Source organism: Podarcis raffonei, chromosome 3 (genome assembly GCF_027172205.1).
Source record: "Podarcis raffonei isolate rPodRaf1 chromosome 3, rPodRaf1.pri, whole genome shotgun sequence".
NCBI classification, from domain to species: Eukaryota; Metazoa; Chordata; class Lepidosauria; order Squamata; family Lacertidae; genus Podarcis; species Podarcis raffonei.
In genome coordinates, this window is record NC_070604.1 from 87,317,788 (window position 1) to 87,561,580 (window position 243,793).

The 243,793-nt window shown below is 41.2% G+C and overlaps 1 protein-coding gene across 1 annotated transcript; it reads left to right on the plus strand.

Moving 5' to 3' along the window:
- The first annotated feature begins 100,905 nt into the window (after positions 1 to 100,905).
- Positions 100,906 to 236,389, plus strand: ZFAND3 (zinc finger AN1-type containing 3). Its single transcript, XM_053382922.1, has 7 exons — positions 100,906 to 101,255; positions 143,132 to 143,172; positions 145,599 to 145,625; positions 185,809 to 185,988; positions 198,780 to 198,845; positions 210,440 to 210,610; positions 233,817 to 236,389. Exons 1-7 carry the CDS (start codon positions 101,185 to 101,187, stop codon positions 233,969 to 233,971), a joined length of 711 nt encoding a protein of 236 aa, XP_053238897.1. The 5' UTR covers positions 100,906 to 101,184; the 3' UTR covers positions 233,972 to 236,389.
- The last annotated feature ends 7,404 nt before the right edge of the window (positions 236,390 to 243,793 follow it).

Consider the following 243,793-nt stretch of genomic DNA (forward strand, 5'->3'; position numbering starts at 1 on the left):
GTTAATATGATAAATATATTTTTTTAATTACATGCTGTTTTAAGAGAAAAGGGAAAGATGTATAATTATTTAGCTCATTAATTAAACAAGCTTTCCCTGCAATGAAACTTAACAGTAGTCTATACAATGCACAATAACTTGAAATATACCATTAGACAATATCCTCCCTTTTTGTATACTTGTTAGCAAACTTTCAAAACCAGTTATTGACCAGGTTTTCTTAATTCAATGAAGGTAAGTTTTTAGAGCTGCAATTTTTGCACAATTGATTTCTTCTTCCTGGAGGGGATTAGATCTAGTGAAAGCTTCCACGTGGAGGGCAGAGATAGGGAACATTTGGCCCTCCATATGTTGTTGAATCACAACTCCAATCAGTCACATCTAGCATGGTCAATAGGCAGGGCTGATGGGTCTTGTAGTCCAACAATATCTGAAGAACTAAAGGTTCCCCAGTCCTGGTGTAGGGAGACAATTTTCACCAATTCCTCCTGTGTTACTGCCTATGTTGTCCTGGAGGGTCTCCGAATTCAGAGCAGATATCTGGGGAAGCAGAGGGCTTCAGGGGGATTGGTGGGGGAGAGGGAGGCACCCATTCCATGAACAGAATTCCATGCCCCATGGGGCAAGTTAAATTTGGACTTTTCATGCTACCATATTTGGCATATGTGCCCCTAACGCTATGTAACAGTAAAGGATTCTTGTGTTGGCATCCAAGGACTAGAAGTGGATAAACACCAAGTGATAAATGGGACTCTAAAGGTGTCTGGGTTTTTCCCCCTACAGTTTCCCCATTGACTTAAGTGGAGCAATTCAACATTGTCAAAGGGCATACTGCAAGGGGAGGCTTTCACATTGCATGAAGTTAATACAAAGCCTGGTTTGAGATTCCACATCCAAAAGCTAGATAGTTTCACTGAAATTCTTTGGTCCAGAAATAGGACAGAGAATCTCATGAGGGCAGCTTCACTCATGAAATATTCACAACCTTCTTGTTTCTGATGCAAGCGCTGCCTACTAATGGAGCAGCATCCTCAGGGTCTGTACCCCCAATGTGCACACAGGAGACCTATTGCAGAGAAGCTGGAGCTAGCAGTGGGACAGGGAAGGCAGCAGCATCCTTCAGAGCTTCTTGCCGCAGCTTGCCAACTTAACAAACTTTAAGTGTCTCAGTGAATGCCCCAGTACCTATAACTCAGCTACCTTTACACCAGACAAGGAAGTCAGTGGTGGGAATGGCAGCTGTCCCAATGAGCTCACACCTAACCAGCGGAGCAAACAGCTTCAATCTTCCTAAAGAGATCCTCACTTGACACAGCTTACGGCAGCCACAGTCACCATCACCAGCATTGGTGACGCGGGTGGCGCTGTGGTCTAAACCACTGAGCCTAGGGCTTGCTGATCAGAAGGTCGGCGGTTCAAATCCCCACGACAGGGTGAGCTCCCGTTGCTCGGTCCCTGCTCCTGCCAACCTAGCAGTTTGAAAGCATGTCAAAGTGCAAGTAGATAAATAGGTACCACTCTGTCGGGAAGGTAAACAGCGTTTCCGTGCGCTGCTCTGGTTCGCCAGAAGCGGCTTAGTCATGCTGGCCACATGACCCAGAAGCTGTACGCTAGCTCCCTCGGCCAATAAAGCGAGATGAACACCGCAACCCCAGAGTCGGTCACGACTGGACCTAATGGTCAGGGGTCCCCTTACCTTTACCTTTATGCAATCACAACCGCTGAAACTATTTCCGTGCCACACATGCATTGCGTGGTGTCTCCCAAGGCTCTGTGGACACTGTAGTTTTGGGAAGGTGCTAAAAACTCCCTGCTCGAGAGCGCTCCGTGCAGGGCAAACCATGGTTCCACTGCTTTAACTTTGCAAAGCGCTCGTGCCCTTTAAAAGACCTATGTGGCAGGCTATTCATTCTCTAGACAGTCACATAGATTACAAGGGGATAAAAGCTGCCATCTGCTTTCTGGTTGCTGAAGAAGAGCCAAGGGGGAGCCACAAATGGGAATACAGTGCAAACATTTTTGAGTGCCCTGCCAAGCAGAGGTCATGGCTGGCAGGCAACCCTAATTTGAACTCAAAGCAGCAGCACTGAGCTGGAAAGCTGCCAGCTGCTACCACAAGGAGCCAAATACAAAGCAAATACACATTGCCCTGGAGCAATGGGGAAATCTCGCAGTTTGATGTCATATATAGGCCAGCTTTTAGGCATGGGGCTGTGTTGATTGTAGAGGGGTTGCAGCAATATGTTAGTAGGAGATAATCAAGGAATGGTATCAAGGATAGGAATGGATGAAACATCAATGTGGATGAGGTGAGGTGAGATGGTTCAAAAAAAGAAACAAAGCAAGAGAGAACAAGAAAGAGTCTCCCAGCATCTTAAAGCACCTACCTCCAAGTGTTTTGGACTACAACTCCCATCAGCCCCAGCAAGCATTGCCAATGGTCAAGGATGATGGGATTTGTAGTCCAACAACATCAGGAGGGCACTGTGCTGTCTACCTTTGCCTTAAAGACTAACAACCTTATAATTGTATAAGCTTTCATGGACTACAATCTACTTCATCAGATGAAGTGTTTTTCTGAGTCATCAATACATATATACTTGGTTGTATAGATGAAGGTGAGAAAAAAGTATGGATAGGGGCAAGCATTTGAAAATGAGGAGGGGGAAATGCTTTAAATATCAAGTGAGACCCATTTCATGTCGGTCCAGATTCAAGACAGCCTGGACCAATCTCTCTCTCTCCCCGCCCCATCCTTACTGAGTTAGTTAGCACCCCTAAAGGTCTGCTCCTTGACAGTTCATCAGCTGACTCCTATCATGAAAAACCTGAGCCACTTCCACAAGGTAGAGACTTTCATACATAATAAACAGGAAGCAGGCTGCCAATGGAATCCCAAGAGACAGATACAATATTTATTTATTACATTTCTAAACTGCCTTTGCTTCAAGAAGCTCACAGCAATCCTGTAAGGGTAGGTTAGGCTAAGACTAGAGTTGGAGTCCAGCAACATCTGGAGGGCCACCAGTTCCCCATTCCTGCTCTAGCCCTGCAACCCAGCACAGAAGAGGTAGAGGTGGAAAGACAGGGCAGAGACTGATAATATATATTCTCTCTCGGTGGGAGAATGCTCCAGATTCAGACACAAATGAGCAAAAGGGGAGATGAGCAGCATCTTCCAAGCCCTCTGAAATATCTGGTGTGGCAGCAGAAGAACAGCTGGAGAAACCAAGGAACTGGGGAGGGCTGTGAAAGACATTAACATGCTATATAGGTCTGCCCCCTGGCCTCTCTGGGACTAGATCCAGATCTGTCAGACTCTCAAGCTTCAAGCAAGACAGATAGCCAATCTCTTATGCCCTGACTCCCTCCCTCCCTATCCCCCGCTCTCCATTTTTGATTCATTAGTGAAAGCAAGGTGTCTGTATTGCCCAGTGTGGGATCACACATACCACCCAAATGCCAGAGTAAAAGTTCTTACAGAACTGCTGTTCCTGAAACGATCTGGGTTAACTCCCTGTTTCTGTTCTATTGCCCAGGGGCCTGATGTCCAAACCACTGTATCTCATTATAATCACAGGATAGGCTAGCTCAGGGATAAGGAACTTTTGTCCCTCCAGATGTTGCTGAACAATAACTCTCATCATTCCTGACCATTGGCTGGCAGGGGCTGATGGGAGTTGGAATCCAACAACATTGGGAGGTTGGGGTAACTGGTTCACAATCTATGGGCTATATAAAATGAAATAAGCGCATTAGAAGCATCTTGGAATTAGTGGGATACAAATGTGCCAAATCAAGAAAATGAAATCAAGGAAAGGAAAGGTAAGCAGGATGAAAATGATATCTTTTTTTAAATCCATGTAGGGTCTGAGAAGAGAGCACTGGATACCACGGGAAATTAACTCTACGGCTTTAAAGGAAAGACGCCTTTAAAATCTCATTAGATGTTTTGTTTAAGGTCTAACCCATTTAGGAATGGTAAAACCTAACCATAATATCGTGTTGCCTGTCCACCAAATCATATTAGACTGCAGCAGTGGGATCTACAGTCTACTTTTCCCTTGCTGTTCCTGCTTCTTAGGAGTTGGCTTTTTTCCCTCTCTCTTTTAAGCACACTTTGTCAGGGGCTATTGTTCGTTCTAATTTTAGACTCTTCATTTGTCTTGGAATGGTCAAGAGATTTCTTTGAAGGGATGACAAGGAGCAAAAAGGTCAAAGTTGTTTTTTTTTTTACTGAGGCTCATTGTGGACAGTGAACTGGCCAAAATTAAAGAAACAGACTCCTAATGTATAAGAAGAATAAAATCTGAAGACTTTCTTTCTGTCAAACACCTGCTAATTTATCTTATTGCGGTGGCACCTAGAGACTTCGAATGTAATACAGAAACAAAATTTGCAAGCTTGCTGTGATGGGATGGTGAGCTGCTTGTGCGTAAAATCCTAGTCCCTCAGAGTTTGGCTAAGTCCACAAACCTCTGTCTGTGACGGAGCTCCTTAAGCATGGCTCCATCAGTCGCTCGTTGAATCGGACAGTGGGCGTTTACGGAACTTCTTCCAGCATAAAAGCTCCTTAACGGAAACGCGTCTTCTGGACTCTCGGCGTGACAGTTTCCGGCGGGGAGTGGGTGTCCCTATAGGAGGTCCTGAAACCTCCCCACTGTTCTCGCTTGAAGTGTCTCTGAGCCCTCCCTCCGACTCACTTTCCCTTGGAACTCCACTTCTCCCCCTGCTGGTTCCCTCCTCAGCTGAATGGTCTCTCTCACCCTCCGTGAGCCCTTTCACCTCCTGCGCCTCAGATGGCAGTTCCCTGACACTTGCACTATGAAGGCATTTTATGTAAAAGTTTATTTTTTTTAAAAGATATTTATTAAAGTTTTCAAATTTAAAAAAGCAAAAAAAGCAAAAAAATTAAAAAACACATAAAGTTTACAATACCCATTTTTCAATAACATATTTCACTGACTTCCTCATACCTCCCCTTCTTGTATTCCAATTCAAATTGTTAATTCAGCAAATCCTTAAATTTAACCTGTTTCCATACCCTATTTTTTCCCCCTTGTCACATTACAGCTATGAACCCCTTAATTTCTATCCAACATCATTCAACACTCATTAATTTTGCAATATTTCCGTAAATAGTCCTTAAATTTCTTCCAATCTTCTTCCGCCGACTCTTCTCCCTGGTCTCGGATCCTGCCAGTCATTTCTGCTAATCCCATACAGTCGATCATCTTCATCTGCCATTCTTCCAGAGTGGGTAAATCTTGTGTCTTCCAATACTTTGCGATAAGTATTCTTGCAGCTGTTGTAGCATACATAAAGAAAGTTCTATCCTTCTTTAACACCAATTGGCCAACCATGCCTAAGAGAAAGGCCTCTGGTTTCTTCAGGAAGGTATATTTAAATACCTTTTTCAGTTCATTATAGATCATCTCCCAGAAAGCCTTAATCTTTGGGCACGTCCACCAAAGGTGAAAGAATGTACCTTCATTTTCTTTACATTTCCAACATTTATTATCGGGCAAATGGTAAATTTTTGCAAGCTTGACTGGAGTCATGTACCACCTATAAATCATTTTCATAATATTTTCTCTTAAGGCATTACATGCCGTAAATTTCATACCGGTGGACCACAACTGTTCCCAGTCAGCAAACATAATGTTATGTCCCACATCTTGTGCCCATTTAATCATAGCAGATTTAACCGTCTCGTCCTGAGTATTCCATTTCAGCAGCAAGTTATACATCTTTGACAAAATCTTAGTTTTGGATTCTAACAGTTCTGTTTCCTATTTTCATTTTTCCACCTGGAAACCGACTTTCTTATCTATATTGTAAGCCTCCATTATCTGATAGTAATGAAGCCAATCTCGCACTTTGTCTTTTAGTTTCTCAAAACTCTGCAGTTTCAATCTGTCTCCTTCCTGTTCCAAAATTTCCCAATATTTCGGCCATTTGGCCTCCATATTGAGCTTTTTCTGGGCTTTTGCTTCCATTGGTGACAACCACCTTGGGGTTTTGTTCTCCAATAAATCCTTATATCTAATCCAAACATTAAACAATGCTTTCCTAACAATATGATTTTTAAATGTTTTATGTACTTTAACCTTGTCATACCATAAATATGCATGCCACCCAAAGACATTGTTGAAACCTTCTAAATCCAAAATGTCTGTGTTCTCAAGAAGCAGCCAGTCTTTCAGCCAGCAAAAAGCTGCTGATTCATAATAAAGTTTAAAGTCTGGCAGGGCAAATCCGCCCCTTTCCTTTGCATCAGTTAATATCTTAAATTTTATTCTAGGCTTCTTGCCCTGCCAGACAAATCTAGAAATATCTTTCTGCCACTTCTTGAAACAGTCCATTTTGTCCACAATTTGCAATGTTTGAAACGAAAACAACATTCTAGGCAATACATTCATTTTTATAACTGCAATTCGACCCAACAAGGAAAGCTTCAAATTTGACCAAATTTCTAAATCTTTTTTCACTTCCGTCCAGCATTTTTCATAGTTATCTTTCAACAAATTCCCATTTTTAGCTGTCATGTTAATCCCCAGGTATTTCACTTTCTTGACCACAGTCAAACCTGTTTCATTCTGAAACTTCTCTCTTTCCGTCAATGTTAAGTTTTTCTCTAAAACCTGACCAAACTCTTGAATTAATTCTAATACTCTTTTAGTACTAGATTCTGGCTCCTGTAACGTCAAAACTAAGTCATCTGCAAATGCTCTCAGTTTATACTGTTTGGCTCCGACCTGTATACCTTTAACCAACCGGTCCCTTCTAATCATATTCAGCAGAACCTCCAGGACCAATATGAAAAGCAATGGGGAAATTGGGCACCCCTGTCGTGTCCCTTTTTCTATCTTAAATTGTTCCGTAACCACATTATTTACAATTAATTTAGCCTTTTGTTCAGAATATATTGCACCTATACCATTTTCAAAACCTTGGCCTACCCCCATACCCTGTAAGTTCTTTTTCATAAAACTCCAAGAAATATTGTCAAAGGCTTTCTCCGCATCCACAAATATCAGAACTGCTTTAGTGTTTATATTCACTTCTAACTTTTCCAAAATGTCAATTACATTCCTCAGATTATCAGATAGATGTCTTCCCGGTAGAAAGCCCGTTTGGTCCTTATGAATCTCTTCAATCAGTACTTTTTTCAGTCTCTTAGCCAAAATATCAGCAAAAATTTTGTAATCCACATTTAATAAGGATATGGGACGGTAGTTCTTAAGTTGAGTCTTTTCAGTCTCTGTTTTCGGTATAAGTATAATATAGGCCTCTTTCCACGTTTCTGGTGCCCTTTTCCCTTCCAAAATTTCATTGCAGACTTCCTTCAAAGGTTGTATTAACCAGTCCTTCAAAGATCTGTAATATCTGGAAGTCAGCCCATCCGGTCCTGGAGATTTGCCCAATTGCATGTTTTGAATGGCCCCTTCTATCTCCTGGTCAGATGTTTTACAATTCAACATTAGCTTACTTTCTTGTGAGATTTTTTGTAATCCATTTGTTTTCAGGAAACGGTCAATGTCCATTTCATTCTGTGGCCCTTGTGCATACAATTGTTTAAAGTACTTCTGGAAGCAATTTCTAATTTCAATTGGATTGTGTACCTCTTTTCCATCTACATCCAAATTTGTGATGGTATTTAGTTTTTGTCTTTTTTTCAATTGCCAAGCCAATAGTTTCCCACATTTATTCGCTGATTCGAATGTCTTCTGTCTCATTTGTTTAATTTTCCATTCTATTTCCTGATTCATCAGTTCCATATACTGTACTTGGTAGAGTTTTATTTCTCTCAAAATCTCCTGTGACTTTGGCTTTACTCTCAATTTTTTCTCCCCTTCTTTTATTTTCTCCAAAATTTTATCTTTTTTCTCGTTTCGACTTCTCTTCTTTAGTGCGTTCTGTTGTATCAAGAACCCTCTCATCACGGCTTTACTTGCATCCCAGATTACTCTTTTTTCAACATTGGTAGCCATATTTATTTCAAAATAATCTTTCAAGGTTTTTTGGGCCTTTTTGTAAACTTCTTCATCTCTAAAAAGGGTGTCATTCATCCTCCATCTAAAGGAGCCGGTTGTTATCTGGTTCATCTCCATCTTTACAGCATTATGGTCTGAGCAAGTTTTAGGGCAGATTTCCACTTTCTTTATCTTTGGTGCCATTCCTCTAGTAATCCTAATTTGGTCAATTCTAGTCCATGTCATATTGGCTTCAGAGAAAAAAGTTCCCTCTCTCCCCAGAGGGTTCTTGGTTCTCCAGATGTCAATCAAGTCCTTATTGTCAGTTAGTTCAAAGAAAGTTTTTGGTAGTCTACCATCTTTGGTGACTACCTGTTTTTGTGCCTTATCCATATTTGTAAATACTACTCCATTCATGTCTCCCATCAGAATAATATTATAGTCCATATAGTCCAGCAAAATCTCATGCAACTTCTTAAAGAATTCAGATTTCCCCTCGTTCGGTGCATACACCCCTACAATCAAAAATTTCTCTCCTTGCAGTTGAATTTCAATTGCCAAATATCTTCCTTGTTCATCTTTAAAAATAAATTTCGGTAGCAATTTTTCCTTTGCATATATCACCATTTTATGTAAAAGTTTATATCACTCTTGTAGTGTTTAGCAAATGCACACAGAGTAAAGGAAAGCATTTCTAGTCTTTTGAAGAACAAAAACGGTCACGCTAAGTTACAGATAGGTAGCTGTGTTGGTCTGCCATAGTCAAAACAAAAATTTTTTTTCCTTCCAGTAGCACCTTAAAGACCAACTAAGTTAGTTCTTGGTATGAGCTTTCGTGTGCACGCACACTTCTTCAGATACTGAAGATACTGTATCTGAAGAAGTGTGCATGCACACGAAAGCTCATACCAAGAACTAACTTAGTTGGTCTTTAAGGTGCTACTGGAAGGAAAAAATTTTTTTGTTTTGGTCACGCTAAAGAACAGCTGACCTTATTAGTATTTAGATTTGAAGCTGATCCTATCACCAAAGGCACAGGGAGGGGAACACATGCTAAACAGGCAGAACAATAATCAAGTGGCCTGCCAAGATGTTCAGCCTTTTTCAAATGGTCTGAGGTGGGGTGGGGACAGTTGGGGAACCACTGCTGTATAGCGCTTCCAAATTCCCCATGAATTTCACCTGGCGTCCATAACAAATGAAAACCTTACAAGGAAGTCCCACAAAATAGTCTTTAAAATGTCCCACTAAGAATTATTGAATTATCTAATAGCCAGAACTGGGAAGTGGGTCCTTAGCCAGGAAAAAAGATGCTTCCTAGATACTTTTGTGGGGAGGGGAGAGGATGGCATTGAGAATCTTGCTTGCCAGCTGTTAATGGATGGGATTGAATTACACTATGCATGCTAATGAGCCTATTATGAAGCACACTTCATCATGTGACAGAGGTGTATTTAATGGTGTTGAAAGGTTTCCAGAGTAGATTTTAAAAGACCCTAATAGTGCAATGAAGACTCCATTACCGTATTTATTAATTGCAATGTATCTAAGTCTTACCCTTGCAGATTTAGGAATGAGTTATCCAGAGCTCCCAATGAAAGGATGTAGCAATTATGTATTACCGGTAGGTGTTTATCTCTCACACACACACACCTCACAGTCAGTGATGTAGTAAAATTTTGAGGTGCAGAAGGTCATTGTGATAGCACCCATAGTCGTGCCCTCAAGGGAAGCCCAAAAGGCAGGGAGGTACAGTGCGTACAGACATGCAATCACATGTACACACACACACACACACACACACACACACAGTACAATACAATACAATACAGTACAGTACAGTACAGTACAATGGGACCTTGGTTGTCAAACACCTTAGTTGACGAACAAATTGGTTTCTGAATGCCGAAAACCCGGAAGTAAGTGTTCCGGTTTTCTAATGTTTTTCAGAAGCCGAATATCCAATGCAGCTGTCAGCTAGTGTTTCCGGGGCGCCTGCACCAATCGGAAGTCGTGCCTTGGTTTTCAAATGTTTCAGAAGTCAAACGGACTTCTGGAACGGATTACATTCGAGAACCAAGGTACCACTGTAGTGGTTTGTGAGGAGGGACAGCAGTGCATACCTGATTCATACACCCCACTCACTGGTGTCACTGTAGCTTACAGGGAGGGCTAAGTGTCAGCAGGGTCAGTGTGGTGCAAACGCACTGCTGGAGCCAATTTGACTCCCACACTGTTTCGTTTGCACCATGCTGACCTTACTGCTACCTCGTCTCTCTCCCCCTCTTCCTCCTTGTGAGCTGCAGTGGTGCCCAAGGCAGGAGGCCAGGCAAGCACCACTTCACTGCACCACCAACCACAGAGAGCAGAGCAGCAATACATAGCATATTATTCAATTTATTAAGATCAGCCGACAGTAATAGAATATGACTTCCCCCATGCTAATCCGTCACAAGCAATAATAAATCTTACTTTAAGACAAATCTTATATTAAAGGCCACATACTGTGAGACAGAAAGATGCTCACGAGCAAGCCACAGAGAATAAAAATATCAAAGTTTGTGTCCAAACAGTCGAAGTGCCTTATGTTCTGTTAGGAGCAGGGGGAGAACATGGCTATCCCGGGTCTGCAACCACTGCTGGAAGGCCAGACAGCTGCAGATGCACCTGTGCTTTTATGTACCTTTCCTGGTGTAACTCATGGAAATTCTGACTTGTTTCATGGGGAGAAATGATAAGCTTCTTGTTGTTTGTCAGGTGTGACCGGAGAAGCACATAAACCCACAAATAAAGCCATTTGTACTGCTAAATGAGTCTTGAGCATCGTGGGTTTTCAACAAAATATAAATAATAGAAATTAATTTGTCAGCCTGGGTTTGGGACTCAGCCTGCTCTGTGCCGGACTGCTGAGGGAAGCTGGTTGAAATAATTATTCTAGACTTAAGCAATCATTCTTTTTATTTCTGAAGGCTAATGGAGTGAAAACACAGCTTTCCATACCTTTGGTAATGACAGAGTTAGAAATAATGATTGGGGACCCTTATGTTCCTCTCATAATGAGGAAAGCAACATGAAATGATAGGGATTTTGAGCCCTGAACAACTGCTTGCTCTTTATTTCAAAGACAAATGGAGCATTCAGACCAGTTCTTTAGGTTAATGGAGCTACAAATAGGGTTTGGAGGCATGGATTTTTCATAGATAATGCGGCGAGGGGCAGATATCCTCTCAGGTTCGGGACAGAACTATTTACAGATGCTGAGGCTTCTGTGGACCAGAGAGCTCCAGGTAATACAACTTGAGGAAATGGGGAAAAACCATAACATATCGCTCACTTCCTTTGCATGTATACTACCACCATAATATTGTGCAATTTTGTGTTAAGCAGAACAAATGATACCAATTACTACTAATTACGCAAAATCTATTAGATTAATTTGATCAAATAAATCTATCAGAAATGATTTATTACAAACTTTCTTTGGTATCTTCAGAAGTGGTGCATATGCAGTGTTGCGCACATTTGTTTAAAGTATTTTTTTTAAAAATGTGCCCAACTTTTAAACTGAGAGATCCAAAACAGTTTTCAAAGCAACAATTTTTTTAAATAAGTATCCATAGGAATACAAAAGGATCAATAAAGAGCAGACACCAAAATACTATGAGGTGGCAACACTTAAAACTCAGTCGGTAGAGCATGAGGCTCTTAATGTGCGGGTCGTGGGTTCTAGCCCACATTGGGCAAAAGATTCCTGCATTTCAGGGGGTTGGACTCTGTGATTCTACTAGACTGGAAGTCTGGAAGTCTTAGCCTGACATCTACACTTAAGCCAGCTTTCCCCATGATGCTGCCCTCCAGGTGTTTGGAACTACAACTCCCATCCATTGTGCTAGCTGGGGCTGATGGGAGCTGTACTCTAAAACCTCTGCATGACCACCAGCTTAGCAAAAGCTGATCTAAGCAGACTACTTGTTAGGAAGGCAGCCCTGGGGAGAGTATTGCCGTTACCAGAGTGCCACCACTGAAGAGGCCCTGTCCCAGTCCCACTTCATCTCTTCATAATAAATGGCCAGGTCCATGTAGGAGGAGCCAGCCCTTCAAGTTGTCACAGCCCATTTATTTGCATACTGCAGTTTGCACAGATTCATTTATGCTCAAAGCAGTTCACAGAAACTAAGCATAGAATAATAGAATCGTGGAGTGGGAAGGGATCCCGGGGGTCATCTAGTCCTACCCCCTGCAATGCATGAATCACAACATAGAATTATAGAATCATAGTCTCCTACTGTATATTTTGGATTGTTTGCATCCTTCTCTGTGCATTTTGTCACCATGTTACAAGCTGTATGAGACACTATCTCTTAAAGCCAGCACTTTGAAGGTGCCCAGAAACTGATCAAGTAAGATTGACTGGTTCTGCACTCTGCACCAATTATAGGTTCCGAGGCTGCCCCACATAGAAACGATTGCAATAGCCTAAATTGGATATTGCTAAGGAAGGGATAACAGCATTCAAACTAACTAGCCCAAAGGGGACACAGCTGCTGGTGCAGCAGACTTAACTGATGAAAGTTGCATCACGCCACAGCTGTTCCTTGGTCATCTGAATTAATGAGCAGATCGAACAACACTTCCAGGATGCAAACTAGATCCTTTAGGACCGGCATGGGGAAGTTGTGGGGTCCTCCATATACTGTTAATCCAGTTTCCATGCTGGCTGATGGGTGCTGGAGTCCAGCAACATCTTGAGGGCCATCCTTGCTTTAGGAGGAGTACAATTCTGCATCTAGAACAGATTGAAAATTACCTCCATATTGTTAGGTTCTCTAACTTCTTATTATGAAGCAATTGACCAGAACGAAATCCATGGGGTGCATGCATGAGAGACAATAATTAGAAAGGAGATAGGGTCTTGACACCCTAAAGTGCACACTCAACTTGAAAAGGTTTCTCCCATTAGTCTCTTTGACCAAGCCTCTTCTCATCTCAGAAATGTCAGGTGATTCTGATCCCAAGTGCTTTCTCTTGTGCACCCTTAGAGATGTTGCCTCAAGTTATTTTAATCTACACAGCTCCTTGCGAAGATGTGCAACCTTATGCAACTCCTTATGGGAGTCCAGTGTACATGAAAAACAAGTCCCTGCTCTGCTTTCTTACTCTACATGGGTATTACAGGGATGTCAACATGATGAAAATGCACTACAGATTTCAATCTGTTCTCCCAGCTTCAGTACGTCAAGGCTAAAAGACATCTGTGTCAATATACCATGTGTGGAATTAGTAGAAATCTGTGCTTTTTATATGTGGTCCTCTCTGGACTAAGCCACTTGCATTGACTTTATCTTGCACGATAAAAACCAGAAACTTTTTTTAAAAAAACAACCCTGGATGTAAGGATTCTCAGACAGCTAATAGATGCAACACATACAGCTACTTAAGCCAGATTCTGCTGTTTTCAGTGTGGACATAGTACAGGGGCCAGGAATGTATCCATAAAATCTCTGTGGCTTTACTCCAAGAATTCTCATGAGAAACAGTTGTAAAACAAGCAACAATGGGGGTCTCATATAATGAGCAGCTTTCCACAACACTGTTTATTTAACTTATACTGTAAATCATTCCTTTGAACAAACAATAGGTTTGGGGCAAATAGCATCTCTCGAGTTTTGTTCCCATATATCTTACTGCCTTCAAGGAAAAGCTGGATACTGGCTTGGCAATAAAGCCAAGACACAGCTGCTAATCTCTTTTATTGATACATGACTTAGTAAAAGAGGTTCATATTTCATGCATGATTCTTTTTGCTATCAGCAGTCAAATATCATGTAACAAATATATTTAGGTTCCATCTGAGCGCCTATCCTGGCGTTCTTGCTCTTACATTAGTCATCAGGGGAGCAGGATGCACACAATGGCCCCGTCCTCTAGCCTTTGCATGAAAAGCGTGACTGTAGTGATAGAGCTGTCATTCATGCACCTGTATGCGCAAAGCCTTCCACATAACCTGGAATCCTGCATGAACAGGGTTCCAGGTCATGAGAAGCCTTTGCACATTTAAGTTTATGCATGAAGGCTCCATTACTATCAACAGTTCCATTTTTCATGTGAAGGCTGGGGGCAGGACTACTCCCAAGCTGACCAACAAGGGAGCGAGAATGCCCATATAAGGCTATCTGTGCAATTTCACAGGGCACCTTTTTTGGAGACCAGATAATACTCACAGAAGGCTCTGAAGCCTCACATGCCCAACAATCATATAATTGTATATATGTACTTCTCTGGAAACAGTCTTCCACAAATTAAAACAGCAACATCACTGAAGCAATTTTCATATTCATAATAATGAAAAGGGAAATGTTCTTTTTGGAACTATTCTACCTTTAAAAATGTGTGTGTGTGTGTGTGTGTGTGTGTGTGTGTGTGTGTGTGTTGCTTGTTTGTACAACAAACTTCATTGTAAGCTTGTATCTGACACTTTTTCTCAGGCATGGCTGCTTTTTTGTATAAAGAGGGTTTTTTTCTAGGCTGATTCTGGAACATGAATATTGTAGCTTATGAAGTCCTATGAAGTCACACTGATTAAAAATGGGAGAAAATGATATAAATGGTGGCGATTATTTTGGATTCATTTCTTTGTCTTCTTGGTGTTACTTTCTTGGTGTTTTTACTTAGACCATTTGCCTTTTAACGGCTGTCTTGCAGTTGTTCTTGTGTTTTGGTTTACTTGTAAGCCTCTTTGTGGAAGAGAAAAGGGGGTTGAATTTAATTATTTATCATGGTGGTGGTGATTTCATGTACTATCTTCACTTTCTAAAACTTCATTATTTTATAAATCAGCTTCTTCAGGTTATGCCTCCTGCTTCTCAGCTTTTGTCAATATTGCTTGCTTTTGTCCTTGATAACGTTGATATTTGTTGTTCTGGAATCTTGGGGTGTTTTATTTTTCCCTTTTCCTTTGCACTGCTCTTTTCATCAGCTCATTTTGTCTTCACTTTCTTCACATACTTCCTTTTAGACCTTGTTCCTCTCTAAATGTCTCTCCTTTCATAGGAAAGTTAGTGAGTTAGAATGTCAGATTTGGGAGGACCTGAAATCTTACAGGGCGGTTGTGAAGATAATGGGGAAAGGGAGGGAAAATCCCACCCAGTGTCCTGAGATCCTTGGAGGAGGAGAACAATATAAATGTAATCTACCATTTAGACATCTTTAAAGACAGCATAACTAAATTTTGTATGCTGGTTCCTGAGATCAGGGAGCACATTTTTGTCTACGTTTGGACACAATTGGATGCCATTTTGAATCAAGATGGAGGACTGAGCCTTTCAAAGCAGCACTAATTTTAACTACAGTGGTACCTCAGGTTAAGTAATTAATTTGTTCCGGAGGTCCGTTCTTAACTTGAAACTGTTCTTAACCTGAAGCACCACTTTAGCTAATGGGGCCTCCTGCTGCCGCCACACCACCGGCACACAATTTCTGTTCGCATCCTGAACCAAAGTTCTTAGCCTGAGGTAATATTTCTGGAATAGCAGAGTCTGTAACCTGAAGCGTATGTAACCTGAAGTGTATGTAACTTGAGGTACCACTGTACTAATTTGAAAACTGCACTGATTTTAACTACTGATTTCAAAGCTGCACTTATTCTTTTTGGTTTCTTCATATTCCCAAGCAAAACTGGGTACAAGTCTTCAAGTAACTTCCTTCAAACTTTCACCTTACAGATATCACTGTTCTAGTTATCTTTAAGTTTACCCTATCTTTTCCTCATCTATATCCCACCTACCCCTTAGCAGAATGCTGTTTCACCCTTCACACCCAACTCTCTTCCTGTGTTACTATATTTAAATACCCCATTAAGACATATTTGTTCATCCTGGCTTTTAACAATTGCCCTCCTTCTCATTTACTTTACTTTCCTCCCTAGTGTGCCTCCTATTTAATTTTAGACGGGTTCTTTATTTATTTATTTATTTTACAGACTTTAGAAATAAATACATAACATCAAAGCACATCCAAAACTGCACAATGGCAGTTTTAAGTGTACTTGTAAATTGATTAACGTGTGCTTCATTACTTCTGCACTGACAGAGCTGTTGACTAGAGATTTTTCCATGATAGTGATATGCAACAATTTCCTACATTGTATTCAAGATGTTTTATATTTTAAAGGGCATTTTAAACAGTTGGCTATGCTTTTGAATAAAGCTACTTAGTATAATTTTCTGCTTCAGCTCCAGAATATAATGTAATGTGCACCATCAACCCAGGACAATTACAGAGGCCTTAGAAGTTGTGTAGGCTGCATAGCCCATTTTGCACCTTCAAAGGAATGCCCTAGCAGAAAAAGTTTCACATGTTCTAAGGCTCTCCTCCACTTCCAGCTGTAGGCTTCCCCCATGTTCAAGAGTGCAGACAGATGTCCTGCTGAAGCACCTTATTTATTGTAGGCATTGACATGCCAAATCGAATTCCTCTGTTTATTTCAATATAAGGAGCAGATGCATATAAGCAACATTTCCCTTGGAAATGAATGGGACAATAACATGCACATGCAAAGGTCATATCCACTGCAGAGAGCACACAGGGCTCTGGACTGAGACTGCATAGCTCAGAGAACATATAGGGCTCTGACTAGAGTTTCAATTCAATTTCTTCAGCTCAGGTGCTATCCCATTCTGAAAGTGTCACTAAAGTGTTTTTCGATGATGATTTTATTTTTAATCCAAATCATAGCCATGTGCAGTGCAATGCAAACAAGTCTACTCAGAAGTAAATCCCTCTGCGTTCAATAGGGCTTGCTCCCTGACATGGAAAAGCATGAATAGGACTCTAGCCCTATTGATTATTCTGAAGCATAAGACAGTAAATAATCCATTTAGCAAATTCTGAAAGATACATAGTTAACACAATTAACAATGGCAGGTAATACATTACCCCATTCAATACTAGACTACGGCAGAAAGTAGAGAAGGAAAAATGAATCTTTAAGCAATCAGTGGGACATTTACAACTCATTATGGGACATGATTTAGTCTCCTGGAGTGAATCTCTTGTTCACTTGATTTGGATCTTGAAGTTCAATTCCAACACAGCCATGTCCAATCCATGCAATTTGGTTTTGCAGCAATGTGGAAAGTTACATCTGCAGACCTGGGTGGAGAAACAGTACAGCAGGTGTCTTTTGGCAAGAGAAGCACTCCTTCTCCATCATGCTGAGAACCAGCGCTATTTTTCTAGAAAAAGAGGTCCCAGAACTCAACACGAACACCTCCTTCATTCTCTTAGAATGGCAATGGCACCCATCTGAGAGGTGGCGGAACTGAATTCCAGTGAGTTCCAGCAGAAAAATAGCCCTGTTGAGAACACAGATTTTCAGCAACTGTTTGCTGTGCTGACCCACTCCACCCGCTTTCAGAGGACTTCTGCCTCTCTTGTGCAAAGGCTGGGTCATATGTGTGTGTGTGCAGGGGGAATTAAGATTCTTCACATTTTAATTATTTTCTTCCTTTAATTTCGAAACGGTAATCCCTTGAAACAGAAAAGTGGGTGAAAATGATACATTGAGTCAGGGTTTCCCAAACTTGGGGCTTCAGCTGTTTTTGGACTACAACTCCCATCATGCCCAGCTAGCAGGACTAGTGGTCAGGGATGATGGGAACAGTAGTCGAAAAGCAGCTGGAGACCCACGTATGGGGAACCCTGATCTAGTCTAATAACTTTTCAGTGAGCAAAACTGGTGTGTTGGTGGCATTCGTTGTACATTGAGTCCCTCCAAGTTCCAGAAGGATATAATGTCATACCAGCTATAACAGTTAAACCATGGTGTGGTTGGTAAGTGGATGGAACATGATCATTTGGATGCAGTTTTCAAAATATGGTCTCAGGTGGAACTTCTCTTGCTTCATTGAAGGGCCATTGTTAGTGGGCGGGCCAGTGGCCCCAAGCACAGAGACATTTGCAATAGGCTTCAGAGCTCCTGAATGACCCCCTTAAAAATCAGTATATATGTTTCTTTTCTCATGGGCTGGTTAGATGCCCTGCAAAGAACCATGCTGATGAGACCCAGTCACCCACCATCTTAATTTCCCAGAGGAATCTATACATACAGTATAAATCAGCATTTGCAATTTTTATGTGAATTTGTATGAAGCATCTGTGCCCTGAATCCTTTAAATGCCTAGTAAAGCCCCTATTTCACTCAAAACAACTGGAAACTATTCAAGTCCAGCTTCTCAACAACAGATAAAGTAATCTATCTGTGGTGCTGATGGTTGTCTGATAATATAGGAAAGATTCTTAACACTGCAGTCATTTATCGGGAAGCATTCCTATTGAATACAGTGGTACCTCGGGTTAAGAACTTATTTTGTTCTGGAGGTCCGTTCTTAACCTGAAACTGTTCTTAACCTGAGGTACCACTTTAGCTAATGGGGCCTACCACTGCTGCCACGCTGCTGCCACACGATTTCTTTTCTCATCCTGAAGCAAAGTTCTTAACCCAAGGTACTATTTCTGGGTTAGCGGAGTCTGTAACCTGAAGCGTCTGTAACCTGAAGCATCTGTAACCCAAGGTACAATGGAATTTCTTGGATACTTGTTTAGAAATAAGTCCCACTATATTCAGTGGTATCTACTCTCAGTTAAGTGTGTGCAGGATCGAAACCTTAGTTTAATAGAATGTGTAAGGTTTTTCTCACTTCCTCCCATTATGTTAAAAAGCAACCTTATTATTTCAGGTTTCAAGGGAGAAAACATGAATTAACATGAGCAACAATAAAATAGCTAGCTTTCTCCTTTTTTTCAAATTAAGTGTAAAACCAAGGCACTGGTAACTTCTGTACATAATTTATTTATAATGACTCTAACTCTGACAGATGTTTAAGTTAATGAGATAGTGTCAACTTGAAATTGCGAAATGTATTTACTTAGTATATTATTACATGTCACACCCACACAATTAATCTCAGAAGATTTCAGAAGGAAAAATAAATATCCTACTTTTAACCCAATAGCTTCAATTTTATCTATTTCGCATAACACTGGTTTTCCTTGAATAGTCTTTTTTCTGTTGCACCCTTTCTGTTTTTTTTAAAATAATATTTATTAAAGTTTCAAAGAAGTTACAAAAATGAAAAGAAGAAGAAAAAAACAAAAAATACAAAATACAGAAAAATAAAAACAATTAAAAAACAAATCAGTCTTTCCATGTCTTATCTTTCATTTGCTTATTTCCCTGACCCCCTCACACCTCCCTTTTTTGTATTCTAGTTCAATAGTTGTTTCAGCAAGTCCTTACCATTTTTACTTTTATCTTGATATTTTATCTTGATATATTGTAACTTTACATTTTTACCTGTTAACAATCCATTTTTACATACCACTTTATAACATTATTGCTAAAACCACATAACTTCATTCCAGCATCCTTCTAACATTCCTTAATTTTACAGTGTTTCTGTATATAATCTTTAAATTTCTTCCAATCTTCTTCTACCGACTCTTCTCCCTGGTCTCGGATTCTGCCAGTCATTTCCGCCAGTTCCATATAGTCCATCAACTTCATCTGCCATTCTTCCCGGGTGGGTAAATCTTGTGTCTTCCAATACTTTGCGATGAGTATTCTTGCTGCTGTTGTTGCATACATAAAGAAAGTTCTATCCTTCTTTGGCACCAATTGGCCGACCATGCCCAGGAGAAAGGCCTCTGGTTTCTTCAGGAAGGTATATTTAAATACCTTTTTCATTTCATTATAGATCATCTCCCAGAAAGCCTTAATCCTTGGGCACGTCCACCAAAGGTGAAAGAATGTGCTTTCATTTTCTTTACATTTCCAACATTTATTATCGGGCAAATGATAGATTTTTGCAAGCTTGACTGGTATCATGTACCACCTGTATATCATTTTCATAATATTCTCTCTTAAGGCATTACATGCTGTAAATTTCATACCTGTGGTCCATAACTGTTCCCAGTCAGCCAACATAATGTTATGTCCGACATCTTGTGCCCATTTTATCATAGCAGAGTTCACCGTTTCATCCTGAGTATTCCATTTCAACAGCAAGTTATACATTCTTGACAAGTTCTTAATTTTAGGATCTAGCAGTTCTGTTTCCAATTTTGATTTTTCCACCTGGAAGCCCTGATCTAGACAGGATCAGCTGGATCAAGTTCTGCAGGTGCAAAATGGTAGGCAGATAGAGATCTTCTTGCCCAGTGCTTTATTTTCAGGGGGTAGTCAAGAAAACACAGTAACGACACCTCTTTTTTTGTGTTAAAAAGTGTGGCACTTACTGTAACAACTTCGTGGTGTGTACTGACACCTCTTTTCTAGAAAGAAAAAACCACTGCTCTTGCAAGATCCCCGCTTCCTGTGGTGGGGGCTGCGCTTGCCTTTTCATTTGCTAGTTATGGGGCCACTCACTAAGCACTCAGCAGATGGTTCTCTGGGCTCCCTTTGGCCCTAGACACTGTTTGGGAATGTGATGGTGGTGGGACTGGGGATATGGGTGGCACTGTGGTCTAAACAACTGAACCTCTTGGGTTTGCCAGTCAGAAGATCAGCAGTTCAAATCTGCCGATGGGGTGAGTTCCCGTTGCTCGGTCCCTGCTCCTGCTCCTAGCAGTTTGAAAGCACACCAGTCCAAGTAGATAAATAGACACCGCTGTGGCAGGAAGGTAAACGGCGTTACCATGCACTCTGGTTTCCATCATGGCATTCCGTTGCACCAGAAGTGGTTTAGTCATGCTGGCCACATGACCCAGAATGCTGCCTGTGGACAAATGCCTGCTCCCTCGGCCTGAAAGCAAGATGAGCCCGTATCCCATAGTTGCCTTTGACTGGACTTAACCATCCAGCGTGATGGAACTGAATCTAAGCCCCCTCTCCCTCTGTCCTGCAAGGTATCAACACTGGCAAAGCCGACAGCAACACAAGAGGATCTTTGGATCAGGGCCTGCCAGCATCTTCCAAATGGCTAACCTTTAAGCAAAAAACCCCCACACATCTGTAATTTTAAAGACTGGCAAAGGGACTCAGGGGCTGACAAATCAACCGAACGACTTAACTTTCTTTTTGAAACTGCCTGAATTGTAAATTAGCTTGGTCCAGATTTAGAGGGACATTTTATTCCCAGTTGGTTTAATTATGGGACAGTGACAGCTGAAGGAAAAAGCAAGGACAAGCTCATGTTCACTTTAGAACTGAGCATGAACATGTTTCCAGAGGCAGAATGCCATTCTTCCTTTGTGCTGCCCACAGACCTGCCCGTCTCCTTCAAGAAGCCCTCGCTCTGTCCATGAAGCTTGTTCTGTCGCCAGTGGGATACATGTCATTGGCGCCATGCAACCGTGCGCGGTTTTCAGTGTCCCGCTCTTCTGCGTCTCTGCAGTCACTTCTGCCTGCCTTAATCAATCTCCTTCCAACTATGCTGGGTACTGCATTTTAGTAATAGTATCCCAATGCTGCAATCTGTCTTAACATTTTGACTGGTTGCTGATGTGTTAAATTGCTTTGTGCCGTTTATAATTTTTGGTTTAAATATATTGTTGCTGATTTATATTTTCTTTGCCACCTTGAGTATTTCTCTGAAATAGAAAAGTAGGGCAAAAAAAAAAGAGAAAAGTCTTTTGAAATGAAGGAATATGCCACTTTGCTCATTTTCTTATTGTGCCCTAAAAAACACACATTTTGAGCAGTAGCACACAAACACTCATTATTTCATATCCGAACTTGCTACGCAGTTAATGAGCTTTTATTGTCAGCCAGTTACTGAAAGCCTCTATGCACATGCAGACAAACCAAAATGGGAATCTTCAAAAAGCATAAGCCACATGTCATTAGTAATAGCAGCAGTAGTAGTAATTTTTTTTTCCAGTCAGAGCACGCTGGAGTGCAGTTCTAGCACCTCTCAGGTGGACGCCATTGCGGGCCAGCGCCCCTCCCCACCCCACCCCCAGTGCTTCTTGCCTTTATGTACTTCTGAAAAGCCCCAAAGGAACATTTCAAGTCAAAAAAGAAGCTGGGCAGCCTGTGCAAGTCTATTTTTTTAATTTTATCTATAACTCCACCTAGCTCCTGGGTGGACTGGGACCAACTACAGGGTGGGACCAATTCATATTTCCTTTTCTTCCACCCGTCTCCCATGTAGCAGCTGTGGGCTTTAAGCTTTCCAGACAGGCCTCTATCGTTGTGTAAGGGCCATTCTGAGCTGCCCTAGCCATCTTCCTGAATCTAAAAGAATGAGGGTTGCGAGGCACACGTATTTGACTTGCACCAGAACTAGGGGCAACCCCCAAACCAGCTAGGGAGACAGATTGCAGTCGTTTTAGCACCTCTGCGTGTGGTGAACGTGGCTTTTGTCAAACAGGCATCTGTTCAGGGCTGCCTCGAGTCGCCCACTGACATACTGTAACAACTCCATGGTGAGTTCCGGCACCTATTTCTCTTGTGGAAAAAGCACTGGTAGTAGTAGTAAATTTATTTTCTGCCCTCCCTCCAAAGAGGAGCCCAGGGTGGCAAATGATATATGATAAAACTAAACGAATTTAAAACATCCCTAAGTATCTAGATCAACCTGGTGCCCTCCAGATGTCTGGGAAAGAAGACTTGGCACAAACAGTTCCATTTTTTGTTTTCCTGATAAACCTATTGAGGTTCTAGCACATACAGCCTGTGCAAGTCTGAATGTGTCTATTCAGAAGTGAGCCCCATTGAGTTGTATGGACCTTACTGCAGGCAATGACTACAGCCTTGAAACATGAACCTGATGTATAAAAAAATAAAAACTGTAAGTTTATTTGCCCCATCAGTCTGAGGGGCAGTCTTAAAAAGGTAAAGGGACCCCTGACCATTAGGTCCAGTCGTGACCGACTCTGGGGTTGCAGTGCTCATCTCGCTTTATTAGCTGAGGGAGCCGATGTACAGCTTCTGGGTCATGTGGCCAGCATGACTAAGCCACTTCTGGCGAACCAGAGCAGCGCACAGAAATGCCATTTACCTTCCCGCTGAGGTGGTACCTATATATCTACTTGCACTTTGACGTGCCTTCCAACTGCTAGGTTGGCAGGAGCAGGGACCGAGCAATGGGAGCTCAGCCCGTTGCGGGGATTTGAACCCCCGACCTTCTAATCGGCAAGTCCTAGGCTCTGTGGTTTAACCCACAGTGCCACCCACGTTAGGTGCAACTTAAAAGCTGTACCAAGCCCAGCCCCATTTGTCTCCTACCTCCTTTTCCATTCTGTCTTAAGACTAAATGCAGATCCCACCAGCCAGCTTCCACACCCCACCTCCTACCTCTCAAAATAGGTCCCTGTTTTGCAACTTTAGGTTGTTCCTAATAATGGCATTGCCTCAGTGTGGGTTTTGGCTGCCCCCCACCTGCCCCCAGACCAACATGCCTTCCTTTGCTTTTTAAGAAACAGAAAGTTAGGGAAGGACAGCAATAATAAAGTCTCTCCCAGAAAGAGGATGTCAAAATGGGAGAGGGAAAGGTAATGCCATGCACTTGGATTTGCAGTGTTCTGGAGAGGTAGGCGGCTCTCATTCAGAAGGCACTAGGCATTGCTAGGCAGCCATCAGGTCTGCAGCTTCTGATCATTATTATCCTGTATATGAGAGCCTGAAGCTCCCTTTTAGCAAGGGGAAATTAATTTCAGCACTGGCTCTCCAGTCCTGACGCCTTCCTCTTATTTGGCACTTGATTTGATTATATTTTTATCTAAGGGGCACACACCTGAGCTATTTTACTTGGTTCATTCATCTGCCCATCACTCACCATTGCATCTCCAGCAAATGCCCCAAGAGGTCTCAGAAAGCAACAGAGCCCTATTTGGGCTGGGAACCTTTTGAATTACTCATCAGCACTTTCTCATCCATCCAAGCTCTTCAAAACCCCAAGGATTTTCAAATGACAGCAGTATTGACAGTAGATTGCATAGACTTGAGAAATAAATTGATTTACATGAGTGGGCTTTGGCTTTCTCTCCCACCCACCCACCAGCACTGTGAGTTGTTTTGTCAATCAATACTTATCGGACATAGACATGTTACCCAGTCCTGCGTATGGTTCTCAAAAGCTCTGAGTTTCTGGTTGTCGACAAACGTAGCATGTGCCACAGTGCCTACAGCGGGTTTTGTGTGCCATCAAGGTTTGTCACCATTCATACTGGCACTCTCCCATCAAGAATAATGGTGATGGGTTCATTATTAACTAACGTTTAGAAATGCGTGGAATGAGTGGTGTTCATTTACTGTGATCCTGTTTTGTCATGTATTTACATCCCAACATCTCTTATAACATTCATTTTCCCCTTAAAATAAAAAACCCTAATGCAGATATAAAATTATGCATAAAAATCAGACAGCCCTGAAGGCCTGATTAAAGTGTATTAAAATCATCCCTGGGAAATCTCCTATTCAGTTTCTTAAAGTCTGGATGAGGCTCTGATATGTAAAGTGGCACATTCAACTCCCTTTATTCATCCTGAGCTGTATAGAGTTAGGCAAAGAATCAATCCCTCATTGCACATCTTTTTAGTTTCACTTTTTTACTTAAAATATTTATATACTACCTTTTCAGTACAGAGCACTAAAGGCAGCTAATGAAGATGTTTTATATTTGCAACATAAATTTCAATAAAATAATAAAAGCAGTAAAACAGCAGTGGCAAAAATTTTAATTTATTGTCCATTCAATACTGAGCAGAGGGGGGAAATGACCTTCAGTGGGCACTTAAAAGATAGCAAAGCTCCAATTGCCCTTGCCAGGCTGCTTTAGCCCCAGCAGCTGCCCAAATATCCTAAATGTTGGTGCCAGGCCTGCCCTCCTCCCTGCATTCATTTGTACACAGATGAATGGATAAACACCCCAAAGTTAACGCAGAAATGGAAGATTAATTCAGAGAAGAGAAAGGATTGTTATCATCCCTTCTTAAAGCAGGGGTGTGGATTTCCTTTTTTAAAATAATATTTTATATTAATTTTAACATATAAATTATAAAATGTACCACAAAACATATCACTTATACAATCCTTTTAGACTTCCATCAGCACCTCTGATGATCCACCGTTTTAACCACTTCTTATGCATTTCTTAACTTTATATTGCCTTTACATCTCTTAACAAATCATCCTCCCCCTTGTCCATTTTTACAATACTTCTAATAATACTCCTCACAAAACTTCTTGCAACCCTACAAACGTCGTCTGTTCTTCACAATTACTTTTCAAATAGTCCGTAAATTTACTCCAGATTTACTCTTCCGTGAATTTCTGACCTTGCCAGTTTCGAATCCTTCCTGTTAGTTTATCTAATTCTGCATAATCCGTTAACTTCATCCTCCATTCTTCAATCATCAGTAACTCTTCTTGCTTCCATTTTTGGGCTAATAATATTCTTGCTGCTGTTATTGCATATAAAAAGAGCTTACATTCCTTTCTATTTATATCACTCCCCACAATGCCCAATAAAAATGCTTCTGGTTTCTTTATAAATGTATATTTATAAATGTACATTTTTTTCAACTCATTATATATCATCTCCCAGAAGCATTTCACCTTTTTACATTCTCATCACATGTGATAAAATGTTCCCTCTTTTTCTTTACATTTCCAACATTTATTACTGACTTTATACGTTTTCGCTAACTTGACAGGTATGTGGATTTCCAGATGATGCTGGACAACAACTTCCATCATCCCTGACCACTGGCCACGCTGAGAGGAGCTGATGGATCCAAAAGCATCCCCAAGCCTATCTAATGAGAAACCAGAGATATGTGTGATGCCAGTGTAAGGAGAGATGTTTTGCAGAGACCCTTTCCCAGCAAACAGCCAGGGAAAATATGCAGTTTTTGTACTGCCCAGTATTATGGCCACAGAATGTACATAGAAAGTAGGCTCAAGAAAACCACTGTATAAGCTTTGCACAAAGAAAACAGGATAATTGCTCAATAGACAGGTGGTCTGGAGGAGCTTGGAAGAAAAATAGTGGAAGAATCATAGGGGAAATACAAGAGGACAATGAGTGAATGGTGGTGTCATGTGAATGTTCGGCGGGGGGAATAAGTGAATGATGGCAATTCCACAGTAAACACAAAAAGCTGAAAGCATCCCAAGTAATACCAACCACACTTAAGCACAAGGAAATTTGTATGTCAACGTAGGAAGTCCCATAAAGGTAAAGGGACCCCTGACCATTAGGTCCAGTCGTGGCCAACTCTGGGGTTGTGGCGCTCATCTCGCTTTATTGGCCGAGGGAGCCGGCGTACAGCTTCCGGGTCATGTGGCCAGCATGACTAAGCCGCTTCTGGCGAACCAGAGCAGCGCACGGAAACGCCATTTACCTTCCCGCCAGAGCGGTACCTATTTATCTACTTGCACTTTGATGTGCTTTCGAACTGCTAGGTTGGCAGAAGCAGGGACTGAGCAACGGGAGCTCACCCCGTCACGGGGATTCGAACCGCTGACCTTCTGATCGGCAAGTCCTAGGCTCTGTAGTTTAACCCACAGCGCCACCCGTGTCCCTAGGAAGTGCCATAGAGGACATCTAATGCAAGGGATCAGGAACACTTCTTCATCCCTACAAACTAAGGAGACCTGTCTGAACCTATTCTGATCCCCAGTCCATCTACATGAGAAAGGGGGGGGGGTAGCAGGACCAGAGCAGGATGTGACATACAACAACAACAACTATTTATTATTTATTATTTATACCCCGCCCATCTGGCTGGGTTTCCCCAGCCACTCTGGGTGGCTTCCAACAAAAGATTAAAAATACATTAAAACATCACTCATTAAAAACTTCTCTAAACAGGGCTGCCTTCAGGTGTCTTCTAAATGTCAGGTAGTTGTTTATTTCCTTGACATCTGATGATGGGAGGGCATTCTACAGGGAGGGCGCCACCACCAATAAGGCCCTCTGGTTCCCTGTAACTTTGCTTTTCGCAGTGAGGGGACCACCAGAAGGCCCTCGGTGCTGGACCGAACTTAGATCTGACTGTGTGCTTTACCACATTAAAGGTAAAGGTAAAGGTACCCCTGCCCGTACGGGCCAGTCATGTCCGACTCTGGGGTTGCGCGCCCATCTCGCTTAAGAGGCCGGGGGCCAGCGCTGTCCGAAGACACTTCCGGGTCACGTGGCCAGTGTGACAAGCTGCATTTGGCGAGCCAGCGCAGCACACGGAAACGCCGTTTACCTTCCCGCTAGTAAGCGGTCCCTATTTATCTACTTGCACCCGGGGGTGCTTTCGAACTGCTAGGTTGGCAGGCGCTGGGACCGAGCAACGGGAGCCCCGCCGCGGGGATTCGAACCGCCGACCTGACGATTGGCAAGCCCTAGGCGCTGAGGTTTTACCCACAGCGCCACCCGCGTCCCATTACTTCATACTTATTTATACAGGAGGAACTTCCCCCAAATCTGGTTGGCGCTAAAGCTCTGAACCAAGAGGCATATCTGTGGTGTAGACATATCCACATCAGCACCTAAGTTGTATTTGCTTAAGAAAAGCAAAATACATTTTCCAATTCCTTCTACTCTGTTTTCTCCTTTTCATTCCAAACTTAGTCCTAACAGTTCGCTAAGCATTTGCAGTGACAAATGTGGTCACTGATTGCATTTTTTTGTTTTATTTTTCTATTTGAACTGTTTTGCAAAAGAGCCAGATTTCATTTGCCTTAAAGATGCAACTCTGTGCAGCACAGCAAGCAATGCATCTGTGGTGTATCCTTGCAACATGCAAAGTTGATTCGTTGTCAGTGATTCATACTTTCCATTATCAGCAGGTGCGCAGAGACATCAATGATTCTCCCATCAGAGTACATCTGCCGTTTGTACTCAAAATGCAGTGTAAGAATCGACACCCAGGAAGCCCTTTCTATCCTTCAATCTTTATTCCAGACTGCCTGCCCTCTCTAATCTTCCCTTCCACACTCCCATTCAAATGAAAAGCTTTCCAGTACTGAGGATAAATATCTGCTATGTGGAAAAGCTTGTTACAGTAATAACACATTCACTGCACACTTGCTACATCCTAATAACTAGAGACATACAGAGAAATCCTCTTAAACCAAAAAAGAGGGACGCGTGGAAATATCACAAGGAATAATGAAAATGTTCAACAAAACCATCTGAAGCAAACAGGGAAATGGAAAAGATTACTTGACCTTTAAATACTGTAAATATATCCACAAAGCCCAAAGAACCGTTGTATCTCAGAGCTTCCTGAACAAATACATGAATCCCACAACCACCACTAATATAGATTTCTCTCTCTGTGCCTCTAAACTGTTCCTATTCACTTCCTAGCTGGTGGCTATGGTACTATACACAGACTAAGCCCCATTGAACTCAATGGGGCTTACTTCCAAGTAGACATGCATAGAATTGCACTGTAAGACACACACTCCAAAAGAAGAAGAAGAAAGAAACAATGTGCTTTGCTGCATTTGCTTTACCTGATAACACAGAGTATTGGGGGTTTCTTTAGCGTGTGGTTCTGGTGCATCTTTTTCTGTTTTATAAATGTTGTTAGCTGATTTGAGGCCTCTAATCAAAAAGCAGGATATAAATCTAGTAAATAAATTATAAGTAGTTCAGGGTAATAATCCCTATACTTTTATTGCAGATGAGGCGTGCAGTGGCGAAACCACACACACACACACACACACACACACACGGGCTGTTATTTAGAAACTGGGAAGGAGGACTGGAGAGCAAATCAGTAATGAAGGACAAAGGAGGAGTCAGGACGAAGACCAACCAAAGGATTCAGGAATGCCTCAAAACCTAGGAAGACAGTGTTGTTCAGGCAAGCTTAACTGCCTGATCATAAATTTGTGAGTGTCACTAAATGAGACCTCCAGACCCCAAAATATCCTGTGCGTGTTTACCAATAAAATACTCTCTTAGGAAATAGCTGTGGACTGGAGTAATACATTAACGCCCAAGAAACTAGATGCTTGTGCAATGTTACTGATCTGAATGGGAAAGGAAGAAGAAGAAGAGTTTGGATTTGATATCCCGTTTTATCACTACCCGAAGGAGTCTCAAAGTGGCTAACATACTCCTTTCCCTTTCTCCCCAACAAACACTCTGTGAGGTGAGTGGGGCTGAGAGACTTCAGAGAAGTGTGACTAGCCCAGCAGTTGCATGTGGAGGAGAGGAGACGTGAACCCGGTTCCCCAGATTGTGAGTCTACCACTCTTAACCACTACACCACACTGGCTCTCAGGATACCAGATGCAGCAACAGCTCTGTTCTGGCAGTGGGAGTTACCTAGGCTGTTCGCTTATTATCCCTCCACATCTGTACTGTATGCACAGAGGCAAGCGTGTAACCCTACTCTCATCTCCAACAATGACATGCCCTACTTAATCACTTCACACAACAATCCTAGCCTAGGGCCTGGGAGGAGCAGAATGATGGATCTACCACCTCATGTGCTAGCCAAGACTGAAGATAGGAGGCAGGAGTTTCCCCCATTAATCCAGCTACAGGTTGGTGCAGCTAAGGGGGCCCTAGCAGGACCCGGGGGTTTCAGATACAGCACCAGGGCCAAAAGCAACAGCTTACAGCCTGCCCGGGTGTGGCTTGATGCCCCTGCAATAGCAGAGCCCCCACCATCAGCAGAAAGAAGACTACATGCCGTCCTACACAGTCCACCATGAAAATAACATGGGTAAACATCTCTTCTAAGTGTGTGAGCAGATACAAAAGCAAGGGAAAGCAGCAGCAGTCTCTGCTGCACTGCTTCTTCTGGAGAATGATGGGGGGAAAGTCATGGAAGAGGAGAAGTGCAGCAAAATGGTTTCAGGGAGCATGATTCAGCCACCTTAGCTAAGCAGGTTTGGTCTAGTCAGTGCCTGCATGGGAGACACCTGAGTTCCATCATGGAAGAAAAGGAGAATAAATGTAAACATTTGAGGAGGTCCACGTAGGGCATCTGAAGGCCCAGACCCCTCCCAATGGACTTACGGCTGTTCCCTACCATTGATATGCTACATTTTTTATAACGCAACTACATGGATCTTTGGTGATCCAGCAAGGTTCTTCTTATGTTGGTTCACAGTTGTTAGGCTCTCTGGAGAGTAATGACTGCATCCTTTGGACTGACAGAAGATGCTGAGTGGGACTGACTTTAGGCTTGTCCTGCAATTGTAACCGATGTCCTTGCAGGACAAATTGCTTCAAATCATTTTGATCCAGCTGCCTTTGCAAATTTTGCAACAGCAATGTAGAGAACTAGGGCTATGCTTGTGTGACTGTGTTCTCGGATCTCATCAAAAGATTAAAAAGCCCCTCCCCTCCCAAAAATAAAATAAACAGTCTAGAGAAAGCAGCTTACCTGAAGGTATGAGTGTAAACCCAACTGCCAAATGTCTGGTAGAGATTTAACTGCTTCCTGTTGCAAACAATCCAAGGTTCTTTTTGGGTGTCTTTCTTTCCAGTCCTGTATCTGAAAGATAAAGGAATTAACAAACGGTGCTAAGCTTTGTGTTCACCCAGATAAGTATGTTGCAGGAGTTTTATGGGCTATGGAAATATTTACTTTGTGTTAAAATTAAAGCCACATCATGTTGTGCATTACTGTATCACAACCACAGTCCTTACTTCATCAGTCACCTCTAATTGAGGGATGGGGAAAAGTAGGAGGGGTATCATTCCCCTCTAAAAAGTTAAACAAAGATTTAAACAATGGTGAAGGAATAGGCCATTTACTTCAGATGGAATTTACTTCAGCAGCAGAATGAAATATATGTGGCTGAGAATCCCTTGATTTCCTTTTCCTTTTAATTGTTCTAGAGACCTTGGGCCAGTCACTGTCTCTCAGCACAGCCTACCACACAGGGAAGTTGTGAAGGTGAAATGTAGGTGGTGAGAGTGTGCACATCATCTTGGAGGAAATGTGGGATATAATAAATAATAATAATAATAATAAGGCAGGAAATATGAGAATTCATGTCCAGTTAGTGAAGAAGCTGAAGGAACAATGTCCAGACTGGGGATCCAGATAGGAAGAAGAACAGAGAGCAGAATTACCTATGACATATAGGTCTTTGATTCTTCTCACAGACTTTGGTTTTCGTTTTATAAAAGTTTATTTCCATATTAATTAATTCCATTCATAAACCACCCCTCATCCCAGGCAGTAAACATACATAATAAAACCATAACATTAATTTGAACATCATTAAAATCACATTAGCCCCAAAAAAATTTTAAAGGAAAAAATTCAGCAGCATCAGCATCTAAAGGAGCCACAATCAATCACAAGCCTCCCCCCAATGCTTGAGTGTAGAGGTGTGTTTAGAGTTATCATCTAAAAACTATCCAGTAAACAGAGAGAGGTGCTTCTTCACCTTGGGCCATTTCTCCACCAGAGATTGCTCCCTCAAAGCTGCTTTTGCCCTTGCAAGGTAAAATGTGTGAGTACACAAGCAGAAACGTAGGACATGATTTTCACGGCTCAACAGCTTCAATAAAAATGCAGAAAGCAAAACCAACCCCTGTATATGGTGTTTATTGACCTGACTAAGGCCTTCGACACTGTAAATTGTAATGCCCTGTAGACTATCCTTCTGAAAATTGGCTCCCCAATTTTGTGAACATCCTTCAGCTCCTCCATGATAATATGACAGCAACAATTGCAGATAACAATGGCTCTCAAAGTGCACCATTCACAGTGGGATCAGGTATTAAACAGGGTTGTGTTATTACCCCAAGTTTATTATTTTCATTGCCATGATCCTATACTTTGTCAAAGGGAAACAGATGGAAAGCTCTTTAATATGAGTAGGCTGAAAGCAAAGAATAAAGTTACCATAACTTCTGTCATAGAGCTTCAGAATGCTGATGACAATGTAGTGTATGCACACTCAGAGGATGACCTACAAACCTTCCTAAATATCTTCGCAGAAGCTTACGAAAAGCTTGGCCTGTCACTCAACATCCAAAAAACCAAAGTGCTGCACCAACATGCACAAAACAACCCCTCTGCAGCACCACAAATCCAACTGGTGTGACATTCTAAAGTGTCTTTCACTTCTCCTACCTGGGCCGACACTGATGCCAAAATCCAGCATCGCCTGAGCTCTGTGAGTGCAGCTTTCTCCCAATTGAATTGCAGAGTGTTTGAAGACCGGTACATTCACAGGGAAACCAAAATGCTTGTTTACAAAGCTATTGTAGCACCAACCATACTGTATGCTTGTGAAACATGGACCACTTATAAATGCCATCTCCAACTCCTTGACAGATTCCATCAATTGTGTCTCCGAAAAATTTTACACATCATTTGGGAAGACAGGCGAACTAATGCAAAGATCACCAGTGTCAAAGCACTGGTCATATTGTGTGGATGCCTGATTACAGTGGTACCTCGGGTTACAGACGCTTCAGGTTACAGATGCTTCAGGATACAGACTCCACTAACCCAGAAATAGTACTTTGGGTTAAGAACTTTACTTCAGGATGAGAACAGAAATTGTGTGCCGGCGGCGTGGCGGCAGCAGGAGGCCCCATTAGCTAAAGTGGTACCTCAGGTTAAGAACAGTTTCAGGTTAAGAACGGACCTCCAGAACGAATTAAGTTCTTAAGCTAAGGTACCACTGTATTGTCTTCCAAAGCAGCTACTCTATTCCGAACTTAAAAATGGAAAGCATAATGCTGGTGGTCATCAATAGAGGTTTAAATACTGTCTCAAGGCAAATCTTTAAAAAAATGTTATATAAACATCAATAATTGGGAAACACTGGCCTGCGAGCGCTCCAATTGGAGAACAACCTTTACCAAAGGTAAAGATGCTTTAAAGATGCTCAAACTCAGGATGAAAGGGAGAAACATACTAAGAGGAAGGCATGACCTTCGAACTGCCAACCTTCTGATCGGCAAGCCCAACAAGCTCAGTGGTTTAGACCACAGCGCCACCCACGTCCCACTTCAGCCCTAGCAACCTAGCCCAGTAGCCACTGTCTTCAAACCAAACCAAATGAACAGACAGATTTGTTTGACCTCCATCCTTTGTACATTTGAGGCTTGACTCATCCCTTTACAATCCATTGCAGCTTTGTGGAATCTGCTGGGTTGGATTTCCCTTTACACACACCCCTTGCTCACTCATTCCAGAAATTGATTGGCAATGCTTTTACGTGTTCCTTTTGCATGCATTAATTTTGTCCAGATTGGATTTGTTTTGATGAAGGTGGACACCTGAAAGTGCTGCTGGCATGTCTGGGGTACTTTTAGAGTAACTGTTTTAATGCCTCTGAAGTAATACACTGCTGTGACTCTGGTAACTGACATGGCTGGATGGGAGAGCAGGCAGAGAAGATGTAATGGAGGAGGCAGAGGATTGATAATCACCTATCCATTTTCAAAAAGGCATTAGCAAGTGATTGCCTTCATCATCTTTTCTGGTGTGCATTTCCCGCCTGCCCCCTCTGCTTTTTCTCCCTGTCTCCCAGTAAAACAGGCATTTTGATCAGGCCAGACTGCTAGCAGATAATAAAAACACTCTGGGAAAATATGATCAAATGTTTGAAATGCCAATGCAGTTAGCTGCCCTCCCAAGTAGGCTTGGTGGAAGCTATAATATTATGGGCTATGTTGTATGGGCCATTTTGAAGGGCAGTCAGATACAGATTGTTTTTTTGAATTCCTCTCTCTGCTTAAGCTTTCCTATTTCAAATATTGTTGCACGCCACCCCCATCTCCAAGTGGTGAGAGGTTCCAGGGGTTCCAGGCACTTACCATGTGGAATCTTTAAAGACCGTGGTGTCTTTATGATATATGCTTTATTGACACCTATATACAACCTGAGCCAATGCTGGAAGGGTTCACAACATTTACACCCCAAGAAGGTCTTGCTTCTCCCATAGCCACAGCCTTGGATCCCAGCAGAAACCAGGCATGGTTCTGTCTCTCAGCTGCCCAGCCTGCTTCCTGCTTTAAAGTTCACACACCTCAACTTGGGCCTTTGTCTTTCTAACTAATAGACAGAGGACCATTTGTCCTCTGGCACAGAGCAGCTTCCTTTGTTACCGTAACAACCCATTCTTAACCAGGCATTACCAAGAAACCTGTCTGGCTATTCCAGCAATTGAATCCTTGTTGGAGCTAGGAATTAGAAGGGACTCAGGCACATTGCCTAACCCCCAAACTCACACTATTAAAACCTCTTGCCTCATTCCAACAGAAAATAGTTGGAAGTGCCATTCACTGTGTTCCATTACTGGGCCAGACCAAAGATTTTTGCTTCTCACTTACTTAGAGCATAAATTTGTGACTGAGTGACTTAGTGACAGTGGCAGCACCAGAAAAGGGGGTGGGGACACGCACAGACAAGGTGTTAGGAGTGTCCTACTCTTGTGTAGGACCCTGGTAGAGACACATGCCCGACTGGCATGTTCTCTCCCTGCTGGTCAATCGTTCGGGAGCTTCAAAAGCTTTCTCCAACCCGAACATCACAGCGACTAATGCCAAAAGGCATTATCACACTTAGGGATCCGCAGAGTATTCACAGTTTGTGTAACAGACCTCAGTAGCTCAGCATTTTGGCTAATCTACATTTATTTACATACAATACACTCGGAGCATCCTGACTTAGCTCCTGCCTCTTTCTCGTCAGACAGCAAAGAGAGAAAGAACAAAGGACAATACCAATGAGATGGAAACATGGAAGGTGCCTAAAGAAGCCAGGGTGGCTATCTAAAGAACTTTTAACTGAGTTAAGATTAAAAAAGGATGTGTACAAAAAATGGAAAAGGGGGGAAACCACCAAAGAGGAATTCAAACAAATAGCCAGCACGTGTAGACACAAAGTCAGAAAAGCTAAAGCACAGAATGAACTCAGGCTTGCTAGAGAGGTTAAAAGCAACAAAAAAGGCTTTTATGGGTATGTTCGTAGCAAAAGGAAGAACAAAGAAACAATGGGGTCACTCAGAGGAGAAGATGGTGAAATGCAAACAGGGGACACAGAAAGGGCTGAACTCTTCAATGCCTTCTTTGCCTCAGTCTTCTCCGATAAAGAAAACAATGCCCGACCTGAAGAATTTGGAGCAAATGATTCAGCAGAGGAAACACAGCCCAGAATAACTAAGGAGATGGTACAAGAATACTTGGCTAGTTTAGATGTATTCAAGTCTCCAGGGCCAGATGAACTGCATCCAAGAGTATTAAAAGAACTGGCAGATGTGATCTCAGAACCACTGGCAGTCATCTTTAAGAATTCCTGGAGAACAGGCGAAGTCCCGGCAGACTGGAGAAGGGCAAATGTTGTCCCTATTTTCAAAAAGGGGAAAAGAGAGGACCCAAATAATTACCGCCCAGTCAGTCTGACATCAATACCAGGGAAGATTCTGGAGCAGATCATTAAACAAACAGTCTGTGAGCACCTAGAAAGGAATGCTGTGATCACCAATAGTCAGCATGGATTTCTGAAAAATAAGTCATGTCAGACTAACCTGATCTCGTTTTTTGACAGAATTACAAGCCTGGTAGATGAAGGGAACTCAGTGGATGTAGCCTACCTTGATTTCAGCAAGGCATTTGACAAGGTGCCCCATGATATTCTTGTAAAGAAGCTGGTAAAATGCGGTCTTGACTATGCTACCACTCAGTGGATTTGTAACTGGCTGACTGACCGAACCCAAAGGGTGCTCATCAATGGTTCCTCTTCATCCTGGAGAAGAGTGACTAGTGGGGTGCCACAGGGTTCTGTCTTGGGCCCGGTCTTATTCAACATCTTTATCAATGACTTGGATGATGGACTCAAGGGCATCCTGATCAAATTTGCAGATGACACCAAACTGGGAGGGGTGGCTAACACCCCAGAGGACAGGATCACACTTTAAAACGACCTTGACAGATTAGAGAACTGGGCCAAAACAAACAAGATGAATTTTAACAGGGAGAAATGTAAAGTATTGCACTTGGGCAAAAAGAATGAGAGGCACAAATACAAGATGGGTGACACCTGGCTTGAGAGCAGTACATGTGAAAAGGATCTAGGAGTCTTGGTTGACCACAAACTTGACATGAGCCAACAGTGTGACGCGGCAGCTAAAAAAGCCAATACAATTGTGGGCTGCATCAATAGGAGTATAGCATCTAGATCAAGGGAAGTAATAGTGCCACTGTATTCTGCTCTGGTCAAACCTCACCTGGAGTACTGTGTCCAGTTCTGGGCACCACAGTTCAAGAAGGACACTGACAAACTGGAACGTGTCCAGAGGAGGGCAACCAAAATGGTCAAAGGCCTGGAAACGATGCCTTATGAGGAACGGCTAAGGGAGCTGGGCATGTTTAGCCTGGAGAAGAGGAGGTTAAGGGGTGATATGATAGCCATGTTCAAATATATAAAAGGATGTCACATAGAGGAGGGAGAAAGGTTGTTTTCTGCTGCTCCAGAGAAGCGGACACGGAGCAATGGATCCAAACTACAAGAAAGAAGATTCCACCTAAACATTAGGAAGAACTTCCTGACAGTAAGAGCTGTTCAACAGTGGAATTTGCTGCCAAGGAGTGTGGTGGAGTCTCCTTCTTTGGAGGTCTTTAAGCAGAGGCTTGACAACCATATGTCAGGAGTGCTCTGATGGTGTTTCCTGCTTGGCAGGGGGTTGGACTCGATGGCCCTTGTGGTCTCTTCCAACTCTATGATTCTATGACAATAATCCCACTTCACGGAACACAGTAATACCAAAACATCCTGTCTCCGTCACTTCCCACACTGTGGAATGAAAACATACACCATCATGTGATAAACAACAATCCCATGACTGCAGACACGGGGAATGAATCTCCAACACAAGGCAGTGTGTGTGTGTGTGTGTGTGTGTGTGTAGAAAAATAGCAGTATATGTTAATGAAAAGTCCAGTAATGGGAGGGCAAGCTCCTTGTTTGGGGAAATGCTTCACCTACCCACAACCCACCTCTGATGCCACCCATGCTAGATGCCATCGGCACAGTACTTTGTGGAGGAAGCCCAGATCTCTACTCAGCAGAATGAGCAGAAGGGCCCCCAAATGACAGGCGTCAGCTTGCCACCTGCTGAAGTAAGTCAAGTCATGCATGTCCAGAGTCTAAAACTACCTAATTGCACCATATTTCTTGCACTCTTGGGGGAGACGGTCATTGATGCCCTTTCACATCTGACAATGGGCCGATGTCACCCATCATTTATTTAGCTTGCTAAATTACATTTATTCTTGATTCAAGGGGAATTAAAATACAAAACAGGTGATCTGCACAACGTGCATTGGGTGGACTGGATTATTACTCAATTCCTAAATTATAGTTCCATCCATGTAGACCTACTCCCGGGAAAAATAACATGTGTAGCTTGTAGTGAAGGAAAAGCCATTCCAGTGTACTTTTCATTCCAATCCATGCATTAGAAAGCTGACCTGCATCTACTTCCTAATGTGTACAAATGGTATGTACAGCTACTGGTGCAATTATTCCCATGTTGCAAAATAAATGTGGCCTTGTACTTAAACTTGCATGCACACACTCTCTCTCACACACATGGTAATATAAAACTAATGATGAAATCTAGATGAAAAATATATAAAAGGCAGAAAGAGATTATATGCCTTTCGAAGCTAAATATTATGTGTATTTCTTTTCTATTTTATGACGGGTGGTAGTAAATACCCAGGTCCAGTCGAGGTTTGCTAGCACAAACAGGCCGTAATGTGCAGCCCTAGTTGCAGTCGTCGTCCTGACCATTCTCATTGACAGGGCAAATCTGGAGGGAAATGGACTGTGGCTGGCAGCCAAGGAAAGCCATTGCGAGGCTCTTGGAGAGATTGCACTTGGCACAGTAATATTGGCCTAAGAAAACCATTCACATCTTTTTGAAAAGCGACCCCCTCAGCTCCCTCAGAGCTATTTCACCAAGTCATAAAATACAAATCAACCATATGTATAAAGGTCAGCTTTAAGTGGGGGAAATTTTCAAATCTTTCTGGATGAGGACATTTGTTGTTTACAGAAAAGGTAGCTTTTATGAATAGCAGCCTGCATTTCAAAATTAGTTTTCATCTGGAAAGGTGCTTCATACATTTTTATAAACTATTCAACATACAAGAATCAGTTCTCTTTGCCTTGAAGCACAGACTCCTTGGGGATGGCTAGTACTAGCTGCAAAACCATTTAGAGCAAGAATTTGGTCAGCGGTGTAATGAGCCAAAACTTCAAGCAAACACATGAAGACGAACAATTATATGTAATTGTTGGCCCTAATGCTTTCCATTAGGGCCCAAATATAGCTAAGTGTCTCAATGCATTTAACACATACATGGAATCATAGAATCACAGAATTGTAGAGTCGGAAGGGCCATTTAAAACACATGCAACTAGCAATCCCTGGTGGGGTTAAAAATGAGCAGGATCGCACCAGGTGGAGAATGAACCCCTTCCACACCTGCTGCAGTCTGAATAAGATAAGGAACCCACTGTATAAAAACATACACAAACAGAAAAACCAGGGGTTCAGGCCAGCATAAAAAGACACAATATATGGCAAGCAAAGTTACAACCACAAAAAGCGGGGGGGGGGGGTGTTTCGGGTCTGATATGTATTTATATTGGAAGTATGTGACTGTAAGATGTGTCTTTGTAAATTCTTGAAAACTGAAAATAAAATTCATAAAAAAAACAGAATAAGGCAGCTGCCCATGCTTGTAGAATGAACCACACAAAATTTGCACATGCAATAGATAAAACACATCCCTGAATAGCTACTAATGCTGGTTATGTAAATACTGTCTGGAAGAGATGAGTTTCCACACCTACCTATAGAGTTTGCCAACTTTTCAGCCAGCTTCTGTACCTGTGTCATTAAGAAGAGTTTAGAATTTGCCTAGCAAGTTGCTGTTAAACCAGGCTGGTTTGTTATTTTTTTTTCTGGCCATTGACAGCTGGCAACCCAAATACCATGGAAATGTGTGAAGTGGGGTCAGTCAGTCCAGAGGGGGAGCTTAGGGACATCTAGTGAGGGGTAGCTGAGTCAGGCTGTCAGCACGATGAGGCCACTACAGAGTGAGCCTGAGCGTTATTAAAAAGCGGAATGGCAACTCGCATGCATATTGTTGGGTGTTTGGAGGAGCATGTGAAGCAGGGAACTGATAGAAGGGAGGGGATGCTCAAGCCTTTCCATACCCCTTCCCATCTCCACCCTCCATCCAGCTGCTTCGCCCCCATGCGGAGTCCCAAGCTCATAGCCAATGTTACTTTGGAACCCAGCAGAGAGGGGAGGGGAAGCAGCTTTTCTCAACTCCAAATCCCCCATACTAATTATCTACTCCAAATCCAGCTGTCAGGTTATTGTTGCATGTGTTTGCATGTAATTGTGGTTCAGCTCAGAGAGGAAGAAAGGATGGCAAAGTGTCATGTCCTGTCATGAAATCTGAGAGGGAGCCAAAGGCCTGGGGAGCACTGCAGAGATGCAGAGTGGAGTCAAATCTATGCATTTTTTAAAATACGTGGCATAGTGGTCAGAGTGTTGGGCTGAGACCTGGGAGGCTAGTGTTCAAATCACCACTGGGTGACCTTGGGCCAGTCATGGTCTTTTACCCCACACAGCTGTTGTGAGATTAAAATGGGAAGCAGGAGAACTATGGATGCCACCTTGCATTCCTTGGAGGATAGGTGGAATATAAATGTATAAACAAACAAACAAACAAGGGAGGCAAGTATCTCTCAAGTGATCATTACTTGACAGCATTACTTGATACTCTTGTATCAACATATACAGTGGTACCTCAGTTTACGAACTTCATCTTTTCAGAAAGTCCGTTCTTAAACTGAAACCGTTCTTAAACCCAGGCACGCTTTCCCTAATGAGGCCTCCTGCCGCCGGTGGCCTTCCACCGCTCTGATTCTGTTCTTAGACTGAGGTAAAGTTCTCAAACTGGGACACTATTTCCGGTTTTGCAGAGTTTGTAAACCGAATTGTTCTTAAACTGGACTGTTCTTTAACCGAGGTACTCTGACAAGAAGCAAAGGGAGATTTAGGGCAGAGTGACTGGTTCCGCCATACTGGTCGCAGAGCCTAGGGGGCGCCGCAGGGCATCATGACTATGATCTAGTGAATTGAGCAGAACAGAAGACGAGAGGAGGGGGGCGCCGCCAAATTTGGGCCTCGTACACTGAAATTTCAAAGACCGAAGTCTGCCCCTGCATGAAGCTTGATGGGTGGAATTCAATGTCACACTCTTCAGGAAGTAAAAGTAAAATGATAAAATCAGGATTCAATTAAAAACCCTGCTGGAAGAAAAGGTCTTTAGTACTACAAATGTTAGAAGTTCAGCCTTCATCATATATTAGCAATGATTTGCTAAGTCCAAAACTAAGTAGAAAAATTATATTCTGCTAGCTAAATGGGCACATTTTGTAGGATTTCTTTATTCTTATATTCATCACTGCTGATGAAAGCTGTGGCTCATTGTAGCCATTATCTCATTGCAACCAGCTTGGATTCAAACTTAAGTAATGTTATAAAAGTCAATGGAACTAACAGTAAATTCCTTCAATACATATTGAAGAAATTTTGGAAGGAAGCCTCCTTGACCTCAGTGGGACTTACCTCTAAGTAAATATGCATAGGATTGCAGGGTAAATCAACTTAACCCCAACACTCCAATTTAACTGGGGTAAACATTACAAAAAACCAAATGCACCAGGATCTTTCCTGTACACACATGAACTCCATTCCAGCCAAGTGCCTAGTTTTTGTGAAACAGGTGACAGCCCAGGTTGCTCATGAGGTTATCCAAATGTGTTTCTAATCACTTTCCTCAGCAACTGAATCCAGATCAGACCTTGCAGAAACCTAACTGATTGATGTCATTGGACATTCAATCTGATTGTGGTAAGTAAAAAAATTTAATACTCCAGACAATATAAAACATATAAAGCAAGAATAAATTATATTTACACCAAAGTTCAGTCTTCTGCACTGGTTGAGTAATGTAAAGTGTTTATGAAGTGAATGGTAACTGAGTCCAAAAAAAGGAAGAATTCACCAGAGAGCTGGTAAACAGAAAAAACAAGCTGAAGCAAGAGAAAAACCACTGTGAGGGAAAAAATGGAGATAGATGTCACTTTTCCCCAGGAAACTGGAAGCAAAGAGAGTTCATGGCCTTTGGTGTCTATGCTCACCCTGTTTTTGCCTCTGACAGACAAGCTTTCTATTTGTTTCAAAAACCTGCAAAGCCTCTTTGACCTGGAGCAGCAGTAAGGCTAACGAAATATACATGTACAGTATACACCATAGAAAGCAATAGCTCTGGCACACCACTCGCACTGTTGAGCACCACAGACAGTTTCCTCTATAAAAAACAGGGGTCTGGTTTCCCCCCTCTTCCACAGAGCCACTGTTTCCTTCCCCCTTTTCTCCAATGGAAATGGGAGTTTCTCTCAAGCTCTTCCTTCCCCTTATGTCACTAGTCTTTTTTCTCTTTTTTTCTCCCCAAGAGTCACAAGCGACAAATGGGAGGCTAGGTTGGCCCCCATCGGCTTTCCTTTTCTTGTTAAGCACATACTGTTTTGTTTAGAGACAGGCCTTTGGCCACTAACTGGCTGTTGCAGCAGGGCCTTATAATGATGAAACTTCAGTTGGTCCAGAATGTGGTGACCAGATTACTAGCTGCGGTTCCATTTAAAACAGCTGCACTGGTTGCCAGTTTATTTTCGGCTCCAATTCAAGCCCTAAATGACACAGGCCCCAAATAGCTGAAAGACTCCCTCCTTCCCTACAGACCCTCCCAGGTGCCAAAACATTGGCAGAGGGGGCCTTCTTGGTTTTTCAGCTAACTGCGAAGGCTTGGGCAGGTGTGGCCCAGGAAAAAGCATTATCTGTGGCCACCCCTAAAGTTGTGGAATTCAGTCAGCAAATAGCAGGACAGCAGGGAAAGCCTTGTTGAGATTTCCATTCCACCTTAAGGAGCAGACGTGTGGAACTTTTACGTATCACGTGTCTGTTTACATTCCAGCACAGCTTGCTGGGAACTTCTGTTGTGTGTATAGCTTTTGTTTTTTCCCTGTCTCTCTGAGAAGACGGAGAGAGAGAGACAACATGTTTCTTTGTCCTGATTTATGATTAATAAATCTATAGTTGTAGTATGCTTTCACAAGCCTTACACCTATTCTGTGTGCACAGTTCAATCTGCTCATGGCTTTGAAGCCCGGCTCGCTGATTTACGTCAGAGCAGAGGCCGATGGGTCTATGCAGCGGACGGCTGGAAGGAGACGGCTCAGCTGGGGCTGGCCTTACGGCCCTCTACATGTTGACAACCCTTCCATGGCTTTCAACTAGTGGGACTAGCTAGTTTAATCCCACCTCATATTATTTTGATTAATGGGTTGTTTTATTGACAGCTATGTAAATCATATTGTGCCCATCTTTGGTGAAAAGCAGTGTATAAATATTGGAAATAATTTTAATAGTACCCCTAATAGTCACATTAATTTTTGCATACTGTGTGCTAGAAACTAAAAGTGTGTGTGTGTGTGTGTGTGTGTGTGTGTGTGTGTGTGTAGAGAAAATATTAACTATAGTTTATTGAGATAAGCCTCCTTTATAAACCAAGGTTTGAAGTTGGCTTGACCACAGTCAATGCTAATCACAGTTTGCCCTGATTCAGATATAATGCTAAACTGTAGTTAGTTAAAAATGGAAGTGAGAGGTTTTCATATCAGCCATCACCAAAGAAGGAGAATGGAAAAGGGGAACTGTGAGCATAAGGATCTCCTAATTTTTTTCACAAAATAATAAACCATAGTTTGTCATTATGTCTGAATATGTTGAACAGCAGCTGAGCAAGGGGATTAGATGACAGCACTAGGGAGGGAATGTGCTGGAACAGCCTTGGAAGACTAGCCATAGTTGCCTTTTCTCCTTCTTCAATGGGATATTTAATAAAGTTCATGTCCAAGATTAAAAGTGGCAATTCTAAATTGTGACATTTCTTGTGACCTTGGGAAATCTGGAGAAACGGTGCAATATAACATTTTTGGAGTCGTAAAAGGCTTCAGGGCAGAACACCAAAGCCGCAACTGCTTCAGGAAAAACTGAGCAAAGAAAACAATGATTCAAGGTGAATGTGCAGCACCATAGCCACCAATACACTCATTGCCTGCCTGCAATTCAAAGACACACAGTGTCCTGTTGCTCTGCTGATGCCAGAAAATGAGAGTGACAATAGGTAAGGGTAACTTACCAGGGGACCCATTTCAGAGTAGAGAAAATCTCCGGGTTTTCAGATTCCCCACTGCTTTTCCTGATCTCCAAATGTCTCCAATTCTCCCAGAACAAGAGCCCTTAGAAGCTCAAGAGCTTCAATATTTATCATCACTGACATTGATTTAATAAAAAGTTGCCGGCTTTATCTGTCCCCTGCAGCACAAAATAGCTTCAGGTACTGGTGGCTCTATAAAACAAAGCAATACAAGGATTTCTACCTGGATGGTTGTCAGCCAGGCTAACTGGTTTTGTTTTGTCATCTGGTTCTTTGTTCATTTTTAGCTCAGGACTGCCTCAGTGTGAATCAATTTCAAATTTGCATTATTACCATTACTAAAAGCCTGCAGTCAAAGAACTGGCAAGTTGGTTCAAATCAATATATGGAATTCAACTACCTCCCCTGCATTGTTTCTTGACGGTTGTTGCCCCTTTAGGGTTGTCAGTCACAATGATTAAGTAACAATAGATGCCATAGCGGTCATAAAACCCCTTCTGTGCAATTCAGACCACTTTCTCTTCCACCTTCTTTCCCTCAGGTTCCTGTTTTTCAGCCCATTACCTACTTTGTGCTATTCTTTCTGCCTTGCCATTTAGTTTCCCTGTTTCGGGGGGGGGGCCTCTTCTGAGTCCTCAGCTAGCCACATAAACGTACCATTTCCACCAAGAATCTGTGAGAGATTTCAGTCCAAGCCAAACTAACAACATCCCCTTCTCTTACATGTTGGACTGCAAACGTTCGGGTGGCTCTGTGCCCTGAGCAGGTGGGATATTTGTGAACCATTCTGCGCCTTCACATCAGCACAGCCGGTTGTTGCCAGAGGCATAATACAGTGGTATCTCAGGTTACAGACGCTTCAGGTTACAGACTCCGCTAACCCAGAAATAGTACCTCAGGTTAAGAACCTTGCTTCAGGATGAGAACAGAAATCGGGCGGCGGTGGCGCAGCAGCAGCGGGAGGCCCCATTAGCTAAAGTGGTACCTCAGGTTAAGAACAGACCTCCAGAACGAATTAAGTTCTTAACCCAAGGTACCACTGTAAAATTATTTACACTGCAACTGCAAGTGTGCTGGGAAGCGGCACAATTTAAAATGGGTCTGTGGATGAACAATAGGAGTTTTCTCTCCCCCTGGAAGCAGCAGCAGTTCTAGGTGACAGGGTAAAAGCAATCCGCTTCCTCAATTGATGTCTTTTCAGTCTTTCGTTCCAATTATATACACATTAGGAGTCCCAAAAGGGAGGGTGGGAAACTGGATCATAGAGGCCTCCTTACCACCTTAGCCTCTGCTTTACATGATTAGATATTACAGCGGCAGTAGATTCTGAATGAGATCTGCTGTCCTGTGCTACACTGAATGGCAAGTGGCTCTCTAGGGTTTTAGGCAAGAGTGCCCCCCCACCACATGACGATGCCAGGGATTGAACCTGCATGCAAAACAGGCACTGTATTACTGAACTATAGCCCTTCTCCTTACTTTGACTTTTTAGTTTAGCTTAAACTAGCTAAGACTAAGTTTAAGGAAATGAAAATGGTTGAGCATGAACTAAAGCAGATGTTTATGGGAAGTAAACAACATCATGTTAAATATCAATTATAACAACTCACCTCGTCCACACTTTTCTTCCCAAGTCTATATAAAGATTCTAGCTTCCCTCAAGCCTCTATTAAGTTGTCGATGATATGAAAAAGTCTGGGAGATAGTGCACCCAGGATAGAGCCTTTTCTGTAGTGGCACCCCACTGAGGAATGCCCTACCCTTGCAGGCATGTCAGGTGCCAATACTGTTGTCATTGCAGCACCAAAGGAAAAGGTACTCATTTCTTAGGCTTTTAAGATTTTTGATGAACAGTTTTTTAAATCTTCTGCTCTGTGTTTAGCTGATTTTAGCTGTCTCTGTTTGTGTTGCTTATGGGAATTATCTGCATGTTTTATTGATTTGGTTATAATGTATTTCATGTTGCACCCTGCCCTTGTATCAGTTGAATGCTGCTCTATTTTTATTAGATATCTTTGCTTGATTTTGTGCTCTAATGTTGTCTTTTGATATCTAAGCATGGCGTGTTTCTATATTGTGCCTGCTCCATTTTTGACAACTGGAAAATATTTTGTTTCTTTGGTGCTCCTTTCTTGTTTTGATGAGCTTTGGCCTTTATCTGCTGGACTGCCCAAGAAATCAGAAGCACAAGGTCTGCCTGGGGACATCTGCAAGGTTAAAGAAGACACTTTCCATTTTAATGAATAAATGGCCTCTTGTCTGCTTAGCATCACTCTCATGTGTCTGTAACAAATACAGGCAGAATCAATTTTCTTCCCTTCTGAGCTGCTAATTAAAGGCCTTTTGTGATGTGACGTTACCAATGAAATGGCTGCTTGGATCATTTCTGCTTTCCTATAGTGCTGTGCAGGTCCCTCTTTTTTCATGACAGAGAACTTAAACAGAGCAATTTCTGAGAGAACCGAGAAGTGACACAAAATCGGGGCAAATGGCTAATGAGTCTAAATAAAAACTGTCTTGAGAGCTTGCATACACAAACTGTGAGTGATAAGATAGTCAATACAATTCCACAGTTTGTTGCCAAGTGTATGCTCACATGCCTAGTGAGTGGGAGCATGCTTGTCCTAGTTATTTATTGCTTGAAGCATCTATAATTTCATCTAGCCTGTGTCATTGTTTTTGTCGGCAGCATCATAATCAGTGCCTTGTACTGCCTGCCCTGACAACATGTGTACCAAAGTACAAAAATGCTGAAAATTTTACTGTGATCATAGAATCATAGAGTTGGAAGGGACCCAAGGATGAAGGACACATTTCTGTAAAAAAGGATGAATCTTCAGAACTGACTGCCAAGGATGTCTTTCTCACCATTTTGCATGAGTGAAATGCGGCCTTCTATTCCATCCCTTTCCCTTCTATTTTCCTTTTTAATAACATTTCTGGGCATTATTATTTTGGGAGCTTACATTTGGATCATGAGAATAGTGTTGTACAAGGTCCTGAGTAACCAAAGGGGAGATAATAGTGAGAGACCTACCTTCCTATTGCATTTGACGGCTAAATGTCATCTGCTCCAAAGCCATTCAACGCAATTTTGCACATTTAGTTTATTGGTAACTCCAGTTGCTGGAAGGTGCGATTATCAAGATGTATCTTTTCTGCTACGTTTATGACAGTTATAGAGATTGTCTTTTTATAAAGACCAACTACAGCCTTCCAGCTCATTATGTTTCTAGTGAGAGGCCACCGGTGGTCAACAGTTTCCGTATATATAGGACCTGAAATATTATATAGAAAGAACCAATATCATAAGGGGTGAACCAGGAGAGGGGAGGCATACTTCTGAGGTACTGGGAGCATGCTTTGTATGTATAATGCCCTACAATGATTTTGGGTGCCTCTGGTTAAATATAGTCCCGGCCCTACCATTAGGCAGAGTTGGGTGAATGTTGCTGGGGGGTGGGCAGGGAGTGGAGAAAAGTGTTTGAGAGCAGTACTTGACGTGTGTGTGCCACACAGTTTGCAGGGTACCAACACAGCTAGCTGATCTCATGGGAAGTGGGAGGTGCTATCCCCTTGCCAGTGCTGAAATACGTAATGTTTAACCAGCAGTGCAGGTAGCATCTGTACAGGAAATAAGAGTCGTGTCATCTTCTCCTTTCTCTCCAGTAGCTGAACATCTTGGGCCAGCCCTGGTTATAAAAATATTAACTTGTATGTCTAAGGATGGACTTCTGCTTGAAATTCTTGAAAGTCATTGCCTGACAGAGTGGACAGTACTGAGCCGTTCATTAGATCTGTCATATGGCCAATCTTTTATCTTTATACAAATTGTGGCAAAGTTGCAGGTGCAGCAGTCCTCAAGGTCAGCCCCAGTGGTGTGTGCTTAAAAACAACAACAACAATGAACACTAGCTTTTAAAGAATATAAAATATGTAAAGTAATATCATACTCTAGTATAAGGTATCCACTTACCTATTCTGCAATTTTAAATGACCAGAAACCATTTTGATGTCTCTGTTGCTCTAAATGATACCTTCAGCTGCGCTCATATTTCCTAAGCGAGGACTCAGTTTAAACAATGAGAAATCAGAGCTATCAAAAGCATAACCTCTCTGAATTTGACTTCTCTCTGTCCACCCTGCTGTGTAATAAATAAATAAATAAATGAATCCTGAGCCATCTTGATCTGGCCACTGTCAGAGACAGTGGGACTAAATAATTCCCTTTTTTGCCCCAGTAGAGATCTCCCTGTTATTATGGAGAAAACTGTTTTTAAAACAGCCACTGCAATATAAACATTGTTGTTTAAATTTATTAGTCTCTTGCTACCTAAAAGGTATCCAAATAACTTACATTTAAAAACATATACATAAATACATGGTGCCTATACAAGAGGCAAATCATATAAAACAGTAACATTTCATGCAACATGTAAAAACGAAAACATCACGTGCTCCCCAATAGTGATAAGAAGCTTTGGCAGCATGCTGGCAATACAGGAGAAAGTGTGGTTAGAGTGTTGGATAGCAGAGTTCAAATCCCCCACTTAGCCATAAAGCTCACAGGGGAACCTTAAGCCAGTCACTGCCTCTCAGTGACAAGGTTGTTGTGAGGAAAAGGAGCACCAGGTACCTCGAGCTCCTTAGACAAGAAGGTGAGGCACAGATGCAATAAAAATAAATACACACAACAAACATGCTATTATTTTACAGTGCTCCTTTATATCATTGTAACGAGCCACCTTACTAAGGTTTAGAAATCAGAAAGGAACAAGATTAACCTTTGATTGATGCCTTAAAAACCCCATGAAGTGTTCAGATTAAGACTGTAATCCCAACCATGTCTACTCAGAAATGAGTCCCATTGAATTCAGTGGGGTGTACTTCCAGGTGAATAGTGTTAGGAATGCAGCCTGAAATCAGGTCTATGTATGCAGCAAAATAAGGCAGCAGAATCCTGGAGTGATAAGAGTTCAGAATTCAAACCGGGGGTGCCAATTTTTAACACTACACCATGTATCAAAAAATAAATTTAAAATCCTTACAAGTAAATAGGAAAGAAAATCCTATCAGGCAGATATTTGTGGGCGAGCCTGCTTCCTGCTGTGCTGGTTTTGCAATTGAAGTTAGTTTTTCATGAGGTGAGAGAACATTAAAACCGTGTCCCAACATTTGTGGTCTGAAGTGTCAAGTTGAGTCCATTTTACCGTCTCTAACACTTCCTTCCCACCTCAATCCACACATGCATAGACTCTGGCTGTGCATGAATTAGTGGCTTAAAACTGCAAGGTAATCCCAATCCCACTGCTGAATTTCAAGTTGCATTTCCATGTTACACATAAGAAAGGGGGTGGAGATGTCTTCACCTGATGCACATTACCTGTTTGGTTTCTTTGCACCTGCAACCCCTATTCATGAAGTCGTTGTCTGTGCACATGTAACGACTGTCTCAAATGTACACACCTCTGCTTAACTCTGAGGTGAACGTGGCTTGCCTTTTCAAACTGGATGGAAACTAGTTTGAGGGGAAACACATCAAGCAGTATTTCTCAATAAACTAGAGAATAGGTATGAATTGTGGCTAGCATCATGTGTACACAGCTTCAAACAGCAGCGGTGGGAGCGCACTGGAGCCAGAGTAAACGGTAATGTGTACACAGTCTCCGTTTTCTATCAATTTCCTCTTGCTCTGCGTTCAAAGATAGGGGAAAGACATCAGAGCAGGGCCTTGTGGTCAGCCACATCACATACTAAGGTTTCCAAAAAAAGAGGGAAACAAACGGCACACAATCTCATAGACGTCTACTCAGAAGGAAGCCCAGCTAAATGCACACAGGATTGCAGCTTAAAATCCTACAAACCTTTGGATAAAATGTCAGTTGTATCTGTTGGAAACAGTATCATTGGCCCTCATTGTTGACCAACATATGAAGTAGAGAACCCACAACCCACACATTGTATAGTTTGAAGGTCTGGGGCAAGGGTGGAGTCAGCAATCTGTAGGCTTCCTCAAGGAAGACACACTGGATCTCTATTAAGGGGAGGGTCTTTGTGCCCCCACTGTCAGTTGTCTGTACCTCCTCACATTGGCTCCTGCTCTGAGGATACAGTTCCAGCATAGGAGTAAAGGACTGAAAATGATTGAGAAATAACAAAACCTGCCTGCTCATCAGTATGCCTTTACATGAGAGCTGACATTTCATCCTCTACTATGCCAGCTTGTTAAGGCTGTTAATTATTGTTAATTATTGTTTTAAATATGTTGGTGGCATTTTGAACAGTATTATGATTCACTCTTTGTACCTAGCTGGAAAAGTTATTGTGCAAAGCAACCCCATTGATTGAGCAAGCATTGGTGTCTTGCCTCCTTCTCCCTGCTTTCTGCCATACCATTCTTCGTAGACCCAAGCAGTCTCCCCCATGCCTGCCTATTAAGCCTAATTCTTCCTCAATATCCAGCCAATTTGCACATCAAGTTAGGAAACTTCTTCCTACAAGGTCGGCTCTCATTTAACCCATTTGTCCGATGAAGGACAGGCAAAAGCATGTATGCAGGTACAGCAACACATTGTTAGCTTTGCTGCCAGCCACCAGAAGTGGCATCATGATGGCTGGGGGTCAGACAAGAGGAGATCCCTAGCAACTCACATAAATGGCTTTTTAAAACAAAATAACCAGGGGTGGGAGGAGGACACCCAAATCAGACTGGGACCCTGACATGGGCTGGGGTGGGTTTTGTTTATTTTTACCCTTTGTCTCCTGTCACAATCTCAATCCAGATCAGAGGTCCTGTGCCTGCCCTTTGCTCTTGAAGAAGAACTTTCACTGGTGCAGATTTAGATTGAGACCACAATGGGGGTAAGCTGGCCTACCCCAACACTGGGGTCCTGATCTGAATCCCCCCCCATGCCTGATATATTTTTTTTCAAGTGTTTTGCATACTTGTTAACTGTCTTGTCTTGTTGGGGCCTGAAAGGAGCTTCAACAAATACATGGAGGTGAGGGGTACCATAGTTGTGATAGCTATAGAGAACCTTGATGTTGCGTTGTTGTTTATTTTGCTTAGGAATTGCTTCCTATAAAGCATCCTGAAGCAGTTTAACAATAAAGGATCAACAATGAATAAATGCATGTATAAATACAATTTCCACTCTGATATAGATGGAAGATGAGATAAAAAGAAATCGTCCCTTTAAAATAAAACTTGTTTGAAAAGGGATATCTTCAACAGATGCCAAAAAGATGATAGAGACAGTGCCTGTCTGATATGTCATGGGAAGGAAATCCAAAGGGTAGGTGCTACCACACTAAAGGCCCAATTCCTACTTAAAAATAAATAAAAATAAATCATTATTCTGCTTTCCCCTATGTAAGGGGGGGGGCTATGTAAGGCTCAAAGCAATTTACAACAATTAAATGCACAACATACAAAATGTAAAGCTTAAATTAAACCTCCAAAATTTTAAATTCCAGAATTCAAAAACTAAAAAGAAACAAAGAATAAAAATAGCAAGGAATGGACCTCCTGATAAGACGGTATCTCCAGGAAGAATCTGTATAGGACTGTGTACCTTGATGAAGAGCAGTATGTTTTAGCAAATGACAGTTCATGAGGAGCCATAGATAGAGTAAACTGTTTGCCTTTGTGCTCTGCTTGTGAGCTTCATGGGGTTATTTGGTTTGCCACTGGGGGAAGTAAGAAGCTGAGGTACTTTTAGCCTAATCCAGCAGGGCTCTTGACATGCTTTTATGTCATTCCCTTATACAGTGGTATCTCGGGTTAAGAACTTAATTTGTTCCAGAGGTCCGTTCTTAACCTGAAACTGTTCTTAACCTGAAGCACCACTTTAGCTAATGGGGCCTCCCGCTGCCGCCATGCTGCTGCCACACAATTTCTGTTCTCATCCTGAAGCGAAATTCTTAACCTGAGGTACTATTTCTGGGTTAGCGGAGTCTGTAACCTGAAGCGTCTGTAACCCGAGGTACTACTGTACTGAATGCCTTATAATTAAAAATTCTGCATGAAAAGCCACAATGACTTAGCACTATCCATTCCTAAATTCCAGCTTTCTGTCACTCCCCTCCCGTGGCTGTCCTGCCAGTGACCTCTTTTGGGTACCAACGAGGCCACTCTGTGTAGGCAGCTGAAATGGCAATTCAGTTTTCGCCCTGTTTCTTCAGTGGCAAGGATCTTTCCCACACAGGCCCTGCAAAAGGGCTGCTATTGTGCAAGGTCAGGGAAAGGTGGATGTGATTTGCTGAGTTCACACATAATCTCATTTTCCGGAGCACAATTTCTGTTCTCATCCTGAAGCAAAGTTCTTAACCCGAGGTACTATTTCTGGGTTAGCGAAGTCTGTAATCTGAAGCATCTGTAACCTGAAGCATCTGTAACCCGAGGTACCACTGTACCAGGGATGGGGAACCTGTAGCCCTTTCATGACACCCAAAATCAGCTGTCTGAGGGAACTGCCAAACCCTGCTTAACAGTAGGGCAACCCTCCTCTGACCCTCCTCTCCTTTCACCTTCTTTCTTTGCTCTTCCTCTGAATTGCGGGAATTCCTGGCAGTTCTAAGAAAATGTGATGGGGTACAGGGCAAAACGAAGGCAGCAATTATATGCCTGATACATGCCTGGGTGAAGCAGGCCTAAGTGACTCCCTCCTCCATCATTTCTGATTCTCCCTGCTCACCGCTCCAATCCATAGACTACAGCATTTCTGATTTCAGCATGTTCCGTCCCCAGAACTCTAAGACTGGCGAATCCTTTACCGCTTCAGATATTAGGCGATCAGGGCCGCTGTGCTTCTTGTTGATTAGCAACAAAGCATTGCAGTGGCCGAAGATGCAATATAAATAAAAAAAGGTAATGGAGGTCATTTAACTCCAGTTTAAGAAAAATGAAGCTGTAAGAGGTGAGTGGCTCCCCCACCTCTCCCTGCCACAAACATTGCCCTTCAGTGTCTTAATATTGCTTTAATAGCAGCTGCCTTATGGGAACATCTGGCTTACTGGTAAACACCCGAACTCATCAAAGGTGAGCAGTTATGGGGATTGCTCATTGCAGCCCTGCCAGGTCAATCACCAGGGAGCACAGCAATGAAACAATTTAAGGCCTGCCCTCCCCACCACCACCGCTGCCACCCCTGTCCTAGTTACTGGAAAAAGCAATGAAGGTTGCCAGCAAATTAATCTTGCTGCAAGCCTGTTTAAAGGGCTTGGATGCAAGCGAGGCTGCTGATGCCATTTTCTGTACATCCCTGGCCATTAAGTGTCAGTGCTATTGACTCAGGGGAACACTTAATGCGCCCATTTATTTTAATTTCATATCACTTTGCGCCGGTTCTTTAGAAACACAATTGTAGGCTTTGCTTTATGTTGAGTCAATAGCAACCAGACAGCCTGCAGTCAGCAGTGACTTCTTAAAGTCATTGTGTCATTGGCTACAAGCAGCGACAGGAATTCTACTAAGCAGGCGCAGGGCAGGGTTCTTGGCAAAAGGGATCCAAATGGAAGCACTGTGTGTGTGTGTGTGTGTGTGTGTGTGTGTGTGTACACATACACACAAAAAGTTTACACTTGTTGCATATACAGGAAACCCCCCATTTATGTGGGACTTATGTTCCAAGGCAGTGTACAAATCAGTGAAATTGTGTATATATGAAACACCATTGAAAAGCCTGCACACACCCCGTTCCAACCCATTCTGCCCCTTTTTTGTGACATTTTTGGGTCATTTCCAGGTTCAGCACAGTGTGTGTATGCATGGTCCTGCATATATTGACCATGCTAAAAAAATGGGGCTGGGGGGAAGGTTGCCTGTATGTACAGAATGATAGCTGTAATCTTATACAGAGTTTTAAGTCCCACTGACCTTAATGGGACCTTTAAGCAGACATGAATAAGATTGCGCTAGTTCTGCTAGTCCTACTCAGAGAAGCCCCACTGAAATTAATGAACCTAAGTTAGCTGTGTTTGTTCATTTCAATGGGTTTAGCTTGGGTAGCATTGAATACTGCCCTCAGGGTATGAAGGATGTGTACATGCAGACATATGTGTTTTGGGCACTGGGTTTCCCCAGCAGTAGCAAACAGCTGCTGCTGTGCTTGGAAAATGCCTTTTAAAAATAGTAGAAGTAGCAACAGCCCAGTAAATGACAGAATCACAGAACTGTAAAGTTGGATGAAAAGTTGGTACTCTAGCCCAACCCCCTGAAATGCAGGGATCACAGCTAAAGAATCCTGAAGAGATGGTCATCCAACCTCTGCTTAAAAACCTCCAGTGATGGGAATGTCCACTACCTTTTGAGGTAGTCTGTTTCACTGTCAAACGGCTTTTACCATAAGAGAGTTATTCCTATGGTTTAGGAAGAGAGCTTCCTTAGAAATGCACACCTTTCAGACCACCACTGGCAACTGGCATAGAAAAGACCACACCATCGCTGTTCCTGTTGCTTTGGAAGTCTCAGAACAGAATCAAAGAGAAACTTCATTCACAAAACATTAAAAATGTAAAATGAATGGAGCTCTTCCTTGGCTGAGATCAACTCGGGGGAAACATAAAGCTTGTCATTTCTGAAGTGCAGCTTACTATACACTTAAACAGGTGACAAATCAATCTAAATCCCACCCAGTGAAACTTGACTAGCTCCAACTAATACTGTATTATTATGTCTGACAGGCTCCCTTGCAACAAATCCCTTTTTGGAGCCCTGCATAAAAGACATTTATGTAGCAAAGCAAAACGCATTTGAAGAGACCTTTTCCCATTTCAATAAGGTTTCCCACACATCGCCTATTAAGTCAGTTGCTGCTACAAACACAAACTCCCTGTTCTGCACAGATCAAAATCAAACAGAAGCTCATCTTAAGGGGCCGCCCCAGGCTCAGTCAAACACAACAGCTTCCCATGGAGGATGCCAGAGTTCCCTACTAATCGCCACTGCTGCCGTAACAGTGTGCTTTGTTCTAATTTGACACCGTCTCATTATTATGCATATCACAGGATCTCTGGAAGGAGCTATCGCTGCTAGGTGTGTTTATTTTGCAAGTGAGCAATTCTCAGGCTCAGCTCAGGAGGAAAATTCCCCACCCTGCAAAGAGAACAGATGGACAGTTTCCATATTTACCATATTTTCTTTAGCTCCACCTTGACTCCTGCCGTGGAACAATACTCACTGATAATTATTTTCATCTACTTAGAACCAGCAAGAGAATTTGGCTACAGAAGAAGAGCTAGGAGTAGGTGGCTAGCCACCAAGGACAAAACTTGTCCCCCCTCCTGATCAGGCATCAAAACTATGCTGGGAGGAAAGGGGGGATCTTTTCTTGTTGTACATGCTTCCTCCTGATCAAGAACAACAGGCATTAAAAGAAAGATTGATGCTGTTGGCAAGCAAAAAAAGGGGGTGAGGGCAGTTAGCAGCAAGTGAAAATGGCAATTGAAGTCCTCCATTGGATGTTGGACAGGTGTTGTGAGTGGATGAGCTGCAAAAATAAATGTCTAAGACACAGGGAACAAAACTTGCTGAGATCTTCATTTGGATTGGAAAGGCGCTATTCAATGCTCTAGGGCACTGAAACATGGTAAAAAAAATAGACCAATACAAAAGCTATGCATTATTTGGAAATATCAGTCCTGTAGACATGTCCTTGGGAGGGAGAGTGAGGAACAGACTTAACTGCCCCTTACAGAAGGTGATATATCCTGTATTTCTGCTTCTCTGGTTTCCATATTGCTTCCACATGCATTGGACACCTTTGGACAGGTAGTTGGTTAACACATCAAAGAAATGGCGTTCCAAAGATTTCATTCTTCATCTCATTGGATTGCAGAGAACATAGCCTATTCTCATGAACCTCCTAGCACATGGGAGCAATTGACATGCCCATATTATAAACATCCTATTTGCCTTTATTATAACATCATATTTGCCCTTATTATGAAATAAGAAAGTTTTTGCTGAGTAAAGAAGAGACCATGCTTTAGTTCATGACACATGCCCTGTTTAGGCATTATAATCTCTTTTGCTAGCTGCATCATGTGGGAGACAATGGGGAGGGTGGAAGTAAACTCCACATCCCATTGTTCTACACAACTTGGAGAGTATCATGAGTCCTGAGGTGTTACTGGCGCAGGCTTGAAGTGGTAGACTGAAACGGATGGAGAACAGGTGACACTTAGGGGTGGGTACTGAGACAGGGGAACAGAGGCTGGAGGAGGCAGGTATTTCCCACCCCTGGGATACTGCTGCTCTGGATGGGAAAGCAGGACCCCAAAGGGAACAGAATCCAGGGAGGGTGTCAACCAACCACTAAAGGTGGAGGAACCAGAGTCAGAAAGGGAAGGAACAACCTGGTGGCACAGCCTGATTGCCCAGGATCAAGTGGTGCTCCCGTCACTGGAAACAAACCCATCCCTCCAACACAGTGAGCATCTGCATGCTTGACATTTGCATAAGGCACAAGAGTTTCATGAGCTCACTTCGCCCTGTCTTTAAAAGCTTGGTGGGTGGGTGTGCCAGCCCACTGGGCAACTCTATTGCTTCTGCACAGTTCTGAACTATATGTCCCTATCTTAGACTCTGTAAGCCTCAGTTAACATCTCTTCCTCACTCTTAAGAAAGAGCCTCTGTCATCATGGTCTGAGCAGGAGTCAGGATGGTGGGGAAACATCTGAAGCAGGGTGTCCTCTGTGCTTACAGAGGCTCCCCATGTGACTTAGAATTTTGATCTTCCAGAGTTCTAAATTATGCAGGGAACCTCCATGGGAAGGGGAGTCTTACCCACTTCAGAAATACCCTGTGAACCTCCTGCGCCCTGCCATTTGGTATGTATGTATTTTTGAGATTGGGGAGAGTGTTCCTGTGCTTAATATCTGTATGGTGCTTGTATACTGCAGACCCTCTATTCACCACACTCACTAGTTGTATGGATCTGTGCAGACCCCAGTCATCTGCTCCTGTGTGAGTAGGTACAAAAGCTTGTTTTTCTCCTCTCCTCTATTCTACTCTCCCCTCACTCTTTTGGATCATTGAGATTTACTCTGTTAAAATTTATTAACAGGGACTTTTATTCATAAATTGTTCAGCCTATATTCAGTCTTGCAGGACATGTTTTATTAGGGAGTTACTCAGTCTTGTATCTTGTAATTTCTTCTTATTCACTTGCTGCCTGTGTCATTGTGTTTATCTTTATTCAGTTTTATTCAGTAAAGGTTTGCAAGCTTTCATTCTTCTTATTATTAAGCAGTATAAGTTCTTGAGCTTTTGTTCCTGTCTGTGTCTTTCATTGGGTATAGCACAATGTCTCTCAAGCGGGGAGACTGGTAATAATAGTAAAACCAGCTGTTGACAGCAGCCTGACCTCATGAGCTATTACTATTATTTAGGTGGCTATCCTTAATTTCTTGACCTCTGCTAACAATAGCCCTGTAAGAGCCTATAGCAGTACAGTGGTACCTCGGGTTACATACGCTTCAGGTTGCAGGCACTTCAGGTTACAGACTCCGCTAACCCAGAAATAGTACCTCAAGTTAAGAACTTTGCTTCAGGATGAGAACAGAAATCGTGCTCCAGCGGCGCGGCAGCAGCAAGAGGCCCCATTAGCTAAAGGGGTGCTTCAGGTTAAGAACAGTTTCAGGTTACGAATGGACCTGCGGAACAAATTAAGTACTTAACCCGAGGTACCACTGTACTACAAAATGCCACATCTCTGCCCCAGACCTTCCTCACCCAGAATCCCCTAAAGAGCCAATACTAAGTCACTGAGTTATTTTGGTTTTGCCCCAATATACAAGGAAGCATCTGGAAAGATGCTTCACCACATACACTTTTCAAAGTCACTTCCAGGCAATAAACTATGTGCTAAGTACCACAATGAGTAGGTACAGGCAAACCCATAGACAGTCAGAATCCCATCGATGTGGATATTTATTCCAGCCTCTCCCTCTCTGAGAGTCACCCCATAAAAATAGCACATTTTTGGAGAGCGTGTGGTTCCTTCTTCACTGAACTGAGGGAACCCCACTTTGCTTCAGCGACTAGCCCAATGCTGGCAGCATGGTAAGCTAAAGATACTTCTGAACTCCTAAGTGTAAAAATAACTTTGAAAATTACACCAGTCTGGTTTTAGTTAGCAAATGCTATTATCCTTGTTTTCCATGCAACCTATCACTTCTCTGTCTATCTTTGTATTGGTTTCTTAATTTGGTTACTGCACTTAAGAACATAAGATGAGACTGCTGGATCAGGACAATGGCCCATCTAGTCCAGCATCTTGTTCTCACCATGGCCAACCAGATGCCTGTTGCAAGCTTACCTGGGCACAACAGCCTTCTCCCCTCCTGTGGTTTCCAGCACCTGGTACCCAGAACCATATTGCCTCTTACTGTAGAGGCAGAACATAGCCATCAGGAGTGGTAGCCACTGGAAATGGACCTCTTGAATGCTGTGCATATATAGGTCAGGAGCTAACCAGCAGACTTGGAAGGTATTATCTCCTTAATCTCTGGAATCCCCATAGCACTGCAATGGTCCTGCTCAGAGATAGGAAATAATCAGGTCTGGTGGCAGCTACTCCTGTATCACTAAATGCTCTGTCAGTTGTTGCAACAAATCCATTTTTAATGGACTTCTTGTGGTTAGGAAAATGACGTGGAAACACATTAAAAAGTGTAGAATAGCAATTGATCAACAGGAAGACGTAGAACTTCTGTGCAATGAAGTCAAAAGGAATGCTGATTGTCACATAATTTCCTCACAAACAAATCAGAACAAATGCTCAATAAAGAGGAGACATTGTATGACTCCATCTCAAACATTGTGCAAGCAAATAAGTGAAAATGCTCCGTCAATGGGTTGTCTGAAGGGGGCCTGGGAGTGGAACTGCATGCTGCACATCACAAAATACTGCTGATATATACATACTTTTCCACACATATAATCAGCATTCATATTACCATCGTAAGGCAAGTTACTCAGAACGGTTGGATCAAAACCATGGCTGTTAAGCCCAGATAGGTTCTTGCAGATAGGGAGAGAACTATTATGTCATTTACATGGATACAGACTAGCATAAAAACAAACGTTCATTTAATAGGATTGCATTCATACTGTACATATTCTTCCTGTCTGCCCAGTGAAAACACAATAGTAAATAGCTAGTTCTGGCCTTGATTCAAAAGCCTTTTAATTGTGGGTATGCATAAAAATTGCTTTCTTTAAGAACTGCATAATGCAATGGCTGATTTAAGGCATACTATTCAATTTCTAAATAAACAGTTGTGCAAGGTTATAATCCCTTTATGGGATGAGGTTTTTGAAATCTTTGTTATCATTTGTATGTTTTGAAATTGAGCAAATCCTCAACAGATTATGTTTTGCATTTAGGAGATTTGTGACTTTATGCTAGTTTGGTAGGAGGGCGTTTTTTATTTTGTTTTTTAGTGACAGGCAGCTGGCAAAAAAATAATAATAATTGAGTTCAAGAGCAAATACCGCCTTGCATTTGCTATGTTAATAACTCCTACATCAATGTTTCCTTTTGCACTCCCATAATGATAATTCAGCCCTGAGGGCAGATAACCTTTAACTATGCCTCCCTTCTTACACTCTGTTCTACCACTCACTGTTTCATTCCCTTCCTTGGCCACCATGAGCAGGCCTGGTTTAAACAAATACATTTAATCTTGTGATTTATCTACTCTTGATTACTGGTCTCTGGATGACTGGTAGCTGAATGTCTGAACTGACATCACTGCAAGCACTGCCAGATGAGATGACACTTTTGGGTCTGTATGGTCCATCTTTGTCAGCACATCCGGACATGCAAGTCACCACCAGTTGCTGCAGTCGTTAGGTGATGAATAGACATGTGTAAACCTGCCCTAGACAAGTGGCAGCTGACTCTGTGAACTGCCTTGACTGAAAAGATCTTGTGATTTGAGATGCCATAGCTAATCTGCCTATGGTACAGTCATACCTTGGGTTGAAGTAGCTTCGGGATGAGTATTTTCGGGTTGCACTCCGCAGCGACCCGGAAGTAACGGAGCATGTTACTTCCGGGTTTCGCCGCTCGCGCATGCGCAGACACTCAAAATGGCGTCATGTGCATGTGCGGAAGCGGCGAATCATGACCCGCGCAAGCACAGATGCGTGGACATGGGTTGCGTTCGCTTCAGGGTGTGAACGGGGCTCCGAAACGGATCCCGTTCACATCCAGAGGTACCACTGTATTAGATATATGATGACCCACCTGTAAAAAAAGTCATCAAGTGATGTAGATGCATGTTAGCCAGCTTCCTTAGCCTAAGGCCCTCATTTCTTTCACCCAAGTGGTTTTCCTAATACTCCACCCTCTGTTCTGCATTGGGAAAGGATGCATGTGGCGATCACACAGAGTCCCCGGACGTTTGACAGTCTATTGATCCCTGTGCCACCACTGTGCTCGCTTCCCCGCTGCCACCAACTCATTACTCTCGGGTACACACTGAGTCCAGACAGTTATTAAAATTAAACCAAATACAGTGGTGCCTTGCAAGACGAAATTAATTCATTCCGCGAATTTTTTCGTCTAGCGAATTTTTCGTCTTGCGAAGCACGAAATCCCATAGGAATGCATTGAAAATCAATTAATGCGTTCCTATGGTCAAAAAAAGTCCAAACAAAGCCAAATTTGGTACAACAAGAGTTTATTAAGTGCTCTTTAAAGTCACACATACTGTAAAGAGCATTTCAAAATTCAAACCCAGAATTTTTTTTAAAAAACAGCAGAGTGGCCCAATGGTCACAGAAAATCATAAAAATTCAGGGGGAAAAAACAAGCTTCCAGATTCTTGCAAACCCCTCCCCAACTGTTCCCCCAGCCACCCAGCACACAGAAATTCAAATCCAGAAATTTTTTAAAAAATAGCAGAGTGGCCCAATGGTCACAGAAAATCATAAAAATGCAGGGGGAAAAAACAAGCTTCCAGATTCTTGCAAACCCCTCCCCAACTGTTCCCCCAGCCACCCAGCACACAGAAATTCAAATCCAGATTTTTTTAAAAAAACAGCAGAGTGGCCCAATGGTCACAGAAAATCATAAAAATGCAGGGGGAAAAACACAAGCTTCCAGATTCTTGCAAACCCCTCCCCAACACCAAGTCCTTGAATTCCAAACACCCCAACCCAAAATCCAAAACCCCCCAAAAAAGGTTTAAAAGCTTAACTTACCAAATGGCTGCAAAAGAAGTTTTGGAAAAGCTTCAAAAATCACCAAAGTCTTTTAAAATCTCAAAAAAGGCTACTATGTACGCTGCGTTCTATGAGTTGCTCCTCGAAGTCAAGTCGCAACTGTATTAACGGTGTTAAGAAAAAGGAAACAAACTTGCAAGACGTTTTCGTCTTGCGAAGCAAGCCCATAGGGAAATTCGTCTTGCGAAGCAGCTCAAAAAATGCAAAACCCTTTCGTCTAGCGAGTTTTCCGTCTTGCGAGGCATTCGTCTTGCGGGGCACCACTGTAAACAAGTTTATTTTATAAGCATCAACAAGTTTATGGTTTCTCAGATAATTTTCTTGTCAGTTTCTTAACCTTAGTTTCTTTACCGGCCTATACCTTCCTAATACCTTCTGACTGATTATCTCAACTGTTTGACTGACTCCTCTTAACAGATTCTCTCACTCTCTCACATCAGACTAGCCCAACCCACAGACTCATCCTCCCTCTCTCTTCTCTAACTCCAGACTGACTTCTTAACAACTCTAATTCTAACTCTAACTCCTCCCCTTGGGTTCCTATAGGTTAGTCATTTTACAATTAGTTAACCCTTTCCTTATGAACCCAGTATGATGTCACACACCTAGGAGGGCAAACGCCACAATGCGTACAATGAGTTTCTCAGTTTTCACGTTGAGTCCCTTTTGAGCTCTAGCATTCAGTCCCCTGGACCAATGTTGCTTTATCCTGCAATAGGTTTAAGCCTGGCTTTTGGAGAAGTGGCTGAAGAGACTGTTTGTGACCCCATGCATAGCCTTGATCCTTCATTGTTATGTTAAACGTTGCAACTATTCTGCATCAGTTACATTGGCTGCCTGTTCATTTCCAGGCACATTTCAAGGTGCTGGTTTTGCCCTTTAATGTTCTGAATGGCTATCTGTAGGACTGCTGCACCGATATGCCTGAGCATTGGATCAGCATCTAACACCCTCCTCTCTGGTCCACCAGGGAGAGACATTAGGCTGGCAGGTACTGAGGACAGGGCCTTCTCAGTGGTGGCTTCCTGGTTTTAGGACTCTCTTCCCATAGAGTTAGGTGACCTCTCCATTTCTATTAAAAAACACTCTGAAGACACATTTCAGTCTGGGTTTGGCTGCTGGGCTAGTGCTCATGTGCTGTAATTTAGAGTCTTAGTGAAAATTGGCAGGATTATTGTAACAACCTGCAGTTTAATGAGAGTATATATTTAATGCAGATGAATAAATGAGCAAATTAAGTTAATTTGGATATGCAGAAAATATTAAAAATAAATTTAAGGAACCACAGAAAGAGGGAGAAGGAAGTCAAGTTTTGAAATGTTAAAATGATTATTAAATTATTGAAATGCACAAAATCATAAAGAAGAGTCTTAGTGGTTAGGGAGTTGGACTAGGACCTGGGAGACCAGGGTTCATATCCTCACTCAGCCATGAAGCTCACTGGAGGACCTTGAACCAGTCACTGTCTCTTAGCCTAAGCTACCTCACAGGGTTGTTGTGAGAGAAAAAAGAGGGGGGAACCATGAAGCCACCTTAGGCTCTATGGAGGACAGGTGGAATCCAAATGTAATAAATGAGCAAGCAAGCAAGCAAGTAAGCAGCCTTGTAAGAGCAGCGTGCCCTGAAAGGCAGGTTAAAAGCAAATAACTAAGCACTATTTATCAAGATCCACTTTGTGGAAACTGCTTCAAGTGTAATACCAATGGGAGCATGGAGGGTTTCATCCAGCAGGCAATCCTTCCTTTCGGATTTGAGCTCTTAGGATTCAGCAAAAAGGTGCACCCCTTGCTTTTGAGTACCTTGCGTTGTCCCATACCCATTTGGTTTTTTAAAAACACACGCACCCCATTCACATTTTGTGAGCGTATTGAAACTAAGGCACAAAAGGTAAAATAAGAATTGCAACCCCCACAAAAAAAAAAGTCTGTTAATTCTCTCGGACTAACATATAATGAGAATTCCATGTTTACTTTTGGAGTAAAACACACACAGCTCAGCTGTGGTTATTTTTAAATCCTTAATTGTCTGGCAATGAATTTTAGCAGCTGTAGGAGAAAGTGTGAGTTCACTGGCGAAATTAAATTACCCTGGGGGCAGTTGGCTGGGATGCAACAAAGGCAGCACGGCTAGGCTTTTAGAGAGTGAAATATAACAGAATTGATGGCTGTGAGAAGTTCATCCAGCTCTGCCAAGGCTTCTTTTTCAGCAGCCAGAGACCTCCTGCTATTCGATTCCTGGGTGCTTCACACAGCTCTGCCGCCACACTCAGATCCAGCACTACCTTGCAGCCTGAAGTACTCGCCTCTAATCTCTGCACAACCAGCTTTGTGATCTGCAACCAGTCTTGCCCACGTCTCATCACACACGCACACACACCCCTAAGCAATCACAGCTATCATTCTGTATAGCCACGACAGTATACATCCCCTTAAAACCCCGCTACTAGCAACAGGATCGCCAAGCATAGAGTCCTTTCATAGATCAGCTAGTGCCAGGTAGCAGAAACTTATGCATCTTTTTACACAGAAGTAAATCTCACTGTGCTTAATGGGAAGTAATCCAAGTAAGCCATCCTCCAGCGACTGCCCTGTGGGAAGGACCACCCGATATGCATGTGGCTTCTGTGGGGCTGCTTGTTTTGCTTTGTTTTGTAATAATAATAATAATAATTTATTATTTATACCCCGCCCATCCGGCTGGGTTTCCCCAGCCACTCTGGGCGGCTTTCAACAGAATATTAAAATACAATAGTCTATTAAACATTAAAAGCTTCCCTAAGCATGTGGTTCTTTCTTGCTCTGCCTGCTGTGTTTTATAAACGTTGTTACCTGCTTTGAGGACTGTAGTTGAAAAGCAGGGAACAAAATTACTAAATAAATACAAACGTGTGCATCAGACTGCAGGCTGGTTCAAGATGGCATAACTCCTCCATGGGGAAAGGCTGCAGCATTTGGGACCTTTTCGTTGAGAGAAAAGGCAAGTAAGAGTTCATAAAAAGTTCATGAAATTATACATGGCATGTAAAGAGTGGATAATGCTAGAAATTGTAGGCATTCAATGAAGCTGAATATTGAAAGATTCAGGACAGAATGTCCGCTGCCTGAACCCTGAAGAGCGGCTGCCAGTTAGTGCTGACAATACTTAGCTAGTAGACCAGTGATCTCATTCCGTTTAAGGCTGCTTCCTATGTTCCTGTGTCCCACAACAGCACCAGGCAGGGACCCACAATGCAAACCATTTCGCAGGCAGTGCTGGTCTGCGACTGAAGGGGAGCCCTCATGTTAGCCTTGTCTGGGACAAACACTTAAATATATATACAGTGGACGCTCGGGTTGCAAACACGATCCGTGCAGGGCACACGTTCGCAACCCGCAGCTGCACGTCTGCACACGCGCAGGTTGCGATTTAGTGCTTCTGCGCACGCGCGACCACCGAAACCCGGAAGTAACCCATTTTGGTACTTCTGGGTTTTGGCGGCCCATAACCCAAAAAAAACGCAACCTGAAGCATCTGTAACCTAAGGTATGACTGTATATCTTGCTCCACCATTCTAACACCGACTCCTGCCTTCATCTAGCCCCCTGCCTTCATGTTGCCATCTCAAGCAGGTGTCTTGCACCTGCTGTGTGGCAGGAGCAGCCTTGTTTTCCAGCTCTGGCCTTAAGGTCCTAGCATGCTGTCAGTACTAGAGAGGGGAGGGTCTTGTTGTTCTTTATCAGTGATGTCACGAGCATGATGTTGCACAATTATCTTCCAGGCAGCACTCCAAATGGCAGCAGGTCTTCCACCTGCAGAAATAACAGTCAAAAGACAGAAATGCTCCCTTTATGGGTGAGCCCTGGATCTCAAACACCAAACTCATGTAACAAAGCTGAACATTCATTGCACAATAACCTGATTGTTTTGAAGGGACCTTTGCAATCCTGGCAAAGCTATTTCCCCTCTAGGTGTCTCCATCTCCCTATACTTAATATGGGGGGCACATATACAGAGTAGTCTCTAGCTCCTAGTTTTGTGAGGCTGAAATTCATTAATGTAAGAGAGGGTTTTAATCAGGATGTGAATAGAAGGTGCCAGAGGATTGCAAAGTGTTGTTAAATATCATTGGCCCGGTGTGACTTTAAGTGCCGTTCTCCTGTTCCAGCAGACAAACAGATGTTGCTTCCTCATATTGACCACCCTCGAGAATGCTGTGCAGGCACTTTAGAACAATATGCTTTTGAAAGTGTTGACAGCCTGCATCTCAAGAACACTGGCTATGCATACACACCTCCCTGATTCTCCACATGGTCTATATTGCTCTAGTGCCATTGCTGTTCATTCTGCTGCACCAGATGAGCAATAAGTTAAAACAGAGGCTAGGAGAGGACTCAACGAATGCTTTTCCTTTGAAGGACACATACCTGCCGCCGACCACACAATTGCATTGAAAGGAAAAGCTGCAGGCAGTCAACTGTTACTTTAGAAATCCTAGCTTGGCTTCACTGTTGCATTCACTCAGGGGTAGAGGAGACTGTGTCACAGGGTCCCAAGGGCAGACCCACCCTTTATTATGTCATCAGACGCTCTGACATCACTTCATCGCCTTGCCCACTTAAGAGGCATCATAATCTGTGCCCCTGTTCGATTTCTCTGTTTAGTCAACATACAAGTTGCAGGAGAGGGGGCGGGGCTAAATGAGCAGTGCTAGCTCCACCCCTTTTTCTCATCCTCCTCCACACATTGGAAGGATAACTTATGCAGTGGGGAACATTTTCTACTTCTGTAGAACCTTGGTTTCCTAGGATTCTAAAATGGTGGTGATGGGTTCACAGGAAATTTATTTACTTGCCGTATTTTTCGCTCCATAAGACGCACCTGACCATAAGACACACCTAGTTTTTAGAGAAGGAAAACAAGAAAAAAAAAATATTCTGAACGAAATAGTGGATGTATTATTTTTGTGGTTCATGCTGAGGCCACAGACATGATATGTGATTTGACGGTGAGTTTGAGGTTGCCCAATGCAAAAATCCTGAGGATCCATGTGGATCCGTGCTTTGTAACCACATTTCTGTGCCACTGCGGCCCCACGAAACAGTGCATGTGTGTGTTTTTTGGTGCAGGCTGTAACCATGGATATGCTATGTGATCTGATGGTGAATTTGGGGTGGCCCAATGCAAAAATCCTGAGGATCCGTGTATTTTTACCTCCCCCCTCCCAGGCAGCCTCCTTTATCGCTAGCGTCCCTTATCTCCCTCCCGATCGCTTGCCAATCAGCTGTTCAGTGGCTTCGTTTCAACACCCCCTTCCCTCTTGTTTGCCTTAGAGTCTTTTCCTTAGCTGGAGCAGTTTTTTGCTCCTCCTTTTCTTCTAATTTCTCTCCTCATTGCTTGTTTTAGTATTCCTGTCTCCTGTCCTTGCATTTGCTGTCTTTACCTCCCCCCTCCCAGGCAGCCTCCTTTATTGCTAGCATTCCTTATCTCCCTCCCAATTGCTTGCCGATCAGCTGCTCAGCGACTTTGTTTCAAAACCCCCTTCCCTCTTTCTAAAAAAAAAAAAAAAGCATGATCTGCTTTTTGCCCCTGGGCAATTTGGCTCCAGGGACCACGCATTCACTCCATAAGACGCACAGACATTTTCGCTTTTTAGGAGAAAAAAGTGTGTCTTATGGAGCGAAAAATACGGCACTTACTGAATTTAAGACTATATAACGTCTTGGATGTAGCTCCATGGAAAAAGTCCGTTTTGCATGCAAAAGTTCCAAGATTCAATCCTTGCTGTCTCTAGGTAGGACTGAAAGAGACTACTCCTGAAACAATACAGTGAGAAGAGCCGGTGGTTTGACTCCTTATAAGGAAGCTTCTCGTGTTCCTTTATTCTTGACACAGGTTCTCTGAAAATAGAGGTTACATAGTCTCCTGAAGTTCTTCCTCTTCACGCCAAGACGTGTTGCTTTCATGGCTGTCTCTTGAGAGGGTTCTCCCCCATTTTCAGGGCCCTTGATGTCTCAAGACTCCTTTTATGAAGCAGGAGTTTTGCCCGAGGTTAACAGCACAAACTTTTGCTGTTAAAAATACAGGTACAGAGTGAGCAAAGAGGTGGCTTTTACAACTCCTACCTCCCAGCCCTGCTACAGAAAATGCCTGCCATCTCTCTCCATTGCTTCTAATCTCAAAGAATCTCTTGCTCAGCAGGCACTAAGCACTGATCAGGGCCATCCTGCTCCTGAATAAAAGAGCATTTATTTTTGCGAGGCCTTAGCTGCCTCTCAGTTCATAGCCCATGGCCTGTTATTCACAGTGTTCTTTACACTAAAAGGTCCTTATATGCCTTATTTCAGCAGCCAGGCAGCAGCAACCTGCATTTAGGCACCTTGGAGTCTGTTAATCTGCAGTGGTCATAAGGCTACTTATCTCCTGCTCTTTTCAAATAGCTCAGCAGTGGATACAAAAGGGAAATGGCAGGCGCTATTCATCTCTGGAACTGGAGGGCTTTTTTCTGCTGCACCGTTGCTACATTACCAAATGTCACATGTAAAAATAATGGCAGCGTTTGCAAGCAAGATAAGAAATTCATATCTCCTGGGTTACTGGGAGTGCAAAATATTCAAGTCTAAGAGGCCAGACACTTACAATGTGGCTACATTCTGCCAGGCCAAGAGCCCGGTTGTCTGTTTGCTGGTTGATGGAGCGTTAACACGAAAATCTCCAGTTGTCCCTTAGACAGGAGTAGCCCACCCACAAGCCTGTTGAAAGGATCCTGAAATGTTTGTTATAAGTTGGTATTGTTTGTTGTGCTTTTAAAATACGTAATTGAATGTTGCTTGTTAGGCACTTTGAGTCACCCCCAGACAGCATTTTGCAAAAGGGATTTAAGCACATACCCCAAAACTTAGATTTGTACAATTAAAGTGGATTGAAGCTTCGGCATAGCAGATCCACTTTTTTTAATTTAAAAAAATGGACATTTTGCAATTGGAAAAGTGAGGAGAAAATGCACTGCAATGTGTGGGATGGATGAATGGGAAATGGGGAGATATGTAAACACATCACAAGCAAATCAGAACTAATGCTCAATAAAGACCAGACACAGTCTAACCTCCACATAAGGTTTGTGCTTAGGTTGTCTAGAGGAGAGTCTAGTAACATTTATATCTAAGTGCTTTTAAATTTATTGCTCCCCACCAGTTCTTTTCTGTTGGACATAGCACCTCTGTATAACCCAGAAAAAATAATCTACAATTTACTTCCTGGGCTGCATTTCCAAACCAAGGCGTAGGAATTGGATAGGGACATAAATAGTTGTAACAAATAGTTGTAACAATATGGAGGAACGGGTCATCTGTCCATGGTAATGGGTTGGCTTCAGGTACTATGCATCCAATTCCTGAATAATGCTGCTGTCATCCTGTCATCAATACTGTCATAATGCTACCTGCAGCCTGAGGTACCACTTTAGCTAGTGAGCCCTCCTGCTGCCGCCATGCAATTTCTGTTCTTATCCTGAAGTAAAGTTCTTAACCCGAGGTACTACTTCCAGGTTAGCAGAGTCTGTAACCTGAAGCGTTTGTAACCCAAAATGTTTGTAACCCGAGGTACCACTGTATAAAGTGTTGGTATACTAATGAACATGGGAGCGGGGTTCTAAGTGAAGATAATAATTTATGTTTAAATTTAAATTTAGATCAACCAGATTGAGCCAAATGCTGATGGGGGAGATTGTTCATTTTCTGGAATACAGGCATATGTTATGAAATTAACCATCTTTCTTGATCTGTCCATGTGTCAACCATAGTTTATTTATCAATCTCTCAAGGAGGGCTGTTTCCCAAACTGTTTTTTACCAATTGCCTACCGTTGTGCCAGAACGGTCTTTCCAGTGTCTGGTTATGTTGCATCTCGCCACTTGCAGTAAATGGCTTATTAATTCTTTATTGTGTAATTCCAAATCGTCTTGAAATATATTGAATAAAGCTAATTCTGTTTTGACTTCCCATCGTTGCTTTCTTAGTTTATTAATCTCTTGGAATACTGAATTTCTGAAAGGCTGGTTTTCTGTACATTCCCATCACATGTGGAGGTATGCACTGGATGTTAGGCAGCCCTCCAGCAACATGGTGAGGCACCAAGGTGGGTCATTGCCAGCTTCCCAGAGGTTAGGTGCTGTTGCTTGCCAAGATACACTTAAAGGGATTTTTTGTCCAAAGTATATTCCATGGATCTGAGTCAAGTTCATAGCTAAAATCACATTCCCATTGCTGTTTAATAGGATCAAGTGAACCCGCTGATGCGCTGAGTAGAATTTTATAGGAATTAGTTCTTTTAAGGTATTGCATCCGTTTCAAACCAGGCTCCTCAGCCTATTCCAGCTGTAATAGAATCTGATGTGTTAACAGGGATGCTGGACTAGGTGGGCCATTGGCCTGATCCACTTATGTTTGGAGTTGTGTTTTTCCTTTTAAATAAATGACACCTAGGGTGAGATGGAGACGTGGCCTGCACCTTTACTTGGCCTGGTAAGTTAAGCCACTGCTTTAAAGTTCTTTTTTTTTTAAGCATTTAAAAGAAATGTAGAAAATGACGGAGCAGTTCACTGTCTGTTTGTTTGTTTGTGTGCAGTAAATTGGTCGGAGGGAAATACCTAATAGCTGGAACATCATGACAAAAATCTGTATAAATCCTGATTTCACAGACCACAGAGTCATGTTGTATTTGAAAACAGATTTGCCAGGTGGAAACATGGAGGAGGCTGCACCTGCGCCTCAGGAAGCACTTGGAGACTGCAGTCAAAAGCCAGGGGCTGAGTTGCCACAGCTATCACCTGAGTTACTTTGCAGGAATAAAAGCATCAGATGTCTGAGCCCTCTGGAGTGTGCCCTGTTTCTGCCGTCCAGCTTCAGCTAGTAGAAAAGGGGTAAGGGTTACTTCAAATTACGACAAAATCTCCACATGGAAAACACTTCTGTGTAGCCGTTAGCAATGTGAGCCCAACATAGATGCTCCTGGTTTTGCCACAAGCATGTCTCCCATGGTGTGTTTGTGCACTGGGAATCCATGATCAGCTGTGACTTCTGGTGCCAGCACAGGGAAGCTACCTGTACATCTGTGTGCACATGTGACATTTTGCACATGGCTTGTGTACTCAGCAGAGGCACTTTCCCCCTTGCACTGTATGACTCCTTCTGAATGTGAGAAAAGGGTTATTGTATCCAGTGGTCAGGGTCAATCAGAGAGCTCTTTTTGATGCTAAATTGATCATTTTGGTGAAATCCTATGGCTGAAGCTCTCCGATCTATTTGAGTTTGACCAACCAAAGAATGCACAACTGTGCCATGGAGTGAACTGCTGGAAGGCCTGTTCAACATCCCTTGTGTCTTCAGAGCTTTCATCTGGCAGTGATGGAAATAAACTTTTCTCGTGCCCAAACTTTCCTGTGAAATCACAGAATTGTAGAGCTGGAAGGGACCACAAGGGTCATCTAGCTCAACCTCCTGCAATGTAAGAATCTTTTGCCTAACATGGGGCTCGAACACATGACCCTGAAATCATGAGAGCCTGGTTCTTGACCAGGACATGGGACAGAGGCTGTGCTTTATTACCATAATGATGTATGTACAATATGTACACATTTGGTTCAGGGCAACTTGGCATTTCTCATGCAGCTCAATAGATGGATGCCGACAAAAACCAACAGCAACCAAAGGTTCTGGGCTAATTTCACTGTTCCTTTGCAGGGTGGAGCATTTAAACTGAAAACTTGGATGTCTGGGGTGGTTTTACCCCCAGGGGACAGCACAGAATGCCTTGAATGTGGTATTTGTGAGAAGACCGAAATCAGCGTACATTAGTGGCCACCAAAACAATTTGCTGCATCCTGTAATTGGTGGCTTTCTAGGTACATTTTTTTAAAAATATTTTTATAAGCAAGGGGCACTAGATCAATATGAAGAAGGTCAGAGCTTCAATACAAAGTGTTTATTGAACAGCACAAAGCCCCTCTCCCTGCCCTATTGGCTCATTTGTCATATTGTTTTAATGAAACAATGCGGGTTCACAAAAGCACAATAGAAAATGGGTCTGGGGCCTGTGCCAAAAGCTCCAGTATAAAGAGAGGAGCTTTGCAGCCTCTAGTGTAGGACTGCTGGGATACGGCAACAATGAGAATTGGTTTCAGCTCTCATACTTTGAAAGGTAACTTTCACTGTGTCTCATGGACACCTGCTGCTCCCATGAGACATCGAAGTATATTCATAATCAGCTCTGGGCATCAGAGCCCCTTCCTTCTTTTGAAATGTAGAATTGGGGCCGGCCCTACCATTAGGCAGAGTGATTTGGATGATGGAACAGGAGACGTGTAGTAGTAGCAAGGTGTTGGAGGCCAGAACTGTGCATGGTCTACTCCATGTCTCCTCACCCTGTGCTATATATCCTGTTGCCCTGAGATGTACTGAAGGATGCTGTTCCATCACCAATCTTGAAGTAAGATTCAATGGCTAGTACATCCCGCTCGTGCATATGGAAAGGGGTGTGGGTGTGGGTGTGGGTAAAATCTAGTCTTTTGCTTCAAGCAGCAAAATGTCTTGGGCTGGTCCTGTGTATAATCTGAAAGGGTAAAATCTGGTTGACTAGAAGGGGCAAAATGTTGCTGAAATTGTAGCACGTGGAAGAAAGGAGAACAGAATAGCAAACCTAAATCTCAAAAGATTGAAAGCAGAAGCAGAACTTTATGGAGGCTTGAAACATCCTTGATCTGGATATTGCAGTTGCTAGTTTCCTTTTTCATGAGTGCTGTTTGTAACCTCAGGTTACAGACGCTTCAGGTTACAGACGCTTCAGGTTACAGACTCCGCTAACCCAGAAATAGTACCTCGGGTTAAGAACTTTGCTTCAGGATGAGAACAGAAATCGTGCTCTGGCGGCACGGCAGCAGCTAGAGGCCCCATTAGCTAAAGTGGTGCTTCAGGTTAAGAACAGTTTCAAGTTAAGAACAGACCTCCAGAACGAATTAAGTTCTTATCCCAAGGTACCACTGTAATCAAAATGAGACAAGGTTTCTTTTTTAAAAAAAAAAAAGAATAAAGGCAGAGAGCTTTTGAAAGGGGTTCAGCAACCTTAAGTAAATATGTGCTTTTCTTACTATTGATCACCGTGCCTGTCACAGTGCTTTCATTCACAGACCAATTTGATTGAAGAAATGAATATAGCTATGCTTTGAAGGTATCTGGGGAAAATAAGTTCAGTCTGGAGAAAGCATGTACCTGAAAAGCAACAAACAGAAGCAGAACTGGAAGAGGTTGCTTGTGGTCGTGGTGGTGCTTATAACCATTTGTTTTGTTTCCTTAAAATAACTTTAAACTTTATTCTGCTCACAGAATGTCTCTGGGGATTGTCCTTGATTATGTTAGGATAGGACTTCTGAGTCACATAAGCAGCAGCTGTATAGGGGAGTCAGACCCTGGGCTCCTTTAGCCCAGTATTGTCTGCAGTGACTGCGCATAGCTATGCATAACTATGCAGCACATAGTTCAGCTACAGAAGATGTTCCCTCAGAAGACAACAGTGGTCACCAATTTAGAGGGAGGAGAAGGCTATCAATCATTATCAGCCACTGTGAGATCAGGACGATGGACTAGGGCATGGGCCTAATCTAGGAGACCTTTCTCATATTCTTGTGACTGGCTGCAGCACTCCATGATTTCACGCCGGGATCTCTCCCAAACCCACCTGGAGATGCTGGGGATCTAGATCAAACAATTCTATGCAGAATTTAATTTCCAATATGATGTGCAGAGGCCCAAGCACATATGGAGAAATGCATAGTCATTGAGCCCCGGGAGACCTTCACCCTTAACCTAGAACCAAAGCAAGAACAGGATCATGACCTTCCTGACCCATAAGATTAGACCCCATTATTGCTGTTTGTTTCTTAAATGCTGTTTTTAAATATTGATTTATGTTCATATCTTTGTTTTCATGCTTCTGGTTGTTGCTTTTCATGTCACATTTCTGTATACCACTTAGAGATTTTAGAATATTAAGCCATTTGGAAATGCTTATGTATCATATATCATATAGTATCGTGTTGTATCGTATTATACACCCACCCCACACACCTTTGAAGAACAAGTGCTTTGCCACGGCTGCTGTTGCTGCCACTTTCTTATAGGGCAGATGTCAAAAATGTCATCCTTTGTGAAAGCCAGGAGGAATAGACAGTTTCAGAGAAAGATGTGCAAGGATAGGAAGGAGAGCTGTCGATAAAGGCCCCATGTTGCTTACAATACATGAAACAGCATAACATTGGGGAGGCAGATCTTTGAGGATATGGGAGTGGTGGGATTCACTATTCCCTTAGGCACTTATTAGGCTGATGTTACGCCAGCCTTACTATTTTCTATCCTTCCAGGCATTTAACACTGGGAGGAGAATGCTTCTGTACTTCATCTGCACAGTGGTCTGCCCCATCCTAAATACCTGATGCTCTAGAGCAATCAAGATGGGAGTCTAACAACCTTATCGGTACATGCGTGGTTGGGCTGAGTTCAGGGTCACTGTGAACATTTATTTAGAAGGAAATCTCATTGCGTTCAATGGGCCTTGAGTGGCTTTAAAAAACGATTAGAGAAATCAAAGGAGGAAAAGGCTATCAATGGCTACTAGCCATGATGGCTGTGCTCTGCCTTAACAGCTGGAGTCAGTTGCTGGGAACAGCAGGAAGGGATGCTTGGGTTCTGCTTGCGAGTTTCCCCCAGGCATCTAGTTGGCCACTGTGAGAATAGAATGCTGGATCGTGTGAGCCATTGGACTGATCCAACAGGCCCTTTTTATATTCTTATGCTCCCAGCTAAGCATAGGAGCCAACTTCTAGGGGCTGAGGTCCCTTTGCCTACCCCTCAATAAAATAATTGGGGCTGTCCCCTTCCCCAAGTTGATGGGCATTGCCATTCAAATGATGTGTGTGTGCCACATCTTGTGATCGATTCTGCAGGGTGAGTCTTACCTGGGCCCCCTCAATATTTTATTCAGGTTGGCACCTCCCCCTGCAGCTAAACATATGAGGGATTGCACTTTTACTTCTCAAGTACATGTGCTGCACTAGGCTGCAATCCTTAATCAAGAAGTGTGTCCTGTGGAACTCAGTGAACTTACTTCTGAATGAATATGTTTATAATTCATTACATGCCCCTGCCAGCTAAGGTACCTTTCATTTTCATAGGATAGTTTGACATCATTGGTTATATTTAGGCACACCATCTCCTTCTGCTCCATATAAGAAGCCAAGAAGTGCAAAGGATAAGCAAGCAAGTAGTAGTCTCCAAGCACTTCGTCTACATCCTCAGGCTGAAAATAATTGAAATGTATCCAAGAAAATTAGACTAAAGAATCTTTCCCCAACCTCGTGCCCCCGTCAGCACAGTCTCCCCAATACTACAAAAAGAATCCTTTAGTGACACCTCTTGGATTTTTGTTGCCCCTCTTCAAGCAAAGCGTTGTGGAAACACGAGAGAGAGAATAACATCCAAAATAAGTTTAGATATGGAACTCCTATTGAGAATAATAGAATAGAAACCATAAATCTCTGCCAGCCAGTGTGAAGGGACATAAAACTAAAATTAAAAAGCCAAATTCATCCTGGTGTAATTCCACACATTTCTAAAGATTTGCAGCCCGAGGTGGATTTGGCCATTATGCGCCTATTATAGCTGCATGATTCTGGAAGAAATGACATTAACAACCTGCTCCAATCGTGCATGGAAGGGCAGGCTGGATTTGCTGGGCGCATCTTGTTTCATTTGGGATTCACGTGCAACAGGGAGCAATTCATTGGATGCATTTTGTAGAATTAAGGGGAGCAAGAGGAAGGACTCGAAGGGTCTCATCAGATTCATGGGACAGAAACCTACTTAATTATTTCCCAGAGTGTTTTATTTTCTATTTGCATGCCATCTCTCTCATTTAGGCTCTGCTCCTAGCAGCCCACATGGAGCCTGGTGGAAGATGTATGTCATTTTCAAGAGGATCCTGCTAGATGCCACCAGCCGAGAGACATTTCACACTCAGCAGTTTCACATTTCAGAGCAGCAAAACAATTTAAAATAATTTCTGTGACCATTCAGTTAGAATCAATAGAAATAACCAGATTTTCAGAGTCAGAAAGGATGGGGAATTATAAAGACATAGCGAGCCACAGCGGGATGTTAGGAGACTAATAGCAACCTTATCCCGGACTTGCTGTCGTGATCTGGTTTGAGTTGATGGTCAAGTAGCCCAAACAACACCCCAGCCAGCCAGGGCAGTGCGGTTTTGAATGCATCCAGCCTTCTGACAAGATGTGCTGCTAGCAATTTGGAGAGAAGATGCTATGAGAATGTATGGCATTTGGTTTTTGTATGCAGCTCTTCCTGCCATTATGTGTATCTTGTCCTTTGCTATGGGTGGTCCACCCAAGAACTCCCATACTGTGGGCAATTGCTCCTTGCCTGATACTGTCAACCAGTGATATCTATTGCATGTCACAATATTGTAACATTTTACTGGCTGCTGTGTGTCAGATGCTGTCAACTGTTAATTGCTACTGAAGCATTTTTGGATGTAAAGCCATCATGTAGATGATCAATGATTCACTGAACATTCCAAGAAAACTCACTCCATGTTTGGAGAATATTAGAATTTTTGGAGGAGAATCTGGAGGTGGGTTGTAAAGGTCAAATCACTTCAGCTCTCAAAATTATAGAACTTTCATCTGCATTGTTTAATATTTTGTGGCAGTGTGACAAGAGGCCAGTGCCTCTTTCTAGATGCAATGCAATATTTACCACCAGGGAACACATCCAGGATATTATTATTCATCTATTTGGAAAGGTTGTTTGCTGGTGTATTGTTGTCAGGAACCAGATTCAGATACAGGTCAGCAAGAAATAAAAAACAACACTGGTGTAAACTTCACTGTCCTAAATCTCTTTGTTCAGAGAAACCAAAACGGTACAGGCCTAATCATCCCAGCAACTCTTCCCAGTAGGTTTTGCCCCAATGTGGCAGTTGCAAGGACTGAAGGTTTTTGCCTCCTCACAGCTGCCTAAATCCCTTCCTCTCCAGGCTCTCCCAACCCCCATGCATCAGCATGCAACCAATCTCTCCTCTTTTCATTTCTCTCTGCGTTCTGGGAGACCGGGGGACGAGAGGGGAGCTGGTCGCGGCAGGAGAGGATGACATTTTTCAGCAGCCTGTGCCATCCCTGTCTCCTGGGGCCCCCCTCATGTCCAGCATCTGAATCAGGACTGCTCTCTGTCCCAGCTTCTTCCTGCTCACTAAACCCTGTTGCCTCTTCAGCATCCACCTCCTCCTACTCCCAGCCTGCCCCCTCTTCTCCCTCTGACCATTCATCATCATCCCACCACCAAGTCCCTGGCTCTGAGCCTTCTTCCCCTGGGGGTTCCCTTGAGGGTTCCCCAGCTGAATGGGCTGTTGGTCTGATCCAGCAGGGCGCATTGTATATTCTGATCCCCTTCCTCTTACCTGCCTAACAGACAACAGTGCTATCAGCCTAGATAGCAGCAATTGCATCTTAGGAGGCCAGGCTCCATCTGGGAGGCTTCTGCTAAGCTCTTGTTTTCCCTGGATCCGGGCCAGAATGCCCCAAGAGACAAAGTTTAGATAATGAGGATTTCTATAATGCTAATCTTTGTCAGGTCCAATTGGTTAGTGAGAGGTAATGCTCAGTCTGAAAGAATACAAAGCACATCTGGTTTTGGAGCTCAACTTGCCCATTAGAGAAGCAGCAGCAACCGAAAAGGAGACTAGGGTATTGTTAATTCTGTCTATAACTAAGCAAGCAGGTGGGTTTTTCCCCTAATTAAATTATATGAAATGCTGCCTCTGTGGCTCTTTCAGGGCAAATACCAGACTCAGAGCAGCTTCCTTAATGCCCTCTTCCTGTTGCATAGCTTTTTGTCTCATTTAGCAGTCAGTATCACTTCAAACCTCCTGCATTCGTAACAGGAGACAAATACAGTAGCATTAATTTAATTTTATTTACACTTCAGAGTCATTTAGACGGAATAAATTGAACCAAAGTTGATTGAAACCGTCCTGCAGGACTGACTTTAAGCACATTCAGATGCAGAGTCCTTTATAAATAATGGCAGCATTTTTAGTACACAAAAGGCACCCACTTGGAAGGAAGGAAGGATTTGCCGGAGTTATTAACCGATGAGAGAAAATAAGCAGTGCCAGGAATAGAGCTATACTAAGCTCTTCTGTTATTATGAAAAGCACTTTTATGGATAGAGTATGTGCCCACTCGTAACATGCATATAGATGTTCTATATATCTGGGTGAATACACACATGCACGCCATAAATTGAATGAAAAATAAAACGCAGTTGCTAGATGAGTTGGTTGTTGGCATAAAGACAATTAAGTCAGATATTAATATGATGTTACATTGGCAAAGATGAAGAAAAGCTGGGCTGGTTTATCATCTATCTTCAGGGTAGCAGAAAACTAGTTTGGATACAATGGAAAGGCTGAGCCTATGAACAAAGCTCAAATGTAATTAATCTTGGTAAATATTTTTCCAGGAATGGAATACCATTTTCACTTCAGCCGCTCATTCAGAACAATCACACAACACACACAGCTGGAGTTCTGCCTGCTGTGAGGCCAAGCAGACTTCAACATCTACATCAAGGGGTGGGGATGTTTGAAGGTACCATGTGCAATGAGACTGGGCAGGATATTGCATTTCCTGTATTCCCACTAACTGGACCATGCAGAAAACCTGCCTTCTGTATATGAAACTATTTACGATAGAGCTCTCCCCAGAAAAGTTACTTTTGTGAAAGTGACCTTCGCCCAAGTTTGTCCATCTCCCATTAGAGGGAGGAAATAGAAGCATTCACCCATGCCCGCACTTACGGTATATTAAAAATACGTTTATTGACTACTGAAGGCCATGTAAAAAAAACAAATAACCAGCACACCTCAACTCATTTTCCACCCAACTTTAAGCACAATTTCTAAGCTTTGTTGATTACAGTTAAAGAATTAAGTGCACATTTAACTCTGTCCAATCAAAATAGGTGGCATTTAAAAGTACTGTACAGTGGTACCTTCGTTTGCATACATCTTGGTTTGCATACGTTCTGGGTTACAAACACGTCAAGCCCGGAAGTGCATGTCCCAGTTTGCAACCTTTTTTTTGGATTACAACCCTCTTTTTTTTGAATTACGAACAATTTTTTTTTGAGGCCCCATTGGCAAAAGCATGCCTTGGGTTACAACCTGTTTTGGTTTACAAACGGAACAGATTATGGTTGTAAACCAAGGTACCACTGCACTTAAAAATTATCTGGAATGTGCCCATTCTTTGTTATGCTTCCTTCTGGGAGTGGAGGTGGGGAGATCTCTTGGCTGAAACACCAAAATTAAAGGCACATTTCAGAAGAGGCTTCCAATGGACTACTCTCTGCTTTCCTGTTCTGGGATCATAGAGATGTTGTATACCATATTCCTGCCTACAGAAGAGGTCACATCATGAAACTTGCCACAATTCCAGTGGTTGGGGATCTACTGAAAAAAGATTAAAAAAATAAAAAGCAAGCCTTTCCCCAAAATAACACTTATCATTACACTTTTCAATCTGAAAAGTGTTTTTTAATTCCAGTTTGTAGTTAATGCTTTTCTGTAGCTATTTAAAAAAATCTTGTCAAATTATATAATTGCATATTGTCTAATTTTTTCAGAGCTTCAATTTTTTATTTTCAAAATGCTCAGTTTGAAGATATTGATAAAATAATGGTTTCTAGTCCTGCATTCTTTCTGTGCCACTTTAAATGAAATTATTATATTTGCTAAAATTACATCTTTGAATTACAGAAACCCTGTGACTCCAGTAATACAGTTTCCTACAGATTTCCACCCCCACTGAAGGATTTGTTGAATATTAGAGAGGCAATAGGGGAGATGTTAGAGTCAAGTTTCAACATTTATCACAATGTATGAGAATTAGATACTGCTGTGCGTTTTTAATTAGTCTTTTCCAATTACTCTTATTCATCCAAGAAAATGCACAATGTGGCATAGATATTAAAAAATGTTCTCGTACCATGAAGTTGTCAAATCAAACAAAAGCCATTGTACTAACTATACTAACTGTGTCATGCCAATAATAATGACATGAATCAAGTTCCTAGCATGACAGGTTGGAGACTTTAACCCTTTACCACCTGCTTTGGGCCAGATTGGGTCCTCTTAAATGGCAGTTTACATGGGGTGGCGTCTTGCACAGGGTGCCACTGAAATTTGAAAGACCATAGTCTGCCCTTGAACTACATCTCAAACTTTAGATATTTTCAAACAAGTGGGGAGGAGGAAAATTTAAGACTGGATTGCATTGCAATTGTGGCAGTAAAGTCTTGCAATTTACAGCACATATTTTGGAGAAGGGGGAGAGGAGAGAAAAGGAGGGTAGTTAAAGACAGAGTCAGGAAAGAGGAAGTAAGTAGACAGGAAAGGCTATTATGGGATGGGGATTTGAGAAGAATCCGGAAAGAGAGGGGATGGGTGTTAGATTCACATGGGAGAAAGAAGAAGCTGGGCAAGAAAGAGGATATCATTTACCAGCCCCAACCCTGACTAGTGGTGTATTTTAACATGATACCTACACCAAAGGTTGAGATATTCCAGCAGACACAATTCTGTATTTCACATTGATACCAAACTGAACCCTAACATCCCTTTCCAATGGGGCAAAGAAAGTTGTAGAACACACTGTAATGTGGCTATCTGTTGTTTCGCTGGTTCTGGTGAGATAGTGGGTACAAGGAACCCGACGTCTGCATGGCACAAATGAGAGTTTGCTAGAGAGCCCAAGGGAGGTGTTGCAGCACACTGTCCTTCCTCAGGATGAGACCACATGTAGGAGCTGGAGAATCCACCTTTTCCTGGTTCTCAGCTGGGTCCAGATCATCCAACATGGGCTTCCTCTTCTTCCTGAGTAGTCACATAAGATAAGACAGGTAGCCTCATGTGGCTAACCAGGTATCTGTCAACAGCCCTGAAGTCTCTGTCTGGTTCATTATCTTCTCTGTTCTTGTGGTGAAAGGATGCTTGGAATATGTATGGGAGCCCAACAGCAGCAAGAGTCTTGATAGCACAAGGATGGAGGAATGAGGAAATCCCAACGAAAGCACAGTGGCAAAAAAAATTGATGAGTTACACAGAGCTAGCTAAATTGGCATACAAATTGCGGGACAAGGACAACTGTGACTTTAAGGAAGAATGGGAACTTTTTACAATTTATCTAAAAAGACAACAAAATGAATTGGACTCCTTGGCAGGTTTTGAATAAACATGCACAAATTTATTTACCATATTTGATAATATGGTAGATAGATAATGTAAGCATATGTATAATTTTATCACATGCAGAGAATAATATGTGCTGAGAAATCAGAGAGAGGAGCTGAGGGAAGTCTCTGGGGGGGTTGAAGGGGGGAAGGGGGGAAATAATGAATATGATATGTTTTGATAATTTGTTATGTTGAAATTGTTAATAAAAACATTTTTTTTAAAAAAGAAATGCCATCATCGCCCCATTCCGATGGACAGGGCTGATGTCATCTCAGACCATGCTTAGCATCTTGAAGGCAAATAAAAATGCTAGACAGCCAAAAAGGGGGGGGCAGAGGAATATGTGTGGGAGCCTAGGCAGCTCTGTGGGAATGGTGGATGCTTCTGAGGCCACCGACAGTGGCAGACCTCCCCAGAGGGCCCTCCTCCCCTTATTCCTTCTCCTCAGGAGAATATCTCAGGTTCAGGGTTTGGGATTTGGCTGAAACCTGACAGCAACGTCTGCATGAAACATTGGGAGATTCAGGTTGCAGCCAGGTACAATTCTAGCCCTGCCAAGAGTCCACTACACATCAGATGTTTTAAAATAAACATTGTGTTTTTATCCCCACACCTATTTGGCTCATCTGAATTGCAGTAGTTTCCTTTGTAGCTTGTAGTTTTCCTTTTTCTGGGAGGAATTTAACATAAAATGCATCCCAGCCACTAACCAGAGAGCGAGCGAGCATATTTTTAGCACGCAACAGAATAACAGCAGTAGCCCAGCACTCCCTGCGACTCCTGGGTTCTGACAGAATTTTATTTAGCAAATATAAACCTCCTGCCTACAGCATCCTATAAAGAATATAAGAATGGCCTAACGGATTCAGCCCAATTTCATGTATACTTGTTTTTAATATTTGCTGATTTTATCTTTGTTTTGTGGATTATTGTTTTATATTGTTTAGTGTACCCTGACTTAGTTGTGGTTTTTTTTAAATTACATTGTTTATACAGTTTTACCTAAATAAATTAGTAAAAACATCTAGCCTGCTTACCTCATAGAATCTGTCAGGGACTGGATTGAGGGGGACAAAATTGAGGAGGAATGGTGGAGACCGCCCCCCCCCAGAACCTTCCACAGAAGAGAAAGTGTAAGGGAGGATTCAGAGGAGCAATGGACAGAAGAGACGGAACAGGGGCTCAGGGATGCTGAAGAGCCCCATAACCACCCAGAGACAGAGGAAGCAGAAGAGAGGGCAGAGAGTAGCCAGGGAGAGCAGGGGCTCAGGGATGCTGAAGAGCCCTGCAACCACCCAGAGGCTCCAGAAGGGAGCTCAGACTCAGGAAGGGAGGGGGCTTTCAAATCAGCACAGACAAGGAGAGAAATGAAACGTAAGGATCAAAGACGTCTCGCGCAATTCCCACGCCTATTTTGCTGGTACGGGAATCATAGGAAGCCATTCCCCGAATCTGACTCAACGGGTTTGGACGCATAATTCTGAACTGTAGCTGTTTCTTGTATATATGTAATAAAGACTGTAAATACCATGCTGACTGTGCCGGAGTGTTACTGCGAAGGAGAAACACCAGCCTTTACAAGAAGGCAGTGCTGTGCTGAATTACAGCAGTGGTTTGAGGAAGGTCACACCTCAGAGACAGGCGAACAGAAGAGTTGGGAGAAGAGAAGGAGGAGACAGAGACAGAGCAGCCAGGTGACACGTTATCACTGGAGAGTATTTCTGACACCCCCCCTTCTCCCAGAACATGGCGTGCATTGAAAGTGGAAGAGCAAAGGACTGGTGGCCACCATAAGGGGAAGTGCTGTTGCTAGGAAGGGAAGGAGGAGGAGCTCAGTTGGAGCAACGCCATTATTCTAAAAGGCAGAGTACAGGAGCCTCTCGTTGTGTATACTGAATAAAGACTCGGTAAGAGCTTCCTTGTCTACTCCTTGGCTGTCTGCTGTGAGGGGGGAGGGGGAGGATCAGAATTCACTGAAGCCTGACAGAATCATGGACTTGTAGAGTGTAAAGATCCCCATGGGTCACCTCATACAACCTCCTGCAACACAGGAATCACAGCTGAAGAATCTCTGGCAGATGGCCATCCATCCACCACTTAAAATCTTCCAGTGAAGGACAGTCCACCACCTTCTGACGGAGTTCATTTACATATAGGTAACTGGTTGGTTACTGTGAAAACAGAATACGGGACTAAATTGGCCTTTGGCCTGATTAACAAGACTGCTTTTATGCTCTTAAGCAATGGCAGACTTTGGGCTTTGAAATTTCAGCGGTACCCTGTGTGATGCCAAAATCCCCCCCCCCCGCCTCTTGCCTTCCATTGTTCATCCCTGCTGTGCCCTCTCAGCTCAGTGGCCAGTGTGGGTGAACCATTCGCACTCCCCTAAATCTGCCTCTGTTCTTAAATAATCCATCAAAAAAGCGCTTCAAGTTAAACGCGTTGTAAATTTAAACAGGGAAATCCAGTAGGGAAAAATGTCGCCATCTTGTGGCACAGTGTTGTATCGCGTATACAACACATATAAATTGCTTCCCCTCACACACACCCCAATCTAACTGAGTCCCAGTTCTCTTCCCTTGCACAGTTAAGGGCTTATACAGTATGTGCAACTACGTTTGCCCTTATTCATCCCTTGTTCCATTTTACTTTCTCATCCCTCCTTCTGTTGTTTGTTTGCTACCCTTGCTGCCATCTCCCTCTGCTGCCTCTTCACATTTGCATTGTATGACTGGGAGGAATACAGCTTAAGATTTAACTGATAAGACAGCACTATCAATGTACATAGTGCCAAATACACTAATTGTGCCATATAAATTATATAATCAACCACCAGCTTCATCTATAAATTATTGCAATTTTGGTGCATTAGGTTATTTATTTTATTGATTTATTCATCTAAAACAGAACTATGGCGGTCAAGTGGAAATTAAAGGTTGCCATACAAAGGCTAAGGCTACATGTATTCAGTCCAGTGCCTCCCACCTGAATATTTCATTTTTTTATAGTAAAATATTTTAGAAACAAAGCACACAATTCAGCAGTCGTCAGAGTTGGGACCAGCTGTGGAATAGTCTCGCTTGGCTCTCAACCAATTTAATGCCTCAAGCACTGTGCTTACTTTTTCATATCAAAAGAGATAAGGGAATATACAAGTTACTTTATCCGTATTTAATTATCCTTTTAAATAGCAATATCTACATTACTTTATTCATAATAAATGGATAATCCTATTCTGATTCATACTGATCTCTTAAGCTGAATTTTACCTCATGGGGATGAACTAAATTATGCATTGAGTAAAAAAAAAATATCAAATCTTTTTTCTCTTTTCAGTATAACTGAACATTTTCTTGTTTTTTCATATATATTTTGGGAGAGCATGAACAATAATATTCACATAAGAAGAGCCTGCTGGTTCTGACCAGTGACTCATTTCGTCCGGCATTCTGTTATCACAGGGGCCAAGAAGCCGACTGTGAGAAGCGGGCAGGCAGGACCTAAGAGTACCAGCACTCTTCTCTCCTGCAGCTTCCAGCAACTGGTATTCAGAACCATGCAGTCTCCAACAGTGGAAGTAGAACATAGTCATCAGTAATTTATCCTCTATATAGCTCATGACTTGGATGTACTGATATTGTTTACTTTATCCTTGTGCTCTCTAGAAGCAAACAACTCGTCCATTCAACTCTTACGGACTTTTCATAACAAGAATAGTGTCATCCTTTTTACCAGAACAATGTGAACTTCTAATTGACTTTCCTTTTTTAAATACTCCTGCAGGCCCTCCAAGCGTCCCTATTTTCCAGAGACAGTCCCAGATTTACAGAAGCCGTCCTGGTTTCTGGTTTGATCCTGGAACGTCCCACTTTTGATAAGGACGTCCCTATTTTCATTAGAGAAATGTTGGAGGGTATAGTAGGATGTTCTTATTTTCATCAGAGAAATGTTGGAGGATGTGGAGTTCCACAACCCCCGGAACCCCGTCCAAGGAGCTAAGTAACTACACAACTTTTAGAAGAGATCTGAAGGCAGCTCTGTACAGGGAATTTTTTTAACATTTGGTTTTTTATTATGTTTTTATAGATGTGGGAAGCCACCCAGAGTGGCTGGGGCAACCCAGATGGATGGGGTAATAATAATAGGCTGTCCATATTTTCATCAGAGAAATATTGGAGGGTGTGCTCCTGCTGCTGAAGCAGAAGGCAACACACCACCTTGCATAGAGACCTTGCAATAGTTTCAATGTTATACAGCCAATTGGGTAGGCCAATTGCCACTACTATTGAGGCCCTTTTGAGCAGCTCATGGGTTCAACAAGGATGCCTTCCAAAACTGCTAGTTAATTTATAAACCATTTATGTAAATGATTAGTTTAAAAGAGTGCATTTACCTTTGAGTTTTTCACAGCTAGATTTTTTACCTGTCACCATCTTGTTCATTCAGCAACTACTTCATTAGCTTCAACAGCTGTTGTACGTCGATTTTAACCACCTCATTATTCACTTGCTTCCCCAAACCTTTAATAGTAAACACTTGAAACATGCAGCAGTTCATTCTTAGCGTTGGAACTTCAGCCATTTATTGTTGTCTTTTGCTTTCTCTTTCTTAAATAGCTCTTGACCCATGACTTTGCTTCTTGACCCATGTTTACTTGTCATATGTAATTACTGTTTTCGAGGGACCTTGGGCCTTCTTGCAATCATAGACGGATGATATCCATGCACTTTGTTTTTTTATTATTCATGCTTTTAGACGGTTTTCGAAAGTTAAATTGCAGCCAGAGATGAAAACAAGTAGCAAAGGAGAAATGAAAGGTAAAAAGATGCAAAGGGCTTTAAAAAACATTGTGACAACATTGTGCATCCACACACAATATCCTTGTTGAAATGTTCTTTTGTCCCCGATAGTTCCAAGATAACATTCTTTCATGATTAACTGAATTCCTCAATCACATCTAGATTGGACTACTACAATGTACACTATGATGAGCTGCCTTTGAAGACTGTCCAAAAGTTACAGGTGGTGCAAAAATGCAGTAATTGGGTTTCTAGCTGGCTCGAGTGTTAGAGAACATACCTGACCATTTTGAAGGAGCTACACTGTCACTCTGTTTCCAGGAGGATAAAGGTCTAGTTTGAAAAACAAGAAGAAGAAAAGAGGAGGAGGAATTTGGATTTGATATCCACTACCCCAAGGAGTCTCAAAGCTGCTAACAATATCACTTCTCTTCCTCCCCCACAACAAACACTCTGTGAGGTGAGTGAGGCTGAGAGACTTCAGAGAAGTGTGATTAGCCCAAGGTCACCCAGTAGCTGCATATGGAGGAGCGGGGAAGTGAACCCGGTTCACCAGATTAGGAGTCCACCGCTCTTAACCACTACACCACACTGTTTTAAGCCTTGCTCAGGTGTTTCTCTCCATGCAATTGAAACTCTGTAAAGAGGGAGAGAGACAGTGGACTGTGTCTGGGCATCCTGCTCACACTGAACCCCATGTTGACTATTCCCCAACACTGTCCTTATGTTGGGGGAAGACATGAAGGAGAGATGACTGCTGAAGGCAAATAGGCTTTCCATGTGAACCAGACCCCCCTACACATGTCCATTAAGATTCTCTCCCAACACACTGATGGCATAGTAGCAATGCCATTGTGGCATGCGATATAGCATTTTCAAGGCATGTCTGCAGCTCTGCTGACTCTTCGCTGTAATTTTACTGTCCTGCTTTCTTTTGGCAGCTGCTAAAAACATTTTGGTTTAGCCAAGCTTCCTTAGATGCTTAGACAGCTGAGGTAATTTTAATCGGTTTTAGCCTTTTAACTTTTGTATGGTTTTTAAAGTATGGTTGTGAATCTCTCTTATTTTACTTGATCTTATTGTTTTATTTTATTTTATTGTAAACTGCTTTGAGGGTTGTTGTCGTTGTTTTTACAGTCCAGCAGTGTATAAATTTTATTAAATAAATAAATAAATGATCACAATCATGTTGAGAGAGACGCACAAGCAGTGCTCTACTCTGATCCCAAACTATTTACGGTTTTAAAAGGTTGTCCAAGAGTCTGCCTGCTCCCACGTATCACAAGATCATCTTGAAAAACCCTACGCATAGTGCCCAACCACTTCTTGAAGGAAAGTGGGTGATGAGGAAGGGCAAGGTGTGTCTCATATCTTGAACAGCTCTACTTTGAGAGATGGGGAAGCTGTGGCCCTCTTGAAGTTGTTGGATTCCTACTTCCACTGTCCCCAGCTATGGGGAGACCTTGCTCCCCTATGTTTGAGGTTTTATCGTGTTTTTAATATTCTGTTGGGAGCCGCCCAGAGGGGCTGGGGTAACCCAACCAAATGGGTGGAGTATAAATAAATTGTTGTTGTTGTTGTATTATCCATTAAGCCTGCTCTCATTGTGCCCCATGCTGACTCCTCCCTGACAGTGTTGGTGGAAGGGGTGAAAAAAAAGGCCACTGTTTGCATATGCACTAATTGCCAGTGGATTAACATCATGCAGATGCGAGTGGAAACTGTTGTCCATGCAGGCATTTCAAAGCTGCAAATATCTATCACTACCTGGGAGGAACTCATTTTAAATTCAGTGGGATTTACTTCTGAATAGACAGGTATAGGGCTGCACTGTAAAAGGTGGGACAGAAACAGCTTAGGCAAATAAATAATGCTTCTGCTCATCCCATCCCAAGCAGCAGTGTTTGTGATATGACCTGCCAGATCTGTAATTGGGCAAATGGCGGGGGCGGGGTGGGGGAATAAAACTAAACAGATTAAGGGGTGAGGGAGAGCAAAGAAAGATGGAGAAAAGAGATAAAGGTCAGGGAGGTAGAGTGTGGCAGCTGATTCTGGCAGCTGATTATGGATGTCATAAAAGGGCAGCAAATTGTTAGTTATTTATTAGTATTGTGTTATTCTGTCAGGGAGGGGGAGAAGTGCTCATGGAATTTTCTGCCTGAAGTACCAAAATAACTTGAGCACTATTCATTTTAACTTGGTAGAAGGGGACACCATTTGTTGTTCTAGTTCAGGCAGCAAAAAAATTGGGGGGGCTGTCCCTGAGAGTTGCACATGTAGGGGACAGAAAGGGGGAGGGGACTTACTGAGGGCATCTTGTTGAAATCCATCTCTTCACACCCCACCCATCCAAACTGGCTCTGGTTCCAGCACATCTGATTCCCACAACATTTTCTTTAAGACATTCCTTCCGGGGGGCTTTCTGAGGAACCTGAACACAACCTTCTCTTACTGAACATAGCTAAAAACTTCTAACAAGCTACAGGCAAGGCATCTAGCAGTTATTTGGATCATTAGAGAGGAATTTTGTTGTGCCTCCTTTTCGTCCTTCCTTTGAATTTGGACCATCTGACGGTCCCTGAAAGATCACTCTTAATATACTTTAATAGCAGCACAACACTAAACTTATATTAGCAGGTGTCCCAGCAGGTGTTCCAGAGATAGATGAAAGGTTTTGCTTTCATGAGCCAATGTAAGAACTTTAGAGGACAAAAATTAAGTTTGTAGTTTTAAAACAAAGACAGCCTTGGCATTATTAGTTTCAAAGGCGGGGGGAGTTGTCAATACCACAGAGAATTCAGGTGGATCAATCCAGAGCAGAATTAGACATGGGGTGTGGGGATGCTAAAAGTCAGGGTTGGGAAGGATACAATATTTTTGCCTCCACAGCTCCTGGCAGTTTTATCTGGCAGACAAGCACCAAGGAATTGGATTTAAAAAACAAAACAAAACACAAGTAAACTTGGTTCTTTTTCGGTCACTTTGTAACTGCAACCTGCTTCAGAGAAACTGATGCTTTCCCTGGCGTAGGAATGCTTTTCTGTATGGCAAAATTTAGTTTCTGCTGTTGGAAACACAGTAGCAGCCATCCCTCCAATAAACTTGGCAGCCCACCATAGGAAATCAACAGCTGGCAAGCTTCTCAGCTGCTAGGGGCAATTAGGCATGTCAATAAAATAAAGGTTCTGTGAGAGTTCTGTGTGATGGCAGACTTAGAGGGAAGACCTCTGGTAACCGGTTGCGAGGGGACAGAGAGACAGCCGCTTGGAGAAATATATTACAAATTTTCTTCCTTGGTTTCTACTCAGATGCCCACCCCATAGCACTGAATTGGGGCTTGCTCCCAAGTAGAGATAGACAAGTCTGTAAATTTCTGTTTTTCTTAGTTCCTTATTTTTCCTATCTTAACTTTGATTTACCCAATTTCTCCATGCAGTTCTTTAAAAAAAAAAGTCCTGACGAAATTAATTAATGTAAAATTCCCCTAACAAATACATTTTTGAACAAAAGTTTGCCTTCTACACACCCTTTCCGAAAGCGATGTCCCATAATATAGTGCATTTTTGTGCACCTATTTAAATAAATAGAGTTAAAGTTTAGACAATGAAATGGTCATGGTCAACTTGCAATAACATCGCTTTCCACTGCGGGAGAACTCCTGCAGAATAAAGGATTGCCTCGTGCTGCATTTATGGAAGGAGGTTTGGGGAAGAACCATAGCTTGGTGAGAGAACATCCGCTTTGCATGCAGAAGATACCAGGTTCAGTTCCCAGCATCAGCTATGGGAAACCCTAGGGAGCTGCTTCCGAGGATCGCAGGCAATACTGAGCAAGGCAGACTCAGTGTAAGGCAGCTTCCTCTGTTCCTTTCAGCAGAGACTGGAAAACAGTCTTCTTCGGCTGTGGATTTTATGCAGCTTGTAGGAATAGAAGTCCTGCAACACCCCCTGTAGCATGAATGTAGCCGGGGACGGGGGGGGGGGGCAGCTGCCCCGCCTAGGTCAAGTAATTCAATAAAATTCTTAACTCACCAATTACATCAGTTCTGCTCCCCTAACAAAAGTCCTGCCTCCCCAACCAAGTCCTCCCCTCCACCCAACAAAAATCCTGGCTATGCCCATGCCCTGCAGCCCTGGGTTTCTATGAGCAAGGTTTAGTGCAGTGTAGCACAGGTGTGTGTTCAGGTGGACCTTCAGATGGTGATTCTTGGTGTGGGGCTAGGGGTGTTATTAGTACCCCTGGTTTTATCTATGTGATGTTAGACACGAAATCAGTGTGGCTGCCAGTTTGGGCTTTGTTTATGACAGGCGTAGGCAAACTCGGCCCTCCAGATGTTTTGGGACTACAACTCCCATCATCCCTGACCGCTGGTCCTGTTAGCTAGGGGTGATGGGAGTTGTAGTCCCAAAACATCTGGAGGGCCGAGTTTGCCTATGCCTGGTTTATGAGCAGCGCTGTGCCACTTTATTTGGGCATGAAGCTTGAGCCTTGAACGGTAGAAACGGTAAAAACGTATCGGGTGTTAAGTACCCCCCCCCCAATTACAGCATCTTCACGCTGCATCTAACTTTGTTGTCCAAAGCTCAGTTTCTATGTTTGCAGAATGCTTCATGATTTTGAGAAGCAGCCTAAACAAGTGAAACAGAAGAGGGGATTTCAGAAGGTGCGCACGCCCCCCCCCCCCCGCCTTAGAAGCTGCAATGGCGGAACTTCCTTTTTCTATATAACTGTTAAAGGTCCAGGATATACATCATTCTGTATGCAATAAATAAACACAGAATCAGAGGGCAAGAATTGTTGGTGTTAAATACGTTGTGATGTACTTTATTCTTTTTAACTAGCTTGTTATTATTTTGTCATTTATAATTGATGTTTTCAAATGTTCTAAGTTTCCTTGAGAAATGTGGGATATTTAATTAATCAATTGATTAATAAGGAAGGCTGCCAACTGGCTAGTAGAAATCTGGCCTATGCTGGACCTTTAACAGTATCTTTAAAATTCAGTTATCAGCTGGCCAAAGGTGAAGCTTTATACAACATGAAGATAAACAGTATTACCCAGTTATGTTTGCACATCAAGCTGATCTTAAAAGTTATCGCTACAATGGTCATTTGAAGAGTTGGCAAGCCTATGCGAAATACACTTTGTTGCTGACTTCTGTAATTTCTTAGTGGTTTGGGATTAAACCTTGGGGGTGTCTTCTTAGCTGAAGATTCTCCAACCAATCATTAACTCCTGGTTTTTGTTTGTTATTGAGCATGGGTTCAGATCAATTAGCTACTTAACTGCTGCACCATTGATTTCAACTTGCTTTCTATATGCACAGGGCCTGAAGCACATAACTGAGAGTCCAAATACACAATTTTCTTTGGGATAGGGGGTATTGACATCATCCTGTTATCTCCTTTATTTTGCGTTGGTGGTAATGGCAGTTGTGGTCCTATTCTACCTGGGACTTGATAGGGTAGGCTCCCCACCCAACCTCCTAGCAGGTGGAAATTTAGTAAGTGAAACTTCCCCATCGTATCAGAAAAACTTCACTTGCTAAATTCCAGTTGTTAAATCCACAAGAATGTGCCTGGAAAAAACTTCAGCTGGTGCAGAATTCAGCAGCCAGGTTGCTCACCAAGGCAAGACGGTTTGACCGCATTACCGTGATCTTGGCCTGACTGCACTGACTGCCAAATAGTTTCTGGGCCTAATTAAAAGTGCTGGATTTGACCTATAAAGTCTTAAATGGCTCAGGACCACAATACCTCAAGGACCTCCTCTCCCCATAAGAGCCAGCTCAGACCCTGTGACATGCATCGTCTGAGAGGTCTGGAGGGCAGCAACATAAGAGAACAGATCTTTTCTGCAATGGCTCCTCGTTTGTGTAATGCTCTCCCCAGGAAAACACCACCTCCAGCTCCTTAAAAGATTCCATCAACGGTGTCTCCAAAATTTTTTACATATCACTTGTAAACACTGACAATCACTTGTAAACACTGACAATTCGGAAACACTGGCCTGCAAGCGCTCCCATTGAAGAACAGCCCTTACCAAAGACAGGGGCGGAGGAAGGTGGGTGCAGTGCTCCCCGGGTGTCACCACTGAGGGGGGTGACAAAATGCCGGGCAGCACTGACTGTGGGGCCTGCAGCGCACCCGAGCCACACGTCTCTCCTGGGAGTGACACGGTGGCTTGGGCACCCGCAGGTTCTGTGCTGCCCCAAATGGTCTGCCTGCTGCCTCCCCCCCCAGCTGTAGGGTGGCTGAGTGGGAGGAGGCAGGCAGACTCAGGAGGCCCCGTGGTGTGCCCCGTCCCTACGGGCAGCGTGTCCTGCCTTCGCCCCACCCCAGGCACCTGAGCGGCTTCCTCCACCACTGACCAAAGGTGTCATGGGCTTTGAAGACACTTGAACTCAGAACGAAAAGGGAAAACGTGCTAACTTGGCAAACCCTCACTGTGATCAACTCCTGCCCGGAAACCTATGTCCCTACTGTGGAAGGACAAATGGATCCAGAATTGGACTCACTGTTAAGACCATATTCACGGAAGACAATTTTACCTAGCTATGAGTGATCGCCAAAGAAGAAGAAAGAAGATAAGATAATGCCCAGGAGCTGAGAAAACAACATTGGACTTTATTGTCCATGCTTTGGTAACACAGTTTAAACATGCTGTTAGTGAAATTTATGCTGCTTTTACTGAATGTTTTCACCTAGATATGTAACAGAAGTCTCTAATTTGCTTGATCCTCCACTTAAAATGGCTGGCCATCCATTTATAGGAAAGCCGCAGGAAGGCAGGGGCATTCTAAAGCTCTCACATTGATTAAATTCTCAGGACCCATTACTGTCTTTTCAGGAGCTGCAAAATAAATACAATCTGCCTAATAGTGAAAAATAGAGATATAATCAGCTAAAACATCTCTTAACAGCATTATTTGGCCTGAGGCATATGCAGTTTCCGAGAGGCCAACTCTTATGGATGATCTATAGATATGTCTATTGCTTCCAAAAATTACAGTTCTTTTATATTGCCTCAATGGAAAGCCTCGTACGTGATTTAGGCAGAAATATGCTTTGCATAGAAAGCAGAATCAGGATTTGCCATCAAACCAGTCTAGTGGATAATCAGGCTCACAAGTCTGTAGCGACTTTCACATTTCATTGAAAGACCAGATTCATACAACAGGGTGGGGACATGAAGAAGGCACAAGTCGCCAACAATAATGGTCAAGTTTAATTATTCTGAAAATGCCCACTGGCTGGAGATGTAGAGGTCAATCAATACTTCTGGCTGGCAGTAGTAGGACTTAATGGAGTGGTTTAGCTACCACTTTTTCCACAGCCCACTACTCATGCTGACCAAGGCAGATTGGCAGGCGGAGGGAGGACACCCATTTGCTGCACCAGCTCCCAGATTGGAAAACTTACAGTTTTCAAAACAGAAAAGGCTAAAGATCTTCTTAATTTAGCATTTAAAAATACAGTATCCTGTGGTAACCAATGCAGTGCAAACTCAAGGAGTGCGGCAGAGGAGTGGGGAATTAGGGGGAAACTAAGTGGGGGTGGGTTGTGTGAATAGATGTCATTCATCCCAGCTGACTCCGCATGATTTCTCCCAATCCCCCCCCCCCATATTCCAGACCTCTGTCCTTCTTGGAGCACACCAGGGTTGCAATGGAAAAGAGAAGGCATGAGTCTTCTTCTACCATACAGAGTGTTAACCAAGACATATATCTGAACATCTTCAGTATATGCAATGACATACAGAGTAGCTTCTCACTGTGTTTGGACTGCAACTATTGTGATGCTTAATATGCCCAAATTTTAAAAGCAAACAAACTGGGTTTGATACATTTGCTCAATCTCCTTAAAATCAGTCTATTATTCAAGTTACTCTTCAGGGCTATCCTTCTGTCATTTGATTTTTTGTTGTTGTTCCATTCACTTAACTGGATTGAAGGATGAAGGCAGTTTCTATAATATCCTATACCAATTGTGTAAAAAAAATAAAAATCCATGCTCTTTAATATCTTTTCTTGATTACTGCAATTTTTGAAGTAAAAAAAATGAATAAACGTAAGTTTTATCATTATCTCGGACTTTTACAGAGGAAAAAGTGGCAGTTTGCTCAAAGATTAAAAAAAGAAACTCACAATGTAGCCAGGTCATTCCTTTTTTTGTTCTGGACATGTTGACAACCCTACGGGGATGGGCCCTAACACCTTCCGCTGCTGCTTCAAAACAACCAGACAAGAGTTGTGCCTATATATAATCAATCCGTTTCTTTCTTGTTTATTTTGGTTGTTATATGATTGCTAATAGAGATACACTATAGAAAACCCTAAAGAGGGGCAGGTGAAGTGGACGACAAGAGGCACCCATCTTCCTTCCCATCTTGAGGGCTAAATTACTGTAAAATGAGGAAAGCCACTCATATGGTTCCAATCTGTTAAGAGAGACCCTTCATCTGATTGAAATAATCGCTTTTTAAAACACACACATGCACCAGTAAGTTGGCATTCTATTCTTCTCCCTCAGATCACATCTCTCTTAGAATATCACCCTTTTAAAACACTGAAGGGAAATGGCAGGCAGAAAAGATTAACAGGCAGGACGTGATTAAATTGTGGAAATTGAGGAAGGAGAGAGAAAAGGAAACCACAGCAGTGCTTTTCTTTCTTTTCTTAGTTAATTTTAAAGGCTTTTATAATGCAGAATCTACACAGATTTCTGTTTCTCCAAGACGCTGCTGGCAACAAAGCAATTAAGAGAGCCCAGACAGGTGCTATTACACATGACTCATGTAGAGTGGCACTGGTGACAGGACCTACATAAAACATGTCATCTTAAACACACAGGTTTGAATTACCTGCAAATAAAAAGATACTAGTTACAACATGTGGCTTTGCTTCAGGATTTGTGTTCGGTTCCCAGCCTAGTGCCTGGGCACTAACTTAGCAGATGAATCACACACAGTTGGTTGCAAGTGTTGGTCTTTTGTTGTTTTACAATATACCTCTCAGGCACCTGATGCACAGGAATTAGGACTCAGCTGCAATGAGCTCTGGCTAACTTAAGATACGTAATCAGAAACAAATTGGAAAAATTATAGTAAAAAGCTGGGGGATCTGAAATATCAGGAATGACTAAATAGTTCAATTATGTACAGCTCGAATGAGGACTTTATCACGCTGATGATTAAAAGCCAATGAAAATTAAGTCTTACATGTTGCTTAAAAGGCGTTAAAGGCAACAGTAATATTGTCAAATAATCTCAGAAATGCAGTATATGCTGCCCTGGGCTCCTTTGGATATAAATTCATAATAAAAATAATATATGGAATACACCCAATTAGGGAAGCACAATGTCTCCCTTGCTTGAAACATTAAATTCAAGAGCTGAAGCTTTCCTCAAATGCAGTGATATAATCCACTAAAATGGCACCGTTTATGGGCTACTTTGAGAGGCGAGTGGAGCTGCTCACCTGTCAATCATCTGATTTCATATGACATAGGTGATTCAATTTGAACCTGTGGCTTGCAAAGGAAGAATTGGGGAGCACACATAAGAATGCTTCCGGTTTTTCCTTCCCAGCTGTGATTTGGCACTTTTTGAACATGGCAGCAGGAAAAGGTGCCAAATTCACAAAGCACTAGAACTACAAAGCACTTCTATTTGAGCTATCACACCTACCATATTTTGCCTGGATACTTCAACAATTCCTGTCCAGACACTGAGAGCCGAATACCGGTTATGTCCAGGAAATTCCGGATATATGGTAACCCTCAGATACCCTACTGTTGATTTAGCAGATTGAATAGGCTGTTTCAGCACATCCATTCCCTACTATGCACATGTGTGGGGCTCTTCAGTCCGCACATGCTTGAGGGAGCACTACTGACAGTTGAAACACAAGCAGAAATATTGTGGAGAAATAATAGTTCCACTATTAAGAGGAGCTTTCTTTCATACAACCAAACCAGAAGTGGAAGATGTGTCATTGAGTCCACCTGGGATTTGGGGGGGGAAACGGCACCAACTTCTCCCAAAACTTAACCTAGGTGCAAATGAGCTCTTGGGACAAACATGGAGAATCTGTGTCCTGCTACAGCTTACTATCTCTGAATCTTGTTGGATTTCAAAAGGTAAACAGAAACACACAAGCAGCAGAATCACAGCAGGAGCTGAAGTGGCACTGATAAAACTGAACTCATTGTGGGAATGGTTCCACTTGAAGTACATTGAATATATCCAGCTGCTACTTATAGACAGAATTCTGAGGGGATAAAATGGCACCATTTATCCATGTGATTCCATCCAAGTTTGTTGAAAGCAGTATATTTTATAAGAGACATTGACTCTCTAGTTGATGGGAACTAATACAGTAAATGAAATGTAAGAAAGGCCCATTTAAAATAAAAATACGGCTTTCTTTTTTGTGTTATATTAACACATCCTTTCAAGTTTCAACCTTTACCTGGTTATTTGAAGTGCATTGGTTTCAGTCTGGTGCTGAAGTCAACCAACCCTAAAGGCCAGTTAGATTTCTAGAATACATATAGATTAACAGGATGGTCTCACACACCGAGTTTGGGAAGAGGGAGAGATACAGCTCATGAATCATTAGGTCAGGCAGACTTACATCGCTGTGGATCACAAATAGCAGTGGGTCAATGCTGGTGCTCCATGATTTCAGAACTACGGGGCAGGGTAGGGAATAAGCAAGGAAATGAGGTTATTATGGGAAAGGGATGCACCAGAATACAATATTCAGAAGAGACAGCTGGATAATACTGTATGGTTCTAACAATAACTGGAACCAGGTGCAATTCAGAGCATCTCTGCCTAATCACACAAACACAAAAAGGAGAAAACCTTTCTGCTACAAAACACTACCCCCCCCCAAAAAAAAAACCCCTTCTGATTTTCAAAAGGCACTCTAAGGGCTCCATCTGATCACAACCACCAGAAAGGCCACTTGCAAATGAACTGTAAAACTGTGGTCAGCTGTGATGTCACAAAGGCTCACTTGGGGTACTGAACTGTGATCTAGTCTGCAGCTATTATAGGCTTTGTACAGACCACAGCTTCACAAAGACTTGGAGACTCTTGTCACAGCTGTATCTTGCTGTCTTTTGTGGGTGTGCCTCCCATCATAGTATCTGGTGCACTACACGTTTATGAAAACTCTTTGAGCAATGTCATGGACAAGCCTAAAGTAGTTCCACAGATGTGTGGCCCGTTCTGCTGTAACAGACACACGCCCACATTGCTCTGACTGTTGTACAAAAAGCTTTAAGAAGCAACATACTTCCTGTCCACTCCCACACCTGGAGTATAGAACTGGTAAAGTTTTTATTTTTAATTTTAATTATCCAGAGATGAGTGGTTATTCACATAAATGCTAATGTCATCATTTTAAAAGGAAAAATGTGCATGGCTATAGTTTTTCAGGAACATTTTCTTCTTTTAATTCACAATTCTTTGGACAATATGTGCTCCTCTTTCAAATCTTAACACCACAATCTTATGCATGAATTATCATGGGTAGTTTCAGAGTTACATGGGACTCACTTCCACAAATATGAGATTACACACGTTAAACAGGCTTATCAGTCTTCTAATCAACTGACTTCAATGAGCTCCCTCTACCTTTCATTTTTACAACTATCATTCTACTCAAATAAAAACTAAGAATTAGCGCTACTATAGTGATAAAACAGGTAGTAGCTACTATTTATTCACAAATGTAATTGTGGGAGAGGAGGAGTGAGAGCTCTGGAAGCTTCCTGGGGCCCTGCTGCAACTTTCTGAGAGCATAGTGCGGAAGGAAAATCCACTAGGTCTGTGAGTGGAAAATATACTGTCATACCTCATGTTACGTTTGCTTCAGGTTGAGCATTTTCAGGTTGCATCCCGCGGCAACCCGGAAGTACCGGAAAGGGTTACTTCCAGGTTTTGCCGCTCACACAGTCACGGAAAATGACATCACACGCATGCGCAGAAGCGGAGATTCGCGACCCACGCACGCGCAGACGTGGGTTGCGTTCTGCTCATGTTGCAAACGGGCCTCCGGAACGGATCCTGTCTGCAACCAGAGGTACCACTGTATATTAATAAATGGAGAACAGGGAATGACAAGTTTTCCCTGCTCACCACTTATTCCCACCCCACCCCACCCCCACGTGTGGGGTTACGATCACATAAGTAAAGTGAGTGTAAGCTGTGGATTTATTCTGTAGCGCATCCCCGGCTTAACGACTCAGGAAAGGTCTTTTTTGCTGCCTCGGTATTTCCAGCATTACTGGAAGTATCAAATGGCTTGCATTTAAACGTCCTCACCAGGCCTGGTTTGCTTAGTCATATGTATTTCATAGTACCCTGACATGCAAAATTTTAACAGGCCTATTTCCAACACAAAGATAAAGAGACAGAAAATGGTTCATTGGCTTTCTTTCTTTCTTTGTTAGTTTCCTAATGACTGCTGTTAAACACACATGAGCAGGGCTAGTTTGTTTCCCCCTCCAGCTGCCGTTTTTTTAGAAAATGGTCCTAATGAGCTCCCATTTCATGCAGGAGCTAGTGACAAATGTTTGGATTTGATATCCCGCTTTATCACTACCCTAAGGAGTCTCAAAGCGGCTAACATTCTCCTTTCCCTTCCTTCCCCACAACAAACACTCTGTGAGGTGAGTGGGGCTGAGAGACTTCAGAGAAGTGTGACTGGCCCAAGGTCACCCAGCAGCTGCATGTGGAGGAGCGGAGACGCGAACCCGGTTCCCCAGATTACGAGACTACCGCTCTTAACCACTACACCACACTGTTCATTCACCTATTCATCTTATTTATGTGGTATTCTTATACACTGCTTTTCATCAGCAATGCAATTTACAGTTAGGTTACCAGATTTTTTTCAATGAATCCGGGGACACAATCAATCAATATTTTTTTAAAAAAGAGAGGAAAAAAGTTTTTTTAAAAAATAAAGAATTAATATCTTCTCTTCTGTAGTCTCTTCTGTTACACGGCCTTCCTCTGGGTCCTGGCCTTTCTTGAAGCACTAGCCATGCTTCCCCCCCCCCCATCCTTGCACTGCGATCCCCTACAGGCTTACTCGGAAGTAAGCATTAGCAGAAACCCCCTCCTCCTACTGCTGCCCTGCCCGCCTGTCTGGGCATTTCCTGTGCAGGCATCGCCCGGAGGCCACCCATCCATGCCACAGTGTGCCCAGTCAGCGGGTCCAGGGCAGAGCCAGCGGCGAGCGAGTGGGAGGACGCGCGCTTGGGCTGGATCAGCTCGTCTCCTGCTCGCCTCTCGTCTGCGATGGCCAACAACAAGCTCGCCAACAAGCTGAGCCACCGCTTGCAAGTCGAGAAGCACAATGGCGAACCTGAGCAGCAGCTGCAGCCGCCCAAGCACCAGTTGGAGACAGAGACCAAGCCGACGGCCTTGGGCAGCAGCGCCGACGGCAAGCTGAGTGCCAGGTTGCAGTGGTGCACCAAGCTCAACGACCCCGCGCTGCTCTCCCCCGGCGGCAGCACCCAGCACTGCATTTTCAGCCCCTGCAGCAAGTCCCCATATGATGTGTCTTGTGCGCAACACATCATACGGGGACTTCCAGCAAGGCAAAATGGCAGGCGCCACGGCAGCGGGCAGCTCCTGAAGCCAGCCAGAGCCAACTGCGCTACCAGGCTGGTTCTGGGCTGCTGAGACTGCCGCTGCCACGTTTCCTTGGGACATTAGATGAAATCCAGGGACATTCTGGGGATGGAATTTGTCCAGGGACAAATTTGCAAATCTGGGGACTGTCCCCAGGAAACGGGGACGTCCAGTAACCCTACAATAAGTTATTTTTTTCATCTACCGATAATGCATTTTGCATTCTACAGTGGTACCTCGGGTTACATACGCTTCAGCTTACAGACTCCGCTAACCCAGAAATAGTACCTCGGGTTAAGAACTTTGCTTCAGGATGAGAACAGAAATCGTGCAGCAGCAGCAGGAGGCCCCATTAGCTAAAGTGATGCTTCAGGTGAAGAACAGTTTCAGGTTAAGAACAGACCTCCGGAATGAATTAAGTACTTAACCCGAGGTACCACTGTACATACATAGGAATTCAGACAGACCCATCTCTCTACACTACAGTACAAATGGACACAAAATTGGTATCAGAATCTGCTGGTTATCTGAAAGTGGCCATATGAAAGAAACTTTAATGGCAGATTCAGGTATGAGACTGAGGAATGTCAAGAAGTTAAAATTGAGTTTAATACACAAAATGGCCTACAACCTTCCCCTCAACTTTCTTTTCTTGGAATAAAGGGCATGTCTGCTCCACCATTTGCTCATAAAGAACTTTTAATGTTCCTCCTTGCAGTGGCGCATATGGAAATAGCCATGCAATGATGTACTGCTTTGGGCTTGAACACTGAAGCACATGGAGAATAGTCCTGCCTGAAAAGCTGATATGTCAAATTTGTAGGACCAAAGAGAATTCTAACCCCCACCTATTCTATAATGTGTGGCAACCACTTTTGGATTATATCCATTGAGAAGATTGCGTGAACTGTAAGAATCTGATGTGATATTTTAAGCAACGTGGTTAATGTGTTGTTTGTTATGTTAAGTGTGAGGTGCAACTTGAAAATGAATACAAATATTGTTTTAAAAAAAATTCACATCTATATCTATGGCTATAAATGTAGTGGTTTTCTATCTAACTACATATATTAATTAACATAGCAAATTAAGGCCGATTGTGTTATCACTGATTACTTTTGTTGTGAATGATCACTGTGTTTATGTTGCATACTTTAAACTCAACCACTTAAGAGATTTTCTTTACAATTGGCATGCAAATTCTGTTGAATAAATGCATAATAATCTCAGCCTATATTTTATACATTCCATAGTCATTTTACTCCAATGTTTAAAACATTTTAAAAGTTAGTATTGCTACCTATATGACTTATTAGTCACTTACTGCAAGAAATCTCTAAACAACTTATAAAAAAGTTAAGGCACAAATGTGTAGCACAAAACCATAACAATAAATTTCAGTAACACCATTTCAATAATCCATAAACAGACCCAGCGGAACCCCCTCTCTGCAGAATATTTCATCAAATGGGCCATTATCAAGCTAATCATAATCCATTAAGTTTTAGCTTAGTGCCAGAAAGATGGTTTATGATGGTGCCAGGTGGACCCTTAAATAAATTTGTTAAAGTGGTCCTGGATTCTTCATTCTTTTAGCAGCTTCAGGTGTTTTAATACAACATCAGTACTAATGGGGCGCCTTGCTTCTGAACAATCACTCATAGGATCACATTCTACGCCTATTTTAACACCTGCAAAACAGAACCTTTTCCATGTTACTCTTTTTTAAAAGAAATGTTATAAGATCCGGTACCACAAAGCTATCACCAGCCAAAAGCTGGTTTAATAATGGAACGGGCGCTTGTAACTTTAACAGCAGCACAATACAAAATTTAGGTGCAGCACGTACAAGCTGGGGGACCTCCGCCTCCACCTGGGGTTTGTTTTTTGTGTGTGGTTGTTGCCATCACGCCACTTGGTAAAGGTGCATTAAGTTCTGTTTAAGGAAAAGAGGAAAAAGCTATCTATGCTGGCTCTTCCTTTTAAATTGGGGACTATTATCAGCGCAGCCCCTACAAATGTTTACTCAGCAAGTAAATCCAACACACTTCGACCGGGTTTACTCGCGGGGAAGTGTGCATAAGCTTGCAGCTTGGCTCCTCCAACCCTCTCCCTCCAGTGCGAAGGCTGAGGAGAGGGAAGAAAGCAGCCGCGAACAACGCCAGTAGGGCAGCCCCAACAGGAATTCCCGGGATTGCTCCTGCCTAGACAGGGAATTCCACCAGCGCGGGGGAGGGGAAACTCCTAGGAGTGACTCTTTACTTCACGCTTACTTCCGGGTTTCTGCTCACCCGCATGCGCAGAGCCTTATCTGCCTCACCCCGGACTCAATCTCTTCAGACCGTACCATTAGCAGATCACGGTGCGGGGGGTGCCCGGTCTTTCCCCAACCACTCTTCTCGAGCTTATTCGCCCCTGGAAGCTTTCCGCTTTAAAGCCGTGGTAACACTAGCCTTCGCTTCAGCTCCCCGTTTCGGCTTTGGCCTCCCCACCCGTCCCCGGCAGCCCCCACCCATTTCCAGACGTTGGTACACTCCTCTCCCAGCAGATCCTGTGGCCGGGCAAGACCACCTCACTCGCCCCGAGGGGGAGGAGCCGAGGGCATTGTTGGGTCAGGGGGCGCGCGCCGCCCGCGGGGCTAGCGTGTTGTGGGCCCGTCACAACCCCCCGGCAGCCGCCGCCCGCCGCTCAGTGTCACCTCAAGCACCACAGGGCGCGGCCGCCTCCTTTTCCGCCGCCGCCGCCGCCGCCTTCGCTTCAGCTATCAACCCGCCCCGCCGCTGCAGCCGCAGTGGTAGCGCCCGACTCCAGCTGACCGGCCTGGAATCCCGGCTTCGAGCCCCGGCCTGGACCCTCCGCCTGGAGCTGCCCCTTCCTTCTTCCCTCGGCCCCGGCCCTGAGATCCGCCGCCGCTGCTGCTGCTGCGGCCGCCAACGCCGCCGCCATGGGAGACGCCGGCAGCGAGCGCAGCAAAGCCCCCAGCTTGCCGCCCCGCTGCCCCTGCGGCTTCTGGGGGTGAGTACGTGGTCGGGGAGGGCAGCGGGCAAAAGGGGCCAGGCCTGGCCGGGGCTGACGGGCTGGGGTCTCTCCGGTCCCGAGGGCCTGGGTGGGTAGGTGGGTGGGGAGGCCAGGCCGGAGGGGAAGGGCTCGGGGAGGGGAGCCCCTGTTTCTCGGGGAGGTCGGGCGCCCTCTTTCCACTCCCTTTCCCCGACTGGAGGAAGAGGAGGGCGGCCCTCCTCCTCCTCCTCCTGTCACTGGGATCCCTTCCCGAGGCCTGTGACTGCCTCGGCTGCATCACAGTGGCGGGGGAAGCCGGGGGCTTGAAGGCCTAGTCGCACTTCCTGCCAAGCGGGGGTGGGGGCTGGGTGACGAAGAAAACCCACGATTTATTTCATTCTTCGCTCCTCTCTCTACGGCGGTTTGATCTCTAAGCTGTTTTCCCTGTTTTCCCCTCACCTCCTACTCCTTTCCTGCTTTTTTTTTAAGCGTGTGCCATGTAATTTTAATTCTCAGGTATCGCAGTGTGTCAACTTTACTCTTATATACTCCTCCCCGCCGCTCCAGGTGTGACATCTATGTGTGGTCTTCCTCGTTGGGGATAAGAAATGGCAAGACAACTTTCCAAAAGGGTGTGGCTTTTAAGTCCTTGCTTCCAACTCTCCTCACATCTGCTTCTCCCATTGCCCAAAGTTAACAAGAACCTTTGTTCCAGTTTTGTGACTTTCAGAGGAATAATACTGTAATGGCACAAGCTGTGTGGCGCAGTGTCATCAGATCCAAAGGAACTCTTCCTTCCTTTTTGGGGTTAAAGGCAAAAGTGGTAATCTTGCCTGTGAGGAGCTTGTAGGCCACTCCTGTATAAAGGTTGTTCCTTTTGGCCTATGTAAAACTAGGATAGCCATGCTAATGCTTGTGGTGGTGATCTTGATTTCTAGTTTGTTTGTTTTTTTAAAAAAGGAACATGGTTTCTGAGGTTAGCTGTAGATTGTCTGAATTAGGAGTTATGGACTAAAGCAGGAATGGCAAAACTATGGCTCTCCACATGTTGTTGGGCTAAAATTCCCATTGCCCTTGATCATTGGACATGCTGCCAGGAATTTGGTGTACAAGAACAACTGGATGGCCACAGTTTTCCACTCACTGCAATAGAGGCATCCTGCAAAAGGAGAAGATTGAATAAAAGACTTGGTTGACTTAGTTATGTGCATTGACAATAATTTACATCGTATAGCAGTGATGGCCAAACTTGGCCCTCCAGCCGTTTTGGGCTACAACTCCCACCATCCCTAGCTAACAGCACCAGTGGTCAGGGATGATGGGAATTGTAGTCCCAAAACAGCTGGAGGGCCAAGTTTGGCCATCACTGCATAGCCTGTCTGAAGTCAGGCTGTACATATAATGTTAATTATGACAGATATAAATACCATGTGTGTATATGTGAATTCAATAAAGCATTGTATATTTGAGTGAAATTTATAGTCTATTCTGCCTTAAGCATGTTAATGAAGATAATGAAGGAGTTGAGTGTTTCACTCAGCATTTGAATATTGCTAAGCTTTCTGAGCTTGGTGTTTTGTTTGTGTCAGTAGCCATTCAACCTGAATCAAAGCATTGGTACAATCATTTTTAATGTTGCCTATTGATATACCTCAAATAACATACATTTGTCTAGGACAGGTAGTAAACATGAATGTGGGTGTATAGCTTGAGAGAATGTAGTGCCTTAAACATGGCGCCTTCAAGAAAATGTGCTCTTCAGTGAAGGGATATGTGTAACAAAAACTTACACTAAATAAATCAGAGGAAATCTCGGCAGCTGTCAGGCTTACTGTACCCAAATACAGTGGTACCTCGAGTTAAGAACTTAATTTGTTCCGGAGGTCCGTTCTTAACCTGGAACTGCTCTTAACCCAAGGTACCACTTTAGCTAATGGGGCCTCCCGCTGCTGCCGCGCAGTTTCTTTTTTCATTCTGAAGCAAAGTTCTTAACCTGAGGTACTATTTCTGGGTTAGTGGAGTCTGTAACCTGAAGCGTCTGTAACCTGAGGTACCACTGTAACCTTAAAAGCTGGTTGTCAGGTTTTTAAATAATTTGGCAAATTGCAAGATTTAGGCATGTTTATTTTATTTTAAAAACTTGGAGGTCCTTTAATATATACTTCTTTAATCAGTATGCAGTGGTCACTTGCACTATACACATAAGAATGGAAGAATAATTGCTTGTTTTTTGCACCCCACTTTAACTTTGCCCTTCATAGTTCCTTCACCTTTTATCCCAAAATTTTGAATCATGCGGTCTTTGCTTTTATTTTAATGTTCTTTCAGTTTGCGTTGTTTAACATACAGAAGAAGGGCAATATCAATTGGTTGCATTGCCATGGAGTGCATATGTTAAATTTGGACAAGCTTTATATTTTTAAGTTAACATAACCAGAAGTTTTCTCCCATCCACTTTTGCTCTTAAACCTTGCACAATAAGTAATAAAGAGAACCCAAAGAGTAGCCAACAGCAGTGCATTTTTATTTGATTACCATTTAACTTCCCAAAATCATCTCCAGCAGTATGGTGGCCTACATGTTTGCTTTTCCTTTTGCGACTATCTCATTGCGAAAGTTTCAGTTACTTTCTTCGCATCCAGCTTAATATCTGAAACGTTCAGGAACACATTAAAGTGCCTGTATACAGGCTGAGGTTCCCACACAGTTGTGTGCAAACCTGAAGTGGCAAGCTACATTATAAACTGGTCATTCATCAGTGGGAACTTCAAGGCATCCTCCAATTCCATGTGCACTTCTTCCTGCATACTGTTTGATAGTATTTCACCTGTATTTTAATGTTCCTGCATCCATTTATTAATAGCAGTGTTGAATAGTGATATTCTTGTAGAGGTACTGTTGGAGATTCATACTTCAACATTAATAATAAGTAAAATTATTATTGGATTTTCTCTAGTTTGTATATACCTGTTTTATGGTAGCATTGTTGGCCATTCTCTCCCCCCACGCACACAGACTATGTGAAACTTCTGTAGGACCTCATCAAGTCTTGCTGAAGTGGTCATATATAGTAGTAGTAGTAATAATAATAATAAGTGTTCTTTTTTCCCCTTCAGTTAGCTGCATGGTTTTTGCAGAGGCATTGGCTAGGTGGCTTTTTTGCTACTTGATCCATCTCAGCGAAGTGCTTCCTGTGTTTCTTGTATTTATTTATTTATTGTATGTTTACTATTTATATTCTCCACACCCTCCTCCGCCTTCTATGGTGGTTAACTGTCAGGAGAGTTCTGAAAGTAAAAACAAATAGCTTCAGGGTCTAGACATCCAGGGCAATACTGAAATGAATGTTTAAACTAGTGCAAGGATTAACATTAGTGCAGCAGGACTTGCCCTCCCCCCCCTTGCCCCCTGTCCCCAGATTTGCTTTGGGGGTTGGGAGAACCCGTAGAGCGGATTAGGGGTGTCTGCTAGAGGAAAGGGGGGATGTTCCATCACAGAAGAACTACATTCTTCTCAGCACTATGTTGACAACAACCCTTTTTTCCATATCAGAATCTTAGAACTTTGAATCATTCAAAATGATATAACAACCACTTTTATCTACTACCACCTTCTTGAAACCCTCACTGGCATCCTTATTTGACTTTTAAACCTCTTTAGCTTAATCTTTACAGTTGTACAGTGGTACCTCGGGTTACAGATGCTTCAGGTTACAAACGCTTCAGGTTACAGACTCCGCTAACCCAGAAATAGTACCTCGGGTTAAGAACCTTGATTCAGGATGAGAACAGAAATCGCACGGCGGCAGCGGGAGGCCCCATTAGCTAAAGTGGTACTTCAGGTTAAGAACAGTTTCAGGTTAAGAACGAACCTCCAGAATGAATTAAGTTCTTAACCCGAGGTACCACTGTACCTCCCTTTTCAATAAAGAAAATGGTGAGCAATCTGTTTTGTCTTTTAATGGCTTGCCTTCCTTTTTAAGCACAATTAACACTGTTTCTGTTGTCTGTTAACTGTTTAATCCTATGCATGATTACTCAGAAGTTATTCTCACTGTGTTCATTCATTCACACTCTTGTAAGTGTTTAGGATTGTAGCCTAAGACTATTGCCCAAATTACCACTCATCTCACAATTTGGTTGGCTGAATGCCACCTTTAGCTGAACTGAGGAATGCTGACGGTCAGGCATCAAGACCACATACCTAGGTTTTGAAAATACTCAAAGTGAGTTCTGTTTATCAATAGTATCTCTCAGGATGCATACTTTAGAAGGGAATGCTTAAGGAGTGGGGAGAAACTTCCAAGTAAGACCAGATACCTTTAATTGCTCAGATTTCTGAGACTGGCTTGTTTACTTGTGTGTTTCTGAGGACTTAAGACAGAGCACAATCTCTCTTGGCACTTATTGCAGGGCCTATGCCTGTTTTCAAACTAAGCCAAGCCCCAGAATAGCATAGTTCCAGCTATATAAACATGCTTTTCCTGTGGTACATGGCATGGCTGCCGTATTTCAAGACTGGCAACATAGCCAAGCTAGCATCTGAGGAAGAAAACAAAATTTGGACAGTCCTAAATTCTAGGGGGGAGAGTTTACTGAAGTATCCCTCTAAACAAACACCAAGTTCAAAACACGTTTGAGACAAGTGGAGCATGTTCATCTAAAAGACATATTCAGACTTGTACTTGAATTGTTCACTCTCCTCATTTTTCTGTGTGCACGTGTCTGCTTGCCTGATTGCCTTTTCACCAACTTGGTTGTCAGCAGTGGACATTTTTCTTAAGCCTGGATTGCATATCCAAAGGTATTTTCAAAAGTACTCCTGTATTTACTTGTAGAGCATGGGATGTGTGTAAAGTTTTCAGCAATCAAAAGGAGTGAGAAAAGGCTTGTGGGCTTTGGCATTTGTATTGAGGTTTTTGTCTTGAAGACTTCTTAAATTCTTTTCCAAGCAATTAGTATATTTCAGGACACTTTGAGTTAACTTTCAAAGTCAAATAAAAAACAGTTTATTTAGTCTTGAATATGAAAAGACTGTTGTTGCATTTGATGATGCAACTGAAATTCTTGGTAATGTTTGGGTCTAGTACCTGCCAAAGGTTACTCTTTGTAGGGCAATACAGTGGTATTGTAAGGGAAATGCCTAAAGGCACACAAATAAATAGGTCTTGCATGCAGAAGTATTTACTCTTGCTTTTTGTACTAGGTCTTAATTTGGAATGTATTTTAATTGGATTGGTTTTTAAAGTTTCTGAAATGTATCTGTGAAAGTAGTATGAGTTGTTCCAATGCTGCCTCAAAAGAAACATTTTAAATAGTCAACATATAACAAAAAACATTTTTGTTGCAGTTAGTGGTGGAAACTCTAGTGCAGTTTCTCTGGCAACTGAAGTACTACCATTTTAGTACTACTGTAATGGTGGCATTACAGAAGATGAGAGGGAAGGGAACAAATGTTTCTCCTGTTACAAATCGTGGCTCACTTTTGTTTGAATGGCACGGTGAAGCTGTTTTGTACTTGGACATGAAAGGTCACTGGGTAACCTGTAGTCCTGGGAATGTCCCAGAGGTCTAAGGTCGGGATTATTGGATTTGAGCATATCTGGAAACAACTGCTTCCTGAATAGCTTATTTCTCTTTCATGCAAGAAATTTTATTTAGAAGAAGGTTTAGAAGATTGTTAACTCTTGTGAATGACCTAGCAGAATATCAGATATTTGTATTGCATCTGAAACTTAGGGCTCAGCTGAACCAGATCCATGTGTCGCCCAACCAGCTATGTTGGTAATCAAGTTACATAGAATAAGGGTTCTTTTTCTAAATTTAAAAATAAGCATATAATTGACAGTGTTGTGTAAAAAAATATTAATGCAGGAATCTGCAAACTGTGGTTGTACTTTGTAGCAGGCCAATGTATTATATCTCTCGTGAGAAAGGTGTGGGGTCTTGTATGTGACATCATACTCGGGTTTGGAGATGCTTCTAATCCTAGCGGAACTACAGAGTCAAGACTCCATCCAGTTCCAAGCTTCCGCTTTCGAGGCTGTGTAATATTGGAAAGAGCTCAGTCCTTCTTCAGGCTCTGGAGAAGAGTAGAGCTCTTAACAATAAAAATACTTGCTTGGCAAGCCCGTGAACATCCTACCATTGAAGTTTCCGTGTGAATGTCACTTAAATCTACAAATTTGGGCAAGTCAAGTGGTCCATTGTCCTCCAATTCAGAATTAAGGAGTAGTAAATTTATATCAGTGTACAAGACTATTCTTGATGTGTGAAACCAGAAGAAACATTTGGTGGAAACTATCTGATGCCCTTGCATTCTTGGGATGGCAGTTCTTGAACATTCCCATCCTCCCTGGAGTCCCCAGTGCTCCATGAAAATGTGTGTTAGAGTTGACAAGACTCTCCAGGACCGGGTAGATGGCATCATGAGACATCAGAAAACACCCAATGTTTGAGCTGAGTAGGCTTCTTAGGGATAAGTGTGAGATTGGTGCTACCACTGAAAAGGATCTGATCTTTGTGGATACAGGCCACATTTCACTCAGCAAGGAAGCACAGAGCAAGATCTTAGATGTTGAACTGACACATAGCATAGTTAAAATGAATGAAAGAAAAACAGCTTAACAATCATTGAATGAATAACAATCATTGCAGTGATACATTTTTTGGCAGTTTGTTGTGGAGACATTCCTCTGTTTTCTAAACAAGATCCAATAAGAATCTGCTGGAAAACTAGGTTTGCCATTTGGGACTGCAGCTGTTCCTTCACTGAAGTTTTGGGTGCTTGTACTTTCTTTCTAATATTGTTCCCATTTCTGTTTGTCCTTACAGAATCAAGTATATTGTGTGCTTTGTTTTGCTTTAACTGGAGTAGAATTGTCCTCTTTCGACATCCAAATGAGACTGGAATAGGCAATTGAATTTATTTGTACCTTTGAGGAAATGGAACTAGTATAGTGGTGAAGAATATGAACTGGGAAGTACCTTCTTTTGAAATGTGTAGTTTGCATGCAAGCTGTAGTTCTCATTTGATTTAATCAATTATTCACCTCACTAAGTAGCCTTAGGCCAGCTTTTTCCAACTTGGTGCCCTCCAGATGTTTTTAGTTACAACTCCCACACCTTTAGTCAGAATGACTAATGGTCAGGGAAGATGGTAGCTGTAGCCCATAATACAGTGGTGCCTCGCAAGATGAAATTAATTCATTCCGCGAGACTTTTCGTCTTGCGATGTTTTTCGTCTTGCGAAGCACGGTCAGTCGCAACTGCACCTCTTCAAGCGGTTTTAAGAAAAAGGAAACAAACTCGCAAGACGTTTTCGTCTTGCGAAGCAAGCCCATAGGGAAAATCGTCTTGCGAAGCAACATGAAAAACTCTTTCGTCTTGTGAGTTTTTCGTCTTCCGAGGCATTCGTCTTGCGAGGTACCACTGTATCCTGAGAGCACTGGTTTAAGGAAGGCTACCTCAGGAAAACCATTATCTCTCTGATGGTCTCCACTGCAATATGGATGTAATATGGACCTACTGTTCAGGGTTACCATAAGTTTTACAGAGCGGATGTATCGAAAGTTCTTTGAACATTCTAAAGCTGTTTTTAAGGTTTTGATTTCTAAGTTTGGATTAGCTGGGAAAGCTGCTACACTTGGCAGATTAGCAAAATGTGTGTGCAGTCTGTAGGTTGATATGAAACTTGTAAAGTATAAAATAGGGCTGTTGGTAAGGATTTGAAAATTTGGAGCCAAGATCTGTGAACAAGAAAAAATGAGTAGTCAGAAGAACATTTGCTGACTGCTACAGACCAACCTGGAGCTGTGGAAAGATGTTTATTTTAGCTATAGCCAAATTTTGAAGTTATTGGGTTCTTAATGTTTACACACAATTTGCTAATCATAATTTATAACAACAGATTGTGAACTAGTAGCAATAATGATATAACTTGCTAGTAGTGTTCTGCTGCTTAATTTTTCTCAAATCATTCCAACTGAGATACTCCAAGAAATCAGAAAAACTAGGGAAAAGATGACCAAATCATATGCATACTTAGTTTGTGAGCAATTCCTGTTTAGAGGAATTTACACCTGAGTAAGTATGGAGCGGATTGATCAGCAAGACCCGACTGACACCCAGGAATAAGCCACTTCAGGGCAGACCAGAAGAGAAAATTATAGAGCATCACTTGTTGCTACCTCTAGCTCCTACCTAAAAGAACCCCAGTGTTTCATCAAGGATTTATAACCCATCCCGGACAACAATAACTCCTCTGCTAAGCTTTGGATAGCATGCCTGTTCTTGCTTACAAACAGCACCCTAACCTGAAACAGCTGTTCACCATCAAGAGGGCCCAGAAGGAATCAGGCCCAGGAACCAAATCCTGCAACAAACCTGGGTGTCAATTCCGTCCCTACATCTTTTTTATCAATACCATTGCAGGACATGATAATGTAGGGCACAGCACCAGCTCATTCACCTGCTCATCATAAAATGTAATATTGGTCATCAAATATTACAGTGATCTTCTGCATTCTGCATAGGACAAACAGGCCAGTCCCTGTATAAATCAATGGATACAAATTTGAGATGGTGGTACTTGAACAAAGGAATTTTAAAAGGATGCTCCAGGGTGAAACTGTTGAATTACAAGATTTTCAGCTCTGTTCATCTTGTTCTGAGTAGAGACAATGACTTCCTTTCCCACTACAGTGTTTAGTTAACTCAATATAAACAAGTTGGTTGGTGATAAGACATGCAGGTGTACCTTGCATACATAATACATTCCTTCTCAGATTGAATTGTCATTTCCTAGTTTCGCTGCTTGCAACCTCCCCCTTCCATCACCATGTGTGTGCATGTGCACAACTGAGGATCATACTTCATAGATGTGATAAAGTGGACTCTAGCTTGTGAAATCTTACGTCATAATAAAACTGGTTATTCTGTTGATTGAGAGTGACCTGTTATAACTGTTAGACATTTAAGTTGGCCACCACTCTTGTAAGTGCAGGTAGGACTATTAGGAGTTCTAATAAAATCTTTTCATCTGATCTTCAGTGACAGGATTTCCCCAGACACAACCCATTATTTGTATATGTGCATTCATTCTCCTCTTAGGTGTCCCTTCAGGCAAAAATACACTGTAGTCTCCTTGAGCAACTTGTATTGTGCTAATAATCTAATACACAATTTAAAACTAGTTTGCTACCAGTTGAAGATCTTTGTGCTTGTCTTTCACCTTGCTTACCTTTTGCTGCACATGAATTATAAAACTAAATGATTATTGATATATTAATTCTTAGAACTGTACTTGCTTGCATAAGCCTATTCACTTGGGGGAAAGTGCCAACCCTTTCAAAATTAAGGCTGCTGCTGAAGAAGTGCTGATATAGTGTGAAAGCTGGGCTTGAATGTGGAGGTGTTGCCTAATGTTAGTGATATTAGCAAACAATCTAAAATGCCATTGGTTCAAAATCTAAGAAATGTTAGACATGTCTTTGAGCTGTGAAAGACTTGCTGTGATGAACTTATTGAATTACAATAATAAGTATGTATAAAAATACATAGTGGCCTGGATTCCAAGTATATGATTATTTTTGTATGCCTAAGAGGGCATTCCACAGCAGCCCCTTGTTGCTCAGCAAGCAAGTTGAGATTCGGCTAGTTTGAGAGGTCAGAGTCCTTATAGAGACAGTTGCCTATCTATGTTACACAAAAGAATGCTAGGCACCATTCTTCTTGTATTTGTCTCAGTCTTGGGAGATCAGTTAGATAATGTCCATTTCACATGATGCATTGATTGTCAATAATCTTTTCATATGAAAAGGACATGCTTTCATAAAAAAAAATTAGGTAAAATCCAGTAGAACAAGCTTCTACTTGCACAACAGGACCTGTCTCTACCATCCCATGGAGCCTGTAAACTCTGCTTTAGAGGGTTGAGGGACCTTCCTGTGCAGATTTGCAGGGGATGTGGGAAGAAGTAGAGGAAGGATTTTGCTTGCTGATTGCATTAAGTTTTGCAGTATTTTATATGCAACAAAAATAGGTTTAGCTTGTTTTTCATTTTATCTTAATTCAAAAAGCAGTTTTTTTGTTGAGTTAATACTTGTAAGGGGACTTTATGTAATCCTAAATAAAATGGTATAAATGTTGTTGAATACATTGGGAGTTGTCTTTGGGCAAACATACAGCACCGCACTGTTAAAAGCTATGGCATGTTTTTTTCTAAGAACTTCGAATAATATGGTTTTGGGGCCTAATATTGAAGGTCATAACAGTTGGAATTTAAATCCTACGTATTTGTAGGCCAGTTCTCATGTGTGCGGGAGATTACTGGAAAATGTACTGACTTTTGAGGAGTTCACAATCTGTGCTCATTGTAGGGGCCTGGCTCCCCATCACAACCACTTGATCTTCTGTCTCATACACTTTTCCTTGTCATTCTGCTATTCTGTGGTCACATTGCTCGTAGTTTTGGTGAGAGGCTCAGAATACTACAAACACCAGAATAGTCAAATTGAGATGAAGCAAGGCAAATAAGTTTATGAATGGATTATATGATTTTCTTCAGAAGGTGTGTGGTAGACTTTTGGATACAAACTATGAGTAGCCTTGTTTGTAGTTCCTTCAAGAGTACTTTAAAGCCCATGAGTTAAGTTCATGTAATCTCTCTTGCAGTGATGAGTGTTAGTTTTATCTGAGGATGTTTGTTGTGTAAATTGCTCTCAAATCACTCTTGACTATGAAGGTACCTTCAGTCATACCAGCCTGCCTGCACCTTATTATCAACTTCTGAGCGGCCCTGCTTATGTGACTGCCAGTGAGAGTATTCAGGTTGGTGAGCAAGTGCTCTCTCGGTGGTGGCCCCACTTTTGTGGAACTCTGCTCCAAATGATACTAGATTGTTATAGTTTTATATAATGCAATTGTATGTGCTTAGCTTATATATATTTCTTTGCTGCTGTGTGATGATTTTTATTCTGGAAAGTAGGATATAAAATAAATATGTTGCCCTCTAATGTTCCTGTGGCAAGTAAAAATGTTCCAACATGGATGGATGCAAAGTGTCATTTCTGCAATTATAACATGCTGAAGTCTACAGGGGGGCAGAAGAATCCAGTTTTCCAATTGCACTTGAGTGTGGGAGAACAAGTGCTACTATGCTGGCAGAATGTACAATGTATTGTATACCTACCCAGCCCACCAGGGGATATACAAAAAATAAATAAATCCCAGATTGTAGCCACACACACCCAGCATCCATTCTTCTGCAATTATTTGGGTCCCAAGTCATTTAGAGCTTTGTAGGGCATTAGTAATACATTGAGTCAGACTTCATAGCACTCAGCAGCCCATGCAGAATTTCTTAGGATGAGTATTGCATGATTCCATCTTACTTCTCCAGATGCCACCCGTGGCAGTTGCATTCTGCACTTGCTGCTGCCTCTGGCCCATGTTCAAGCTGAGCTTTCAAAATGTCTTGCAAGCAACCCAAATGCAAAGCATGAGTTAATGATGCTGGGCTGTCTTTATGTCAGCGCATTCATGGTTGTGATAGAGCAAATGTTTAAGGGAAAACTAGTCCAGCAAGTTTTAATATTTGTTTCTGATAGTAGGCACAATCCATAGAGATAAGAATGCCTAAATTCTGCTGAATTGCCCCCATGATTAATGGATCATTGGTGACATAACAGTTTAAGACTGGGCATCCTTATTTGCAAACAAAAGCTTTAGCATTCTGCTTTCATTAATGTGGAACATGTTTGTCACCAGTTTAACCCATAAGGAACAATGGGCAGTATCCAACTAAATAGATCCACTAGTGCAAGGACTTTGGGCTATGCAAAGAAACTTTCCCTCCATCTCCTTTCACTGCCCCCCTAAATTTGTTCTAGGGGTTCCCACAGCCCCCTTGAGCAGATTTGGGGAGGGTGCAAGGGGAGAGGAGGGGAAGTTCTGTTGTTCAGGCAGAAATATCCTGGTAGTTGATCGTGAACAGGCACTTCTTGTTTATCTTGGAGCAGTTGTGGTTGTTTACCTTAAGCCTATTTAGCTTCCACCCCTTTAAGGTAAGGTTGGTTCAATTAGTTATTTGCAGTCAGAATACACATTTTGCTTTCAGACTAAATACTGTATCTGAATCGCTATGAGTCAAATCCTAGATAATAGTTGTGCAAGTTTGGACATATCACTTTCTCCCAATTTTAATAGTTATGTTGGCCAAGCCCCCCCCCCCACTGTGCCATGAAGCCAAGTATGCCTCTTAACAACCAAGGAGTACCAGGGATGAGAGATCTGAGCTCAGCCTGCAAATTCTTGCTCTGTTTAATACTGGACAGTGTGCGCACATGTTTATATTTATCGACAGCTTGTGGCAATTATGATTGTTTCAGTTTGTCTGACGGCATTTATTCCTTGTTACAGGTGATTGTGTAATCCCTACATTACAAAAGCGTTTGACTACTGATCTGTGATCAGTAGGCTTTGCCCATCTTATGGAAATAGCACTCAACTAATATTTTCCATCCCACATTTGTCTTGCAGCAGTTGCCCAATATTTAATTGCTTTCTAGTTGGAAGTGAAGTTATTCCTTGGTTCATTAGCTGTTTGAGTGGGGCAGCATTGCTCTCCTGTCTTCCCAACTTTGCACATCACTGCTGTTTACCAGGAGGGCGAGGACCAGGAAATGGGAGCTTAGTGTGGGCACAATATTGGACTGGCTCTACTGCTGTGCCTGTGTAAAGTTCTGATGGCCAATAGTGACTTAGTTGGGTCTGTTAAAAACAGTTTTGATTATTATTTAATTGATTTGATGATTTCCTTAGAAAATAATATTTATGAAAGTTTCCATAATGCTGACAGTGTTCCATGTAGCACAGCCCATGTATGGAGAGGTTCCGGTTCATATTAACAAGGTACAATAATTTAATCTCTCTTTGCCTCTGGTTATCCCACTAGTATATGTACAGTGGTACCTCGGGTTAAGTACTTAATTCGTTCTGGAGGTCCGTTCTTAACCTGAAACGGTTCTTAACCTGAAGCACCACTTTAGCTAATGGGGCCTCCTGCTGCTGCCGCGCTGCTGGAGCATGATTTCTGTTGTTATCCTGTTATCTTAACCCGAGGTATTTCTGGGTTAGCGGAGTCTGTAACCTGAAACGTCTATAATCCGATGTACCACTCCACTGAAATAAGGTTTGAAGAACAGTATTGATTTAGCTATTGATAATAGTGATTTTGTGTATACTTCTTACTCATAGTTTCCCCAGTGTTTGTGTGAATATTCAAACAGCTTCCTGTTGTCTCCACGTTTTAACTGAGTTTGCTGCTCAATTAGAATTAAGTTATTGCAGCCTGTCAGAGACATTCCTGATTCTTGTGAAGAACTTAATGACTGCAAGTACTAACTCTTAAGCTAGCATTGAAAGCACCAGAGAACAGAATATGCATAGAACATTTTAATCAAAGAGTAACTTCATCCAATTGGCTTGAATCCCAAACATTCCCCACATTATGAATATGGACAGTTAATTAATCCTGTTACTATGTATGTACGTGCATGCTTGTCACCCTTGGGGGGGGAGAGAGAGAGAGCGAGTTCTCCAGTGGAGTCTGTAACATTTATCCTCCAGTGACTATTCTCAAATACTTTATATCATTATGATGGTTGATAAAATACTGTTTTCTTGGCAGGTATCAATATCGTCTGGTCTGGCTCAGTAGACAAACAACTGCATCTTTAAAATCTTACTGCTTTCACAAATATCAATATCTGATCAATAAAATGCATTTTTAGCTGAAGAAAGAAGCTTACACCAGTTTGCAGGAGAAGATATTGATTTTCTGTTAGATGCAAAAATCCTTTATTTTTAGATCTTGCTAATGCTGTTAGTGTATATTGAGGATGAAGGAAATTAGAAGGTTTATTTTTGTGGAGCAGAAGCACGGTTGTTATACAATTCATTTTTACAGAAGGAAAGGAAAAAGCTAGCTGGGAAAGAAGCTGCTTGTGAAGCTTAAGAAAGAAACTTTAGGCTTCTGCTACTATATGTAAACTAGAATTCTTGCTAATCTACAGAAGTTGAGCATCAGCAATGTTCTGTTGCTGTGTCTGGTCTCACAACTCTAACCACTACACCACACTAAGCTTATTGTTAAAACCTACCTACCTTCTCTGCGATGTACCCATGTATTTTCTATTGTGTCGCTTTATTTTTCTTCCTCTGATCATTCTTACTCCATTTAACAAAGGTAGGCATTTTCAAATACATTTTCTGTCTTCTAGAAGGAAATACCTTTCATTCTCTTTTCCTTCAGCTTGGCTTTGTCTCATATATACTATTTCCCCATTTTTCTTACTCCTCTTACTTTTTTGTGTATAAAATAGATGGCAGGCCTGCAGATAATTTATGTTGACAGCATATTAAATATTGCTGCTTATTAATGTGCATTTTGCAGGCCAAGTAAGCATCATAGGAGCAGTAGTAAACATGGTGACCTTTATTGATGTCCTTTGTACATTTTTTTTAATGTGGAGATCACTTAGCAGTATCTACATACATTTAGTCCAGTAGCACCTTAGAGACCAACTAAGTTTGTTAAGCCAAATCATGGCTTAGCATGAACAAGTCAATGTGCAACCTCTCGAAGAGGAAGCCATGGCTTAGCTTAGTGTGTGTCATCTGACCTCAGGCTTGTGGTTTAGCTGTCTCCAGACAAACTATGAGCTGTAACCAAGGTTTGTCCTGGGATTTGCAGCTCATGGTTTGTGTGGGAAAGCTACATGTGAGCCCTTGGTTAAGTCAAACAAAGCCTTAGCTCAGCTCCACACAGCAGCAGAGCAAATGAAGGAAGAGGAAAGTGGCTACAATGTCTTTCTGAGAGTCCCACACATGCCAGGTTTATGCTAAGCCATGGTTTGGTGTTATGTATGATCAGGCCAGTGGGTATTTCTTATCTTATGCTTGCAAGTCATTATACAGTGGTACCTCGGGTTACAGACGCTTCAGGTTACAGACTCCGCTAACTCAGAAATAGTACCTCGGGTTAAGAACTTTGCTTCAGGATGAGAACAGAAATCGTGTGGCAGCAGTGCGGTGGCAGTGGGAGGCCCCATTAGCTAAAGTGGTACCTCGGGTTAGAACAGTTTCAGGTTAAGAACAGACCTCCGGAACGAATTAAGTTCTTGACCTGAGGCACCACTGTATAGCAAAGGGAAGAGCAAGCACAATGCCATTGTACTTTAAGCTATTATTGTTATTCTTAATAATAATATTCTGGAAGCAGGCTGTGTAAAGTAAAACTGAGGGCAGGAAGTAAGACTGTTTTCAAAAACATGTGTTAAAGCTTTTCCCCTAGTCAATGCAAGCATTTGTTTTCACTTTTTGTATATAATAGGCTGATCAAATGGACAATACCTCTCATTCAGACATTTTAAAATCTCAGTTTGTTTTTAGTTCAGTGCAGTTACTTTTTTAAAAATGCTGTTGTGATGTGAGCCTCTTTGAGCTCAACATTTGTTGTTGGAGAAGCGAAATACAGATATTAAATAAACAACAACTCAGCTCATCAATATGTTTGTGTTTTAATAGCTGTGGAGCTGGAACGGGTTGCTTCTGTATTAGTGATGATAATCAACCAAGTTTTACTCACAGTAGACCAAATGAAATTAGTGGACCTAACTTAGACATGTTCATTAAAATCAATAGGTCTACTCTAAGTCAAGCATAGCTGAATAACACCTGAGTTCTATAAGGGGAATAGGTTTGAGGGCTATATGTATACACATGAATAGTTGCTGGATTTATTTACTTGCATGGGAACTTATGTTTTGGCTCTGTAATTTCTTTTTGTGAAAGACAGAACACAGTTGTTAAAACATAAGAGAATTTAGTTTTAAATACAGTCTTGGTAAAGCTTTGAACAGAGATTTCAATAGTGGTAGCTCTTAATCTTAACCACAGCTTATAGGGCCAGGTTTTGCAAATGACAGCTACTTGTCTCTTCCTGGCAAAAATACTGAACGCTCAATAAAGTCTTACAGAATTTGTGCTTAGGTCATATATTACTGAGTATAAATTTTGCAGAAAACAATATGTTTAGGGTTATGCTTTAGCAAAATACCACAAGTGTTTATTCTGATCATTTAGCTCTTTTCATGCCTGAAATTTACACGGGCGTGCTGGAATAAATGCTCATTATCGTGGATTTTAAAAACATTTTGATTTAAATTACACTTGTGTCTGTGATAAGCCTGCACCATTTAACTGTACAATTAATGGAATTCTTGGTGCTATTGCAGTTAAGCTATCATCTTCCCTTTGCCAGTTTTCAGTTATTTAGTTTTGACAGCTTGTGATCTTCACAACTTGTCTTAAGGTTTCTATGGCAACACAGCGTAAATGGCAATTGACACTAGAGATGTGCATGTGCATATATGGTGAGCTAATATTGCCCTGCAAACTAGAAACTTGTATGCAGGGTGCTTCTTGCTTTTCATGCCATTCCCACAGATTTCTAATGCATTTTTGCAATCGCTGCATACATTGAGTCACTTTGTAGTTATGGCAAAAAGTAAATAAACTTGAATTGACCCCTTTAAATAAATGCCTGCTGATTCCTTCCTTCCAGTTTGCTTTGATGCGTGTATTTTGTTTCCTTGTTCCTTATCCGATCTTCTGGTTAGACAGAATTTGGTGTGGGTTGAGGCAGTGAGGTATGAATTTGGTGGCTTGTCCTAGGAGTTGCCTGAAGATGCCAAAGCCTGGATCACAACCCCTGTATCATAGCTTGTGTAGTGACTTGAGCCTGTTTAACTTTTGTATAAGGCAGGGTAATGCTTTATGTTACGGTTGGGTTTTTGAAAAGGCAAAGTAATAGGAAGCCCAGGCTGGACAGAATTAGGCCAGATAAGCCTCCACGTTTCTCTGATGCATGATTTAAACCTGCTTTTGCCTGACAGACAAAAGCTGCAGATTTTTATTATAATATCCAACTTTTTCTTACAACACCCCCACCCCACCCCCATTTTCTAAATCTATGTAGCTGAAACACCATTAAATTCTTGGAAGTGCTGACATAGGAAACTGGCTGTGCTACCTTAATGATACAGAGAATCATTTTGCTGCCCTCACCTCAATTTGCTGATTTACTAGCCTGCTTCTGACATCTGTTTAAAATATCATATTTATAGAGAGCTAGCTAGCTTTCATAGTTAAAGCTACTTAAAAAAAAGAGAATTGTATTGGGATCTTAATTACTCATAAAGGATGATCAGAATGAAAAATGCAGTGATATGTATTCCTATTTTGAAAATCAGGCCTGTCATTAAAATAGAAAAGCTGTTAGGGTTTCAGTTTTGTCAAATCCATTGCAGCAAGTAGGCAGCCTTAATGAATTCAGAATATACTAATAGTGTTTCAGTATTGTATATCACTCAAGGAAGCGTTTCAGTTTTTAATCAAATCTGTCTTAAGAGGAGGCTTCTTAAGTATGGCTGTACCTTGTATTGTCCGTATTTTAGTAATGCAAATATATAACTATCAGTTCTTGAAGCCAAATACCAGTTATAAGGTAGGCAAGGATGTCTGACTGTTTAAAGTTTCTTACAGGGTGAATTTGATTTAAATCAAATCGATTTAAATCACTAGTCAGTAACACTTGATTTAAATCCTTTTTTTACAGAAAGACTCAGTCTTGCTGGTATAATCTTAATATTTACAACCATATGAAGGTCTCATTTTGGGAATAATAAATTTTCAGAGTAGTTTTTACAATTATATCAAAAATTACTGATTTGATTGTATTAGAAATACATAAACAGATAATTATGAAATTATGGTGAGGTTTAATAAGTTAACTGTTTATATTTGGACAACTTTTCTGCTGCACTTTATTGGAAGGAGAAAAATAATCATTTCCTTAATAACCACTTAAACAATTTATTTAACTAAAACAATAACATTATAGCATATGTATCCATGTTTGATAACTGATGTGGTTAAACATTTTTTTAAAAAAAAACTTGTACTGAGTTTTAGCACACATGAAAAACTTAAAACAAATCCTTATTTCCTGATGAACTATAATGTAGTGGAAGGTTAGCCTGACCAGGGAGGTGGTGGCCAACCTGACATTTTCAAAGGAGCTGGCATTCAGCACCAATCAGCTGACTGACCCCAAGAACAAGCCCTTTCTAGGTTACAACGTGATGTCATAATGACATCCCACCCACCTGGTCAAAGTTGGCCCTCCGGGGGGGGGTACAGGAGTTGGGCTTCAGTCCGCTAAACAGATCAGAGTTCTACACCCCTGCTCTATGGTAAAAATCTACCAACTTCACAAATTCTGAAAGATTTTATTGAGCGTTCCGTATTTTACACCCAGCACACACTTCAAAGGGCCTCCTTTTGTCAGATGCAGACTGAAAAGCGACTTACAAATTTACAGAGTGAAGGCTATGTCATGTCCATTTCCTCTATTGGAAATTCAAGCATTGTATTGAATTAGTTCTACAAAGGACTAGAGGTGAATTATTGGTTACCACACATTTGGAGGTTGATAGTTCAGCAAAAGTTGGGAGGGGAAGACGCTGCTCCTCTCCTTGCTAATAATTACAACATAATATTCTATACGAGACAAATGAACACTGCTCTGCTCTGGTGTTGTTTGAATTTGGCTGCCCTTAATGATCTGTGACTTAGTTAAAATTGACACAGAGTTCTGTTTGCCTCTGGTGCTCAGTGATTGATTATAGTTGAAATAAGTACAGTGATTATGGCAAACTTCTTTCTGTTCTCAATAATGCAGAATTTGGTTTCTGCACTATTCCCATAATAACAGATCAAAATGACTATACCAAGGGGGTTAGTAGCAATGCATACACTGTAGTGGCTAACACTTTCAGGTGCACCCCTTCAATATGTGAAATAATTCAGATAGCTCATTGAGATTTTATCAGAATTATAGGTGATCAGCTCCAGGTTGCGCAAAAAATTCCTGCATTGCACAGGGATAGACTAGATGACCCTCTTGGTCCTTTCCAACTCTATGATTCTTTGAATCTGTGGATTCATATGCCTCTCCTGATGCTGAAATTAAGGTAATGAAAGTAAAGTAAAGAGTTGGCACATTTTGAAATCTCCAACATGCTGCCCAATTGGCTTCTGACTTGGACAAATAATTAATTGTGGGTTTGCTACAGTATTTAACTATTTTTGAAAGTATTTGTTAGCACTAGGTATAACCTTTTCTACTGTGCACTGTATTTTAAGATACACTAGCATGCTTCTGGCAGAATCTATATTTAGAATAAAACTTGACCTGACAGACGGTGTGTAAATTGTTCTATCTTTACTTTGCAGAGAACTGTCTTTTGAACGATCACCGACATTTATCAAGTAGAAGTTATGTGAAATCATAAAAGCAATGATCTAGTAGAGTACTCTATCCCGGAACTTCTCCAAGTGCTAAAATGTGGAGTAGCTGAAATAATTGGGTAGGAATGATTTACATAAATGTAAACAGGCCATTCTTAATCTGAGTGTGAGATGGTTCAGCTAGCCTCTTAGAAATTGGGTTTGGTTTAAAAGTGGTCTTGGCCATTGTAATATTTGAAATGCCCTCCTCCGAGAGACTCACTTGGTACCTATGCTGTGGTCTTACAAGTGCCAGGTGAGTGTATGTTTTTCTACGTCTTTTTAAAATTACGGTTCATTGGGTGCTTCAGTTTTTGCACCAAGTTCCACTTTGCTAGGTTTACTTTGGCTTTTTGCTGGGCTTTTTACTTTGTGATTTTGCTCTGTTTTTGTTCAAATTGTGAATCGTATTTTTAATCAAGTTCCACTTTGCTAGGTTTACTTTGGCTTTTTGCTGGGCTTTTTACTTTGTGATTTTGCTCTGTTTTTGTTCAAATTGTGAATCGTATTTGAAGAAAGCAAAGGCGGAGGGAGGGGCAGAGAAGGAGAGAGAGAGAAATTGATGGTAATGCCACAAGTGCACAAGTGCCTTAATCTTAAAGAATGATGTGGGAATAGGGAGCAGACATTTGGAGGTTCTTTATCTTTTAGGTGCTTGCACATATCCAACTGCACCATTCCCTACTGGGAAGCAACATAATACAGTCGTACCTTGGTTTTCAAACAGCTTAGTTCTCAAACGTTTTGGCTCCCGAACGCCGCAAACCCGGAAGTGACTGTTCCGGTTTGTGAACTATTTTTGGAAGCCGAACGTCTGACGGGGCTTCTGTGGCTTCTGATTAGCTGCAGGAGCTTCCTGCAGCTAATCAGAAGCCGCACTTTGGTTTCCGAAAGTTTTGGAAGTCAAACGGACTTCCAGAATGGATTCCATTCAACTTCCAAGGTACAACTGTATGACTAATTTCCAGTTGCAAAAACAAGCTGTTGGCTAGGTATGTTTCCCACCCATATTTGTTAAGTTTACATGCCACCCTTTATCTAAAGGCTACATAGCAGTTTACAGCATAATAAATAGCATAACTCATGTAGATAACACAATAGCAATAATATGTAAAAGTTAAGAACAGTTACCAATAGTTCATAATAAGCAGTAGCATCCAATTAACAAGCAGCAGCAACAACAAGTTACTAATAAATTACTTCAACCACTCATATGAATGCTTATCTGAAGAGATGTGTCTTTACCTGATTCCTAAAAAAAACACCTAAGAAGTGAAGAAGATTCCTTACATCATCATTCCCACATCACCTACAAAAGGTTCTTCTACAAGGAATTCTAAAAGCAAGGAGCCATTTAAATCTGTCCAATGAAACCTACAAGATTCAAGAAAGAGGCTTTGTGACATTCCTACTGAAAACAGGAAATGTTTTAAAACCGTTGCCCAATTCTGCCATGTGGTCTAGTTAGAACTATTTGTTGAAAGGCAATATATAAATGTGGAGGCAAGGAAAACATCACTCAAAGGGTCATAGAAGCTTGTTCCTCAAAAATGAAATTAAAAGGTGATTTCGATAACTTAGTATTCCTCATTTTGGAAGAAGGTTAAATTACGGTACATCCTTCTATCCCAGCACAGGAAAACCAATATGGAGTTCCTGGAAAATGCTTAACAAACTAATGCTTGGTTTTTGAATAATAGTGCTACTCTGAAAGTAGAGGTAGGTTAATCCTATGAAATGTATTTTGATCTTTATCTATTGAAATTCAGTAGGAATCTGTTTGTTTGAATTATTGACTCTTTTATCTGTGTAAGTGCTGCATCATTTTTTGCATCTTGTATAAATATTTTGTTACCCGCTATCAGGAATCAGTAACTGCCATAGTCAAGTTGGAAGATAAAAAGGGAATTCCTTGAAAAGGTGGCAATTGAAGATGAAATCAAGACATTGACAAGAGCACCTAATTTCTCCTTGATATTGTCAGCTAGATTTGTCTCATGTCTTTGCTTCATCATGTGCATTATATTGCAGAATTTTATCATGTCACCTCTTATTTATTACTTTTCAATATTGCAGTGGTTTAACTTTGTGTTGGAATGGTGTTTTCTGCTTATAATATTGCTGAGTAGGTAGCAATAAAAAGATACTGACATTTGATATTAAAGCACTTGGTATAGTATTTTTGGTTCATACCAGACGTCTACAATTAAAAGGTTTTTAGTTAGCTAGCTAATGTTAATGAGTTGAAAGACTGGTAAAGGTAGTTTATAGTATATCATTATCACATGTTTATAAGGTTCGGTAAATGAAATTGCCATAAACTAGTGCATCATGTATTAAAATGTCTAAAAAGTTTTAATACAATATAATTTTAGTATAAAGGAGATCTATATTGATTGAAAGGACTGCATTTAAAATAAAAGCAGGGAGGCATTTTGTCCCAAACTTTGCAGGGCTGTTTCTTCTGAAACATTTTCTATTGCCTGAATAGGTAGTAAAATGGAAATGTTTGACCTTGATATAAAGGATATTGTTTCCTAAAGAATTTGATTTTTCCATCAAGTGATAAAATCGGAGGACATTTTTGTTAACGTTGCAGGTTACTTTTTATATCTGCATTTGCTTGCCACTTACCCTCTAAGTTGCTTCTTCAAGTCTCAGATGCTGTGGTGCTGAATCCCAGATTGGCTATTGAAACTAAATAGCTGACTAGTCAGAAAAAGACACAAAAATATTAATCTTCAGCTACAGAGAGAGGCAAGTCAAGGGTTGCTGTATGGAAGACACTCCTAGTTAAGTGGTTCTCATGTGGTTGGAAGAACATGTCAAGGGCACTACACACTGCCCTCACTATAGGCAGGATTCTGAAGTGCTGCCAGTGACAATTTGTATGTTAAAGTGCCATGTTGTTATAACATCTGATTTGCTGAAGTCTCGCTGCTTCCATTTCTTCCTTCATTCTCCTAGCATCTGCTTATGGTTCCTTAAGTGGCCTGACACCTGTTTAAGGCCTATGGAAATGAATTAAGTCACACTTGGTGGTAGCATTTTAAGCATTTAGTGCTTCGTATACACGACTGGTTTGTTTTTATTTGGTTCTTTGTAGCTGCAAGTGTTACAAATGTTGCTTGCTGAAGGTAATCATATGATTGCTGAAGGTAATCATAACAAAGCTACAATATCTGAGTTTCCCACGAACTGAAAGAATAATATAAACCTCTAGTTCATGGGAAACTCAAAATACTGAAGATTTGTTATGATTCCCTTCAACAAAACCTCCGGTGTAACTTTGAACCTTTAGTTCCATCATCTAACTTGGCAATCTAAATATTGTGTTAATGCAAATTAGTTAGGATATGACATGCAGCACAAGTGTCTATATAGTATAAATAAAATATATTCCACTTAAGGAAAACCAACAACTTGCTGTGTGTCACACAGCAATGAGAATCTCTGGATCTTGATTAAACACCAGCTGCCACATCTGAAAAAGCCTCCTGAATGCCTAGGAACAGAGTGGTTATGTTGTGCACTTATGGGATATACATTTGCTTACTTGGCTTAAGAGGAAATAGGCACCCAGGAGTCAATCATGTTGTCCATGTTCCATCCTCACTCATGTGTAATTAGGTGAGAAGAGGATAGCACACAAAACTTAAGATTTGTCATCAAAGAATAGCAAGACACCCCCTGTTGAAGGAGCAATAATATAATTGTAATTGTACCGTTGTAAACTGGAACTGTTATTGGGATGAACCCATTCTCTTTCTTCAATGGTAAGCTTAAGTGGTGGCATTCAGAAATCCTGTTTACATGCCAGGGAACTGTTAGAACACCCTTTCCATGCCTTGGGGTCTCAGATGTTGGTGTTAGATTACAAACCCCATCTTCCCCAGCCATCATGGCCAACGATCAGGGATGATAGGGTGGTAGTCGAGAAACACCTAGGGACCCAAAATTGAGAATGCTGTGCTTGAAGCTTGCTTTGTTACTCTGCAAGTATGCATGCAATAAACAGAGTATCAGTTCTGTGGATCTCTGCATTCCCAAACTTGGGAGGTTTGATTTTAAATTTAAGCAGTCATTAATTATAGTTTAAAATAAAATAGGTTTAGTAGTACAGTGGTGCCCCGCAAGACGAATGCCTCGCAAGACGAAAAACTCGCTAGACGAAAGGGTTTTTCGGTTTTGCGTTGCTTCGCTAGACGAATTTCCCTAGGGGCTTGCTTTGCAAGACGAAAACATATTGCGCTTTTTTCTTAAAGCCGCTTGAAGAGGCGCAGCTGCGACAGACCGTGCTTCGCAAGAGCGCGAGGGCCCGGGCGGTCGCGCCCAGGCGAGGCTCCCACCCGCCACGCCATGCCGATGCCACGAGCGAGCGAGCGAGCGAGCCCAGGCTGCCGACGCGGGACGCCGCTGGACGCGGCAGGGGCGCCGGCCAGGGTACGCGCGGTGGACTCACGCCCGGCCCTAACCCGCGCGGGCGGCGATCGAGCGATTGAGCGGGGCGCCGCCGCGGCGGTCGGGGACGGTGGCCCGTCGCCCTCCCTCTCTCCGCGGAGGGCAGGGTGCGGGCGACCCCTCCGGCCGGCGGCGGTGTCCGCCCGTTGATGTGCTGGGAGCCCCTCTGGGCGCCCGCGGGTGGCCGGCCGGGGGCCGCCCGGCAGGCAGCAGCGGGCGTCTGGGCCGGCGAGCGGGAAGAGGGATGCGCTATCGCTTGCGTCGCCGCCGGGTCTTTCTCCTCTGGCGTCCCGTCACCGGGCAGATGGGCGCCGGGAAGGCTTCGGCCGACGCGTGGTGGCGGCGTCGCCACCCTCTCTCCCGTCTCGTCCGCGCGAGGCGCTCCGCTCGCTGCCCCTGCCGCTGGCGGCCCCCTCGGACCTCTCTGGGTGCGGGCCCGTCTGCCGTACGAGGCCCCCTCGGGCGTGCTGGCCGACTGGAGGGAAACTCCAGAGGCCCGCAGGGGGCAGGGCGGCGGAAGCGCGGGGGTCTCCCTCGACGCGTCCCTTCCGCCACGGGCGCGCGGCGGCCGGCCAAGGCTGGGGCCAGCCGCGCGTCGTCTCCCCGCGGTCAGGGGTTCGTGCAGTCCATGTTTCCCTCCGCCCAGGGTCCGGGTACCTGGCGCCCTCCGGGGCGGCGGTTCAAAGACTCGAGCGGCCTCGTCGCGCAGGGGACGAGGCCGGGGAAGCGGGGGCTCTGCCTTAGCCTCCCGTGCCCCGCGGTTGCAAGGCTCCCCACCGGCGGGGCCTCGGGCCGGGCTGAGCGCCCGGACGGTGAAAACCCCCCCAAAAAGAACAAAAAAACACACAAAAAACCCAAAAAAAGGCGCAGCTGCGACAGACCGTGCTTCGCAAGACGAAAAACATCACAAGACGAAAAGACTCGCGGAACGAATTAATTTTGTCTTGCGAGGCACCACTGTACTGCAAAGATTCTTTCTTGTGCAGTTCGTGAGATCATACCCGTATTTCTGCTTTCAATGTGTATTAGGGCTTATACAAAATATGTCTTGGCCTCTGGTGTTGCTCTTGATCTGTAGCTAGTATAGTGCTACAAATATTTAGCTTTCTGTTGACCTTTTGAATTGTTTGCACCTTGGTAAAAGTGTGTGCGTGTGCATGATATAAAATATTTTGTCTGGTACTATAAATGCCAAACGTTCTGCCATGGTCACTAACCTTCAACAATGGAGAGGTCAGAGAAGATTTTTTCCAACCCTTTAGGACTCTGTATAAAGGGCATTGCATTATACATTGGGGAAACTTCTCCAAAGCCCAGAATGTTCACATAGTAAGTTGGTCCCCTTCAGACAAATTCTTTTTAAAGATCTGGAAGGACTTTGTATGAAGTAGAATGTGATAAAAGAATACAAAACAAAGTGGTCACCTTTAGAAAACAAAAGGTAGCAAAAGGGGGAAGAGAAGGTATGACAGGCACACTAGGAACACAGAAGAAAGAAATTGCTTTGAAAACCATGTTCGTATTTCCCCATAAATCATTCTGCTGAGATCATTTCAAAATGGTGTTGGACTTCCCTGTGTGCTTTTAGAATGAAGTCCTCATGGTGTGCTAGAGGAACAAATCGCCTTTGTGTTACTGGCTTACTGTGGGTGACAAAGATTGAAAGACACAGGCTTTCTTAATATAGTCTGCTCTGATTTCATATCAGAAAATGCATAAGGGTGTTGGAGGATTTTACATTATTTTTGCTTTGCTTTGCTTTTATTGTTACTTTCTGTGACAAAGTATTGGCGTTCTAGTATTATTCCCTCTGACAAGTGAACATAAATAAATGGCAGGAAGTGATAGTGAAGCAATTAAAAACAAGCCTTAGTGTTTATTTAGCTTAGTGGTAGAGCACATGCTCCATCCCTTCCATGATGCTTCTTTTGACCACAGAGGGATCTGCAACACAAAGCAGAACAGATGGGAACTCATGTGTTTAAGAACATTAGAGAAGAGTTGTATGTTAGTGGCACAGCAGATGCTTTGCATGCAGAAGGTTCCACATTCAATCTCTGAATAGCTCAGATAGGAATGGGAAAGATTCCTGTCTGCAGCTCTGGACCCCTTCAATGTAGACAGTACTGAGCTTGATGAGCCAGAGGTCTGACTTAGTATATGACAGGCTGGTATGTTCATATATGTTCAACTGATTCCCTTCTCCTTCCTTAGCTTCCTTTCAGTGGTTTCCAGATTTTTTTCAAAGATGGCCAGATATGATGAAGTGGAGGGCCGTGAGGGCCGACCACAGGGCCAACCAAAGTTGTTGGCCTTTTTTTAGGATTGAAGTGGTTGAGCTTTTTTTTTATTTTACCCCAGAAAATAAACTGCCACAGGGGCCAGATTAAACCAACAGGTGGTTTACTAGAGAGGATTATTCTAATTTCTTGTTGGTTAACTTGTGTCATACAAATGTTACTAGACTTGGCTAAATGCATCTTCCTTGAATGATCTGGAGCTGTGGAGCCCATGAAAACATGTCAAAGAAATTGTTTCAATTCATTCCATCCTTTATGCAATCTGAGGATCAATCCCAGCATATTAATATAATATACTGACAGGATTCCTACTTGTTTCTTCTGGTATACCAATATCCTCCAGAAAGTTTCATGTCCCTGACAATTTTACAAAACTGGAATATAGGCATTTAAGATCTTGGTGGTTTTATCTTTCTTCTACACCTTTGGCCCTACAGATGTTGCTGAACTACATCTGCCATCATCCCTGGCCATTGGCCATGCTTCTTCTTGAGGCTGAGGGGAATTGTCATTCAGTAACATCTGGAGGGCCAAAGGTTCCCCACACCTCTTCCACATCAAGGAATACAGTTAATGGGTTAATTCTCCATGAATCAGCAGAGATGTCTGCAGGTGCATTGTGGGGAATAAGTCATCTTTTGACTCCCTTATCTCTATTACCGGGCAGATTTGGCAAGTAACTTTGAATATAAAAGAACTCAGGTTACAGCATACTGTGCAGTTCATGGTAGGAGATTGCAGAGATTGTTGAAGGCTATCTGTTGGAACTGCGGATTGAAGTGAAGATTATTTGAAGTGGTTTTAGAGGAAGAAGTTGGAAAATTGCCAGTCTTCAGAGCTCAGAACCCTATCAGTTGCAGGACTTTGAAAGCAGTTGAACTTTGGGTGTGGCTGTGGTCTTTAACACAGCAAGGACTTTGAAGCAAATAACCCTTTCTGGACTCAGAGAGGGAAGACTATTTGCAACATCTGTAAATAATGTGTATAGTGGTATATGTTGGTGTTGGCCTACTAAAGGCCAACACTTCTAAATGGCTGTTTCCTTTGGTGAGCTTAACTACTTGCGAGCTTCTGCAGCACATGTAGCCAACAACTCCAACATCCCACACAAATAACTTGAATTCCAAAATGAGTGGTAGAGTTGTATGCCGACATACTGATCTCAGCCCAAACCTCCAGATAGCAATGTAGTTTATAAGGAACAGAGGACATGCCGAGAACTTTGCCCACATTTATTGAATTATTTGAATTGCCTAATTTTTTCAAAAGGGTAGCAGGGCCAGAAAAATTACCAGAACTTATATGCTGTTTCATGCATAAGTATCACTATATATACAATATGACCATTGTAAAACATAATAAATAGGGGGGAACATTATCCTTATTGTTTCTTTTTCTTATTCCTATTAATCTGATATCTGAAATGATTCTTCAGTGTTTCCAAGCTCAAACATTTCTTAATTTAAGAGAAATTAATTCTCTAGACCACTGAAATGAATTTGCAGTTAATGTCACCCTATATCCTTGGGGGTAAAGACTATTTTTGTATAAAGATTGCTTTGTTCTGAAATGTAAAGGAAGAAATTAAGTTGGAGATTAGAACATTTTCCCCAGGTGAGGCTGATCAGACAGTAGAAGGTCTGACAAAGAAAGGCCAGAAATGTTTTGTCCTTAGAAGCTGAAGAAAGGAGCGAGGAGAAGAAAAAGCACTCTGAAAAAGCACTCTAGAAGCAATCTTCCACTGATGTACTGGGATAAACTGTGATCCCTGAGAGAGATGGCTCCTGCTTCTATTCCCATCAGCGAAAAGCCATGCTTGACAAGATTCTTCTCTAGAGATTGGTCTTTCAAGAATTAGAAGTTTTTCATCTTGGATGTTTTTAATCATAGACAAGAAAATTAAGCTATAGTAATATACCAGATACAATGAAAGCTCAAACATATATGGTAGCCCACAAAAGGAAAAGACTTACTTGTATACAGTGGTTCCTCGGGTTACATACGCTTCAGGTTACATACGCTTCAGGTTACAGACTCCGCTAACCCAGAAATATTACCTCAGGTTAAGAACTTTGCTTCAGGATGAGAACAGAAATCGTGCTCCAGCGGCAGCAGGAGGCCCCATTAGCTAAATGGTGCTTCAGGTTAAGAACAGTTTCAGGTTAAGAACGCACCGGAATGAATTAAGTACTTAACCCGAGGTACCACTGTACAATATTTAAAAACAGTCCTGCAACAGATTGACACAGTTACATCTCTCACTGATTTTTAAAGAACTTGTGGGCCTTTTGTTTGAAAGTTGGGGCAACCAGTGTTATGTCAGTGGTAAACAAGTTTGTGAGAATCTGTCTTTTTATATGTTCCATAGTCACATTGTCTTAAAGTGTTAGAAAGGTGAGCCATTAGAAGGGTGAGCCATTTTGTATATTAGTTGACAGTATTGTGGTAATTTTTTTTAAGACCAAACATCCCTTTTCGTCTGACATAAGTTGAAGCATTTGTGAGGCACATTACACACCATTCATATTCTTTGAAAATATGTCTGGACAGAGTTCCTGGGAAGAAGATAATTCTGCTTCTTTGCCCATATCCCTTTAATTCAGAAGACCAAATTCTGAAAAGTGTGACAGTGATTCACGTAACTCCAAAATTTGATCATGCCTGAAGCTTGAGATTTTTTTCCCTTAGCATAGAAAATGAGAATAAAGAAGCTGAAAAATTATAGGGTTCCTCAGGGCTAATCACAATCACATTCATGAGGGTTTGTCCAAACATGATTGTATTTACAAGTGCACGTTTTTCCAGCTGATGCTTTTAAAACTTTTTAAATCATGTAACTTTAATTAAAACTACTGCAGTATTTATACTGGAAGGTTGAGTGCACTTGTGCAAAGCAAATGGTAACTCATTACAAGAGGTTTATTCCTTTATAAATTACTTAAATGTAAATAGTTGGAGAGCAGACTGGACTTGTTTACTAGGCTTATGCAGCTTATCATTACCTTTGATTTGTCACTTGGAATCTTAGCATTCTGATATTTTCTCTTAATGGAGAAATTTATTCTTAGTCTGTTCTCATACACACAACCTGTCTGAATTTGGTTTCTCTTTGTGGTACCACAAGCATGTGCGTTATGATCCCCTCCCCAAGGGAACATTTTGTAGTATCTTTCCACTCCAAATATATGGAAAAGGCATTGTTCCCCCACCCCAAAACCAGGGATTCAGAAGGCTCAAAGGTTTATTTGTTGGATCATTTGATTTTTAAAAGTCACACAAGTAAAGACTACTACTCAAACTTTGAGAGGCTATTTCCTCAGCTGGTTGCAACAACAGTACAGTATTCAGAATTTCAGAAACTGATTCCTTGAGCAAAGTGGGTTGAAAGAGCAGATATTTTCTCTGTAGTTTGTTTAAGTGTTTATAATCCACACTTTCATTAAAATATATCATGGTGGTATACCACATACACAGCAAAACCCGTTAAAGCATAAATAGACATCAGTTAATTTCTGCTGCATAGATTAGAACATGCCTCTGTAGATCGTGCAGTGCCAATTTGTACCTGTGAATTATTTGTGAGCAGAGTGGCTTGGCCAGGCAAATACCATGTGTGTGAATTGGCAGATTGCACAAACAGCTGGCAACAGTTTAGTGATAACAGCAGCACTTTCTAACTTTTTAACATGGAAACTCACTGCTGACTGTACCTGTGAAATTCTGCGACAAATCTTTGTTCTAAAGATGATGGATATCCCACAGATAGGTGCTGGTATGCTTACTTATTTCATTAACAATTAGTTTATAACTTTGTGTGCATTTGATTACACATGAGTTTGCCCTACAGACCTATAGGTGCATGCTTCCTGGTCTATATAAGTGATTAGCCTGGTTCACACAATGGTAAACAAGAAACTATGTCTTACTATGAATGGGCAACAAGCTCAATTCCACCCATTCCTTTTTGCCCTGTGCTATACTGGAGATAACCAGAGCACTGTCTTAGTATCGCATGATAATCCATGCTTATGGTTTGTTTCACTACAGTTAGCCACAAACAGAGAACAAGGGTTGTTCTTGGCTTTCTGATTCTGGCTTGTTTGAGGAAAACAATTCATTCTAATCCAGTGCTCTCCTTTGTTTCCCTCTGGTGGAGTACAGGCGGGCACAGGGGCTGGTATAATTAAAAGAATGTGCTCATCCACAGTAAACTGCTTGTTCACAGTAAGCCATGGTTTGCTTTAGACCATGACTTTCCATTGCATGCGGACAGTGTCATTGTAAACTATGCAAACTTAAGCAATAATGCCAATACGTTGGATTAGGAGATCATACAGTTTCTGAAGTCTTGAAGGTGATGGGATATCAGCCCGCACTTTCAGAAATGTGCATAGGGAAAAAAAATGAACACTCAGTCGTCCCCCCCCCGTGAGTCAGTGACTCTTAATGGGAGTGCTTAAACAGCGGGAGGCTCCATTAGCGAAAGTGCGCCTCAGGTTAAGAACGGTTTTGGGTTAAGAACAGACCTCCGGAACTAATTAAGTTCGTAACCTGAGGTACCACTGTAACAGCAGAAGTATATATACATTATTTGAACTCTTAATGGTACTTCTTCGCTGTAAACTGATTTATCACATGCCTTTTGACTGGTTAACTGAGTAAATAAATGGTGTATTATTAAAGCCTCAACACAGATAGTTTCCTATTCACTCATCCCGAGTTGCTGGCTGTTTGAAGTAAAAACCATTTTTAATATTTTGCATTTCTGTTCCCTTTTAAAGTAATAAACTAGAATCAAACAAACTTCCAAAAAAAGAAGCAAACTTGTTCTTAATTCACAACTTCACAGATTGAACTGACTAAAGTTGGTGCCTACAAATTAATAAACTAAACTTTTTCCTGGCTTGCTGCATACTTCAACTATTAAGAATATATTTACCGTAAGTGTTTCCTAACCCTCTTTACTTAATTTACAGGGGCACATATGTTAGCAAAGAAGTAGCAGCAATTTATAAATTATGCTTGTAAATCTGTTACATGAACTTCTTGCCATTGCTTTCGTGCCCTTTCCCAAGAATATAAATGCAGTGTGCAAGCAAGCAGCCTTCCTTTTACTAGCTGGGCCTTGACATTTTACGGTTTCAAGTGTTTTCTCAATGTTGACTGTTTGCTGTTTTTATTTTACTAAGAAATATATACTCCACCTGATTTAAAAAAGAAAAAGTGCTCGAAGTATGTCATAAATGAGCAATAAAAAGGGGAAAAAACCAAAGAATAAATTAAAGCAACCAATTTGAAATGTTTTGGGTTTTATATGCAGATTAGCAAAAGACACATTAGGACTTTCCACTGTGCTCACTTTCTTTCTGCTGCTTTGAGTTGGCATTGAAAGCTGCATTGAGAAGCGGTAAATTGCTTAAAATTGGACAGATGCTTGTGAAACTAGGATATCTTCTTATGTAGGCTGTTCCCACCCTTTACCTGAGGGTCTCCAGACATTCAGGTTGTTTGGGGAGGGGGGTGCAATAAGGTCAAGGGAGTCATTGCATGAGATGCCTTTTAGTTACAAAACAAATCTTTTAGTTATTAAAAAACTGGTGCTCTAGAATTATTTGAAACTTGCTTTGTACCACTTTAAAAGATGGTGCTTAATACTCTGAATCCATCAGGTAAGCTGAAAGGTTAAATGACTGTTAAGTAGAATTGCATACATGCATGATTAGTATGAGATGTGATGAAGGGACTAATTAATAAGATCTAATTATCGTTCTAATAAGATCTAATTATCATTCGTATACAAAGCAAAGTTTTGCCACTTTGTGGACAGCATAAATGGAAATTGACAAGGAAGTGATGAAAGTCTATTCAAGTTTGGACCAATTTCCTGTTAATCCTAAACTTGGAAGACTTGGGTGAAAAGCATGTCCAGGCTACAATTCTGCTACTGTGGTATTTCAAAGCAAATAATTCATCCAACTTATAAAGCATTGGAAATTTGAAGTGTATAGTGGACATGTTGAGAGGTCATATTTGTGATTTTAGCATACATAACTGTCTCAGTAAGCCCTATTTATTGCATATACCCTTGAAGGATATCTTGTATAGTCTTGTTAGACTCCTAATTACTAATTAAACGTACCTTTAGATTTGTGACCTTTCACTTGGTTAAGTGCCATTTGGTATTCTTGTAGGCTATAGAGCAAAACCAATAATGTGTTTTGCAGTTGCATTTAACCACAATTCCAGTTAGCTTACCATACTATCAGCAGTGAGGTGAGGTTGAAGATTTTCCACGGGGGAAAAAACCAAAATAAAATATTTCATAAGATTAGTAAAATAATGAATAGATAATACCAGTCAAACTGGGAACTTTTAAAGTAGTGATTCACTGGATGGTATTCAGCCATGTTTTACTTGGGGAATTAATTCGCATGAATCTAAGATTTATTTCAGTAGATCAATTCTGATTAAAATTTGGTTGAATACTATCCACTGTGTTTTTCAGCTTATACTTTTGCAAAAGTCTATCTAATGCATAGCTCTCTAGGCATGTTAAAATTAATGTGTTAGTTGGTTTCAGTGCTTTATTCTTTCTTAATTTAAGCCACGCAAAGGAAACACGTGCTATTCAATTGTTGTGTCTTACGGTATTTACAAGGATTACTAGCAAGAGTTTCCAATTAAAGCTTTGAATATAATATTTAAACCACAATAGTTTCTTTCTCACATGCCATCCACATGTAGAGCAAACATGTAAAGCAGGGTTTCTCAGCCTTTTAAACTCACGCCCCTTTTAAGCGAATATAAAAACTCCACAGACCCCCTTCAAACCTGGCTCCCATAATTGTTTTATTTTGATTTTAATTTTCAAAAGGATTGAAACATGATCTTTAATTATAAATAAGAATGAATAAGACAATAAGACAATAAGAATGAATCAAAGTATAATTTTAAAAAAACATTTATTTTTTAAAAAGCCACATGAAAATTTAAATTTGGCTTCAGTTATTATTAATGTGAACTTTGATGCTTCATGCTTATCACAAGCTTTTGGATTTTTGACTTTCACATCAGCATGCTTAATAATTTTTTGTGTGTTTCTGAGTGATTAAGACACAAGTTTTGTTTAGCATTATAAACACTGTTTGACTTCAGTTTTCCCACCCTTAGATGAAACACAGGTTCTGCAATTGTGTTGCTACTGTAAAAGAAAAAAGACCCTGCCCTGAAAAACTGCCAGTTCTGGAGGAGGAGGCACAGAGCAGATGTCTTCCCAGATACAGTGGTGCCTCGGGTTACATATGCTTCAGGTTACAGACTCCGCTAACCCAGAAATAGTGCTTCAGGTTAAGAACTTTGCTTCAGGATGAGAACAGAAATTGTGCCGCGGCGGAGCAGCGGCAGCGGGAAGCCCCATTAGCTAAAGTGGTGCTTCAGGTTAAGAACAGTTTCAGGTTAAGAACAAACCTCCAGAACAAATTAAGTACTTAACCCGAGGTACCACTGTAATTTTGGTAAATGGGCAGGAGAATATATTCATATCAGTTCCCAGTGTTGCCATGGTAGTTTTTGCCGCCGATCAGCTGTTGGTTCCATCAGTTTCAGCTCTGCACTGATAAACTTTTTAATCTAAGCAAATCAATAGTTGCTTGGATAGCTCATTATAGACACCATTATTCCTTTTTTCTTTTAAAGCTAATACTTGGATAATGTTGCTTCCAGCAGAACAAAAGCTGGAAGTGAATGATACCCGTACTTTTACGCTCCCTAACCTTTCAGCTTCTCTTTGGAACTACTGTATAATGTCTGTAGTTGGTTTTTCACTTTACCAATGTTTTCATAGGCATTACTTTCCTAAGCAGAGCAATTGCTCAGCTTCCCTCTTTGGAGTCACTCTTAAATGTATGTTTATGGTTCTCTTCTCCCTGTGCCTGTTGCTGCATGAAGGGCCTTATGTTCTTCATCACACACCAGTTGTATAATTGTTTTAATCTTAACAGTTAGTACAGTTGTGTTAACTCTGCTTGTCAGCTCATTAATCACTTAGTATAAAAACTTGACTACTCTGCTTCATAACAGATTGCACAGGGTTTGTCCCTTTCAAGGACATGCCTGCAAATGCTATGAACTGAACATGCCCATAAAGGCCAGGAAATGAATACTTAGTTTTGTCATTGTCACTTTCACTTGTAGATTAGACAACTTTTTTTGTACTGCTTATCCTTGCATCCTGGGAGCCTCTCTGAATTGGAAATCATTTGAAGATAGTGACACAGAAGATATGCTGCCCTTGGCATTCTTATAAAGTGTTTATGTATTAGCAGGGAGTTCTGTATCGCTTTCAAAAGTTCTCTCCTCTTGTTGAATCTTAATTTTTTGCCATAGTACTTCTGAATTAGTACAAAAACAGATCCTGCCCTGGTTGGTTTTGTGCCTTTTCAACTTTGTAATTTTACAGTACTTCGAAGTTGATTTTAAGATGCTGGTTTGTAGCAGTTTGGTAACTGTAGTTTTCAGGTTTAGACATAGCAGGAAGCCGTGGTTAATTAACCAGGAGATTTTCGATTGTTGCAGACTGAGAAGGGAGAAAGGCCACAGAATGATGTTAACAACAGAAGTGCAGCCACAAGGCTTGTGTGTGTGTCTTCATTTATTAAGCCTAGATCATGTACCTCTGACCAGGCCACTGTTTCCTTTGTTGAAGGCTGCTTCTACAATTTTAACAGCCTTTTCAAAGGGGGCTTGGAACACCTCTTTTGTGAGAGATATCCCAAATATTATACTTTGCCCGCCGTAGAATACAGAGATTAGCACGGTGCTTGCTTTAGCAGGAACCAAGATGTGTTTGGGGTTGCCCTTTAGTATGCCTTGACTAATAAAGGAAAAGAATGCTGCCCTGGGAGCTGTCAGATTGAAGAATGAGATATTACAATGAACAAATTTTAGTCTTTGGAAGAGTAAATGGCTGTTAGTAGCAAGAGAAAGGTAGATGACGGCATGCCTCATTCACAAAGTTTCTGCCCTTAACCTCCTTAAGTAGTTTCCTAAATCATATCTAACCAATTCTGCATGTGGAATAACTTTAGTCAGAGTTCCCCAGCCTCTTTGGACCTGGGGGAACATCTAGAAATCTTGGAATTGTTGTGAGCACAGTAAATGCCCATATTGCAGAAGAAACTGTCAGTGCTCAGAACACCTCCTGCCAGTGGCCAAAACACGCACACACACCCTAAAACTGACAAAAAAGCAAGTAACGCTCTCCTTCAATAACACCCCAAAGCCAAAAAACCCCTCAGTTAAAAAAAAAAAAAAGGTTTAAGCACAGGGCCTGGGCAGGCTCTAAAGAGTATGTCTGAGGATGTTGTGGTGCCCATGGGTGCCAGATTAGGAGCTCAGGCTTAAGTAAAGTTCAAGATACTTGATATTTTATATTGTACTTTGATATCTGAAATGATATCAATAGTATTCTAATATTAAATACTCAACAAAATTTATGTAAATTTACTAGAATAAAATTATTTTGCAGCATTTCTTAAATACTCACTTTTTGGATTTTCCTGGGAAATGTATTCCAATATTCTCATATGTGGAAGTTTGTTGTGTGGAGATAGCGGTAGATAAATAATAGGTCAGAGAAGAGATATGAATGTGGAAGCGTGGTCAGGAACTATGAGGAAGGGGCAGGTTGCCATGCACATACAGATTCTAAATCCCCTAAACATGGAAGATTTTAAGGTGCTATCTTCATGTTTTATGTACTGCAGCTGCAAGGATGAAAGCTGAGTGTCTGGATTTTATGCTATGTGCTTCCTAATGCATGTAAAAATAGCAGCGCCGCTCCCTGTTGCTGAAGAAAATGCTTCCCTTACCTGAAAATTTCATTTTTGTAGGTGTACAGCTGCATCCCTTTCTCTTTTGCTTGTTATAAATTGAGGAAGGCATTGCAGAGTTCAGTTGAGGCTTCCATTATAAGAGAATCTAATGTTATGTAAAATTGGATTGTAATGATATGAACTGGTTCTTGCCACTATCAGCATCGGTGTAACTTCTAAACAAATATGTAATTTGTACCATCCAAAGAAAGGAAAAAGAAAACTGTTGTTTCATAAAATAACTGTCTTTTTAATTTCTTGAAGAAATTAGTGACCTCAACATATCCTTCAGCTGGACTTCTAAAAAAATGCAGAAAGCAATACTAGCAGTAGCATTCCATTCTGTAGTGCAGTTGTGCTTGCTACTAGCCACAAAAAATGGTACTAGCCCACCTGCCTAAACGTGCAAAAATTAATAAGGTATGGCCTATCTTGTTCCTTCCCTTGACCTATGTCTTGGAGAGAGAAGAACTTGAATATCCTCACAAGGATATTGCATCATGACTCAGTCAGCACAACCCTTTGATAGAAAAGTTGCACATAGTGGCCATAAACCCACAGAAACTAAAACAGCAAGGAGTCCTGTTGCGCCTCAGACATAAATACCTTCTTTACAGCAATAAGGTTTTGTGGACTAGTGTTCACTTTACCAAGTGCATGGAATGTTATCCATGATTTGGCAGGTACATCTACACAATAGTCAAATTGAAATGAAATGCAATAAATACCAGGTTAAGTCTTCCAGGTTAAGTCTTATTTATACAAAACAATTCGTTATTATCACAAAAGTGTTGATTTTAAGTCCATGAAAGCTTGCACGATAATAAAGTTCTTGGACTCTTGTAATATGTTTAGAGACTATATTTTTGCTGCCACAGGCTAACATGGAAATTGTGGAAGGCACCAGCTAAGCTTCATGGTAAATAATTTCTTCCCTTGGTATCAGTGGTACTTGGTAGTGGTTAGCTTTTGCTGGATTAGTGCCAGCATGTGGGAACTACAGTATACAGTAATAAGGTACATATTCCAGTGATCTGGTTTGCTAAGCCAGACCATGAATTAGCACAAAAATGTGAGCTTATTGGCTCTTGGGAGACATGATCACAGCTCCTTTGCTTCTTTTCACTTGTTTTGTTGTTGTGCTGCACTCAGCTAAGCTTAGTTCTGCCAGACAAACTGCAAGTTGTAAACCTAGGACAAACTGTGGTTACAGTTCGTGGTTAGTCTGAAGAGAGCTAAACCAGAATCCTGAACCTGGATGTCACAGCAAGTCATAGAATCACAGCAGGAGAAAACAAGCTTTGTTCATTTCCCATGTGACAGCCCTTTAGGTATTTGAAGATGGCTATCATATCTCTTATGCGATGCGGGTGGCGCTGTGGTCTAAACCACTGAGCCTCTTGGGCTTGCCGATCAGAAGGTCAGAGGTTCGAATCCCCGTGATGGGGTGAGTTCCCGTTGCTCGGTCCCAGCTTCTGCCAATCTAGCAGTTCAAAAGCACTCCAAAAAGTGCAAGTAGATAAATAGGTACCACTCGGGCGGGAAGGTAAACAGCATTTCCGTGTGCTGCTCTGGTTTCGGTGTTCCATTGTGCCAGAAACGGCTTAATCATGCTGGCCACGTGACCTGGAAAAACTGTCTGTGGACAAATGCCGGCTCCCTCGGCCTGTAAAGCAAGATGAGCGCCACAACTCCAGAGTCGTCTGCGACTGGACAACTGTCAGGAGTCCTTTACCTTTACCTTTATCATATCTCCTCTGTCTCCTGTTTTCCAGGCTAAACAAGTCAGATCATGGCTTAGCTCAGCAGAAAAGAGGAACAAATTGGTTGCATTCTCCTGTCCAGCAGCTTACATGTTCTCACTAAGCTATGGTTTGGTTTAGCATGATGTGTGAATCAGGCTACTGTGCAGAAAAACCTCTGTTGATATATAATGCCGAAAATTGTGCCATTTAAGCATCATCATTTCTTTAATAGGAAGGGAGCACAAGCAATTGGAATGCCATTAAAAGTTCCTGGTTCATGAAAGCATTTCATAAAAAGATTTAATACTACTACATAAATGCAAGGCTTTAGAAGTACAAATGCTGTATCTGGACTTGGAGACTGAGGGAGGAATTCAACAACAAGCTGTTAACAAATGCTCCATCTGTGCAGCATATCAGCTTGCCAGATGGAACGATCCCACCTTCCTTCTCCATGTGTTGTTCTGGGTTTCTCCTGACCCCCCCCTCCTGAGCTTACTTCAGGGGTGCACAGGGGGAGTGGAGAAGCCCCTTGTACAAGCAGAAACCCTAGTGTAGAGCTTCAACTGATGGAGTTCATTAGGAGAATCCTGCTCTATATGTCTAGACAAGGCTTAGAACTATTCGCTCTGGCACCTTTGGTAACGTGTAGGATGTTATTGTATGGAGGGAACAATTAATAGTTATTTATCTGAACATATTATAGACTGTAGATATTATAGCAGTGTATAATATAAATTATTTTATAATATAAATATTATAAAATATTATAAAATAATAATACAAACAAGACAGATTAAAATTGTTTTCTTAATTTGGTTACCACTTTAGTATTTTATTCTTGTTCTTTTTATTATAACAGCTTCTGTAAACTTTGAAAATCAAGAAAACACATTTTTTGAATAAACAAACAAACCCCAAAGTCTCCAAAATAAGGAGTCCATACCTGCAATTCAAATAGTGCAGTCTAGGTTTATCATATCGTCTGCTGCTTTGAGAACTAGGATTATTTTTAGATGTAAGAAGGTAAACAGCAAACAATTTATGTTCAGCTGAGAGTTATTATATTGTAGAGTACTAGAAGTCCTAAGCAAGACTGTTCCTTGCCATTCTACAATGTAGTAGGAAATACTGAATCTTAATCTGATCAGAACTTTACTTGGTCAAATAGTGTATCTCAGCTGTATTGCTAGCAGTATGATGGCGCTAAAGCACACTTCAAGAAATAACAATTGTCTCCAGTTGATAGGTCCAGCAAAAGGCAAGCAATGTATAAATACTATTTTCCATCATGAAAATGTCACTGAGCTCTGGTATGAATATTGTAGGTCACCTTCCAACAAAAATGTAGTGTACCTATTCTTGATATACTTGTACATCACTTTACATAAAGCTGTTAGTGTGCAAATAAAGCCTTTTTCTGCTTTGAAAAGTGAAATATTTCTGGAACTAGAGTCCATTACCCTACCCTTTTTCTCTGCTGTGACTTGAAAATTATCCTATTCATTTGCTTCATGGTGTCTGACATTTGTTTCCTTACTGTTTGTTTCCTTATACTTGCATAATGATTGACTTTTGAAACTCAGTCAACAGTGTTTAAACTATTCTTTGCCTTAAAAGATGACACACAAGCTATTGCTTTTTCCAGAATTGATAGCCCTGTTATTAAACACACACAATATCTGTCTTGCAATTTTGGTACCAGAATATGAACATTTGAAAAAATTCTATGGAGACTTCAAATTGAAACTAGCCTACCTTCTTAATGCTCAAACAAAGTTGAAAATCTCTCTGTCTGAACCATTTAAACTCTGCATCTTCCTTTTTTAGCTGGTCCTGAGATTTAATGGCTTCTCAGGGAAGCTGCAGCTTACTGAATTACTTCAAACAATCTAACTTCCAAGCAAATGGCACAAAAGTGCAGCATACTAACAATGCAGGTGTTGACTTAGCCTGCTGGTTTAATTTTTGTGATTTTTTCCTCAAGGCAGATAATCTGTGCAAGTTGTTGGCACAGAGTGTTTGTACTACTTGAGTAGAATAAGCACATAGAAGCTTTGGAGGTCTATGCTTGATTTTAATATTCAGACTGAGGCGTGTCTGTGTTCCTTATGGCACTTAGAAATGTTATGTTTAATGCTCCTTTGTTTAACTTTGTGTTGTGGCAGGTAAATAGGTAAATAGTATCGATGGGTTTCCTGCACACAGCAGCAGGCAAAATGTTTGATTGAGAAGTAGGGTGGTGTAGGAGTTGGAAACGTCCATTGGCCCAGTTCTGCTACAGTAATCTGCTACAGTTACCTTGTTCAACCTACATTTTACCAGCCTTAATGGAATCAAGATACGCTATGTCCACAGCATTCCCCTGATCCATCAAGCTTGTAACTCCATAAAAAAAGAAGAAACTAGATTTGTTTGGCATGACTTATTTTTGAAAAACCCATGCTGGGTCTTAGTAATCACAGCATCCTTCGCTAAGTGCTCACAGATGGACTGTTTAATTATTTGTTCTAGGACTTTTTCTGTTATCGTTGTCAAGCTCACCAGTCTTAGTTACCGTGTCTTCTCCACACACACACACACACACACTTTTTGAAGATGGGGACAACATTTCCCCGCCTCCAGGCTGCAGGGACATCACCTGTTCTCCATTCTCAAAGATTATAGACAGAGGTTCTGAGATTAAATCCTCAAGCTCCTTTAGTATCATTGGGAGCAGCTCATTAAGTGCATCAGGTTGTTTACATTCATTTAAAGTAGCTAGGTCTTCCCTCACCACCTCTTTTCCTATCTTGCACTGCAGTTCATTGTTTATTCTGTTATCACCAAGTTGAGCACTGCTTTCCTTTTGGGTGATGCCTCCCACTTTTCTTTCTCATTGGAATTGTCTGCATCTGTGCCTTCAGTATTTCACCTTTAAGAAACTTCCATCCATTTTTGGATTCCCTTCTCTTTGAGTATTTCTGACCATAGGAGTTCACCCAGTAGTTCCTTAAGCTTTTTGAAACTGGTCTTCTTAAAAGTCCAGACTGCATGTGTGACTACACTTAGCTGTCCCTTGCCTCTGCATCACAAAACCCAAGAGGACATGATCACTTTGTCAATTAGATCCTCTCTGTTGGCAATGGCCAAGTGCAAGATAGATGACTCCTTTGTTGCTTCTTCCTTCTTCTGGGAAATGAAATTATCAGTGAGGCAAGGGAGGAATTTGTTGGACCTTACATTCTTGGCAGAGTTTGAGTTCCAAAAGATGGGGCAGTTGAAGTCTCCCATGACTCCAATATCTCTCCTTTTAAAGTGTTTGGTAATCTGTTGTTTGGTATGTTGAATATTTGGTAATTTGTCTGGATCTGCTCCACAGTTCCTACTGAGAAAGTGATGGGAAGAATACAAGGTTGTTACCAAAGCCTTCTTACCCAGTAGAAATGCTTCTTGCCCAGTAACAGCCCTTGTGCTGCCTGATGAAATTTCAGAAATCCATCTACATTTTCAATCTTAAATTATCTTCGGTTGTAAGGGTGAGAGATGAGTTTCATTTTAAAAGAAATGTTACAGAAGAAAGTCATGGAGATATTTACTGTAGTGGTTAAAAATGGAAGCTCTGAATTAGAAGACAACATTGGTCTGTTTCAGAGGGAGAGGCTCTTCCAGTAGCGTTGAGACTAAGTAGTACATGTATATGTTTACTTGGAGAGTATATCTATTCCTTATTGGGTTTTGGTAGGGGATTAGTGTAATTGAACTGTTCTCTTCTGAACTATAACATTTCCCCACTTCAGCCTTTCAGATACAAATGGATTTGAACTATAGATACTAATGTTATGTTGCTTGTTGTGGTGCTAGGTACTGATACACCACATCTGTGGAGAGTTGTAACATTCAAGTGAAATAATTAGTTTTTCTGTCATGTGTCGCTGAAAAGTGTATTTATGAAGATGATTTGGCTACTTTATTTTTCTCCAACAGAGCACAACTATTTACTTCAGCAGTTGTTTACTTTTATTCTTGTTCTAGTCTGTCTCTCTCCCCCCCCCCCAAATAAAATAAACCTGTGCTAACTACCATCAGGAATATTAAGCTCTCCTTTTCCCCCTCTTACTCCAGGTCCAGCAAGACTATGAATCTCTGTTCCAAATGCTTTGCTGGTAAGTGCAATGTAAAGGTTTGGTTTTGAGATCTCTCTCTCTCTCTCTCTCTCTCTCTCTCTCTCTCTCTCTCCTTTTTAAAATAGGCAATCTAAAGCACATAGTTGGCATCCCCCTTGGAGTTTATGTGTGGGTGTCTGTTTCTTAGTGTGTGTGCATGAAATCAGATTCTCCTCACTCCGGTGCTTCATTTATTTGCTCAAGATTGTTGAAACAGTCTCCAGTGTGTATAAAAGCAAGAGCCTCTTGCGTACAGGCACCAATCAAGCCTTCACTCAGCAAAGTTTACAGAATTCTGGAATGCCCTTGAACTAGATAACTCCTGTCAAAGCTACTCGCATTAAGAGTTCAGATTGCAGTTTTAGAATTTCTAGTTCAATAGAGCAGGCTTTAATTATGTTAATTGGAACTAAGAATTGTGTTTGTAGCTCCAGTACTGGATGGGAAAATATTTCTCTTCCACCTGTAAGTCTCTAGCAATAGAAATATATTTAACTATATTGTCTAATGGTGGAAAATAACTCAATTTCCAACCTAAAGCCTTGTTGCCTATTATCTCTTGTCACTATATAAAGTGCTTTTTACCGTGTTTCATTTTGTCCCCTCATAACAGTAGTCACTATTATCCACATTTTACAAATGGAGGGCAAAGGCAAAGAGACAGACAGATATTTGCTCAGACGTGTGCAATACCGCAGTTGAGCACGATTGTGAATTCTGTTCTTGTTGGTCTCATCCAGTGCTCTGACTTCTTTAAGACTGACCTCTAATTTGGAGCAGAGATTCTTAGTTCCCATGTTCTGCAGCCCTGTAACATTATAATCATATGACCAATGGAAATAAACCATTATAGAATTCTGTGGATTGACATACATAATGTAATATATCTACAAGCTAAGTCACTCTTGGAAAGTCTCATTATGTAAAGTGGGAGAAAGAGTGGTGTAATTTAAAGAGCGGTTGTGAGGATAAATGAATGAGATGAGTACTGTAAAACCTTTGAGTACACAAAATGCAGCCTGCAATAGAAGAAAGTAGTAATAGTAGTACCACCAGTTGAATGAACAAACCCCTTTGTTGTGCCTTTGCTGCTTTTAAGTTACTAGGCTTTTGTAACAAAGTGCTCTTGAGCTTTTGCTGCTTTTGTTACAGTATCAAAATTACAAGGTAGCACTATATTAGTAGGAACACTTTTGTAGATAAGTCTATAGTTGAATTTGGTTGTGTAATTACGAGTGTTGATTTTTAGAATGTTGAAGTATTTCAGAGGCATGCACAAGATATCAGCTATTTCTCAAAGAAAGAAAATATGTCAAAGAACCATGACAGATTAAATATTAGGGTCATTGTTTTGTTTAAAATAGGCAGGAGCAGCAGAGACCATAGATTTCCATTGAGATACAACCACACTTTTTATCTCTGCAGGAGATAGGCAACTTGGAGCATGCAAAAAGTAAAATCCTATAAAACCCCATCGCCCAATATTGGATATTTTGTAGCAGAAGCCATAAGCCTTAACAATTTAGCCTTGGAACTAAAGCAAATTTTACGAAATGCACTTAAGATTTATTACTGTTTATTAAAATACCTCAATTGGTAGAGCTTGATACTCTTAAGTCTCATGGTCATGGATTCAAGCCCCATGTTGGGCAAAAAGATTCCTTTATTGCAGGGGTTGGACTAGATGACCCTTGAGGTCCCTTCCAGCTGTGATTCTGTGAAATATATATCCCATCCTTCTTCCCAGAGAATTCCAGGGTGGGTGTAGCCCACAGATGCTTATGCTACAATAAATTTGCCTGCCTTTTAAAGCCCTACGTATTTCTTTTCCGGCAAAACCAGATTCAGACAGACACCATTTTACATGTTGTCCATGTTTACATGTAACAATAAGTTATGAACCTTTACTTAATAAACTCTGCTAGTGTAGACAGCTGGATCACTTCCTATTTGCTCCATTCAGGCTAATGAATAAACAAGCCACAAAAGGGTCAGCTTAGTGCTGTGTCCAAACCCAGGATTGTGGTCTTTTTTTACACTATCAGAGAGTTAAGCATAAATGTTTAGTGCAAATATAATGTGGCTGCCTAAATGCCAATTGTGTTCCATCATCATATTGTGTAAGAAGTCCTCTGATAGTATCATGACTGGCATTTTGCCTTTGAGACTTGAAAACCAGTTAATGTAGCACCCTGGGATTTTAGCCAGGCCACTTAAATAAGAAAAATGTTCAACTTTAATACAATGTAGAAGGTTAAAGGAATGATGGGCTTTACTTCTCATATTCTGAAACGCTCTAAAATGGGTATTTTTATAGTGCAATTTTTTCGTGTTTACATCTAATTAGAATATTGCAAACTGAATGTATAAAGGAAAACCTGAGAGTTCTTGATTTTCACTTCATTTTCTTTCTCTTTTTTTTTTAGAAAAAAGAAATCCACACAATGAAACAGGTTAGTAAACCAACAAAATTAATTGGAATCCTGTAAAACAATTGTGCTATCCATGTCCATTGCACAGCCCAACACCCTTTGCTCCAGATCATAGAAATATGTAAATGATTAGGTCAAGTGAGTTACACAAAAAGTGGTTGTTTTAATCCTTCATACTAATTTTTCCATATTTCACATTTATTGTGATCTCATGCATTCTATGGGGCTAGGGAATTGTTCTGAGGATTTGCTGTACAGCACTCATGGGACAATCTCTTAAGACTGGAGTAGGTAGGAAAAAGGAGAACTCAGGAAACTGGTTTCAGATTTTTGAAATGGCAAGTAATAAGCGACAAGATCAAATGCTGCTTGGCAACCCCATTTAACTTGCTGTAAACATTAGGGGCTCAGCATCCAAATAAAGGAAATAATGTAAAGTTTCACGTAGAATTGTATTAGAGTATTGGTGGCACAGGTGGTAAGGTTTTGATGTTTGGCTGTTGGAAGCCCCTGTTTGAGACCCTTCTCAACACCTACTAAATTGCTTAGTTGTGTCACTTTAATAAGGTGCAGCTGGAGTGGCAGATCTTCTCACCATATACTGCTAGACTAAGAGGTTTACATTTATTGTGTTAAATATTCATACTGCCCTTCAGCCATGGATCTCAGGGTGGTTCACAACATGAAAATACAAGATAAAAAAGACAAAATATATAATAAAAGCAGGAAGAAAAACCAACCAACCCCCACACTCCCCATTATTCTAATTTATTATGCTCACACAATTATAAAAATAAATCAGAGAATTGCAGTTGATACAGTTTCAGATTAGTGAATTGAACCTAAATCTTTGTCGTTACTCTTTTTACTTTATTGCCTTTTCCTTGTATTCATTGGGCACTATCTGTTTTGCAGAACATGTATTTGTGCTTGTGTAATGGAACTTTCTCCAGTCTTTTCTGAGGTTCCCACAACCCTCCGGAACAGATTTGGGAAGGGCATGGGGTGTGGTGGGGAGATAGGAGATGGGAAGTTCTGTTGTTCGAGTGTCGATCTTTATGCTGACACAAGTTAGTTGGATACTGCCCACTGCAGCCTTCAGGTAAATATTTAGTCTTGTTTTGCATTAACTGAAGTACTGAACCTGATAGAGCAATTTGGTTACTACAACAGACACCCTACATAATAGTATGTAGAGACAGGGTGTGTGGAGTGATGGGAAAGTTTTAAATGTGCTGTCTGAGTTACTAAGCAATTGCCCCATACAGGCTCCCTGCATCTTGTAGGTTATCATAAAGGGGAAACAGATAAGAGTGCCATACTCTCCCCACCCCACCCCCAATTCTCCAAATCTGGACTCTTTAGCCCAGCTACTTATGATGTGATGAACAACAATAAGGCTGAGAGAAATGTTTCTTTACTTTCCTTTACTCTGAAGGAATAGGAAGCGGAGTGGGACAAGTGGAGATGACAAAAGACTAAAAGGGAACAGACCTACTGGAGAAAAGGAGGTTAAGGGGTGATATGATAGCCATGTTCAAATATATAAAAGGATGTCACATAGAGAAGGGAGAAAGGTTGTTTTCTGCTGCTCCAGAGAAGCGGACACGGAGCAATGGATCCAAACTGCAGGAAAGAAGATTCCGCCTAAACATTAGGAAGAACTTCCTGACAGTAAGAGCTGTTCGACAGTGGAATTTGCTGCCAAGGAGTGTGGTGGAGTCTCCTTCTTTGGAGGTCTTTAAGCAGAGGCTTGACAACCATATGTCAGGAGTGCTCTGATGGTGTTTCCTGCTTGGCAGGGGGTTGGACTCGATGGCCCTTGTGGTCTCTTCCAACTCTATGATTCTATGATACTGTCTTTCCAAACTATTTCCGAGTCACAGCAGTAGATTCTGAAAAATATGCTAATGTATTCATTGAAAATATTTTATAAATGTGATGGTTAATTAAGCAGCTTAAAGCTACTGCATCTCCAGCGGATCTTTTCTTTGTCAGTTGTTAATAGATCACACACACACACACACACACACACACACACTTTATCAATATTTAATTGTTTTTTAAAAATATTTTTTGTGTTTTTAAAAGCTTTTTTTGCTGCAATCCACCTTAGGTCTCTGTCAGGAAGAAAGGCAGGATATAAAGTGTTGTTGTTGTTGTTGTTGTTGTTGTTGTTGTTGTTGTTGTTGTTACTACACCAACAACAACACAGTTTTTTGACCACAAACTGAGTAAGGAGAGGCATTTAAAGTAGAAACTGAGGGCATTCTCAATTTAAAAAGTGACACATTATAAACACTGGAGAAAGGAGAAAGTAGTTTTGTAAGATGATTAAAGGGAGAACAATTCATTTATTGTGCCATGAACCTTCATAGGCAAGTCTTTCAATTTGTACGAAGCTTCAGTAATTTTTAATGTTTCAGTTTGTGCCTTCTGATGTACAAAATGCTTTGAGATCGTTGTTCCTTTCAGTTGCCTTATGAAGTAGATCACTATTGTTGTTGCTCTAAAACATTGGTTTCTGAGTCTTGAGGGATTGTAAGGCATTTTTCCAGCGAGTCTATGGTGTGCAGAGATAAAAAGCCCCATACCTGATCCACTGGTTGATACTTGATAGCAAGACTTTTTTATCCATACTGCTACATAATAGGAGTATGCATTGCAGCTGCACAGCATGCCCTAAAATAGTAAGCCTGAATAATGTGATTGATTTGCTTTGAGCTACATCATGAAATCTTCCCTTTCGGCCAGCTGTTCTGGCAAGTTAAAATAATATCAAATATAAACAAATTCTACAAGATAGAAGAAAACATTATTGTTGACAGTGGAGCGAGTTTAAATGCTTTATTCCAGAATAGATTTTTATTTCGGCACCTTGACTTTTTTTTATATTAGTTTATGTATGTCTGCGACAAGAAAATAGAATATAACTGTGCGCTAAATGGAATCTCTCCTGTAAAGTGGGTTTACTTAAATCAAAATTGTCTTGGTTTTATCTTCACTATAGGTTTAGAAAACTATAAAAGCTGCTTTAGTGCCCAATCATTATGCTTCAGATTAGTGCTTCACCTCTCTTTGTGGCAGGTTGAAGGACTCAACGTGTCATTTTATGGGCTTATCAAATTGGCTCATTAAGTGACTAAAGGCATCATTCTCTTCTTTAATAGAAGAACTTTGTGCTCTTTCTCATCTCTTCCACCTCACCCTGCCACCTGACTCCTGAATTGTTTTTAGATTCACAGTGCTCCCTGCTGCTGGTACAAGAATCTAGAACTATGTAGGACTTTATATTCATCTATCACTTTAACAGGCTCTATTCAAAAACCAAATGTGGGTGTGTTATGGAGATAATGTGAAGCTATTGTTTAACCTACATAGAAGCTTGACCCTCTTGGTCCTGGCACTAGAGTCTTAAGTTTCAACAATGCTATCCACTGCAATACAAATATAGCACAATTTGCCCTGTTAATGTTTCCTTAAGAATTTCCAAATACTGGCAATTTGAATATTTCAGATCTCCCATTCTATATTGAAATTTAGTAGCCGGCTATCAGCGGAAAGAAATTTCCAGATGCACAATAGCAGAGTAGGACGTGCTTGCATTCCATGAAGGGGGGAGTTTTGCTCTGAGCTGTCTGTTCAAGAACATCCTCTTGTGAATAGGAGGGCTGCAGTACAATTTCTCCTGCATTAAAGCCTGATAGAAGTTGGCACCTCAATTTGTGTTTCTCCATTAGGCCAGTGCTTTGTGGTGTATTTTAACAGCATTCAGGCTTGCCTTTATAGCCGTAGCCTGTTGAGTGTCTAGTGCAAGACTGTTGCTGAAGTCATTCTCCAACTAGCATTGTGAAGCTGGCAGTACTTTGTGTTCCTGTCTGTTTTATACGGAACTGATTTAGCATGCTTTTAAAAATGTTAGCAGCATAACTATTGCTTTAAATGGTAATAAATGTACCCCATAGCTGTATATATGTAGATAACAGATCCATCTTTCCACTGTTCTCAAAATGTATGTAGATCTTTAAAATATCCAAAATGCTTAAATTATATAGCTGACTTGTGTTTTGCTCACAAATTAACATTTTTAGATCGGGGGAAGGGAACAAGTGGACCTTCAGGTGTTGTTGGGCTCCCATTAGCCCCAGACAGCAATGGCCAGGGATAATGAGAGTTATAGTCTGACAACATCTAGAGGGCGCCACATTACCCATCCCTGTTTTAGATTAACAATTGAGTTACAACAGTGCAGAATGAGAAGTTGAGAGGGGGGTGAGTGTATTCCACATCTGATGATAAAATCTATTTAAAGTAATACCTCTGGTCATCACATTCGGTTCCCGGATGGATTACAAAATGGAGATAATAAAGCCACACAATAAAAACAGCCAGCAGATAAAACCAGAGCAGTCAGCAAGAGTTTAAAATGCCGAAAAATACTTTAAAAGCCTGAGAGACTAAAAAGGGTTTTGCCAAGCACCAAAAATGAAGAAATGTTGGTGCCAGGTAAATGTCCCTGGGGAGGGTGGTGCATTGATTGAGTGCCATAGCCAGAAGGGCTCTTTAGTTGGCATATGCTTCAGGTCTAATAAGGGAGAAGGAGATAGGGTGATATCTTAGGGTTACAGGATAGAGGGTTGTAAGCATTCCTTCAACTACTTAGATTCCAACTATTAAAAAAGAGAGTTGGATCCAATTACCCTTTCCATGGATTGGTCCCCATTCATTAACTTCCTTGAGAACCTTTGATATGTCGTTGGAATATCATATCAATATGGCTTAATCTGGGACATTTTAATTCTGTAAAATGTTACATATTTACTGTTAAATGGTAACTGTTGGATGCTAGCCATCCTAAAGGTCTGAATCCTGCTTTAGTGTTTGACACTTCCCCATTCTGGTCCTTTGAATGCCTGGCAGACTTCACAAACCATCACTGAAGTTTTATGGTCAAAGACATATGGAAAGCCTTTCACAAACATATGTGTGTGTGACGCTGTGCATTCTCCTCTCCGATTAAGTGTGTCTGATTTGTGTTATGACTTCGTAATAGTCTCGCTTCATACTTCTTCTTAATATCGAGTTCTTAGTTCTTGACCATTAACCTTGCTCTGCGCAAGGCCTGCTGAAACATCATATCTAATTTAGTCGCCTGTGTGTGCATGTTCTCAGATGACTTAGTTGTGAAGAGACTTTTCTATGTTGACAGTGTGAAGGAAGCTAAGGGCTGGTCAGTATGATTTCTTTAGTTTATTATTATTATTATTATTATTATTATTATTATTATTATTATTATTTTGGTAGCACCTGTTCTCTTGTTGCATGTATGCTGACTGGAGTGGGAGAGAAGGAGTCTTCTCTTCTGTCCATGTTTAGCAATTTAGTTGAATTATGGAAAAACTTGTCCTCTGTTTTCTGTATTTGCTCATTTGGAAACCTTGTATAGTTTATAAAGACACTAGTGATTTGTTCCCCAGCCTCCCTGTAGAGTTGGTTCCATATTACAATCTAATTCCACGTCCGTGTCGTGCACTCCTGAGCCGTTAATTTGTACATTTCGATGCAGTTTGTTTCATCGTGTTTTTGTAATCCAAACTGAATGTAACGAGCTGTGTGCTTTTGGGACCTTGCCTTGCCTTGCCAATTAGAACAAGTGGTTACTGAGAGAGAGTATGTTTTAAATAAAACATGGCACCGCTGAGTGGGATTAAAATCCTTTGGGAGTAAAAGGAACTGTTTAACTCTTTCTCTTCAAAAAGGAGACCAACCTATGAGAGAGTGAATTTCAAAATGCCAATAATACATTCCTTTTTTGAGGGGTAGCCAAATTCATCCTTTCTTATTGTCATAATGTTTGTCATTAGAAACATGCATTATTCAGAGCTGTTTGTGGTTTATAGAAATACAGTACAATGCTCCATGTCTTCAAGGCTTCTGCTAATTGATAGCGAGCGGGGTGGGTGGGCGAAAGACAAGAATTACCTAAACACCCTCTTTCTTTATTGCTCTCCCGACTTAGAATGACAAGCAATTAAAATACTAACCTTGATAGACCTAGAATCATTGTGGCCTCCAAGAATTATGGTGAGAAGATTAATTTAACTTGTTGCTGGCATTAATTGGTTTGTAACTGGCCTCCTGTGAACACTTTCAAAATAAGAAGGTCATACTGAACTGCTAATAAACCCTGTTATAGGTGAGGTAGGAGGTGGCCCAAGGTGCCATCATTTCAATTCAGTAAGTATACCATTCCCAACAAATTTCTTGACTGTTACATAGTATTGTTTGTCAAGACAGATATATATATATATCTATACAGGACTTCAGGGGGTGTATCTTTAGTGCTGACTTCTTGCAGCATTGCCAGAAGCTAGTCACTGGTGTCTTGTGTACATTATGATTCACCAAAAACAAATTTACCTCTTGAGAATTGTAGAAAGTGTCAAAGAATTACTCAAGGATACACAGAGTAAAATAGAAACCATTTATTTTCTTGTAAGCTCTGTTTACCTCAGGACAAAGTTGTTTCCAGTGAAACAATATGAACCATATTTCTTCTTTACTTCGATAATGGTTAGTAGGTCTTAGGCCTTGCCCTCTTCCCGGAGTTGTTTATCTTCTTCTAAAAGGAAGACACAGGCAGTGTACTTGGAGGCAATGCCTTTTGTGGGTTACCTTTAAACCACAAAAATGCAGTTCGTTTCTGTGTAGTCCATCTCCCATTGTATTCCTGACATGATTGTGACTGCATCTTTCTTCTTATTTGTTAAACTGTAATGGACAATCCTGGCTTTATGTAAAAATTAAAATGATGACCCCCAAATGCCATTTACCCACTTCGTTTTAGGGGCCCTATAACACACTGTGCAGAGGCAAAGCCTGGTTTGTTACAGTAATGCACACAGGCAAGTACAAATTAAGTCATGTTAATTTAAAAACCTGCTTTCTCATCTCTCAAACATTTTTTCTCCATCTGTGGAAGGTGCATAACTGGAATTCACAAGTTTGAGTTTAGATACTGGAATATAAGAAGTACAGTGGTACCTCGGGTTACATATGCTTCGGGTTACATACACTTCAGGTTACATACACTTCAGATTACAGACTCCGCTAACCCAGAAATAGTGCTTCAGGTTAAGAACTTTGCTTCAGGATGAGAACAGAAATTGTGCTCCGGCGGCACGGCAGCAGCAGGAGGCCCCATTAGCTAAAGTGGTGCTTCAGGTTAAGAACAGTTTCAGGTTAAGTACGGACCTCCGGAACGAGTTAAGTACTTAACCCGAGGTACCACTGTAGTGCCTTTGACTGCAATTGGTGTTCATAAGTGATGTATGAAAGACACATTGAGGCCTTTCCTCCAGCTGACCATAGGCATTATTAAGGAATGTAGGTGAGATGTTGTTTCTTTCTGAGTGTGTTTGTGTGTGAGAGAGATGGGGGGGTAGTTTGCAACTTCAGAGCAAATATCTAAAATTGTGCTAAAAAGCAGTTACGTAGGAAGGAAACCAGGACACAGGCTTGAGCATTGGCTAATGGATCTCGGCAGCCTACTGCTTTAGGAGATGAGTTACCAGATGCACCAATAGTTCACTACACAGTGCATTACACTCTTCAGGTCATGTGCTTGCAAAAGCATGAAAAACTGTTGCCAGGTCAGGGCAGTATCATAGCAGAGCATTTGTCACTTCAGGAATAAAATTTGAATTCCCTGCTTCTGTTTCCCTCTTGTGGTGCTTCTTACAAGAGCAGCAAAACACCTATCTGATAACCTATATGCATTTCCGCTCCCCCCAAAGTGACTGGTGGAGAAATTATCTTGAAGATAATAACCAGGCAGTGGTGCTTTCTGAAGTATATGTTTATAAATCTCCCAATAGTGTGGGCTTAGTTAACAATTAGTTAACAATTTTAATACAGCTTTTCTGAGCATGTTTGCTAAATTGTCTTAACTACAAACCTCATTGATGTATTGTGTACTTCGATCCACAAAGAGAATTTCAGGATCTTTTTAAGAAGGTGTTTTTATGCAACTAGCATCTTAAATTGACTAACTCCCTTAAAAAGAAATATGCAATACTTCACATTCACTACTCTATGATCGAAAGCAAGATCCTTCTGAATTTTGTCTTTATTATGCCAGTTCTAAAGTTTATTTACATCAATTATGTAGTTATATTATTTATCCTCATTCCTTTGAATATTGCAAGATATCATATATCAGATATATAGTTAATACTGCCTCTATCTTCTTTCATGTTCATATCTGGCAAATGTGAAATGTCCAGAATTATACTAACCAATATTAGTTTTTATTACAGTTATGTAACTCCCTTAGCTTCAATATTGTAGTGCACAAGCAGAAACCACCACTCATGTCTCAGGGAACTCAATTGATCCGTTTATTGTTTGGTTAATAACACTGTCATTTTCTTGGATACCACAGTTAGGCACTTACTAAAAAGAGATTAATTGCCAAAATAAGGAGCAATGCTCTATACATGGGTTCCTTTCTAAAAGAGCACTATGAAGGTGGCAGTGCTGTGTCTTCTCTTTAAGAGGGCATACTTGGACCCAGGAGTGTTTAACAACTATTGCCCATGTCATGGAATTTGAATCAAGTAGTATTCATCCTAGCTTATGCCACATCACCAATAATAAAGATTCTGGAATTGGCCCTTCATGACAATTGATGTAGAATTGTTCTTTGATACGCAACTAGATCGTGTTGTCTCAGCAATAGTGACTGCATGATAGTTTCATAATATGTGTGTGTGTGTTTTGTTAACAACACTATTTCTTTTCAGATTTTGTTGGAAATGCAGGTTTTAACTTTACTTGGTTTTGCTGTTTCATCTTATTGCAGCCTGTTTTGATGTCGTTAGACTCAATGGAGAAAAGTGAAAAGGCTGTGCTTGAATAACCTGATTACCTTATTCGTTACACAGATGAATTACTAACTGTTGATTCATTTGCCATTTGTGATCCATGGAGAGGGATAGCATTGCATATTCTGGCAGCGTTATGCAGTGTAAAATGATGTAGCGATATTAAGGCAAGCCGTAGAATGTTTATATACATACCAGAAGAAACTATATTTGGTATTAAACTGAGAAGTGGCTAAACTTTACTTTGCCACGTGTTAGCAACCTGATGCGCTGCTGTTGCTGTTTTAATTAAACCTAGAGTCTTACCAGATTTCTGGCAGAAATTTTCCAGAAGTAGTTTAATTCAGCGCCCTTCCCTTCAACCACGACTCTGCATTTTTGGGTGCATAAGACACTTTAGAGAGTATGACCTTAAAAAAAAAACCCAAAAAGCTCAGAAGCAACATGGGCTGGAAGCTTAGAATGGAAATAGTTCTAATTAAAGAGCAACATATGGCCTTATTCAAGAGTAAAAAGCTTTTGCTAATAGTTCTGAGGGTATAAAAGTCAAATTAAATATTCATAGTCGATCAGTTTTTGTTGATTTGCATAATGCATAGCAAGGACTGCTTCACTGTATACATTAGGACTTTCTGTCTAAACACAAAATGTTACAAAATTACTGGCCTTGCTTCAAATACTGAAGACAATTGTATTTTAATGCTTACATTTTTACTTTCTATATTTAGCATGTTTAAATTTAATAATGCCTATAGCCATGTTGTTGGCTCCCACAGATGAAACTTTTATATGCTGACCCTAAAGGCAAGCATGCTTAGGAAGTAATATTGCAGTTTAACTCACATTTAGCGCTACCAGTGGCCTCACAACTACACACATGTAAAAGTGATGCATTTCCTACCCAGCATTCTTACGAGTGTATCTGTTGGTCCTATCGCCCACAGCTGTGTGAGTCAGCCCTTTAGCTTTCTGTAGCTTATTATATCTAACTAGTAGTTTTATGCAGCACAAGAGACTCTTCTCAAACATAAATATACCATTATGAAAATAGGCTTGAGGGCATTCAGATACTGTTTGACAATTAGATGTTAAGACCCCTATAGTATTTATTTTTAAATGATCCCTTGTTTCCCCCCAGAAATGCTGCTTCCAGATGTGTGTTTAGAATCACTAACCCTCTTTTTATACCATCAGTGGTTGAAGGCTACTGCTGTTGTCTGATAAAAGCACCTCTCTGTGTAACATAACTATAAGCAGTAGAACGGAATCTGTTCTGGAAGTCTGTTCGATTTCCAAAATGTTCGGAAACCAAAGCGTGGCTTCTGATTCCTGCAGTCAATCAGAAGCTGCGCCGGACGTTCAGCTTCTGAAAAGCATTCGAAAACCGTAACACTCACTTCTGGGTTTCGATCGTTCAGGAGCCAGTTTGTTCGGGAGCCAAGACATTTGAGATCCAAGGTACGGCTGTAGCTGACATTTACTTGATTTTATGATGATCTTGTCCAAGGCTTTCTGCCTTAAATATGTACGTACCACACTGAGTTGCTTTCTGAGAGTGGTGTGGCGAAAGCAACCTCTCGATTCAAGGCAGGGTCTCCAAAAGCATTCATCACCTCTCTTAAAATCTGGCTTCCTCATCACTTATTTATGTATTTCTTTATTTGCTACATTTGCATCTTACCTTTCCTGCAAGATATTCAAGTGTCATCCATACTCTCCTGCCCTTCATTTTACCCTCTCAGCAACCATGTGAGGGAGGTCAGGCTAGAAGTGTGTGACTGGCCCAAAGCCACCATGTGAGAGTTTCATGGCTGAGTAGGATTTTGAATTCCTGGCGCAACTTACTCAAAAGCTCCTTAAATCACAGTAATGGACATGGCACAGCCAAGGGAGGGGCAGCTGCCCCCAATCAATAAAAAACCAATAAAAATACATAGCACTGAGGTTCTGCCCCCACAACAAATTGTTTCCCCCCCAATAAAACGCCTGCCCCCTAATAAAAATCCTGGCTTAGACCCATGTTGCTCAGTGTAACGATTTTAATCTGATCACCTTTTCCCCCTCTGTGTTTACATTTGAATAAAAAGTAAATAACACAGTAGTAGTAGGCAGCTTTTCATTCTGGGCACCAAAGAGCCCATCAATCCATCTCACAAACCATCTCACAACAGGTATGCCGCCTAGTTATTGCTGTTCTTTCAATTAATGCATAAGGCAAATCTCCTTTCCATCTGGGTTCTTACAGCAGCCTGATACCCCTTTTCTTGTGACCTCACCATGCAATTGATTTGACACCGTCTGATCTGCTAGTGTGAGGCAGGTATGAGATTTCCAAGGGAATTGGGCAAGACTTGGCTCAGAGGGCTTATTGCGGGAGTGAAAACAACTGGGGCATCTGGTAGGACTGCTTATTCCTTTCCCTTCCGAGTTGCAGATGTCTTTTGAACGTGTTTGGAACAGTTCACAGCCAATGAAGACACTGTCCTTTTGCCAGCTGAGGCAAGGTTTATGCTGCCTTAGAGAAGGCTGCTTCTGGCACATACTGTTCTGGTATCTGTTGACAATTAGAAGCTAAAACCTCTGTAGTTGCACTCCAGTGGCTTTCTTGGCACTTAGACTAATATTTTTCCTTGATAAAAATGAATTTGTCTTCTGAATTGTACCTGTTGATCTGAAGCAAATGGAAAATGTTCTGCATGAAGTCTCAACCTTTTACCTTTCTGATTTTTCCTGCTGACTGTAAACTGAAATTATTGTTGTTAAAAGAAATTCTCTCCTGTGTAAGTTAATATTGGATTGTACAGAAAAGGTATTAACAGGCTCTCAGATGTGCCCTGCCCTATTAGCAAGAATATACAGTGATACAAAAATGAATTTGTCAAGAGTTTTATAGCTCTATGATCTATGGTACAATATTAATCCTGCTGCAGTGTTATTAAGTCATTTTTCATCTCCCCTCAAATTAATGTTGACGTTCTATTACTGGAATTGTTCTTGTCCCCAGATTAAAACAAAAAAGGAAAAAATCTTCCCTGCTAGAATATTAAAATTAATTGTAGTATAAGCAGGGCCTTGCTTGAAGTAGAATCCTCCTACAAAGATTATAGTGTGAATTTATTTCTGTACTTTGTGCTTGCTTTATTGCATGAAGAAATTGCTGTCTCACACCATCAAGGGTATGAGGCATGAGAGTGGTGGAGGACATATTACAAATGTTCAGGTTAAGAGATCTTTTATATTATTGTCCATGTCAGATCTAGGTAACCTAGCTGTTAATACTTTCATCTTTAAAGAACGTAGTGTAAGCAGAGTAACTTTGATTGTGTGTTCCCACGCCACAGTTTCCTTCTTTTTACCTTCAAGTTTTCTTAATGTAATGCATATGATAACACTCTTTGACTAGAAGAGGGGGGTTATTTTGGCTCTTTTGTTTATTTGCAACTTGATCAGCCTTGCTGTTCAAACATACATTGGCACTGCCATGAAAGCTTGGATTGCACCTTGTTCCAGTAGTGAGATGTATGCCAGTCGTCTGAAACTAGATCTATGGCTGGCATCCAAAGATCAACCTTAGGCATGCCTCATGTTTTATTTAAACAGCAGGTCCTTATGCCATAAAACAAATTTTTGAAACTCTCCTTTGGTTCAAAGTGAGTGCTACATGGCATGAAAGCCAAAAGCCCGTTAGACACACAGAACGAGTTGTGCATTACATTACGAGTTGTGCATTACATTTCTTTGGACCTTGGCCTGTGTGAGTATTGTATAGTTACCATCCTATGTTACGTGCCTATCATGGATGAGAACATTCAGCCCATGGGTGCACATCTGGGTAGTCTTCACATGAAGTGAATAGAAAGAAGTGAAGGGAAACCTACCCCAACCTTTATAAGTTGAAGTGAATCTAGACTTGCTACTGTCAGCTATAAGCTGCAGCAAATAGGCTGATGGGTGTTGACTTAGGTCCAGCTTAAGTGACTAGGTAGCAGGCCACTTGATCTATTCTTTGCAGATTTTGGAATGTCTTTTTAAATATGTCCGTCACCTGATTAAAGAAACTTAGATGATTTATTATATGACTTCTTAATGTATTAACTTTGAAAAAACACAATAGTTGGACAATGAGAAAAAATAAATATTTGTATTTAATTTGACTTTATTTAGAATATTCATTTCCTGCCTTTCAATAAAATTCTTAGGGTAGCTAACACTCAAATACATGAATAAAATACAAAGAAGGGAAAATATCAAAAATACAGGATAAAAATGCAAATTCATAGAAATGGAAGTATCCTCAAATCCCATGACAAATATAAACTTTAGGTGGATAATATATTTTAGGCATGGGGGAATGAAAAGCTTTTTAGCTGAATCCAAAAAGATATCAAGGAAGATGCTAGGTGATCCTCCTTGGAGAGGGCATTCCAACCATTAAAAATGTTCTTCCCCAAAGCTCGAAGCCACCTGCATTTCACTTGGCAAGGGGGCACATAGAGAAGAGCTCTCAAATTCTAGAAAGATGCATGTGGAGACAGACAATCCTTTAAGGTGGGGTGAGGAACATGTGTCACAACAGATATGGCTGCATTTCAGCTCCCATCAACTCCAGACAGCATGCCCCAATGATCAGGGGTGATAAGACATATGGAGGAACACAGGTTCCCCACTCCTGCTTTAAAGTGACCTGGTCCTAAACAATAAATAGGCTTCAAAAGTTAAAAGCAGTACTTTGAATTTGCTTGGAAGCAGACTGGAGCCAGTGCAGTTGGCAAAGCAGCAGCGTGAGATGCTTCTACTGTTCAGTCCCAGTTAGCAAAGTTCTATATAGTCTGCCAGATTGATTGCACATTGTGTCGTGCTGAAGTAGAAAATCTGTATAAAGTTGTGGGTTGGTTTTTTATTTTATTTTGATCTTATTGCCTTATCAACCGACACATATTTTACAAGACGAATCCCCTTGCAGTTCAGTTTGCTAAAGCAAAGCATGGTATCTGCACAAGGAGAGGTGTGTGGAATTGAGGATTAAATGTTTCATCTCTACATGGCTGTGGTTTATGCTGCCACCTATCTGGCTTATTGTTTCCTCCTGGATACATTATTTCCCCACTAAGCAGCTTTTCATATCCTTGCTTTTAGATCTTGCTTCCAGAAGTGAGTGATGTTTGCAGAGCTGTCTGTTTGCGGTACACTGCAGCATGCATTAAGCAGAAATCTCTGTTATTTGGAGTTGAAGTTTTCATCTTAAAGCCTTGATGGAGATCCCTGTCTCATGTTATCAGTGTTGAGAATTCTTCACAAATCTGAAGAATTCAGCAACCTTGTCTCTTTTAAATCTGCATGTCCCAGCCCTGTTGCGATATTATAATGGCATATATGGGAACTGCCTGTGAAAACAGATGGATATTAATTTATTAAATAGCTTCCTTTTTGGTATTTACTCTTAAGAGGGAGGAAATAAGCAACATTTTTATTCTTAAGTTTGTAAATATCCTGTAACCTCACCTCTCTTCTGCTGCCTTCCCATATTTATCTGTGGGAAATGTGATCTGCATTTTTAAAGTACCAGCCTGCTATTTATGCTGTCTGTTATTTAAATTGATTGGGTCTTTTCTTTTAACTCTTGTAATGGGGTTTCAGAACTGTTTTGTTTCCTGGTCTAAGCCTTTTAAATTTGTTCACCCTTGAAGAGCACTGAGCTATGTGCCGAATAAATAGTTTGTGTCTCTGCTTATTACCTTTTCTGAGAAAAGAAAACAAGTTTTAAAGCCGCAGCTGACAGTGCTGGTTGGATCTACATGATTTTTATTTATTTTAATGATGGAGGGATGAAAAATGGAAATGGGAACTAAGTTCAGTGAATAGTCAGAAGGTGACTAAAACACGATTTAAATTTTAGTGATGTTGCCAGGTTCTGTCACTCCACTTATTCTGCTCAGAAATATATTATCAGATCAGTATTTGGAAGAGAACTCTCATCTAGTTTGGCTGTTTTTAATTAGGGTAAAGAAATTGGAGTGAAATGTGATATTGGGTGTTCCTTCTTCCCTTTACCAATTATATCTGACCCATGTTAGCCACACTAAATGTAGATATAATAGTGTTAAAAACCTAGCTGATTCCTAAAAGGAAGTGGTAGAGTAGATGGATTGGGGTAGGGAGTTTTGAGGTATGTGTTCCTGAGATATCAGCCCTACTTAATAATGGCCATATAGTGTTGTGTCTGTAGTGGTCCTCCCAAAGCATATATTTACTTCCTTTCCACTTTATTGTGTAGTGGAAAAGATTGAGGTGACCAAATGGAGCCCCGCAGTATTTTGTACCCCCACTAATCCATTCTGGATTTCACAGAAAACTCACTTAAAGTAACAAACCAGGGCAGGCACACAACCCTGTAGCAGTAGTAGTTTTCTAGGTAGGGGGAAATCTTATAAGCTGCTAGATGGCAGAATCAATGCTATACGAAAATCCAGCATTCACTGGGAAACAATTAAAAAGCAAATGGTTGGAGTTGCCTGGAAAATAGAAAATATAGATATATTTTTCTGAGGTGGGTGGATGTTCCCCAGATGAATATGCACTGTGTCTGATTGGAAGGGCTGGTAGGAAAGGATGTCTACTGCTAGATACCCACTACTCTTGTCAGGGGAGCCGACTTGGGGCCCCAGGTTATGGGTGCTCAGTGCATGTGACATCATGACAAGACAGCACACCCCCCCCAGCCTCAGAATATGACTTCTGGTGGCACTGGAAGTTGGGTTATGAGGTCTCGGAATGCCTCGGCCTTAGAGATGCTATCTGAGGCTTTGCGAGACCTCAGAAATTGCGTCGGGGGCCATGCGGTGTGGGTGCAGAGCACCCACAACAATTTTTTGTGGGTGCTTGGGTACTCAGAGCTCCCTATAGTTGGCGTCCCGACTCCAACAAAAATAGTGAGGCTTGCTTTCTGTATAGTGGATTGTACATGCATCCCTTCACTCTTCCCAATAGTGGGGGGGGGGGCAGGGGGTAGATTTTTAAAGTCAGTTAGTTGATCTAGGGCAGGCTTCCTCAACCTCGGCCCTCCAGATGTTTTTAGACTACAACCCAGCATCCTGGACCACTGGTCCTGCTAGCTAGGGATCATGGGAGTTGTAGGCCAAAAACATCTGGAGGGCCAAGGTTGAGGAAGCCAGATCTAGGGGAGATCTAGGGTTGGGTACCATAATGTCCTCAGATAATGTCTTCTTGGAGCCTGCCAAAGTTCCCTGTAACTTATAATTTTTACTTTTAGGAATGGGCCTTTTTTGGCATTTTTCTTTGGTTGGATGGGTTTGCCTGTTTGGAGGTAGAGTAGCTTTATTTTTCTTTTTGCCTATACTTTATTTGGTTTTGGGGTAGTTGTTTTGCCTGTTAAAAGGGGGTTCTGAGCATGAGCAGTTCTTGTTTGTGAAATTCGTATATTGCGGTGCCAAATGAGAGTTCCTTAGATTTCCAACTGTGATCCTGGACCTTGAAATACTGTGTAAATAACTTGCTTTTCCTAAGAGTTAGAAGTAAAAAAAGGTCTCCTATTTCTAGCTCAGACTGGTTAACCTGAATAAAAGATCCATGCTGTTTAAATAAGCTCTTACGTTGATAGCTTCATAAATTATCACTTTGCTAAATAGAGATGTTAATATGTTCAAACAAGATGTTGTTCTTGAGGCAAAAGCAAGCTGAAGTGGTCTTGGACTTAAAATACATTTTAAAGAAATGTTTATACTGTCACTTGTCAGTGGCAGATGCACAGTTTTCTTAAGCTTCCTTCTGTAACTAAGGCCACTTTACATAAACAATTGCCCCGTCGGGTTTTTTGAAAGGCCCAAAATAGCTATTGGACTGTCTATTGGTGGCTTGCAAGTGCTTTGTGCAGTTTTTATTTTGTTAGTCTGCTGATGGAAAGGTAGGCTGTTCAATAATATGCGGTGTGAGCTGTTGCACACAAATGGCTTGGCACATGGAATAGCTAGCACATGGAATAGCTGCTACATTGACACCTTCTCAAGTGGCTTCTGTGCGGCTGTCATCTTTAGCAAAGTAGGGGACACTGAAGGCCTGTGCAGAGAGTGGGAGTAGCTGGGTACACTTTCCTCGGGACTTGGAGGGCTAAGTTGGTCAGGGGCCCCAGCCAGGGTCCGGCTGCTTTTGGGTTTGAGTTTATATATGGCAACCATTTGTGTGGGGGTTCCGTTCCTGGCCCCTCACATTGATGGAGTGTGCATAAGTCTGTCCTGCCCCTGTTTCACCCCCTTTCTGCTCTTCTGGGTCCAGAAGGACCTGCGCATTGGCAATCACACATCAATTGAATGGGCCTGAAATGGTCACCACCTGTATAACTTTATCCTAACAAGACTCTCACCCCTGGCCTCAGATAAGCTTTGCAGGGATCTGGGAACATGAGTTAGTTTTTCTTTCTTTCTTGTTCTAGTCTCTGACTTGCTGGACTCTTTCCACAGAACATTTAATTGGGGGGGGGAGTATTTATTTATTTTTAGTGGTGGTAGGTGTAGTCAAGGAAGTGATGTACCACCCATTAATGATACTTTGAAAAGAAACTTGGATTAGGACAATAATTTTACCACTGTGTTGCATCCATTTTATATAGATCCTAGTCACAGAATATTGCAGCACCTCTTTTATAATTCGCATGTGATTGTAAGCAATTCTACCTCTTTGTATGAATAACAAAAATCCTCTGAGCATGTGTTACCTTTCTGATCTGTGCAGTAATGGATGGCTGTGAATGTTTTATCAGAATACTCAATATGCCTTGGTGCATCCTCTTCCCCCACCACCACCCCCTCTGTATGTCTCTCAAGCCATGTGTATTCTGTCATTTTAAGGAGGAGGGAAGAACTGTTTTCAACATGTACATCCCTTCCTGATTTGACAGCTCTAAGAGGAAAATCTCTCTCTACTGCAGCTAGTGGAGTAACAGTTGACCAGCTCCATTGAATGTGACAGTGAATGAATGGAAAGAGAAATGTGAGAGTAGAAAAAAGAAGGTGACAGCATCATAATGCAGGAGATACTAGTGAGAGAATATTAGGTCTATCAGTATATTGTGCAGTGTCAAGGGCACAGAAAAAGCTATTGACTCTTGTACAGATCCTGTTAACTAGCTTTTTTTGCTCATTTTTAGAACATCCTTGGTTGAAATTTAATTTGTTAGGTTCACGTAAAAGCTTTCTCCCCTCCCCCCCACACTGCCATCCTTCCATACCATGTAAGTGTACGGAAATGTATTTCCGTTGTATAGTTTTCTCCATGGTTTGTAGAAGGCTTTTAAGAAACCTGTCCCATCTTCTCTATAGGAGATAACAGTAATTCTTCCAGACCCACTTCCTAATTTTTCTATGCTGTAATTGTAGACATAGTCGTAGGCTGACAATTACTTTGCCTTTAGAGCATGCTTCCAGGTTGCTTCTGACATTATGTGTATTTTTTTCTCATTAGAGCAGTAAATGTGACAGTTACTCATAGCACACAGTGGAGAAATCAAGAGGTTTGTCACAGATGAAATTTGGCAGCAGCATGCCGTTATCTATCGACCCCAAAAGTAGAAGCAAAGTTAGGCTCTATTGTATAAAATGATTTTTGTCCTTAAGTTGTTGTTTTTTTAAAGTGGCCCTGCAGAAGGGGAGAAATAGGCTCCATCATGTTCAGGGTTAGGTGGATAGTTGAGTTTATTAAAGTGTCATGTGTCCAGTTCTGCTTGGACTTGAGGCATACAGGGGAAATGGAAGGAAGAAGCAGGTGAGGAGCCATAAGCCCTGCTGGCTGAGCTTTGAAAGATGTCATAGCAAAGAGCTGGGGGCCACCTGTAGTCTGCCAAGGCATACCTTGCCATTGGTTCCTCAGAAGGTAGCTTTGGTGCCTTGAAGTGCCCATATTTGCAGATGCTTCTGCGCATGCTGATTTCTGCACTGAAAGGGATGGAGATGTTATTGGGTATGTTGTGCTCTGTCTGAGAAAGGCTGGAGACTGATGTGCTCAGACCAGGAGGGCCCAGGGTGGGGGAGAGTGCTGAGTACCCCCTGTAGAATGGAATGGCTTGTACCACACAAGCTCATAAAACTAGCAGTGAAAATATATTGTGTGTGTGTGTGGCTGGGAATTAGATTAGGCCAGAGAGTGAGATCCTTTTCATCTCCAGCCCCTGTGGGTCAGAATGATGCTGGGTACCCGCTAACTGATTGGAGATGCAAAGCATTACACACAGTGGTATTCAAGCCTCAGTAATCAGCTGATAGTTTGCAAAGTTAAGTGCATGGGGCTTTTATAAGGCCCAACAATCAGCTGATGGTCAGTACTTGCAAAGTATTATGCCTAGAGCTTTGCAGGTGCTGCCAATCAGCTGGTTGATGGCACCCACAGACCTGTTTTGGCCCAGCTGCATCTTTACGTGCCCCACACCTGATGTTATGTATGGTGTTACGTGTAGGGCACATGGGCATGGTTTGAGGAAAATTGTCTTGCAAATCAAACGTGGCTGGCAAGCCTAATTAGGCCTGTGGGCATGGGGTTCCTCAATGCTGGTTTAATTCCTTCCACTGAGAGCCCTCTAATCAGAAGCTACTCTCCTGACATCAGAAGGACATCTTCAGAAGGTGTTAATCAGTGCACAGCTTATGTGAAGAATGCTGCCCTTTAGATACCTAGGCTGTTCAGGGATTTTTCTCCCAAACTCAGCACCCTGAATAAAGGTCAAAGACCATCCTTTGTACTGAGTAATAAGATCAGTTTCAATTAATAAACTGGCTTGCACATTCTTCACCAGTTGAAACTTCAATATGTACATTTCCCAAGGCAGCACTGCCTGGCATAATGCATATTGTAGTAATTAAGCTCGGATGTTAATAGCATGGATTACTAGAGCCACTTTATCTGCTTCCAATAAGGGATTTAGCTGGTGGATGAGAAGAACTTGATGCCACCAGTGATTCTCTAGCAATGATGGATCTAGAAGTACCCTCAATATACCTTGATCAGGACATACAAACCCATATTAGAATAGGCTGAATGTTCGTTGGTTTGATAAGTCATCAACCAGCATCACCTTTGCCTTATCTGAATTGAGCTTCAGTCAGTTTGCTTTCATCCACCCCGGTACTGACTCCAAGCATTTTCAACTAATAAGATAGGCAAAATAAGGAAGAGGAAGTAGAATATGTTTCACTTTGTTATTTTTATTTAAGACTGGCACACACAGAATGCCTGATGTATACAGCTACTCATATTTTATCAGCAGAAATTTGAAACATATCATGCCCTAGAGAAAGGTCAACTTAATCCTTTTGTATTGTGAGTAGTAAGTAATTTATATTTTCTTCCACTAGAAAAGCAGTTTAATGGCCCTTTAGGTGATGTTTAATAACTGAGAATGCAAGTTAAATTGACCAGCTGCTACATCTCTGCCCTCTTTGTAATGACATGTGAGACTGTGAGAAATTTCACACTCATTTTGTTTGATTATTCTAATTGTTTCTTTTAAATGCAAAGCATGAAAGAGTTCCCACAACTGAGAATAACCTCTCTAAATCAAATGTAAATCCTATGGTGTATGGAAACTTGCTAATGTTCAGGATGCTTAGACTGTATTTTAGTGGACCGGTTAAGGAGGGATGTATTCAGAATTCCCCTGTGCTTGGATGAAATCTGTGATACATAGCAGAGCACCTAGTGCTTCTCTGTATTCCAAAAGAAACTTACCCAGGTTGCTTGTTCAATGAAGTGGCACAGCATATTTTGCTATGCTGAATTTTTTCTTCTTCTCCAGTGCATGTTTATATTGCTTAAGATGCTTGCAGGCAGCTGCATCACTACGAAGTTGCCCATTCCAATCACTCTCTACAGACAGAATCAGGTTCAGACATGGGAACAGTTGGATTTTTGTGGGGGTTGAATGCCTGAAAAGCCGTGTTACAGTTCCACCAATAAAGAACAACTTTTATTTGTTAATTAGGGCAACAGAAAGGCAGCTATTGAGAGAATGGTTGCATGCTTTTGCCACAGATATTTGTGATTTGCTTACTTACTAACTTACTTATTACCAGCCTCCCCTGCTCCTAATTACCTTCTACTAGGGAAAATATGTACAGTGGTACCTCGGGTTATATACGCTTCAGGTTACAGACTCCACTAGCCCAGAAATAGTACCTCGGGTTAAGAACTTTGCTTCAGGATGAGAACAGAAATCGTGCTCCGGTGGCATGGCGGCAGCAGGAGGCTCCATTAGCTAAAGTGGTGCTTCAGGTTAAGAACAGACCTCCGGAACAAATTAAGTTCTTAACCCGAGGTACCACTGTATATGTTTCATTTGTTGTCATGATTTAGCAGTGTCTTAAAATTGGGGGGGGGGTGCTCCTTTGTTAGGAGGCTTCTAGTTGTCCTATATCTATTTAATGTTATTTCTTCAAAATATGAAGAAATCAAGACGTTCCTATCAAACTGTGTTTTTCTAGTTCTGTACACACTGGATGTATAATTCTCAGCTCCTGTTATTCCCAAACTGCTCACTGCATCTCCTCATGAGGCAGTGTTCTGACTTTACCTTCTTCTAATCCAGGATACAAGGGACGCAGGTGGCGCTGTGGGTAAAACCTCAGCGCCTAGGACTTGACGATCGTCAGGTCAGCGGTTCGAATCCCCGTGGCGGGGTGCGCTCCCGTTGCTTGGTCCCAGCGCCTGCCAACCTAGCAGTTCAGAAGTACCCCCGGGTGCAAGTAGATAAATAGGGACCGCTTACTAGCGGGAAGGTAAACGGCGTTTCCGTGTGCTGCGCTGGCTCGCCAGGTGCAGCTTGTCACTCTGGCCACGTGACCTGGAAGTGTCTTCGGACAGCGCTGGCTCCCGGCCTCTTAAGCGAGATGGGTGCACAACCCCAGAGTCGGACACGACTGGCCCGTACGGGCAGGGGTACCTTTACCTTTACCTTTACCTTTAACCCAGGATACATATACCCAGAGAAGAAACTCTCACAGAAAATGTGGGGGAGCTTATGTGTGGTTAACTCTGCTGCATGCTAGTTTTAGCTCACATTCCTTCTCGGCCAGATCCTTGTAGCTGGTGCTACAAGGACTGCTAGAGCTCTCCTGTCATGGCATGTAGACTGAGGGAGGTCATATTGGGTAAATATCAAGGCAAAAATAGAAGGAGAGAACACGTTAGCATTGTTTCTGTCCTGTCCAGTCCACCACAATCTCATACCACTGCAGAGCCCTAGAATTCTGTTTACCAAGCAGTTTTCATCAGTATTTCATCCTTGCTTTTGACTCTTTGTACACACACAATCAGGTGCCTCCTTTAGAATGATCATATATGTAAAAGAAAGCCTGTTAGAAGAAATTTCTCAATAGAGAACATTTTTATCATTATGTCTCAATTATGAAAGTTCCACATAAGTTTCAGGTACCACCCTTACTGCTCTTTGGGGCCAGATTAAAATTGTTCTGATTTCCTGGACATTTTATGATAAACTATATTAATCCACTGAATATCTCTGATATGTTTAGATTTTTAGGGTATGTATAGTTTTGACTGTTGTGTCACACACACACACACTCTCATACACACACATATGCAGAGAGAGAGCGAGAGCGAGAGAGAGAGATTTCAATCATTAGCTCCATTAAATACTTATTTTGGTAGAAAGATAAGTTTTTGTAAAATACACACTTTTAGTATGTGTAGGCATACAGGATATCAACAATTTTAAGTCATAAAATATCTGCTAGGTATTAAACCAGCCTTCCCCAGACCCTTCAGAACGTTTGAGCTACAACTCTCATCAGCCCCAGCCAACATAGCTAGTGGTCAAGAGATGGTAGGAATTGTAATCCAAAGCATGTGGATCAACACAGGCTGAAAGAGGCTTATTCTACCTTTAGGATGCACCATGCTATGAGTTTGCACAGCTGGTCCTTAATCTGATTATATTTATCTGAATTGACATTGATCAAATAACAGGAATAATATGCTGTGTGATTTTCATATTTTAATGCACCAATATCTGCTGTTTTATAAATGTTCTTCTAATCTCTCTGAAGTAAAAATTACCCATTAACAGTTAATGTTAAAACATTTTTCCCTTTTATCACAATCTAGGTTTTTTTTTACTGCTTACAAATGGTAAATTTGGTGCACTCCCGTCAAGTTGCAGTTAATATTGGGACTTTATCATCTTTCCACTACGAGTCTTTTGTTTATTGCCAGAACCCCAAACTATTATTTAGTAAACCTGCAAATAAAAATCTTAAATCTGTCACGCATCTGTTGGTTCTGTAGCAGCAGCCTATGAAAACTTGCATCTCTGTCTTTACAAGTCCCTGTCATACTCCACAATGCGTACTGACCTTTCAGATTTCATTTAAGCTCACTTTTGTGCTTGGAAATCAGATGCATAAAACTCCACATTTTTTTTCCATTTGGCTCTGCTAGCCAGAAACACCAGTTCTTCTGTTTAGTAGAGATATTGTTAATATTCACAGGATTATCAATAGCTAGTGGCTCTCATACTGCTTTCTGCCTTCAAACTGCAATTTGAAGGAGTCCAGTAGAACTGATTAACTGAAACATTAAATTTTTGGTTTACAGTTTTACCAGAGTAAAACAAATGATATGACATGTAAAGTTAGCCAGGGCAGGTTGAGAGGGGACAGTTTGGCTGGAGCAGGCATTGTTGTTGTGCGCGCACCTCCTCCCGCATGCTCTTCTATGCTGTTGACTTATCTGTATTTCTTCCCCCTGGTATTAATGCATTTATTAGCACTACCCTGTTTTAACTGGGGTTTTGTTAGCCCCACTAGCTGTTTTTGCAGTGGGAGGTAGGATACATAACATAAGCATAGATAGATAGATAGATAGATAGATAGATAGATAGATAGATAGATAACATAAGCATACAATCCTTATCTGCATAATTTGCTTACAATATTTGAAGCCGCACTATAGCACTCTGTCACAGTCCAGGGACTGCTATGACAGATCTCTTGCAATATGTTATACTTCCAAGTGCTTTGGAATAACATTGCAGCCAACCAGGTTTCACTCTTGAGCCTTGCTTTGGATCACTGCCACTATGTCTGCCGACATCAAGGTGAGTGGGAGTTCCACAAACATTGAGTTAAGAGAACACAAATCTACACACATCTCAGTTTGGGTGGCTTCCAGTCCTTTTTTTTTTTTTTTTTTACTATACTTGAGAGAACACTGTTCGAGGTAGTGTTTTATGGGTGGCAAGAATGTAGCACAGTCCCAAAAACAAAGGGGGAAACTACCAAATAAATGTAGGGCTTATTCAGAAAGAAACAAAAAGAAATGTAAAAACAACAAAAGAATATTGGGATGGTATAAGCATTCATAAATCAGTCCAGTTTTATTAGACACAACAGACTCGAATAGCTATCCCAAAGCTATCCCACAGGTTACTCTCCGCTTATACTTGTTTGACTTGCGCTTGACCACGTATACACGTGGTGCCAGGAGATAATTAAATAATTCAATTCATACTCAGAAATAATAATAATAAGAAGAAGAAGAAGAAGAAGAAGAAGAAGAAGAAGAAGAAGAAGAATTTATTATTTATGCCCCGCTCATCTGGCTGGGTTTCCCCAGCCACTCTGGGGCAGAAGAGAGCTGGAGAGTCCTTGTGGCTTGTGAGGAGACTCTCCCTGGAGCCTGAAGAGGATGTCAGTAAGAGCGGAGGAAGCCCCAAAGAGACTGGAGGCACAGCGGGGCTTTGTTTAGGCTGCTCAGCCTCTCCACCTAACAGCTGACACGCGGGGTAGTGGAGCATCTGCCGCTTTTTTGAACGTCCATCCTCCTGCTGGCCCCAGAGCTTCAGTTCTAGTAGTGGATACTTTTGGATACAGTGAGAGTAGCACAGAGGGCTTTTAAAGGGTGTTTAGAGCTATGATTCTTGTTCTTCTAGTGACTAGCTGTGCACATAGCTGTATTGGGCATCACCCAAGGATTGGGGAGGAGTGGGGCATCACCACATACTTCATCAACCTCCAAAGCCTCTAGAACCAGAACATAGATTTGGCACCAGTATACAACTGTGACTGAATCTCAATTAGGCTGCAAGGCAAATGGAACAAAGGACACTGAATTTTGCATGGATACAGAATATGCCAATTCCCATGCAGCATAGTACCTTCCTGCCCAACCGTCTTGGGTAATTGTTTCTTGAACTTGTGTTTTTGTGCAGGCATATTCCTAATGTAAATTGGAAGTGCCGTCTCTTTTATGCAGATTATGGGTTTTATAAACTTACTTGCCTTGTAGGAGGTTTGACTCACTGCATTATTTAACAAGATAGAACTCTCTGTTTAAATACCAAGTAGTTAGTACTATATAGTTTTGCATGCATTACATCCCAAAGTTAAGCTTAATTTTAGTTCTCAAAATTGATTAACCAAGGAGGAAAACAAAAGGCTTATGCATCAAAGCATCTATGCAGAAGGAAACAGGACAAGTGAAGAATTAAGCTCCGTTTCCTGTTTGTCATTCAGTTAGTCTGGCTGCATTTCCATTAGAGCTACTTCAGCTGGTATTTCTAGCTGGTTATTAGTGTGCCCAGCGAGCCATGGTTTGCTGGAGAAGCTCAGAGTTTTCAAAAATAGTGCCTGAAACCTTGATCATCTTAGTTTTGCTGAACTGGTGCTCCTGATTCTTAAAACACTTTAAGATATCTATTATTATTATTATTATTATTATTATTATTATTATTATTATTTATTACATGCAGAGCTTCAAAATAAAATCATTCAGGAAAAGTATGCAGTAATAATTTTCTGTCATCTCTTTGTGGAAGAAATTCTGGTAGAAGAAATAAATACATACCTCTGTCTCCCTTCCTGCTTTATGTGAAGAAGAAAGATGGGAATTAAATGATCTGAGACGGTTTCAATTTATTTCCATTTGTTTATTGCCCACACTTCTCCAGGGCTTTGCATTCTAAGATTTCTTATATTATCACTTTATAGTTAGGTACCTGGATGCTTTTCCATAATGGCTGAAAGGTAAGGTGAGATGTGTATCAAAGCATGGCCTCTAATTCCGAAGGTTCTCAAATTGAGGTACACTGAGATGCTCTGCAGAAAGGTTGCAGTACAATTGATAATATCAGCTTGGCTCTGCATTTGATTTATTTTTTCTGTTTGAAAAATATTTGAGTTTGTTTGTTTTTTGTATCCTCCCCCCCCCCAAAAAAAAAAACTGGATTGTGGAATAAGCTAGCAACACCCTGGTTTCAGGCCTGTGGCTTTCACTGTATGTAGCTGGTGCAGTTTGCTGATTTTCCCTAAAAAGTTACTTATGAAGGGGCCTTTCTCAACAGCTTGGCCTAGAGTCTGTTTTTATACCATGGTGCTGTTTTATCAGCGATAGTTGTGGACTATTTCTCTCTTTCCTTATTTAGCTAGCATATTTAAACCCCTCATTGGGATTGAAAATATTCAGTTCAATTCAATTTGCCATATAAATTTAAATGTGCTAAATAAAAATTAATAAATAAAACAACAGTAGTGCACCCAGCTCATTAGAAAGCTAACACTGCAGCTACTAGAATGAGTTACGTATGTACGTAGATTTGTGGAACCAAAACTAATGTATGGGGGGGGAGTTTTGAGAATAGCTACTCTCCCATGATTACTTAACGTTTGCCTTTCAGGCATATTTCATAATATTGGCCCCCATCTGTCTCAAGAGACAATGGAGTGTGCCTCTGGGGGTAAAGTCAAACTGCTACATTAGTAGCACCAATATGACCTCCCCAGGGTGCAAGCCTGAGCAGTGTGCATGGAGGTTCTAGGCTGCCCAGACGACAAGACCCCACACTTGGCCCCGCTAATGTAGTGCAAAGAAAAGCAGAGCAATACGTTTGGCACCACCTTGGCTGCAGGTGTTGCTCGAAGGAAGAATACAAGGTGCCATCAGACTATCTTAGGGACTCCCCTTTGGATTTATGTAGGATTTACTCCTTAAGCTTTTATTCTCCCGAAGATATCCCATAAGGCATCAGAGGTCTAGCATCAGAGTTTTCCTTCTCCTAGATGGGCTACCTTCCCAGGTTGACAGGCCCTGTCTGCCCCTCACTTCCCTCTCCTGCTTTGAAATGCAAGCATTAAAATTCTTACAATGTTGAATGCATGTGACGTTCCTGTCTTGCTTGTAATTAAGTAGTTAAAACATTTCTTCTGTTGATAGCTGTGCTTCCCGATATGGAGCACTTAGATTTACTGCCAGTTAAAAAATTCTGGATTGACAGCAATTGAAATTTAGATTTTGGTCATAAATGGAAATATAATTTAGAGTGCAGCCACGTCCAAGTGTATCTGAAGGAAGCATCAGATAGCGGAACCGTTATTAACATGAAAATCTCTTTGAGCTTAAGTCTTTGACATGCTTTGTCTAAAGTGTTTAGAGAACTGGACAAAAAAAGCTTGTTCTGCGGAGTGTAGGCAACTACTGGTTTGTACACTGAAACAACACGCTAAATAGAAAGACCTGTGAAATTAATGACCACCTTCTCACTGGAAAAAAGTGTAAGAGGGGTGTCTTCCCATTTCTCTTCTTCTCTCCCCCCTCCACCTTTCCTGCCCATTACAGAGTTTCATATTATCCAGATTGCTATGGTTCGCCTTGCTAAATGAGCTTTGTAGCACTAAGTTAATTTTCTGCCAGTATTGCTTCTGGCTGATGACTGTGGGTGTTTGTATATCCATTAAGTATGCTGCCAGGATGCATCCACCATTTTCCACCTCTTCCATTAAATGGCTGTCAGCAGGTTTACAGAACTGCTCTCTTACTCTGCACTAATTGCAGAAAGGCTGGTGGATGTGATGAAAAAAACAACCCACAAAAAAGGAGCAAGATCTTGTTCAGAGATCTCAAAAAGTAAATAGAAATGCCATCAGCAGTTAAATCAGATTTCGCATATAGTCACAGTGTGATTAGCAGGATGATGATATAATTTCTTTTTAAATTCTTACTTTGCAGAGCAAACCTATCTACTACCACAACTCCACATATCAAATAAAATATGTTCAGGCATACACAACTGAATATAGGTAGAGTTGTGGATAAGGCATGCCTATTAAAGTAGTGTACATTCCCTGCTGGTTTTACAGTTGATTTTGAAATGGAAACCTGTTAAAATGGCATCAAATGTTATCTAGCTAAGATAAATGAACATGAAGAGAATGAATGGATTTTACTTATAAAATTCAGTATGTCAGAAACCCCCTGCTGGCAGGGAGTATCTAAGGAAAGACTGTACGAAGCATGCAGACTTTGGTTTTAGGCTTCAAGCCTAAACAATAATAAAATAATTCACACATGGAGTTTTGTGTTTGGTTACTTTGCCTGTGTGGCTTTTCAAGATCAGATATGTTTCAGTTTTGTATATATTTCAAAATAAAAACATATGTTTTACAGTGGTACCTTGGCAGGTCTGTTTTTAACCTGAAACTGTTCTTAACCTGAAGCACCACTTTAGCTAATGGGGCCTCCTGCTGCTGCCGCCGTGCCGCCGGAGCACGATTTCTGTTCTCATCCTGAAGCAAAGTTCTTAACCCGAGGTACTATTTCTGGGTTAGCGGAGTCTGTAACCTGAAGCATATGCAACTTGAAGCATATTTAACCCGAGGTACCACTGTATATTGAATTTAAAAGTTTTTAACATGAATCTGAAAGATGACAAGGTTTGTTTGCCTGTGGTTTTGTTTTGTTAAAACAAAAATAAATTCGTTTGCAAGCAAAAATTAATTAGCTTGCATCGTTTTTGCTCATTTCTGACTGGACTGGCTCTATCAATTATTGGAGGAATAATATGCTGCATTTTTATAGGTAATCTATCAGAAAAAGCCATGTTTCTTTTTTTAAAAATGCAAAAGCCAATAAATCATGCTCCTGAAAGATGCCATTGCTGTTGGCAATTTGGAAGCCACTCCCATATGTAAGACAATTGGACTTTCAGCCTCATAGAGTGAGTGTTACCCAACCTCAGGTCCTTCATATTTTCTTAGATTAGAACTGCTATCACCTCTGATTATTGACCAGGTTAGCAGGGATGATACCGAGAAACGTGATTCAGTTGGAACTCCACATGTGGCCATATATTTTACTAGACTTTACTCTGAGTAATGAGTGTGGTGCCATTGCAGAGGAATCTGACAAACGTACATTGGCTTAAGCCAAATCTTCTCCCAAAGCAGCTGTGCAGGGAATTGTATCTTTGCCTGAGCTACAACATAAGGGCAAGCCTAATTACTGTATTTTCCGCTCTATAAGACGCACCAGACTACAAGACGCACCTAGTTTTTGGAGGAGGAAAACAAGAAAAAAAATATTCTGAATCTCAGAAGCCAGAATAGCAAGAGGGATCGCTGCACAGTGAAAGCAGCAATCCCTCTTGCTGTACTGGCTTCTGGGATAGCTGCGCAGCCTGCATTCGCTCCATAAGACGCACACACATTTCCCCTTACCTTTTAGGAGGGAAAAAGTGAGTCTTATAAAGCAAAAAATACGGTAGTCCTCAGAACCTTTGCCATGTTATAAAAGCATTATTCAGCTCTGAGAGATTTCACCAGTAAATGGATTTAGGCTATTTACATTTCCTGGGAAATATCCCCACCTTTCCCCACAGGGTACACCTCAGCCCCCTTGCTGTGAGCTCGAGTTGGCCAGAGACCTCATGTAACCTCCACTACCACTGTATGCTGGGAAACATATATTGATATGTCTGATTCAGAACTTGCGATAATTAGCACTCGGTGTCCTTTCTATCCATCACTGTCATAAAGGTAATCGCCCTGTGTGCTAGATCTAATACCCACCAGGAAGCTTCTTTCTGGTAAGTGGGCATCTCACAGATACTCAAACTACTCAGCTTTATGAATGCTCAGGAGGCTGTTCCACACTTCCTTCTCTGCTCTGTGGATGCCTGCGGGACCAGACCTTTCTTCAACTCGCCCACAACCCTTCTCCTTGCCTCATCTTCCCCATCTTTTTGCCTCTCAAACCATGCTTGTTGTTTTCTTCAGGTTTAGATGGAAACCTTGAGGTGAGCACAAGGCAGCATTGTCCCATAAGAAAAGCCTTTCTGGTATTTTGGGGAACTTCATCAGAAAGATCTTTAGGAGCCCTAGGTGGGAACTGGACTTGGGATTGGGCTGTCTTATGAGCCACCTCACTTGAGCCTGTCAGGTACCTTTTTAGAAAACAAAGTCAGCTAGCTGTGTCTGCAAACTTCAAGGGGCTCGCCACATGTGTTTTGAATTGTTGCCAATCATCCACATTGGGGCTGCATGCACACTGTACATTTAAAGCACATTCTCCCCCCCCCATGGGAATGGTATTACAGAACTACAACTTTAGCACCCTTGTCAAATACAGTAATTGTTAGGGTGTGACTGCTTTAAATGTATGGTGTATATGCAGTGCTATCCCCAGTCCAGTGAAACTCAAACTGTCTCTTCTCTTTACTCTCTCTTCTCTAGGACAGGTAGATATTATAGCACATGGTTTAGGGAAGTCTTTAATGTTTGAAGTTTTATTCTGTTTTTAGTGTTCTGTTAGGAGCTGCCCAGAGTGGCCTAGGAAACCCAGCCAGATGGGCGGGGTATAAATAATAAAATTATTTATTTTTATTATTATTATGGTTCCTCCCTATCTCTACCTTCTTTCTCTAATCTCAGTCTTTCGCTCTGTTGGTTTTCACATCCTAGCCATTTGCATTTGACCTTTAGGCTTCTGTTTCAAATTCCCTGGTTCTCTAGTGCCCACCTATACCCCATGTAAGGCAAATTCTCCTCTCTATGGCTATTTCTATAATAGTAACTCCAGCAAACTCTGGGCTCTGCCATCAGCCCAGGGGACCAAGGGACACTGGGAGGCTATACCCTTTGCCTCCCAGAAATAATGTCAAGACAAGGAGGAGACCAGTCCAGACCCAAACACTGAGCAGAGAAGGAGTTGAAGGGAGCTAGAACATTCTGTTTTCCCTGCCAGTTGCCCTCGGACTGCAAAAACCGAAAGCAAATGACACTGGTTCCATCCATCAACTGAAAAATTAAGAGTCACCAATTACTGTTAATCTAGAACACAACAAGGGAAGATTAGCCTGGTGTGTCCTTGATATGAAAGTTTGTAGCTCATTGCTTTGTTTATGGCCTTGAAGAACTGATCTCCCTCCTTTGCCTTTTTTGCTTTGTTTATGGCCTTGAAGAACTGATCTCCCTCCTCTGCCTTTTTCCACTACTCTCCTGTTGTGTGTCTTGTCTTTTTTGTTTGTAAGCCTATTGGCGCACGCTCTCTCTCTCTCTCTTTATTGACCTTGAGAAAAAATACAGTTAAATAATACTAAATCTTATTTCTAAGCAATATATTGAACTTTTTTAAAAGAATATTAAAGGTATTGTTGCTTGAACACAATATGAAATTGCAACCTCTTATAGAATAGTTGCCTTCATAGAAAAATAGTAGGAAAATGATCCTTCAAGGTCAGTTAAGAACTCCTTTGAGAGAGCAATTAATTTACCAATTCTAAAGTAATTTGAATCTGTGCTTTAAGTTAGTTTACCGTACTCAAGTAGATGAATACCGTATTTTTCGCTCTATAACACGCTCCCAACCATAACACGCACATCGTTTTTAGAGGAGGAAAACAAGAAAAAAAATATTCTAAACGAAACAGTGGATGTATGATTTTTGTGGTTCATGCTGTGGCCACAGACATGTGATCTGACGGTGAGTTTGGGGTAGCCCAATGCAAAAATCCTGAGGATCCACGTGGATCCGTACTTTGTAACCACGTTTTTGCACCACTGCGGCCCCAGGCAACAGTGGGTGCGTGATTTTTTGGTGCATGCTGTAGCCATGGACATGCTATGTGATCTGATGGTGAATTTGGGGTGACCCAGTGCAAAAATCCTGAGGATCCATGTGGATCCGTGTTTTGTAACCACGTGAATGAAGGAACTGTCAGTAATGTATGATATCTCCAATACAGTGATGAAGGAAGAGGGGGGGGGAGCTCACACTTGTCCTAGGCAAAGCAGCCAACTCCTATAGGCCTAGGTGCCTTCACCCCCCCCCATTAAATATTTGAGGGAGTCATCATCCCCCCATGCTGATGGGCATTGCCATTCATATAAGGTACCAGTGTGCATGCACTTTGTCTTGAGATCATTGCAGTCTGTGAGATGGGGCTTACCTGTACCTGCCCCCCCCCAATATTTTATTGAAGTTGGAAGAAGGAGGGAGGGAGGGAGGGAGGGAGGGAGGGAAGAGAGATGGAGAGCTCACATTTGTCCTAGGCAAAGCAGCCAACTCCTATGGGCCTAGGTGCCTTCACCCCCCCATTAAATATTTGAGGGAGTCATCCCCCATCCCCCATTGTGGTATGTGAGTGGGGCTTACCTGGCTGTCCCCCCAATATTTTTTGAAGTTGGAAGAGGGAGGGAGGGAGGGAAGGAAGAGAGAGGGGGAACTCACATTTGTGGAGCTGCCTTGCCTCGAACCGGAGCAAAAAGAGGAGGAGGAGACTCAGGGACACGAGCCTTGTAAGCCGCTTTGTTTGATTTTACCGGTGAGGTGCTGGGGGAGGGACGGAAGGGGATGCCCTCTTTGTCCCTCCTTCCGGCTCATTGTAAAGAAAGCAGAGTAAGAGCCGCTTACATTTGTGTAAGGGAGAGCCATAGAGCAGGCAGACACTGAGAAAGAGAGGCTGTCTCCCTTTCCCCACCTTGGCTTTTACACGCTGCGCGCAGCTCTTGCCAGCTTCCGAGCGCCCACCTCGCCAAAAAGCCATAGAGGAGGCAGACAGGAGAAAGAGAGGCTGTCTCCCTTTCCCCACCTTGGCTTTTACACACTGCGTGAAGCTCTTGCTGGCTTCCGAGCTGCCTTCCTTCTCCCACCTCGCCAAAAAGCCATAGAGGAAGAGAGGCTGTCTCCCGACACTCAGCTGTTGCCGGCTTCTCAGCCAGCCAAGTGGAGGAAGAGAGGCTGCCGAACAGCCAGCAAGAGCGGTTCCTCCTGCCTGCATTCGCTCCATAACACGCACACACATTTCCCTTTACCTTTTAGGCGAAAAAAACTGAGTGTAATGGTGCGAAAAGTACGGTACTAGTTTAGATATTGCAGATCTATCAGAATTCTGATATTTATCCATTAAACAAGACTATTCATTTCTGTTCTCTAAGGAAGTAGAATTCAATGACTGAAATATCAGGCATAATCAACAATAATGACTTGAACACACAAATGTATGAAGTGCATAGTAATGAAAGGTAGTTTGTTTAGAATTAAATAAGGAAAAGTTCTATGCTGTTGAATCTGATGTTTCAAAATTAGCAAATGCTAGTGTAGGCAATGACCGATTTACACATGTACGATATGTGCGTGGCTGCTCGTGTGCACATCGCAGCAACCCAGAAGTGGCCAGAAATGGGGGAAGAATGGGGCAGAGTTGGCTTAGGCATGCTGTGACCCAGAACACAACCCCCAGGGGTTGCCTGTACACAGCATATTTATAAAAAACAAGCCTGCATCATATTTCTGAGTTTTCTTTATGATTTAAGCATGGCATGGATTTTAAGCTTCTGACTTCTACTTCATTCAGATGGAAAATGTCTTAGGGATGTATCTAAATTGATTGAGCATCCCACAACTAACTCAGAGATGCATTTTAAATAAAAAGACACATTCTGCTCATGTAAAAACATGCTGATTCCCGGACCGTCTGCGGGCCGGACTTAAAAGGCAATCGGGCAGATCTGGGCCCCGGGCCTTATTTTGCCGACCCATGACCTAAAGCATATCTTGAAAATACCTGTCCAACCTTTTGCTTCGACTTCTTCAATAAATTTTTCCTACTATTCAAAATGATTTCTTTTTAATCATATGATATGATATGATAGTTACCCACTCCCTGCCCCATGTCACATCTCATGCCATTCAGGTTTCAGGACTCTTGGGAGTGGCTTTTGAGGGGGGAATGGCAGAGAGCTCCATTGCGCGTGTTAAGCTTTGCTTCCATTTCTTTTGATCCAAGACAGTGGTTGGATTCTCCACTAAACCACCATGTCAGAAAGCAAATGGATCTCCCTGCTTGTTGCTTCTAATGCCATCTTTCTTGATCCCCAGCAACCAGCCTGCACATTTAATGCTGTTTACAGCAGATGAAATCTCAATGGCTTCCCCATTATAGACTATTGCTCAGTTTTTTTGTTGCTTATTTTAGCTTCTCCAGTATTGCATGCATGGCAAGGTACTTGCTATGGTCAAATCCTATGGATGTTGAATTCCCCAAGGAATAGGTCTAGCTGAAATTAGGAAGCAGCACCGCTGAATATCTTCCTACATAATTACCTGAGTTCTAAGGCTGGTACCTTTTCAGAGAGCTAAATTGAGTTTTTATGGTTTCTATTCAAGGTAGAGGTATTTCTTAATTTCCTATTCATTTTTAGCAAATTGCTATCCTTTCAAATTGTTTCTCGTAGCATTGAGAAATCTAGGCCAGTAGGGTGTGCTTAAAATACAATCTCTGGAAAGATGTTATAGTACCGGTGTCTAAATACAGGTTCTCTCACTCTTCTTGCTGAATTCTTTTAATTGTTTATTGGTCTAAACCAATAAAGTATTTTTAAAAAGCCAAACACCATTTCCCTATCTCTTAGTTTTTATAACTCATACAATATGAAAATAAGAGTAAGTGTAGTTTTGCTTTTTCTAGTTCTAGAATGTTTTCGGGTATTGAAAACTGTAGTTGGCTTTCTATTCATTTTATAAGTACTGAGTCAGACCAGCTTTGAGCAGATTCAGTTAGCTGAGTGTACCTTTTTGTCTCTTGGCACATAGGATGAGATTTGTTGTTTTATGTGGCTTTATGCTGCTAAAACAAATTTTTGACTGAATCTTAAATTGTTAATTTTATATTCCTGCTTTGAATCCAGTACAAGCACACTTGAGAGTGTGACTAAACTTATCATGGTGGCTTTTATATTGCCTTGTTATCAACTTAAATCGCTGCAGGTAGGAGTCATGGGGCTTTATTTTTACTTAAAATGTAACACTGACATTTCTGAATTTACCAGCCATACCATATTTTAAAAGGTTAATCACCTTTTCTAATATAGGTTGGGGGTTTTTTACTAGTCATATTGTTCAGACGTTGACCCACTCTTGGTAAATTTTATCATTAGCACTTGGTTCAGGGCATAGCTGCAAATGAATGCCTCATTGAAGATTTGAGCAGAGTCCATCAAGGAGGGCAGGTGAACCCTATTAAACTTGGCTTTGTTACCAACAGCTTTCTGGCTCTCTTGTTTCTTTGACAACTGGGCTTACTTCTCTTTTGGGTCATTTGTATGGTTCTGCCTTGCTCGCTACCAGATGAGCAGTGTAACCTGCTGAACAGCACCTTTCCCCTTTCACTGAGTGATGGTGCTTCATGTTAATGGGGAAAAAAACCTTTGGATCTGTTAAACGGATCTGGAAGTAGCTGTCTCAATTTCAGTTAATATTCTAAACCTAAGGTAATACACATTTCAAATTGTCTGAATTTGAAATAAAATAGAACTTTTGAGGGAGAAATCAAAACACATGGGTTCAAATTCATATTTATATGATTAAGATAATGGCCACATCCAAGCATTGAAACATAGTTATAAGAACACACTGCATTCACATATTGTAACATAGTTTCTCATTATGTCTCAACATAGGAAAACACTGATTTGAATCTTGTTCAGTATCTTTGTTAACAAGCTCATAGTGTTCTAAATTGAAGCTTTTATTCTCCTTCCCTTGAACATGGGGGAAGAAGAGAGGGGCTGTACAAGTCCAAAGCTTGATGTGGTACATATCTAATTCACGGGTGGGTAACCTGTTGTCCTCAAGATGTTGGACTCTCAACACACTAGCCTCATCTAGCATGGACAAAGATGATGGGAGTTCCCCAAGTTTTAACTGCAGTAAAAACAGAGTATTCTCTTAAAACATGACCCAAGATAATTTCATCATTTTTCAAAGCCATGAAATTGATCTTTTATTCATATTTCAAGAGAAGGGTGTCTCCCCAGCATGACCGCTGTGTAATCTAGGATGGTTACTGCAAATAGTGCCTATTCTCTACAAAGTGAAACAAAGGCTATAGGATGCATGAATGCCATTTGCCTTATTTAAAGCAATTCATTACCTTACGTTAACATACAATGCTGTGGCAATTAAAGAACCAGTTCAGTGTAGCAGATCAATGCTACTAGACTAGAAAGTTTAAATGTGACCTTAAGTTCATATATTTGGTAATCTAACTGTGTAGCTTTGGCAATATCCCTTCTGTCATACTTGAACTTACCATATTTTTCGTCCCATAGGACGCACCTAGTTTTTTTTTGGGGGGGGGGGAAATAAAGAGGAAAAAATTTCCTAAGATTCACAGCACTGAAGTAGAACCTAAGATTCACAGAAGTAATGAAGTCATTTCAATACTGCCACAACCAAGCAGCTATGGAGGAAATCATTTTACTGTTGCTTTGATGCAATTTTATATTATGATTTTTGGGATAATGTTGGTAGTGAGTGGTCTGTTCCTCCTCCACCACCACCATATCCCTACCACCACATCTACTTAATTCAAAATATAGATTATGCTCCATCTTGAAACTACCTGGCACTTGTTTGTTTTTTTTAAAAAAAATGAAAGCGTTTTGAATTCCAAACAAACACCACTGATGGAAAATTAGGCAATAGTTAACCTTAATTGGGACTCCGTGGGTTAGTCTAGAGAAATTAATTAAAAATAATAGACCAATGTTCTTAAATGCTAGGATTCTCCCTAGACATCTAAAAGGGCACCTGAGTGAGGACTGTGTAGATGCCAGCAGTGCTAGAGGCACTAATTGATAATGTGCTTTTATTAAAAAAAAAAAAGAAATCTTGCATGCTCTTTTATTTGAAGTGGGCAAAGTAAATATGAAACGTAATTAAATTTTGCATCCATTGGTTAGTAAGCCTACTTCAGAGATCTTTTGAGCTTTCACCAATATTGCACTAGGGGTTCTTTTAGCCTACTCAGTTTCTCAGTTGCCCCACACTGGCAACTTGCTGTTTCAGTATATTTAACAAGCTCTTATAATTTACCTGAATAGATTTTATTCTGTCTGCTAGAGTATTTCATTTCTTTTAATGAAGTAAGTAAAATTAGTTGTTTCTGTTCATTAGTAGTCTAGGTAGAAACATGTGTTCTTGATATCCTCAAGGAGAAATTGGAGAAAATCAGAATAGGTAAACGACCCTTGTATTTTAGCAAACAAAACAATGATTCAAAGGTGTGTGTTTACTCTCTTGTTTGGTTGGCCATGTCCCCTCTCGGCATCTTTCATGAACAAGCCCTGTTGAGTTTACCCATTTCTAAGGTATTTTTGTCACTTGGGTTTATTGGGCATCCCAAATTTATTTTGTTTTCCCAGTATTTATAAACCAGCAGAGATAAGAGACCAGTTATCGTTCATAAGAAAGGTAAGAGACACATTTAGAGGAGTTCATAAATTTACCTGGACTTGTAGTAGCCAGGAGCCTTCTACTTCAGTGCTGTCCTGTGTGCTTCATTAGGAAAAGACCTATTAATACTCGGAGACTTGCTGAGGAAAGAATTTGGTTCATACAACAAAATGGACTTGTCTTGAATGGGAAAAGATTGTGTTCTGTGCTACAAACATTTGCTTTCCTTTACTACAATTTTTGCTGTTACTTATGAAATAGCTAGCCTTTATTAAAAGTAGCTGTTTACAAAATTCTACAACTTGCCCATAGAAAGCAAGATGTTTCTGCTTGGAATAGCGCATACTGGGAGATGCTTATAAGTAGGTTATTTTCCTAATAATGCTGTATCTTAATAGTTGTCATAGAAATGTTCCATGCAGTATCTCATCTTGCGGGCTGTGCTATGCGGTAAAGGTAAAGGACCCCCGGACGGTTAAGTCCAGTCAGAGACGAGTATGGGGTTGCGGCACTCATCTCGCTTTCAGGCCGAGGGGGCCGGCGTTTGTCCACAAACAGCTTTCTGGGTCATGTGGCCAGCAGGACTAAACCGCTTCTGGCGCAATCAAACACCATGAAGGAAGCCAGAGCACATGGAAATGCTGTTCTGTAAAATTAACAGAATATAGAGCAGTTGTAAGGAAAATGGGATTGTTAAGGCTGGCTCCCTGCTGTAGGATGAAGCAGAAAGAAGTAATGAAATGCTTCTTCATTTCATTGCATAATTTGTATCTTTCATGTTAAAATTCCTAAAAGGAATAACAAGTCGGAATAAATTAATTTGTGCTGGGGCATGTATCTTTATCCAGTTTTAAAAGAAATAGTATCAGGTCCTCATTTGGTTCTTCCCTTGTTCTACCTTAAGCTGTTCCTGTTGAGCTTAATATAGTATAAAACAGCATTTTATTGAATTTAAGATCTTGCAGATTCTGAAGAGCAGGCTGTTTTGTTATCAACTTGGGCTTAATAAGCTCTAGTTAAAGGCATCATTTCATAATTTATTGCCAATTCTTAGGATATAGGAGTGAAATAAAATTGAAGCATAGCTTGTGTTAACAGAAGAAACCAAAGGCAATCCTTAAAGTACACATGTGGAAATCAAGCTAAGAATAATTGACACTGGTATAAATCTGCATAGCAAATGTAAAGGATTTCACTGGGCTTAAAATGAGACAACGTATTTCCAGGCTTCATGTGATTTTCCTTGTTGATGTTTTTTATTTCCTCATTGAATATGGCTATAATGTAATATAAAAGTCTGAAATGAACTACTGGTTAAGTAGCCCATGATCCAGAGGAATACTTTGTGTACCTTCATTTTTCTAGGTTTTTTTCTTTCCGGGACTTGCGTTTACAGAATTCACCAAAGTTTTCTCTTAATTGCAAATGCAAACCATTCTCAGTTTTTGTTAGGGACTTAAACCTGAAATTTTGAAAATAAATGGAGCTCGTTAGAATTGGTCCAGTATCAGCACAGATGAAGCTGAACATAGCATGATGGGTTTTAAAAACATGCATAGTTACAGATCTAAGTTGTTTCCTGGTTGATATCACAAATAGGCAAGTTTGCAAAATCCTTTATTGGCATTTAATAAATGCTATGGTGATGGTCATGCAAGAGGATAAAATTATGCAATATTTACATTGGCCAGTTGCTTTTTAAAAATAAGGATAATAAGGCTTTAGCTGCCATGCCAATCAGACACCTTAGAAAGAGGTGATGGCTTGGTGGAAGTCACCAATCAGTTGATCACATAGTGTTAGTAGGTAGGAAGAACTGATATTGATGTCTTGTCTTATAAAGAGAGCCTTTGCGAAAAATGAATGATTATTTGTTACATACCTTGGTTAAATTCAATATTCATTTGCAGTTCACAAACTGTATTCACATGACACTGTAATCTGAGAACCAAGTTAGTAAACGACCTAGCCTCATTTTAGGAGGCAACAAGTAATTTTGCCTAGTTTCCTCATTAATTGCATTGTGCATAGAAACTCTCACAACTAATGCCAACTAGACAGGATGTTTGTCACATACCGTATTTTTTGCTCTATAGGACTCACTTTTTCCCTCCTAAAAAGTAAGGGGAAATGTGTGTGCGTCTTATGGAGCGAATGCAGGCTGTGCAGCTATCCCAGAAGCCAGAACAGCAAGAGGAATTGCTGATTTCACTGCGCAGAGATCCCTCTTGCTGTTCTGGCTTCTGAGATTCAGAATATGTTTTTTCTTGTTTTCCTCCTCCAAAAACTAGGTGCGTCTTGTGGTCTGGTGCGTCTTATAGAGCGAAAAATACGGTAATTTGCCTTTACCTGGTTTCTTCTCTAATTAATTGCTGGTGGAAGAAGCTACACAAGAATTGTGGCATGGCAAGGGAGTTAACCCTTTTCTCTAGAACAAATTTTTGAGGTGGTGTGTGTGTGTGTGTGTGTGTGTGTGTGTGTAGGAAATCAGCAAAAATCTCCCCACTTCTGTTAGTAGCTCCAGTCCACTGGAGCCAAAGCACTAGTTGGATTGTGCGCTAAATGTGTATCTTGCCATTCCACTGGAACAGCACTCGGTGATTATACCAAGTTCAGTAATAATGTATTGGTGCAATGAAGGTAAGTTTAATGTCTTAGGGCTTAGACTAATAGGATTAAATCACAGTTTATAGAGATGATTATATTGTAAAATACAGCATATTGTATGTGCCCCATTGGACAGAAACATGTTTTGTAGTCAATAATCCCATCTCCCCAATTTTGTGTCTTGTTAGATTTTCAAAAGAAGCAACCAGATGATGAGTCCACTCCCAGCACAAGCAACAGCCAATCAGATTTGTTCTCTGGAGAAACAAATAGTGACAACAGTAATACCTCCCTATCTACGCAGACTGTTAACTCCAACCAGCAACTTTCGACAGAACTGAATGTAACTTCACCGAGTAAAGAAAAATGTAAGTGTAAGGAGAGCAAAGTAGGCTCTTCTCTTCTCTAGCATCTTTGGTTTTCAGCCTTTAAGAAGAATGATGTAGTGATTTCTTTGGGAAACTGTAGAAAACTGCATGAGAATGATAGTTGTGTGACAGTTGTAGGAAGAACAAGGAAAGGAAAGCATTTTCTATCTTGATTGGCTAGAGCTCAGTTTGCATAGCTTTATCATTTTCATAACACTAATTACTACATTTGTCAACCTATAGCTTAACTGTTGGCCTGTGCTGTGGAAACTAGAGACCATATTATTGCAATAATTGGGATGATGTTCTTCAAATAAGTACAGAAAATTAAGCATGCAACGTAGGGTGTCATCCAATTGTTAGGGGATCTCACACATGGTGACTTGTGTAGAATAAGCATAAATACTTCCTGAAACATTTGGGTATTACAGGCATACATTTTGCTGATTCTTTCATCTTAGTCTGACAACTTCCTTTAAAAGTAAAGTATTGTTCAATAGTTTGAATTCAGATGCCACCAGTGCTATTTCATGGAAGTTTCTGACAAAAGTTGAAATTTCATTGTGTGCTTCTTTGCAAAGCTCTCTCCTCTGAAATACAAAGCCTTATGTATAGATATATATCTATATGTTGGGGAAAGGGATGTAGATCTAGTTATTTATTTGGTATAAGTGCTAGGAAGGTTTGTACTTTCTCATCATTTTCTTTGGGACAATGTGATAAAGTGCTCTCTTTCAGCCACTTCTTCATTTGGAACGAAAAGGATTTTTCTCTAGACAGTAATTTTGATAAGTCACTTATTGTTTTTCAGTGGTGCTAAATATGTTGTTGGATTAATCTTGTTCATTGCATTTATATTCTGCTTGGCAGATAAAATTCAAGGAATGGGAACAGGAGATAAAATCATCTTACACCTTAGAATTGGAACCTCTTAAATACTGTAGGGAGTTTTATAAAAACAAGCTTTCAGTCTATATCCACTTAGGAGCTCTGAAAAGGCCAATTACTATTGTTGGTTGCAAACATGAATAAATTGTTCCAAGTAAAAATCACAGAAGAGACAATTCCAGTCAAGAATACTATGTTCAAGTATGCTAAAACAACCATGAAAGAGATTTAAGTAGAAAGTAATAGTGTTTCGTGTGATAAGTCATGTGATAAGACTGTTCCTAGACTGTACCAGTCGAGATTTCAGGTGGAGGACTGCACAGTTGAATGGCTGCCCATTTGGGAATAGGGGGAATGTTGCACACAGAAAACTAGCACAGTGGGAAGTAAAGCTAATATCAAACCCTTTACCAGAGAACTTTGGGGCTCAGGAGAGGATGTGGGTGCAGTGTGCAGGTTTCTGTATAACAGAATTCAGTTGTGCAATGTCCCACCAGCAGTCTGAGGAAGTACAGTCTAGGGACAGTTTTATCAAACGCAACTATCATTTTTCATCCCCCATATATAACCTCTTGAATTAAGAATTATGTAAACACAGTAAATGACCAGTCTTAGGAATTTCATTTGAATCTTTGCATTTGTTTATTTATAAATGCATTTCTATACTGCCAAGCCATAAAATATCAGGGCAGTGTACAACAAAAAAACATTTTTAAAAAATCATTTAAAACAATACAAAGCTACAAAGGTCTGTCAGCATAAAAAAGTTTTCAAAAGATGCCAGAATCTCACAATGAGGGTGCCTCAATCACTACAAAAGATCTACTTGGTTAAAGTCCAGTAAACTGTCACATACTGCACTGTTGACTTGCTTAACGATTTTTGCCTCCCCTGTCTGTCTGTATATGTGTGTGTGTGTGTGTGTGTGTGTGCAATGTGTCTGCCTTACTCATTTATTCGCAATCTCACAGGTTGCCTCTATTCCATCCATTGATGCATAGAACCACCAGGAGGGTAATACAGAAAAAGTTATAGATGCACTTTTCTCTGCAAATGCCCCCAAATACTGTTTCTTCAGTGGCCTAGCAGCTTCAGTCCATTATCTCTTGGGATTGTCCATTGTTTTCCTGAGCAGCTACTTCATTGGACCAGACTTGTCTTGCAATTTTTTTTCTAGTTTGGCTGTAAAGATGTACGAAAGAGAGAACTTATTTCAAAAATATGCTCTTCTGTTCTAGGCTTCTGTACACTCACTAATGCATGCTCCGAGATGATAGATATTAGGCAGCACAGCCAGCAGCGCATTTGAAAATATTACCTATAAAAAATTCTTTATGACTTCCTGCTGGGATGGCTGTAAGTGAAACAGTGGTTAGATTTATTTACAGTTCTAGCTATCTCTCTTTTCCCCCCACAACCCCCAAACAGTAGTTCTCTAATGTAGCTCAGATTAGTGTCATTTATCAGAGCTAATTATACAGCAGATGGAGCTTTTCTGATTGATGATGGTCTCAGTGTGGAAGGTTCTTTCCCATAATGAAGAATGCCCAAACTTTAAATGTCTTTTTTGATTTTAATTTAAGGGTGGCTTTTTCATATTATTTATTTTGTTTTGTAAGGAGTTCTATAATACATACGCTGCTTTCATTATAGCAGTGTTTCTTAAATGATTGATATTTTTTCAGTGCAGTGAGATGATGATGTACAGCTGCATACTTTTACTGAATAGATTTGCTTGTATTTCAGTAAACAAAAAAACAGTGTGGGATATCATTGAGTTAATCCTTACCAAATTGTGCATAGATCTTACTGCTTAGAAGTGGTGTTGTTAATAAAAACAATTCAGATGGCAGCCTTTTGTGATCTTTCTCCGTTCCAAACCAGCTCGACTTCAAGGTGCTAGCTGTGGTTAATTGCCCTACAGGCTAAGCACACTATAATTGTAGTAAGCCATTTTATTCATCATGTTGCAATAAAGATCTATCGTGTTAATAGTCTTGCTGAATGGGAAGAATTTTAAGCATTTTTATGAAGAGTCAGAATATTCTAGGAGGGGGAAAAATCTATAATTATATTTTGTGGCAGTTGGGTCTGGCAGGATATTAATGTGATTGCATGCATTCCTGTAATTCCAGTCATTCTTCTTACAAGCTATTTTTTTTCCTGGGCCTGCTTGTATACAAGCCCATTTATTTCCTACAAAATCCGTATCTGAAAAGATGCCTCAAAAGTGCATGTAATTCTTAATTAGAGTTGCACCAGTTGCCAACAGTATACTTTCTCAGAGGAGATGCTGCTTCCGACAGGGAAGGAAGTGGCCAAATATGAATCTTCCAAATGCCAGATTTAACCCTGACATATAACTTTCCTCCCTGCCACATCCCCAACTAACCCTCTACCCCCCCCAAAAAAACATTAAGAGAATAAGGAAAGCTGACTGGATCTGCCCAAAAGCCCAGCTGAACTATCATCCTGGTCTCACAGTGGTCAACCAGACCCCCATGAAAAACCCTCAAGTAGGACCTGAGCCAGGGGGTGGTGCACCCCATTTTTCACTTGAGGTGAAACTGGTTGTGCTGCCCGCTTCACTGCCCCCACTGCCAGTAGATAAGATGTACTGGCATTGGCACCAATTTCCAGCAAGGTCTGAGAGCAGCAGGGCACCACAAGCATCCCTCCTCGGGGGCTTCTGCCACCTGAGGTGGCTGCTTCATCCCACCTCATGGGTGGGCCGGCCCTAACCTGAGGACAACAGGACTTGCCTTCCCCCGCCCTCCTTCCCGGTTTCTAGAACTGGTATTCAGAAGCGTACTGCCTCCAACCATGGAGGCTGAGGATAGCTATTGTGGCTGATAGTCATGGACAGCTTTATCCTCCATGACTTTGTCTAATCCTGTTTGAAAGCCACTCAAGTTGGTGGCCATCAATGTTTCCTGTGGGAATGATTTCCATAGTTCAGGTGTGCTCACCATGAAGAAGGACTGGATCTCTCCAATGAGCTCAATGTGGCATTTATGGCCCTCCCCCTCCTCATTTAATCCCCACAACAACCCTGTGAAATAGTTTAGACTGAGAGACAGTGACTGGCCCAAGGTCACCCAGAGAGCTTCGTGGCTGAATGGGGATTTGAACCCAGATTTCCCAGGACATCGTTCAACACTTAAACCACTGCACGACTAGCTCAATAGCCTAAGAATACATTTAGGCTCTATTGTCTGTTGGTTATTGTTTGGGCCTCCTAGCATTTGTATTTATTAATTTATTTTTCTTTTTAAATGGCCTATCCTTCTTCCCCAAAGGGAGCATAGTAGTAAGTGTTCTCTTTAACAATGTGGATCATGAGGATAGGAAAGAAGGAGCCAAAACAAATTTTTTCTTTTAACCACTCCAGAACTCGCTTATTAGGGAAGTCTGTGTGTATTTTATTAAAAGGTCATGCCATATACTTTAACAATTTCATTTAGTTTGAGCCCTTCATCACCTTCTCTGGGGCTGTCACATTGTTTTCCTTTCCTCTGTGCAACTGCAGCTCAAGCTGACATGGTGCAGGTTTAAGTGAAATCTGAATTGTAATATAACATGAAAAATGTCCGTGTGGGAAATTTGACTTTGGCAGTTAGATCAGGTTGATATTTCAATAGCACTTCACTACACAGGACATGATGTCATTTTAATTTGCGCTTAACTTTTCCCAAGACTTTCCAAATTTCTATTCTTAAGCATGATTTAGAATGTTTTGAGGAACTGTCTAACATTATATTCCTGTACAATGTTCACACGTCCTTTGTTAATGAAATGTGCAGTTGGGCTTAGATGTATTCTCTTCTCTACAAGTGGAATTAACTACGGATATTCCTCTTGCCCAGAATGTATCCATGTGTTTGTGTGGCAACAGAACTGTATTCCCTAATCATTTTGGTTTCCGTCTTAATGCACATGGTCAAATACCTCACTTTAAGCCATTGAATATTCATTGTTCTTTACAATATTAGCCCTTTAACCCTTTAAAAATTGCTATTGTAAACATGTTTTCTGATGCTCAGGCTTTCTTCTGCACGATCAGAACCAAAGAAATGAGAGGGAGCCTAAAGGAATATAAAGATATATAGAATAATGATATTGCACATCAGGATTGCTTTGGGGCACAGTCATATAGCATATAGTACTTCCAGAGAAATGAGTGGGAAAATGGAGCTTTTTTGAGTTGCTTTTTGATGTTCTGAAAGGACCCCAAATAGTCTGAAATCCTTGACAGCCGTTCCAGGTATTTCTCTGTAGGCCTTGACATAACTGCAAACAAATGGGAAGTGATTATCGGGGCCCATATAAGCCTTGCATTTGTTACAAGACATTGGTTTTGCATTCCATTGACCATAGAGCATTTTTTAATCAGGGACCCTATTTTAAGTAGGGAGTATTGTATTTATGTTACAAATGGGAATAGTAATGCAAAACGAATTGTGTTGACACAGATACCTTCATCTCAGTACCCTGCTTTAATGTATTCCCTACAGGAGACAAATGTATTTGGGAAATACACGAAAGGTTGTAAGGTTTGGCAGCGAGAGATTGTATAAAAATGTGTACATAAAAATCTGAATGATTAAATCTTCATCAATTTAACTAATTTTAACAATACAAGTTGATTCTCTAGAAGTGGTTGAAGCTTGGACAGCTAAGTAGTTTCTGCACGTGACAGAATGTTACCCATACATGCAGAAGAAAAGCAATGTGTCTCTGAAGACTTCCATTTAAGATTTAGCTTCCTTCTAGTTTATATCTCTTATATGTTTGTGATTCTAATTCATGGCTCTTTTCAAACTTGATTATGTAGATAAATTAGGGATGTCTATTCCAATTACACACATTCACGGCTAGATTCAGGGTTTAAGCAGGCTTCCCAAAACACCACTGTTGCTTATACTTTCTAGAGGTTCTTATAAGGTTTGTTGCTGCCAACTCTCACAATGGGGATTCTTTTTAAGCTTGGCTACTCTTAAGTTCATGAAAAACCTTTTGGGTTCTGGTCTCTAAAGCCTCCAGCCAAAAGCATTTAAGTCATTCGTAGCTTGTTAGGAAAGCAGTTTTTAGAATATTGTATTTTAGATATTCCAACATAACATTTCCTAGAGTGAAGATCTCTTAAGGGTGCTTAGAAGCAGGAAGTCCTTGTGGACAAGGCAACTATTATTGTCTTGTTTCCATGATTGCTGCTCTGTCTTCCCAACCCTGCTTATTCTGCTACTTCATTTAACTAGCAATAACTGGCTTGAGGATTGGCATAGTTGACATCCACTTTCTAGATTTCCAGCATACACTTGCTTGTCAAAGCACTATGCTTGCAGTTGAAAGCCAGGAATAGCTTGGAAAGTATACTGCACAGCACTGGGGGCACATATGTACATACATTTGGAGTTATAAAGTTATGGAATATTCAGCAATGCTCTTTACACTGCAGTTAATGTTGATTTGAATTTAATTTTTGTTCTTCATTGTTGATAGATTCCCCTAAAAGATCATCATTCTAAAGTTTCTACAGTGCCCAAGGATACTGGCTTTTCACATCATTAAGATTTGACTAATTGCCTCTCATAATAACGATGCGAAGTTTCTTACTATGAGGTTGAAACAAATATCACTCCATTCCAACTGGAAACTAATATCTGGAAAAGAGGAGGCATAATCAAGGGACAAGAAAATGCTCTGGCGTGTAGACTGTTTTTGTGTTCTGTCTTTGTTTATAATATGTCTCGTGTGTGTGTGTGTGTGTGTGTGTGTGTGTATACATGTATTGTCATGTATAGAGGTAGGATTACGTAGTTCATAAAGAAAGCTTTTGGCTTGTACTACATGTCATAAAATAAGAAAGCATGCTACTGCTCATAACAAACATGCAATGCATGCAAATAATTTTTCCTTGACATCTGAATCGAGTGAGGCTGTGCAGGCGCTGGACCAATGACTGGAGGCAGTGAGGCTGAACAAGATGGAGGTGCTGTGAATTGACTGTTTTCGTGTCCAGGAATTGGGTTGACAGTCTGTTCTGAATGGAGTTGCACTCCTCTTGAATGAGCAGGTTTGTTGCTTGGGGGTACTTCTTGATCCAGCATTCTCACTGAAGGCTGAAGTGGCATATTGGTAGCATAGAGTGCCTATTTTCAGCTACAGCCATTCATGGACTATGACAGCCTTGCCACAGTAATCCGTGCTCTGATAACATCCCAGTTAAATACCTGTAATGTGCTTTATGTGGGGGGCTACCTTGGCAGAAAGTTCAGAAGCTGCAATTTGCACAAAATACAACTTGCACAAGATAAATGAAAACCTGCCCTGGTCCCAGTATACCATCAGTGTGAGCAGCTAACAATTCAGGAGTAGTTTGTCATCATCCCACCTACTGGAGCTTAAAGCAACTAACTTGTAATCCACAGCTGAAGCCTTCAGGACAACCACAGGGCAACCGAAAGGCAGTTCTTTGTCTGCCAACAATGGATGTGGGGCTCAGATAATTTCACAATTACCTTGTCTTCTAGCTTTCCTGTTCTGCCTTCTGTAGGTGTCAGTGCATAATAATAACAACCACCACCACCAACAACAACAACAATTTATACCGCGCCCATCTGACTGGGTTTCCCCAGTGCATCTCCCATAGGAGGAATTCAGTCCACCTATCCAGCTTTCCTCCCATCATCTGCTCCTTTTCTTTCTTTCATTCCTTCTCCTCCTCTCCCAAATATACAGAAGAACTGCCACTTGTTCATTGTCTGCTTGCTTGTTGTCAGTGTAAAGAACAATGTAGCTATAGGGACTAGGATTATATGGAGCTTCTGTTTCTTCTATGTTCTTGGAACAGCTGCTCTAGTAGTCATTGCTACTTTACTGACTTCTTCACTGGCTGATGGTTTTGAGACACCTAGAGCACTTATATTTTATTTATTAATTCAGAGTTTCTCCAAAGTACAGCATAAAGCAATATTGGCCTGTCTTGCTCTTAGCTCCAGAGTCCTTTGTATGTATGAGAGGACTCAGAATTGGTAAGGTCAGTTGTTACTGGCATGCTACCATGACCAGCCCAAATTTGTAGACGCTCTTTCATATGGCCTCAGTGAACAAAAGATGTAAGTATTGTTCTTCACTGTGCATCCTGTAGCAACCAGAATTCACAGAGAGAGGAGGGTGGTTGAAAGAACCAGGAGATGAATGGGATGGAAATCACAGTAGCTGCATCCTTTCTTAGTGCCTCAAAAGTATCTTCAGGCAGTTTCTTGGTGGTTATTTAATCTCACCCACATTAATGTTTCAGAAGAAAGTAGATTGTCAAAGCGATTGTCAAAGACCATGAGTGATAATCTAATTAAGACCCATTGAATCAGTTTAAGATCATTGATTACAGTGGGTTTACTCTTGAGTATGGCAAACATTTGATGTTACCCATATGAATATACTATTTCCCCCCTTTTCTGACTGTGTAAACTTAACCCAGTCAGACACTCCCTTTTGCAAAGTTATTTAGCAAATATTGCAGGAATTATATATTCTCAAGAAAGTATTGAAACTTGATGGAAGTAGTCAAATAGATTTGTTAATCTAGGGTCCCTTCCAGGCTGCTGAGAGAATTCTGGTGAAGCATTCCATATAGTGGCTTTAGTATTATTACAGACATGGGAAATAATGTATTGCACACATCTGCATACCGAGGGATGTTATAGCAAAAACTGTATTACAGAAACTTACTAATGTGTGTACATATGCTTTACTTCTAATTTAGATACCCAAACTTTATCTGAATGTGAGATTTGGTATGACAGTATGTCTAATCCTGCAAAGGTAAAATCATCAAGGAGATTATGATGGGAGTGAAATTGACAAGGTATTTAATAAGGGATGATGCATTTCTAATTAGTCCACAGCGCCTGTAGTTGAAAATTAATTGTGGTGTTATGTAAATGTCATGTTAATTAAGAGAGAATATTGGAAGTACAATAAATCTTTAAAAAGTTACCCATTTTAGTTAATATTTATGCAGGCTTCCAAAAGAATGATAGCAAGATATGTCAACTTTTAGATGTCTGTTCAGCAACCTGATTTCTTAGTTGATATGGGCTTCCTTTTTTTAATTGCAAGCATTCAAAAATACAGTTGCCATTATAATATGCAAAAATTCTGCCTGTGCCGAGCCTTATAAAGGTTGGCAGTCATATGATTTATTCAGCTTGAAATCAACCTAGACTGATTCTAAAACAGTTTCCACAACCCACTGAGAGATATGGAAATGGGGCCTTAACATTGTGCATTCGTATTTACATCCAAATGTAATTGTTGAAGCCCTAACTAACACTTTAAGTTAGAACATGCCTTAATGTCATGTTGAATCTAGTGCCATGCTTCTCAAAATGTGAGGTGAGTGTGTTGGAGGTACCTGTCATTGGTAGAGGAGGCTTGACTATCAGGCCATAACCCTTTTTGTGTAGTTTGGTTAAGCCATTTAAGTATCTCTGTGCTTATCAGTTTTTATCAGTTTCTCCCTTTCTCTTCCAGTATCTGTCTGCCTTTTTCCAGGATTGACTTAAGCACGAATATTGCTAAGTAGTTTGCCTTTCTCATCTTGTGTACAGTTGTGAGATATCAAAACAGATTTTTCTCTCTAGCATTGGGAGGCTTTAGTAGATACAAAGGTTGAAAACTACCAATCTGGTACCAATTGAATGTGTAGTACATGTATAGGCAAACTCGGCCCTCCAGATGTTTTGGGACTACAATTCCCATCATCCCTGACCACTGGTCCTGCTAGCTAGGGATCATGAGAGCTGTAGTCCCAAAACATCTGGAGGGCCAAGTTTGCCTATGCCGGGCATAGTACTTACTATGGTAGCAATCTGACAAAGAGCAGGTGCCTAGCACAGAGCAATTGGCTTCATTCTAAACTGGGGCAGTGGACTATTTCAAACTCAGATTAGATTTAACACTTTGACTCCTGCTGTGGTTCTGATACAGATCAGTGTTTCCAGTGTACTGGGGTGGGTGGGTCCTGGGAGCATTTTTGTTCCAGATCAAACAGGCAGGAAAGGATCCCCCTACAATGGCAGTTTGTGTGGGGAAAGTCTGTACTCAGTGGCAAACTATGTGTTCAACATCTCATGAGGTTTGGCACATATATAGGAGAATACTTGATCACAGAACAACTTCATTCTGTCAGTGAGGGGCTTAAGCAAGCATGTTTTATTCTTCATCTACCTTTGAAAAATTTCACAGAAACTGCTGATTTGTGGCTAGAGGTAAGAGCAGTTGCTGGAAATACTGCTGCTTAGTTGCTTTTCAGTCAGTGTTTCTTATGAAATATATGATTGGACAATACACAAAGCATTTTTTATTACAGTTCTCAGCAAAAGAGTGCAAAAGAACAATAGGTGAAGTTCTGCATTAGAGGATAATGATGAAGGCCTGGATATGCTTTTATGTTTAAATCTACAGTGATTGCAACTAAATGTTTTACCCTACAATAAATGTGGGTTTCTGGTTATTGTTTTTTCCACAATAAGATGAACTTCTTCCATTATATGAAGTCTGGAATAAGTTCTATCAAATTTCACTTCTAAAACCTGATGAAATATAGAACTACTTCATCACGATTCCAACTCTGGCTATGTGGTGCCTGAATTGTAGAAAAATAATGTTCATTTGTTCTTCAAAAGAATATACAATCGGATTTAGATAAACTCTGAACACAAAATACGTTATACTCTTACGTTCTATTGATATTTCATAGTAAAAGCACTTTTTCACACAGCTATCTTATCTGCATTGTAATTACTTTACTTTTCTATTCAGAAGTACATGGTGGCTAAAATTTATTTGAACTGCACTTGCAGGAGATATTTATCATTTGGTTGCATCAATTAAGTGTTTTAAATTTGTTGTTAGCTACCGTGAGCCCGGTTTTCTGAACCGGGAAGGGCGGGGTATAAATAATTAAAAAAATATTTATTATTTATATCATAAATAAATTAATAACACAACAACTCCCCGTATATTGAATCCAAGATCAGATTCCTTGTAACCACAACCAAGTAGTTAACACAGGTGGGAAGAATTCAGTTTTGAGATTTCTATGCCTCAGGGTCATAAACATTATTTAGGACAGGTGTGGGGAACCTTCCCCCCTCCAAATGTTGCTGAACTACAACTCCCATAATCCCTGATCTTTGGTTGTGCTTGCTGGGGCTGATGGGAGTTGTAGTTCAGCAACATCTGGAAGGCCAAAGGTGCCCCATCTCCGCTTTCAGACTGCTGATATATATTTCCACCTATATTTCTTGGGCTTTATCCTATTTTGATATTTTGATAAAGGTCTAAATGTATAGAAATTGTATTCATGGTTACCTTATGTGAACAATTTCATATTTGGCTGTTAAATTATTCCTTACTGCAGTTCAGGAAGATAAGTAGCAGGATTTCTGAAAATGGAGGTACATGGTATTGTTAGCCTAGCAAGCATCTCATTTTCATTGCTTTATAATTTGAGTAAACTCTTGCAATGTTGCTTACAGTAAGGACTCACTAGGGTTCCATTTTGTTTCACTGGTTGCCTTTTGAGCAGCAGCTTGAAATGTGCAATGGGAAAGCTCCCCAAAAATTGTCTTTTAATGTTGGTGAATTCCTTGGAGGACAACAAAACCAGTCTCTCATCAGTGCCCGCTAACTGCTGCAATACATGTTGCATTTTCCACAGGGAATAAGTATTCATGATGACTTGTTCGTACTGAGACATCTATACATGCAGGTCCCATTTTACAAACACAAGAGTGTTCCCTGGAAACAGTTTGTTAGGCAAGTGTTTGCAAAGTGAGTCAACAATTTCCATTCGCACAACAAGTTGACAATTTACATTGTGTTCCTGACCATGGAATCTGTGGTGCATATAGCGAGGTTTGGGCACTAGTTCCTTGTGTTCATAAAGCAGGACAGTGTGTGTGAAGTGGCAGTGAGGGCAACTTACACAGAGGCATTTCCACAAGGATGTGCTATGTAATTTAGATTATTCGAGATGTTTAAGAAACCTGTAAGAGGAGGCAGTCTTACCCCTTTATTGCAGATGGAGGGTTAAAAAAATAGTGACCTAACAAGTTAATGGCCAAGGTGAGATTTGAACCTGCAGCTTCTGATTCACAGGTCACACTCCTAACCAGCTGTGTTGATTTGTGGGTGCATGCATATTGAATATTGTACAAGTAGAAGCCCATTGACATAACTAGAGACGTAGTTTCATAACACTATTTTGCATTCAGTTATTGGTACTTGGGGACTCGCCTTTTACCATAATGACTTAATTTTAAGCTATAAGGTTATAATCAGTTATCAAAGCTGCAGTGTTGCCAGTTACATTTGCTGTCAATTCATTTCAGCGGAACTGATCAGGTATGTGTGTTTACTGCAATATATCAGACAATTATTAGGCAGCTGGCTTAACAAGCTCTCTGGAGAGTTCTGCTCTGGTACATGTTGAGGTCTGCTAGGAAATTTAGAAGCCAGTCACTAAGCCAATTGCAATATGGTTAGGACGTCATTTTTTAAAAATTGAATATTGGTTTTAAATAATATATGTAAAGTTATATAGAATTTATTGTAGTATATGTTGCCTTGTTCAACAGTGTTGGCCATGACTGTTATCTCACCTCTCCACTATATTATCCTACTGCAGAATTTTCATGATGTCCATTTTTTGGTGGTAGGAGCAGAGAGTTCCAGCTTCATTATTATTGTTGTGACTCTTCCACAGCATTTGTAGCATGTCTATGCAAGTTTGTATTGGTTACCTATATGCCTTGGATATTATACTGTTCTGGATGACCAACATAGTAATGCAAAAGTAATTTTCTGGAACTGACTTATTTCTCTGTTTTCAGGTGGGCCATGCACAGATACAGCTCATGTCTCCTTAACCACAGCAACCAAAAGATCCTGCGATTCAGGTAAATCTTAATTTCTTTTTAAACATCACATCAAGCTATATAGTATGCTGAAGGAGAGAACAATATTAAAAAATAACACTGGGAACCAAGAGGTGCACATTCACCACACATGTGTAAATAACCCCAATCAGCCACACGCTCACCGAAACATCAAGAATTACCAAACCTCAAAAGACAGCTGAACAAATTGTTAGGGTTCCCAACACCTTAAAAAAAATCAAATTAAAAGTTACCATTTTCGCTAAAATATACTACCGTGGAGGGGCACTCCTTACTTCCTGCAACAAGCAAGAGAGTCCTGAGCTGTCCTAGGCCATGACAGGTACCACTGCTGACTGCTAATGTTCCTTTATGACAATGAGCACAGCTGTAGCAGATGGGCAGTAGAAAAGCTTTGCTATGCTGCAATGCTTGTCTCTCAATTTATTTGAGGCTGAAGGGCAAGTAGTCCTCACTCCTCCTACCTTTCTAACAAATGATACCAAAATTAAGCAAAATTATAGCTTCTACCTTTGCAATGGCAATATTTGAAATAATAGTTACTAGCTCTGTACAAAAATAAAGTTCACTAAGATATCATTCTTACTGACAGTAAGAAAAATAATAGCAAAACAGATTTTGAATGAAGCAAGCACAGCACCCACTTCATCTCTGGACAGAAGCTGGATACTGAACAAATTCTCTCCCCCCCCCCTTTTCTTTTTTGCTTTGGTCTTTCTTCCATGAACAAAGAGAATGGCTTTCATTGACCATCAAAACATGGTAGCAAGCAGTAGATGTCCCTTGGTGTCTTAAGCCTGGAGTCTCGTTGGGCCATGAAGCCTCTGTGCTTAGTTGCCCACAGTGTCTCAAGAGAATGCAAATGTGTAACATGATGCTAACTCCATTTTGAGTAAATAGGTTTTGATGTGTGCATAGGTGTCAACTTAAGGGCAGTGGCATTGATTTTGACACTCAGTGTAGCTGCATGAAAACTGATATGTCATTAGCTTAGGGATATGCCTATGAAGTGCATCTAAACTAAAGAAACAGAATAATTTTGGAAAGGGGGAGGCAGAAAAACTTCCCCATATCAGAAATTGCAGCACCTAATAGTGATTCTGCTACATTCACTAGCATCATATGAAGCCATTTATGTTAAGGTAGAGATAAATGAAAATGCCCCTTAATGGTTAATAATAATAATAATAATAATAATAATAATAATAATAATAATTTATTATTTGTACCCCGCCCATCTGGCTGGGTTTCCCCAGCCACTCTGGGCGGCTTCCAACAAAGATGAAAAATAAACTAAAATGTCACATATTAAAAACTTCCCTGAACAGGGCTGCCTTCAGATGTCTTCTGAATGTCAGGTAGTTGTTTATCGCTTTGACATCTGATGGGAGGGCGTTCCACAGGGCAGGCGCCACTACCGAGAAGGCCCTCTGCCTGGTTCCCTGTAACTTGGCCTCTCGCAGTGAGGGAACCACCACAAGGCCCTCGGAACTGGACCTCAGTGTCCGGGCAGAACGATGGGGGAGGAGATATACTGGACCGAGGCCGTTTAGGGCTTTAAAGGTTAGCTCCAACATTCTCAGTGCTAAAAGATTTTGCGTCTAAAATAGCTGCAAAGCCAATCTTCTCTATCCCAGTAGTCTGGCCTTGTATTTTCTGAAAAGAAATAACCACATAAGATTCACAAAGGAATGGAACGACATTTCCTGCTTTTTTCAATTTTCACCTCTGGTAGTTTTGGTGTCTATAATACTTTCACACTATTAAAATGTTTATGTTGAATATATTGAATAGGAAAAGTGTTGAGCCCCCATCCCTTTTCTGTGTATGTACTTATCCAGTAAATTTGGCCTTGGCCCTGGCTGCATTCACATGTTTGCAGATAGCATTTAGTTTGCCCTTTATAAATAGGCATGGGCGACATTATTTGCATTTTAATACAAACTTACCTAATTTGCACTTCCCAGACCAATACAGAAACGGAAACACTGTTACCCTTTTGAAATTTGTACTTTTCTGAATTTTGTAATGCCATTTTTGGACCAAAAAATGGACACAAAAATGCATATTATTATAGAGAATTTTATAGAAAAATGTGTGTGTTAGTACAAAACACAGTTTATTAAAACATTACTTTGATAAATATATGTATTAAGCAAAATTGCTTTAAAAATGCATACATTGTGAGAAATGAGAACAAGATGTATTATGTACCACTTAATGCCAAAACAGGCTTCTAAGCAGTTTTGAGAATATAAACACCAGTTTCACAACTTCATTGAAATACACAGTAATTAAAATGATAGGTTTTTTTGTGCAGACTTCTGTGTCGAATCTGAACAAACTAAACTTCAAAACTGGGAAAATGAGAAACTGAGAGAAACAAAAAATGGCAGAATTGTCTGTACCTACCTTCAAGCATAATACATACCTTCTAGCTTCTTCCTGCAAGAAAAGTAGTCCCAGTCAAACATGACATAATTCCGCCATAGTTTGTAGAGATATTTATCTGTTAAGTACAGGGTTGTGCTTTGCTAGATTGGGAGCAGCAGCTATGATTGAGACTTTAAAGCTTTTAAAGGTGTCAATTTGCTTGGAAATGCTAGAAAGTAAGTGCAGTGGATATACCAAATCCAATGGCTAGTTTCTTGACTTTGGCTGTAATTTTTTTTTTAGCTTCTTCTTTTACGCTCACATTTTTATCATGCATAATATGTGCAGCAAGGACAAAAAAAAAAAACCACAACCCTCTGGTTCCACCATTAATTAGGTATGCTATTGCTCTGCAGTGGTAAAGTGTCTGTGCTAACAGTATAAAAAAGGTTAGTGAGGCCTTTTATTATAAAAACAACTTTGAGAGAGTTTTGTTGTTTCATTTGACCTTTAAGGTGCTCTTTAAGGAGCTCTTTAGTATTTGACTGGTGGCGGGCACCATGTTACAAATTCAGCTCTCTTTGGACCTTCTCACTAGAAGGCATGTGATGATGGAACACCGACAAAGGTGCACTCTACATCATAGGTCCTGGCAGTGACAGCGCCCATTAATGACACTTTTTTACCCTGCTCACTGCTCAGTTGTACTAATAGAACAGCACATCAAGCAAGGCTGTAAATAAAAGTTATCACCTAATAGGTGGGCACTGAAGTGGAACGTACAGGAGCTGAGGCATAGAGGCCTTATTACCGCTCATCAGCAATTATAAACAGGATAAAGTGTCCAGGACTTGCACTGACACAGCAAAGGCTAATAGAGGCTGGGAGATGATAATGTACCAAGATAGCATGATGGATGTTGATGGAATTTTACTGTCTCGTTTTGCTGCCTATTTCTGATATCAATTGTATTATCTCCTCCATATTTCCATATCTTTTTTTCGGAGGGGAGGCAAAATGTGAAAGGATGCTATGCATTTAGTACACTGCACCCCATGGGTTGCATTTAAAAGATTTGAGGTTACTATCGTTATGGTTACTATACATTAAAAATAACTAACAGTGGCAAAGTGTCTATCGTAGGTCCCCCTGCACCCTAGGATTTTATTTTATTTTATTTTATTGTACTTCTGCAAATCTTGTTGATAGCACCTCCTTGGTTCTCAGGGACCCAGTTTGGGTACAATCCTATCAGCACTCATGAGTTCAGCTTACTATTAGAGGAAATGATAGTGTCTACACAAGTGCATAGTGCCTTCCTTGCACCATTAAGCAACCACAGCCAACCAAACTATGTTTCACTATTTAAATTAGTTATTTGTAGAACTCCATCTGCTGTGTGAGCATGCATGTGCATTTCTTAACATACAGAGCTTAAAGGTAAATATACCCCTGCCCGTACGGGCCAATCGTGTCCGACTCTAGGGTTGTGCGCCCATCTCACTTAAGAGGCTGGGGGCCAGCGCTGTCCGGGGACACTTCCGGGTCACGTGGCCAGCGTGACGAAGCTGCTCTGGTGAGCCGGCACCAGCGCAGCACACAGAAACGCCGTTTACCTTCCCGCTATTTATCTACTTGCACTTAAAGGTGCTTTCGAACTGCTAGGTGGGCAGGAGCTGGGACCGAAAGACGGGAGCTCACCCCTCCCGGGGATTTGAACCGCCGACCATGTTATCGGCAAGCCCTAGGTGCTGAGGTTTTACCCACAGCGCCACCCGCGTCCCCATACAGAGCTTACAGTAACTCAAATTGGATTTGCATCTTGACTGGTTCAGTAAGGGGCAGGTTAGAATTCTTTCCAATATTCCCGCACTATATTAGTGTAACATCTCAGAAAATGAAATTGAACTGCAGCCATGTTTCTGGGGGTGCATGGGTCCCACCCAAGTATTTCATTATATTTATGGATCACTTCCAATAATAATAATAATAATAATAATAATAATAATAATAATAATAATAATAATAATTTATTATTTATACCCTGCCCATCTGGCTGAGTTTCCCCAGCCACTCTGGGCGGCTCCCAATCAGTGTTAAAAACAGTACAGCGTTACATATTAAAAACTTCCCTGAACAGGGCTGCCTTAAGATGTCTTCTGAATGTCAGGTAATTATTTATCTCTTTGACATCTGATGGGAGGGCGTTCCACAGGGCGGGCGCCACTACCGAGAAGGCCCTCTGTCTGGTTCCCTGTAGCCTCACTTCTCGCAATGAGGGAACCGCCAGAAGGCCCTCGGCGCTGGATCTCAGTGTCCGGGCTGAACGATGGGGGTGGAGACGCTCCTTCAGGTATACAGGACCGAGGCCGTTTAGGGCTTTAAAGGTCAGCACCAACACTTTGAATCGTGCTCGGAAACGTACTGGGAGCCAATGCAGATCTCTCAGAACCGGTGTTATGTGGTCCCGGCGGCCACTCCCAGTCACCAGTCTAGCTGCCGCATTCTGGATTAATTGCAGTTTCTGGGTCACCTTCAAAGGTAGCCCCACGTAGAGCGTGTTGCAGTAGTCCAAGCGTGAGATAACTAGAGCATGCACCACTCTGGCGAGACAGTTCGCAGGCAGGTAGGGTCTTAGCCTGCGTACCAGGTGGAGCTGGTAGACAGCTGCCCTGGACACAAATTTGACCTGTGCCTCCATGGACAGCTGTGAGTCCAAAATGACTCCCAGGCTGCGCACCTGGTCCTTCAGGGGCACAGTTACCCCATTCAAGACCAGGGAATCCCCCACATCAACCCGCTCCCTGTCCCCCAAAAACAGTACTTCTGTCTTGTCAGGATTCAACCTCAATCTGTTAGCCGCCATCCATCCTCCAACCGCCTCCAGGCACTCACACAGGACCTTCACCGCCTTCACTGGTTCTGATTTAAAGGAGAGGTAGAGCTGGGTGTCATCTGCATACTGATGAACACCCAGTCCAAACCCCCTGATGATCTCTCCCAGCGGGAGACACCTTGCAGTGATTTAACTCTAAAAAACAATTACGTATATAAAAAGTAAAACAATTTCATATATAAAACATTGACATATATAAATGACATATGATTACATTGCAGCAAATATGCTTTTACAAATACTTTGTGTGATATTCAGCTTCTTACTCATATTAGACCTATTGAAATTAATGAATATGACTTGGTCAGGTCTATTACTGCCCTGGGTGATGATCACCTATTATCTTTCCTCCTGCACCGCAGCAGATGATTTCTAAATCATTTTACTCTGTACTTTTGTATTAGGTATTCTCTTCAGTTCTACAATAGTTGTGTACAACACTTTTTGTATGCTTAATTTTTAATCATCATGTCATGGTTGGTATATCATTGATTTACCAGTTATAAAGCTGTTTCTCTGGGGTAGTTTAAGTCAATGGCTGAATATTAGATATTTCTCTTAGTCAGCAGCAGAGACTTTTTTCGGAATAATTTGTTGTTGAGGACTGGTTAAAATCCTAAATTGGCTGTTTCTATGCAAACCAAGTTTTCTGTTTCAGCCTTTCTCATTGCAGAAATAATTCAAAATAAGGTTAAGTATAATAACTTAGAGTGTTTTATTTTTAAAAGCAATTTTCAAATTCTCTATTGTAAAAGGGCCGTTTTAAATGTATTTTTTAAAAAACACAAATGGAAGCTAGAAAGAGAATGTGTGTACAATCTCTTCTACACAGCTATAGCTGGGAAATAAGCAATAACTTCTTAAAAACTGTTGTCTTATGTTTTTAGTTTCTAGCAGCTACAAGCAAATGCAGATTTCAAAGGCTATGATTTCGCCTTTGAAATACACATCACATACCTTGCAAAGATCTTGGTTCCACAGTTCCAAGTTTGTAACAATTAAGACTCAAGGCAAAATACTGTTTGTGTAATAAATTGTGTATACATGAAAATTGAAGTAGCGCTTGTTCTAAATAAATTTCTTCAGTGGGCCAAGCAGATTCCTCTAACCAGAAGATTGTTGCCTATTTCTTAAAACCATGAACTGTATACAGACATTTTCATATGGAAAAGTATAGATTCTGCTGTTTGTTCTTTGTCTTCTCTCATTCCTCAGCAAACCACCTGATCAAGTCATTGTTTGTTCATGCCCAACACTCTTACTGCCGCTTCTTGCTTCTGGTTTCCTTTGTCTTTTCCTTCCTTTATTTTCCTTCTTCCACGCCTTCTTCCCTCTACAACCAGTGCCTAATGTGCAGAATTCTTGATGGATTTCATTTTGATAGCTTAAGTTCCTTTTTTAAATAGTCGGAGGAACTGTGGCAGTGATGTTTGAAGGCTCATTAGTTATTGCCCTTACTGATGTTTGCACAGTAGTTGGGATCATAAATGTCAATCTCTCAGGCTATGATACGTCTTTTTTTTAAAAAACCTCCCTTGAACGCCATGCCTCAAATACTGTCATCATGCCAGAGATTAATCTAACAAGTCCCTTCTTGAGAAGCAAGTAGAGATTGAGGAGTTTTTTCTCCCTTGATACTTTCTATCTTTTTCTCTCTTCCTTCCTGTTTACATATTCCCTTGTTCATCTTCCCCATTCTTATCTCTGTTGAGGAAAACAATTCTCTGAAACATCAGGGAAGTGCCACAATTGCTGTTAGGGAAGCTATGTGTGTGCATGTTGTAAACTGTACTGTGTCAGGAGATTAAGAGATTGAAATTCAGCACTGACAAGTCCTGACACAATTCATTTCAGAATTATGAGACGAGAACATTGAATAATAAAGACATGAACAGTGACCGTAAGGAACATATGTAACTTGCAGCCAGAGACAAAACAGTTTTTAAGGCAAGTGCCCTGCTTCAAGACAGCATTAGAAATTTTGATCTTCTGAGTGACTTAATTTCTCCTTTTTCCAATATTGCAGAGTATCTACAATTAGAAGAATCTGCATCCTTAGAAACTGTACACTAGTGAAATCCTTCTTTTCACTTGTGTTGTGGCAGCAGTACACTGTGGTAAAGACCACCCTTCCTTTCTCTCTTCCCACCCCCTGTTCTCCAGTGATATCTCACCAGATACCTCAGTATAGTGTTGCCCCAACCTGGCCTCATGGTTTACTTGGGAAAAACAAACCAACAGCTCAGGTTTGGATATCACAACTCAGAGTCTGGCTTGTATCTAGGCAGCAGAGGAAGACATGAAGAAAGAACTTTTAGCAATGTACACCAACATGCTACGCTTTTACATTTAAACCACAGTTTGTTTTTAACTATGGCCTAAGGGACGCGGGTGCTGCTGAGGGTTAAACCACAGAGCCTAGGACTTGCCGATCAGAAGGTCGGCGTTTCGACTCTCTCCGCGACGGGGTGAGCTCCCATTGCTCGGTCCCTGCTCCTGCCAACCTAGAGTTGGAAAACACGTCAAAGTGCAAGTAGATAAATAGGTACTGCACCGGCAGGAAGGTAAACGGTGTTTCCGTGCGCTGCTCTGGTTCACTAGAACTGGCTTAGTCATGCTGGCCGCATGACCCGGAAGCTGTACGCCGGCTCCCTCGGCCAATAAAGCGAGATGAGTGCCGCAACCCCAGAGTCGGTCACGACTGGACCTAGTGGTCAGGGGTCCCTTTACCTTTTAATGTCATGAGTGAACCAGGCCAGAATCAACATTAGTTTAAGCATGTCATTTGGGGCATGGGGCTACATAACAAAGAAGCATAGTTTGTAGAAATTCAACTTTTCTATGTTCATCCCTGTCTTGATTAAAAAGTATTTTGCTTTGTACGGAAAGTGAGGATAGGTGGATGGATAGATGGGTGGATTCTCACAGTGTGACATAATCTCTGGACACTGGTTTGTCCACCACCTATTCTGTTTGTTGTTGTTCCTTCCTGGGCATGGGAGCCCATTTCATTAGCACAATACAAGCCCCAACTTTCCTCTGTGTCTTGGCCACTGAAGTCAGCCTCCTTGACATAGGGAGAATGAGCATAGAACTCTATCTTGTGCTTACAGCCCCCCCCAAGCTGTATTGTAACCAGCCTCATTACTTGCTTTCTAACCATGAAGAGTGGGGGTGGGATCTTGGGATCTCCTTGTCTGGAAATTCACTTCAGTTACTATCAATGGCCAGGTGAGAGGCAAATGGCATACCTGTTGGTGTTTGTTCACCACGAATTAAGGAGTGTTTGAGCACATGTTATGTATGTGTTACTTTCAAGATAAAGGTGCCACAAGACATTGGACACTAGCAGTAATTCTTTGGTAAAACAATCATATTATTTATGTGTTCTTTGAGAAATAGAAAAGTGGAATATAAATTTATTTAATAAATGAGATAAATGTAGGCATAGCCCAATTATATGTGGTGGTGGTGGTGGTGGTGGTGGTTGTTATACCCTGCCTTTCTTCCTAGCAGGGACTCAAGACAGCTTACAGCTAAAAATAAGAAAAACATAGAATAAATAATAATAGAAACAATTAAACATTGATAGTGTGTATTTATTATATATAATCTATTAATATTAGTCAACTCTAGCTTACAATAAAAAGACCCACTAGAGTGCTGTTCCTTTAAGCTGCTTAATTAACCATCATCTATTTATAAAATATTTCCAATGAACACACTAACATATTCTGAAGACTCTACTGCTGTGACTTAGAAAGACAGTAGGCCCATTCCCTCTTAGTCTTTTGCCATCTCCAGATGTCCCGCTCCACTTCCCATTCTTTAAGGATACCTGGATGGGAGAGTAAATGAACATTTCTCTCAGCATCATTGCTGTTCATCATATCATAAGCAGCTGGACTAAAGATTCTACACTAGGAGAATGGGGAGTATGGCACTTTCATCTGTTTCCCCTTTATGATAACCCAGAAGATGCAGGGAGCCTCTATGGGGCAATTGCTTAGTGACTCAGGCAGCAAGTTTAAAACTTTTCCATCACTCCACACACTCTGTCTCTACATGCTATTATGTAAGATGTTTGTTGTAGTAACCAAATTGCTTTATCAGGTGTATCCAGAGACCTAAAATCTTACTGAACTATTCTCACAGAGCTTTAGGCATGCAACACATTGAATTGTTAATGTTACATATAATCTCAAAGTCTAGGGCTGAATATGCCATTCTGCTTTTAAAAATACTATTGGATGATAGCCTTATGTTAGCCCTCTCGTGGTTTGAAATGCAGAACGGGGAAGTGCTGGCCTATCTAGTTAATGCATAACCTTTCACTTGCACTACGTTATTAGAAATTTAACTTGCAGTTAGTTTGTACACTTGATTTTAACCAAACTGTGATATACTACACATAGAAAGAGAGAGAGAGTAGAGGAGATTAAATACAATGACCTGCTTTGCACGTAATAAGCCAGAGTGAATGAAACTATGGTAAGGGGAGAGAGACTTTGTGTTGGCCACCAGGCATTGGCATTTTACACCTGCCTTGCCCCACCCTCTGGCCCTAGGAGCCTTCACAGGGAAGCTTCAGAGGAAGAACAGTGAGGGAAGAGAGGAACCTTTGGAACAGAGTTGTTGCCATGTGCATTATGTGCATGTGTCTTTTAATAAACTGAATGAACAGAGTGGAAGAATATGAGTCATGGGGGTGGGGAGTGTGTGTGTATGAATTAAACAGTGCTTAGTTTATTTTATTGGTTGCTATTTTGTTAATGTTGTTAATACTGTTTTATGGGTTATGAATTCTGTAGTACTTTTGTGAATCCTATGATACGACTTTTGTTGTAATTGTGCCGTTGCCTATTTTTTTAGTTGTTTTGTTAATAGTTTTTTATAGACTGTAGTTGTTTTACTGATGATTTATAATTGTTTTACTAAAGATTTGTTAATTATGCTACGTGATTTATGTTGTATTTGTGATGTTCTGTTCTGTTATTGCTATTTATTGTTTGTAAGCCGCTTTGTGATTCATGTGAATGAAAAGCAGCATAGAAATATAATAAATCACATGAAGAATGCTAATACACAGTACGCAAATCACACCATATGACAACCTCCTCACTTTGCCTTGCAGTGTAGAAAACATCCCATGCACTGGCTTAACATTGTATGTAAACAGGCATTCGTAGTTTTTTTCCAAGCACACCATGAGAAAAAGCAATGATGAAACCATGGGTCACACATAATACTAAATCAACATTCTTATTTCTTTCCTCCCTGCATGACAAAGTGGAGCAGGCGGGCATAATTTGAGCAACGTGTTTGATCCTGGTAAACTATAGTTTAACTATGGCTTACTATTACAAGCAAACGAGGCCATTATATAGATTCCAGCTGGGCAGTCTAATCACTTGGTCCTCACTTGACACATCTTTTGAAGTGGATTGTAGGTTTGAAAATGCCTCTTTGCACACTGCGGCATTCTGAATGTTATGGGCATTAAATGTGTTAGCTTCCCTCTTCCTGTAGGTGGCTTACCTGAAGTACCTTTCAATTTACAGCTTTGTAAAGCAATGTATTTTCCTATCTCCACTCCTTCTCAACAACATTAGTTTTCCGGGAGAGCAAAAATTACAAATAAGGTTATTAAAATATGTAGTACCTTGACTGGCTTTAAAGAGAGATCCTCAGAGGATTTTGGATCTGTAGCGGTAGGTACATGTTGTGTTTAGTTTATCTTGTCTGTGTATAATCATTTACATTTAAATTGTTGTTCTTGTAGAGAGAGGGAGGCACAGTACGGTGCTTTCATGTGCCGTCGTGGTTATTGGAGCTGCAGCTAGCACACTGTGCCCTAAAAATCTCTCTCCCGCTCAGCCAGGAAATAGGCTGAATTTGCGTTCAATTGTTTTTTCTTCAGAAGCAGAATTGGTTTGTATGTAGTCAGGACAGTAGGGAGGCTGAAGATGTATAGGAAAATCTACAAATGAGATGAAAAGCAAGGCTTGTAGTTGCCTAGGCTGGTGTTTTCTCTCCATGTGTCATCACAAAGTCAGCCACAACCAATTGAGAGTAAGAGTACGCCAACTCATTTTGTATTTGGTTTTGTAAACCAGGAAGGGGTCTTGTGGGGAACAAAGCTAATAGCATCTTTACCTGGTGCCTGTTTTGACTACTAATTGGGTTTATATATATGCAAGGGGATAAAAAGAAACACACAGTTTGCAAGCGATGCTATATGCACATCATTAATTCCGTGACTAGAGTAAAGGCCTCACGGAAGAAAAGCTAACACTGTGCTCCAATGTTTCTCATAAAACAACAGATTCACAGTCGGAGAACGAGGCGTCTCCTGAGAAGCGGCCACGATTACTGGAGGACAGTCATGACAGGCCTGAAGAAATTAGCCGTTCGAAACAGAAGAGCAGACGCAGGTGTTTCCAGTGCCAAACAAAACTGGAGCTGGTACAGCAGGAACTGGGATCATGTCGCTGTGGTAAGGACTCTTACGAACTGCCCCACCCCACCCTTGTATGTCGGGGGGGGGGGATCTGGGTCATGTTGTTGTGATGCAGCTGCACCAGTGTAGAGAAAAAATAATGAAATCTGTACAGTATTGGAAGTGGCTGCAACCTTACAAAAAGTCAAGACTCTTAAATCCCTTCACAAGTATACTAAAGCTTTGTACTCCATGTGTGAAGAGGTAGGTTATAAAGGTCAATTATACATCCAAGTAAAGATATATCAGTTTGTTGGATTTTCCTTCTGGGTAGTAGCTCTGTGTTTCTGCCTTTGTGCCAACAAATGCATCATGCATCTGATATTAAAGGCATGGGTCAATTCTAGTGACTCCTCACACATGGGAGAGTCCCAGTGTCTAGACTTGAGCTTCCATTCTTGTAAAGGTTTCTCTGCTCACTGCAATGTGAAGAACAGCTGTGTTTGAATTCAGGGATCTGTACATGGTACCTTGAGGGGTCATGCGCAGATAGTTCTTTATTGGAGGAGGGAGGATCAAACGCAGTGATTCATCAGGAAACCAAGGGATCATTTGCAACATAGCAGCAATTATAGTAATTGCTTATGAGGCACCTTGAACTACATAACAGAGAAATACTCCATTTCTTTTTTTCCAATAGCAATGTACACCCTGTCTCCAGATGTCAATACTCTCTTAGAGGAACCAAATTTGTTGCTGTGTATTCAGAGTAATCTGTGCGTTCGCCTAATATTATTCTTTCATGATGTGCATTAGGTATGAATTAAATGGCCAAACTGTCTGTACAGTTATAACTAAGGGTTTTTACATATGTCTAGTTAAATCAACAGAATAAAGCAGGCCATCACTGCAGAACATTTAGTGCATACAAGCTTGTGACTTAAACATTTTTCTTGGGCTTTCTCAGTAAAATGTGAGCTAAATGATGAGAACTGCCGTCATTGTAACATGTCTCTGTACATTCTGTTTGCCAAGCATGATGTTTGCACTAGATGCTATTCTATTATTGCTTCTGTCACAGTTTGAATGAAGGAGCTTGTTAGTGTCTCTCTGAAGAATATACTCACAGATTAAAAAAAAAATCTATTTATTTTCTTCTTCAAACTCTTTAAGTTTTAATTGAAGAAGTAACTTTTTTGTTTCATATCACACTGGAAACAACATGCTGACCTTTTAACTTCGCTCGGTCTGTGGGTGTGTTATATATAAAAATATAAATAGAAATTACAGGTATTGAGTGTTTGTATCACACTTTAGTAGAAAGCATTTTCCTTCTCTTTAAGCAGAGTCATTATGTGCTAACTAAAATACACCATAAAGACTTAAAGATACGATTTTTAACAGCCTGCTTCTGGTCTTCCAGTAATATCTTCAAACCCAAAATACTTATGGGTTTATATGTTCAATCCAGCATGGTTTTCTTTTTCTAGGCAGTGTTGTCCTTTGAGATTCCTTTGTGGGCACCTAGTATCCTCACTGGATATGTTCCTGTTTCATTTAAAGTTCATAAACTTAATTACAGTTACATTTGCAGAAAAGTCCACTTGAAAACATGCAAATAAATTCAGAGAGTGACAAACCAAAGAACCCCCATCCTGTTCTCTGTGTGCAAGTTGCATTCTTTTCCAAAGTAAGAGTTCCTTGATGGCCTTTTTGAGCTCCCAAATGTTTGTTGATGCATTCCGAGATGAGAATAGAAGATGCTAATTTGCAGCTTAGTCAGCATGTTAACCACAGGATGCTTAGCAGACCCATTTCCAGACCTATTAACTGCACTACCATAATATTTTAATAACACAACACTTTGTAAATTATCTACTTTAGAAAATACACAGCAGGAAAGCTTGATAAATATGGATTTTGGAAGGGCACATGAAGCATGGATAGGGCAGTGCAGATTATAATTATTAGGCTATATCTGAAGTGGGCATGTCAGGGGCTGCTATAAGCCAGGCCGGTGCTTATGTTGAAACTACCTTGACCTGTTTGCAACTATTAAATTTTAAGTTCCTTAAGCAGGGATGGGCCATGTAGTAGCTTAATCTATATTACCACATTCACGGCCTGACAAATATTATTCCTGCTGCTTCTCCCCTCTGCCTCTCCCTCCCGGTAAACAACAGCACCTTGCCTGCTAGGAAGCTAACAGAGTGACGACTCCACCCCACCCAGGAAGCAGCCTCTTGTTTAGTGTGATGTCCATAACTCCATGCCAAAGAAAAAGGACTTCCCGTGCCTAAATGGGCTGAGCTCGAATCCTGGCAAAACAGAGCCACGGTGGTTGAATGGTTCCCATGTCTGAAATTTGGGTCAATTGCTGGCCCCGGATAGGATTGCACTGCCCTCAAGGAGCAGGTACACAGTCTAGGGATGCTTCTGAATCCAGCTTTTTCACTGGAGGCCCAGGTATCCTCAATGGCTAGGAGCATCTATTACCAGCTACACCTGATACGACACCTGTGACCATTACAGGACTAGGAGAGCTCAAGCATGGGTGACTTTAAGTTTGGATTACTGCAATGCTCTTTCTGTGAGTCTTCCCTTGCTGTTTGGCCCAGAAACTAAGCATATAGCACTTCTGCTCAGAGGTCTGAACTGGTTCCTGATTTGTTACCAGGCCAAGTTCATGGTATTACTATTGGTATATAAAGCCCTTAACAGCTTGGGACCAATTTACTTGAGATCACCTTACCCCATATATGCCCACTCAGCCACATAGATCTGTGGACCTGGCACTGTTGCAGATGCAACATGATGCTCATTCCACAGTTGTAATAAGTTGATCTTTTAATGTAGCAGCATCTGCCCTTTGGAACTCCCTGCCTGTTGACATCACATAGGTGCCTTTGCTACACTAGTCTAGATTACCTTGGACTTAGATGACCCTTGGGGTCCCTTCTCACTCAACAACTCTATACAGTATACGGAAATGTTTTAAGCAGGAAATGAAAACATTTTTGTTTAGGCTAGCCTATCCAGACATATATATGTTGATTTGTTTTAATCTTTCACTGTTAATTTTAATTCTCTTTAAAATGTTTTTAATTACTTGCTTTTTAATAGATAATTTTAATATTTTTTACAAACCACTTTGAGGTTTTATTAGTCAAGCAGTATATACATTTTGTTAAATATAAATAAATAAATAAAATGCTATATTGTTTGTTCAGTGCATTATAAATTCAATAAACAGTGTGCTGCCATTGGGGAGATTTTATGTGGTGGTTATGGCACATACAAACAATATTAGCAGAGTCCATGTAAGCAAAAAGCAAATCCCGGGAGCTGGCCCTCTGTTGTTGGCTGATTAAATTCTTTGGTATCTTTTCCATTGCAGTAAGTCCCAGACAATGGAGATACCTAAACAAATTACCGAGAACATTATTAAAGAATTTATAGACTATTTTAAAGATCTGATATTTTCACTATTAATATTTTCCAGCTTTGTCTAGTTGAGGATACAAAGTTATATACAGAACAAAATTAGAAGTAAAAAAAAAAACCCCGAAAGGCTGACTGTGGAAGTGTTTAGAATAAGGGTCAGCTTGACCTTGTTGCTCCTCAATTTTTAAAACAACGTAGAGGCACCTTATGTCAGGTCTGCTGAGAAATTGCTAATTTTGATACTACAAGTGTTTCAAAATATCTCTCTGTGTATTGCTGCTTAAGAAGTTTGAAGGACAGATTCCATTTAGGAGTCATCAGTGTGGGGTTAATAAAACTTGTGACTTACCCGATCTACTGGCAAGCTAGTACAAGCCAGAAAGATTGTTATTATTATAGTATTCTTTGGGAATACTACTCAGCTGCTGAAGAATGAATTTTATTTATCTTCTGTGGGTACAAGTTCTTTCTACATATATGTCATAGCTGGAAGGCAAGAAAAGGAAATTATCCGTACCAATACAGATTAGGCCAACATTAATGAAGAATTTGTGGATTTCTTTATATTTCTGTAACTTTGAGCAACTATAGCAGCTGAATTTAAAATTCAAATAACAGAAAATAGTAATAAACATTGAAACTCTAAATTACTGATCTCTGTGTCAAGTAATAATAATAATAATAATAGGATTGTCTTTTTCAGATGTATAATTCTGATTTCTGGGGTTCTTAATTTCCACCACTTTATCAGGACACATTTTAGTTTTGTACCTGCTCCCCTCCACCACTCCAAGACATGGGGCTATAACTGTTGAAAATATTTTTAAAACTGAAAAGTTTATTTTTGGAAGGTATACCTTGATTTTGTTTGTTTGCATCTGTGCATATAGCAAAACAGCGGGAACTTTGCACTTGTACTTTTTTTGCCTTTAAGTTTTTATTTCAGCTTTTATATTGTCAATTTTCATTAAGGAAAATGAGTAATACTTCCCCGCCAGCAAAATATGGCAAGAATTGGTTCTATCGAAAGAGGAATTTCTACCTTCTTTATTTCCATTTTGTTTTTTAACTCTTCTCTAGGCATTATTGAATGTCAGTTATTATAGAAAGTTGATAACATATGATTAATCTGTTCTATAAGTTTACCCATGTTTGTGTTATCAACACTGCTTAATAAATGGTCATTGTAACAATTTCCCATACATTAAAACATCAGCATAATTATCACAGCCAATACAGTGGTAAAAGGTAAAGGTACCCCTGCCCGTACGGGCCAGTCTTGACAGACTCTGGGGTTGTGCGCCCATCTCACTTAAGAGGCACTTCCGGGTCACGTGGCCAGCGTGACAAAGCTGCATCTAGCGAGCCAGCACAGCACACGGAAACACCATTTACCTTCCCGCCAGTAAGCGGTCCCTATTTATCTACTTGCACCCGGGGGTGCTTTCGAACTGCTAAGTTGGCAGGCGCTGGGACTGAGCAACGGGAGCGCACCCCGCCGCGGGGATTCGAACCGCCGACCTTTCAATCGGCAAGCACTAGGCACTGAAGCTTTTACCCACAGCGCCACCCGCGTCCCTTAATACAGTGGTACCTCAGGTTAAGTACTTAATTCGTTCCGGAGGTCTGTTCTTAACCTGAAACTGTTCTTAACCTGAAGCACCACTTTAGCTAATGGGGCCTCCTTCTGCCACCGCGCTGCCGGAGCACGATTTCTGTTCCTATCCTGAAGCAAAGTTCTTAACCTGAAGCACTATTTCTGGGTTAGCAGAGTCTATAACCTGAAGTGTATGTAACCTGAAGCGTATGTAACCCGAGGTACCACTGTACCTGTTGCATTTCGTTTTCTTCTGACCTCACTTCTTTCAACCCAAACCACCACCCCAGAAAATAGAATAGCCTCTTCATGCAGCTGACAAAAAAGGATCTTCGGCCATGAAAGCTCTTAATGAACTTTTATTCTTTATTTGTCATGAGGCTCTTCATTATGCTTGCTTCCTCTCTAGAGTATGTTAAATGACAGTGGCTGTGTTCAAACAGTCTCATCTGGGCTTAATAATCCTCATGTAAACCATTGTTAACAACTTCGCAAAAAACCAATATCTGGTTTAAGGTTGTGGCTCATTTTGAAGTTAGTAGCCATAGTTAACTATTTCAGAGTAAACAGGAAGCTCTGGTTAATTAGAGACTTCCTGGTTTGATTGCTCACACTGAAAAAGGGGTGAAGAGGCTGCATGCACAGGCAAAAGACTTGTTCAGAACTCTCTTTATTAAGCCAAGCTATGTTTGTCTGAACAAGGCTACTATCTGCTATGCATGCACAAACAGCAGAGGCGAGATTCTCAGTAGTGGAAGCCCTGTGCAATGACTTGACTTGCACAATGGGGTTACCCCCCCTCCTTAGTCCCCCGTGCCCCCTGTGAAATTGGCTTGGGGAGTTCAGGAAAACCTCTGGAACAATGCACTCTGGAAGAGTGAGGGGATCATTGCTTCTGGCAAACTGAAATGCTTCCCCTGACAGAACATTCACCTTAGCACGATGTTGCATTCCTCCCCAGGTTTCTCAGATATCTGGCCTTTATCCTTCCTGCCATGCTGTGAACTTTAAACTCTCAAAATAGTGTCTAAGAAGTGTTTACATTTATAGCATTGCGTCTCTGTGTTAGAAGATTTGCTTTTGCTTCCAACTTCAGTGTTAAGTGTCACTTCACTTACTGCTCATCTCCTGGATTGCAAGAGTGCTTCAGTTGGTATGAGCAACAGGAGTTTATGGCACACTTTGAGAGGAGCAGGAGGGCTTCGATTCTTGGCTCTGATATCGTCAAGCCTGAACCACCAGCCCCTCTGCTGACATGCCAGCAGACTAGAGGCAAAACTGCCCCCAAGGCTCTGGTTGCTGCTTGAGTACTGTAGTGACTGCTTAAATTTTACTTGTAGTTGTCTAAATTTGTGACCCATGTCCCAAAAACTGTTAGTCCCTGTGATTTGTAATCTATTCTAAGGAGTGCTGCTTTTAGATGTTTCCCTGGTATGCAACATTGTGACAATCCTGATAGATTTGGACCCCCAGAAATACAGAATGTAAGTACAGTGGACGCTCGGATTGCGAACGTGATCTGTACAGGATGCACGTTCGCAACCCCCAGCGGCGCGTCTGCACATGTGTAGGTTGCAATTCGGCGCTTCGGCGCATGCGCAAAGCACGATTTAGAGCTTCTGCACATGCGCGACTGCCGAAACCCGGAAGTAACCCATTCCGGTACTTCCAGGTTTCGGCAGTCCACAACCCAAAAAAACGCAACATGAAGCGTCTGTAACCCAAGGTATGACTGTACTCTAGAATTTACTTGGCCTCTTCATGACCTTTAAAACACCATTTAGATTGCTGTCTTTAACTCCTGGAGCTAAAAACTATTTTAAAGGCTTAGGTCTGCATAATTTATAGATTGCCATTTTCCATACATCCTACTTTGATGTATTGCTTATGCTTTTATAGCTTCTGAATCCTAATAATTTAAGAGAACCCAAAAGATCTCCTGCAGGTGAAAGGCAGCTGTGCTCTGATAACGCCTACGTTTGAGCCAAATTTCCTTCCCTCTTAATTCTTTCAACAAAGAAATTAGACAACTCAACCTTCTGCTGGCAAAAAAAATATTTTAGTGGGTGGTAGGAAGAATGCAAGTCTACATTGTCAAAGGCCATCTTTCCTGGATTCCTTTGGCTCAGGCCTTCTTCACCATGAAGAGGTGTTCACAGGACATTTACCTTCTGTGTGCTTTGGGAGATGACATTTGATGAGGGTTTTTGTTGTTCAGTGCTAACAGTGGGGCATGGCCTTCCACAGAGCTTTCATGATTATGATTTCAATATCTTCCAGATCCACCAGCATTATTGCTACCATTTCATCCTAGGATACTACTTGTATTTAAGAGGGTTGTAGGACTAGCCAGGGGGGAGCCACCTCTTAACAGTTTAGTGGAGATGAGAGCTACTGCAAAGGTGCTTTAAACATGAACAAGGCATCTCTTTGCTGCCGAAATATTTTCTTGTGTATGCTCACAGTCTCTCTTCCCCCATTCTCTTCTTTTCTGTATAGGTTATTAACTGCTGACAAGAAATTCACATCTCATAAATAATGCTTAAGAGCTATTGCTATATAAATTGAATGTGTTATGAATTGTGATGGGGCTTTTTGTAGTGTGCTGTGCCTAGAGCAGTAAGAACAGAGGATGTCATTTTCATTAATTTCTAATGAGGTGCCAATTAAAGGCAAGGAAGGCGCTCAGAAGGGAAGAGTCATAGAGCTCCCCTGAATCCTCTATCCTGGGGCTGTCATAGGAACATGCCACCAAGCCTTCCCTGAAAATTCCATTAAATTACAATCTCATCTAGTGCACACATAGACAAATTCAGCTTTCCTTTGATCTTCAAAAGAGCAATTTGTAAGATGAGTTCTGAGCTTTCTCACACAGCGAACTGGGAGAGGTGAGAGGAATTGCTAATTGCTAATGCACTTTGCAGGCTTTGGTGAGGAACAGAAATGTGAAAGCAGATTTTCATTCTGCGTCTCTCTGACTGGCTAACCTTTAAATCAACAATACTGGAGCAATGCCACTTTCCTACAAGACATTTCTACATGGCAGTTACGCCAGCCAAATGTTCAGATAGTGATAATTTCAAAGCGTTGAGTGGAGTGTTTGGGGGCTTGGCTTCGCATGGTGGATACTCATTTCATAAATGCACTATTAGTATCAAGTTTCAGTGGGCAAAAGTTCAACTACTAACATAAAAAACATATTCCATAATTTTAAAAAGAACCCTGCTAAATCTGAGCTGCTCCAAAAACCCTCTTAAGTAACAATATTAGTTCTAGCTGGCCACATTGACAAGTCACACAGAACTATGGCTTAGCTTGATGTGCATATGGGCCAAAGCAAGCCTTGGGCTCCCTCTGTCTCCCTTCTCCCCCTGTTGGCCATGCAAGAGGAGAAGAATGAGGAGTTCATAACTTTTCCCCCCCCATGAATCATAGTTTGTAATGTTGGCATGACAAACCGTGGTTAATGGTAACTGTGGTTAATTTCAAAGAAGTCAACCATGCTTTCTGATGCTTTCTTTTTGAAATTAACCATAGTTTCTGGTTTGGATGACCCAGACACCATGATTAACTAAAAACAGAAATGAAAGCTTCTAAACTCTTCTGCTCTCAACTGTGTGGGAGGAAGGGGGGGAATGCAGGTCACATTAAACCCAGGATTTTAGCATGATATGTGAATGCAGCTGTTGGCTACCTGATTTGAATTCAAGATTATAAATGTTCACATTAGCTGTTGCAGTTGCCATAATGTTGTGCTTGAAAGGGTGATTTTCGGTTGCTTGAGTTTCAGGCTTGAGACAGATTTCCAATCTTGAAATCAAATTTCATGAGCAAAAGTGCTCTTCCCCTCTTAAAACAGATTCAAGGCCATTTTCTTTCCTGAATCCAAAAAGTGATTCACTGATTATGGATTTTACTGGAAAAATTTTAATCAGCCGATTTTAGTGGGAAAGCTAACTTTACCAGTTTAGTTTAGTTTAGTTTAGCCTTAGATTTTTAGGACGTGTGAACATTGAGCTGATTAACATTGAGCTAATCCTACTAAATCAGAGACACTAAAGACACTAAAACCTCACAATTTGAAAATTTTAAAGGTTATGAAGGATTGGATTTACTGTGAATTCTTAGAGTGGCATGAAATTGCCAAAAACTCTTAAGCTGAGCTGCTTTCTGCAGTAGTAAAGTCTTTACAAGGCTTACAAGAATTGCTTAGGGGATTGGTAATGGGATGTGAAGCATTTCACCTCTGTCACCATGTCAAATCCAGCACTGGTCAGGAATGACAGGGAAAATTACCACCATCTGCTGGCTCTTTAGCAATCCCTGTACGAAGCGTATGCAGCTTTCAGTCCAGTTCATAGTGGTCATACATGGCCATATCAGAAGAACGACATTCTAGCGTGAGTTAATTGGCTATCAGTGTCCAGAAACCACACAAATTATGAAAACTAAGTATTTTTGGCACTGAGCATTTGATGTAAAAATGCCCTAATGTTCTTTATTGAGCTATTTCAAGTAACTGCTAATGGGCAAAGCATATTAAGATGTTAACGAATGCATGACAGTTTGATAAGTTAATACATATGGCAATATCAATGTGTGAAACAACAATTGTACCTTTTAATTTCTAATGATGACCTATTGTTTAAAGTGTGTATGGAATCCTTAAACATGTTGTGCTTTGCATTAAAGGCTTTCACAGCATATATCCAAAGAATCATTTAGTTTTTATCTGCATAGCCCTGGAAGATATAATCCCTAACCTCCCATAATATTGCAGAATGCCTTATAAGCGTCATTGCTCAAGGGAATGCTCTTTCAATTAAGCAGATTTAGAAGTGTACTTACTTTCATTGGGAAGGTGGCACACCCTTAAGATACAAGATACTCAGGCTGCCCACCCAACTTAAAACCATAGGGTTTTCCTTCTCATTAGAAACAGATACATGTGCATTCAGACGGAGACCAGATGGTATAGATAAGCTTGGTTAGGTTTATTCAGAGGACATTATGTTGAAGAATAAAGATAAATACCCTTTTCAATTTTATTTTTAAGAAGTAACAAATAAAAACAAAACAGTTGTGTGGCATTACACATAATGATATAGCTTAGTTCAGTAAAACACACAACACCAACAGAGTTAAAAATGTTCCACCACTTTCCCAAACAATATTAGGTTGCAGGCAGGAAATTGATTAAACTTTGTCCATACAGTTTCTTCTGCTGTGGCATTCATATCTTAGCTCGTGATGCACAGAAAAAGTTGACCTGAACAGGTGGTGAATCTCCTGAGTCTGTACCTTTCCAAGTTTCAGCCTTGCCTTCTAGAGAAGCCTGGCTTGCACTTCGAGAGATGTTGGAGTAATATACTGTGAACTACTAGCCATGATTGTTGGGAACTATTAAAAAGCACATTTTCTTTTTGCTTGCACATGGTAAATGAGCAACTTTTTTTAGTAATAGAAGTGGGGCATGGGGTAACCAACTCAGCCCATTTGCAGTGAGAAAAACAGTATGGTTTTTGGGACAGAGATCTGGCAGGTCTGGGCCATCAACTTAATATAAACCAGCCTTTGTGGTCCAGAACATCTGGAGGGCACCAGGTTGGGGAAGCTGATAGAAACCTAAATAGCCTGGATGGCTCTGTTGGTTAGAGCATAGTGCTGATAACACCAAGGTTCGATCCCTATATGGGACAGCTGCATACTCCTGCATTGCAGGGGGTTGGACTAGATGATCCTCAGGAACCCTTCCAACTCTATGATTCTAGTCATTCTCAGCTTTGGTTCCCATCTGCCTAAATGAAAAAAGTATTCTCTTGAGAAAAGTACAAGGTTGTAAGCACCTTTCCTAATTAGAAGGGCTGCATAAATGAAAAAGGAAATTTCTCAAGTTTTGAAAACATTTCCTGATCAGCAAAAATATAACATCAGAAACAGACTGTATTTTTCCGTGTATTAGACGAGGTTTTTTGACTCAAAAATCGTGTCAAAAAACTGGGGTCGTCCAATACACAGATAGTGGCATGGGGGGGGGGAGGAGAAGTGGCGTGCCAGCCAGCCAGTTGGCGGTAGCGCAACTTCCTCCATTGCTGCAACAACTCTGCCTGGGGAGAGAAGCTCAACATCTTTGGGCCATCTCCCCTCATTTTCTGAAAATTGAGTCCCCAAAAATAGGGGGGGTCTTATACATGGGGGCATCTTGTAGATGGAAAAATATGGTACATAATATCTTCTGTGGATTAAAAGTCCTGTTAGTACATAATATTCCTGAGGTAAATTCTCTTTGGCCAGAGTATGTCATTGTTCAGAGTCTAGAATGCAGATGACAATTTTCGCATTGGCATGGGGAAAATGCTTTTAGGAGAGAATGTGCTTAGAGCAGGCTGTTACTGAAAAACAAATAAATAATGAAGAGGAAATGGCTAGGTGAATTGAAAAGTTTCCCCTTCATAATCAGCAGGTCTTTGTAGTCCTTCAAAGTTAGTAATTAGAGTTTGAAATGTGTGTTTGCACGCACACACACACACCTCATAAAATCCACACTGGACTTCTAGCAAAGCCTGACGCACAGCTTCACTTGTGGCCTCCAGTCAAGATTTTAACATTGCAAACTTGCGTGAAGTTTTGTCTCTGTTTTTTTCAACCATCATGGTTCCTGGATTAGAGCAAAAATAATAAAGTACACACACACACACACACACACACACACACACACACACGTGTGTATGTGTACTTTATTCATGCAAACTTATGCAAACTTTATTATTCATGCAAACTTATGCAAACTTTATTATTCATGCAAACTTCATGCAAAACTTGTGTGTGTGTGTGTTATAAGGTAAAGGACCCCTGGACAGTTAAGTCCAATCAAAGGCGACTATGGGGTGCGGCGCTCATCTTGCTTTGAGGCTAAGGGAGCCAGCGTTTGTCCACAGACAGCTTTTCAGGTCATGTGGCCAGCATGACTAAACCGCTTCTGGTACAACGGGACACCGTTACAAGTGCCAGAGTGCACGGAAATGCCATTTACCTTCCCGCCGTAGCGGTACATATTTATCTCCTTTCACTGGCATGCTTTCAAACTGCTAGGTTGGCAGGAGCTGGGACAGAGCAACAGGAGCTCACTCTGTTGTGGGGATTCGAACCACTGACTTTCCAATCGGCAAGGCCAAGAGCCTCAGTGGTTTAGACCACAGCTCCACCTGCGTCATATACCCAGCATGTTAGAACTGTTTCTGTGAAATTATATATATTAATATTCTTTGTTTAAAAGAGCTGAAACTATTGTCCAGACTTCAATATAAAGACTCATAAGATTTGAGGGCGGTGGTTGTATGTGAACTGTTGTCGGCGTTGTAGTACTTGGGTCATGGGAAGGCACTTACAGCTGAACTAGTCTAACCATATGTTAGAAGAGAGCAATGTGCAGATACAAACTCTCAGTTGCTGGGCCTGGACAATAGATTGAATGAGGAGGGCAAGCTTCATTTGAATTAGATGACCTGTAGATCTGAAATTTGTTGTGCACGTATCTACTATATCTGCGTGCACACAAACCACACCCATGTGCGTGTATGTATATAGTCCAAGGCACATGAATATTCTCTGCTTTGTGAATGAGGGATTACTATACTTCAAATTATTAAATTAGATCCTAACATAAGGGTTTGAATTTGGAACACATAGACCAAAGCTCTCTTTTTACGAGAAAATATTTGATGATGGTGGAGGAACAAATTGGGCACATTTACTTGCTAATGTATCAGCCACTTTGACATGGGTGATGGCTCAAATAGTTTCCATTGCAGCAGATGTTGGTAACTATTTTTGTCAAGAACATAGCAAAGCTTAATTGCAAATACACTGAAATGTTTAAAACATGAATCTGTAAAGCCTGTTACCACTCCTGAGGTTAAAATACATGGACCTATGTAAATGCCTCTGGAGCTTCTGTAATAGACAAAGTGTCTCAGCCTGGAAACTCGGCATTATTTATTCTTGTTCCTTATTAATGTCTTATCTGCCTTGCATTTTCATTGGGCTGAAGCAAAAAACAGATGATACACATATATTATCAGGCTGCCTAGTACTGCTTACTTGTTTTAATTAAATTTTTGGATACACTTTGGCTTTTTAATTAAATCCTCAGTGTTGGGGAGGCATGTTAGTGTAGATAAATGCTTCATGCAGAGACTTCTAGAGGTATAAATACTACTCCAGGAAAATGTTCTATGTCCACAGATTGTAAGATATGAGTCCAGAACTGAGGCTCAGTGAGGTAGCTCAGGGTAAGCTCTGGTAGTGTAGCTGTGTAACAAAATTCACAGCTATTTTGAATTGAGATAAGGAGCAAGGGTCTTTCATGAAACTTTTCATCACTGTAAAAAAGAATGACCAATTTTCAGTCATTTTGATGGGGTTGCTAGGAGAGAGGTGCAAAAGTGTTTGAGTCACCCCTGATTGAAGTAGATGAGGATAGAAAACATTTCCCTCACTCTAAATGAGCTTCATTTGCCCTTAGTGACGTTGCCATGGAGCCAAATCTGATTGACTGTGTAGTGCAATGATTTCATTGCATCCAGAACGTGACCCCTGATTGGCCAGGGTAACTTGAGGAAGCATAACAGAGAGAACACAGTTGACTTAAATAAGCATCAGTGGCTGTGAATAACTGCAGAGAAATATGGTTATGGTGTCTCTGAACTCTCAAAAGAGAAGCAGGGAACATCCAGTCCAGGCCTACATCTACTCTGAGATCCAGGTATGCTGAGCTGCTTCCAGAATTATTAATATAAGGTCTGCCTTGTAAGTAGAGGCTGATTGTCATTTCACAATTATTGGTGTTGTTGTTTTCGTGGAAAGTTGCAGTATACTCCCCCCCACCCCTTATCCACATCCTAGTATAGCCAGAAGAGTATTTGAACTCTTTGATATATCCTAGTTCAGGTATTGTTCATACTGTATTGTTTTGGTTATCAGTTGTATATCTTTATTCCTCTTGTCTCATATAGGTTGTTTTATATTGCTGAATTTATTTATTTACTTATTTATTGCATTTATTTATTTATTTCATAAAATGTATACACCGCTTGATTGTAAAAAAAAAAAAAACTTCAAAGTGGTTTGCAAAGAAATATAACAATAAAATCAAGAGAAATCGGACCCAGAAATTGCTCTCTGATGAAGGGTCTAAAAATATTTCAGACAAATGAAACATGACTCAGTTCCACAAGGATTAAACCATAGTAAGAAAGCCACCATAGGCAAATTAGTTCCTTTATTGAATTTACCAAGTATGTACTGAGCCTTGAGGCTCAGGGTTCTGGGTTCTGGGTTTTGTCACACAATTAGAGCATTGCCTCAAAGTTCTAATGAAATTAAGCATCTCAGGCTTTGGTGGCCAGTTCTGTTTTAGAATACAGTGGTACCTCGCAAGACGAATGCCTCGTAAGACGAAAAACTCGCAAGACGAAAGATTTTTTCGTTTTTAGAGTTGCTTCGCAAGACAAAAACGTCTTGCGAATTTGTTTCCTTTTTCTTAAAACTATTAATACCCAGGGCACATTGCTTGAAGAGGTGCAGTTCCGTGCTACGCAAGACGAAAAATTCGCAAGACGAAAAAACTCGCAGAACGAATTAATTTCGTCTTGCGAGGTACCACTGTACCAAGCTTTTGGTGGTGATCATTTCTAATTGTTCAATTCCTGGTAGCAGATTTCGTTTTTCTAAGTTAAACATTCATTCTTCATTCACACTATTCACAGTTGATTCATATTATATCGAGGGCATTGAAAACAGATATACTTTGAGAAAACTAAATGCAGTTTATAAAGAAAAGATGTAGAACTTAGAAGTTTGACGGGCTGCATTAAAGGCCTCTTATAAAGAGGAAGAACATAAGGAGTAGATTGCACTACTTGACATAATGAAGAAAGTGCATGAGCACATACATCATAAAATGCTTAGTGAAAGCTAGCAACGAGGGCTTAATGGGGGAGTACATGCTTTGCAATGGGAAAAGATCCTAGGTTCAATTCCTAGAATTACCAGGTACGGCTCAGAAAGGCTCCTGTCTAAGAAATAATTTATTAAGGTTTATTATTTCATATTCTGCTTAGTATGCAAAATCTCTAAGTGGTTTACATAGAACGCAATAAGATTTTTAAAAATCTCTATCACAACCAAAAATACAAATCAGCCAATAAAAATATCAATAGAAACATTCAGTAAATTATCAGTAAGACATTAAAACAAAGCAGTGTGTTGAGTCTTATGACCTACCACCTGTCAGTGTAGTCAGCATTGAATTAATGGCTATGACAGCTTACTTTTTCCCTAACCAGAGTTTCTGCTACATTTCATCTTTTATATGGTTAGTATTTTCACATCTACAACTTTTCACGAGGGCACGAAAGGAGGTCTAGAAAAATATTTAACATGGTCTATATCAGGGATGCGGAACCTGTGGTCCTCCAGATGTTTTTGAACTAAAACTTGCATCATCCTTGGCTATTGGCCACGCGGCTCAGGCTAAGGGGAATGATGATGGACTCCAGTAACATCTGGGTGACTGCAGGTCACCTGCCCCTACTGTATATTCTGATCCAAAGGTCAGCATTTCATGTCATGTTGAAAAGCTTTAATAAGTTTTGTGCTTATATTTTGTATTTCTCTCTCACACACACATACTTCTTATGTGAAAGGAACCTCCAGTTTTCCATGGTGGTCTTGCACCATTGAAAACTCTTATTCTTTTAGAATGATGCTTTGCAAAATGGCTGCCTTTATAAGAAAATAGCTAGTCATGCAGAAATTTCTTCACTGTACTCTTCTTGTTGTCCTGCAGTACTTCTGCTCATACATCTGGGATGGGGGAAAACACATGCCCTTTTTCTTATCTAGAAGTGAATTGTAAGCAGTGGGTAAGCTTTCCAGAGCTTTGAGGCATGAGCACCTACTTTGCATTGTAGATATCACATGCTTGCTGGGTGACTCCATTAAAAGATCTGTTGTCTGCAGCATACAAGCACTATGGATCTAAAGCATGGGTAGGCAAAGTAAGGCCCAAGGGCTGGATCCGGCCCAATCGCCTTCTAAATCCGGCCCGCAGATGGTCCAGGAATTGGCATGTTTTTACATGAGTAGAATGTGTCCTTTTATTTAAAATGCATCTCCGGGTTATTTGTGGGGCATAGGAATTTGTTCATTTTCCCCCCTTCCAAAATATAGTCTGGCCCCCCACAAGGTCTGAGGGACAGTGGACCGGTCCCCTGCTGAAAAAACTTGCTGACCCCTGATCTAAAGCATGAGCAGGTAGACCAAGGGAAATATTCCAGGCATCTCTTTAAGTATAATTTTCCTGTTGTGCCTGCAGTTCATTTATGAATTCCTTGGTAGCTCCTCATAGGTATGCAGTTGAAAAGAAAATGCTTTTTTGTTTTTGATTATTTTAAAACACACACACACACACACACACACACGAATACACTTGTGTGGGTTTTGTTTTTTCAAAAAACAAAGCTTGTGGAATAAACACGTTCACCAAAATACTTGAATACTTGTTGTGCAACCCGTGGAACAACACTATATGAATATCACAGGGAGGAAGTGAAATGCCTTGGGACCTGCTGATTCAATCTAAGGCAGGTTGTTTTTAATATGAGAAACTATAACTCCAGCACAAATGAGTTAACACTTCCCTCTGGCATTTCATTCCAACAGGCGAATGCCACTATGTTGGCAAAATCTCATACTTTATTATTTGCCTCAAAATTCATTAAAAAATACATTTGAATAAAAGTGTATATGAAATTATACACATGGGTGATTTACATGTTGGAAAACATGACCTTTTGAATTTCAAGACTACAATTAATATTTTGGGTGAGCTATGCAAACTAGACTTGCATCATTATCGTCAGATCCTTCTTGAAAAATTCATGTTTCACTTCAGTTCCAAAGTAACATTTCCTACAGAGTATTTCTCTTTTAGGAGCATTCTGGCATTCTTAACAGAAAGCTTGATGGTAGAACCAGCCCACTCAGTTCCAATTACGGCATTTCAGATGAAGCTGTATTGTCATTCGTCCGGCTTGTCTCAATTCTCCTACATTATTGGCTGTAGGAGGAAGATGGGCATTGGTTTGTCTGTTACATTACTAAAAGTGGGTTGAAAGTATTGATTTGAAATGCTGGCTTTGGAGTGAGGGTAGAATTGGACAGAGCACACAGTGTTCTAAGGACACAGAAGAAAGCAGTAATTACGGTTTGTGCAAGGACGGAGCTGTCTAAAAGCATCAAAATAAATTTATCTCAAGTTTAGATTCTGAACTGTTGTGAGAGCTCTATTCAACTGGACTGTAACATAGCTTCTCATGGAACATGTATGTGGATCTGGGTTAGCATCACTTGTCATGTTTAGTGCTCAAATAACCCAATGTTCTACAGTGGAAGCTTTGCTGAGAGTTGTTTCTCATGAAAATTCAGTGGTTGGTCCTACTGTTAGGTGGTGGTGGTGGTGGTGGTGATGATGATGATGATGATGATGATGATGATGATGATGATTATACCCTGCCCATCTGGCTGGGTTTCCCCAGCCACTCGGGGTGGCTTCCAACAAAAGATTAAAAATACATTAAAACATCAGTCATCAAAAACTTCCCTAAACAGGGCTGCCTTCAGATGTCTTCTAAAAGTCAGATAGTTGTTTATTTCCTTGACATTTGATGGGAGGGTGTTCCACAGGGTAGGCACCATTACCGAGAAGGCCCTCTGCTGGTTCCCTGTAACTTGGCTTCTCGCAGTGAGGAAACCGCCAGAAGGCCCTCGGCGCTGGACCTCAGTGTCTGGGTTGAACGATGGGGGTGGAGTTGCTTAAACTGGTTAATTGTTGAAGAAACTTCCAAGACTGATTGAATAGATTTGTGTAAATACTGTTTGCTGTGGGGTTTTTAATTGCTTCCTTATCATTTAATTCCTTATCATTTAATGCCTTCCTTATCACCTTGGAAGGTGGCACACTCTCCTTCACTGGGGAGTTTTAAGCAGAGGTTGGATGGCCATCTATCAGGGATTATTTAGCTGTGATTCCTGCATTGCAAGGGGTTAGACTAGATGAGCCTTGTTGATCCCTCTTAATTCTATAATTCTATGATTGCATTCAATGATTCTCAAACTGTTGAGTCACCAAACTGACACACACAATTTCTAACACTAAAACGCTTTTTAAATAAATAGCCTGGAACTTTGAATTTGGAACAGCCACACTTCATCATAATCACAATTTTTTTGTAGATAATGTGGTCTTGGAAACTGATAAGTCAGTACCTCTTGCACAAGACCCCTTGACCTGAGACTTCCTCTGTGATCCCATGAATGGTGCTTCCTGAGTCAGTTTTGTAAAGCAAATTCAAGCTTTTTGATCTTCCTTTATGAGGCTGCTGTGCTGTGGAAGAAAGAAAGCATGCCAGCCATTCCCAGCTCAGATTTAATTACTTGAATCATAACAATGAGAAATATTCTCCGCCTGCAGTTGCTTTGCTCTGCCACAGGCATGGTGGAAAAAAGGTTAAGCCCCTTAATACATTTGTGTGTCTGTGACAATTGCACCTTGGGCAATGGGTCAGTAGACACAATATCAGTCAGGATTTTGTTTTGCTGTTGAGCTATAAACAGCTAATACTTCCTAGAAAGCTATTGTCTGTAACTTTTACAAGTGCCATGAGCTTACAAATGAGCTTTCGGCCTTTGCCAAACAGCTTTCCATATCTCTAAATGTCATGTATGTAAACAGCCAGATTTGTGCCTGCTAGTAATTCAACCATGTGGTAAGAGCTCAAGTATACCTGAAGGAGCGTCTCTACCCCCATCGTTCAGCCCAAACACTGAGATCCAGTACCAAGGGCCTTCTAGTGGTTCCTTCACTGCTAGAAGTGAAACTACAGGGAACCAGGCAGAGGGCCTTCTCAGTAGCAGCGCCCACCCTGTAGAACACCCTCCCATCAGATGTCAAGGAAATAAGTCACTGTGCAACCTTTAGAAGACATCTGAAAGCAGGCCTGTATAGGGAAGCTTTTTAATGTGTAATGCTTTATATATACGTTGGAAGCAGCTCAGAGTGGCTGGGGCGACCCAGTCAAATGGGTGGGGTACAAATAATAAAATTATTATTATAAGTGGTAAGACAGTTGTAAGCAACTCCTCACATGGTTCAAAATTAATCAGACCAAAATAACCCCTCATTTGGGAGGCACTTAAATTGGCTTCTTTTAAATTCTGGCTCAGTTGTTTGAAGGTGCTTGTGATAACCAGCTGCCATGGCTGCCAGGAGAGGTCTGAATAGCTGGGTTGAACGGAAGGAGTTTTTTAAGAAGAAGAAGAAGAAGAAGAAGAAGAAGAAGAAGAAGAAGAAGAAGAAGAAGAAGAAGAAGAAATAGCTCAGTTAAACACTCATGACCAGTTCTACAAAAGTTGTTGGTGCAAAGTGTTACATTTTTCTACTGCAGAGTGGACAGTTGTTCTATTCAGATTGTAAATTACTGCCGGAAACAGTCACTTTCTATGAATTCTATATCCTCACGTGTCATGGGAATATGCTATGAGGAATAAAAGAATTAAAACTTTTATGAATCCATACTCTACCCACAGAGATTCTTCATATGATTTTCTGCTATACACTGTTTTTGCCTCTCCCCAATAGGCCAGTGTTTCAACACTGGCTCTGATTGGATTATTCAGGCCCTCTTAATAATGCCTTGCCCACAGCAGCGGCTGCTCCTTGTCTCTCTGCATGAGTTACCAAACTTGTCTGGTCCTTTTCAAAAGAGGAGACATGTGCACAAACACAAGGGATTGTTTCTGTGAAGGCAGATAATTCTTATTCTAAACATAAACCTTGTGAATGATGGCAGGAGAGTGCACTTTCATTTCTAATCCAGAAAATAAATTATCAGAAATTCGGAGAAACACTGACATACCATTGCATGAATGGTCGTTAATCAGAATGGCTGTCATTTGCCTTAATGTTTGCGCATATCTCTGTTTAAATGACGGATGCTTACAAATTTCTCCCCACCTGAATATCTTGATGTTGACGCTTCAAATTGCCTAGTCTTATTTGTGGAGCAGGATCAAAGCCTGAGGATGCCGATATTCTTTCCTTCTCCTGTCTGGACGATGTAGATACCACTACACATGCAGCTTGCCAAAGCTTTAATTTCATTTTGTTCATTCGGATCATTTCCCCCTTTTCTTCCTTTTGGATATACACAAATACTTGTACAAGTTGATAAAACATGGTGCAAAAGGGAATCTGGATGAGCTTGTCTGAAACATGCTGTACTGTTTCACTGATCACTTGTGTGCATCAGTTATGTAAGGGAGAAACAGTGGAAGAACAAACGGAGAGGGAAAAAAGCTGCTACAAACTGTTGATTGCAGAAAATTCCTGCATGCTTAAATAGGAAGGAGCAGAATTCCAAAATGAGCAAACCCAAAGAATACATATATCCTCTGTTTCCATCTATTGAGGCTTGTGAGTGCCGTTGCTTATGTAGCCAAGCAACTCCACTCACACAGGAGGGTGATATGAGGTACGGGGAAAAAGACTGAGGTATGAAAAAATCTTTAGGGGAGGGGAATCCTAAGGGGGAATTGCAAAAACAGCCCAAAGTCAACTGGGTACTCAGTGGCCACCAACTGCCTGCTGTTAGTGGAGGGATGGAAAATAGTGGGTGAGAAGGAATGGAATTTTGAACATAGACTCCACACTGCAGCATTTTGCTGCAGCTCCCACATCCAAGAATGCCAATGTTCTTGGATTTGCGCCTCTGTTCTGGGATTTTGAAGGTATGCAAAGTCTTCTGTGTTCCAAGAATGCTGCACTGAAGCATACATTCCTGAACAATACAGCACAGTGGCACAAAACTATTGCAGTGCCTTCAGTTTTGAAAGTTTCTAGGTATTTTTAGGTGAAGCATTAGCCTTTGTCGATTAGAATTTCAAATCAGTAGGAAGTGTAAAATTTCATGAGAGAGGTGAAGGTGACAAGAACTTGAGTGGAATTCTGTACAGGAATAACTGTGTCATTATTAAGGTTAGTTTTGAAGTGGCTCCAAATGAGTTATCTGTAAAGAAACAAATGTTTTATTTAAATTTGAATCGTGACATGAGCTGCAGATTATGGGTGATTTGAACTCTTGTGCCCTTTCACTCAGAAATAAAGTTGACAACCAGCAACGTTTGCATGAAGCCAGGGCTAAATTTAAAATGTCAAGTGTCCTGATTTTAGATGAGATTATTGGCTCTGCTCCCAAGCCCATAAAATCCAGGAATATTTCCTTTAAATGTTGCCACTGCGGTCACTGAATACTTATGGGAGTCTGTGTTCCAAATTAATTGTGTGTGTAGTAAAAACCCTTGTATTAATTTTTGGAAATTTAAAGATTTTCCTGCCCTAAGCCTGTGTTTGGGGAGCGTTTTCTTTCACTTTAGGCAGTGAACCAGGAATTACTCTAGCACTTCTCACAAACAGTTTTATTGTAATCATATTCTAATTACAGATAGTTACATTATTTTTAAAATGTACAGCTTACCCTTCCTTCAGTGTTGCTATTCTCACACTGCAACATTCCTACGTGGAGATTTTTGTATGGAGAAACAGTCATGTGAGGCACTCACTTGCAGTGTGACATGGCGAAGCCCATATTCAAATTCATTATCACAGTGACAACTGGCCACCAGCAGGCTTGTGAACAGCAGCTAGGGGGCACTATTTGGATCAGGAAAAGCTCCCCTACTCGCACTGTGGTCTCCCAATTTACCCAAATGGCTGCCTTTGTGGGGAGGGAGAAGATATCAGTAGAACTGACCATGAACTCCCAGATTTTGTCTAGCTTGGTTTACTAGCCTGGCTATGGTCGCCATGCTCTAGTAATCTTCAAGTCAAGACTACAACAATGCATTAAATGTGGGACAGCCTTTGAAGACTTCTCAGAAACACAGTTGTTACGTTACTGATTGAGGCCCAACAACTACATTGGTACCCAAAGGGCTGTGTTCTCTCACATAAATCTTACATAGTCCAATCATCTAGTTTTCTATGTGGGTGTTGTTTTGCTTTTTAAGAACACCTACCTGCAATCTGAAGTGGGTACAGTTCAGCTCAAGCACAGATTTATCTCCTTAGTAAAAAAAACTAGATCTAGTGGAAGGCAAAATGGAGCTTCCTTATGATGTGATCAGTCATAATTTATGTGTGTGAACAGTGGACTTGAATGCAAAAGGCACAAAAAAATGTTGTATGTAAACAATATTCATTCTCGTTTCGGTTGTATAATTTTACGGATGGTTCTAAGGTATATATGACAGTTTGAATATCACTTCAGAGAAGTCCTGCTCTCTGAGGCTCATTTCCCAATTAGAAAAATGAACGGTTTTATATCCTAGTTTCTCACTTCTGATAACAGAGACCCCCGTCACTCTTTGTAAAGGTTTAATGGCAGGCTGTGTTGGAGTATGAATAGCATTCCTTCCCATCCTGTCCGTGCACAAATCACTGTTCTTCAGAGGTTCTCTGTCAGAAGTGAGTCAGGGCCAAACTAGATGAGATGCCATTAGCCATTTCATGGATGACATAAATTGAAGGTGCAGAGACCCCAATCTGGGCCGATACCCTGACAGGGAGGGGGCTTTAACCCTTTCCCCATGCTGCAGTCCCAATCTGGGGCAGGAATCCCACACCTGCTGCTTGCTTTAGGACACAAAGTTCCCATTAGAGCAAACAGGTAGGTTCTTTCCCAGTACAAATAACAGGCACGGTGAGGCTGATCTGGGCAAAGCAGGATAAAGCCTCTCTATGTTCTACGCCAGGATCCCAGTCTAGATCAGCCTTCCCCATGCCTGTAATTTATAAAATTGCTAATTGTGCAAATGCTATCATGCCAGTTTAGCCCTTAGCAATATTTTTTGCACTTGATGCAGCAAAGTGGCCAACCCCAACAGAAGCTGACTGCAAAGCTAAATCAATGAATTGTGTGGAGATGCAACAGACAGCTGTCTCCAGGTGTGAGCTCACAGGAGGATTTGACTGTTAATTAATTAATTTGTGTGGAGCCCAGTTTGAACTGCAACCCTAGATGGTGCGGTCTTGTTGCTCTATAGAATTCTGCGTTTTAATGCTGTGTTTTCGTCTTTCTCCTTCCCCCACTTCTGTCCTTGCAGGTTACGTGTTCTGTATGTTGCATCGCCTGCCTGAACAGCACGATTGCACATTTGACCACATGGGACGTGGGCGTGAAGAAGCCATTATGAAAATGGTGAAACTGGACCGGAAAGTGGGGCGGTCATGCCAGCGCATTGGCGAGGGCTGCTCCTGAGTTGCAAGACTCTCTACAACCAAATGCCGTTCTCTTAGTTCACTAATGTTAGCCTTATTTAGGACAAAGTCAGCCAGACACCTTGTGCTGGGCAAGTTTCAGACTACAGCCAATCAATTTCCTTTCTTTAGCCAACCATCCTGGTACTGTAGTTTAGGGGTTAATGGTGATTGACATTGATTTCTGGCTGGTTGTTAAGGTGCCTACTAGCCACCATATTAAAAATGAAAAACAAAAACAAAAACCATGAAGAAATATTTTTGAGCATGGCTAGTGGATTTTAACAGAATTCTAAAGGCTTCTATTGTTGCAGGAGTCAAGCTCTTAAAAAAAGAAAAAAAAAGCCTTATGCTGGTAAGCTTCCAGCAGCTGAGTAGAAACTGATGTAAAAGACTGCAATGTGCACACCTGTCTGGAAGAAAGTACCCTTAATAGCCTGGTTTTCTTATCCTCACTTCTAGCTAACCTTGAAGGGGTGAAACTCTGCTTAGAGCTGGCAGTGTAGCTGCTGAACCTAGAAGACCTAAATGGTTGCTCATTCCATCTTCACGTGTGTCTTCTGAGGTTAGGTAGCGTCACCAGCATCAGGGAATCTCTCTGGGTGGGAACATCTTCCGGGAAGTCAAAAAGAAGGGGACAGATTCTTACGACAACTTTTTTTATCAAACACATTACAGGGAAACTGTTTCTTCACTTAGGTGGAGGATGGTGATGATATTGCTTTAAAGTTAGCTCCATTCCTGGAACAAGCAGTAAGCGGTGTGCATTTTTCTACGCAGCATCGACAACATTTCTGAAGCAGTTTGTTTGGATTCCACATGCCAACCATTGTGACTGTTTTCCCATCGGCCAAAACCTGATTGGCTCTTGTTTGCCTTTTGCTAAGTGCAGGTATCTGTTAATTGATCAAATAAGGCTAATTTCACAGCACAGTAGCCATGGCCGGATCCTACAGACTGACTTTCTGTAGTTAGACTTATATTGAGGGGGTAAAGGACATTTTGTAGCAAACAGAATTCAGTAACAATATTGGGGGAACAACCAGGAAAATCACCCCGTATTGAATTGAGTTTGTATGCCTCACTTCCAGTGGTGTTAAGGAGATAATCAAACGGGCTGTTCCAGCCTTGTGACTATGCAGCTCTCAATGAAGGCCTCTGCCCATCACCTGTGGCAAAGCAAATGATGATGAAATGCATTGCTTAGAATTGGGACTCTCCAGATTTGTTCTTTAATGCTCCAGTTCTGTATTGTGGTCTGTCTTATCTCATTGAGCCAAACTGCACCATCCTTAGCGTGCAGTGGTGAGAAAATGGCAGTGTCTGTTTGCCTCCAGCTACTGGCAAAGATTCTGTAAGGAAGAAGAATTATTTAATGGTGGTGGCCCTATGTGGAGTCTTTGCTCCCCAAACCGGTTTTAAAAGCTCCACTAGCAATTTGGAATTAGGTGTATAGTTGGGAATGGGAGGGAGGGCTGCTGGAGGAAGGGGGAGGTTGTGTTGTCTTATGCTTTCACAAAAAGGTTAAATTTAAGGCACCCAAAGAGTGAGTTACCCTGATGTCACTCTTAAAAAAAAGCTTTGTGGGGTATAGTAGTTTAGATGAGGCACCGACTATTCCATTTGTGCTGAAGGTAAATTGCTGGTTTACAGGCTGAATTGTATTTGCTCTGGTCCCCACTCAGGCCAGTGATGGAGACTGGGCCTGCATTGCAACAGTGCAAATTGTAATGAAGTAAATCTGAGATATTCCAACATTCTAAAGTTCAATATGGAGAAGCCATTCTGTGTTGTACTCAAGGCTTTGAAATCGGCAATGGAATTTCCAGCTGCATTCTCTGTTTCCTAAGGAAGTATTCCCTTTCCATCGGCGTGAGGGGGAAATCGAGACAATTTTCTTTGCATTTGCCATGAAGAGTTTAAAAAAAAAAACCATGGACTTCAGCTGCTGCCGCGCTATGCACTTTCTTCCCTTCTAAAATCCTAGCATAGCATTTGATGGACATTCTGATTGATACACAAGACTTTTGCAGATTAATAACGAAGATGCTGTTTTTCCCTTGTTAACCCTTTCTTTAGCCCTGTTACAAGTGCACAGTTGGTTTCAAGGTGGCTCTCGAGCAAACACTACTCAAAGTTCATGTGGATTATGGACAATGTTCACTTTAAAAAAAAAGTGTGGGGGTTGTTCCTTTGCAGTATCTGTTCTGTGAAGTTTGTTAAACGTAAAGAAAGCTTCAGTTCTTGTATCTTTAAAGAAAATCTTATTTAACCCTTTTTTGTGTTCTAGATTTACTTACACATGTAGCCTAGAGCTCAGTTTTAGTTTAACATTGTGAAAATATTAAAAGGATTGTAATTCTTTTTCCTCCTGCTTAAAAGAAACAAAACCATTAAACAGATCAGATTAAACTTTGAATTCCTCTCTGAGTTTTGCAATAGGTATTGCTGCTTATCAGTGCAATCCCCATTTATGGCTTGATAATTTTTTCAAAGTGATTGCATGGGGTGTAGAGGTGGGGAAGAGGTGACAGGGGTCTCATTGCTATTCCACACGCTTCAAGACCAATCATTTTCATCTGCTGTATTGGGGCATGCACTTCAGATTGACAAACATGGAGCACAAAATTAGATATTTAACTCTTTTCTATAAGAATATTATTCTTCCCATAAGAATAAATGATGCTGAAGCAGGTAACCAGTTTTCACTTGGGCATTTTGCACTCTGTAAAAAGTAATCTTAAGAGTGTCAAGCACTCCTAAAATTAGTTAGTTCCAGGAGCCAAAAACATGCTGAGTTATCTACACACTGCCATCACTGCTTTGGCATAAAAAGCCATTGGGTCTTCTGTAGCAGATGTTCTTCCATTCATTTTAACAGTTTCTTCACCTGCAATTTCAGCCCATGCCCGGAATCCAGCTTTCGTGGTTATTAAATGAATGTGTGACTGAATTGCACAAAAATAAGTCCTTGACTATCAGAGATCTAAAAATGTGCAGTTATTTGAATGAAAGTGCAATTTGTTGGACAGGAGTGCAGACTCTGGTACTACCCAACTTAATTCCTTTGATTTCTTATTTAAATTTTGAAATGTTCCCTTTCAAAGGAGGCACATACATCTTTACTCTTACACAGAGGTGTGTATCTGTAGCTTTTACCATTTAGAAAAAGTACAGTCTGAGGTTTTTCATGGATTTATTAGTTTAATTCCACAGAGGAAATCAACATTTACAGAAGAATCCTGCATATTCCACTAATTTCATTCTTCCTTTCCTTTTCCATATCTGTTCTTTGTTTTGAAAACTGGTTTTAGTTCTTTGATATGTGTACCAAAACACTACATATCAAAACATGTAACTTCTGAGGTTAGGCAGTTAACTTAAACTTGGCTATTTCTGCCAGTGTGCTGTGTTCCGCTAAAGCAGATTTAAATGGATGTTCATCAGGCTTGAGGGCCCTTTGGTCCATGTGCTGAAATACACCAATTTGAAATTCCCCCAGCATATTTTTAAGTCATTTTTCTAGACTTTGCTGGTCTCAATAAGAAATATGCCTTTTAAAAAAATTGGTTTGATTTCTGTTACAGGAAACACACACATTCAAGGTATGCACTTGTCATGCAAAGTGGAAAGGGAGCTAATCCTAGATATAGCATTTATTTATTTAAAAACAGCTTCCGTTTCGTAAGATGTTAAGCTTGTTAGCTAATATGTGGTAACCATAGCCTTTTGGAAACCCTTATATATCTTCGTAGTGCCTCGCCAGTGTCTGCCTACCTTCATGAAGGTTTCCCTGCTCATATTTTCATCAATAATTTGTACAGCCATACAAATGAACTACAATTGCACATGTTTGAGTTATTTCTGTCTTTTGTGGTTAGGATTCTCCCTCCTGAAATGGCTGAAGAAGGTTGCATTTTGCGAACAATTTTGCTTTCTGTACAACTGAAATTTAGGATGGATAAGGACAAATTACTTCCCAGGGTGCATTGACTTTTGGAGGTGTCACGTATTGACAATCAAGCTGAACCTACGTTGATATCAATTCAGCTACAGGAATCTTAACAATTTTTGAGTTTTCATTGTTGGTCCAAGAAGCATTGGCTGCAGAGTTCATGGACTAAACCCCTATAGATAAATCAATGTGCCATAGCTTGCAAAGATTTATTTCACATTTGATGCAAAACTGTCCAGATCTACCATTAACTACCATATACGGTGGTACCTCGGGTTAAGAACTTAATTTGTTCTAGAGGTCCGTTCTAAACCTGAAACTGTTCTTAACCTGAGGTACCACTTTAGCTAATGGGGCCTCCCACCGTGGTGGCAGCAAAGTTCTTAACCCCAGGTACTATTTCTGGGTTAGCGGAGTCTATAACCTGAAGCATCTGTAACCTGAGGTACCGCTGTATATAATCTAATAAGTAGTTCTGGTTTATTAACTTTGTCTCTCCAGTACTGGGTTAACTACTCTGAGAGATAATTTTGTAGAGCATTGCACCTATTCTGACAGAGCATTTTTATAATTGTTGGAAAATAATGAGTAAGGAAGCTATTCTGTTTCAGGGTTTTCCATGTAGACCCCCTGCTTGACTGTCAATTTACCTGTGCCAAAGCCTGATTTGTAAACTTAATGCAGGGCAGTGTGTAGAGCACCTGCCCATAAGATAATTTCCCAAGGCACTTGTTTCATTAAATGCATTTGCAATGTGTGCTGGCCCACATGCACATCATTAGCATGGCAACAGGGCATCTTTCCAGGTTGCGTGTCACTGGCATGCTAAAATTATACACCAGGGGCGGTGAAACTGGACCATCCAGGTGTTGCTGGACTCCATCTGCCCCAACCATTGTTGCCAATAGTCAGGGATGATGTGAGATGTAGTCTAGCAACATGTGAAGACCCACAGTTTCTCCATTCTGTTTTACACGCATGGCCTGATGCATGTTGTAAGTGCTGTACCCACAACTCATTTCCACCTTAAGCCCTGTTTGTGGCTTAAGCTCCCTATAGGCATCTGGTTGGTCACTGTATGAACAGAACGCTGGACTAGATAGGCCTTGGCCTTATCCAGCAGAACGCTTCTTATGTTCTTTAGCTGGGCCTTAATCTTCTGTATGTCCACATCTTGAAAGAACTGTAGCCTAAGTACTCCCATTGCTAAACTTGTACCTCCTGCTCTGTGAAACTGCTGTACTTTACTTTGTTGTCCAACTAGAAGACATAACATCCGTCACTAAGAAACCAGGACAAAAGACGTGGATGCGCAATTTACGTCACTGAACCTACTCTGAATCATGAAAATCAATGTTTTATGACTGTCTACAAGACCAAGTGCAGCAATGGTGTACAGTCTTGAGCTAAGAAATGTAATAGGAGACTTCAGTCTTCAGTGTTCGACTTTGGAGGGGGGGAATTGCCTAAGTCTAAAGTGTCATTTAAATACAAATGAAATCAGAACAAAATGCTTGAACCAAAACAGATGTTGTGTTTTGTATTGAATGGGAATTAATTTTTGCTGAATAGTTTCCCGGTTTTGATACTACTATTTCCTACTCCAGAATGTTATTGCTATATATTGCAAGGAAGGCATCACTTTGACGGATCATACACCTAATTCAAAGCAATGTAATCCTTGGAGAAAGTCGTGTGCTTTGTGGTGGGAGTTTTCTCTATGCATTCAGTAGAACAAAAGAATTTTTCAGATGCACTGAGAAGGTAGCTCTCATTCCTTGATGTAAACTGAATTGGATGTCAAGATTGCATACTTACAGCAGGGCTTTACGCATGCAGAAAATAAATCATTGCAGACTTGTGGCGGGAGGTGTGCGCATCAGACCCCCATAATGCGAAGGAGGAAGCCAAATGTCGCAAACAACCTGCTGCAATCCTTTGGGTTTTTAGAAGTTCAGCAACCCTCTTCTCACTTTCAGCAGAATTTAGTGTCCAGTCTTTTCAGCATCTGTAAAATAGATGTGCTTCCTCTACGCATCTGACTACACTAGTGAAATTTCCAAGTCTCCTTTGCTTAGCCTGAACCTATGTATGTTTATTCAAGTGTCCCACTGTATTCAGTGGGATATACCTCAAAGTAGTGGTCAGTTCCAAAGTGCAGGAGCTTGCAATGGCTTTCCCCAAGAAGAATCCAAAAATGTAGGCAGATGCAATGATCCATATGGCTTGTATTACAGAGAGAGAGAGAGAGAGAACACGTTATATACACACACATAGTTTGTGTATATGCACACATACATGGCATAAAAGCCAATTTATTAGGATCAGTGTGGTTGTAACCCTATGAATAGTTTCCACCATTGAACTGGGTGGTGCTTGCTTCTGACAGGTTCAGCTTGTAGAACACACTGATCTTGAACAAAAGACCTTCAGCTGGCTGAAATGCAACCTTTGTGATTTAACTGAATTAGAAACCAAGGCTTGAAGTGTTGCTGTTTAAACTAGCAGGAAGTACGAACTCCCTAAAATAAACAGTCTTCGATGTATTGTTTTCTTCATTGTTTACTGCCAGTGATTACCTGCCACAAGCAAACTTGAAAGCCTTGTTAGCACTTTATTCGCTTGCCAGAGCAAGGACTCCTCAATTAGCCTGGTTCTCTGGCAGATGATGCCATTGATCCTTCTGGGGGGCAAGAAGCCCTGGAGCTGTGCTCCCCTGTTTTCTCCCTCCACTATACCACTGCTAGTGATTTTAGCTTGTATCCAACTAAGGCCCTATCCGCACTATGCATTTAAAGCACCATCATACCACTTTAAAAAGCCAAGACTTCCCTGAAAGAATCCTGATCAAAATTAAAGGGTGCTGAGGGTTGTTAGGAAACTTCTAGTCCCCTATTATCGAAAGTTTCCTGGGGAAAGGAATTGACTTCATCCCGCTCTGGGCATTGTAGCTCTGAGGGGTATAGGAGTCTCCTAACAACTCTGAGCACTTTTAACAAACCACAGTGACCAAAATTCTTTGGGGAAAGACATGACTGTTAAAAGTGGTATGATACTGTTTCAACGGTGTAGTGTAGATGGTGCTTAAGTTATATTCAGAGTAGACCTGTTGAAATTAATGGAGTGAATTTAGTCATGGCCATTATTTTAAACAGGTCTGCATAGAACTAACCTGGGGTGCAAAGCACTACATTTCAGTATTGCATCTTTAATCCTTGCTGCCCTGCACTGAATTATGTCAGTTTAGTCTGTGTAGAACACAACAAGAAGTTTCTCATATTTGTAAACCACTTTGAAATTTTATTACAATTAAATAGTATGTGGAATAAATGAATAATCATACCTGATTTTCTGCCTTTCTCTCCTGCTCTGTGTTGTCCCCCCAGTTAAGTAAACTAGAGGCAAACCAACCCCAGAGACACTAGGTTGTGTGCGTGCGATGCATATTTGACATACAGATAGCCACAAGTTCTTCATCGCTGTCTTAACGTTTATAGTTTTTGTTAGAAGTTGTGTTTGTTAAATGTGTGTGTGTGGTGGGGAGCTGTTCTTGGTTTTATCTACTGTACTCTGTGCATCAGTTTGAACAAAATGTGAAAACAATGTTTTAAAAGTGTGTAAATAAAAAAACCTCATTTTCAATGCTGTTATTACATAGTAGCATGGTAGATGCTGGAACTGTATGCCTATAATTTATAAAACAGGAGTGTGATCATACCACACCTGCGGATTTGTCCTGTGTTTTTAAACATGCAGGTTGTGAGAAAATCCACAGTGGAGACATTTAGATGCAATACTAATTAGGTAAATTTCAGTTAATTGGAACACTGCCCTTTGTAACCATGTTCAAACAGACCTGAAAGCTCATTTGTGTGTTCTGTTTTACTTTGGATTTCTCTCTCTCTCTCCCCTTTTAATATATTTTTTATTTTTTGCTCCTGGCTTTCTATTGACATTGCTTCAGGGCCTGTAAAATTAAACTGTTTCAAAGGGGATTTTTTCCCCCTGTGCCTTTGTTAGGCAAAGAGATGTTTGTTTTCTTGTAAATCAAAGGCCTGGGGGAAGCAGAACTACCATGCTGTTTGGGAGTAAAACAAACACAAATTGCATTATGTTTGCACATTTGCGCACACACATCACCCCAGAAGCATCTCACTGAAGCTCTGAGTGGAAGCCAGCCTACCCTGGAATCACATTGCCCCCATCTGTCTCTTTCTTGTTCTCTATCCATGGCTTCTCTATCCTCCGGTGGCTGCCGTGCACAAGAAGGTTATTTCATTGCCATTCACCCCAAAAATGGTTCTTCTCTTCCCATTTTGTATATGTTTGGGCTGCGCTTGTTCCTATAATGCGAAATCTGCCTTTCAGCAATTGGACAGATGCTACCAGTGGGAAACATTTTCAGTTACCTACAGTATGAACAGTCAAGAGAAAGTAGCTCAGCCATGCCTGGTCTGCACAAAGGAGCAGATGGAGGTAAACTTATTGGACGGCATCACTTCAGAAGATGGGCAGCAGTAAGAGGAGCTACCCTAGAACCTTTCTCTCTGATGTCTCATTTTCTTTTTAAAACAAGGTGCTTTTTTTAAGTGAGCGCTCTGTCATGGGCAGTCTGGAACAACTAAGTGCTAATCATGCTGCTTACCATATTTTTCGCTCTATAAGACGCACCCAACCGTAAGATGCGCCTAGTTTTTAGAGGAGGAAAACAAGAAAAAAAATATTCTGAATCAAATGTTGTACTAAACTATTTAATAAACATCGGGGCGATGGGAGTTGTAGCTCAACAACATCTGGGGACCCACAGGTTAAGAAAGGCTGAATTATGAGAGGTGGGGCTTACCTGCCCCCCCCCAATATTTTATTCAAGTTGGAAGAGGGAGGAAGGGAAGGAAGAGAGAGGGAGAGCTCACATTTGTGTGTGCCTGTGGCGTGTAAGCGGTTCTGCTTGCTCTACAGTCAGCTGGGACAAGGGTGGAAGGGGCTGCCGTCCGTCCCTCCTCCCGTCTTGCTGTAAAGCAAGCAGAGCATGTAAGCGACTCTCCCTTTGCTTGCTTTAAAGCTAGCCACGGAGGAGGAAAGGAAAGGGAGCCATGGCTCCCGTCCGCCCCTCGTCCGCGGCATTCGCTTCATAAGATGCACAGACATTTCCCCTTTTTAGGAAATGCATCTTATGGAGCGAAAAATATGGTAATTTGCTGTTTGTGTCCAGGCTCATCCCTTGTGTGAGAGAGACACTCCTCTGTTCCTGGACTGCTAGCTTTTATGGAGGCAGTACAGTGGTGCCTCGCAAGACGAAAAGAATCCGTTCCGCGAGTCTCTTCGTCTTGCGGTTTTTTCGTCTTGCGAAGCAAGCCCATTAGCGGATTAGCGCTATTAGGGGCTTAGCGGATCAGCTGATAAGCGGCTTAGCAGATCAGCGGCTTAGCGGCTTAGCGATCAGCTGTTAAGCGGCTTAGCGGATCAGCTGTTAAGCAGCTTAGCGGATCAGCTGATAAGCAGCTTAGCGGCTTGGGAAAAAGGGGGGGGAAAGGAAAAAAAACCCGCAGGAACTCGCAAGACATTTTCGTCTTGCGAAGCAAGCCCATAGGAAATTCGTTTTGCGAAGCACCTCCAAAACGGAAAACCCTTTCGTCTAGCGGGTTTTCCGTCTTGCGAGGCATTCGTCTTGCGGGGCACCACTGTCAATCTGTGACAGGGCTTTGCCACTTCAGACCGGGGGGGGGGTGTCACATGACTGAATTCCCCATTATCTGTATCGTCTGGCACAGAAAATGATGCTGGGGACGGGGGGGGGGAATCTAACCTATCCTTCATTACATACTAGTTTTCTGTCTGGAATTACTGTTTGATAAGGAGGGAGCATTC

Excerpts from the sequence above, each read along its gene's own strand:
- ZFAND3 (XM_053382922.1), top strand. The coding sequence starts at position 101,185 with ATGGGAGACGCCGGCAGCGAGCGCAGCAAAGCCCCCAGCTTGCCGCCC. Across the intron at positions 145,626-185,808 it reads AAATCCACACAATGAAACAG|ATTTTCAAAAGAAGCAACCA; the intron begins GTTAGTAAACCA and ends GTGTCTTGTTAG. Across the intron at positions 210,611-233,816 it reads ACTGGGATCATGTCGCTGTG|GTTACGTGTTCTGTATGTTG; the intron begins GTAAGGACTCTT and ends CTGTCCTTGCAG.